Here is a 256,742-nt window from a genome sequence, read left to right as displayed (position 1 = left end):
AAGGGTATTTTTAAGGTAGCTTATATGTTAATCAAAATTAAATTTTTATTAGAATGATTTTAAAAGAACAGCATTTATATTGACCCAATATATTTTAAAAAAATTAATAAATTCTTTTAGATATTATTCTCGATAACATAGACACTGATCCGTCTATGAAATGCAAAATCTCGACATGGATCCATAAAAACGAATCAAGTTACTGGGCCACCATCTGCACCGTACAAATAGTTGATAATAGGCTAGTCATATGTGCCTAGGATCCCCACCCCTTCAACGCTCTGGATCCAACAAAATTCAAAAATCATCCCCTCCCTCTCTTAAGAAACCAGAAAAAAAGAAATTCGAACTACTACTCTAACGGCTACATTTCTCCCTCTCCCTTCTTGTCTCTCTTCCTCCTCTCTCGCTACTCTGCCCAAACCGGAACTCACTAACTCTCTCTCTCTCTCTAGAAATTTAGTAATGAAGCACTTTATGCTACCTAAAAACCCGGTCTTGAGAGAAGCAGCAACAACACACAATGAGCAGTCACCAAACCCTAGCTCTCACAAGACGAAACCCTCGCAATCGCCTTCGCGGAGGGCCAAATCTTCTAAAGAGAACGCTCCGCCTCTGGATCCGAACTCTACTACTTCCGATCTAAAGCCTTCGCCGTCTACTGCCTCCGCCAAGTTGAAGAGTCCCTTGCCTCCGCGCCCTCCGTCTTCAAATCCTCTCAAGCGCAAGCTTAGTATCGAGGCTTTCCCGGAGAATTCGCTCTCCGATTCTGGCGTCAAGGTAATTTATTATTACTAAATAAATAATACCGCCTAGGTTTTTGTTTCTGGTTTGGTTACTGAGAAAATTTTGGTTTCAGTTGAATTAATTACTATTTTTAGATTTTAGGTTTCTATACATATCTGTTTGGAAACTGAAACTGAATAGAATTTTTTTTTTTGTTTCTGTTAATTTTATTTAATTTTTTTATAAACAATACTTTACTTGATTCCACTAAATAGAATTTTAGCTCTCTATTTTTTTATTGTGTTCTTAAGGTATCTATGATTATAAATCTGAGTGTTTTATTGTTAAAAACTTGATTTAAGTTTGATTTCACTTATTTTCAAAATTTTGGCTGATGAGAAACGGCTTCAATTCGCTTCCAAATCGTACAATGGAACGGATTGGACTGGAATTTCTGTAGTATAATCTGTTATTAGCCAAAGGAAGAGTAAGAATATTTGCATTAGGATCACCACACTTTATTCTTTTCATTTTCTTGGGTTACATGTTGAATTTGAGATTTAAACAGTTTTCGGTAGCTTAGTGTTACAATATTAAAAATGTCTCAGGTAGTGGTACGAATGCGGCCTTTAAAAAAGGACGAGGAGGAAGGAGAGACAATAGTTCAGAAACTATCTAATAATTCTTTGTCAATCAATGGACAGACCTTCACTTTTGACTCAGTGGCAGATACGGGGGCCACCCAGGTATGATCTCTATCTATGTGTTCCTTTGCAGTGTACTAATTGATGATCACTGTCATCAAATACTCATTTAAGTTTTCTTGGATTTTGTTTTCCACAGCTAGACCTGTTCCAACTTGTAGGAGCCCCTCTTGTGGAGAATTGTCTTGCTGGGTTTAACAGTTCTGTATTCGCCTATGGACAGGTAACTTCCCAATTAGTACTGTTAGTTCCCGCCTTTTCTTTTATATTGCATAAGATGATGTTCCCAGCTCTTCTTTCTACTCTTGAAACTGTATTGCTCAGACTGGGAGTGGAAAGACATACACAATGTGGGGCCCAGCCAATGTGTTGTCGGATGAAACTTTATCGAGTGATCAACAAGGTTTGACCCCCCGAGTCTTACAGCGACTCTTTGACCGTATAAGTGAGGTGAAGACTTATTCTTTTCATTTTCAAGCTGATTGAAGATTGTCTTGTGTTGAAGATTATCACTGTCAGTGCTCTTTTTTCCTTCGCAGGAGCAAATTAAGCACACTGACAAACAACTTAAGTATCAGTGTCGCTGTTCTTTTCTTGAGGTTAAGTAATTCTAAATGCTTCTTTTGGTACACTTGGCTTGTTTAGCCTTGTATTTTACACCAGTTGATTATTCAACTAATTTTTGCAGATCTATAATGAACAAATAACAGATTTGCTGGATCCAAGTCAAAGAAACCTCCAGGTAAACAGGAAAATTTTGAATCTTAATCTGCCCTTAATAAATAAAAAATGGTTTTCTTAGTCGGTCTCTTTTCTTTTCCAGATAAGAGAAGACATGCAAACTGGTGTTTATGTTGAAAATCTCAAAGAGGAGTTTGTATTTACGATGAAAGATGTGACTCAGCTCCTGATAAAGGTTTAATTTCAATTTCCTTCTGCTATGAAGAAATATGAATGTTCGTGAAGTATAATATTAAACATGTTGTTTAGACTACTTTACATGTTGTACTGAGATAAACATGCTGTTATAAGCACTGCTCTTACACAAATTGATATGAAGTTCACAAATATTGATTGTGGCATAATAGTTCCCAGAGACAAGTTTTAAGGCTCCCATGGAAAAAAAATGTTGAGGTTGACTTCATTTTATACAGTAGCAAAGTGAAGATTTGTTGTCAGTTTAGACTGTAAAGTTTGGGAGTCTTTCCGCTGATATTTTTTCCACTATTTTTTTTTCTCTTTAGATAGTTTCTTGACTAGCAAGGATCTCTTATGAATTTTGTTGATCTCCTCACTGTAAACACACGGCTAGAGCAAGAACAACCCTTGTGTCCCTTTTGTTCTAGAGCATAAATAAGGAAGAGAATGATTCAATTACAGACCTTGGTGGTTTTAATGTCCCAGACCTGGTTCAATTTTTCAACTCTTTCTAGGAGGATGAAAATCATCTTCACTTCTAATTACATCCTGGAGTGAAAACAGAAAAGGAAAAATGGCTGAAATCCATAGGTTATAACAGGTAATTTCAAAATCTTAAGTGCATGGGGCTTTAGAAGTTTTTTGAATGTTGTTGCATTTTTACTGCCATCTTATGCAGGGAAGTCTGCTTTTGAGGAGAAAGAATTAACAAGGAAGTAATGAATTTGGAAAAATAGTTGAATTTCAGTAAAAAAATGTTTTTATTAAGAAATGAATGTGGGTTTGCTTTATCATTCTTAAAAGGGATTTGGAGATAAATTGTTGATGGCATTGTTCTTACAGTGCACAATGTAAGACTAGTTGTCAATATCTACTATTAAGTTTTTGTTTTTTGATCCCTTGAAGACATGCACAGAAACACTCTTACTGCAGTCTCTGTTTGTTATTTACCTTCATCACTGCTTTCAGTCTTATATTTAAGGAGGAATTACTTCATGTTCTTGTTGAAGTCTTTTTCCTAGTTTGAAATTCTATTTTTTTTCAAAATGAAGCCAAGCGTTATGTTTATGGCTGCTAAATAAATTCTGCAGGGACTGTCCAACAGGAGGACTGGTGCAACCAGTATAAATACAGAGAGTTCCCGTTCACATAGTGTTTTCACTTGTGTTGTTGAATCCCGGTGCAAGGTAAGACTTTCACTACTCATAAATGCATCAATGCTATTTATTCTTCATCCTATTGAATGAAGTATGTTGTCAGGTTTTTATTCCTTTTATTGGTGTTTTCCCTTTCTGGTAGAAGATTCTGAGTCTCTTGGTGTGACTCAAACTCTATTTTCCTCCAAAATATATTTGCCTGCGAAGAATGTTCGTATATTGTGAAGTTTGGTAATATTTGGTTCATGAACATGCTTCTTCTTTGTTGATTTTGTCTTGCATTTCTGCTGGAGGGATTCTAAACAAACTAAACTATTATCTTATAGAGCATGGCAGGTGGAATGAACAGCTTGAAAACAAGTAGAATAAATCTTGTTGATCTTGCTGGATCAGAGAGACAGAAGTTAACTGGAGCCGCCGGGGATCGGTTGAAGGAAGCAGGGAATATTAACCGATCTCTCTCACAGCTTGGGTATGGTCATATCTTATCTCATTTACTGCTTTTTTTTGTGCTGAGTTTCAAGTTGCTGTAAAATCAGTTGTACCTCAAAAAAATAATATTGTTGTCCAACAAAAAATCTTCTGATTTTTTTTTCAAGTTTGATACTACAGCATATATGATATTGAGTTTCCCAGAACAGCAAAACATACAATAATCTGGCACTTGTTTGAGCTTTTAATTTAGTACTACAATTGTGACTTGTAAAGATATTAGTATAAACTGCCTCTGAACAGTTGTCCGAAGTTAGTTCACCTACAAATTAAAAAGAAAAACTCTTTATAAAGAATTGTTGCTCATGGATGTTGTTATGCTACTATCTGAAGCAGATACATAGATCAGATGGGAAATTTTATACACACATATGAAAAAGGTTTTGGTTCATGATAAAGAACAAACTTAATAAAGGAACTGCTAGCTTATTGTTATGTTCAAACTTTCAAAGAAAAGACTTATCAATGCAAGGACAAGCTGATTGTAATGCCCGTGCTCTAAACTGTGGACCATCCAAATTAATTATTATGATTTTTTCTCTAAATACAAAAGAACCAGGTCAAATCTATGCGAGGATTAAGTAAATCACTAAAAGAAAGGAGATCTCATTTGATTTGGTTTGGAGTCTGTCCTGCCCAGTTTTATGATTTTTAGAAATTCTGAAATTTTGATAATCTATTTGTAGCAAATCCATAACTAAACTGCTGGTTTTAAAATATACAATCAAATTGACAGAGTGAAAAATGCCATCCAAATTGGGTTGAAAATAGTTAGCATTAGCTAGCAGTCTTCTCTCTAACTGTACACCTTTTTTTTTTTTGAGAAATTAATGTTAATGAAAATTTGCTATGTCTAAAGCTCAGCCTGGATTTTCTTTGTTGATAAAAAAAAAAAAAAAACGAAGAAGTGCAGTGTAGAAACAAGACCGGTAGTTTGTAGAGTGCTTAAAAGAATTATGTAGGATGGTCTGGGGGTAGAAGTTAAGAGCAAAATGCAGTATACATATCAGAATCATCAAATACATATGATTAGGGAATAATCTATTTGGCTGCTTTTGGGATTCCAGCTAAATGATAAAATTCCTGATTGCATTTTGTTCTGTCAATCTGTTCTATGATGTGTTTTCAATGGTCATCAGAAAATGAGTTTGAGCTTCTTAATAGGTGCAATTTCTAATGAACATGTTCATCTAACCATGCATCAAGAGACATTTCCCTTTAATTGTGACCAATTATTGTATTTGCAGGAACTTGATAAACATTCTTGCTGAGGTTTCTCAGACAGGAAAGCAAAGGCATATACCTTATCGAGACTCCAGGTTAACGTTTTTATTGCAAGAATCACTTGGTGGAAATGCCAAACTAGCTATGGTGTGTGCTATTTCTCCAGCACAAAGGTAAACAATGCAAACACTGCTGTCTTGAAGCACCCTCTCTCTCTCTCTCTCTCTCTCTCTCTCTCTCATAATGGAAGTTCTTGTGAATCAACAATGCAGTTGTAAGAGTGAAACTTTTAGCACATTGCGATTTGCACAGCGGGCTAAGGCAGTCAAGAACAAGGCTGTTGTTAATGAGGAGATGGAGGATGATGTGAATCACTTGCGAGAAGTAATACGGCAGCTAAGGGTAGACTCTTATTTTCAATTATTAATTTTTTTGTGTCATCAATAGTTGCACATACATGACTCTGGATGAATGCAACAGGATGAATTGCACCGGGTGAAAGCAAATAGCAACAATCCAACAGGTTGGGATCCCCGTAAAAGTTTGAATATATTGAAAAGCCTTATCCATCCACTTCCTCGATTACCTCAAGTAGATGAAGATGGTGATGAGATGATGGAAATTGACGAGGGAGCTGTTGAAAAGCTCTGCATTCAAGTAGGTCTGGGACCAGCAGGTGCAACATATCAAAATTATGTTGATGAAGGCAGATCTATCATAGACCAAGGTACTGAGGATTCAGATGTCGACATGGAAGAAACAATACCTGAACAAGCTGAAAAGCATGAGATTCTGATATCGGGTTGTGCTGAACCTGCTAGAAACAACACGTCAGGTTTTTCCAACATTAATGCTAATATTTGTCGTGATTTTATGGATTTACATGAACAGTCTTACAAATACTAGAAAGTCCAGTCCGATTTACTTGTTGACACACCCGATGCAGAATCTTGCGAGGAGCCAGCTGAGGAGAAAGGGACTCTTAGGTCCTCCGTCAGTAAATTGATAACAGAAGAATCACCAAACAAAATGGTGGAGGTCAGGTCCTCCTGCACTTCTGGTTCCCAAAGTGGATTTTCCACTAGCATTTCCACCACAGACGAACCAAATGGTTCTCAAAAAGAGACAGGGAATTGTGTGTCTCCTTCAAGCCTCAGTATAGTTCCTTCTGAAGTGTCCCCTGTTCTTAAATCTCCAACTCCAAGTGTTTCGCCTAGACTCAACATCAGCAGGAAAAGTTTGCGGACTTCATCAATGTTAACTGCTTCCCAGAAAGATTCCAAGGATGAAAGCAAGTCAGGACCAGAGAACCGTATATCCTCTGCAAAATCCGAACCTTCAACTGCTCTAATTCCTCAAACCAGTAAGAGTTTCCTTGCATCAACTGAACATTTAGCGGCCAGCCTTCATCGTGGCATGGAAATTATTGATAGTCATTGCAGGAGTTCTGTATTGAGGCGATCTTCCTTCAGATTTTCCTATAAGCCTGAAGAATCTAAGCCGATTCTGCTTGTTGACAAAGTTGATGTGGGCGTGCAAACTTTTCCTCAAGATTATGAGATATCAGAAACAGTATTGTTGTGTGCAAATTGCAAAACTAAAACACAACTAGAGGTGAAAGATGCAGATGATAGCAATCTGCAGTTAGTACCTGTTGATGGCTCGGAGTCCAATGAGAAACCCAAAAAGCAAGTTCCGAAGGTACGTTTGATGGCTTCATCTTGATGTTTTGGTTTTAATGATCATGCTTCCCTATTTTTGTGAACGGGCTGGATAACATTTTATTGTTTCTTCAACAAACAGGCAGTGGAGAAGGTTTTGGCAGGAGCAATCAGGAGAGAAATGGCCCTGGAAGAGTTTTGTGCCAAACAAGCTTCTGAGATAACGCAGCTCAACCGTCTGGTAGGTAGTGACTTTGGACAACAGCAATGTAGTCATTATTTTCTTTAACTGCTGAAATGATTTCTTGGCCATTGTTTACAGGTTAAGCAATACAAGCATGAGAGAGAGTGCAATGCCATAATAGGGCAGACAAGGGAAGATAAAATTCTTCGGCTTGAGAGCCTTATGGATGGTGTTTTACCTTCTAAGGATTTCATGGAGGAAGAGTTGGCAGCACTCATGCATGAGCATGAGGTATGGCTGTTTTACTCAGATTTTAAAATATACTCATTAGTTTTTAGATATTTATAATTTTTTATTGACAGCTTTTGAAAGAGAAATATGAGAACCACCCTGAAGTTTCAAGGACAAATATTGAGCTGAAAAGAGTTCAGGATGAGCTAGAACATTATCGAAACTTCTATGATTTGGGTGAAAAGGAAGTCTTGTTGGAAGAGATTCAAGATTTAAGAAGCCAGTTACAGTACTATATAGACTCTTCTTCCCCATCTGCTCTAAAAAGAAATTCACTTCTGAAATTGACCTATACATGTGAGCCCAGTTTGGCTCCCCCTCTTAATACAATCCAGGAATCAACTGAGGAGAGTCCCGATGAGAAACTTGAAATGGAGAGAACGCGCTGGATGGAGGCTGAGAGCAAGTGGATTTCGCTTGCTGAAGAATTGAGAACTGAACTTGATGCTAACAGAGCACTAAATGAGAAATTGAAGCAGGAATTAGATACAGAGAAGAAATGTGCAGAAGAGCTGAATGAAGCAATGCAAATGGCCATGGAGGGACATGCACGCATGCTTGAACAGTACGCAGATCTTGAGGAAAAACATATTCAATTACTTGCAAGGCACAGGCAGATTCAAGAAGGAATAAATGATGTCAAGAAAGCAGCTTCTAAAGCTGGAGTTAGGGGTGCCGAATCCAAGTTCATAAATGCACTTGCTGCCGAAATTTCTGCATTGAAAGCTGAAAGAGAAAAGGAGAGGCGATATTTTAGAGATGAAAGCAGGGGACTTCAGGCTCAACTGAGGGATACTGCTGAAGCTGTACAAGCTGCAGGTGAATTGCTGGTGAGGTTGAAAGAAGCAGAAGAAGCTGTTGTTGTTGCTGAGGTCAGTGCCAAATCAGTCCCACATTTTGATACTCTAGTATTCTTTGTTAAGATCATTTTTCTTTATCATTCCCTGGGCGATACATCCTCTAGTCTGAAAGTCTCACTTCACGTGCTTACGGAAACAAGTAAAGGAAGGTTTAGAAGATGCTACAAGTAGTCATATCACCTTTTCTGGGTTTATTGTGCCTGACTGACATAGTCATGTCATTCCAATTACTTTTTTTTTTTTTGGCTAAATGGTAAAAAATCAAATTGTTTTTATCCACCTTGATTCCATGCTGATAAAAGGAACTTTCACACTCGTTATGCCTTTAACACCATAAATGATGCTCATAAACCTATTGCACTTTTAACTGATGATTGTGCTCTAGCTCTAAACGAACTAAATAGGGTGAGCAGTAAGCTACATTAGTTCTTCATTTTGCCTACTCAAGTTGCTAATTGTTCCTTTTACTTCAATACTTGATCTAGGTTTTCTTTTCGAGCATGAATGCCAAACTCGTATCATTGTCTCTTCAACATTTTGAATTGTTGCATAATTTTGAACTCGGGAAATCTGTTTTAGCCCCTGCAAATTCAACAATATTTGGCTTTTCAACACCTGTGCGTGCTGTTCAGCTAAATGAAGCTTCAAAACCACCTCCTGTTGGGAAAACTTGTATACTTGATTAATGCTGCTCAGCACTGCGAACAAGTTCTAGATAAAATGCCGAATTATGTGCCTTGTCTCGTGCTCTATCGTTTGCATGTACCATTCAGAACTTCATTTTTTTTCCAGAATCCAGTTTCCACCTTGAATCATGAACTTCGATTATGGAACTAACCATTATTCAACTTGAAAATTCTTGGCAGAGGCGAGCTATGGAGGCAGAGCAAGAAGCTGTAAAGGCAAATAAACAGATTAATAAGCTGAAGAGAAAACATGAAAACGAGATCAGTTCTCTAAAGGAGCTAGTGGCAGAGTCTCGTTTGCCCAAAGAAGCAATACGACCTGCTCACAATGATGATTGTAATATGCCCAAGTATGATGCAGGTGAGCCTCTTGGCGAAGGCGATCAGCAATGGAGAGAGGAGTTTGAGCCATTTTATAAAGCCAAAGATGGTGAATTGTCAAAACTCGCAGAACCCTCATCATGGTTTTCCGGTTATGATCGATGCAACATATAAAAAGTGTACGTATTACTAACTGTTATGTGATATATAGCCAAACTTGTACTGCTAGTTTTTGCCATTTGTGAGGGCCAACCTCTCGGCTCTCATACTGGGCCTTGTATTCCATTCGGATCCTCGCAGTTCATAAGAGTTGAATGAATATATTCTTTTTATTCACACCTCCACGCATTTCTTATTCATACATAGGCACATAATATACAGTAAGGATCCTCCCAGGACTCGTTTTAGCTCATCGAAACTAAATCCCTTCTAGAACCGGCATCCATAATGATGACTTAGGCATGTATATAGTCAACACAGACCGATGTCAAGGCGTAAGAGTCGCATGGACACACGCCGTAGGAAAGGAAGAAAGGAAGGAGACTTTTATTTTGTATTCAAATGGGAGTTTCGGATGTTCTGGACATGGTGGACCCCTGCTGCAGGGACAGTAGGCCTATACAAAGATCTGAAGAAACTAACTATAATGATGTAGTCAAGCTTTTTAGATCATTTATTTTTTTGGTTTGGATGTCAAGAGGATAGGAGGCAATCTTTAACTGGATCAGAGAAGTATGTCCATTGTCCCTTTGAGTATACGAAAGGCAAAAGCAGACAGACAAGTCCACCATTACTTCCATACTTAGGCAGCCTTCATGGTACTGGAGGGAGGAGTCTATCATATCATGGAGACCATAAAAAAACAAGAAGCTTGTGGCCTTGTCTTCTCTGACATGAACTATCCATACTCGTGGTCCATTTCTAAACCAGAACGGATGGAACAAGCAGCATCAGAATCCATGCATTGCTACAGGATTAGATAGGATTACAATCTGAGGAGGGGGAAGTGGGTCTGAAAGTGACGTCTGGATAAAATTTACCATTAAAGAAACGAAGAGAAATTTCCCTTTTGGAACTGCTTGGAAACAAACCTCTATACCCCTCTCATTTTTGTTTTTGCTTTGGAAAACAAACTTGAGTTTCAGACCTCTATAGCCTTGTCAAATTGACTCTGAAAAGATGAATCATGTTCTAGGCTAGAATATTATAACCTTTTAGGCTCGCATAAAGTAGTTCGGAAGATTGGGGGTCGATCGGTTATGTTTGGTGAAACAAAATTATAGCTTCTGTTCTCCACCACCACCACCTCCTCCTCCATCAAAGGTTATACCTACCGAAGTTAAAGCCAAGTGCTTCTTTAGATTGAAGAAAGAGACATAAAGCGAAAGGAAGACATTAGGGATGAAAATCCCATGAGAGAATGACTGACAGCCTGGTAATTGGACCCCCCCCTGATGATCATTAATAATAACCCCACATAAACAAACACCTTCCATCAATCTCTCCTAACCATAGGGATGCTTGAAGGGCTTTTTTTTTTTTTTTTTCTTTGCCCCACAACTTTTGCGTCAGATCATATCAATCCTTAAGCGAAGAAAATCATTTTCTTTTCAGAAGAAAAAGCTCCATGCATGATGTTCCATGAAAACATCACAAGATTTACCCGTGAAAGCTCAATCTTAGGTGCTGTAGAGACTTGATACTTTATGCACTAGTAATGTGTTGTTATCTAGTTAAAGAAAAAGGGTAAAGTAATTTTGAGTGCCTAAATTTTTATGACTCTTACAATTGAGTATTTGATTTTAATTTTATTCAATTAGTTGCCCGGCCTTTTTATTTTGCACAATAAAGTGTCCAAGTATCCCTTAAATGATTGACATGAACACCATCACCAAACATAAATAGTATTTATGATTAACGTTATTAATGAGATATTGCGACAACAATTAAAAAAACTAGTTGAAAATCAGAAAATACAGACATACAGAGAGAGAGAGAGGGGAAAAAAACCAATTAAGTGACAATTCTTTAACTATATATCAACCCTAAATATTATTTGAAGTGCTGGTGTTCATGTAACCACTTATTTTAGTTAATTATACAGCTAATTTTACTAGCGATGAGATGATGATAAAAAGCTACACAACAGCGAGGGAATCTAAGGATGCAATTTCACCAAACTATCTGGTTTTGCAGGAAAGTGTCGTTTTCTGCTTACTCTTGAAGTTTCGCTTGTGGAAAAGAGAAACCTTTCAATCTCTGGCATTAATCATTTGAAATTTGATGTCGAAGGGAGATGATTTGACTTGAATAAATGGGAAAAACACTGCATCCAATTGCTTTCTATCTATCCAGCCCAGCGCACTACTTGGCATCAATCTGGTTAAAATGTCCTGCGAGATTTCATCACATGATTTGCTTGGACGTCGCTATCCATCTGATACCGGAAATTCAGGCATATATCAGCTACTTTCTTGGCACCATTTATTTCTGCAATCTTTCTTGTTGATCCTTGCTACTGTCTTTTATTTGACCAATCAACCAAAAAAGATCTCCTAGTTAACTCAACTATCCCTCCTGTTATATGTTAAGGCTGGTTTTCTCTACACAGGCCATCCTAGTCTAATAATTCTGTTTCTGATGGCTTTCCACCATTCTCTCAGGTTTGATTAAGTGACAAGGGAAGGTACTCTATTGTATACGTCATACTTATAAAATCCTACTTGATAGTCGATCGAGTCCAAGATTTGAGTTGTAGATTGAATAGAAATTTCCCAAGTATGATTGATTAAGTGACAATGGAAGACACCTCTATTATATAATTATACGTCATAGTTATTAAATTCTATTCGAGAGTCGATCTTGTCTAAGACTTGAGTTATAGATTAGATGAAAGTTTTTCAATTATTATTAAGTGACAAGGAAAAACATATTTATTGTATACGTCATAGTTATAAAACCCTACTCGAGAGTCGATCTAACTAAGATTTAAGTTGTAGATTGGATGAAAAGTGACCCGAACTCTAATTATTTTTTGGTAAAAAACATGGGTTTGTGCAGCCCTGAGAAATCATTCATTAGTTTTAAAAGCATGGCCTTCATCAACTACACTCAACTTGGCATTCGATCTTAATCTCTAGTATGAACATATTAATGCTCGAACCAGTTAAGATCATGTTTGCCAGAGAAGGATGACAATGCAGATTACTTTCTGTTGCTGTATGGAAATTTGATTTTATTGACAGCCTTACAAAGTTGCGTGTATCCTCCTCCATGGGGCCTCTATCTACATCTACATCTGCACTCCACTACTTAATTCTTCCACTTATCCATATAAAGATTTCCTTTTCCAGTTTATATATATATATATATATATATTATTATTATTAAATCAAGTAGATGCGATTGTAAAGCCCTGTCTGACTCTTCATTCCTCAGCCAAGTCAGAACTTCACTCCTGCCAACCTGTGCTTTCGATGCTCCTCAAATTCTCCCATTAAAAAAACAAAAAAAATGTAGCCGAAAAGGGAGAAAAGCAGGGTTTGAGTATATTCTCGTTTTATTTGGAATAACCATCATCCCTTTTCACACATCTTATACACTTACTTAGGGTTCATCTGACAATGTGATCATATGGGATTGAGCATATGGGATTGAGACTACGGTTTTATTCTAATTTCAATTTTAAAAATGATAATATTGACAAGTATTGAACTTAATAAAAATTTTTCATACTAATGTTATTAATGATAATATTGAACTTAATAAATTTTTTTCATACTAATGTTATTAATGATAATATTGTTATAATCAAGGTTGTCAATTTTATACCATTCCGTCTAGTTTCGTACTATTCTAAATAATAGAACAACCCAAAACAAATTTCATCTCACTCTAAATCTTGATCCATTCCAGATTTCTTAGCTAAATTTCAATCGAGATGTTTCAATTCCATTCTGTGAATAGTGTTTTTTTTTCCTTTTTTTTTTCTATGTTTTCCCTCATAATTTCATCCCTCAACACCTCTTTGTTGCAGATTGGATTTCATAATTTGTTGTGGTTTACTTTCTTTGTGGTTATCTCAATCTTATGACCTTTATCACGGGTTTGACACGTTAACCCATTTAACTCAAGTTTTGTTTTGTTTTTTTAATTGACTTTTTTTTTCCAGTTTTTTCATTTAACATTTTTAACATTTGGTTGGTTATGTTAAGTTTTGTCATTTGTTTCGATTTATTTTATATGAAATCATTTTAGTCTCATGATTCGGGTCATGACTTTATGAGTTAATCCGGGTAGATTTAGATCGTTTTATTGTGTCTTTTTTTTTAGATTGATTTTTTCTTAATTTCATCATTCAACAATGAATTTATTAAGAATTGAGCTTCATAATGTGTTTCAATTTTTTTATTTGGAGTTATCACGGTCTCATGTCTTGGATAACATACTTGAAAGGTTAACTCGGATTGATCCAATACGTTATCATCTCAATATTTAAAAAAAAGATGTCGTCTAAAATTTTTTTAGTCAAACTATATTTTTATCAGTTGTCCAAATTATTTTCAGACCTGTCAAGTCGATCGGGTCAACTCCCACACAATTTTTTTCTACTAGAAAAAAGTTAGTTATGCCTAGATGTATTTTTTATGTTATATTAAATTGATCCAACCTATAGTATAGCGCAAGCCAACGATCTAGTAGTGGTTACTCAATATAAATAATTAAATTTTAAAATTATATTTAAACACTTGATGTTATATTTGAAATTTAAATCATATAATTTAGGTTAATTTTTTTTTATTTTAATTGAAATTTTATATATATATATATATTATTGTTCAAAAGAGCATATCGATATACTCCAAAACCAAAATGTATTGATCAATTAAAAAAATAAAATACTAACAGGAATGAAATTGACAACCTTAATTATAACCCCATTAATTAATTAGTGGTAATTTTTCAAAAGGAGAGACTGTAAAAATATTAAAGCTTTCGGTCAATTTGGAGCACAGTGAATTCCAAAATGACATTGGATTCCAGCTAAAGAAAGAAGAAATCTCTCTTAACCATCAAATGGACTTAAGAAGCCATTTGTCCCCACTTAACAGCTGGTTACAAGTAAGAATCTATTTCCCCTTAAGTCACGCGATTTTCCTTCACATCTCTCTCTTTGCAATACCTGGGCCCCACCCCTTCTCGATTTCTCTCCAGCTAGCTAGTGTCTTCATCACTCTTGTTTGGTTCCTCGGAAAGTTCAGGAAAATGTTCTTACAACCTTGGTTTATCCTGCAACTGCTTCTGCCATGAGTTACTTATGGACCAGTCCCTTCAGTTTAATAAAACGGATTAATCAATCCCTGTAGTATTATTGCAAATAATTATATCTCACCCACCTCTCTCATTTTTTTCCTATTTTTTGAAAAAGAAAAAACGAAATAAATCGAAAAGGAAAGTGAGTTCGGTTAATTGCTGGTGTTTTTTTATTTGAAAATATATTAAAATAATTTTTTTATATTTTTAAAAATTATTTTTAATATTAATATATGATCTAAAAATATATATAAAACATAATTTTAAATAATTATTTTTTAAATTTTCATAAAATACTGTTTGAAACGGAATTTTTAAACAACACGCTTAAATAACTAATTTATTATCAAGTTTATTGGATATTAATGATTCGTTGCTCTGTTAAACTTCAGCAAGTCAGAGGCAATAATCTGCAATCTGGAGAGAATAATAAAATTAAAGCAGAATTAAAAATAAATAAGAAATACAATGGAGTTTTGTGTAAACTCAATGAATATCTGATAATATTTCTCAATGGTAAGGCAATACAAATACACAATAAAGTAAAAAAGATTACAAAAAAACTTCTCTCAACTCTCCAGCACACTTCTTCCTTAAATGTGACTGTAGGCTATATATTGTAGAATAGTTGGATAGCACTGCAATTAGTTCTAGATTTTACAATGTAAGGAGTTCTATATAAGAATTATCCAAAGAATCAGTTGCTTAAATCACTTGAAACAAAAAAATGGTGTCTTTCTCCATGCTAAAGAGTGATGCGAATTCTGGAACCTGGCTGTACATGCTGAGGCAGGCCTCTCTCTCTCTTGGGGGGAGCCTCGGTGGGATCAGGGACTGTTTATTGGTTAATTATAGCTCAATTTTCATTTGAGTTGAGGGCACTGAGCCTGCATCAAACAATTTATGGATTTAAATCTTGAACGATGAAGCTACCAAACTTTAAAACCTATGAATTAACCAAACTTTTTTCTGGAATTCTGCTTACCTTGAAAGCTCTCCTGATGATTCTGACCATATCCCATCTGCACAACACTTTGAAGGTCGTCTTCCCACATGGCTGAGGCCTGAAGAATAAAATTCTAGCTATGATGAGAATATGCAAGAGGAGGCCATCCAAAATGTATTGGGATTGATGGCATGTTTCCTTTTCAATTACCTGAAGAGCAGCAGGATCACCGAAACCATCAAGGTGTGGCAAATGCATGCTCGGGTTTCGCCGCAACGCAGCATTTAATGGGTTCATAGAGAACTGGGTTTCGGCATTGCTTGGCATGCCATTTTGCAGGGCTAACCCTTGCTGGGATTGGTAACCATAAGGGAATACCGGCGTGGAGGCATCTAATGGATAAAGACTATGTGGCATAGATCCACGGGATTGGAAAATCTGCAATATACATTGATTGCAGCGATCATTAGACATGAAAAATTCAGACCAGCTGTTACAGAGACAGAACAGTAAAACAAGTTAAAAGATCAACTTACATCCTTGGACAACAAAGTTTCCATGTTGATCTCCATCCTCGGATTCACAGATGACAACTTCATTGACAGAAACTGCAAATGGCAGAATCCAATCAGAAATTAATCAATCCCACATCAAAAGAATTAAGGAGGGACCTCTGCAAATCTGAATATTACCTCAACCTGGCGCTGCAATGACTGTACATAGTTTATAATCTCGTCAAGCATCACTGCTTTCCCAGTAACCTGCAAATCAACAACATTCAAGCCAAAATTCAGAAAATTTCACTCTATCTAATCTCTACAATTTCTTTGCACAAGTATATACTGTTTGTTGAAGTTCTCCTCTTCCTTTTTAAAAAAAAGAAATAGAACAGTCATTTTTAGCATAATATAAACACCTTATTGCATCCGGGAACAAGATCCTGGAGGAACTTCATTCTTTCACTGATTTTCTCTCTTCTAACCTGGCCATTCAAGAACAGCAAAAAAAATAAAAGGAAATGTCAATACAAATCTATCACAGCGCCCCCAAAAATAGATAACAGAACAAAGTTTAATCAATCCGTACTCTTTCAGCAAGACTGTGGCTATCTGTAGCCTGACCCCTTCTGGCTCTGACATGGATATAATCCTTTGGTGGCTCTGGCGGCTTTGAATTATTTTTGTTCTGTTTCTGATTTCCATTTTCTTCTTCCTTTTCCTTTGCTGTATCCTTGTCACTGCCATTAGTTTCATCCGATTTGCTTCTTTTTGCCTTCGATTCATCATTCTCTGCTGCAACCTGAAATGAAGCTAACTCATTAGTTTTCCAAAGAAAATCTCAACAGACGTTTCCATAGAAAGAAACAGAATCGTGTACATTACCTTGACATCAGAAGCAGATGGAGATGAAGAGGGAGTTTCTTTGGCTTTTCCTCTGGGAATTGATTTTCTTTTCCTGGAATTGGCGTCATTCTGGGATTTCATGCTCAATTTCCCACCTGGGACCTGCTCAGACAATGAAGATTCTTCCCTGGAATCTCCATTCTCTGATGTTGTAGGCCTTGACTGCCTACTGAATTTCTTTTCAGAATTCAAACTCCCATCCTGGGGTGAGCTCTTGTTGCTTTCTTGAACATTTGCTTGCGATACAGTGACCTTCATTGAATTGTTACTCGAAACTCTCGAGAGCTTACCAGGTTCTACTCGTGGCATCAACCTATTAATCAATTCGGATTCATTCAATCCGAATTGTTTATTGATGCCTCCAGGATTGTTGCTACCAAAGCAAGAATATCGTGCAGCCCTCTCTACAAAATCAGCTGGAAATGGTGCTAAACCTGGATGCTTTACTACGCTGTTTCCAGGAATTGGCAGGTTTCCTCTCATTTGTGAATCCATCATCGAGAGATTCAGCTTTGGAGGGGAATTCATTGGGGTACTATAGCAAGAAGTGTTAGTGCTATTGTTATTATTGTTAACAAAAGATTGTAGTGAAATGTCTCCAGAATTGCAAATGTTTCCTAGTCTTCCAATAAGTTCTCTAATCATAAGACTGTCACCACCAACGCCAGCATTAGGAATGGCGTTGGCGTTTGCGTTGGCACCGGATGCAACAGGTGATGAGACAATGGAGCTCAAAGCAGACTCAAAGGGATCGCTCTGATCCAATGAGTTGTCCCAATTGGGATTGAGAAAGCAATTGGCAAGTTTCTCTGGACCGCAACTCAGCTCATTGGCTTGCATTTCCATTCCAAAACTGCAAGAATTCCAAATGGTTGCTGCTGTGTTGGCTCCCTCGCTCACAAACAACTTATCTCTTTCCATGAGATGAAAGGAAAGAAAGTAACAAACAATTATCTTGATAACAAGAGAGGTAAAATTGAAGTGAATCTAAGAAAAGTTTAGATGACCCAGATGAAGAATTGGAGTCAAAACGAAGAATCAAGAAAGAAGACTTATATTGGAGTGGAAATTAATTTGCCTGGCAAAAAAAAAATCTATCTTGAGGGAGGTGCGTTGCTTTGCTTTAGGACATGTAAGGAAGCAAAGGTGAAAGGAGGGTGGAGTTAAAAGGACATGTAATGATGATAAGAAGAGTTCTTGAAGGTCACTCAATTCAGGAATAGAAAAAAGAAACTAAAAGAAGAAGAAAAAAAGACAAGGAGAAAGAGTGTTGTGTGTATGAGCTCAAAAAAAGCAGAGAAAAAGAAAAGGAGGAGGAGAGTGCGGAGGAAAGTGGAGAGGAAGCAAGAAAGATAAAGAAAGAAAATGTCTGTTTGACCTTTTTTTTTCCATAATTATTTATAGCATTATGATTTCAAGGTTAATGTAGCCCTAGTAAAACATAAAACATGATAGGGTTTGTTGTCATAAAACTATAAAAAAGCTACAGTCTGACATGTATTGCTTTGACATCATTATCAGAATGTGCCTCTCGAAGCATTAGCGTATCTATAATCACTGTTCTTATATTACTGCCATAATAATCTCTGGTTAGAACTCCGTTAAAGACGGGGGAAGTGGGGATGCCGGGCCTTAAACGTCAAACCAGAGAGTGCCTGCCATCTCTTTATTGAATTTTCAATGTTTTTGTCTGAACGAGACTCCACTCAGAAAGAGGTTTTTAGTGGTAAATTAAAATATATATATAAAAAACCATTTTCTACTTATTGTTTAGTTGATGGAGGGAGAGTGATAAAAAGCCTCGACGCCAAATTTCTGTGCTGTTTCTTCGTGTACAGAGGAAGGTGGTTGTGGCTTTCTGTTGGCACAGAGCATTTGCAGTGTTTTGCTGTCATATGGTGCTAATCGCCAATGATTAATGCAGAGGGAAAAGGATGGAAGAGATTTTTCTAATCTATGCTCTATAGTTTGTTGATTAATTATGATTGATTGCTTTAGGTGATACCTTTATTATTTCTGCTCTCTGCCTCTCTGTGTGGTTGTTAGGAGTTGTTTGGATCTAATATGAAAAGATGGGAGTCTTCAGATCTAGAATAGTTTTAAATATTGTTCTCTTTTTTAGGGTTTCTTTTTTATGACATGGATGCCCCCCCTCCCTCTCTCTAAAGGGTGCCAAACACCTCTTTTGTGCTAATAATTTAGTTTGATCCTGCTAAAAGTTTTTTCATTTCCCGACCATAAGTATGTGTGGATCGATTTTTGTCTATTAATATTAAACTTGTTTGTTCGATTAGATTAAGGACATATTACTCCTGTTGAGACTAGTAAATTCATGAGAATTTTACTTTTTATAATTGTTTTTTAACCCTGATAATAACTTGATGGAACATGTTTTTTCAATCATTAAGCCAATGTTCTCATATTAGTTTATAAATAAAATGTCAGGATTTTAAAATCTGCAAATAGTTATATATACATAATCCTTCTATGCTGAGTATAACTTGTAATGAATAAAATAATGTTGAATATGAACCAACTTATTATAGATATATATTTTTTTATGATATTTCAAAATCCAATATGTTCAAGAATGAAGTTTTTTGATGTTTGGAAGATGATTAATCATATGTTCACGGTAATATTTAATTCTTCAGAGCTTAAGGTTTAACACCTACAAAACAGTCCATTTTGATGGGGTTTGGAGATTTTTAAATGATAAAGTCAGTAACTTTTTAAGAGAGAGATTAGAATAAATGAGAGAGTGAGCTTTAAATTTTAAGAATAAGAGTGTTTATTCTTATTTTGGTATGGTAAATGCTCCGGGATTTTAAAGTATATATATTTTAGATAATAAAAATTATGAATCCTTTACCTGGGTGATTCAGAAGGTATTTATAGCCAATAAATCTTGTTATTTTACTGAAGTGGAAGAGCTGAAGAGTTATTTCCTTTTTATAGCATTAATAAGGAATAAATACCCCTTATACAATATTATTAACGAGGGACGAGTGTTCCTTGCACAATATTAATGACGATGAAAATATAGTAGACCCTTAGAAGATTTTTATACACTCAGTGGTGTAGGAAGATGAATATATTTGACATTAATAATTTATGTTAAAAGTCATAAGAATAAACAAACAAAACCTTATGGCTCAACATGGGACTTATAATGATTGACATATTCGTATCCATTTGGGCTTAGTGTGATGTCAAGCCCACAAGCGGTGGGTTTGGAAGTTTCCCAGACTCATCTTCGCATGAGCTCAGCACATTGTTGTACTCAAGGATGCTGGATCTGGAAGCTCGTCAGATTTATGTCTGTTTAGGTTCAACGCGTAGCTGAATCCAAGGATGCTGGGTTTTGTAGCTCGTTGAACTCATGTTTGCTTGGGCTCAACGCGTAAATGATCTAAAGGACGCTGGGTTTGGAAGCTCATCGGACTCATTTTTGCTTGGGCTCGGCACATAACTGAACCTAAAGATGATGAGTCTAACAGCTCGGTAGACCCTTGGTAGACCCGTGTGTGCTTGGATTCAATCCATAATTGAACCAAAGAACGTTGAATCTAACAGCTCGTCAGACTTATGAAGCCTGTTTGAGAGTGTAGTTGCGGTTGCTTTTCAAAGTGTTTTTCAAGCCGAAATGCATCAATATGATTTTTTTTCATTTTTAAAAAATTATTTTTGAGATCAGCGCATCCAAACGATCCAAAACATAAAAAAAATTAGAAATTTTTTTTAAAATTTTTTTGGAAACGCGACCTAAGCATGGAAGCGTGCTAGACTGATGTTATCCGGGTCTCAGATTCTACTAAACCTAGATATGTTAGGTATGGACATAAGCCCCACTCACCTATCATTGGATCATAACCATGTGTTTAAACTTTTAAAATAAAAAAAGATTAAAAATTAAAATTTCAAAATATATTGATGCATCATTTTCCAAGATTTATGTCTGCAGTTTAATAATTTATTATGTTAGCGCGAAATGTGACAAATAATACGTGATTAATTTGTTGACTATGGACAATAACTTGCTGACGACGTCGTTGTATTATGCCAGCGTCGGGGCAAAGAAAGAAAAAGAAAAGAAAAGAAAAGAAAGGTCCGTGGTCCAGGATGCAAAGATCACTTCCTTCACTGTTTGTATTCTTTCTTTCTTGCACTGTGTTTAAGTTCAAGAAGGCGGCTTAAGGAGAAGCCAAGTCCGTTCCTAGCCCACCCACTAAACTCTGTTTCAATGAATCTGAGTTCGAAAAATAGAAAAGGAGAATGGTTTTTTTTTTTATCATTAAATTCAATATAATAAAAAATAAATGATAGAAAATTTAAAATGAAACAAAAAAAAATATTACAGCATATAGATATGGAATCAAAGAAAGATATCTTTAATTTCCTTATATATGTTTTATAGAATAATTAAATAAACAGTAATATCTACAGGTTTTTTGGGGAGTAAAATCACTTTATATACATACAATTTAATTTGATGTTTGAAACTTAACAACTCATGAAATAATAACATATCCTCCTTGCTAATGAAGTGAAGTGGCCAGCCTCGTTAATATTGTGCATGAACATTAGATTGTAACTAGTTAGCTCATATATTTATTGGTTATTTTTTTTTTTACCCGAGTATCCTCACATCTTTTTAAATGGTGAGACTGGTCTCGTTCGGGGTTCGTGGCTGCCCCTCCCAATAAATACGCTTCCTGATAATCGAACTATATCTATCGGTTATTTGTGTGAAGAAGAAGAAGAAGAAACTAAATTGTTTTGCTATTAATTAATTATAACAATATATATGAATGTTGCAAATAATATAATAAACGATATCTAAATTCCATGAATGTGGTCAATAAAGGCTGTGTGTGTGTTTCTTCAGATTATTACGTGGTTCACGTCTTTGCCATCGACTGAATAAATATAAAAGATGACCAGAGGGAATTGATGTCGACAGAGAAAGCACTGTTCTTGAACGTGTAGTGGTTAAAAGAAATTCATGCATGCAAGGGGTTTGATCAAATAATCGCCAACCTTCACTGCTTTAGTCCACCGCCACCGCCACCGCCACCGCCCCACCGTTTTCCTTCTAGTCGCAGCCTAATCCCTCCCTGATAGGCTAGCTGCCTCCGGTATATATCATGCCAACTCAAAAACCTTGGAAGGACGAGGCTATCTAAATTAAAAAGATCATCATGAGCGGATGGTTTTGGCCCATTGGAATATCTCTTGGATAATTAAGTTCAGCATGGCATTGATATTAATTTTTGCATGGAGTTTGAAGACTCGACTGCATCATCTTTCGCATTATAATTCGTTTAAGAAATTCTTTTATCAATTAATACTTATTACTTGAATTGACAAAACTCTTAGATTTATCCTTGTATTTGTGTTAACTATTCATTTTTACCCTTATATATATTTTTTTAATTTATTCAATTACTATTTGTGTTTTTTAATTAAATTTATTCAATCGATCCAATAATTAACTCTTATCAAGTCTCTATGTTAACTATGAATGCTAATTATATGGTAACTTATAAATATTTTTTATTATGACATGATTTTTTATATTCATATATATGCCCGCCTATATCATATCATTAGATAAATTGTTTTAAACTTGTTTTCATAAATATAGGAGTTGGATTCATTCATACTATCGAGGGACATTCCATAGAAAATGCTTCTAGCATCTCTCACCATCATCACTATTAATTTGTAGGCATTGGATCGATCCATTCAGACGGTGTATAAAAAACCTCTAGATTTCAACAAGTCTATATAAAATTTTTGCTAAGTATAGACGTTGAACCCATCTATTATACATGAGTCTAGCTTGTAAGCTACATGTAAGTATTGGACCTGGCATAAATTGTTTTCTAAATATAGGCGTTAAACTCATCTAGGCTACCTAAAAATACAATGATACAGACTACCTTGAAAAGTCTTAATTTTATCAAAAGGATTTAAATCTATGCAAAGAAATATTCATTACATAATGAAAAAACCCATAAGACCGAGGTTATGTAACAAGTCAACAAGGATAGAGGGGCTAGGGCCTAAACATCGAGGCCAGACTCCTCAGTAAGGTAGACTTTGTGTTTGGTAGTTGCATCCCTGACAAGGAAGACGTTAGCGAAGTCAGGCACAAGAACTAAATGGAAAACAACAACGAAGTCCATCTGAATTCCTCTTGCTAGGTTAAAAAAATACAGGTTAGATAAGGCAAAGAGAGTTTTTCCCTCGACTATCTTAGTCAGCAATGCAAACCCTCTAAACATCTTTTAAAACTCTTAACGAGAGTTCCTCAAATCCTTCATACTTGTACAAGAGTTCCTTTGGGAATGCCTTTATCTCAATCATCCCATACTTCAAGAAGGTCATCTCATCATGAGGTAGACGAAACTCTTTTTTAGTAGAGTTCAGCTAAAGGACCTAGCCTCTCAAGCATAGACTATTTTGAACTCTCTTATCTCAGTCTCCCTTATCATTTTATCAGTTTTTAACCTTGCTGAATGCTGGGTAATTTTTGCCCCTTGTCAAAAAAAAATTGGAAAAAAAATATATTTTATAAAATAAAATTTTTAAGTCATTCCTAGCCTACAACTTTATTTTGACTATAAATAAAAACCTTGAAAAATAAGAAGATAAAAACTAATGACATTGATTCCAAAAATAATAAAATTATGTGGAAAATCATTGACTTATTAAATTAGATCCATAATTACACACAATCTCTTGCGCATTCTTAATTTTATTTTGATGAAATGATTTATAAAAATGACCATATATACACACACACACACACACATGCATCCTGAGGGAAGAAAAGCCTGCAAATGTCATTCAAGATGAGACTTGAACATCTTATAAGTTGAGCTTCTGAAAAAATAAAAAATTTCCAAATGGAGTGATCATCAATGCTGGCTATTAGAAAACTCGGCAAACTCTACTAATATTTTTTTAAAAAATTACCATAGTTTTAATTTCTTAAAAACCCCGAGTTAAGTTTTGAAACTATGGATATTATAAACATTCCTTTAATGATCCTGAAAACTTCTATAGTTAGTATAAAATATACAAAATTGTGATCAATCAAATATTAATATTGCAAAGCCCTGAAACCATAATATATAACTTCGGTCTCTACCAGCATTCGGGGGAAAGAAGAATTAAAGATTGATAAACAAAAAAGCAAGGATATGTGCTCTGTAAGTAGAAAATATAAAAAATTACAAAAAAAATTAAAAAAATAATATTAATTATAAAGGATTGGTCGCTACAATACAACATTCCATCAGAAAATATCTTTCTTTTCAAGTGCTAATAATTCATTTACTGCTACTATAATCCATAGAATCACAGCAAGTTGCAATTTCTTTGAATCACACCAAAGATGCCTCTGATGACTTCAATGGCGGCAGAGGAGGCTGAATAAACACGAACCCACCCGAGCTACCACTAACGTGACCTTCAATCATTGAGTGCACACATTCGTATGCATCTTGACCAGAACTTTTATGCTCCTCGGTGCCAGCTGTTGCTTCTCAACTGGTCAATGGGTCCAGATTTCGAGATGAATTCTTTTTAATTTCTGAAAAAATTAAAATATCTGACACTCTGCAGTTGTTATTTATCGTTTCCCTGAGCGTGTTTTGAATTTGATTAATTATTGGTTTCTAGTTTTAATTAATTAACTAAGTCTCTTCCAATCAAAGCTTGAGAGAAATCATCCATGGCAGGACGGTTAATGATTGGGCTGAGTCATTTTTATTTTATTCAGTATTTCTTGCTCTCATATTGAGATATTTAAACAATGCTTTTTTTAGGGTTTGCTTCTTTTTCCAAGGCCAAGTTGATCTACTTTATTGGTTTATTGGATTCATGGCATATTGCGTATCTTTATTTTTGATATTTTTTAATGTGATTTCTTAAAAAAATTAATTATTTATTCAATGTTTTTACTCTGAATATTTCTTTAATGTTATCCATCCAATAGTATTTCGGTCAATTTTCAAGTGAAAGATGGATTGCCACGCTATATAAAGTTGACATGTGGTAAAAAAAAATTGAAACTTGAAAATTAAAAAAAGGAAAAAGATAAAATATATCTAACATGTATTAAAAAAAGATAAAGATAAATGATAGTTTTAAAGATAAATTATACAAAATATTAAATTAAAAAAAAGAATCAAAACTCTTTTTTTATTTCTATCTCTAGACGTATAACATATTCCAGAAAAAAAAAATCAAAATCCATAACAATCAACAATTTGAAAAGAGACGAGTTAAGAAATTGGGACTAATATATTTTCACTGGTTATTAATTACCTTTTGCACTAACCAAGATTCTTATATATCCGAGGAACTATGTATGGATTTTTTTTTTCTTTTCTGATCATGAATATGTAGATTCATGTACTCAATCATTATTGATTAGTCCCTTGACAATGAAGAAAGAACTCATTAATAATGGGATTTAGGGGTTTTTTTTTTAATTTAAATCCATAATAGTAGTAACTTATGAGTATGGTTTTGAGAGCCTGAACTCAAACCACTTTTAATGTGGGATCACGATTAGGTTTGTCCAGACCTATCACATATATGGTTTCGGCTTAGGCTAGCCTTGGAGGGACCCACAAACTTAGGTAAAGACGGGTTAAGAATTTGGGACTAATCTATTTTTCTCAAGTTATTGCCAACCCTTTACACTAACCAAGATTCTTATATACCCCTAGAATAATGCATTCATTTTTTTTTTCCTGATCATGAATCTATGGATTCTTGTACTTGATCATTATTAATTAGTCCTTTAACAACGAAGAAAGAACTCATTGACAATAGGGTTTGAGGTTTTTCATTTAAAATCATAGTAGTGGTAACTTATGAGTATGGTCTTGAGAGATTAAACCCAAACCATTTTTAATGGTGGGTTCGAGATTAGGTCTATTCAAGCCCACCACTCATATGGTTTCAACCCAGACTAGCCCTATAGCGACCTACCAACTTGGAAAAATACGAGTTAAGAATTTAGGACTCTTAAGCTATTGACAACCTTTTTGCACTAACCAAGATTATTATATAGCCCCAAAAACATGCATGACTGTATTTTTTTCTTTTTTAATCATGAATCTGTTGATTTCTATACTTGATCATTGTTGATGAGTCCCTAAAAAAATAAAGAAAAAAGCCATTGACAATGAAATTTGGGGTTTTTCATTTAAAACCATAGTAGTAGTTGTCATAACCCAATTTTGGGTTCTACCAAAATTATCCTTTTCTTTTATACAAAAATAAAAAAGGTTGAAAAATAAAACAAGCAACTTGAATGGCAAGAACGGGTTGAAGATGGATCTACATGTATAAATAAGAGAAGAAGGGACCAAACTAGATCTTCGATATTTTTAGAAACTCAATCGCACTCTTGAATGACCTAAATGTGAAAGGCAATGCAAATTGAAGGTTAACTCAAATGACTACTGGATAAATTTGCATAAAAATTAAGTTTGAAGACTTAATTATATTTTCAATAAACTGATTTGATTTAATCATGGGTCAAATTAAAAGTTTAATTATGTTTATAAATTAATTTAAGCCAAAATTAAAGGAATTGATTTACTGCAATGACTTGATTAGACTTTCAAAGAGTTAAATTAATTTTATTAAGGACTTAATTAGTGAAAAGTTAAGTTTGGAAGCTTAATTTGGATTTAATTGAGAATATTGAAATTTTAAAGGACCATGTTTAATTAATACATGTTTTATTGGATGAAATCAAGGGTGAAATTGTAAGAAAAACAAAGTTTAGGAATCAATTATGAATCAAATTGAAGAAATTCAACACTCAGGACCAAAGTGCAATAGGCGCACAAGTTTAGTGACTGAAATGAATCAAAATCAAGGGTCAATTTAAAAGAAATTAAAAGTTGATATGGGTTAAATTGAACAAAATAAAAATCAATGATCAATTTGAAAAATCAAGGTGCTCAAATAAAAAAGATAAATCAAGGTTTTCAGGGATGCGATTGCAAAAATTAAAAAGTTCTAGGGTCAATCGAGGGTGCATGTGTTACAATTAAAACAACAAGAACCAATTTGAAATTTATAAAATTTGAATTCTTAAACCCTAATTTTTAGGGTTTAAACAAGCGACATGTCACTCGTTTTTAATGAAGAAACCGAGTGGCACGTCGAATTTCCTTATTTTGTTATCTTCTTCGACAAAGAAGGCTGGTCGAGTTAGCACCTTCAATCAAATGATCATGGTATCTCATACCACCTTAGAGGCTTCAACCACTACTAATCGAGTGAGAAAGATCTTCTCTATATGGATCAGCTATCATCATCACACATTTATACCTCATTCGTCTCAATGAATTCAACAATATATTGTCCCTGATTAGTCTCCCAAGCAATTGACATATTTAAGCTGATTGAGGGCTCACCCTCTAATTAATGAATATATTTAGACCTCCAAATCAAATGAGATAGATCCTCATTGTAGATATGCATCCCCTCTATAAGGATCAACCACTCTGATCCCACGTCTACATCTAGTTTATCACGATGATCTCTTCATAGTAGCTCACTCAATCAGTTATGATTGAAGAAGAAAACCGTTATAATTATTTAAACTTCGTGGTTACCTTCTCTTGATAGGTTTAGCTCATAAAAAGACGGGAAAAAAAAAACAGAATGCACCTTTTCTATGGAGGTTAAAGAGAATGAACAAGAACTTGTTTTAACATACTCTTGGCAAAACCACAATAGTTTTGCCATTTATGGTTTTGATTAACATATATAAGGTTGTTTTTTAGCTCACCAAAAAGGGATCCTGGGGAGATCCTAGAGAGAAAAGCCATAAAAAAGAGAAGGAACCTTAAGAAAGAAACCAATCTAACAGTAAAAAGGAGAAAAAAAATATTGTGCAAAAGAAAATTAGAAGCTACATGGAAAGAGCTATTGGAATCTGCTCAAATCAAGCAAAACGGACAATAACTAGTTGAAATCATCTCTTGAAAGTAAGTTACTCAACTTGATGAAAGGGTAGAACTCATTGACGACACCTCTTCCCTTTGCATTTTAAGATTTAAACCTTTCATTCAAGTGTTGTTCAAGATGCTTTTGATTTGATTCAACCATGTTATAATTTGTTTTTATATGTATGTTCAAGTTTTTTTGAATGCAAGCAGCAATATTTTTGTTAGTTTTAGTTGATAATCTGGTGTTTTATGATATTTAATTGATGATTACTGTATGCTTTTAATGCCTGAATTTTTTTATGCATGTAAAACATATGTTATGGTTTGTTGATTATATGAAAAATGAGACATATAGCAATGCTTGCTCATTTTGGTGTTTTTGTTCGGTTTCGGAAGTTCATATAAAACATTTTGATGTTGTGTTTGGAGTTGAATAAGCTTTTGAATTAATAAGAATATCATATGTGCATGTTTGTATATTGACAATAGGTTATAGGCTTTTAATCCTATGCATTTTATTTTTAAGTTTTACATGTTTATTGATGATCCTGAAAGCTTAAACATGAGTGCATAAGCGTATGTGACTTGTTTGAATTGGCTTTAAACCTTTACTCTGGGATATGGTGTATTTTATGGGTTTAAGCTTTTGCTGGGTTTTTTGGGTTTAATATTCATCCATTGAAGATTGCATTGGGTCTGTGTTTTGCATGACTTTCTTTGAACAATTGTTGGTTCTTACATAGATTATGAAATCTGGATAACTTAATATAAAACAGATTGAAAGAAATTATGAAACTCAATTTTCAATCAACCTAGTGTCGAGAGATGAAATTGAAAAGGAAGATTGATTATAAAAAGAACACAAAAAACAACTTGAGTCAACCCGAGTAAATCCATCAAACCCGTGACCCGAGTCATGAAATAGGGATAACCTCATCGAAAGTTAACCGAAACAAACCACAAAATCTAATTTCTAATCAACAAAATATTGAAAGATACAAATAAGAAAAATATCAATTAGAAAAAGGAGAAAAAACTCGAGTCAACTCGCAAACTTGCGGTTTATGTCATGAGACTGTGATGACCATGTTAAAAATAAATAAATAAAATCATGAAATTCAATCTATAATAAATTTAATATTGAAGGGTAAAATTAAAATTATAAAAATAAATCTAGATTATAAAAAAATTATATTAAAATGAATAATATTTTACGAAGAAAGGCACACTAAAACACTTTTTTTTTAGTTTTTTTTCGGTTGCTAATGTTAATTTAAAGGTAATTTTGGATATTTCATATATATATATATATAAAAAAAGATTACGAGAGCCAACAAGTAAAATCATGACAACCATAAATCTGCATTTTTTTTTCTGTTTTGCCTGTGGGCGGTCTTGACTTTCATCCCTCCCCCTCCGTCGGACTGTGGGCGGGAGACTTTTTGCTCTGGCCTCTCGTAATGCGCAAAGCAAGGCCCGATAGCAGCTCATTACTCTTTTGTCTCGGGGTTGGAGCCTAGTAAAACCAAAGAGGATGCGACATGGATTGTGTAGAACTGCCCCACTTGAATAAAAAATTCCATATGCGATAGAGACAGAGATAAATAATTTTTTGTCATTTTTTTGTGTTTTCGAGAATTGTTTTAGAAAAATAAATTTTTTTATTTTAAATTATGTTTTAGGTATTTTTATATTATTTTATACGCTGATATTAAAAATAATCTTTTAAAAATAAAAAATATCATCTTAATGTATTTCTGAATGAAAAACATTTTAAAAAACAATTAGTAACTTACTTTAAAATACTAAAAAAAAAAAAAAAAAAAAAGGGAGGGTGGCCTTTGCATGGGAATATTCTGTGGGGTTAAATACAAAGGAGATGATCGTTACATGGAAGCATATAGCCGGCAAACCTCCCAGCTTTTGCTGTTAATATATACTTTTTTGTTCTTAATTAATTGTAAATATTAATATAATCCTAAAGTCACCTCTTCCATTCCATCAAGCGATAATATAAAGAAAAGGAAAGCATATAATAACAAGTGGGTGGAGTCCCTCGAGGCTGCCATCTATTTGTTTTATATCACATGGTGACCTTTTCACTTTTTGGTTGCTGGGAGGTTGTTGCCTTGCGCTCATCGTTTATAATTTTCAAAAATAAATTATTCAAATAATTAATCATCAGCACTCGGAAGATTTATTACTCTGGATGGACCAAATTAATATGAAGTTGCATGTCTAAAGTTGCTTGAAAATTAAAAAAAAAAAAAAGATTTCATATTATTTGATGTGTCAACTTGTTCAAAATTAGCCTTGATCATTGAAAAAAATGCAACAAATTTATTTAAGCAACTTCTAATAAATGAGGAATTAATTGAAAAATGTTTTGGTGGAGACTTAAATGGTGTTTGGTATTGTGGTGGCGGTAGCTTTTCAAAGTGTATTTTGCTCTGAAATACAATAAAATATTTTTGATATCAGCACATAAAATAATAAAAAATAACATATAAATTTTTTTTTTAAAAAAAAATACTTGGCCAGCCGCGAAAACAAACACAACCTTATTCTTAGTCATCCATTAGGAAAAAAAAAGAGTCATTTCTCAATGTTATGATTTCCCTATCAACACCCTTAAAATATTTTCTTAGAAAAATCTTTAATATTTTTTTCTTACTTGATTTATAGCCCTAAATGTTTTAAGCTAATAGAAAATTATTACATATATTAAAACGTGTGGGTTGGTGATCAATGTTCATATTTAAATAAATAAATAATTTAATAGGTTGAGATTTTTTTATATTTGTATTTTCTCATGCACACAAAGTATTTAGAGATTTTTTAACCTCGAAGGGTTGGGCTTTTCAAGAAAAGATTTAACATAAAGGGTTGGGTTTTTTGAGAAAAGTTTGATGAAAATAGTTTTTTTCTCTCACAATACAAAAAAAAAAAAAAAAAAAAAAGATCAAGAGCGTTATTTTTTTTAATGAGTTTTTGTTCTTGAAAGAGATTAGAGGTTGGTTTGTGATTAAAAACGAGTTTGTAAAGGCTTTTAAGGTGTTTTTAGTTTTTTATGTGAAAATAAGTAGCGAAAATAGGTTTTTAGCCAAACACGTGTGGCCTCTTAGATTAGCCATGTACACGGGCTTGACTTTTTAAACCTAAAGATGTTTTTTTAAAATTTTGATTATTTTTAAAAATAATAATTAATACCTCCCTATTTTTTTAATTTGCACAAATTGTTTTTATTTAAATTTTAATTAATGCTATCTCTTTTATTTTTAAAATGCTGCAGTTGAACATTTTTAAAATAGTAGTTATTTTTAATTTTTTTTTAACTTTATAATTCTTTATTGTAATTAATCTTTCAATATTTTCCTTTATATTTTTTATAAATAAATTGTATATCCAGTGTATTTAAAATTTCATGTAAAAAAAGCTGAAGATTAGGATTTCAGGACCTCAAAACTCAGAGTTAGATTTTTTAAGGTGATTGGGAAATATATAGATAATACATCGCATGACATTACCCTCTCTTATTACACACACACACACACACACACACACACTTTGCGTTGGTTTTTTATGTAATTTTTTTTTTATCAATGCTCTCTTTGTTGTTTTTTTTTTAATTCTGAGCTCAATTTTTTAAATAATAGTTATTTTTAATTTTTTTTTAAATTTTTAAATATTTAAAAAATATCATTATAATTTATCCTTATTTTTTTATTTGATACTTTATATAAATAAAACGTGTTTACATGATGTATTTATGAAAATTAAAATAATTTGTCACTGAAAAAAAAAACACAACCTCTAATATAAAATAAAAATAGTTTAAATTAAAAAGAAAAGTCAAGGTTAGATATTTGCATAAGCATTGTATTTTTTTAATAAGAAAAAATAGCATTTTATTTTAATATTTAATTAATATAAACAATAATTTATCGGTTTATTAATTAATATATATTTTTTAATTTATTTTATTAAACACAAACAATATCTTTGTATTTTCTGCTATTTTGTTAGATTTTCATATGAATATTCATCTATAGATAGATAGAAGATGGGCCAAGGCCTCTTGGTCTCCAAGCATTGGACCTGTTTGCAAAATTCAAAATTAGGTTTGGGCCATTCTATGACGATAGCAAAAGGGCCCAAACAAGTTTTACCTCCAGAAGTCCAATCCAAGGCAACGAAAACTACCTGAGCTGAATACCAAGCGCCTCCCGTCACTGGATCGTATATAAGCGGAAAGAGTCCTTCCTCTGCTAAACCAATCGAGACTCCAAGTTCGAAAAAATGGCCCCTCCCAAAGTGCTCATGGTAAGCATCCCTACTTTACTCTCTCTCTCTCTCTCTCTCTTTGTAGTGAAGAAGAAGCTCTCTTATCGAAATGATTGCTTATGACAGATTGCAGAGAAACCTAGCATCGCTCTATCCATTGCTTCTACAATCTCCGGCGGCCAAGTAAAAGACACTCTCTACCTCTGTTTTCTGATTCTCAAACCCTAGCTTTCTTTCTTTCTTTTTTTTTCCTTTTTCCGAGTTTATTCGCATGGTGCAGATGCATAGTAGGAAAGGCACTACCGAGGTTCATGAATTTGAAGGAATGTTTAATGGATTTCGTGCATACTTTAAAGTCACTTCAGTCATTGGACATGTTTTCAGGTCCTTTTTTCTCTCTCCCTTCTCTGCTGATCCATTAGTTTTGGCTTTATGTGTAAAGTAATGGGTGTTGAAAGTTATAGGGTTCCCTGTTTGCTTTTTGTTGGATGACTCGGTTAGTTTTTCTAACATGTTGTTGCTTCATTTTTTTGTTAAATTGACGTGTCTTGGTGCTGGAGATATGCATTTTTTTTTAACTTCATCAATAGGGTGTGTTATCCGGGATTGGCTGTTACCTTAGCTAGGGATTTCTCCTGGACATTGTCCATTACTTATAGTTCTTAGGGGCAATGATTGAAAAGGTATAAATATTCATAGCTGAGCGCCACTGGGAGTATAGGATTGTGGGATTTTGTTTGCATCGTGTGATAGATTATGATTCTGGCTTATGGTAAAAAACGAAGATACCATGCTCGTAAGTGTATTGAACATGTGCAATTAAATGACAGTTCCTTTTACTAAACAAGTAGAGTGTTGGCTATCTATGGCATGTTATATGCATATCAGCATTCAATGGAATTTGTTTTGGTTCAGCTGTAAGTGTTTTGCTTATCTTAGCCGCAATAGCTTATTTCACACTACTTATTGTGTTTCCCCCCCTTTCCCCTCTTCTTATGCAAGTTTAGTGTAGATTTTCCAGCAAAATATCAAGACTGGGCCGCCACTGATCCTGCTGATCTTTTTCAAGCTCCAATTCATAAGGCAGAAGCAAATCCAAAGGTCAAGCTGGCTCTTGTCATCTATTTGCAGTTTCTTTACGAGTTTAAATGCCAATCATAATACTTGCATCCATGGGTCTGTGCGAAGATCTCAAATCACAGTGCATGTGACATTTTCATTGCATGTAAAAATTTGATGTTGTGATATCCATCAATTTATGCTTAGGGTGTATTTGAGAGTGTGGTAGCGGTTGCTTTTCATTCCAAAACACATTAAAATAATGTTTTTTTTATTTTTTTAAAATTAATTTTGAAATCAACATATCAAAATGATCTGAAAACATCAAAAACATATTACTTGAAAGCAAAAAAAAAAAAATTCAATTTTTTTCAAAAGCGCTTCCGAAACGCAATGCCAAACACACCTTAATGTATCAATCAGGTGCTTGCTCACACGTGCATTGGCTGCTTTCTCCTATAATTCATTCAATATCCGTTGTGATTATGATAATGTCTTTCAATAAATGCTTTCTTATATTGCTTGCAAGTTGCAACTCATAGAGTAGTTTTTTGTTTTTAAACAAATATATGTAGAACTCAACATTTATTGAGAACACAAGTATCGTGGACTGTGATTTTTTATAATTTTTTTATGCAGATGGTTTAAGTCTTCTTTTCAGAGAATAATTTGACTGTTTCTAGGTGTCAAGGTTCAATGCTTGTAGGTATTTAAGTCAAGAAGCTCATGGTTGCAGGCTCATATTTGTAGGCATTTAAGTCAAGAAGCTCGTGGTTGCAATCATTTGGTATTGTGGTTGGACTGTGATCGTGAAGGAGAAAATATATGCTTTGAAGGTAACTTTATAGCTTTTGAATGTTTTGATGCAACTCTCATCGTTATATAGTACTTGATTTTTTTTTATGGAAATCTAGTAAATTTGAATTCTAATACTTTATAAAAAAATGAGGGTCTGAACGAGAGTGGTTAATCAGCCTTGAGAAGTGGGGAAGACTCGAAATATTTGTGTCTTTGTGGACTTGATTGTGCAAAAGTTGATTATACATAGCTGGTTATTTGTCTAGGAGGAAGAAGAGAAACCATCATCTGGACCACTACAACAGACTGCCATCAAAAACCCTAAAAACACTAAATCATAACCGAGAAAACAGCAAATCACAACCACTGGTTTGAAACCTTAATTGAAGAAGAACCCAAACAATTATGCTACGCTACTTGAACTCACTGTGCCAAAAGTGAGATTTGACTTTAATGTGGTAAATAGGAAATTTGCAATGAATAGACTTGAAGAACCTAATTAAATCTGAAATGGCAGTTGGACTCTTGCAGTCCAAAAAAGTCTTGTTTTTCATGCCTCCCATAGCTTGAGTTTTGGATTTCCACCACAGGCAGGTGTTCTATTCATTACTGTCATGGACTAAAAAAAACAAAGATACATTGCTGTCCTCACCAAGAGGGAACCATCATATGTAATATAGCTATTTAGATATGCAATTGAGAAATGGAAAGGAAGCCTACTTAGAAGGACTGCATGATGTATAATTGGAGGCTGATCTTCACACATGCAAATGAGTGCATGTGCGTTATAATGTGTCTTAAGTTTGGGTAACATATTAGTAGATTTTATTCTATCAGAATTCAGCTTACCTACACACTTTTTTTGTTCTGGAAAATCGATGGAGCAACCATTTGCTGGACTTACTAACAAAAATGTTGCATTTGCTTATTAATAAGCTTTTCACCTGCTAAAATTTATGTTAACTGTATCAACTCCCAAGAGCTTGGATGCACGTGCTCTCTTCACAAAATTGGCTGTCATAATTTTCTCCAAATATTTGACCTCAAAATTAGAATTTGTTGGAATTTAGTCAAGACTATGTTAGCTACATAAAACAAGTATAAAACAGTTATAATTTTTCACTATCTATCCACCATAATAAGTGAAAGTTCATTGTTTATACAGTTATTCAGTGTACCGGTTTTCAAGCAAATGATGATAGAAGAAAGGTTTATCGCGCACGATTTTCTTCAGTTACTGAGAAAGACATTTTGAAGGCCATGAACTGCCTAGTTGAACCCAACGAATATGAGGCACTAGCTGTGGATGCTCGGCAAGAGATAGATTTGAAAGTTGGTGTTGCATTCACACGATTTCAAACTAGTTTTTTCCAGGGAAAATATGGCAATCTTGATTCCAGAGTTATCTCGTAGGTTCTTTCTTCTCTTATTATAGTTTATCATGCAGTTGTCTTTAGCATTGTAATGCATTGTTTTCTTGATGCATTCCAGTTCCATGCATCAATAGGAATTCTATTCTGTAGTCTAGAATCTCTGAGCTCAGAGAAGGTTAGGGAAAATTAAAGATCATTTTGATGAATCTTTTCATTTTCTTCCAAGTGCCCATCATTGGATTAAATTATACAATTTGTTGATTTGGTAGCTTTAACCATTAAAAGAAAAAGTAACTGATGTTTGGATGTGGATGATTCACATAGTAGTATGATGTCATTTGACAGATCATCTGGAATATTGGTCCTATCTGAAGTTCTGTTCTCCTTCATTTAGCCACCATACTTAACATTCTAGGAACAATCTTAAAGTCCATGACAAGGAAGAGAGTATTTGTCTGCTCCACTCGCCCCTCCTAACTCTCTCTCTCTCTCTCTCTCTCTCTCTCTCCTGTGCAAAGAAAGCAATGGGTTTGAAGAACAATCCAGACATTGGGTTTTTTTTCTTTGCTGTGAGGGAGATGTTGGGCTGATGCTGCTTCAGGAGTTTTGAGTCAATTCAAAGCATCCCAGCCATTGACTGGGATGCTTTGAGTTTGATTGGTATAACTGTTTGCTTTATTTGTTTGTGAATTTTTTTTCTTGTGATATGGAACTTGAGTGAAATTGAAGATGGTAGATCCATGAATCCAGCTTCCTGTTTCTATTTGATACTTCTGTTTCCATTCTCGCAGCAATTTCAATGGCCAAAAAAATAGTGCACTCACACACACATCTTTTCCTTCTAGTTTATGCTACTACTTGGAGAAAAAGTGGTGGTAAAGAGAGAAAATGGCCTTTGATAGACTTTCTTCTGTTATTCTTTTTTCTGTTTTTGAAAAATGGACGTTGCAGTAAAACCAACCCTTTTAGAGTGGGTTCTGCTTCTCCATTATATAGCTAATTAATATTATGAAAATAGTATAGGTGCCAGTTTTTTTGGTGAAAAAATGGAAAGGTAGGTAGGCTATCCCACACTCTCCAGTAGGGAACATTGCGCCCACATCACACCACCTTTTTATTTGGAAAAAGCCCCACCTCTCCTATGTTGGGGCCGAAGCTTAGGGTCTTTTTGAGGGTAGCTATGATCATTCATGGGGTGCCAAGTTGAAAACAGTTTGTTCAATATTTTTAAAATTTGGTCAACAGTCAAAACTCCAAATTACCTTGGTTTTTTAGGACCACATTTGTATGTTCTAGAGTTCAAGGTCTTGATTACCCATATTGAAAGTAGTAGGATGAAATCCAAGAAACTGGACAAGTTTGAGCACTAATCAAGGCATGAAACCTTTGTTTGATTCTATTAAATTTCAAGAGCCTTGGTTTTGCCTTGATTCACAAGGTGTCTCTATCCACCCTACCCCTTTATTTCCTCCTTTTTTTTTGTACTACATGTAACAACATAGCCTATTTTTTAGTTAAACCACTGATAATTGAGAACGAAGCAAAATATTGAAGCATTCTTCAGAAGAAACACGAGCCATGCTACTGGTACCACTGCTGTCTCTGCTTTATCAGTGTTTGGGGATTTCAGGAGCCTTAATTTCTTATGGATGCAAGAAGTGCCCTTTATGAATTTCAAGGGTAGCCTAGTGGATTCTGGGTTTTATATCCTTCCCTTTAGTCACTTTATTTTGTTATATATCAATTTACTATATTGATTTCATAGGAAATTACACTCTTTAGTAACTGTTTATTGTTCTCTTTCATCTGTTGACTGCATTCTTCGTTGTCTTTTATGTTCTTTTTTTGTCCTCTTTGCTCACCTGGTTGGGGTGGCAAAGGGTCTAGCTTGGTGGCAAAGGGTCTAGCTTGCTTTGCAGATTTCTGACCGCGGTCTTTTTTTCTTCGTTGTCTTTTATGTTCTTTTTTTGTCCTCTTTGCTCACCTGGTTGGGGTGGCAAAGGGTCTAGCTTGCTTTGCAGATTTCTGACTGCGGTCTTTTTTTTTTTTATTGCAAATGCACTTCACTTAACTTTAGATTATGTTTGTGTATGGACATGAACTCCATCTTGTTCCAATTTTTTACCTCAAGCAATCAGTTAATCATGTTTACTCACCTCTTCTTTCAGATATGGGCCGTGTCAAACTCCTACCCTTGGGTTTTGTGTACAGAGGTATTTGCAAATTACTACTTTTAAGCCAGAAAAGTTTTGGGCTTTGCGCCCCCACGTAATGGTAGATGGCTATGAACTTCAACTAGAATGGGAACGTCACAAGTTATTTGACTTGGATGTGAGGCTTTCTTTTCCTTAACCTAGATTTTCTCAGTTTTAGCTTTTATCTTGACAGAAAAGCTGTATCATATTTTTACATATTGCAGGTTGCTTTGATGTTTCAAAAGCTGGTATTACAGGATAGAATATTGGAAGTAACTGATATGTCAGAGAAACAGGAAAGCAAAGGCCGTCCTCCTGGTCTAAACACAGTGAACCTTCTAAAGGTTAGAGAAAATTTGGGACTGAGAAAAGAGCCCTGCCACTTGCAAGCTATTTGGTATAGCTTGTTTGGTGGCGTGGTTCAGCTTATTCATTTGCAACTTTGTATCTGGCATCTTTGCTCATTTCTGGTGTGAATTTCTGGTGAATCTGGTCTAAACACAGTGAGCCTTTTATAGGTTAAAAAATTCAGGGATTGGGAAAAAAAAAGCTGCTTCTTGTAAGTATTTGGGCTAGCTTGGTTAGGCTTATGCATTTGCAACTTCTTTTCCAGTATCTTTACTCTCCAAGCATGAGCTGAACTCTACTAAGTTCGGGTCATGGGCTCGCAAGTGCAGCTTGAATGTGTCATGGAGCTTAATGTTTGAAGTTCCTGACCATTTTTAATGAGGCATATACACTTAAGAGTAGGAAACTTGCATGGACAAAACAAGAGTACCTGCTAGTCCCATTCTCCTTTTTGTTAGTTTTTCACTTGTGTTTCTTATTATACTTCTTTCCTAAATAAAAGAAGGAAAGAGAAACCTGGCTATTTGTCTGTTCTCAAACAGCTTTCAAGTTGATGAGCCCCCTAGGTCAGCCCAAGGTCACAAACATTTTTTACACTTGGTTTATTTGCCTGCTTCAAAGCATCTGCTTTATTCATATTCGATGGTACTGGAGAAGTTGTTATGTTCCAAAGTAAGTAAAGTGGGAGAGACTTTTTGACTCAATGCACACCTTCGTTAAACTACTTGCATGCAATTTTAAGATCCATGCAAGTAACAACAATACTTCTATAGTATAATTATCATATTTTTGGTAGTTCTGAATGTAACCCTTTGACATTATTATGCCAATGAAAGATAATGCTGGCAACTGCTAATTCTGAACTATGATATGGTTATTTTGATGGGTAATTAAAATTTTAATGCCAAAAGGTTGGGGGAAATCTTTTGTGATAGTGTGTCAGCTATGTGCTTACTGTCAAATACAAGTTTGTGGCTAAAGTAAATAAAAAAATCGGTCTCTGGTTCTGTTCCCATTGATGTCCAACTTGGAAGGAAAATCTAGAGTATCCTACTCTAGCATTTTTACATGAAATGGCTGCTCTCAAGACTCAAATCTCCTTGTGGTTGTATGGCCAGAACTCTCACCATTATAATAAGCAGTGTTCCTGATTGCCTATTGTCATTTACTCCATCTGATCTTAGAGTTAACTCTGCAAGTTCTTTGTATAGATTGAACATGTGCTTAAGACATCAATGTGCTTTTCAGATTGCTTCAAGTGCATTAGGCTTCGGACCTCAAGTGACCATGCAGCTGGCTGAACGTCTATATATTCAGGGATTTATCAGGTTTTCTTAAGTTTCTTGTCCCAATGTAATTACTTTGTTCTTTGGTTAGTTGCACTTGTTTTGGCTAGAAAATATAAGTTCTCTACTTATTTTCATAGTCATGTTGTTGTATCATTTGCCAATCTTAGCTGAATACTATTGTTAGAGTTTGATTTATTGAGATATGAAGTATTTGAGCGTCGTGACAAAATTTGTCTTTTCGATTCATTGTGCTGGAACTGGATAAGAAAAATGGTATATTGCACCAATAATATAACCTACAGGTGTACATGGTAGATTCTAAAACTGAAAACTATGACGACCAAACATGTAGTTTCCAAAGGTTTGGGTGTCCAAAAGTATATGCTAATGCTAATTTAAATCTTTGTTTGTTCGGGTGAGTGACCCACCTAGAGAAGTCTGGGCAGAAGGGCAATGCTAAATAAATTCTATATGCCTTTTTCTTAATGTAAATAATATCTCATGAAAAAAATTATGAGATTAAACAATAAATAGGGGAGTTAATTTGCAACCGATTTGTTAGTTTATATTCTCAGAGCCTAAGGCCCCCTGATTCAGTAATATGGACCTATCTTTTTGAAGCACTTCTTTGTCTATGAATTATACTTCTATAGCCCCTATCCCTGTTTGGCATATAATTCATGTAGTTTGTACTGTTTGTGCATAGAACAACTGTTATTTTACAATTGTGCACCGGTCATAGTTGATAATATATAATATTCACAATTAGAGGCCTATATGAATTGAAGATTGATAATAGATACATAAATATATACATGTTGCTAGATCCTCTAATTATTCAAATAATTGCTTTAATTACTTTTCCTTGTCTTTGTGGAATTCAATACCCCTTATAATTTTATGCCGCTCTTTTAGTTATCCACGCACAGAGAGCACTGCCTACCCTTCCTCATTTGATTTTAAAGGCACACTTGGTGCACTAGCAAACAATCCAATGTGGGGCGATTATGTCCAGGGACTGCTTTCTGGTGGTTATCATAAGCCTCAGTCTGGAAAAGATGCAGGTGACCATCCTCCTATAACTCCAATGCGGTCAGCAAATGAGGATATGCTTGGAAGAGATGCTTGGAGACTATATCAGTATGTCTGCCAACATTTTCTGGGGACTGTATCTCCAGACTGCAAGTATACAAGGTAAAAGTCTCGAAGTTTTATCCTTGTATTTATGGTCTAATCTTTATTGTCTTACCCTTGGCTTTTATCTTTGCACCACAGTCAGTCATGGACCTATATGACACCTGGTCTTCTAATTTTCTAATTGTCATTTGATTTGCTGCTACATGTTTGCAAACCTTTTCTCTTGCATTCCATGTCCTTTCACTTCAAAGCTTTTCCCTGATATTATGCTGTTCAAAGCTTTTATTTTAGATCGCCTTTTCACCTTGCTCCCAATGGATGTTTGAAGTCAACTGAAAACCATGTCATTCTCATAATTGTTAGCATTTTCGGGTTTGACGAGAGAATGATATTGAAAGCATGCTTTGCCTTAAAACCAAATGTTTATGAGTGGAGAAATGGCAGCTTCTCATCTGTGCTATTGTCAGGATTGGCCTTAATGGATGGATGGGGGATGACCTCTCTGCAACTCAACTTGTTAAGGAATTCTCAGAAACTATGTTCTTTCATAGTGAGTTGGAAAGAAAAAAGAAGCCATATTCATTTGGTATCAGAAGCAATTGTTTTCAATATATGTGCCATTGCTAGGAATGGCCCTGGGTTGGATGGGCGATGAGTGATGCCTGCTCTGCATTCAACTAGTCAAGAATTCTAACAAACAAATTTGTCTTGGTCTGGCTCAAAGCTTGTTTTGAATCAACTTGAAAATCAAAATATCTAAGTTTGAGAAACACTTTTTAGGACAATGAGGCTAGGCCTAGCCATTGTGCTCGACTCAATAGCTTGCTAGCTGGTCTTTTTGCTAACTCTTATAACAGGTTATGAATGCTATGGCACTTACAAACTCTTGTTACTGCTCACATCTTTGGTGCATATTATTTCTCTGACCAAACTCTAAGCCTAAAGTTATTATTTTCTCTTAAAACCTCCAAGGCTCCAAGCTCTTACATTTGAAACAGTTGATGCCATCACAATAAAGCCAGCTAGAGAATCCTTAGAGATGAAGGTTTGTCTTCTATCATTGTGGTGGACTTTCTACCAGAGCAAGCACTGGATGGATAGGATTTGACTATAGCATGCTATATACCAATCGTGTTCTTGGCATATCTTAGCTGGAGTATACCATGCTAATACAAAGTTGCATAGCATGACAAACAGAGCAAATGATAGTCAAGTTGCATGGCCTGCTGTGTGTATTGGGTGTCGGTGAAGCTAGAGAGGAAATCTTAACTTATTTTGTGGTTTAACAGTGCTTCTGCTTCTTTTCGTAACAATCTAGAAGTCATACACAGAAGAGTTTCACAATAAAATAAAGCAAAACAAGAGGGTTGCCTCTTTCTATACAAATGGCCACCATTGTGAGCCATCCTAAGGGCCAGTGATTTATGTCATGTGTGATGTAATTTTAAAAAGCTTATGTGATCAGAATTGTGTAAAGTTTGGCATATGTGGCTTCATTGTAATTTTTTTGCTTGGCAAGTGTGTGAGTTCTACTCAATAGCTTGGCATATAGGTTAGGAACTCATGTGATAGGCTTGTTGGAAATCTGGATCCCAGCTCAAGTATTTTTATGTTTTTTACATGCTTAGTCCAAACATCCTAGTCATCTGCTTGGCTTGATCCTTTAGCATCATTAAGGCTAAACTTATTTGCTTTATCTGCTATGGATGGAGTGAGACTAATGTTGATATCAAATGTTGAATATGAACCATGTCATTCCATGCTTTCTTGGAGTTTGGAGACCATTAGACTTTGAATGTACATATTGGGGATCGACTACCTGTATAGTGATTATGTAAGTAGGTTAGAATGTAGAGTGCAATATAATTTGTGTTATATTAGCTAGAAATCAGAAGGAAAAGTGTCATTTTATCTTGGGTTTTTAGTCAAGTATTGTTGGAACCATGCTTCATGCGAACCCAAGTGATCTTTAATTTCAACTAAGAAAACTGTATAAAGCCAAACTTGACATCTCAATGTACGGAAACTTATGACTGCATTTATGTGTTGCTACCAAATCAATAGACTGCTATTCTTGTTATTGAATGTGTCTCTTACAAAATATTAATTTGATTGAATTGTTGTCAGTGGTACTTGGGTGGTCAATCAAGTCACAGTGTTTAAGAATGCTATCATTGATATGGTTTTTGTCTCCCTCTGTCACAGTTTTATTTTGCGAGAACACATACTTATTATCACTCAATGATGCATGAATGACTATTCTTCTTGTATTCATTTTCAGTGCATTTGTGATAGTTTTCTGATTTTTCTTTCTTCTTGACAGATATCTTACTCTCTTTCTTCTCCCTGTACTGTTTCTCATCTAATTGTATGTTCATAGACAAATGATGTTCATTTCAGGACAAAGGTAGAATTCTCAATTGGTGGAGAGTTCTTCCATTGTATAGGTCTGCATGTTACAGTCAAAGGATTTACATCAATTATGCCATGGTTGGCAGTGAGTGAGAAAAATCTTCCTCAGTTTGCAAAAGGAGATAAAATTGAAGTTTCTAAAGTTGAGCTATTTGAGGTATTCTTGGAACTATCATGCTTGCAATTTCTTCTGTTTAGTGCCTGAATTTTATTAGACACTGTCCCATCCAACTGGGACTCAATTTTTCTCTCTCTGGGTTTTTTTTATTTTTATTTTAAAGGAGGGAAATATATCATACTTAGGGGATTCTCTTTGAGCCTTTGATGGTTTTGGGATATGAAAAGACGATAAGATGTTGTGGAAATGTGCCTGTGCTATGACTTGGTGCATTTGGAACAAGTGCAATTCTATGATTTTCCAAACAAACTTATCCTTCCGACTTCTTTGGTATAAATATGTGTTTTTAGCATCATTATGGTGCCTCAGCAGTGAGACTATCTAGTAGATTTTCCCTACCAGATAATACAAAGGGATTGGGGAACACTGTTGTTCTAGTTTTGCCTTTTTTGTATTCGTTCTTTTGTTTATTCTGTAGGACGATGCCTTATCTTCTGCCTGTACATTCTTCTCCTGATGTTAATAATTTTTTTTTTGTTCAAAAAAGAAATATTAAACTTGGTCTGGGAACAGTATTTCTGGCTTAAGGTGGATCAATGCTTGTTGACTAGGTTTATATCTGTTCCATGCCTCTTTAGGAAAGGATTGTGCTATTTATAAAATGCAACAAAATGACAACAGTAAAACCAATATTACTTTAAATGTTTCAGTATTATGGCGGTGCTTTATGAGTTCATAAAATATGTAGGGGCAAACTGTTCCTCCAGATTATCTCAGTGAAAGTGAGCTGATTTCTCTGATGGAGAAGAATGGAATAGGTACAGATGCATCAATATCTGTACATATTAACAACATCTGTGAGCGCAACTATGTTCAGGTACATTATTATTTATCCCTGTTAAAAAAGGTGGATTTTCATTTTTTACAAGCTCTAAAAGAAACATAAATTCTTCCTTATTATTTTGTCTTGTTTTCCCCAATTCTGATATTCCCTTTTGTTCAAATTGCAGGTACAAGCTGGTAGAAAGTTGGTTCCAACTGCTTTGGGTATCACACTAATAAGAGGCTATCAATGTATTGATCCAGATCTCTGTTTACCAGATATTCGTGGTTTTATTGAGCAGCAGATTACCCTTGTTGCCAAGGGTGAGGCTGATCATTCTTGTGTTGTTCAGCATGTGCTAGAACAATTCAAGCGGAAGTACAGTTACTTTGTTAAGCAGGTCATGATTTGATTCATTCTTTTCCTTCCCTTTTTCATCTTTCATTCATAGCTGAAAGCATTGCTTGATGCAAAGTGGAGTTAGGCATTGAACTTTTGTCCTCTCCGCTCTCTCTCATGTCAACTTTTGTGGTAACCTTTATAAATTAATATATCATTTTTGTCAGTTGTAGAATGATAATAGTAGTAATGCTATTTTAGGTAATGTGAGGTAGACTGGATCGCCATCATATCACATCAGTGTGTTATCCATGGAGAAAGTGATGCCAGAGTTACATGGATTTTCCCATCTTATTTAATTGGACGGGGAAGTCTTGTTGATTTATTTGACTTTTTTTGGCGACCATTGTGCCAATCATTTTGACAGGATTTTTAAAAAATATTCAGTAATCTATATATGAAGATGTATAGTGCATTGCATTTGTCTGCTTTGGCTGTACATCGCTTTTAATCTGCTACAGTAGTCAGTGTTGTTGAACTTTGATTGTGATGACTACTTTTCTTCCTTACTAGTTTGCTTGCTTTCTATTTGATCAGATTGACAACATGGATGCATTGTTTGAAGCACAGTTCTCCCCACTTGCTGACTCAGGACGTGCTTTTAGCAAATGTGGTAAATGCCTGAGGTACATGAAGTACATTTCTAGCCAGCCATCGCGTTTATATTGTGGTACATGCGAGGAAGTTTATTATCTTCCTCAAAAGGGAACAATCAAGGTAATTAACTTTACCAGAAAAAATTATCAATGCTCTCGATTTTATACCAAAATGCATGAATGAAATATAGAAAGAACTTTACAGTATGTTTCAGGTTTTGAAACTGAGGAGGCTGTGCTGTAGTTTCATATTATCATGCAGTAGCTTCTTTCTGTCTTTTGGCTAGGATAAAATTGCCTGATATTCTACAGTTTCATGTTTTCTTCATGGACATGATGCTTGTCTCAACATTCTGCTACTACGTTGAGCACAAATGAGCATTTTTGTGCCACTTCACTATGCAATTTAGTTTTTCTTCTGTTTTCTCCTGTTTGTTTGATAAGAATGTCTTGAATTAAGCAGGCATTTCCCGAAATGAATTACAAATTGAGGAGTGTATATAGAGGAATTCTAGATTGACCTGTTAGCATCAATTTGTTTTGGGTATCTTGTGCTGAATAAAAGGCTAAAGTGAAGAATTTAATTTGACTGTCTTCATATAGACATTATATAATGCTTGTAACTTGCTAATGTAGAAGAATAAAAGGGAGAGAAGATAAACTATTCATCCTGAGGAATTCACTACAAAACAATCATGGTGGACTTCCACCTCTCAAAGTTAAAACTGGAATTGTCAATTCATGGACAACTCCAAATCCACTCGTACAGTCATGCCTTTTTTTTTTTTTTTTTTTTTATCTTTGGATTCCCCAAGGGTCTGTATCAATGGGCAGGGTCTGTATCAATGGGCAGGTGCTACTAGTTGAATTACTATAGCTTGTCCAAATCACAATGATATGGATCTCATTGGTGAAAATGCTCACCATACAGTGGGATTATTAGATTTTGTGACTAGGTTGATCATCAGATTTGAAACCCCATAGCATTATTCTCTTAGATCTTTTGTCAGATCAGTTTTAGCTAAACCATCATTTTAACTAAATAATGTTTTGTTGATGGGAACACAAAGATGTGAACCAGTAGTAATTATGACAGAGTTTGTGGTTCTGGCCACTCAAAGCCTGAGGTGTTTGCTTTTACGTGCAGTTAGGATGGCATTACTGTCATCCTGTGTCTAAAATCACTGTTTTGTTCCCTAATAACTAGCTGAATTTTTTTTTTTTGCAGCTGTACAAGGAACTAACATGTCCTTTGGACAACTTTGAGCTGTTGATCTTTGCCATGGCTGGTCCAGAAGGCAAGTCATTCCCTCTTTGTCCTCTCTGCTACAATAGTCCTCCTTTTGAAGGTATAGACGCTCTCTTTGGTGCTTCTAAGACCGGTAGTTCTGGGATGTTGGGGAAGGGGGCCGGCATGCCATGCTTCCTCTGTCCGCATCCGACATGTCGACATTCTTTGATAGCTCAAGGGGTTTGTGCTTGCCCCGAATGCAATGGGACACTTGTTTTGGATCCTATAAGTGCTCCCAAGTGGAGACTTTACTGCAATATGTGCAATTGTCTTGTCTTGCTCCCTCAAGGTGCTCACCGGATTTCCACTACTCGAGAACAATGTCCTGAATGTGACTCAACAATCATAGAAGTGGATTTCAACAAGAATACAACGCCCTTGGAGGATGGAGCAACCCTGCATGTTGGTTGTATTCTTTGTGATAATCTGCTTCATTCTCTCGTCGAGGTGAAGCATGGAAAGTCGTTCTTCAAGCGAGCTGGTAAGTGGGCAAGGGCAAGGGGAAGAGGTGCTTATAGAGGAAGGGGACGGGGTCTTGGGAAAATGGACCCTAAGATGAGCTTTCGGGATTTCTAAACGAGCTTTTCTGGATAATTATATTGCTCTTCTTCATAAACAGGGAATCCGGAGTTTGCTACGTTATGTTGCTGTACGAGCATAAAGCTGTGAACTTGTGGCGTTTGGAACCTTGACGAGAATGAGAGTATTAACTATTTTTATTTACTGCTGTTTTCATATCTTTTCAAGTTCAGTATACTGTCGCTTTTTCTTCAGTTGGTCGTGAAGATGCTGTAGCACTGATGTTGCCACTGGGCGGAGCTGAAGGTGAAGCCACCTAAAACTCTTGTCTAAAGAAAAATGTCGGGGAAATTAAAGTGTCAGCACCCCCTAAAAAATAAAATATTTTTGTCTATTTAACTCAAATTAATAAAAATATATTTCCGGTGAAAAAAACAGTTTCCCATTTTAATTCTCTATACTAATTTCAACAACCCAAGGATGAATGCAGGATGGTTTATAAAAAAAAACACAAATTGACAGAGAGGAGATTCCTATCCACTCCCGACATCCAAACGTGGCCTTATGTTTATAAGAAACAAGAGAAAGCAGAGTGGCGTTGGACTCTTGTGTCCTAATTATATCCAGTCATCCGTCACAGAATATTCCTAACGGCGACCAAACAAATCCTCATTTCCGAAACCTGACAAAAGCCTTTCTTTACTTCTATTACTTGCTAATTTATTTATCCTGCTACATTATTATTATTATTATTATTATTATTATTATTATTATGAGAATTAAATTCTACCAAACAAATCCTATACTATTATCCTCAATTTTGTAAATAGAAGGAGATAAAATCCTATTTTTCTACAAAATAAACAGATCATTTTCTATATCTGATCCAAGAGATGTGAGAGTTTTCTCATTTCCCCCCACCCAGAGAGCAAAAGTCGCTGCCAAACAAAGACTCAGCTATATCTTGTAACAGACAAGAGTCACCCAAACTACATGACCTGTTTTTTAGCACCCCTGCTGCTGTCTATCTAGTTTCTTCCCCAATTCTCCCTCGCTCTCTCTCACGCGCTCTTGTCTGAACCAATTTTCCATTTAAAGGGGTTAGTGCAATTGCCTCTTCTCTTTTATTCTCTCTCCCTGCCTTCTTAATTATACTTGGAGCAAAACTGGGTATGCAAAGACTTCCTTGCTTCAATCTTGAGTTCCAAATTGCATGAAAAATTGAATCTTGAGCTTCTTCCATCAAGAAAGAGAAGAAAAAGGAATGAACTTTGATTATGCGTTTCGTTTCTTGGCTTTATTACTGTTTTTGTTCTGCAATCTTATTTCATTTTCTTCTTCTTCTTTTTTGTTTGCAGGGCTGTTGTTACAGTTGTTATAGCTGTTGAATTTGGTTTTGGAGAAATGAGTGCATTGAACTTGAGCTGGCATAGTAAATCATTAGACTCTCAAGTTGCCTTGAGATGTGGCGCTTATCCTACTTGTTCTCACCAAACTAATGCACTAGCTTTTAGAGGCAGTGAATCAATGGGCCATTCTTTGAAATTCCCATTTGGAAATTCTTCTGCTAAAACAAGACTAAGGAATCATATCCGCCCTCCTTTGCGGGTGCGTAGTTCTCTACACTACAGGGTATTATTTAGTTGCCAATCAATACGTGAAAATTTGCGGTGATCTTTTGTCTACGCTGTAGGTTGTCTGTGTGGACTATCCAAGACCGGACCTTGATAACACGGTGAATTTCTTAGAAGCTGCCTTGTTATCTTCATCCTTTCGTTCTTCTCCGCGTCCAGCTAAACCATTAAATGTTGTCATTGCTGGTGCAGGTGATGAAATCTTATCCTTTTTTTGTATGGGAAAAAACTGTGTGTTGATTATTTAGATCGATTTCTATCTATCTGTAAAAAAATTTCGTTGAAATATTGTCCTCGTGTTTAATTAATAATTTTGAAGCTCGTACTTTCACAAGATTTTTGCATGTACTCTTGAGAGATTGTGCGATACTTATTTGTGTGTGTGACTAAAAATTTTCCTTATTTTTTCAGGTTTGGCGGGTTTATCGACTGCAAAATATTTGGCAGATGCAGGCCATAAGCCTATATTGCTTGAAGCAAGAGATGTTTTAGGTGGAAAGGTTTTTACACTGCTCTATTTTTACCCACTTCTCAAGTTGACAACACACTTGTGCTTGCTTATTTTTCAATTCATTTGTTATTTCTCTTAGGTTGTTTTTTGTCCTATCATCATTGTCATTACAATATAATTTATAATTTCTTGTTGTGCTTGATGATGTAAATGTTAATAATCTGAAGGGATATTGTGTTCTTATATTTGTCTAAATGGTGTACAGTAAATCTTAATAATGAAGTAGGTTACTGTTTTCCTCACTCTTTCCTTGGGATGAAACGATGCAAGGATCTCATCTTCCGCTTTGTTCATTAGATCTATCTTTTTTGTTATTTTATCAACTGATATTTGGCCTGTTTTCTGATAGGTGGCTGCATGGAAAGATGACGATGGAGACTGGTACGAGACAGGCTTGCATATATTCTGTAAGTTCTCATTACTAGTAAAAGGAAATCGGGGATAGAATTTGAAGCTTGGTTTTTTTCTCTCTCACTTCATATGCCTGTTCATTAGGTAAGATAGGTTCAAATTCCTTTGTGAATTCTGCTGCGTCTTCACTTTATAATGCCTTTTCAAATTCATCCTTACTTTATTTGCTCTTTAATGTGTTTTTGTGGAAAGTACTAAACATACCCCTGCTTTATGGTTTTTCTGTTCCCATTCTGGCTATTGTAATCTAGCTGTTGATTTTTATGCTTCATGAAGTTGTTTCTTTCTTTTTTAGGTGTTTACCTTTGGTGATTTTATCGTTGATCTTATTGAATCTTTGTTTTGTTTCTTGCAAGTTGGGGCATATCCAAATGTGCAGAATCTTTTTGGTGAACTTGGTATCAATGATAGGTTGCAATGGAAGGAGCATTCTATGATATTTGCAATGCCAAATAAGCCAGGAGAATTCAGTCGATTTGATTTTCCTGAAGTTCTCCCTGCACCATTAAATGGTAAGCAACTTGTGTGTGCAAATAAAGAATTAAGGACATTTGTTTGATATTATCCCTTCAAATATTGAGGCTACTGTTTTAGTGGCAAAAGGTAAGACGGAGCAAGTATGTACTGTCAATTCTTCAATCAGTAAAGCCTTTATGATGTCATACGGACTTCTTAGCAGATGGTTGGTGTCATCCAGCCTCAAAAAAATCACCATGTTCTCATGAACAAGAATGAACAGGTAGAAAGATGAGAGATTTGGTTAAAATTAAGTACATCTACAGAGAGGTGGAGGTGGCTCTCTGAACTAATTCATAAGCCAATGCATTTTATGCTTGTTTTCTGTGCTGTAAAACCATTCCACTTGTTACCTGGTAGGGGTCAGTGAAACATAGTCCTTGGGTTTGTTTCATGTGACCACATTGAGCCACCATACTTCACATCAAAAGGATGTTTATTCTTATAAAATTCATGTTTAGTCGAATTTCCTCAACAGTGCACCGCATCTTTCTATTTTCCCCTCCAGATTTACCTTATATTTGTTGGAAATGTATTGGCAGGGATATTGGCCATTTTAAAGAACAATGAAATGCTGACTTGGCCAGAGAAAGTGAAGTTTGCAATTGGGCTACTGCCAGCAATTGTTGGTGGACAAGCTTATGTTGAGGCTCAAGATGGTTTAAGTGTTCAAGAGTGGATGAGAAAGCAGGTATACTTTAGCATGCCAAAATCAATAATGTAGATGCGTAAGCAGCTCATGCACACAGGAAGTCCCTAGCTTATTTGTTATAAACTTAACCATTTCCTCAGTTGGAACAATACTAGGAGATGTAACTTATTTAGATAGACCAGAAGCAGCCTTGCACATATAGTTTAATACTGGAACTTCAAACCAAAGTATTTATCAGCTTTCTTGCCACAACATACGAAAATAGAATTTCATGCTAACTTTTATGCTCTTGAAATCATGAGCATTAATTAGACCTGGCATGTAAATGCTATATTTATTATGAAATCATTTGGTAGGATTTTCTATGGCTCTTGGATACAGATTCGTGCTTAAAGGTACAATATGTGTGTGAATCTTACCACTGATGTTTATCTTGCTCAATGAAATCTTGAATTGGAAAATATCAGTGTTGGAAGATGAGGCTTATGTGATATGGTTGTTATGTTTATAGTATCCTGAGGTGAAGGCTTCAGATCAGAGAACCTTCAGCTTCCCTCCTCTCTACCCTCCTTTTAAGAAAAAGAATTTAAGCGAAGATTTCATTCTTTAAAGTACATAGCTTACTATCTTATAGTTCCTAAGTATATTTCACATGGGAATTCCTCGTAGAGAATTGCATAACCTTGTAAAGAAGGATATCACGTTTTGCTTTTTAATTCATTCTCAGGGCGTGTTTTTCTAATTAACCTTATTAACTAACAGATCATTTGATAATTTTAGTTTTTGAATCAAGCTTTGGTTTGTTTAATAGAGTTCTCATTAACTTATCCAGTCTATATGAAATTGGAATATAACTTGACATACACAAATGACCTTTTGTTTTATCTTTTTGTATTTTAGGGTGTACCTGATAGAGTGACTACTGAGGTGTTTATTGCCATGTCAAAGGCTCTAAACTTTATTAACCCAGATGAGCTTTCAATGCAATGCATTTTGATAGCTTTGAACAGATTTCTTCAGGTATGCTAGCTACTTCCTACCATTTCCCTTGGATGTTGTATGAAAAATTTAAGTACTCCATGTATAGGATAGGAAATGGGAACTCGGCTTTGATCTTTGGTGAGATTTGTTATTTCAAGTACAGTATGGTTGGAATTTAGAGCAAGTTTTTGGTTATTTTATGCGTGTAAATCATAGTGCCTTAGGAAATCCACATATTTGTAAATAGGAACCTCAGGTTATACCTGTCATGATTCCAAACAATAAAAAAAATTTCTACAGGGATATCGAAGTTCATTCCCCCCTTTTTGGTTCTCTTGAGTCAATTTAGTTTTTCAGACTATTTTTGTATCTGAATGAATAGAAATCACTTCTGCCCTTTTATTATTTTTCTTCCCATTTGTGGACAAGGGTTATCATAGAAACCATAAACTTTGGGGTGTGATGATCTTAAGTGAACTCACCAATGTCCTATAACTAAGCACATGAGTTCATTATCTCCCATTTCTAATTTTTCTCAAGTTGCTTTGGACCAAAAATTGAATTTCTCTTGATTTCTATCACAACCCTAAAAGCAGGCACATGACTAGCATGAGGGTCTAGGCTAGCTCGATTCTCGCAACCCTTGGAACACATACACAATTAAACATAAAACTTATGTAAACAGGATTAACATATCATATATAACATAAAGCTTATGTAAACAGGAATAAAATATCATATATATGTTCAAAACACACTAAAGTTTCCTATACATAACACATTTCATACAAAAGCCCTAAACTAATTGTAATTGTGGAACTTTAGTACCAAGTTTACATAGCCAAACCCAAACTTTGTACAATCAAATCGGGTGGCATGAAAAAAAAAAACCCACAAGAAGAGGAACTCAACACACCGACTTGTAGTCATATGAAACTTGACTTGCCAACAACTTTACACCTGAAAAAGACAAAATAATAAAGGGGTGAGTTTTCCACAATCCAGTGAGCAAATAATACAAAATATACAAGAACGAGGACAAGCATAACGCAAACATCTAACTAACTCATTTAATAAGCTATCATGTTCATGCTTAACATAACTTATAATACTTAACCAAAACCATATAGCTTATACTTGCTTTCTCTCGGAGTACCACATATCAAAAAAACATATGAAAGAAAGGAGAAAGAAGTTACTTTCCCATGTCACATGTCCCAATAAAAGAACCTTTGTCAGGTAGGTATCATACATACCTATCCATGTGTTGGCCAACACACGGGACTAGCTAAGGCATACAAACTTTTCTATGTGCACATACGCTAACATGTCCCTGTTAGTGATAGGTGTCCTGATAATATGTAGCTTTGTAAAATCCATACATCATATGAAAATTAGTAATCAAATCCATTAACCAGAACCTTATTTTGTTAGATATTCACAAATCGAATCATAATCCATACTTCATTAATTAAGATAACTAATCACATGCAAATATACATATACTAACTAAAGGAACTCTTTTTATGCCGCACATACATGATTTAATTTAAAAGAAAAATGATTTTAAAATTTGAAGACTTAAGGTGCATGTCCTCGGAACCTAAGCTCTATATACATATAAGATTGAATTTTCAAATTTACTTAATTATATTCTTAATACTTGAACAAAATCAAAATGAAAAATAACTTAAATATAACTTAAAATCAAATTACATGTCAAAATTCCATGTCAAGATATTTTTAACTAACACCTAAATGCATATTCTGAATTATTTACTCACTATATATAGTCAGAAAAAGATTGAACTCGAACAACATATAACAATCACATTGGTATTGATGAAGGAGCTCCGAAGCACCTAACTCAAAATAGAATAAACTTCTGTAATTTTAATTCACTTTTTTTTTTAATTTCTGTTTCCTTTATATTTCAAAGGTAGAAGTATACTCTGTAAGTTTGAAGAGAGTGCTAAACTTGTAAATAATTCAAACTTGGTGAAGTGACCATTTTCCTTGCAATTTCATTTTGTGACCTACAAATGATGTATTTGGGTTCATTAATAGGTCTATACATGATTGAACATACATGCTCTATATTTTTTATAAGCTATAAGAAAACATTTTTTCTAATAGATGGAATTTTGTCAATCGTCAACAGGAGAAACATGGTTCAAAGATGGCTTTCTTGGATGGTAATCCCCCAGAGAGGCTCTGCATGCCAATTGTTGATCATATTCAGTTGCGTGGTGGTGAAGTCAAGCTTAATTCTCGGATAAAGAAAATTGAGCTAAATGATGATGGAACAGTGAAGAGTTTTTTACTAAATACTGGGGATGTGATTGAAGGGGATGTTTATGTGTTTGCCACTCCAGGTATACTTGATCTTTCCCATTACAATATATAGCTAGTATAATTTTTAATTCCTGTTCTCTAATATCGATAATGTATGTTGCTCCAACCAGTTGATACCCTGAAGCTTCTTTTGCCTGATAACTGGAAAGAGATTCCTTACTTCAAGAAACTGGAGAAATTAGTTGGAGTTCCTGTTATTAATGTTCACATATGGTTAGTGATAGATTCCATTTTCATGAATAAGCAAAATAATGACAATACTCTGCTAGTGTTCTTACTACCATCATGTTATATCAGTAGCTTTCTTTGTTCAGCTTTCTGGTTTTGACTACCTGCGGTTTGCTGCAAGTGGTAGCACCTCTTTGCATTATGTGAGAAGGTGCTTGATTTGAGTCACGATTCTTCATATTTTCTGTTTCCCAATGGTGGAAGTTTAGCCCCACAACTTTCATGACTGGTCAATTTAGTCCCCTTTCTTAACTAGTAACATCTAATAACTAACTCCCATAGTTGTACCCAAAAAAAATAATCTTGGTTTGGCAATGTTGAGAGATGGAAGGAATAACTTTATGAAGGAAGTTTATCGCATTGGTTAGAATGATCTTGTTATGTGTTGCTTATGCACCATGGGAACATTCTTACCAACTGTATAATTGAGTTCATCAATCATGTTTCCTCAATTTCACAACACTTTATTCTGAAAAAAAATCATTACAATTTTAACTTTTGTATCATGGTACTCATTAGTTTTTACACTGAAGTCAATACCTATGTTTATGCATCTCTGTTGTTAAAAAGTTCAAACTTTAGCTTGATGTTTCTTCGACAATTATTTTTATTGCAGGTTTGACAGGAAACTGAAGAATACATACGATCACCTACTTTTCAGCAGGTCCTGAACCTTTATTTTGTATCAATTGATTTGCTTAAAACATATATATGTTTATTGTCAAAGAACCACTCAACCCAAAAGCTTATATTTTAGGCGTCCTCCCAATAATGATTTCATATTGTATTCTCTTACACCCCCCTCATGTATGTCCTCTAGACTTGAAATTTGAGCAAGCCCACCACTCTCTAACAGGTTAAGAACCACTCAACTGAAAAAAAATCTGAAGCTCTTAAGTAAGGCCCCATGAATGGTTTTACTTTATATTTTTTTTTATTGCATATAAGGCACCTACACACACCCACACCCAAGCACATGTATGGTTAATGCTTCTCTTATGCTCATTGGGGACTCAGAAGCTAGGAATTCCATGAGTGATTAAGTTACTGAACCATTGATTTGAATTTCTCTAAATGATGTAATATGAATCCAATTTTGGAGATGCTTTCCCCCATAATAATTTATAGCCAGAAATTTAGAATTAATAGTACCACCAATGATGTTGAAATTGGAGTTAGCAGATCTGTTGCCCTTTCAAAAGTTTTTTGTTTCATAGAATGTTGTCGGGGTTCCTAGAATTGCACTTTCAATTAAGAGTCCAATTTAAAACATGTATGATTGACCCCGGAAGGGTTTACTGAGAGCTTTAGTCAAATTTGCTACTGGATTTTTGGAGCTTGGACTTGATATTCTTCCACTGCCAATTTTGTTTGCCCTGGTGTCGAGTAGAGTTTTTCTTTCGTTTACGTTTGATGTTTTTCCAGTCCAACTATATGTTAAGTCTTATTTTTGGTAATTACATTTCCTTTCTCTTTCTTTCCAAAATTAGAGTCACTCTATCTCCCAACTAGTTTTATCTCTCTTTTTTATGTTGTGCAGGAGTCCTCTTCTCAGTGTGTATGCTGACATGTCTCTGACATGTAAGGTAAAATTGTACTTCAATGATTTCATTACACAAACCCACACATGTATATGCATGTGTTGTAAAATTCATGCACGAACATATGCTGAGTTGTGTCCTTGGCCATGACTATGCTAATATTTTCATATGGATTAACATAATTTATTGTAGCAGTATCCGGTCTTCATAGAATTTCAGGTACCAGGTTAACCAGTGCAAACTTTTTGTCATGTTCTAGACAAAATGTTGAACTCACCCACTCAGGTCCATTATAAATGGAAAGCATCATACTATTTGCGCATGATGAGGTCTTTGGCCAGCTATTGGTTAAAATCTTAAGCAACTGCTGCTGTTATGTCTCCATTCAGACAATGCATAGGCGTGTTTTATTACTTCAACTGATCAAATCCTCAAATGCATTAATTATGTTCCCCCTCCCCGCCCATAAAAATAGTACTTTTAAGTCAACTGTTTAACTCATTATTTACTGTTGGTACAGGAGTATTATGACCCAAATAAATCTATGCTGGAGTTAGTTTTTGCGCCTGCTGAAGAATGGATTTCACGCAGTGACTCAGAGATTATTGATGCTACAATGGGGGAACTTGCAAAACTTTTTCCTGATGAAATATCCGCAGATCAAAGCAAAGCAAAAATCGTGAAGTATCATGTTGTTAAAACTCCAAGGTTAGACTGCAAACCCTTGCATTTGGAAATACTCCATTGAGGGTGATGGAAGAGGGATTCCCTGCTCTCGTGTGACTGAAATAATGCATTGAAGTTGAATAACTGACCTAGTGGCATAGCATCTGACCTTTCATCGATCTTGCAAAAAAGTTAACAACGCCATCCAGCAGGACCAGCACCCTGAGTAGTACAGTACATCAGTGCTTCTGATTGGTTTTCCAATTTCTAATTTACCTAGAAAACCTTAACTGGTGAATGATACTACTACTTGAATCTTCCTTTCCCCTCTAAGACCTTTCTGATAAATGTCTCAGGTCAGTTTACAAGACTGTCCCAGATTGTGAACCTTGCCGTCCCTTGCAAAGATCTCCGATAGAGGGTTTCTATTTAGCTGGTGACTACACAAAACAAAAGTACTTGGCTTCAATGGAAGGTGCTGTTCTATCAGGGAAGCTTTGTGCACAGGCAATTGTACAGGTACTCACTGTCTGATCTAGTATGTTCTTTCTGTCATGTCCACTTGTCCCGAAAATTTCAGTTTAGGGGATGGTTCAAACTGATAACTTGTATGTTTTGCTAAGTTGTGCAGATAGTAACTGTTCTCAGCTCAGAATTGAATAACGTAAAAAAAATTCAGAAAGGTTGTAGTTGTGGACTTGTCTGTGCCCACAACAATAAAGAAACGGAAAAGGAATTCATGTATGAACAAGAAATAAAAATGATAATGAAAAACGAGAAGGGAAGCATTGTGGCTAATGTTTTATAGAATACAAACTGATAAAATGCATCGACTTATATGCAGGATTATGAGCTCCTGGTTGCTCGGGGGCAAGGAAGGTTGACTGAGGCAACCATTACTTAACAACTCTGGAATTACAGGGCATTGGTCTAAAGAATTAGGGCAGGTGGTTCGACAAAAAAAAAAAAAACTTCCTGAAGCTTTCCATACATGCTAGAATTTGTAAAGCTCTTAAATGAAACGAATCTCCTCAATTGAAAACCTTCCGTTATATTAATATATGGCATCGTCTTCACATGATAGAATAATCATCTTCCTTTTTGTTCTTTTTTTTATTATTATTCTATTCGCTTATATATCCATCGAAATTAAATTTATTTTTGGATGATTTTAGAAGTAAATTTTTCACATCGGTCTGAGAAATTTAATAATTTTTTTTTCTGGATATTGACTTTGAATTCAAGAAGCAAAGGAAGGGAATGAGTCTTAACCTTCTCATTAAAATTTAATATAATAAAATATGAAAAGCAATTGCAACTGTATTTTGTGAGAATGAAATTGTTGATGACATGTAAAATCAAAATAACTATTTTTTAAAATTTATATCCAATTTTTTTTTTTTAGCATCTGAATATTATTTTGAATCCTGTGCGTGTAATCACCTTCTTCAAAGGCTTCATTAACAAGAAAACAAGTAAGGGCGCCATTGCCTCTCTTCTCCTTAGTTGCTTATGCGCCGGTCTGCATAATAAAGAACTTGGTATGCTGATCATCATGACAGACGCGGGTTTCCTTGTTAAAAACCATGCATGGACCTCTCCTTAATGGTAGCCACACTGAATGAGAGTGTGATCAATCTTAAATTCTAAAGATATGATCACTAGTGTGTGTGTGTGTGTAAATACAAACAATCAATATACTTAAATTCTAAAGATATGATCACTAGTGTGTGTGTGTGTGTGTGTGTAAATACAAACAATCAATATACTTAAATTTCTTTATGCAGAAATTAATTAAATATTCCACCGAATCCTTTTGTTTTATATCAGTCTTTCAACATCATATAAACCTGTGAAAAAAAGGTAAGATTTTACATAAGAAAGAAAAGGCAATTGTTATAAGAAGAAGCTCTCTCTCTCTCTCTATATATATATATATATATATGGAAATTTTAGCTTAAATCGTTACTAATAATTTTACGTAGTTTTTTCAGTAAAATTGTTATTTCACGGGAGACTGTTGATTAGCAAGGAGGAGCATGGGTCTTCTTGGAGCAGTTTTTTCAATTGTGAATGCACTAGTTCTACCAATACTAGGGTAATTTCTAGTATGCACCTATATCATTCTTGATTATTATTTTATTTAACAATATGTTGCATAATAAATTCTTCTTCTTCTTCTTTTTGTTTTTTTTTTTTTTTGGAGGCAGGCCTGCAACAATGTTTCTTTATCCAGCGTAAGTAAAATAACGTTTGAAAGTATGATAATGATTGTTTTTTAAAATAATTTTCATTCGAAAATACATGAAAATAATATTTTTTCATTTTTAAAAAAATTATTTTTGATATCAGCACATCAAAATATCCAAAAACACTAAAAATAAATTAATTTCAAGCGAAACTTTTTTTCAAAAAATCACGAGTTTAGTAACCAAGTTCCAAACAGTTTAATTTCTCTAAAACCCCATCATTATTAATTTCTATAAAAAGAAAAGGAAGAAATGAAAAGATCAAAGAAACAATGTTAATGTTAATTCCCCTCATTAATTAAGAAGGAAAGAAGTTATCATGCATTAACATATTCTAGATATGAACTGAACAGCTATGCATCAATTCAAGCAATTGAAAGGCCTTCACATCGAGACAACAAGCAGTGGTTATCATATTGGATTCTATATTCATTTATATCCCTCTTCGAGATAACATTTCTGGTATTTCTTCAATGGTACGTGTAATAATTAAGTGCTAATTAGTACACAAATCTCCCAATAATATAAACAATACATTTACTTAGTTTTTTCTTTCTTTCTTTTATAGGTTTCCATTGTGGGGACTGATCAAGCTTCTGGTTCATTTGTGGTTAGTGCTACCTGTTTTCAATGGGGCAACTTTTGTTTATGAGAATTACATGCGGGACTACAGAAAGCTTAATGGCTTATTAAACGACTTGAGAAAAATGATCCCTGGTGAAGGATTTTAATGAATTATGCCTTAATTCGAGGAGAATAATGAGCATTGCCAACATATTTTAAATATACTTTTAAGTAATGTTTTTTTTACTAAAATCTGATCCAATTTCGTACCTTAATTAACCCTAGAGATGTATCCTATGTATGGATTTGCTGGTCTGGTCACCATTGCAGACCAATAATATCAGCAATGTCTCCAAGTTTCAGTGTCTGTATCACAACAAGATTGGCGAATATGACCTTTTGGGCAAGATGGCTCAAGAATCCAAGAAGTTTTTACAGTGAAATCTAGCTTGCTTTATTTTCCAGGAAGGATAGATGAGAAGAAAGATCGAAAAATGTGAGCGATGGAAGGAAGGAGACGATCCTTCCTTGGTTTATACGTACGTTACTCCCAAACTACGTATAAAAACACTAAACGAATATCCAAACATCTGAAAGGATAAAAAGAGATGAAGAATAATTTAGTCTCAAGCTATCCTGAGATAAAAATCCTGAGACAAATCATATTCAATATAAATTAGCTGTTTATTTCTCTCAATTAAAAATAGCATATTGTCAATCTTCTTGGTAAAGAAACACTTTCTGCCATGGTTATAAGCTGCATCTGCTTTGAAATATTCATACAAGAATGTTTTCCCATAAAAAGAAAACGTACTTGCACGGGTGCTACTGCCATTTATTGAGAGATAAAAGGGAACAATCCTCCCATCTACCTTACAAACTTGAAACTAAATAGTAAAAAAGATCTTGATTAATAGCCCGCATTCGTCCTGCTTCTTGTAATCTCTCTTGAAACTTTGGAGTGTTTGGAAATATAGTAGTGATTATTTTTTAAAATATTTTTTTTGTTCAGAAGTATATTAAAATAATATTTTTATTTTATTTTTTAAATTTATTTTTAATATTAGCACATTAAAAATATAAAAAACATTCTAAACAATTTTTTTTTAATTTTAGCCAACTTCCGTTTGGACCGCAATCCTAAACGGGGGCTTCTTCTTTCCACACAACACATCCCTTTCTTTTTCCTAGCTTACCATGTTTAGCCCCTCCCTCCTTCAAAATTAAGCAAAGCCAAACCTCCTTTTATTAAAAATATTCTAAAAGGTGTGGGGAAATATTGCTCCCCCATGTATTGTGGCCTAAGACTCATGAACATTGTAGATTCATTGTGCCCATGAGCTTTTTTTAGGCTAATTTAGCTAAAATTGTTAAGTAATGGTGAAGTTGAAAGACAAAGGATTAAAATGGAATATGTAGAGAAGATGAGTGATATTTTAGAAAAAAAAAATTTGAAACCTTCAACTTAGTCCTCATTCTTTACTAATTATAACAATTGGTTCCTTAAATTTTTGAATTTTCAATGAAAATTAATTTTGTTCCAGAACTTCATTTTCTTTTTTTGTCCCTAATTTGAAAAAGAAAAGAGAAAATCTTCGGTTTCCGGTTTTCAATCACCAAAACAATTGATTTTTATGTCAAGTTTTCATATGATGAAGTGAGTTCAATTTAGGTGTGTTTGTACCTTGAAAATACCTAAATAAACAGATCTTAGCTCAAGAAGATTTTTAGTTTTGAGTTAATTTCAGGTTTTAATGCGGTTTTTAGGTTTTGTTTAGGCCATGAATTTGTTTAACAAGGTTTCTAAGGTTTTTTTCTAGGTGTTTTGTGTCAAAAATAGGTTGAAAATAGGCTTTTGAGTAAAAAAAACCTTCAACATTGATTTTCTAGCTACACAGTTATCGATCTCTGGGCAAAATCAGATGACACATCATCTAATTTTTTTCTTCAAAACAAATGGGGCGAGTGACATGTTGGCCTCCTCATCTGTGATAAAACAAATTAACGACTTTAGCGTGCGGGCCCTTGTTAAATGGGCTAGGCCCAACAATATCTGCCCTTTTCTTCTTCTTTTTTCTTTCTAAATTTGTTTTTTTAATTGTTATTTTTTATATGTATTTTTTTTTTATATTTAAATTAGTATTCATTCTCTCTTTTATCTTGTTCTTATATCATCTTTTAAATAACGATTATTTTTTAGTTATTTTGTATGCATTTAATTTTTAAAATAATTATTTTGATTCATCTATGATTTCTTTATGTTTTATATAAATAAAAAGTATTTGTTTTTGGATAATATTTCTAATATGTGTAATCTTATATAATATATTTTTTCTTTTATTAAATGCATACAAAATATGACATTTTCTCGTTTGTGTCCACTGAACTTGTTTATTAAAATCAATAAAAGATAATAAAAATAAAAACACATATGAAACCGAGTGAATAAAATAAAAGAAAAAAAAATTATGCATGGTCAAACATATTAGATATATTATTTCAAAATAACTATTTATTTTTACAAAATAAAGCTTATATGTATAAAATGAAATAAAATAAAAAATTTGCAAAAATTAAATACAAAACAACAGTTTTATTTTTAAAAAAACCTCTATCCAAAAAAACTTGCAAAACTCATGGTCTAGATAATGAGACCGAGATAAACTGATATAAAAGAAATTGAAGGTAACCATGAAACCAATTTTTTAAAAAAAAATAATGTAAAATCATAAAAAGAAAAGAAAAAAAGGATTTTTGTCCGTATTAACTCTTAAAACTTGTAACTCGTGTCATTAGATCGAAAACATGACAAATGAAAAAATCGTGAAGGCTAATCTCAAACAAATCGAACACTGAAGCATATATCTGAAAAAATAATCAACCACATAAAAAATTATAATTAAAAGAATGGGGATAAAAAACAAAATAAAAAATAAATTTGAGGGCATCAAAAGAATTTAAATTTAAGGGTTAAATTGAAAAGAAAAAAAACTTTAACAAAAGGAAAAGACAATAAAAAGAATGGAGGCTAAATTAGAAAACAATAAAACAACATAAACTTTGATTGAAGGATGAAATTGAAAACCAATAAAACTTTAACAAAAAAACAAGGATAAAAATGAGAAATCAAAAGAATAAGGAGCAAATTGAAAAAAACAATACATAACAAATTGTAATTTAAGGACTAAATTGAAAACATAAAAAATTCTTTTTAAAAGGGCCAAGGACGAAAATAAGCAATAAAAAACATAAGAGCTGGAATTGAAAAATGAAAAAGAGAGAGAGAGAGAGAGAGAGAGAGGATAGAGATGCAATTTTTCTAGAAGATAGAGAAAAGAAAGAAGAAGAAAAAAAACAACTATTGGCTACAAATCACCCTTCATCCACAACCACGCGTAACACCAGGAGAAAAAGGACGTGTAACGCTTCAAAGGACACAGTGAAAGGCCAGGTTTGCCCACCAAATGGCGTCACGCATGCCACCTAAAAGGCGTGAAAACCACCCACTCGCTTGCGCATAATGAAAACACGTCAACAACTTTTCCGATTTAAAAATTAAAAAAGCAATGTAAAATTATCAAAATGCTCTCATTACCCTAAAAATAAAAAAACAAACTAATGTGAAAGGACCAAAACACTAGTAAATGCATAACTTATTTTTTGTTTTTTTAAAGGCAAAGATATATTTTAACTGTAGTCTAAGAAGGATAAAAACCAAAAAAGCCCTTAATCAACGGCTCAAGTATTTTTTTTTTTCCTTGAAGGTAAAGAAATGATTTTACTGTTTTAAAGTTTGTGAAAAGATAAAAATATCATTTGATCAACAATTCTAAATTTTGTTAACCTTGTGAGTAGAAAAGTATTTTCACTATACAAAATATTAGAAAAGACTAACACACCCTCGATCAATCTTTTAATGACCAATGAATCTATTTAAAAGATCAAAATACCCTCACACCTAAAGCTTTTATTTTTCAACCTAATGGTGAAAATATATTTTTATTGTAGCAATCCACATTAAACTGTATATATAGCTCCAATAAATAAAAAAACTCATGTCCTATATGTTTTTTATAACGAGAGTATTAGAATGTGTTTGTTTTTGCGTTTAAAAACTGTTTTTGAAAATTTTTGAATTTTATTTTACCTAAAAATAATTTTTTTAAGATTTTGAATTTATGGCTACAATAAAAAAACCCACGCCAACATGTTTTCGTTAATATGTTTTTTTTTTCTATTAAGAATATTAGAATGTGTTTGTATTTACGTTCAAAAACTGCTTTTAAAAATTTTGAATTTTGTTTTCTTTAAATTTATTTTTAATTTAAAATTATTTTCATACGTGTCAAAAATATATTTTAAAAAATATTATTTTAATATATTTTTAAATACAAAATATTTTAAAAATTAACCACATATCACTGTCATAAATAAATTTGATCATATGACAAAGAAAAAAGAAAAAATATTTGTGGGCAGAGATTTGACACCTTGAATATTCAATTGAAGCTGACGAGTGACGACCACAAAAAAAAAAAAAATCTCCAAACTGAAACTTGAGAAGTGGAGTGTTATTATTGTCTTTGTAGATAACCCAATCCAAACCAAATGCCACTCTCCCTGCTCTCAAGTTCTCCACCCATCAACCATGCCAATATTCTCTGTAACTCAAGGATCACTCACACTAGCAGGCCTCTCTGCCTTTCTCTCACAACATCATCATCATCATCATCAACAACAACAACAACAAATCTTCGCTACTACTGATCATGCATCTCCATTTTTCACTATAACTTCTCCTCTCTTCATTCCTCCTTCAAGAACTAGACGTTCAACTAATAATATTACTGCTAAATTCTCTGACTCTGCCAATGCCAAAGCTGAAAACTCTAGTGAAACAGCTACCACCACTGCCACCGACGAAGTTCTTGAACCATCACCTGATGCTTTGCGACAGGCTCGGGTGTGTTGTTTTGCTATCTTTATTCTTGTTTCTTGCTTGCTTCATATCTTGAAATTTCCATTTTTTTTAATGTTACTTAATGATCAAAACTAACACAGTGTTTGTACAAAGAAGTAGAGGTCTGCTGATTGGAAGGCGGTAAAGGCTTACTATGATGGTGGACACATCTTGCAGGGAAGGGTTGAAGGATTCAATGGTGGTGGCTTAATTGTTCGTTTTTATTCTCTTGTGGGTTTTCTTCCCTTCCCTCTGTTGAGCCCTTCACATTCTTGCAAAGGTACTTTGCCCTTCACTTGCTTTCTCATTGTACTTGGTCTCAGAGCGTGCTCTCTCTTTTCACATAAATTTGTTATCTGGTTATGCAATTACGAGTTTACGAGTTATTACTTGGTCAAGAGTACTTGCAATTCATAGCTGCTGGATTTTGTACTCACTTTATCATCTCAACTCAACTTGTTGTCTCTGAAATCATCTTGAACCGAATTCTAAACTAGGTGGGTACACATTTTCTGGTAGAAACCCATGTTTTTGAAGTAGTTCTTTCTTTTTCCCACAAGAGTAGCGAGTTTAGGATAACAAATCAATGTTCTGATCATTTCTATATTATCTCTTACTTTTGGTTTTGCCCTTTATTATATAATGGGTATTTCGGCAGCCGAATATAATTTGACTTGCCTGTAATTTTTAACTAAAATGATGATATTGGGTTACAGGGAATGCTGTGATGACTGTTCTTTTCACTTTTTTATATGGAAAAACATTAGCAGACAAGGTGGAATGTTTTAAGGAGGATTGGAATTTGAATTTTGATTCTAATGCTTTTCAGTAACTCCTATTGAACTTTTTAGTTCTCCATTTATGTAGGCTAAGCATCACCTTCGCTGATACTCCTAGAAATTTCTCTGTTTTCCTTGTAACTTCTCCTTTTCTATCATACATTGGCATTTTCAATGAACTTCTGCTTTGGAAGTGGAGTTGTGACTGAGAGCTTGTTGCAAACCTATGTTTTTCTGATTTTGTGATTACATTTCATGTAGATCCACAGAAGACTATCCATGAGATTGCAAAAGATTTGACTGGTTTACTCATTTCCGTGAAGGTAATGATTTTCTTCTGTCTGTTTTGCTAGAATTGAAGTGCAAAAGAACTTAATTTTTCCTCATGTGGGTGTTAGACTTTATTTAGTTTTATAAATGCATGTAGCTTGTAAGCTTGCACATGTCTTTTGGTGTACCTTTGTCCTGTTTTGGTAGTTATTAAACATTGCCAGGAACTTGTAAATGAAAATCCCATGATCATATTTGCTGTTTTCCTTTGTAAAACAGTATAATGGATGTGTTTCTTTTTTCTTTTTTTATATAAGCGATTAGAGGGGAAATAACTCTTCTCTCTCAAATTAAGGAAAGTGACTTTAGCATAAAAAACTTAAAATGGGACAAGGTGGAAAATATTATGATATTCTTGTGCTGGAATCAAGCCCTATTTGGCTCTTCCGTGAAGGGTCTTGTACTGAAGTCCTGGCAGTGTTTTGCTAACAGTCTTGTATTATGCAAAGCCATGATTTTGGATGTCTTTCAAATGCATTTTGAAAGGCCCATTCAGTTCATGTTAAAAAAATTTCTTCTGGTTAATTGTTGTGATCGAGTCATTGAGTTATCACATTGCCATTATTTAATGACCATGGCTCATGATTGCCCTGTGATAAGGCACTCTGTTTTTTGACCACTTCTATTAGGTGACTAAATCATTGTTAGGAGTATCCTTTTGGTGGCGTTCGGATTGTGTTATCAAAACCATGATTCTAAGTGTCTTGTAAATCCAAATCATGGTTTCAATTTTTTTTTAAAATCAAACCTGCTTCTTCTTCTTTTTTTAACTCTCCCACAACTTCAAACACAATAGTTTAAACGAGTAAATGTATGCATAAATGCATTGTCCAACAGGATAGAGAGAAGATGAAGCCAATAACATGGAGACTTACAAGCAAAGAATAAATGCAGAACTTAATATAGTATTTAAATACAAAATGACTACAATAAGAGAAAATTAGTGGTTGATCAAACTGATGAGTTTCAGCATTCCAGATGATGAACACCTTACTTAGTAGTGCTTAGATTTATTTCTTCTTGAACTATAGGTTTGTGTTTGTTATGATGATTTTCTGAAGATTTTACTTTCTTCACTTAACACTGACTTGGAAGAAGTAATTGCTGAACATGGAGGAACTGTTTGCTAGTGATGTTTTTAATCACAATGGTGATAATAAGAAATCCAGAACACCTGAAATAAAAGTGAAAATGGTAAAGAGCAGACTTCTTAGAGAACTGCTTTTCATTTCATGTCAAGATGCTTCAGTTCCTCCCGATATGTTTCTTGTAACTGCTTTTCATCTTGCTCCTTGTTCTTTTATTCCCTGCTTCTCCTTGCCTGGTAACAATTCGACATTTCATTCAACTCTAGTGATGTTGGTATACTTCTCAAACATTTAGGTAATCCACGCTGAAGAGGAGAACAGGAAATTGATATTCTCTGAAAAGGAAGCTGTCTGGTCAAAGTTTTCTAAAGGAATTAATGTCGGGGAAATTTTTGCAGGAAGGGTTGGTTCTGTTGAGGACTATGGTGCTTTTATTCACATGCGTTTCCCTGATGGTAGTCACTTTCTCTGTTTGTATAGACTTCTTTCTGTCCATTGAGATTTATAATTTTGCAAGAATTATTGGCGGCGTCTTGAAACTACAATACAGGTCTGTATCATCTCACTGGACTAGTACATGTGTCTGAGGTTTCATGGGATTTAGTTCAAGATGTAAGGGACATCCTTAATGTTGGTGATGAAGTAACAGTCAAAATCATTGATATAGATCAGTAAGTCTTTTTTGCTTCTCTCCCATTACTATTTGCATTGAATGAATTCTCAATGAGACATTTTCAGTAACATGCAACCAATTGTGCCTTGTACAGTACTAAAGTGCCCAGACCTTTATTTGGTGTACGCCATGGGGTGTTTTATTTCTTTGAGGATGTTATAATCAGAGTTTAAACACAAGAACATGCCAGTGAAATGCGAATTTATTTTTTTATGAAAATAAGTTTTCAGAATTTGATTGATGATCTGATATTTTATTTTTGTAATGCAAGGTCCCCTTCCTCTCTTTTTTGCATAAAATTGAATCCTTGTGGCATAGGTCAATGGGTAGCCTTTTAATTCTAGGTTTCATTTTTACACCTAGTTCGTGTCTGTTCAATCCATGGGCTATTGATCCAATCTACTCAGTTTCCTTGTGTGATCAATGGACATACCTTTTAAGTAAGATCATTCATCTACTTGGTATGGTTCCTTGTACATTAAGATCCTAAACATCAATCCTAGTTACCATAACCTGAGAGGATTCTAAAAAGCAGAGAATTGAGAATACTTTAAAACATACACTGATTAAAAAGTGAAAAGGAAAAGGCTGTTGATATATAGAGTTCATGTTATCTTTTCTAACTCTTGTTTTCTTTTGAAGAATTAAAATGTAAACGTCAAGAAATTTGCGTAACAATCCCTATGGTTTCTTTATGACTAATCCATTCTTTAGCATGTCATTAAAGGCTATCTTGAGTGGTTTTCTGAAAGAGGACATGGCTAATTCATTTTTCTAGCCTAGCATTACCTACATTAGGCAACATAATGGGTTGGAATCAGCTTAATTGTCACGGCTTTGTCTCTGATCAGCTGTTTTCCTTTACTTTGCCTCTTACTGTAATATTATAATTGCAAATAAATGCAGGGGAAAGTCAAGGATTACACTGTCAATCAAACAATTGGAGGAAGATCCACTGCTAGAAACTTTGGACAAAGTGATTCCTCAGGTTTGTAAGACTACGTTACATGCTCCATTTACATAATTAAAGCTTCTATTTTGAATGGATATTTATATATTACAGGATGGTTCGATTGCTCCTGATCCTCTGAGCATGCACAACAGCATTACTATTGAACCTCTACCAGGGCTTGAATCAATATTTCAAGAGTTAACACGTGAAGATGGGTATGGTTTTATCCTCCATTAAAGAAGTTCATTCTGAAGTTTAGGGTTTGATTGCAAATATATTAAACCAAAGTTTCCTTTCTCAACATGAACGTAATTTCCAAGCTTCATAAGTTTTCTGTATCTGTCCTCAAATTATTTTGTAATCTGTTTTCCTTTTAGCATGCATCTTTTATGAATCTATGGGACTTTTATATCACTATATGCCCACCCTATTTCATTTGAGACTCTTATATGAATAAATGGTTTAACTCCAACTATGAGTAGACTTTAAAAATATTTACATTTCCTTTTATGCTCATTGAAATTACCTACCATGATTCAGAGTAGCAACTTATTCGGCTTTTCTTTGTATCGTTCTTGTCCAGCATAGATGACATAAGAATTAGCAGACAGGGGTTTGAAAAGCGTGTTGTTTCACAAGACCTGCAACTTTGGCTTTCGAATGTGAGTTGCTCCTGTTTAGGCCACACTATACCGTGTTTCTTGCGCTGTGAGCTCCTTATTATATTTTATTATTCTCATCCCATAATCATTCCACAGGCACCACCTATAAATAGGAAGTTTACCCTCCTTGCTCGTGCTGGAAGGCAGGTAGGTTATGTTTGTCTTTTCACCCCTCCTCGTTGATATGGTCTCCCTATCTTTCTCTCTTATTAATTTGTTGTATGATTCAGGTGCAGGAAATACAGCTGACAACAACACTTGACCAAGGCGGTATCAAGAAGGCATTGCAGCGAGTGTTGGAACGAGTTCCGTGATGGAGATTCTTGTATTCCCAGTTACTTCATGAGTATTCTTTTCTTTGTTCTTTTTCTTCTTTTCTTCTGTATAGATGTTACTGCATACTCAAATTCAGCTACTGTATGTACAGTATGTTGTTCCAAAAATTTTCTGATTCATAAATTATAAATTCTGATTCTTGTGAGAAGGGTGTTAATTTTTCCGATAGATGCTTCTCTACCCGCCTGCAAGAAGTAGAATATAACCCATCTAAGAAGTAGTCAAACTTTGCTTCTTGTCCCCTGATCTAAGATGGCTTTCAGAAAGTTTTCGATAACTAGCCGGTATTTTGATACTGTATAGTAAGTAACGAGGGACATATCAGTAAGTGGTGCTTTGTGGACCTGGGAAAAATCTGAGCTTTGTTTAAGTAGCTGGGTGCACCCTTCTGTTTGCTGCATTAGGTGCAAGTGAAATTTGATCCAAATTCACTTAGTACCGCTTTGAGGCCAGGTGCGAGTGGAACTCGATCAAAATTCTCAGTACTGCATCGAGTGATATTTCCGACCAAGCTAACTAGTATTCACGTGTTTGCCCGTTTCAAATTCATGATTATGCTTCTTTTCTGAATGGCAATTTCCCTCTAGTGTGGACCGGACCACCTTGTTTCAGACAAATTTGCCATATGTTATGTGATCGACAACTTGATCTACCAAGTCTGCTTGACTGTTAGTAAAGTTGCAGACTAGGATGAAGGATCCACCGATGTATAAATTGCAGCTATAGGCAGTCTCTTTTTTGTCTTTAAAATGAAGATATTTGCCCACCATTATTTATGAAGGAGATTATAACAGTAGGAAAGAAGAGACAGAAGTGGTAACGAAGTTGGAAGCGATTAGTGCTTCGCTTGGAGCTTCTTCCACCATTCAAGAAGACAACGAATGTATTGATAGTATTGCAGGTCACGGATTTCTGGCCAACTGGATGCTGCTTCGTCTTCACATGGTTTCTATTTGAATAGTAGTTTACTAGTCTTTTTTTCCCAACCCTTCACAGCGGTAAATGCCCGAGATTCGCAACGGCCGGTCAATTTTCTTTTAAACATAAAAACAATGCTAAGAAAAAAATTCTTGTAACATAAAAAAATGTTAAGAAAATAAATAGAAGACCGAGTCATCAACCCCAAATAGTATATTAAATATATAAATAAAAAATATAACAAAAATAAATAAAATAATGACAAAAATAATAACAAAAAAATTAAAAAATAGACAAGATTTTGTTTGGAATATTAAAAAAATTCAATATTGAAGATGAAATTAAAAAAAAAAACAAAAAAAAATTCAGGTAAATAAGGTCAAGTCATAGACTCCGTGATAATAAATATAAAATCGAGATAATCTCGGTAAATTTATTGGTGAACCTTCCGAGAGCTTTTTTCTTGCATTTTGAAATCTGAAGCAATTATATATTTTTTTCTTTTAACAGAAAATGTGGAGAAGTGCTTGGATCCTCGGTAAATTTCTTGTTATATTTTCTTTTAACAATGCAGGGGGGTACAATTGCCCATGGCCTGCTGGGTATTATAAAATTATAACCAATGCTACCAACTCAGATCAGAAACCAAAAAACCTAGAGCTATCATCGTTATAGGTATGCAGATTTTGTTTCTGAATCATTTTTCCTCGTGTTAATCTATATTATTATTCCAATCTGAAGCAAAAAATGAGCTTTCGAATGTACTCGGTTCGACCATACGGTACAATCCTACGCATTGCTATGTGGGAAACTGTCATGCATTTTCATTTTTTCTATTTCCAAGCTCATATACATACATTGGAAGGCTTGAATTGAATAAACGTGACTCTGTATATGTGGGTTTTTCAGGATGTGGATCCGTTCTTGGATTAATGTTGCTCCTTATCGGAGCATTGTGGTTGTACAAGTTGATTAAAAGAAGAAAGGTGATTAAGCTGAAGCAAATGTTTTTCAAAAGGAATGGTGGGCTATTATTGCAGCAACAACTTTCTGCAAGTGAAAGCAATGTCGAGCGAACAAAATTTTTTGCCTCCAAGGAGTTGGAGAAGGCCACAGACAACTATCATGAGCGTCGAATTCTAGGCCAAGGAGGTCAAGGAACTGTTTACAAAGGAGTGTAGACAGATGGAAGAATTGTAGCTATCAAGAAATCGAAAGAAGTGGACCAGTGCAGACTAGAAGAATTTATCAACGAGATTGTAATTTTGTCACAAATTAACCATAGAAATGTTGTTGAGTTATTTGGATGTTGCTTGGAGACAGAAGTTCCTCTACTAGTCTATAAGTTCATCCCTAATGGAACTCTCTTCCAACAACTACATCATCCGAATGGTGAGTTTCCTTTTACATGGGAAATTCGTTTAAGGATTGCTGTAGAAGTTGCTAATGCTGTATCTTATCTGCATTCAGCAGCTTCCGTACCTGTTTATCATCGCGACATAAAGTCTACAAACATACTTTTAGATGATGAATATAAAGCCAAAATGTCAGATTTTGGAACTTCAAGAGCACTTGCCATTGATCAAACTCACTTGACCACTCTTGTATTGGGAACTATTGGCTACCTTGATCCAGAGTATTTACAGTCAAATCAGTTCACCGAAAAGAGAGATGTTTACAGCTTTGGAGTAGTTCTCTTCGAGCTTTTAACAGGGCAGTTTGCAACCCCAGCCGGGGATGTACAGAATTTAGCAGCATATTTTCGACAGTCAATGGAAGAGAATCGTTTGTTCGAAATCGTTGATGCTGGAGTTCTCAAGGAGGGTAGGAAAGAAGAGATTACAGCAGTTGGTAAGCTAGCAAGAAGATGTTTAGACTTGAATGGCCAGACAAGACCCGACATGAAGACTACTGCAAAGGACTTGGAAATGATCAGAGCTTCACAAGGAGCTTCTTCTGCCATTCAAGAAGAAACTTGAAGGGGTTGATTATACTGTAGGTTACATTACTGTGCCATGGAATGCTTCATCAACTGCAACTGGATAATGTTAGAATACTGGCACTGTATCTGTGCAAATAGATAGGCAGCCACATCTACTTTAAAATTTCCCTCCGATGGAAATGTTTGCCCTTTTCTTCATTGACGACTCATTGCATCAGCTAATAGAATAAATTATTTTTCCCAGACTTGGACTGTATATATATGTTGGTAACTATAATCTGTCAGTGTTATTTATGTTCGTGACCATTGACATGATCATCAACTGTATGAATCAATATTTTTTACTCGAATAAACATCAATATTGCAACTAATTACCCGAATTAACTTCCCAGGTCACGTATTGCATGTAACACACTGAATCCTTTCCAGTTTTTTTGTGTTTTGGCAACTCAATGCTCAATTGAACTCGAGCGACTGCACAGGAGGATCGAGAATCCGAAGCATCGAAGATCTCAGCTGGCTATAAAAATTAAGAAACATTCTTTAAAGTGTCATTAATTCTTGGCAAAATGTCAAGAGGATGCATATCTAAGCACTGTGTATTGGACGGAAATTGGATTTAGGGATCATATTAAAAATGTTTCTTGAGTAGAGGAACAAGACTACAAACAATCAAGAGTACAGGGACCATATAAATATAAACCTCTCTAGTTGTCTGCTTGAGCAGGGGGGGAGGGTTTATCAGAAACAAAAACGACTGATGTTCTAAACCACCCCCAAAAAAAATGCTTATCTTGTCATCCCCTCTTCAATCCCAGAGCTTTGCCTTATGGTGCCAAATATCTCGACACTCCAACTCTTTGCCTCCATTTCTAAATCAGAAGAAGAAGCAGTCTAAAACCAACGACACTCCACTGTTCCTTAGGAATCATGCTCATACAAAGAGCACAAAAAATGACATTGATTTTGACTTCCAGAATGACTTTCCATCATCATCGCATAATCCAAGCAGAGAAGAAAAGGATTATGATAAAGACCCTGAATTTGCTGACATTCTTGGTTCTTGTCTTGATGACCCACTTAAAGCTCGCTCTAAAGTATGTTCATCTTTTTTCTCTCACTTTTTTTAGTTTTTTTATCGTTTGTGTAATAAATATCACTACCTTGCCTTATGTTAGTTGATTAATGGAAGTGAGCAATGATGGGTTTTTAGATGGAAGAAAGATTGAGGCGTAAAAAGAACAAGATTTTGCACGCAAAGACAGGTTCAGCTAAACCCATGAAGGTTACTTTCAACAAGTAAGATATTCAATCTTTGTGTCATAAGCTGATTCCTTGAGAACCCATTTGTTCAAAAACTAAGATTATCGTGTATTTCAATTCTTGCTTTGCCTGGTGATCTTCTTGGTGTTTTTTGAGTAAAACAGAAGATAAAATCTGCTGGTTTATTTGTAGAGCATTTTGGAGGGGGTTAGGCATAGGGAAAAAAGAATTTGTGTTGCTTCATGCTATAGGTGTTCATGTCGAAACTTAAGAAACTGATATTTGCTATGACCATAACACAATTTGATTCAAGTGGTAGTATTACAAGTCTATTTATGCAGGCTTGAAAGCCATTGCAGAGCGATACCCCACGGTTTCACTCAGCTTATGGTGCAAATTCTTCATAACAGTCAGGAATCAGGATGCATATATATTTGTATATTCTGGCTTGTAGACTTGAATTCATAGCAATTCATATAGGCTTTAATATCAAAAGTTTCTAAGATAATAATGCTTGCTTGTGAGTAGGAATCGTACTGAACACTATTTCATGAAAGTAACTACCGAATCCACAATTTACCCAAGCATATATGATGCGGTCTATGGTACTAAATCCACCCCTTTTATCAACTGATTTCAAATTTCCTTGGTTCTTATAGCTTTTGTAATTTGAAGGTCTTTGAGAACTGCCACTTTTTTAGCATGGTTAAATTATAATTACTCTGGCCTTTCCTATTCTTCATGATGCCTGATGTCTCATGTGAAAATGTCACTTGGATGCTTTTCTTTGACCTTTCCTATTTAGCTCCTGATTTACCAACTCACTCTGTGACCATCATCTCCAGATTTGGTTTCTCAAACTCGTATATATGGTTTGAATTCTACAATGCGCCATTGGAGAATGATGTGTCCTTAATTTGTGATGTAACTTCTCTTTAACTCTAGTAATGGTATTTTGAAGTATTAAATTAAATCACTGTGAAGCTTATGTGGCATGTTTTTGCAGACATTTCGATCATGGCATATTGTTGGGCGTCTTGGTGGATGCAATTCCATGAATATGCAAGTATGTAGAAAATTTTCTTGCCATAAAAAAATGTTGAGAAATGGTTGATTGTATTGCATGAAAAGGTGATGTAGTGGTTGAGCTTTGTAAAGTTATATTCTGCCTAATGGAGAGCACTTAGTTGCTAATAAAAAAAATCATATTTGTCATTGTTGCAACTTTATTTCTTCCTGGCACTAAAGTTTGTTTTTCCTGTGTTTCTTACCTTGCAGCTGTCACAATCAACTTTTGAAAAAAGACCTAATTATGATGCCATTCAGGGAGCAAATGTGACACCAGCAACGTTTTACAACATTGGAGATTTTGAGATTCAAGACAACTTGGCACGCATATGGTATGAGGATCATTTCATAACATAGTTAATTGGTTCAAGAGTACTCTTTTTCACCGTAGTGATTATGCTTATTCTGATGGTTCTTGCTCATGGATGATGTTAAAATATAATAGGGTAGATATTGGGACAGCTGAGCCGTTGCTTCTGGACACTCTGATAAATGCCTTGACACAAATAAGCTCTGAGTAAGTTATCCATATTTCTTCTTTTTTTCTTAGAATTTCTGACAATGTGCCATAATTCTTCTTAAACTTTGATGAGATGAAATTTAACAGAACTGTATATATCCTTGCACAAAAATATGAATTTGCAATTTTCATCCCAGACTATGATTGATGTGTAATGCCAACTTCATAGTACGAATACTATGTACAAACATGTTGTGAGATTCACATAAGGACAATGTTGATGTCTAGGATTCCCTTGCAGCTTCAACTCCTTTCTTTTGCTTTTATTCGTGCTTTATGTTTTTTATTGTCATTTGTTTGGTGCTGAGGTCCTTTTCTGTGGACTTGCTGCCCATTTGAAAAATAATAAATACATGCGTTTGTGCTTACCTTCAACCGGTTTGTGCTCCTTCAACAGCTATGTTGGAATCAAGGAATTGGTGTTTGGTGGATCTGAATTTGAGAATTGGAAGGAGAACTTAACTTCGGAGTATGCAGGTTATAGCGTCCACAAGATTTAGCATCTGCAAGTGCATTCATTCACTTGTGTTTTGTTCAATGCTGAATATGTCAGAAAATCATGAAATCTTTAACATATTTTGAAACTGTTGTGTGAGGGTTTGTGCATGTTGCCGCCATTGATGTGGGTCTGACCGGAGACGGTGGTATGCAATGTGCATGTTGCTGCTGCTGATGTGGGTCTGACCGGAGACGGTGGGATGCAATGTACTAGAGGTTAACTGGTTTTTTTTTTTTAATTACTGGAGGTTCATTAGTTGATACTAAGGGAAGCTGTTCAAGCCTTCAAGGCAGTAGCCGTCTTTAATATAATGAAAACAGAGGATTCCCCAGATTTGATTAATCATATAATGCCATATTGGATTCTCGTCACTTGCTATTTGTCGTCAAGGTGGATGTGGCTGGATAAGAGATGCAGCTATTGAATCAAACAGGTTTAAGGTTTATATACTTAGGGTAAGAAGGGTTTTGGGACTGTTTAGGAAATACATTTATGCATCCTTATTGACTTTACTGTAGCTATTCATTGGAATAGCGATTTGACTAAATTACACCATACTCAAAAAACTTTTAACTAGGTATTGGGGCAAGGTGGTTTTTTTATTATTATATAATTGTCTTTAATAATTTGAGAAGGGTTAGGTTGGTCATTTTATTTTTTTATAGTAAAATTATTAATTTACTCCGAAAAATAAAAATTATTGCCTTTCAATTAGAAGCATTATAGCCTTTTTAATTTTTTTAAAATAGTTAAATTAATTTGATGTTTTTAAAGATGAAATTATCATAACTATCTCTTAAGGGTCTCCACCGGTAGAGTTGGAATTCTCATGACCCCTCTACCCTTTGAGGTGATGCATGTTTCAAGATTTATAGTGGTTTGGTATCGGTGGCTATTTTTTTCTCTTCTCTCTCTTCACCTAGAATTTCACACCAACTCCTTAAAAATCCTAGAATAATCCTTTAATTTGTTGATTTTCTAGACTTGATCCCTGTTTTTTTTATTATAATTTTTTTATCTTAAATAATTTATAAAATTGGTATGATTTTTCAATTTCATTCCCCTTTAATTTTTTTAATTTTTCAGATTTAGTTCTTATTCTTTTGGAATCACCCTCCTTTGATTTTTTTTTTCTATAAAAGTTGATCATCATTCTTTTGATTATCATTTTTTTTTTCTTTAACAAGTTTTTTAAATTGGTTCGTAATAAATTTCTTGATTGGACCTGGATTTAGAATTTCACGAGTTACGAGTTTAAAAAATTTAATCAGGTTAGGGAGTTTGTTTGGATTTGCTTGGTCTTTTATTTTTCTTTGTCTAAGTTAATTTTTTCTTGTTGAACCTTTAACATTTATTGAGTTAGAGATTAGGTTTTATTTTTTTAGCTTGTTTTTTGTAGAATTTTTTGTTGGTTTTTAAAATAATCTGATTATCTCTAGTCTTTTTATTTATCGTTCTTTGTTAGTCCTTTTAGCTAATTCATTAAATTGATATTTTTTTCTGGCTCCTTCCTTTAATATTTGGAATTATTTTTTTAAAATAATTTATAAAATTAGAATTTTTTTATATTTATGCTTTTATATTTGCTATAGTTATTTTTTTTTTATATGATTCAAATAAAATTAACTTATTTAATTGATCAAAATTAATACATCCTCAAAACACCGAACTATTTTCGCGACATAAAGAGGTAAGAATAAGCAGCAAAACCCTAATTGAGAACACAATGGTAGGAAAACGAACAGAGAAAGGGAGAGGAGAATGATGATCTGGGAGACTCTGAAGACCTCATTATTGGTGGTCCTCTCCTCGTTGATGATAAACAATTTCGTAAAAATGATGGCCGCCACCAACTACCTTTTTCCATGGCTCTGCATATTGACAAGTCAGTCATTTCCAAGAGATTCTTCGGTGCATTTTCACTTTCCATCAACGATATCATTACATTTCTATATATATTTGGGTGATTTCCAGTCGCCTCGGAACTCCCATTCTCAGGGAACTTCTTCTTACTCCACACCTCCACCCTTTCTTGTATCAATTTATTCGTAAATTGAGATTAAATTTTATTTTTAAATGACATTTTTAAGAGTGTATATTTTATTTTTATTAATGGATAAAATCTTCGCGAGACATAAGTTTAATATAATTAACCAGCTTTTTTATGCCCCAGCAAGCCTTTCTTGTTGTTAAAAGGAAACGAAGCGTGTTTAGAAATGCAGTTGTGATTGTTTTTTAAAATGTTTTTTATTTGAAAATATATCAAAATAATATTTTTTTTTAATTTTTAAAAGTTATTTTTAACATCAGCGCATTAAAATTATCTAAAAAATCAAAAAAAATATTAATTTAAAATAAAAAAAATAATTTCAAACTTTTTTAAAATCTTTTTTAAAATGTAAAAATAAAAAGGTGGTTTCCGTTCCATTTGATTAATTCTTCGCGTCTAGTTATCGTTACCTTTTCAAAAGCAAAAGATGGTGACAACATGGTGTCTCCAAAATTTTCATTATCTTTTCCCGGGAAGAAAAGAGAGAGAGTGATAGCCAATTATTGTCTATCTCCACCCTATTCTGATGGAAATGCCAAATTAAATTTATTTATTTATTTCTGCATTTTCTGGACTCTACTACAAAAACACTTTACTAATTCAAGTATAACTCCTTTTTCTTTTTTTTTTTAGAGTAAGCATCTTGAGAAAATACATGGTATTGTTTGTTTTTGTGGTAATATTGTTTTTTTTTTAATAATTTTTTTAATTTAGTTTTTTTTTTTTTGTGTTTGGATCGTTTTAATATATTGATGTCAAGAATTACAAGTATTATCAAAATGATGTACTTTCAAGCGAAAAACAAATTAAAAAGAAATCGCTATTGTAATGTCAAACACTATTTTAATATGCACAATCTTAAATCTAATTTTTGAGCTTCATAAGTGTTTGTTTACGCAGCATGGCTGTATTTTTTAAAATGTTTTATTTTTTTTTATTTTAAATTATTTTTTATGTATTTTTTGATCGTTTTGATGTGTTGATATCAAAAATAATTTTTTAAAAACATAAAAATAATTTAAAATAAAAAAATTCAATTTTTTTAAAAAATACAATTAGATAGTAAAAACACCATCTAAGTTTAGCAATATACCAATGTGGTACATGTATTTATCTTGTCATCTGGTTGAAAATACAATCTGTATACAAAAAATAAGTATTCTGAAGCCAAAAGTACGTACAAGTCATTAATTATTATTATTATTATTCAGCATGTCATAATCCTTCTAAAAAGGCCATTTGCAAAACCAGCTTTATTATTCTAAAAGCGCGGGTGGTCCATAGCTTCAGCCAAAGAAATCACCAGCACAGACACGTGTCAGTCACATCACATCGGATAAGAGTCCATTGAGCGGGCCATAGCCGGTAGCCCAGTCAGCACCTTTATAATTTTTGGTTTCCTCTTTCTTTCTTGTTAGGCTAGGGCGACTTGGGTTATTCTTGGTCTTGCAGAGAAGAAAGAAAGATGGCAGGGGCTGGGGTTACCCTAGAAGAGCTCAAGAAGAGATTGGCTGAGTTTGCCAAGGAAAGAGACTGGGATCAGTTTCATAGCCCTAGAAATCTCCTTTTGGCCATGGTAAGTTGCTCCTCTTTTTCCAACCCCAGCTAGCTATAATCTAGAAAAGTGTATATATATTGATATACCCTTTCAAATCCCCATGCTTTGTTTTGTTTCTGATCTTTCTCTAGTCCCATCAGAACTTGTAACAAGCTGACAGACCCCATTTCTTTCTTTTATCCATACAGAAGTTTATGTGTGTGTTTAGGTTAATTTAAGTTTAAGTATAAAGCATGCTTAATTTTATACACTTTCAACTTTTATACTACTCTTGATCTCTGATCTTTGACTCTTCATTCTCATTTCTCTGTTTTGGTCAAATCTTATGATTGGGGGCTGGCTCCTTTAAAATAGTATCAAATAGTTTACAGGAAAATAAATAAAATCACTGAACCTGATCTTTTGTTCAAGAACAAAATTGAAAGACAGGACCTTTATTTATTTTATTGACTCTTTCTTGATGTTTTGTTTTCTGTCCTTCCCCATTTCTAAAGTGTCCGGAACAAATAATTCGACCTTTTTTTTTAATTTTTTTTACCAGAAAGTGTAAATCCAATTGTTTAATCTTCTTTTGTTTTTACTCATTGATGGTGCTGAGCTCTTTGCTGGAGAGTTGCACTCCTTTGTCTATGCTTTAGTTATGCTCATCGAATTGTTTCTCGGATCCAAACCAAGCTAAATAGCTATTTTAGTTATTTCTTACTTTCCCATTTCTGTGTTTTGGTTTTCGAGAGGTTTCTCATGTGTAAATTTTGTAATGTTAATGAAGCTGGCCCTCGAACTGCAAGAAGTTCAACTGTCCCACTATTTAAAACCGCGTGTTTTGTATGAAAAGTTTAGGACATTCACAGCCCCATCTCTGGGACAAGATAATTCATGCTCAACACGGAAAACAAGAATGTACTCACGCTTCAGAATAAGACCCCACAATGTTTGATTAAGACCACAGTACTTACGTAAAGACACAAACACAATAATGGTTACGACGGTGTAGTTTTCTTTGTCAGGCTCATTGTTTTCTTTTCAATGTTGTTTTGTATCACCGTGTTGCAGGTCGGAGAAGTAGGAGAATTGTCTGAGATATTTCAGTGGAAAGGAGAGGTGCCAAGAGGGCTTCCTAATTGGAAAGATGAAGAGAAAGAACACCTTGGAGAGGAGATATCAGATGTGTTATTGTATCTTGTTAGGCTCTCTGATATATGTGGTGTTGATCTTGGTAAAGCAGCCATGAGAAAGCTGGAGCTCAATGCCATAAAGTACCCGATTAAGCCTTGCAAGGGCTCCTCGGAAAAGCACACGCAAATCAATGCTGCCAGCCACAACAATGCTAGTGGTGATGGTGTTGCAGGGAGCATTTATAGCGACAACCGCACCAGTAATAGTGGGGTTTGATTTGCTGAGATTATGTCACTTTTGACTTTTAGTAGGAGGCCTCCCTCATCTATCAGCTCTGGGCGAACATCAATATCAGTATAATATACTTTTCTTTCTGTTTGTTGTTGTAATGTAACAGTTACCAGGGTCTACGTATTCGTATCGGATATTGGTATATTTTTTATGCTTCTTCTTGTCTGTCTCCCATTTCAGCTAGGCTGACCATATGCAATGATGAAGTGGCGAGGTCTTGCTATCTGGTGGGAATATGATTGTTCACGTTGTGAATAGGGTTTTGTCTGCTTTGCATAGGGCACTATGCATTGGTGTGTCACTGTTCCTGCTTTTAATATTATTTTTAAAATATTTATGCAATTGGTAGCTGTTGTTTTTAAAAAAATTTTAAAAATATATATATTAAAATAATAATTTTTTTATTTTTTAAAATTTATTTTTGATATTATTATATCAAAACAATCCAAAAATATCATAAAAAACACAAACAATTCAAATTTCTTAAGACCACACAGCATTGTCTTTCGATTCTCCACAGTTACTGGTGCCTAATTTTGACCAATTTTTGGCACACATTACTCTATTGGAAAGTCCACGAAAGCCTAACAATTTCTTTTGAAAGTCTATAAAATAACTAGATATCGCTCCAAGGACTTTTTCTGAGCATTATCATCCAGGAACTTGTACGTAAAGTAGATTGCTAGCTAGCTAGGTCTAGAATCTATCTAGTTACTGGCGCTCATCATATCATCCCCAATATAAATTCATGGTATAACTTCATTACTAAATATAAGCGGAAATACCTAGTAAATTTTGTTAGTAAATTTTTGAGGGATTTTATCAACGAAAATATTCTCTTGATATATACTGAAGAAATTACCGTGGAAAAAAAATTAAAACAAAACAAAAAAAATAATGACGTGTCATTTTTACCAACGAATTCCGTTGATAAACTGTGAACATTGTTCATCATGTCAATTACAAAGGGAATCACCGACGGAATTTTTCAGAGAGCTCCAGAACTGTTCACCTTTTAATTGCACTGTTAATTGTTGTTCTTTACGGACAAAATCACCGACGGATTGAAAAGTCGTCGGTGTTATTTGGCGGTTTTCTGAAAAAATTCAATCAATTTAAAATTTTCATTTAAATATTACAGACGGAATCACCGACGGATTGAAAAATTATCGGTAATTGTTGGCGGTTTCTGAAAACTTTTTACGAAATTGAAAATTAAATTAAATATTACTGACGGTAATTCCGTCGGAATAATTAAAAAATATTAATATTTAATTATCCGTCGGTAAATCCGTCGTTAACGCGTCCCAATAAAAAGCCTGAATGCCTTTATTTCACAAGAGACAGACTCATTTCTTATAATTCTTCTTCTACTACTTCTTCTTCTTCTTCTTCATTATATGTAAAAAACATCAATATCTATTTCTTTCTCTTCTTTTCTCTCCTCATCTCCTTCTCTTTTCCTCCATACTCGGGTATGTCTTCTTTTTCTTTCTTCTTTCTTCTTTCTTCTTTTATCCTCTTAGTTTTTTTTTAATTAATACAAAATTTTTTTTTCTCTCCTTAGCTTCACTTGCAACTACATTAAGGTAAGATTTTTCTTTTTTCTTCTTTTTTCATGATTTTTTTCACTATATTTGTTTTTTATTTTATTTTTAATTGTTTTTGTTCTTAATAATTGTATAAATGTTGTTGTGAGAAATTTTGTTTTTCATATGAGACCAATTTTTAGTTGATTTATTTATAGGATTTTTAAATTTTTAGCAATTGCAACTTAATTTTTTTCATATGAATTTTTTTAGTTGAATTTATTTTTTCATTTTATTTATTTGTTGCAAATTTGTTTGAGTTGATTTTCTTCTCTTTTTTTTCCAAGCATTTTGAGTATATATTATACAATGTTGATTTATGTTAATTTAATTATTTTATAATTTTATAAAATAAATTTTTTTTAAAATGATTTTAAATAATTACCGACAGAATTACCAATGGAATTTCGTCGGTATATCCGTTGGTAATAAAAAAAGTATTACCGAGGGATATACCGACGAAATAAAGCAGGTAATTTTATTTTTTTATTATCAACGGATTTACCGACGGATAAAAAATTACCGATGAAAAATTCACCGATTGAGCATTTATGTCGGTGATTTTGTCGGTAAATTAATTACCGACAAAATATGTGTTTTACGCCGACGAAAAAATTCTGCCGATAAAACTGTTAAATCTTGTAGTGGTTGTATTAAGCTAGAATTACATATTTTACGACGCACCGCGTATGGTTAGTTTATTTAGACAAAGACCCTGGGGACAGAATCGATGGGCATGCAGTTGTCCTCCCTCAGCGACGTCTTGAGCCCCTTGCCACCACCATTGGCCAGTGGATGTATCCCATTATCAGGCCCTTTCATGTAATTAAGCTCTGTTCTCCCTCTCCTTTGCAAAGGATATCCCATAACGCTTTCAGTTATTAATTAATTACACCAAAAATATTGAACCAGTACTTATGGATATAATTAATTAAGATTAGGTGATCTTAAATTGATAAATATGATTACCATGGGCAAGTTCATCATAGAGCTGGCCATGTCTAGTCAAGGACATCATCATTTGTGGGAGGCCTAGAGGCAGATTATCGCCCCTGTCAATCTGCCAGAAATGAAATGTCTTACCGTAAGTCTTGCAGACTTTCTCAAGATCCTGCCTCTGTATAGGACCAGAGACCCCAGGGATGAGCAGAACCCCACTTCTCACCTCGTATTCATGGGTGTGCCAAAGCGGCTTCTCCACGTCTGCCAGAGTCAAGAACAGATTCTCGGAGATGATGTACTCCACCCCAATAAGCCGAGCTAGCATCCGATTCGGGGCTACTGTATATCAGGCATTGGCGCAGTTCCTCGTTCTGGTGGCCACAAAAAATGATGCGCCTCTACTTGCCGAGTCATGTCATGTGAATAAAAGTGAAATCTACAGGAATATATAAACACAATTCACTTATGGAGTTCTTCTTGATTATTATATTTGATTTATGCAAATAACTTGTGCACGTGAAGAGAGAGAGAGAGAGAGAGAGAGGGATCGAGGAGGCTAACTTACGCGCAGAGGTGTTGGTGGATTTTCTTAGCAGGACCAAAGCTTTGAACGGCAGCTGTGGCCGTCTCAAGGAGAGCCGTGCCAGTTGTTGGCTCGCCGGGAACATCTGGATGAGCTGACATTCTCTTCTTTCCCGATCTCTTGATTTGGACTTAAAATGCAGTACTCTTAAGCCATGTTTATTTCTAAAAAATGGTTTTTAAGAAATTATTTTTCAAATTTTTTTATGTTTGTTTGCTACTAGAAAAGTTGATCAACGAAAAACACTTTCCAGTTAAAGAAAAATTTGGCTTAGTTTCCAAGAAAGTGTTTTCCTGAAAAATTTAAGCGGAAAACACTTTCCGGAGGTTGTGAAAAATTTAGAAATGTCATTATTTGCTGATTATATTAAATTTGGTCCTTAAACTTTTGATTGTTATATATATTTTGTTTTGAATATTTATTTTTCAATTCCATCTCTTAAAATTTAATTTTTATATTAACTTTGGTCCTTACTTTTATAATTATTATTTAATTTTCCCTTATCATTTTCTTATTGAAATTTTTTATCTATCAAATTTGGTCCTCATTTTTTTGATTGTTACTTATTTTATTTGAAATAATTTATGAAATGTTAATTATTATTATTTTAATTTCTTCATCTTTTATTTTTTAGATTTAATTTCTATTATTTTGATTATTATTTATTTTATTTGAGATAATTTATGAAATTATATTTTTTTCAATTTCATCCTCATTCAACTTTTTATTTTGTAAGATTTGTTCCTCATTATTTTAATAAACTTGAGAAAATAAAACATTAATAAGTTATTTTCCAGCTCATTTTTCATGACATAACCAAACACTGGAAAGTGTTTTCCAACTTATTTTCTATTACACTACCAAACATCGAAAAATAATTCACTTTCAAAAAGAAAACTACTTTCCAGCAAACAAATAGAGCCTTAATAATATTATATACTGTTTATAGTCTGTTTATAAATAAAAACACTAAAAGGCCAAGAAACAAAATAGATGTGCGGGCTCGAGTGGCCCATCATAACTCAGGTCTTTTCTCGAATTGACCTTCAAATTAGATTCTAAAACTATGATAATAAATTTTTTTTATCCCTACTTGTTTTAGTTAGCAAATTTTAAAATTAAAAGTTTTTTACATTAATATTTAAGGGATAATAAATAATAAACAATAAATGTTTGCCTTGAAAATATTTTTAGATTGATTTTTTTAACTGTTTTGTCTTTTAACATTTTATTAGTCGAGTGTTTAGCTTTTTAGTTGGGTTTAAATCTAGAATTTAAAGGTTTGCAAATTTAAGAGATTAACCTGAATTTACGAGGTTTACCCAGGCTTACTTAGTTTTTCTTTTTTTTCAAGCTTATTTTTTAATTTTTTTCATCCTTCAACATTTTGTTATTTTATTATTCACTTTTTATGGGATTTTTTCAGTCATTTGAAAAATAACATGAGTTGCCTCTGTTTTTTTCAGTCTTTATTAAATTTAGTGTTTTCAAAGGAATTTTTTTTTATTAAATTAAATTAATTGATTTCATCCTCCCCGATATTTAATTGGTCGGGTGTTTAGCTTATTGATTGAGTCCGAAGTCTAGAATTTAACAGATTATGAATTTAAAAGATTAACTCGGGTCTACAAGGTTCATAGGCTTGTTTGTTTTTCTCTCTTTTTCAAGATTTTTTCTTTCAATTTCATCTTACAATTTTTTTTTTGTTTTTCTTAATTCGCTTTTTATGGAATTTTTTTTTATCATTTTAAAAATAACACGAGTTGCCTCAAGTATTTTTTTTCTTTGTTCAATATAGTTGTTTTTAAAAGGAATTTTGTTTTTATATTAAATTAATTGATTTCATCATATAATATTTAATTCATTAGGTGTAGAGCTTCTGGGTTGATGAGACTGGGTCTATAATTTAATGGATTGCATGTTTAAGAGATTAACTTGGGTTTACAAAGTTTGTCCTGACTTGCTTGTTTTTTTTCCCTATTTTTTAAGATTTTTTTTATTTTATCACCTAACATTCTTTTTATTCACTTTCTATGGGGTTTATATGTCATTTTAAAAATAACATGGGTGACCTCGGTTTTTCTTTTTTTGCTTTGTTAAATTTAATTTTTTTAAAAGGAATTTTGTTTTTTAATCGATTTAAATTTATTAATTTTGTCTTCTGATATTTAATTAGTTGGGTGTTGAGCTTCTTAGTTGAGCTCAAGTTTAGAATTTAACGGATTGTAGATTTGAGATATCAAATCCGGGTTTATGAAGTCCACTCGAATTTGCTTGGTTTTTTCTCATTTTAAGTTTTTTTTTTTCATCCACCAACATTTAATTATTATTTTTATTCACTTTTCATGGGATTTTCTTGTCATTGTTAAATTTAATTTTTTCAATGACTGCAACATCTTCCAAACTCTCTCCATGAATGCGCATTTTGTTTGCAATTGACAGTGTTCTTGCAAAGTAATTATTAACTGACTCTCCTTCCTTCATGTGAAGAATTTCAAACTCTTTGCGAAGAGCTTGGAGTTGTGCACGTTTCACTCGTGCAGTGCCTTGGTACTTCTTCTTCATCGAATCCCAGATGTCTTTAGCAGTGTCTTTCTTTAGAATGGTTTCGAGAATGGCACGATCTATTGCTTGAAACAAATAATTCTTTGTCTTCAAATCCTTCAATCTCTGATCCTCCAACGTTTGTCTCTGTGCTTCTGTCAAAACAATCTCACTAGCAGGCCCAACAATGCCGATTTCCACGAGAGTCCAGTATTCCTTGGATCGCAGAAAATTTTCCATCAACATACTCCAATGATCATAATGACCATTGAAGCGTGGAATCGCAGGTTGTACAAAGTTGTTTTTAGAAGCCATTGAATATCTTGTTGCGGCAAGAATGAAAGCTGCTGCTTTTTCAAATCCAGCTCCAGTGGGAGGCTCTGATACCACTTGTTGTAAAATTAAGTTTGCAGAATGAGTAAAGGGAAATTATGCAGTATCATTCATTGACATGAAGTCCAGTTAAATACAAAATGTAAGTAACTGAAAGCTAGAAAATAAAGCGACATCTATTCCCGTGATTAACAGCACTTAATAATCGGGGTTTGCTAATGAATAAGAAAAAAACCAACAGTCTTCCTAACTAATACGAATTTATTGAAGTGCAAAAAAGGGCTAAAATCTTAACAGCATCCGATTCGGGGCTACTGTATATCAGGCATTGGCGCATTTCCTCGTTCTGGTGGCCACAAAAAATGATGCGCCTCTACTTGCCGAGTCATGTCATGTGAATAAAAGTGAAATCTACAGGAATATATAAACACAATTCACTTATGGAGTTCTTCTTGATTATTATATTTGATTTATGCAAATAACTTGTGCACGTGAAGAGAGAGAGAGAGAGAGAGAGGGATCGAGGAGGCTAACTTACGCGCAGAGGTGTTGGTGGATTTTCTTAGCAGGACCAAAGCTTTGAACGGCAGCTGTGGCCGTCTCAAGGAGAGCCGTGCCAGTTGTTGGCTCGCCGGGAACATCTGGATGAGCTGACATTCTCTTCTTTCCTGATCTCTTGATTTGGACTGAAAATGCAGTACTCTTAATAATATTATATATTGTTTATAGTCTGTTTATAAATAAAAACACTAAAAAGTTAAGAAAAAAAAAAATAAATGTGCGGGCTCGAGTGGCCCATCATAACTCAAGTCTTTTCTTGAATTGATCTTCAAGTTAGATTTTAAAACTATAATAATAAATTTTTTTATCTCTAATTATTTTAGTTAGATAATTTTAAAATTAAAAGTTTTTTACATTAATATTTAAGGGATAATAAATAATAAACAATAAATGTTTACCTTGAAAATATTTTTAGATTGATTTTTTTAACAGTTTTATCTTTTAACATTTTATTAGTCGAGTGTTTAGCTTTTTAGTTGGGTTTAAATCTAGAATTTAAAGGTTTGCAAATTTAAAAGATTAACTTGAATTTATGAGGTTTACCCAGGCTTACTTAGTTTTTTTTTTAAGCTTATTTTTTAATTTTTTTCATCCTTCAGCATTTTGTTATTTTATTATTCACTTTTTATGGGATTTTTTCAGTCATTTGAAAAATAACATGAGTTGCCTCTGTTTTTTTCGGTCTTTATTAAATTTAGCTTTTTCAAAAGAATTTTTTTTTATTAAATTAAATTAATTGATTTCATCCTCCTCAACATTTAATTGGTCAAGTGTTTAGCTTCTTGATTGAGTCCAAAGTCTAGAATTTAACAGATTATGAATTTGAAAGATTAACTCGGGTCTAGAAGGTTCATATAGGCTTGTTTGTTTTTCTCTCTTTTTTTAAGATTTTTTCTTTCAATTTCATCTTACAATTTTTTTTTTGTTTTTCTTAATTCGCTTTTTATGGAAATTTTTTTATCATTTTAAAAATAACACGAGTTGCCTCAAGTGTTTTTTTTCTTTGTTCAATATAGTTGTTTTTAAAAGGAATTTTGTTTTTAGATTGAATTAATTGATTTCATCATATAATATTTAATTCATTAGGTGTAAAGCTTCTGGGTTGATGAGACTGGGTCTATAATTTAACGGATTGCATGTTTAAGAGATTAACTTGGGTTTACAAAGTTTGTCCTGACTTGCTTGTTTTTTTTCCCTATTTTTTAAGATTTTTTTTTATTTTATCACCTAACATTCTTTTTATTCACTTTCTATGGGGTTTATATGTCATTTTAAAAATAACATGGGTGACCTCGGTTTTTCTTTTTTTGCTTTGTTAAATTTAATTTTTTTTAAAGGAATTTTGGTTTTTTAATCGATTTAAATTTATTAATTTTGTCTTCTGATATTTAATTAGTTGGGTGTTGAGCTTCTTAGTTGAGCTCAAGTTTAGAATTTAACGGATTGTAGATTTGAGATATCAAATCCGGGTTTATGAAGTCCACTCGAATTTGCTTGGTTTTTTCTCATTTTAAGTTTTTTTTTTTCATCCACCAACATTTAATTATTATTTTTATTCACTTTTCATGGGATTTTCTTGTCATTTTAAAAGTAATAAGGGTTAGCTTATATTTATTTTTTTAAGCTTTGTTGAACTAGCTTTTTGAAGAGAAATTTTATTTTTTTAATTAAATCATATTAATTGAGTGAGTACAAGTATAAGATGCTCATTTTATAGTATTTTTTTTATATATATATATCACTGCTTTGACAGCATATAAGCCTCTTTCAATTACCAAAATTTTAATTTTTTTTTACTTCTTTTAAAACATTGCTATCGCATGAATATTTTTCTTATGCTGTAAAAAAATTTGCTCGGCTTAAGTGCAGTGCAGTGGAGTGGGAAACAAAGATGGAAGAAAGTAGACTCTACTTTCTTAGTTAATCTACTGAAATGAAAGAACTAGTAAGTTGGGAAAATGGAGCCTCTAAGATCTTTCTGGAATATGGTCTATGGGTGGTGATCATGCAACTCGACGAGTTTATTATAGCACTCCACTCAACAATCAAAAGATGTATTAGAACAACCATCTAGGTGGTGACTCAGTGATAAAAGCTTGGGATCAAGAGGTTTGCTTCCTCTATGGTATTCGAGCCCTGTGGTTGCTCATATGATGGCCACTGGAGGCTTATATGGTCGTTAACTTCAGGGCCCGTAGGATTAGTCGAGGTGCTCACAAGCTGACCCGGACACCCACGTTAAACTAAAAACTAAAAAAAAAAAAATGTATTAGAACACTTGCTAGTGTGGAGCTCCATTATAAATTCTTGGATCAGTGGCATCATCACCACCCTTTATGGATAGATGATGTCTAGGAATGATTTAGTGTGTTGAACTGAATAATCTATCAACTAGTTTAATTGGGGGTAAATTAAAATCTTTACGCTCCTAGGAACAATAAAAATGGGAAATTTAAAGATACTGGCATTATTAAAAAAAAGGGTTAATAACATCGGAAATTAGTAACGGAATATTTCAGATGCAAATTTAACAACAAATTAATAACGGATTACATATATACTAATTTTTTTAATATTAGCAACGGATTTAGCAACAGAAAATCGGTTGCTAAAAAATAAATTAATATATTAAAAATTAGTAACGAATTATCCATTGCTAATACGGTGATACACGTTTTACCGTGCTAATAAAAAGTTACTGTGCTGATAAAGAGAAGAATAAAATTTAACCTTTATATATATATATATATATATATATATATATAAAAGATAATAACATGTCAATAATTAATTGGTACAGGTATATAAACAAAAAAAAAAACCCACACTGGAGGAGACAATTACTCCACTCAAAATCAGACAACTTTCATTCTCCAAATAAAAAACCCTAACCCCATCAATTTGTCCCTTTCTTCCTTTTCCATAAACTCACCCTATCTTCTGTCATTTTCTCTTAAATTATTCTCCATGAACATGTAATTCCAAAACATCCTTTTTCAATAGCCCCACTTTTGCTTTCTTTAACTTCTTCTCTACTGTGCTCCCAAGAATCCACTTACAAATAACGGTGTTGTGCTCCCACTTCCAAAGAACCGTGTTGTGCTCCCAAACATCCACTTGCAAAGAACAAATTTTATCTTGCAAGGAATACAGTACAACAAATTAAGACATGTATAATTAGAAACCTATATTTGAGAGATTTTATTTGTAATTTAGAGATAATGTATTTTATTTTATTAACTAATTTTTATTGATGAGAATAATAATTTTTTTTTATTTTTTGCAAATTATTTGTTAAATATGGCTGTCATCACATGCTAATATTTTTAATTATTAATGTAATGTATTTCATTTTAAATTTATTAACTGGGTGAGGTATGAAAAAAAAAATATATACAGAGAGAGAGGGGTTGAGCTTTATGTTGAACATAGCATGCAAAACAGAGCGGAGAGTAAAGGAAATTGGGAATTCAATTGTATAGTTACATGCAATAAGGATAAATGTAGGCTTACAGACATTGTTAAAATCGTTGGCTGCCAACCCATTATGGTAAAGTAGGGATTGATGATACATATTTGTATTTCTTCGAACACAAAAAGGTTCAAATGATCAAGAAATTCAAAGAAACTTCTGCATTTATGATTGCTTTATTTTGGTAGCCCTTTGAGTGATTTTCTAGTGTTAAACTTCTGCATTTTTGTGTTATTATTTTTTATAAAATAATTTCTAGTATTAATTTATGTTCTTTATATATTTATCTATAATTTTTTAAATATCCACAAATAATTAAAAAAATTCAATAAATGAAAAAAATAATTTAAAAAATTCGGACAAATCAGCAATGGATCAGCAACAAAGTTTCCATTGGAGATCTGCAACGGATCAGCAACGCAATATCCGTTGCTGATCAACAATGAAATATCCGTTGCTGATTTATATAATCAGTAACCGAATTTCAGCAACGGCTAATCTATTACTAAATTATCAGCAATGGATAATCCGTTGCTAAAAAATTAGCATTTGTTATTTGCATCTGAAATTATCTGTTGCTAATTCTGTTACTGAGTTTTATCAGCAACAGATTTTAATATTATCTGCAACAGATTAGTTAGTTACTAATAGGCTCTTTTTTTTTGTAGTGGGGTAGGTAGCAGGCTAGCAGCATTATTTGTTGTCACACTCACAAGGGTTTGGTGTAGAGAGAGTTTCTTTGAGATGATTAGAAGATGCATCTTACTCGTTTTTACAGAAATTGGTCCTGTCAGTGCAGAAGGTCAGGGGTTATATGAGCCATTCTTGGCTTTCCTTGACTAATGAACATCTTGACGCGTGATTTTGTTTATGTTAATTTAATGATGTCCAGGAAAGGCTAATGTTATGAGTTTGTAGCAGAATGGAAATGTGAGAGCTTCAGCAAAGCAATCTGAGGTAATGAGGTCTCTGTGAGCCTAGGTTCAGCACAGTTAAAAGGAGCAGTTCTTTCCAGTAGGACAATTGATGAATCTACATAGTAGAGTATTGAAAAAATCAAGCCTGTTGTCAGATTATAATGCTCTGTAGTAGAAGAATTGTTGATAAAAGCTACACGAATCATGCAAAGGTGGTCAATAGAGGGTAACATATATAATATTAATGACTGAAACTCACTTAGCAGTGTGGCTAGTTGGCCTTTCTTTTTTCTTTTTTTCTGATTCTGATAAGCACCTCCATTTTTTGAAGATTCATAGATAAGCAGTGCCCTTGATGCCTGCATATCTGCCATGACTAGTCCCGTGAGCCATATTTCTCCCAAACCTGCGTCTCTCGAACCATTTATTCTTACAGATCACTTAAAGTGACAGGCAACGTAAAATCTTTGATCTGATCATACTTGGTTCTTTGTCCTCACTTCTTCAATTAATTGTGGATTCTGCATGCAATTTTAAAGCTATATTTTCATAATATATGTGATTGAACTGTTTTAAGTCGTCTGTTTACATTTGTATTTCAAGTAGATATGAAGTCATTCGTAATAAGCATTATGTCATGGATAAGCAACACATTCTATTTCAAGTTTATTTGTCGTCTTCTTCCCTTGCAGATGCCAGAGCTACTTAATCAGAAATCTTCAATCAAAGGAAAAGTTCCTTCTGGGTATCTTAATGCTATTTTCGGTTTGAGCGGAGACTGGTTTCGTGACACTGCAGACTCCAAGTACCTAGCGTTTGACGGTTACTTCATCTCAGTTTACTATTTGCACTTGACAGCATCTCCATTAACACTGAAAGATGAAGTAAAGAAGTCTGTTCCTCCTCGGTGGGATCCTGCATCCTTTTCTAGGTAGATTTTAAGTATTTTATCAAAACAAGTCACTTTTCTGTTATAGAAGAATATAAAATAAGGGAAAATAAAGAAGATTGAAAGTAGGAGAATAAGAAGAGAGGGGAAAAACAAGACAAAACCTTTGGTGTATAGCCTACAAACGTAACTTAAATTTCATAACTCTCTCTAATTCTATTTTTAAAGTGTCTAAAAAACTCTTATTATCCTTTTTTTTTTTTTTCCCCGGAAAAAGCATGCCCAAAATGGGGCTCGGTAATGTTTCAAGCCTTGAGCACATTGTGCCAAACCCAAACATGATAGGGCTTGCCAAGTCTCGGCCCACTATAAAATCTCATGTATATCAAACCTCTCATCACTAGTTCATTGAGAAATTTTATGGTGCTCAGGAAATAACTAGTGGCATCCTATTAATTATTTACTAGGCTCACTTTAAAAAAAAATACAATTAGAAGAGATAATTAAATTCTAGATAGAAATATTCTTATCACTTCATGTGGATCTTAAGTTTTATCTTCTTTTTTTTATGTTTATCTTTTTTTTTAAGTGAATTTAAAAAATAACTAATAAAATATTATTAATTACTCTACGAGCAGTATGAAATTTCCCATGATATACCAACTAGTTCAATAAGGTTGAATCTTTATTTAAAAAAAAGTCTTTTTTCTACTAAGAAATATATATATAGCACATTTTTTTTAAAATCACGTTTAGCTATATATTTGTTTTTTTATTACTTGCAATATATAGCGTACATGAAGATTACAATTAAGCCTAAAAAATTTCATTAAAGATTACGAGACATTTGCTCCTTAAGTCACATGAATCATATTTCAAGAACACAACAAATGAAGATTTTGGTTTAAATCTAAGTTAATGAGGGAATTAAAAGAATTAAGGTGGATTTTAATCAGGGCTATAACAAGAAAATCAAGATCAAGCAATTAATACTTCAAACTTTTTAAATTGCGGACAACAATTCTGGGACATCATAAAATCGTAAGGTGGTCAATCTCTTTGGGACGGAGGGAGTGTCTTTTTTCTCGGAGGCCTGTCTAAATAATTTTGTTGATCTGATGCAATATAGACTCCTGCTTGATTTGGCTCACTCTGGCACACGGATGCTTATTATTTTTAGGCAGGTTTATTCGTACATATGGCACACATATAATAATAGGGATGGCTGTTGGAGGTCAAGATTTAATCTGTGTTCGACAAAAACCTTCCTCGCCTATTCCCCCTGCTGAGGTGAGAAGGCATTTGGAAGATCTTGGAGATTATCTATTTTCAGACAGAAAAAGTCCTCCCCTTCTACTGAGGAATATATACAAGAGATGGAAGACAAGTATTTGTCCTTCTTCTTCTACATACTAAACTTTTATTTCCTGACATGATATATATAAATTGCTGAATGTCATGGCTTGATATAGGTTCCCGAGGTTTTCAATCGCGTTATGCAGCGCAAGGACGTAAGTCGAACAAGATGTACTATGAATTTCCAGAGTAACAACGTTAATTTCTTTTCTTGAAATCTCGTTTTTCAACTTGGACAGGGCCTCACCATCATTTGTACAAAAAGAGGAGGAGATGTGTTCACTAACAGTCTTTCCAATGGGCTCCAGACAGTGACTGCTAGACCTGAAGCGATTCTATTCAGATTTGCACCGATCACATCTCTTCTTACTGGGATTCCTGGAAGTGGTTATCTTAGTCATGCAGTCAACTTGTATCGGCGTTGTAAGTGCTCCTATGAAGAGGATGCCATAGCTAACTTGTGTCTACTGCATTGTTTTTCATGTGTCGGGAATGCATCCGACATTCAGCAAATGCATGGTGGGTGAAATTAATGCGAAACTCCATAAAACTTAAAATGACCGAAACCTCAAATCCGTAAAGATGAGATGTAGATTATCTAGGTCCTGGCCTTTGAGTTGTTTTCCTGGTAATTAAAAGAAACTGGAGCTTTCTTTTTGTACTGGTCCTGTGTTTGCTATTATTTTCCAATGGCAGAGGGCAGAGGACAAACCATGAACTTACCTTTCTTTGTATTTTTGTGGTGATTCATTGGGATGTCAAATAGGATTTAGCTACATAGCATCACCCTCCCCTTTCCAGAAGCCTCTTCTCATCTTTGGTGTGAGCGGGATTCAAACCAAGGTCACTCTGTGCTACACAGGTGACACGAGTGACATACCAGCAAAACCAGCCAATACCCTCTAAAATGCTAAGATGGTCACTGATGGCGGGAAGATTGGTTTGCAGGTGAAGTTTTGCTTTGTTAGACCATGGATTTCACTGTGCATAGAGCGGATTAATGCCTGATTTAGTTATTTTCTCAATTTACAAAATCCTTTCCTGACAGATTGTTTTATGTGAGGGAAAGTAATGCCATAGTTTGTACAGAGAAATACATACAAAAGGATTTATTTGCAACTAATTTGCCTATTTGCATTATGTGGTTATAACCTTAGTGTCTTATAGATTAAAGCAAGCCTTAATTATATTATCTGAAAATTAATGAAATATACTCAACTTTATTCCATTTGCATATCATAGCGATTAACAAATCTTGTGTGGGGAAATTGCACTTTCATCCCTCTTTTCTTAACATTCTTTCAATGTGGCTCCTCTACCTTTTTCTTTCTGTCTATCACATCCCTCTATTCTAGATATTTTCTTAATGTTACCCTTTGAATGAGATTCCACCCAATTTCCCAGTGACAAGTAACGTGGGGCTTGACATGTCAGATCTGAATAACACGTGGCATTGTTTTTTAAATTCAATCAGAGCAATTAGTAGAAATTAAGAAAATGAAAGAAAAATTAGTATAAAAAATATAAGCAATAAATCTAATATAGAACAATTAAAAGGAAACTTGCATCCCAAAACAATAATAAAAAAAAAAAAAAGATGAACACATTCATATATGTCCCGCTATCTTAACAAAATGCTACGTAAGGATTTGCATGCATCACGTTCACATGTTTGTGTTACTTGTAATCAAATTGAATCTTCAAGCTATAAAAATCCTTACTTTCCACTTTATCCATTCGTAAAACCCCAATTTAACAATTACCCATTAAAAAATTCCTACAAATAAACACCCACTAATAATCAACTCGATTAAAACCCATATCGTTGCAAACCCGTCATTTACTCATTTGCCAAAAACCATTGTTCTAAACCTTCGACAATGAGAGGTGAGAAGAAGTAATCCTATGGTAGCAGAAATGAGAGCGAGGAAGCTAAATGAAAGAACGATGATGGTGGTCATGATACCAGAGAACGGGAAGAAAGCGAGAAGGCAAGACAATGATGGAGTCATGAGAAAGAAAATGATGAGGCCATTATATTGAATATAAGAGAGAAATTGAAAATAAATTGTTGCAAGAGATCTCATGGTCTAAACAATTGAGAAAATATAACTGAAAAGAAAGAACTGAGAAAGTTTAACTGAAGAGAGGGAGTTTGATAGATTTTGGCCAAAAACATTAATGGTAATATACAGGTAAGAGAATATCACTTTTATTCTCTCTTACTTGCTTCTGTCTTTTTTTTTTAAAAGTGAGTTTTATAAAATAATTATTAGGATATCACTAATGAATTTCTCAACACCATAAAACTCTTTGATTTGGTCATTAATTTTATTTTCTCTCGTCTTTATTTTATTAATTTCTACAACCTTCTCTCATAATTTGTGCTACATACCTTTATATCCATGGACAATACACATACCTTCAAGCCACTAGAGCTATACTCTCTCCCAATGAAATGTATAACGGTGTATGGAGAAGCCTTACTACAGTCGACGCTTACCATTGCCAAAGATACGAAGTTCCCGGTTGGGAAGTAACCCTCCCTTCACCTTTAATACAGAATAAGAGAAGCTTTACTAAGGTTGTGGGCGTGTCTGAACGACATAGATATCTTTTCCAACCACACATCCTTCCACATCCTGTGGGCTGCCAAACTCCCTTTCGAGGAAAAAGCCTACAGAACAGAGACGCTGACCCAGTTGGTGACGGAATATTGGATCAACTGTTAATGGTTTCTTGCTGTAGTCTACAGTCAAACGGGTTACGTCGCCATCAGCAGGACCTGCACCGGATACCAGCATCTCCTCGCTGAAATTTGCAAATGCCAGTGTTCTCACGTGCCCATCAAACTTCCCGCATGAAAGGCGCCATGGAGTGCCTCTGGTGCCAGAAGCTAGGGTCTCACCCAGCCCAGGGGCAATCTCTGCTTCAACAGAGTTCTGGTCACGGTCAGTTGGGCTGAGTGTGTGGAGCACGAATGATAGATCTGGTGAAAGCATTTCTTGCACCAGAACTGCCATTGTGGCATCTTTCTGAGGCACGCCAGCAGCTCTACGGCTTAGAACTGCTCTCCGTGTGTACAATGAAGCCCATACTTGGCTAACAGCATTTGCAAATGCAGTTGGATTTGATGGGCTAACATTGGGAATTGATTCATAAAGACCAGCAGCTGACATTCCAGCCAAGTCCTCAACATTGGCACTTGAGCGTACAATCAGTCTTGCATTGTCTGGAAACATTCGACCTATTCCATCAATGGTGTCTTTTGGGAGCTGCAGGGAAGAGATCAGTTCCTGGAGTTTAAAGCATAGCTTGTCAAGTTCGCCCCCATCCAGCCTAGCTGTTTCTATCTGTTCTAGAAATGACATGAATGTGTCCATAGATTTGCTATGCTCTAGTGCCAATTCCATAGAACCAAAAGGTATAACCATGCTCTTAGGAACTTCAAATGAAGCCAGCACACCTTGGTCACTGGAAACTGCCATTTAAAAAGCAAATCCACAAAAAGTCAGCCTCAGTACAGAAAACATGCAAATCTAACATGCAATAAAGGAGGTCGTCCAATAACTATTTAATTCCTCTAATTAACGAACTTCTTCCAATTGTTAATCCATCTTTTACTCTCAAATGCTGCTCACTTATAATAAAAAAGTTAATGTTGTGTCAAGCATCACATGTACTTTTTGGTGGATCCAGTTGATGCAGCAGCAGTCAAAAAAACATTTTTAGGACTGTTTATTTTGAAAAAAAAAAAAAAAAAACAAGGATAGATGTTCAATTTTTCCTAAAAGTATTTAATTGTATTTTTGTACTTGGGAAGGGAACTCCAATTCCTATTAGAATGATTCCTGGTGCCATTCGGTTTGATTTTAATGTTGTTAAACCTGATGAAAGAACTTCCCAAGGCGATTTGTGACATTCTAAGATCCCAGTGCCCAACGCAGTTATAAAAATCATATGTAAATGTGATGGTTAATAATGAGAATAAAGAAGGCAAGTGGTCGGCAAATTAAAATCCATATAGCAGGATGGAACTTAAAAGTACCACCCCTTCAGAGAAACTTAGCAAAAGGTGAAACACATTTCATTAGCGAAAAGGTAAACCATCTTAACAACCAACCAACATTACCCTTTTTCGAAGCTGCTGTCAAAGAAGCTAAACGACCACAAGCAGCAGCCTTTGCGCCTGATGTTTGTGCATCTGCATCTGCAAGTAGTATAAGACCTCCAGCAGAAACACCCTTGATAAAATTAAATATTTGTCAATTTTGATAAACCACATCTACTATAATCACAGTGCGGTTGAAGAGTTACAATTACATAAAAGTAATAGATAAGTTATTGTACCTTATTGGAGTGAGCTTTAACAGCAGACAAGAATGGATCATGAGGTCCAGGAGGTTCAACTGTTGCTGAACCGTTGCCTGAAAGATCTTCTGGAACGATATCATCTGATGAAGAGAGAGTTAGATTTACGCCAGTCAAGGAAGCTTCCAACCTGCAAACCACAGACATTAAAAACCAAGAAAAGGAAGAGGAAGAGGAAAAGGACGGAAATCAAACACAACCAAATGCTGCATATTTCTAACCATCAAATTCAAAAACATAATGAAGACAAAAGAATTGATTTCATATCATAAGTGTTCAGACAAACTAACCTCACTTTTTTCCCAGTAAGCTTTCGCATATCAGCAACTTTATCATCATCTTCGCATGTCACAAAGACAACCCTCTCCTGCAGAAAACCAATTCCATTAAAGTTCACCTTTATTTATACATATTTCAACAGCCTGTAATGACTTGAGATATTTAGAATTTAGTGAAGGAACTTGCTTGACGAGCCCTAACACCAAGATGAGATAAGTGAGGCAGCTCTTGCAGAAGTATAATTCCCACTATGTTACTGCCAGCAGCTGTTACCTGCAAGATATACTTGTATCGTAAGTGAGAAAGTTCATGAGTACTATGATGAACTAAGACATAAAATATATCGAGATGAGAGACATTTAAACCTCTTCATCTCCATCAGCTTTGTTCACCACAAGAACAATAGGTCCTTCTATTGTCGATGGCAATGATCCAGGCACAATGCTCTCAACCTATAACACAGCAACTGAATGTCATATTGACCAACAATTTTGTAAAGATGTAATGCATAAACATGGATTTATAAATTTAACATCGTTGAGAGCATGTAATACTAAAAGCTTTTGTTGCAATTGATGTGTTTGACCAGGATCTTAGAGGCCAAATTAAGACAACTTCATGGGGAACTATGGCATTTACCAATTTTAAGATCACTGAGCATGAAAACCAAGGGCCATGGTAATTCCAACAGACCAACAAGCAAGGACACACTACAGTTTCTTTTCAAAGTAAAAAAATGAACTAATATTCCAATTAGCCACTACACTAAAGAATCCTTGCACAAACATAGAAGGGAGATGGCTTCAAAAGAATGGTTTTGAGAACACAGGTATGATAGCTGATCCAGTTAGATCAGCAGCTGCAACATTGATTCAGCTGAGATTTACTTGGTTGGAACCAAAATTTCAACCAGCTTGATGAATTTCAGTTAATTGCCCTTTATCACAAATAAGAAAAAGATTTTATTAGAAAGGAAAAACTAAGTTACAACAAGGAGAATGATGCATTCTCCACCCTGAAGATAAATAAATAAATAAAGGAAAGACATATCAGAAGGCCAAGAAAACAACCACACACCCCAAAAGTACCATGCAGGGTACCGATAAAGAGGTCAGGAAACTATCATACACCACAAAAGCTATCTCATAAGCAAGGGTGCTTGAAATTATGAAGTGCTTTCCATCCACAAGCACCATAAAGTGGTAACTCTGACTTGAACCCGGGAATAAACAGCATTATTGTACATGGTCATTCTGGGCTTTTATCTAACTTCTTGTCATTCAGATGAGTAACCATCATTGGCCCAACTCCCGAGAACTATCTTTTTCCCTCTTCTCGTCTTCCTCTTTTACTTTTTTCTTCCAGGGAAATGGAAGAATAGTGACACCAAAAACTAAGGTCGATGCATGAGCACAGAATGAGGCTGCTTATCGGCTCGCTAAACTTCCTTAGTGACATCTCTCAAAATTAAATTTTTTATCTTAAGCAAAAATGATAAAGTTAGGAATCCGCAAATAATTACTAATGCTATTTTATAATATTGGTGTGCTTCCTATTAAAAGCAATTGAAGCAAAAATGATCAAGGGTACCTGTACTAATGTGCCACTAGCAGCTCCAGGAACAAGAATATCCCAACCATGGGAACCAAGGGTACTTCTAACCGCTTTCAAAAGCAGGGTACAAAGTTTTGAAACCTGAAAAATTACCCTACATATGAAATCTACCAGTTAGAAGGTTACAGTATTTCTATAACCAGTAAGATATTCATATGGTTTTGAAATCAGTAGCACAAAGTATTGATAGATTGTGCAAGCCTATCTAGAAGATCACATTCTTTAGGATTACAAAAAATGTCTACATACCCAGCACGAATCTCAGCTTCAGTATACGTCCTTATACTGTTTTCAGGAATTCCAAGTGCTTTTCCAAGCATCTGCAAGGGTCAGGGAATAATTTTAATCACAATTCAGAGTCTATTTATAACTCTAATGTTTTTCCAGTAGTTCATGGATAGCATCCATGAAATAATTTTAGCACTCTAAAGCCATGATTTATTAAGATAGATTGTTTTCAGCAAATCTAGCTCTGCAAATTGTCAGAGTTCATGAGCCCCATCAGGTAAAAAAAAATGCTTTCTATTTTATTTGCTCGTATTTTCCTTTTGACATATGTCAAAGTAATTCATCCACCTTCTAAGTAATTTACAGGGCAGTAATAGACTTTCCAACATTATTCCAATTAATTTCCACTAGCAAAAATACCAATTCTCAAAATATAAGTTAATATGTTTTCCAACGAAAGCGTAATTTTGAAAATGTGTGTTTGTCAAAGTGATACATGATATTTATTAAAAATTAAAAAGTAAAAATAGAAAAGTACAACGGGATGGAGAACAATAGAAGTATTAATCCATCAAGAAACCAGGAATATCAAACAGCAGATGTAGATGTGGTCCTAACAAGGAAAGAAAAAAAAAACAAAAGAAGAAAAGGAGAAAATTAAATCTTATACCTGCACTCTTTCTGGAAATGTTTGAAGAAGAGCTTCAGAATATTCCTCGGTGAGCCTTCTTGCTCTATCAAGAGTAGCTTTAAGCCTTAGTACCCAAATTATCTTCCCATCTTCACTTCCTTTATAATAATAGAAGAAGCCAAGAAAACGAAGTTAACAATAGCACATTCACTGGACGTGAAATGTTTCCAGCACTAGAGAACTAACAAGTACCTTCCTTTTCAAGGAGACCTTTCTCTTTCCAGGCAAGAAGCTCGGCTCCAATAGCTTCACATTCTTCTGGTTTCCAACCAGATAAAGCAAGTTGATGAACACCAACAATCAGCGCACCAAGTGGGTCACTCCAAGAGCTTATATTCTTTGACTCCACATTGTCTGCAAGCCATTTAGCCCCTCCCATAGCTTCAAGTGCATTGAGAAACCTATACGGACCAATAACATCCAACCCGTGCATGAATTCCAAACAGAAAACTAAATCAAATCTTTATAGGCTAAATCAACTCCAGAATGGAAGAAAATTAAGTATATCTATCCATCAGTAAATTAGGTCATTTGAACCACTAACAGTGTTTTCATTTGCAGCTGAAAGATATGACATGCATGAGTGGAATCACTTAAAAGCTCTTTTCACCCAGTAAGACATCAAGATGCCACATCAGAAAATATTGTGGTCATGCTGGTCCCAGGAAAAAATTTCAAATAGCTTTTTCCTTACATCATTTGTGTTATCCTGCAACATAAAAATATATTCTGGCCATGCTTGGTCTCCCAAGGCATAAGACTTTTTTTCTGCAGATTCTTCAAGGCGATTTGGTACAGATCATGGAATCTTTTTTTGAAGTACCAAATGTTGTGAAATACAAGTTAATGTATGGGTTGGTGAGCGTCAAACAAGCAAAAAGCATGGCCAGATGCCATTTATCCAAATATTACAGTTATATGTAAGAATTGACAAAAGGATTTATGTGATCATGTCTAGGACAAAGCAAAAGGCATCTTAAGTAAACTAAGACAGAGTCTTGCATACCTGCTCAGAAGAACAAAAGAATAGTCTTCAAGACCAATCTCACATAGACGCCACTGTAAAGAAACCCAAATATTACAGTTATATGGAAGAATTGACAAAAGGACTTATGAGACAACAAAAAAAAATAAAAAAGGAATCATCAAGGGAAGAACGATAAAACTCCAGCCACTGTTTGCTAATTTCAAGCTCTTGCTAAATGATTGCTGAGCATGAGCTCACCTTTTGACGCATAGCTATTGCAGCATCAGAAGCATCATTCCCGATACCACTTTCAAGACCTTTTACAATTATATCTCTCAGAGCATTCAGGGATTGCATAGTTTTGATCAGTTCAAAAATAGTGCGTGATTTTTCTGCAGAATCCAAATTCTGAAAATACAAACAAGTCTCTCGTAAATTTCTGTGTAAAATTAGAATTAATAAAATTAACCAACAATGTTGAATTAAAACTAGTAGTGCCTTAAACTATCGCATGACTAAGCACCAAGGTTGAATTTATAGAAGTACAAAAGATTTCATCATTAGGGACATAAATTCAAACAGAAAAGATCCTAACATATGTAGCATGACTGTGATTAAATGAATGTACAAAGTACAGGCATAGAGCCAATGAGACAGATTAGGTTAGTAATGAAATGTACTTGTTATCATGTGGCAACTTTATACAATTCATAATAATAAAGGAGAACCAAAATTAAAAGGGGACGATTTACCTTTTTGCAATCCATAAATAATGTAAGAGCCGAACAGCCCCTTTCATCCAAGGATTCTCTAATTGATACAAGTTGTTCAGCAAGACTGCAAAGCCAAAATTTAAAAAGAAAGTTGAATCAACAAAAACTAAACCAGTCAAGAAGTTGATCCATTTAGAAACTAGTTGAAATGAATAAAAATGAAAAAATAAAATAAAATGTTCCTTTCTGATTACAGTGTTTTAGATAAATTTATAAAACAGATTGTGGAAAAACCCCTAGTTCTATAAAAAACCTCAACAAATGACAACTGGTTTATCACATGCAGAGAAGTTCTCCTCATAAGTCATACCACATTCCATAAAAATGATCCATGGTAGATAGCATGAATATGGACAAGATGATGGGCAAGAAAAAGGAGTTAATATAAATTGCTGAGCCAAAACAATGTTCTTTATCCCTTATTTTCCTCCTCTTGAATGGTTGCTTAGAACCGAGGACCTATCGACAATGTTAGGATAATCAGAGGTTTAAGAGTCATAACCCGACCTTCCTGCATTGAAGAAATCTTTGAGTTCATGATGGAATATTTTGAATTGTTCAACAAATGCTTCACTATATTCCCCAGGGTTCTTCGTAATTCTTGCGAGCATTGCTTCAGTAGCAACTAAATCTTCAGGGCCAGCATTGCGATGAAGTTTGTTTTGTATTGTATGTTTGATTTCTTGCTGGATGTGAACAAAAAAAAGAAGAAAAAAAGAAATCAACACCAGTTATTTGATTACAGCAAAGATTACTTACCAAGTGCTATGTGATGTATCATATAACCTTAAGGTCATGAGGAATGTCGCCCCGATGAGCAATATCTCTAATCCGAGTAAGAGGAACAGATGCTGTGAATTCTGCCTTGAATGATGGCAAACAGGGATGGATTTTTCGAATAACAAGCACTTCCTGAACATTAAATTCAAAACTTGTAATTAAAGAAAAGTAAGAACTTTTTAACAGGTCAAACGCGATAGATACACATGAATAAACCACCAAAAACCAGTAACATATAAGATGAAAGTGCAGAACATGAAATACACCACAAAAAACCATTAACTTAAAAGATGAAAGTGCAGATAAAGTTCGCATTTGATTGTGAAAGATTTTGATGGTCATGTTATCATTGAATATATGAAATGAGACAACACCCAAGTTCAAGCATAAGCCAGTTTGCACCAGCCCTGCCAGTCCTCCGTTCCACCACCTCCCCATTTCTTTTGCTTGATAATTTGTGTTGTCTTCAGTTTCAGCAAAATTACCAATGCTAGCAACAGAAATATACATCATTATATTAATCAGACATTAAGGGCGTTAACTTCAACTATTTTGCTACCGTGAGCTCCCATTGTAAGAAAAAACATAAATTATACCATCCAAAACATAACCCATTGTAAGAAAACACATAAATTATACCATCCAAAACATAAAACAGAACCGCAGGTCACTGGCATACAGGGACCACTGCTCAATCCTTCCAAGTCAATAGGTACTGAGAGATAGACAAACCAATTGCACTGTCATCAAAAGCACTCTGAAAACCAATTCAGGATGGCCAATAACGCAAGTCAGGAATCCTAAATTTAGGCAGAACTTTCACAATATATTTGCCTGGACACCTCTATTTTCTGCTTAGATTGGTATTAGGATTTTGTTTTTGTGAGAGGTTTATGTTTCTGAGTTTGTAATTGCTTCACTGCCTACATGAAATGTCACTCTTAAATATTTAAAAAACAGGTAATATCGATTGATCCACTAAAGTTGAGTTTGAGAATATGATTCTCTTTTCATTTTTTGCTTCTTTGCTTGTTCTACATCAGTAGTCTTAAATGGATAAAGAAAATGCTACTTTGTTGTTGATATTTAACTTTACTTTACAATAAACAAAATGCAATCAGATCAGTGCAATCCTTGTGAGGTAAGGGGGAAAAAAGATGAAATGCTGTCAAATTTTGATACATCTGAACCATGAAAAAAAGAATGATACGCTACCTGGGCTGAAGTATCTCTCCTTGAAGACACCTGTTCTAATTCCTGGAATATAAGCCTGGAAATTTCAGCATGCCGATTTGGCCGGTGATGACCTCCATCTTCAAAGCAAGGAACTTGCCCTGTGTTTATCCACTGCATAAGAGAAAGATCTAAGGAAAGCATGGATGGAAACAAACTTCCAAAGAGTAAAAGATTCTAAGGTTATAAAGCAATACCTTCAAATAGATAGCAGAGTATATTAGAGCCTCCAACCGGTCCTTACTCTGAAGACTTCCAACTAGTAGCTCACACACAACTTCAAGCTGTTAATGAAAAATCAATGAGGTGTTAATAGACATAAAGGAGTCTTTGACTTAGCTCATAAATCATGAATTACAGGCTTATACAATGAAATAATTGTTTCTGAATTTACATACATTCACACATACGGTGACATAAAGTAGCCATGACTCTGTATTAACTAGATGTATTCAGATGATGACAAAAAGAAGCATCTAAGTGAGCAAACCACGGAAGACAATAACAATTACACACTGAACAACCAATGTCAATATGCCTCAGTCAAATGGTATGCAGGATGAGTTGTCACAATCCTGCCATTTCAGTTGCTGCTTCAATCTAGAGCAAGTGCAAGAAGCATGAGTCATAGACTATAGGGTCCATTGTTAGAATAATTATCTGTTTTCTAATGTTCAGTTTTTGACCATGAAATTTGCAATGCTTAAAACTTGTACCGAATTACCTGTACCATGGGTGCATGATTTCACTAAAACCAACCACTCCATCTCATACATTGATGCACAAAAACTTTAAAGGAAGTTCATGGTTAATTATTTCAAGACTAGGGTTGTAGAACATGGTGAGTTAGGGACTTAGACATTGAAAACAGATGGGAAAGTATGACAAATTGAATTAAAACAGAATAAAACTACTAGCCTCACAATAACAGATTTAAGGAATCACTCCTTTAATAACAAGGAAAGCATCACACATAACATAATAAGCAAAATGCTGCACTATTCTCCACTGGAAGTGAAAAACTACAAAGCTTGTTTGTAATGCTGGAGTTATTTGCTAAGCATCCTAACGGCACTTGGATTTTCTAATTAAATATAGATCTAAATTGGAAAAATATAAACTAAACCCTCCTACTGGAATTCCCAGCAATTTGTATAATGACAGAACTTCCCTTGATGCTAATAACTTGAATGTAGCCTCCTCTGGAGCTCAAAACAGCCTGGAAAACTTCAACCAACTCCCACAAAGAATCATCTAAGCTTTTATCTCATAGAATTAAAGCTCGGGGCTTGAACATTTGTCTCCTATTCATAGCTTAAATATATGTCCAAATTCAAAGCTAAATTCTTATGCTGCATCATACATCAAATACAAATATTCTGTTCTGAATAGCGTGGACAGTATGTGTATATGGATATTTTGCATTCAGATACCATGAGCACACATCACTAGAACAATCTACATTATTTGCATGATTTCCAGCACATAACCAAAAGATAGAGAGAGAGGATTTATTTGTGCACTAAAGATGTTTTTCTTACTCACGGCAGGACATGGAAAATATTCTTAAATATATTTTCTGTTCTCCGTCTCAATCTGTGTCTCGCTTTCCTTACAATCTCCAGAATTCTACAAATCGCATAATCAGCTATGCCATTGACTAATATACATATGCTGGCAAGCTGATCTTACATACATGCATAGAAAGCTATGTGTATATATATATATATATATATATATATATATATATATATATATATATATATATATATATATAAAATAAAATAAAAACAGTAATCGCAAATTATTTATAATTATATAACAATTTCAATTCTGTATTTATCATCTAGAGGTTGATAAAAATATTGGTTTGGATGGTTGTTGAAAAATTTCCACGAAATCCAAATTTGACAACACACATTTTAACATCAATACCTTTCTCCGCCAATTCCTTGCATTCAAGTCACCTTCAACTAACTTTAAAACCGAGCCCTGAAGACCAGACGTGTCCCATCTTCTTTCACTTCCCCTGTTCCCATGGTCATTCGATCGCATGAAAGAGGCAGCCTTCCCTTGCCACTGCCCAACAAAAGGACTTGTTCCCGCCTCCAAAGTGATATCAGCACCAGCAGAACCATTCTCGCCAACGTCCTCCGCTTCCTCTCCATTCTGCTCTAGCTCCAAAGGCGAAAAATTGATAGCCTCCCCAGTCGCACCCCATCGACAAACAATCGCAAAACTCCCTTCTCTGGGAAGCTTCAAAGCCCGGTTATCCCCACTTTCCCACACCAAACTATTGTCCTTGCTCGCAATAGCAAACTTAAACTCAACAACCTCACCCCCTTTCAGCTCCAACTTACAAACCCATCCATTCTCCGTCCATTTCATCGGAACCTTCTTCTTCCAAGAGCCCATTTCTTTACTTGACCCCACAATCACAATATTCTCACCAAATTCAACTTGGTGATCTATCCTCACATTCAACATGCTCTTCTTCGTTGCCCTCTCTTCTTCTCTGCCAAACTTAAACCCATCAGAACAAGAAACATGACAAGGAAAATAAAAGAATAGAATTATCTCGTCAACCAAACAAAAGCCAAATAATGATGATCATAAGAATAAGAATACCTGGTTTGAGTAGAGGAAACAGCACAAACGATTCTTCCGCGAATCGGAATCGAAATCCTTGGATTGAAGAACGTGGTGGTCGCGCACAGTCCCGGTGGTCGTGCAAGTTTATGATGAGAATGAGAGTGATGGAATTGGTTTCTTCTAGTTGGAGTAGGAGTGACAAAATGCAATAGACGCAGAGAATCCATTTCCCAGCTTCAGATCAGAGAAGCAAGTCTTGTTATCAGCGAGTGAAGTTCGAGTAGTAATAGTTTCAAGGTCTGTTTCGCATTAGCTTCTGTCTCTGTTTTAGATATTTTTAAAAATTTATTTTAGTAAATTTTAATAGGTTGGTATAAAGAATACTATTTTAATATAAATATCTAGAATTTTATTTTTTTTAATGAACATATCTAGCTTTTGTGTGAAGTTGAAGGCTTTGATGTGCCACGTGCGCTTGCAGTCTTCAAATCCATTTATAAGATATTATTACTATTATGATTAAAGATTTCTTTTTCCGTTTCTATTTTCTTCAGCCAATTAATATTTATTTTTTGCAGTGAAAATAGAAATCATGATGATGGAATATAAATATACAGTAATGTTCATCTTTTATTTGTGAAAAATAAATAAATAAAAAGTTATTTATAGATATTGTGAGGGGATCAGTGCAGATCTGGTACATTTCGTACTAAAGAAGTCAGTGTAAAAGAATTAATTGTACTTCCCTAGGTTTGGCGGTGGATCTGAGGAGGAGGAGGTTTTATAGCGTAACGATAAACCGCTGCTACAAACACGCTAGGAGACACCTGTTAAAAAATTTAATCTCACGATTATATATATATATATATATATATATATATATATATATTAAAATAATTCAAATTCCATATTGAAAAAATATTTTTTTCTTATGAACATAGAGTATTTACTATAACTAAAATTGATCAATGTTTCACTGTAGCGCGAGCTACTGTACACTGTTAATGCTTTCACCATGAATTGCACTGTAGCGGGCCTGTGAGTGCTTTCACTATGAACTGCACTGTTTGGTGGGGGTAGCAGAAATTACTGTGCATTGTGAGTACTTTCACTGTGGATTTTACTGTTATGCACTGCAACAGCCATGTGAGTGCTTTTCACTGTGGACTGTGAGTGATTTTCACTATAGATTGCACTATTTGGTAGGGGCATATGGTGAGGCTGTGACCTGCAGAACCCAAGCGTCAGGCTTGAGGTGCGCCCACTGGGGCTGTGGACACCTGCCGCGTGGCTGCCAGGCTTGGGCGCTGGGCAAGCCACGCTCGCTGGCCGCGCCCCATGCTGCAGCCACCTAGCGCTCTGTCTGCCCAGCCTTGGGCGCTTGGGTTGTCTGCCTGTATGCTGGGTAGACCAAGCGCACACGTGGCGCTTGGGCTGACTGCCAGTGTGTTGGGCAGACCAAGCGCACACGTGGCCCTTGAGCGAATTACTGTGTGATAAATATTATTATTTGTATTATAATTAATATAATAATTAATAAATTTAAAAGAAAATATTATTATTAATATTGAAAACATATTATTATTTATATTCTAAATTTTTATGATATTGTTTTATAAAAATAAAAAGTGAACCCACGGCGTAATATTATTAAAAACATTCAACAATTATAAGTATTAATATAAAAAATATTATAATTTGTGTTGTAAATATTATTATTTTTCTTATAATAGAAAGTATTCATATAAAAAAATATTATTATTTATGTTATAAATATTATTATTTTTCTTATAATTCATAATTCAACGTATTCATATCAAAGATATTAATATTTGTATTATAATATTATTATTTTTATAATAATTCAAAGTTTTGATATAAAAAAATATTATTATTTGTGTTCTAAATATTCTTGGAATTAAAATAGTATTATTTGTGTTATGAATATTATTATTTTTACTATAATCAAAAGTATTGATATTTAAAATATTATCTTTTGTGTTGTAAATATTATTATTTATAATTAATATTATTAATAAAATAATTACTAAATTAGAAAAAAATTATTCTTAATATTAAAAAACAACCATAGATTTGATTTGAAAGGTAAAATTAAAAATTATTATCATTATCATCATTAATAAATTTTAAATTTTTTTTACTACTATTAAAGAAAAACCAATCGGGGACACGTGGCGCTTGGGCTGCTGCCTGTGTGTTGGCAGACCCTAGCGCACACGTGGGGCTTGGGCTGATGCATGGGGGCTTGGCACACCCCTGCGCACACATGGCGCTTGGGCTGCGCCAAGACCCAACTATCATTGGGTCTTGCAGCTGCAGAACCCAAAATAGTCTTAGGTCATTGGTTGTGCAGGACCGAAACTAGCCATGGGTCCTGCCAGCGTCAAGACCCAAATTTTTTATGAAAATAAAAGGTGAGCCCGCGGCGTAGCGCGGACCATCTAATTATTATATACTAAAGGGCTTGAAATTCTTCATTAAAAAAATAAAACATTCTTCTAGTATTCATATAATTAACTTTAAAAAGAGTTAATAATCAACTAAACAATATAAAAAAAAATCTCTAACTAAAAAAGACACATTTAAATAAAATAATCTATAAGCTTTACTAGGTTGACCAGGTTTCACCATTTATTTACTCTTATTAATCTTTCATCTTATCTGAATCAATTCAACTATTAAATCAGCTAGATTTCAAGTTAACCTTATGGGCTGGTTGGAATTTAATATCTATGACGCACACTCATGACATCAATGCTTTTGTCATTGGTCTTGCACGCAAATTGTTGATATGTTTTATCTTTGAAGTAGGATTTGTGTGGGCCTCTTACCTACCTTTTTTTCTTGTTTTTCCTATTTTCTACCTTTTATGCTTTCCTAGTTCTTTTTTCCATCTCTATCCTTCGCACTTCACTGCCGACAATTGTGTTTTTTATCCGCCTATATTTTTTTATTGTTAAATAATAATTCCATTCAAAAAATTAAATTTTTAAATAAAATTTTAAAGTATATTTATATTATTTTTTAATATATCTCTTTAATTGAAAGTTTTTTGAACTTGAAACTTGCACTACAGACCTACATTACTTCTATTTTATTTTTTATCAAATAAATAAGAATAATTAGATTTGAACTCGTCATCACCATTTAGCCATAAAGAGTTCCTTACCATTCTCGCTAAAGTTTCTTTGAAAGGAATTATTATTTTGATTTACCAAAGTAAGTTAATTAAAGACTCGTTGCATAACTATACAATGATTTCACAGAATTTTTATTTTATTATTATGTTTTTAATAAACACCTTCCAAAGAGTGAGATCAAGTTAAAGGCTATCATTAGAGGGTTCTTCGTGGTTGTGTAGGATTCTGCTGAATCCTACAGTTGAATTGGCATAGGTGTGTGTTTGATATTTTTATATATAAAGCAATGGATTTGTCTCCCAATAAAAAAATTTACAAAAAAATTCAAGCGTATAAGATTTTATAAGCAAATGCATCTATCTTACAAGCATGTTTCTTGTTTGTTCTAAAAGAGTTTTTGAAATTTTTTTATATTAAATTAATTTTTTATTATTATTTTAAATCATTTTAATTTACTGATATTAAAAATATATTTTAAAAATAAAAAAATATTATTTTAATACGTTTTAAAATAAAAAAATAATTTAAAAAGCAACTACTATCACAATCACAGATACATTTAAATTAAAAATATTCATATAAAAAGAGAAAGAGTTGAAGAACAGCCTCTTATATTTCATTAAGACAATGTTGAAAACACAGTTAAAATTATATTTTCTAAAAATTTGTAAATTTTTTTATGTTTTCAGATTGTTTGAATGTGTTGATATCAAAAATAATTTTTTAAAAATAAAAATATATTATTTTAATATATTTATGAGTAAAACACACTTTAAACCACAATTATTATATCAATTTGAAACACACCCGTATTTTAATTTATAAAAGCAACCACACGTTTAAGCAAAGGGTGATCTTGCACTCGTATTAAACAAGTAAAACCTATACGGAGACAGAACAGGAAATACATTAATACGTGAGATTGCACCCCTCTCAGGTTTCCATGAACGCTCACAAGGTTTCCTTAACGAGTTCCATGCTTTTTAATGCCTTCCAAAACCTTTGCATCTGGCATCATAACAATTAGGAAACAAATAAATAAAATGAAATCCAGCATTTATTTTCCATAAATTAATTTAAATTAAAAGGCTCAGGATTTTCAGTAGCAGAACCATATCATTGCCAATAAAATCCAGAAACAAAAAAGGGAAGAAAATCCAGCTTCTAGTACCTCCTTTTATCATTCTTCTCATAAAACTCTCTCTTGCTCACTCTGTAAACACCATTCTTGCTTCCTATACAACTATTCAAGACTCAGGGTTTTTTGTGTTTTAGTTCTTCTTCGGGTTTATTGGGATTCTTTCGCTGGTTGGAAAATGCTGTGCTGTTGAGAGAATGGAGAGACTAGCCGTTATCCGAAACTGGTTTGTCTTCCTTGTTGCCTTCTCTTTCTTCGTTGTGTTTTTTAAGGCTTTTGATTATTCTGTTTTAAGTGCCGATGGAACAAACAGCGCCACCTCTTTAATCAGCGTCTTTGTCAATTCCTTTAACAATCTCCATGCCCATAAACCTAATCACTCTCTTGATGTCCCTCAAATGTTCAACCAAAACGCTTCTCCTGATCCATTAGTTGATACTGATAATCCTTTTATTGATGTAATTGAGTCTCTTGATCACGCAAATAATCTTGCTGTGAACAAGAATACTACATTGGCTGCGAGAACCAAGAGACCAGCAGATTCTTGCGAGGGTCGTTACATATATGTTCATCATCTTCCTCGCCGATTCAATGATGATGTACTGAAAAATTGCTCAGTACTTGTGAAATGGTTAGACATGTGCCCGTTCTTGAAGAACTCGGGCTTTGGTCCTCAGGTTGAGAATTCTGAGGGGGTTTTGTCCGAAAAGAGTTGGTTTACAACCAACCAGTTCCTTTTAGAAGTCATGTTTCATGAGAGGATGAAGAAGTACAAGTGTTTGACTAATAACTCATCGTTCGCCAATGCCATTTATGTGCCGTTCTACGCTGGCTTGGATGCCGGACGCTACCTTTGGGGTTACAACATATCAATGAGGGACTCTTTAGGTTCTGATCTTGTCAAGTGGCTTGCGCAGCAGCCTGAATGGAAAAGGATGTGGGGAAGAGACCATTTCTTTGTTTTGGGTAGGATTGGTTGGGATTTTCGAAGACAAACTGATCACGACTCCGATTGGGGTAGCAAGCTTATGACCTTGCCTGAATCTATGAACCTGACAGCGTTGTCAATTGAAACAACCTCATGGAGCAATGAATTTGCAATACCATATCCCACATATTTCCATCCTTCAAGTGACGATGAGGTATTCCAGTGGCAAAACAGAATGCAGAGCCATAACAGGCGCTACCTGTTTGCTTTCGCAGGCGCCCCGAGACCTAGTGCGAACGATTCTATACGAAAGGAGATTATCCACCAGTGTTTAGCTTCAAGGAGGACATGCAATTTTCTTCGTTGTAATTCTGGGGGCGAAAGCAGATGTGATAACCCAGCTGAAGTGATTAAAGTGTTTCAAGACTCGGTTTTCTGCTTACAGCCTCCCGGGGACTCCTACACCAGGAGATCGATTTTCGACTCGATTTTGGCTGGTTGCATTCCAGTCTTCTTCCATCCATTCTCTGCTTACGCGCAGTATACATGGCATTTACAGAGGGATTACTGGAGATATTCTGTGTTCATACCAATCGACCTAGTAAAAGATGGGTTTGTCAGCATCAAGCAGGTATTACTTCAAATTTCGGACAACGAAATGTTGGCAATGAGAAAGGAGGTCATAAAGCTGATCCCAAGAGTAATATATGCAGATCCCAGGTCTAAATTACAGACCCTTGAAGATGCATTCGACATAACATTGAAGGGAGTCCTGCATAGAATAGGAAAAGTGAGAAAAAATATCAACAAGGGGAGGGATCCTAGTAATGGTTTTGCAGAAGAGAATAGCTGGAAGATGAAATTATCTGGGATTGGAGTGGAAGAAGAGTGGGATCATTTCACTGATACTTCAATGAGATATTAACAAAAAAAAAAAAAAAAAAGCTAATTCATATTGGATTGACAATAAAGAAAAAAGAAGTTCCTGAGTAGTGAGCCCTGCCAAACATACAGAAAATTACAATCTGCAATTTTCGTACTTTTCTAGTGCTTTAACTATGTGATGGCATTCCTTTGATTAATTCTACCTAATATTTGTGTGATCCTTTTCTTATAATCTTGTTAAATGTATTTAGTACTTAAAAGAAGAAGAAGAAGAAGAAGAAGAAGAAGGTCTTCACTTTTCATTAAAAAATAAATAAATGAAAGAGTATAAGGTGTATTCGGTGTATGAAACACTAAATGTTCATTTATAACAAACAATAATATGATTCTATATATTTTTTATTATCGTTATTTACAATCTCAAATAATAATAATTAAAAAAGACGCAAGATAATGCCATTATCACCTTTTATTTGAACAAAAAAGACAAAGTAAAAAGCTTACAACTTTAGAAACAATGTTGGCACACAATGCGAGTTCTCCATTAAGATATCCATTTTCAAGTTTTTTTACTTCAATTTTGAAGATATCTCATTCTTCGTATTCAACTGTTTGTTTTTATATTTTAAAAAAATTTAAAATTTTTTTTCTTTTTTATTTTAAACTAATATTTTTTTAGTGTTTTTAGATCATTTTGAAGCGCTGATTTTAAAAATAATTTTTTAAAAATAAAAATATATTATTTTAATATATTTTTAAATGAAAAACACTTTAAAAAGCAATCACAACACAACATCAATATATGTTTGCTAAAAATAATCTTTTATTTTTTCTAGTTTTTAATTTTATTAAATTCAATCTATCTATGTTTCTTTTAAAGTTTTTAATACCTTTTGGGTTATTTTCAGTTATTCCATAAACTTCAGGGATGGAATTCAAATTTGTGCATATTTTCCATTACCGTAACGGACTAAAATTGACGGAAATTGGGACTACAGGGAAAGTCAAGGGATCTAAGTGATACAAATCAAAGTTTTAGGATAAAAATTGAGACACCTTGTAAATCAAAGGTGAGAAAATTAACGCTTAAAAGCGAAAAATAAAAAGGAAAAAGAAAATTCTAACATTACGCAAGTCCTTACGTCAGCAACATTTTAGGTGTCTGATTGGTAGCTGGGACACAAGGAAAGGAAAAGATGCTTTTGACGGCACCAACTATCACCACCATGGAAATATGAAGGTCTCAGACACACTCCCTCACTTTATTTATAGCAGTTTCCTTCGCTACGCCATTATCGGTATTGATTGCTGTTGAGTTGAGCTCATTCACACACAGAGAGTCCTTTATTCTTGAAAAACTAATTAGTTGAGAACAGGAGAGAGAGATGGCAGCAGCAGTGAAAAGAATCAAGCTGGGATCACAGGGCCTTGAAGTATCAGCACAGGGACTTGGATGCATGGGCATGTCTGCCTTCTATGGCCCTCCAAAACCTGAATCCGACATGGTCTCCCTCATCCACCATGCCATCAACTCCGGTGTCACTCTCCTCGATACCTCTGATATGTATGGACCCCACACCAACGAAATCCTTCTGGGCAAGGCTTTGAAGGCCGGATCAGGATTGAGGGAGAAAGTTGAACTAGCTACCAAATTTGGTATTAACTTTCAAGATGGCAAGAGGGAGATTCGAGGGGATCCTGCTTATGTGAGAGCTGCTTGTGAGGCCAGCTTGAAACGCCTTCAACTTGACTGCGTTGATCTTTATTACCAGCATCGCATTGATACCAAAGTTCCCATTGAAGTCACGGTATTTCTCTTTAATTATTTTTCTATATACATAAGAGTTCTAATTAAATATTTTAATCGATGGATAAATTTTCCTTTTGCTTGTAGATGTGTTTTTATACTGTTTCGGGGGATATATCCAAAAACCCTTACACTTTGACATGAATCCACTGAAATCATAAGAGTAGTCATGGTACTGATGCTGCCTTGTGTGTTATGTGCCTTGACATTTTCTCTTGTAGTCTGATCGATGCTCACATTGTTACTACTACGTGTCCCTTTTATATATGCGTTCTAGTTTCAAATATCTTGTTGTTGAGCAGTCCTAATGCTTTCCTTTGCTAGATGGGGGAACTCAAGAAACTAGTTGAAGAAGGTAAAATAAAGTATATAGGTCTGTCTGAGGCCTCTGCTTCAACAATCAGAAGAGCTCATGCTGTTCATCCGGTAACTGCTGTGCAATTGGAGTGGTCATTGTGGTCAAGAGATGTGGAGGAAGAGATTGTTCCTACCTGCAGGTGAGGCATTAATGAGAAAAACTAATTTCCTTTCGAGATCAAAATAACTAAAGCTTTAAAATGATTATAGGATGCTTGGATATGCAGATTCTGATCTTATCTTCTAATTTCTCAGAGAACTTGGGATTGGGATTGTTGCGTACAGTCCTCTAGGACGAGGATTCCTTTCATCAGGGCCTAAGCTGGTTGAGAGCTTTACAGAGGGTGACTTCCGAAAGGTTGGTACTGCTCTTTGTGAATACAGAGTTTCTGACTGTAATACATCTGCCGTAAATAACCAATTGTGCTAGCATAAAACTTTTATAGTTTGGAAAAGAAGGAATGTGACAAATTATATCTCCTCCTTTGGTGGGTTACATGTTGGTTAACTTCCAGGCCTCAGAAAACTCTGCCTCTTCCATTTTATGGAGTGGTTTGGAGTCAAAACTCTGCCTCTTCCATTTTATGGAGTGGTTTGGAGTCAAAACTCTGTAAAAAAACACTTTCGTAGAGTGAGAGTTCCTGCTTTGAGATCATGATATTTTAGCTAGCAGTTCCTTCATAGTTGCTTTATTCCAGCGAAGATGTTTTCCACCTGGATTGATTCAAGATTCTGATTCAAATAGACCTGGATAACTTATAAACCACAACCTTAAGCTACACACACCCCAACACCCACCCAAAGCCTATTTTCCCATTTCCTAACCTGTCAATTCTGTTAGAACTTATAAACCATAGTATTTAGGTGCTGTAATTGAAGATCCTGCAACAGGTTCAATCAAATAAAACAATAAGTCAAGGGCTTTAGTTTGTCGCATGTCCAAACAAAGAATTCTGCATGCTTAATGTTTTTGCTTGAATCTTTTGATTTCTCAGTCATGCACTAAACAGAGGACTAGAGAAACACAAGCTCGTGGGTAGAATACCTCCTTTTTCCGATAGTCCGAATTCAGTGCTTTTGGCTCCTTAAAGTCTGTCAACTCACTTTATATTAAGGCAATTTGGCATGTTTGCACCCATAGAACCTGCATGGTATACTACATCATGATGATTAGTTTGGTTTGTTAGAGAACGTATGTTTTTTGCTTTTGATATTTTGCCGTGTTATGGAAAAGTTGTTCCTGTTATCTTACAGTGAGCAAGTAGGACATGCTACAAGTACACATGGAATGCCTTGCATAAACCGTACATCAATGATAATTTCCTTTTTGATGTGTTGTTTCAAAGCTTAGCTTCTGAAATTAGTGTTTCAATTGCCTCAGCATCTGCCTAGGTTCCAACCTGAAAATCTAGACCATAACAGACAACTATTTGAGCGGGTTAATGAAATCTCCGCAAGGAAACAGTGCACCCCATCACAACTAGCATTGGCCTGGGTACACCACCAGGGTGATGATGTATGTCCAATTCCTGGAACTACCAAGATCGAAAACTTCAACCAGAACGTTGGGGCTTTGTCTGTCAAACTAACACCAGAAGAAATGGCCGAACTCGAATCAATCGCCTCTGCAGGTGCTGTAAAGGGTGACAGATATGAGGGTTCCATGTTTACATACAAGGATTCAGATACTCCCCCTCTTTCATCATGGAAAGCTACATAAAGGCATGATGCCATGTCCGTTATCTCGCTGCTGCTTGTGGATTTCAGATGCCTTTGAAGTGCTCTAAAATTGTGGAAGTTTTGCACTCCATCTAAAGTGAATAAATGTTTCCGTTATCTGATATTATCGTTACCGAGTTCCTGCTTTGCTACAAGAAGATGGATTTTCCTAGTTTCACTTTTGATATGTAATTATGGAGGGCAAGTAGAACCTCTATGCGCGTGCAATCTGTGATCTGAATTTATCGAAGGATGAATGCGTATTATTATAATTATAATTATAACAAAAATTAAAAAATCTGAAGTGGCATAAGTTTGACAAATTAACTCAGATTTACTAGAATCAGTTTAATATGTTATCATCTTAATGTTTATATATATATAAATGTTAGCTTCAATTTTTTTTTAAAGTCGAACTGTTTTTTTATCGGTCATTTAGGTTGTTTTTAAATCCACATGTATAGTCTTTGTTTTTATATCATTTTTTTTCCTTGGTCTTTTTTCTTTGGACTCGTTTAGTTGGTCGAATCATATTAATGTAACTCTCATATGATTTAATTAAAATTCCAGACTTGGCTAGTGTTCGAGTCGGAAGTTTTTAAATTCGACTCGCTAGACTGGGTTTAATGATAATGTCAATGAATTCTCCACATCTTGGATATTCTTTTTTGACATTCAAAACTTTTTTAGTCCAACTTGTAGCATAGCACAGGAAGTAAACTAGTAACAAAAATTAAAATAACTGAAGGTCGACCACTATTCATATGAACAAAAATTAAAATAACTGAAGGTCGATCACTATTCATATGAACAATGAACACCATACCCAATTTTTTTCTTTCAATTGCATTTTATAGTCTAATTGCTCTAGATTAAAACTGGGAGAAAATACATAGCTTACCTGAAATTTATGAAATTTTTTATATAGTCCAAAAGTTGATTGTGTTTTATTTTCAGTCTCTCAGTTAGAGAAAAGAGAGAAAAAGGTGTTGAAAAATAGTGAAATAAAGTGAAAATGTTTGGTTGTCATGATATTAACAACCAAAATAAAATAGCAAAATAAAATTATTTTTTATTAAAAAAAAGGCGGGTGGATGTCATTTGTGATGTTTTGGTGGCGCGTGCAACACTATCCAGTAGCCAAACTTGCCCCTCTACCGTATTCTTAGATGCATCGTTGTATACCTTTTCCTTATGAGATGACGCGTGGTGGTGGATGATGGTCGGTTTGTTGCTAGTGATCATTTTTTTTTTCTTCCTGCTTTTCTCTCTCTTCCAGAGATGGTGCATGTTTGTCCTCTTATCTTTAGATTTATCAATTTTAGTCCTTATATTTTTATTGTTTATTTTAGTCCTTGGTTCTATTATAAAAGTTTTAAATGTTTTCAATTTAGTCCTTGAATTACAATTTTTTATATATTGTTTTTTCCAATTCAATCCGTATTTATTTATGTTTCTATTATCTTGTATTGATTTTAATAAACAAATTCAGTATACCCAAACAAGTAAATATCTCATTTTACATTATCAAATATATTAGTATATATCCATCTCTCAATTTTTCCAGTTTCTATTTTAGTTATTATTAACGATTTTGTTTTATTTTTACATAAATGATTATCAGTTTATTTGATTAGATATTTGTATGAGATTTTTTATTTATATTTTTAATTTTTTATGAAAATAGCTTGTATATTCAGGTTTTTTTAAAAAAAAAAATTTACAACCGGAGGCGCGCTAGTCAAAGTTTGTGACTGTAAATTCCTATACATATCAGTCAAGTAGTTATATTGTTATTTTTTCTCTTTAACTTCTATTTTGTAAATACTTTTAACATATAAAAAAAAAATCTTAGCTAGCGTTTTATGTTAATTTTTTAAAAATTTAAGATTTATCATGAAAAAAAAAACATTGAAGAAACTAATTACAACCTTTTCGCCACCATCAAGACATAATTTTCTGATCAAATTATTCAATTGGTACTCTTAACAGCTGCGTAGTGCTCGCAAAAAGGACAAATAATTACTTGAAAACGCATGCAATTTCAATCCACTTTTGTTCTTCTTCGAAATACATGTAAACGATTCACAAGTCATAAATAGAAGTAACAACCGAATCATGCGTGTAGAAATCTTAATCCATAGATATATATTTTGTAAAGATTCATCATGTTTTTATTTTATTTTGTAATTTTTTAAATTATAATGATTGGACGATTATAAAATATAATCTTTATAAAATCACAAATTATATAAAGATTATGTAGTGACTACATGATTAAGAAATGAAAAAATGAGCTAATATTACCAAGATTGGCCTTTTTTGACCTGTAGGTACCTAATTACATGAATGTTTTTGTAGAGAGTAGAAAATATTTTTCAATCACATAGAAAACGAAAAAAAAATCAATTTAGGGCCTAATTGTAAAGCAAAGAAAATACAGACTATAACAATTTCTAAAAACTACAGGGATTAAAGTGAAAATTAATGAATAACTATGGGATATCAGAAAAACTTATTGTTCCAAACATGCTCTTATTACAAAAATTAAAAAAATATAAAAAAATAGTGAAGTAGCTAACATCGTGAAAGGCATAGCTCAACCAAACTTCAAAGCAAAGCACACCTCCATACACATACGAGATATTTGTGAGTAATGCTTGTTTGAGATTGTAATACGGTGGTACTTTAAAGTATTTTTTATTAAAAAATATATTAAAATAAAAAAATATTAAAATAAAAATTATTTTTTTAAAATTATTTTTGATATAAAAAAATAAAAAAATTTGAAAATATAAAAAATATTTATTTTAAACAAAAACAATCAAAATTTTTAAGAATACAGTCCCGTAGTCTTGAGAGACATGGTAAAAGGCCTTCCTTTATATAGCTTTCCACGACGACAATGGTGGGTTTCAGAGTTCTCATGTGTAGAGATGTTACTTCCATATCTATCACCCTTTACAGAATCTGCAGAAGCAATGGATTCTAGCTCGGACATCTCTTCCGGTGTCTGAGCTGGAATATCTAAACAGCAATGGTGGAGTTTCTGAGTTTTTTATGATTTTGTCTAAAAACCTTTATTAACCTTTTATAAGGGACAAAATTTACTCCAAATATCTTATTGTTCTTCCTAACTATAGAATGACATAAGACGTGACATGGTGCGAGTGCATCGTAAGACGACATAAATTTTGAGGTTGTTGAATTGGTTAGGTTTAGTGTTTATTTTTTAATGGTACCAAGTTTGTGTTTTCTTATAACCATTAAAGATTTATAAGGTTGTTAATTTTAAAATTTATAAAATTAATTGAGATACACACAAATTAATCTAGACATCAACACTAATAAAAAAAACACAACCCCAACTAGAGGTGAGTAAAAAAACCGAGAAAACTGAGAAAACCGGAAAAAAAATAACCGAAAAAACTGAACCGTGAAAAAAAATCGATTAAACCGATTAAAATTTTGAAAAAATTGACCAGTTCGGTTCGGTTTCGGTTTTATAAATCTTAAACCGAAAAAATTGAACCGAACCCAAACCGGAAAAAACCGAGTCAAACCAAAACACCATAAAAGTCTTCTTAACTTCTATTTTGTAAATACTTTTAACATAACAAAAAAACCGAGCCAAACAAAAAAAAACCGAGTCAAACTGGAAAAACCAAGCCAAAACAGATCCAAACCGGTTTGAACCGGTTTTGTCCTAAAAAACCAAACCGAAACAGGCTGATTTGAATCGATTTCAGTTTTTTTAAAAAAAAAGTTTATTTTAATTATTTTTTTAATAAAAACCAAACCAAACTGAAAATAATTATTTCTAACCCAACAGAGGGGGGCATTTTTCTATCTTGAGAGGAAGCTGAGTCCATGAGGAGTGAATTATATCCAAGTCCGTCATATGATTATTATACTTTTATTCGAATCGCATAAATTCGTTGACCAGAGCTTGTCCTCTCGAATCCAGAGTATTTGAGCCGACAGTCTGAGGTGCCGTCTTCTCTGTCATTGGTTCATAACCAGATATACTTTTTTTTTTTTTTTAGTGTTTAAACGAGTCAAGTACCAGCTGTTGTTGTTGATGCGTGACTATATTTATTAAACCTTTCGAATGAATCAAACTTTTTTTTTTTGAGAGGTACGTTTTTTAAATATCTACAAACTAGTTCAAAAATATCTTTTATTTTATGATAAAAAAGACAATTAACTGAAGTTGAATTGGGTATTATAACATGCACTTCAATTTGAACTCCATCCTGCAATATCCACTTTAATCACATATTACTTGGAATTACAACATTCAAAATTATGAACACTTTTAAATTTATTAGTGAAAAACTAGTGATGAAATAATTCTTTAAGTCATTACCAACATAATATATTTTGTTGGTAATGTTTTATGGATTTTTTCCATCATTATTGTTATTAAACATTACTTAACAAAAACATATTTTATTGATAATTTTCAGTTAGTGTATTTATTGCGGGTAGAAAGAAGTAAGCTCCTCCAAAGCCTCATTTCTTCGTACTTTATAGAGAAGGCTGGAAAAAGACATTTTTTTTTTTTTTAGATTTGGCACTGGAAAATAATATGATTGCAAGATATCTAACACTAGGATGAGACATGTCTGTGAGATCTTAAGTGTTAAGGCCAAATCCACGTGTTTGGGTTTGTCAGTCCCGTGTCCCGTGTGCGTGGGTCAGCAAACCCACGTGTCTGAATTTATGAGACCTAAATATCTTAGATATAGCATAGTTGTCAGGTTCAAGATTCTTAGTTCTGATATTATTATTATATTAAGTTTCTTTTAAAAATATTTTTTTAGTATTTAAAAAATTATTATTAACTCGCCGTGAATAATGTTTCAATACATATACACGGAAAAAAAAACTAACACAATTATATATTAATAAAAAAAACTAGACATTTAATTACTCTTACCCAACCATTCTAAAAGATGCAATCTTGCCTTTCCTTCTAAAATACATAAATCATGCCGTCGTGGAAAATGTTATCTCACTCATTCTTCAGAGAACCGCTTCACGGGATGGCGGTCGGTTAAGTTCGTCATGGAGAAAAGAGACAGAAATCGTAGGCTTGATCAATACTTGACGCCTCTTCCACGACGAAATCAAGAACACCAATTTGATGTGGTTTTTAACGCCTCTTCCACGCCTCTCCCCTCAGCCTTCCTTGCACTTCACGTGCCTTTTAAATAAAGACAATTTCTCGTTTGCATAATTATTATATAAATTATCACATCAAGCTGGTACCAGACGCAATTATATTCTTCATCAATGAATAACCCACCGAGAATCACCGGTTCTTCAGGAATCCTGCAATCTCAACCTCCAAGTGATTCCATCTCTGTTGAAACAGTAGAGCACTTGGTCCAAAATCTGATCAAAAGCCGGCACAGAAGGCAAGAATGGATGCACCTCTGCAATCCTAAACTAGTACTAGACCTGAATAGAGAACCATGGAGAAACCACTTAATCAAGTTCCTGGAATCAACCCCAGTTCATGTTTTTACAATCTCACTGCTTCTCCTTGACGTCATCTTAACTGTCCTTGAACTTTCATCTTCTTTACAATCATGCACCCCGGAAGAAGACCATTATAAGAAAAACAAAGTTTGGTACCATCTGGCAGGGATTTGTATACTGAGCCTCCTTTCTGCCAAGTCAGTTGCTCTAGTTGTGGGGTTTGGCAGCTCCTTCTTCAAGCGGCCAGGTTATGTTGTCGATGGCGCAGTTGTTATCGGAGCATTATTCTTGGAAACGTTTTTGGGGACGAAGGGTGGAGGATTGCTTGTAGTCGTGAGTTTATGGCGAGTTGTGAGGCTAGTGGAGAGCGCGTTTGAGTTGAGTGATGAAGCTATTGAAGCACAGATTGAAGGAATACTAAGCCAGTTTGAAGCACTTAGCAATGAGAATTCAAGGCTGTCGCAGACAATCGCAGAGAAAGATAGTATGATAGAGAAGCTCCAAGAGATAATAGAGAAGCTAGAAAAAGAATTGGATCAGTATAGATCGACACGCTTGTGTTGTGACCACTGATCAATTAATATATCCCATCTTCTTTAAAGAAAAGAAAAATTCCCAAACCTATATTTATGTGGATAATTAATTTGTTGTACTCTTTCTAATTAATGCTTCTTAGCATATGATATTATTGCGTTTTATCTCTGTACATTGTTTTTGGTGTCGATTCAATAACTGTTCCGTTTTTGTCCTCTCTATGTTCACTTCTAAACTAGCTGCTGCTGCTGCTGCTGCGGCCGCCGCCGCCATTGTTTCTTCCCACTCCCACCAATTCCATTAAAGGCTTATTCAGCTAAGATATCTTGAGTCTGTTGAGCCATCACTTACCAATTATCTATTATTTTCCTCTAACTTTGTTTGATTTCATTTTAAAGAAGGTAAAGATTTGATGCTGTAAGTCTCAACTCAAGAAACCTCCTTGTAGATCATAAATAACTTCTTGTATTTGAGCTAATGTAATCTAATTCTTTACTCGTTAACCATTTTCTTTTCAGCTCTAATGATACACTGTTCTTCGTTTTCATCCATGTCCAGATCCATACAACTGATCTTCCCACATAATATTTTACTGGTCCCTCCTTGTTTTCTGAACTCTCCTCAAATGTTCGTGGTAAAGTCTTGAGACTATCACTATCACTAAAAAACAATGGCTTTGTTTATGTCTATCCCATCCCAAACCAATTGTTTCCTCAAGTCCACCTTCCTCCCATTGAGTGCTCCTTCTGAGATACATGTAAGTCCCTCGCTGACTTATAAAAAGCCCAGAAACAAGCGTCATATCTTGTTCAGCTCCAAAATTTGTTAGAATGTCAAATATAAACTATATATATAAATAGTAATTAGTAGCTTTAATCTCTTGTTAGAATGGATAAATCAAGCCTTTTGATTGTGTTCTCCAAAATATATATATACACTGAACAGGTTGTTTGATTAATTTAGTTTATTGTCCGAATAAACTAAGATTTCATTAAAACATGTCTTAAAGGTGAGTGGAGTTCCTCTTGATATTTACCTAGAAATAAATTATTATGGATTTAAACACGAATTATCTAGTAACTTATTTTTTAACTTATTAAACATGCAATTAAAAATAAAATTATCTTTTTCATAAGATATATTTGATCTTGAAAAAATAATTAGAGATAAAATAATTCATTTAATAATTTTTGGGCTACATTATAGATATTGATTTGCCTTTCAAATAACAAAATTTTAACCTTTAGATTGAGGGTTCCCTTTGTCTTTTCAAAAAATAAAAATTGAGATACAACCATGCTATCGAGGGAGAAAAATGTGCATGTGTTGAAGGGTTACTATTTTTTTTTTTTATTGAAATATTTCAAATATAAAATTACCATTGAATTTTAATAAAAACAAGATTGGATATAGTGATGTTTTTGTCGTTTCCAAATGATTGCAAGATTCAATCTCTTAAGTTTAATGTGGTCGTCAAATCCAGGCGCTTGAGTTTTACCACTATGTCAGACCGAAGACAAAGGGATATGGCAAACCAAACCTATGCATCTAAACCTAAGATATCTTTATATTGTTTATTAATTGGCCCACGACAACAACAAGCAGGCCATATATATAGTTCAATTACTAAAAGAAAATGCCAGGTACTAACTCAGTCAATATTAACACATGATATTGTGTATATAGTTTAATGACACTTTATACGGTCATTCATAAAAATAGGAGTACGTGTCTTCAAGATATAAACTATAAAATAATGTTTATTTATTATAATAGAATAACTTATCTTATTATTTTGTAAGATAAGTTACAAATCTTGTAATTACACTAATTTCATAAAAAATAATTTTTCAAACTTTCTCATATTTATTTATTTTTAGAAAAATTAATCAATAAAAAACACTTTTTAAATAAAAAATTGACTTGATTTCTAAAAAAATATTTTTCTTTTACTTTGGATGAATTTTTTTTTTCAAAAATTATAGAAATTTCATAAATATCTTATTATTTATTGATTATATCAAATTTGATCATTAATTTTTTTATTGCTATATATTTTGTTTTGAATATTTTTTTTTCAATTCCATCCCTTATAATTTGACTTAATTTAATTTTTATATAACTTTGGTATTTATTTATTTATTTATTTATTTTCTTATCATTTTTTTAATTGAAATTTTTCATCTACTATATTTGGTTCATATTCTTTTTTTTATTATTTATTTTTATTTGAAATAATTTATGAAATTGTAATTTTTTAATTTAATTATCTCTCAATTTTGTTATTTGTTTTTTATTTTTTTTATTTTAATTGTAATTTATTTATTTAAAATAATTTATAAAATTAAAATTTTTTTCAATTTAATTCTCTAACTTTTTTATTTACAAGATTTTGTCTGTATTTTTTTTTATAAACTTAAAAAAATATATTAATAAATTATTTTTTATTTTATTATATAGTGAAATACTAAAAAATATTTTTTAATTTATTTTTTATGATATTAATAAACATAAAAAAATAATCTATTTTTTAAAAATCCACATAAAAAAAATATATTTTCAAGTACACAAACAAACGGGCCTAAATTAAAACCAATGCAGCATGGCGGGATAAACAAATGGAAAAAAGCTTGTTCTCCCTGGTCATGGCTGCTTACCCTAGAAGATTTTATTTTGATTAGGGTAAGCAGCAGCCAGAAGCAGAAGCAGAAGCAGAAGCGGGAAGAATGTTGCGGGGAAGGGAAGAGCTTGAGCCGATTGGTGGGGAAGCGCAGAAGATTCCTCCCCGATCGCCATTCTCCTTTTCATTTCCATTTCCACCCTTATCAATATCTTCCCCGACTCAGCTTCAGCCTCAGGTACTGACTGTATGCACCACACCGCACCTCCATTCATCTCTCTTAATTTCTTCTCCGGTTGTCTAATTATTTTGTCATTCTGAATCTCAGACCTCGTTGAAAATGAAAATGGAAGAATGATGTCTCCAATGGAGACGGAAAGAAATCCAAACTACACCGCCGTCTTCTGATTGGGTATCTGGTCCTGTTTGTTCCTCTGAACTTTCTGCTCAACGCTACATCATCAACTCTCATTTAGGTATAAATATTTTTTTTTTAAATTAAGGTCTTTTATTACTAGGTTTAATCAATTAAACGAAATTCGAGTTTTATTCACCAGATATTGTCATTGTTTTAAGTGGTTACGAATCTTTTATTATTTATTGGTGTTTCTAGATGCATGCCTAAGTATAGAGTGGTGTAAAAGAGTTGGGAACAGGAACTGCACAGGAGGATGCGGCATTTGGTTTTGAGCTTTCAGAGCGAAACTCCATGAATGATGATGATTGGAAAATTTTCATTATTTGAAAATAGGATATTTACCAAAGTCCACCCAAAACCCAAGTACATGCGAATTTCCATCCTTTCATCCTTCTTTTTGTGTATTGTTCTTCCTAGATAAAAGAAAGGACCTAGAAAGTTTTTATTTTGTTCTCTCTTTGTGACACATAAAAGCACTGTACTGTTTACTAATAGTGCTTGAATGAATCCCAAAGTTAAAACCTGCATGGCTTACTAAGTGTTTAAAAATTTTCCTTGCAGAGAATTTCGTCTCCTCTCAACAATTTGCTCCCTCTCTGAATTGGTCTTACTGTGTGCGTTAGAGAATCTCTCCCCTCCCCTCATTTTTAATTCTTCTCGTGTAATTTAGCAACATTTGTTTGCTTCTTTTTTCTTTTCTATGATTTTTTATGGTGGGGTTTAATCCATTTTTCTGTGGCTAATACTCTTTGCTTAATCTATCATGGCATGACATGGATGCTAAACAGACCCTTGAAATTGTCGAATTTATTAGTTATTTCTTAATAATTAACTTGGATTGGATGTTCTGTTGCAATCTGCAATTGTTTGTGTGAGTTTGGTCTTCTTCTTTTCAACGTTTCATGAATATGGATAAAATATATTATATTATATAATTACCAAGGCAAATGATTTTTATTGACTTTGGACTTGATTTTCTTTTTTATTTGTAGCAGACGTTATATATATGCATAAATAGCACATGTCCTACTACCAGCGGTTGGGGGATATGAATTACATGGCGGAAGAGGCAGAAATGGTCGATTTCGTCGATGAAATGGATGGAGGAGCCGCCGGCGGTGTGGAAGATGTTGAAGCCAATGAATACAACTTGGTATTCTTCTCAACTTATTTTTTGGTAGTTTTGGTATATGTTTTTTTTATGGATGAGTATTTTATTTCAGGTAGAATTTACAAAATTAATTAATCTGGAATTTTTGGTAAAAAATGAGCAGCTTACCAAGGCTACGGATACATCTTCTGGGCAGGCCAGGAATGGGCAAGACATACAGGGTATTCCCTGGGAAAGATTGAATATAACCAGGGAAAAATACAGATTGACCAGGCTTGAGCAGTACAAGAATTATGAGACCATTCCATTATCCGGCGAAGCTGTCAATAAGGTACTTTAATACTCCTAATATTATTTGTTATTAACTTGCTTTCTGGGTTTCATAATTCTTTGTGATTATTGTACTTGGTTGTTTTAGGAGTGCAAACAAATGGAGAAGGGAGGCTACTACTATGAATTCTTCCATAATACTAGATCAGTTAAGCCCACTATACTTCATTTTCAGGTTTGTGGATTTTGCAACTTCTGTATGTGAATAGCAGATTCTTCTATGTTTCTGTAAAAACCTCGTCGTTTGTGTTTGTGTTTGTGTTTGAGCTGTCTTGACATCCTTCTGAAATAGGGAAAGAGAAAAGAAACTTGCTCTGATTAAATGTTGGTAGCTATCTTTTTAGTTTTAGGACTTGTGATTAAATATCTATCTTTTTCCTATAGTTCTGACATCTTAAGGTTAAACCTAGCATTGTAATTTCATAAAGCTGATTTCTGGTAACCTTCACAAAATTACAGCATTGTGATTAAATATCTAAATTTACATTCATTAGGAGGTGATTTATTTGAGTGCAAGAATAGATGTTGCGACAATGTCAATTTTAAACCAATAGGCAGGTAGAGAAATTGGATAGGGACAACTATAGTTTCGAGTACTTCCACCAGCAACAATGATTAAAGAAAAACTTCATTATGAGTAAATAAGAGTGGTCACTCAAATTAATATTTCATCCTGAAAGACAATACACCTAAATCTCATTTACTCTTTGTACAAGCACTTAGTTATGTCAAGAAAGAACCAAGACACACTTCTCTCTTCTCTCTTATAATAGCCAAAAAAAAAAAGAACAGCTGTTGAATACATCATAAAAGAGTACCAATCAAAATTCTTTTAATTTTTTTTCTCCATCCTTTGCTGCCTTGATATGTAGTACAGAATCCACCACGTATTCAAACTAAAACAGCTTCATAAAAAAAAACATGGTTGGTTTCCCTTAAAATCTTGGCAACAAGAAGACGTACACAATGATTCTTGGGTCTCCCTTATACAAGACACTCTAACGAATTTCAACAAATAAACCATTTATCAGATTTTCTTGAATTCAAGATCTAATATAAATATATCTGTGTAAATTATTATAGCCAAACTACAAAAAGAAGCCTTGAATTGCCAAGTTTATTAGACAAGCCATGAAACTACCAAGCATAATTGTTAGAGCGTTGACCTTGACCATGCAAAAGTCTTAATCCTAGGCCACTGGTTCAAGGTTTATGCAATGCAGGTCACTGAGCGTTTCTGATTAAGCTGCCAGCATCTAGGTTTTTGTGCTTGCGAAATTGACAAAACCTTACCAGTTCAACTGTTCAACCAATTAACTTCAAAACATGGCCTAGCCAAGGGTCCAATTCATCAGATTTTTGGTTCGAAAGTACTTCGCCTTATCCTATTTCCATTGTTGCTTAAGCATTGTTTTCTGGCAAGGACACCAGGTATTGTGTGTTCTGTTATGTGTTAGAGAAGTATTGCAGAATAGGAAGGTAGGATGGTCAATAGACATGCATTTTAGGATAGATAAATAACAAAAGAAGCTATTATTTGGATGGAGTATCAATGAAGATTGTATAGCTTTTTGAAGTTTCTTTGAAGTTTTATAGGATGGTAGACCATATAGCTCTCCCTCCCTCCTCTCTCTCTCTCTCTTCTCTCTCTATTTGCTTTTATAATTTACTAGTTCAGTAAAACAAAGTCATAACGCATTGTCTTGCCCGTGTAATGTATGGAGCATTATGGATGGGTCCTCCTAGATTTGGTTGTTTCCATAGTTTATGCTCCTAAAGCAACAAATTGGCTTTCGATGACTACACAGTAAGAGATTTGCTGTGTGGACAGATACGGGTCAAACATCTTTTATATTTTTGGTGATCAAGAATTTATCCTTTTATGCATGAAAACAAGAATGCTAAAAACAGACATGTTCAACAAAATATGGTGCTTCCTTGGTCCTTAATTGGTTTTTGCTAGTTCACACATGATTGGATCTTTGCTAGAAAGTTAACATAATCCTTGATTTATGAGGTTTGTTCATGCTAATTATTGAACATTTGAAATTCTCTGTTCCCATTACTTTTCATGGTTTATAGGTTTAGCAATCTACTTCCCATCTAGTACTGTCTTTCATGGATTGATCTTTTCCAGAGAGTAAAATCAAAATGAATTAATCTAAATATATTTGAGTGAATATTCCTGGACAGTATAGCTAATTTTTCATGTTTGCAAGATGTGCTAAATTTTAAGCTAGAGTCAATGATTTCAGTATTGATTCATCGGTAATAGTTTTACAGCTGTGATATGTTAGCACTAAAATGTAATGGAATGCAATGATGACCTTCAACTAATCATGTGTCCTGTGACATTCAATTAAACAAACAAAATAATAATCTCCTTCTCATCAAGTCCGCAACACATATTGGACAATTGACTTATTTGACATTTTGAATATCTGTTTGAGAAGGTTGTTCTTGAACTGTGTCTTAAGGCAAAACAATGAAGAAATGCCTGAAGCACTATAAAGATTGCCGCAGATGGCAAGCTGTTTCAAAAGCTGTACTTTCATGTGCCATTTACACTTTCATGCTTGAGGCAATGTGCTCAAATTTGAAAGGCTTTCAAATGGAGGAAAGCGTTTAGGAACTGAGATTAAAATCTTAGGGATACCATGCATGCTTACACAAACTAACTTTAAACAAACATATTGATCTAGGATTTCAGATGGTTCCGTAAGTGTGATTTTTAAGAGGCTTTAATATCCCACGGGGATAGTAAGTGACAAATTTCATGGAGGGTTACAGGTTCAACTTTTACTTCTGTTATTCTATCTTCCCTATTCTGTAATTTGGATATCTAAATGGAATGTGCAGATTGGTTCTGTTCCAACACCAATTCTGCTAGTGATGTCAAAGGAGCATGGGGTTCTGTTCCAAAACCACTTCTGGATAGCATTTGCTTGAGTTTAAACAATTGAATTTTTTTTTTCCATTTTGGTACAAATATTTTATAGGAAGAGTTTATCCTGGTTTTTAGAATTAAATTTGGCAAGTGCTATTGTCAGATCCAAAACTCTGTCTGCACAGTATTTATTGGAAACATGATGAAATTGCGCTTCAGCTTTACAATAATATCTACACTCCACTTAAGAAAAGTTTTATTTCAAACAAGGTCAACTCTCTTTTGTTTGTGTTTATGGAAATAGCTCGTGGTAATGGAACTGCAAATGCACCATCATCTTCTCCTGTTTACTACTCTGCAAGTCAATAATTTTGTTTGAAGAATCATGTGAATTACTAGATAAGAAAAATGCTAGCATCAAGAAAACGGTGCTGTATTATGTGAATTACATGAAACATGTCTGCATAAACTGAATTTCTTCTCTTCAGGAACAAGGATGCAATTGACGTGTTGAAGTGGTTGCTTTCTTATTTTACTTGTGATGGAAGAAGGTACATTGAATTTGGTATTTAACAATCAATATACTGTAAAAGGGACTATCATACATTGAATTTGGTATTTAACAATCAATATACTGTAAAAGGGACTATCATGGTACAAACTTGGCTTATTTACCATGTGTTTGAAATCAATCTGGAACTGCTGGCATGCATAACAAATCTTGTTATGAACAACATGATTCCCTAATTAGTCATCATCAGTCTATAAGAATAGCCTTATCGTTGTTGTATTGAGATATTTAAAGAAACTCTTGTAGTTCTATCCAATGCAAGGTTGTGAATTTCGTTGTTTTTCATCCAGAATAGTCGGTATATCACGTTTTGGTTTAAAAAATGGAACAAATCAAAAGGGATTTCATCTCGCCCAGAATCTCAGCCCATTCTGTAAATCCCGCCCAAGTTTTGACCAGAACATTTTGGTTTTGTTCCGGCCGTTCCATTTTAGCCAAATAATATTTTATTTTTTGCCTTTTTAATTTTTAAAAAATAGTTTAGTTTTACAGTATTAATCATACTTCTGAATCCAACCGTTGGATCAGGTAGAAATTAATGAGGAGCCTCTTAACATATTGTTATATTTTAGGTTAAAATTTTAGAGCAATCAGAGTTTAGAAAGGAGGAGCCTCTTAACATATTGTTATATTTTAGGTTAAAATTTTAGAGCAATCAGAGTTTAGAAAGGTCTTGCGTAACTGTTGATGACATTTTTGGAATATTGTTTAAATTTGTAATTTTGTTTTGAAATGTCATTTTTAGATTGGATTTTTTCCATTTATATCAATCAATAATATGTTTATTGAGAATTGAGTTTTATATATATTTTTTTAATTTGAGGTTATTATAGTCTCATAACCCGGATTATAAATTTGAAAGAATAATCTAGATTGATCCAGGTTCATTCAAAACATTAACCAAGAATAAAATTGATAACCTTGATCCAACCAAAAATAGCCTTGTAGAATCTTAGTTGCACAAAATTTATGATGGCATGGCAGAGGAAATCCTCATCATGTTATTGATTAATAAATAATAATAGATAATAAATACTTAATAATACTTCAACCTAATAAATAATTTATAAATACCTAAATTTTTTATGAAATAACAAATAATATATAAAAAATCCATCCCATCAATACTAATCGAAATCCCTAATTATAAATTGTTTCTGTTTTTGGTGGTGAGGCAAGGGGCAAAGCCCAAACCAAAAAAAGACTCATCAGAGGATTCAAGGGCAGACTACCGTAGGACAGTCCATAAAACCAGCCCGTAAGAAGTTCATTCCAGCATTAACTAGGCTGCTGGGCAGTGGGCAACATGGGTGATCTAATTTCAAAGCCGGGTACCCTTGCTTTTAATTAAAAATAAAATAATTTATCATGAGATCTGTTATCTTCTTGGAAAAAAAAAAACAATTTTTTTCTCTTAAATGCAGAGCTGTCAAGTAATGCTTCTTGTCTATCTCTTAAAATAACACAGCACAATAATTAAAACAAAATATAATACAATAATACTAAACAAATTTAAATATACCTTGTCTAGGGTTGGATAGCTGGCAAATGGAAATGCTCTGTAAGATGTACAATTCTTGTAGTTTTTTTTTTAAAAAAATTTTACATAAATAACTGACCAAAATTTAATTAATCTCATGCTTTTAAGGATAGCACTTTATTTTGAGACCAAACTTTTAGTGTCCATTTAGAAGTGTGGTTGTGGTTGTTTTTTAAAGTGTTTTTCGTGTCGAAATGCATCAAAATGATGTTTTTCATTTTTAAAAAAATTATTTTTGAGATCAGCGCATCAAAATAATCCAAAACATATAAAAAATAATAATTTTTAGCAAAAAAAATTTGAATTTTTGTGGAATCAAAATGCTTTTCGTGTCAAAATGCATCAAAATAATATTTTTTATTTTTTTAAAAATTATTTTTGAGATCAGCGCATCAAAATAATCCAAAACATATAAAAATATTAATTTTAAACCAAAAAAATTAAATTTTTATGGAACACGGTGCATAAATATTAGCTTAACTCATATGAAATGGGCTCAATAATGTATACGTAGTTCAATCAAACATTTGCTCAGAAAATAAAAAAAATTAAATCCAAAAAAAATTAGATTATCTATTATTCCTCTCACACAAATCACAAAAAAGGTGGTTTTTTTAAAAAAATTTGTGGACCACATTGAAGTGTTATTTTCCTTCTTTGATGTAGCTATGAGCTTGACAAGATTATCAATTATTCCTCTCACACAAATCACACACTTGATCAATATATCAAGTTACTAGAGATGCTAAAGAGTGGGGTAGGTTAAAAAAAAAGAAGAGAATTTTCCTGTATAACAAGCAACGCACTTTTCTTTACGTGAGTATTTTGCTTTTACGTTACAATATATTTTTTAAATTATTTTTGGCTTTGAAGAAAATAAATTGGTGCTTTTTATATACTTTTGAATAATTTTAATATATTAATATTAAAAATAAATTATAAAAATATTATGTTAATTTATTTTTAATTTAAAAAAAAAAACATTTTTGAATACTCCACTTCACCCGATCGATAAGCAGGGGTGGGGTGGGGTGGGGTGGGAAGTATATGGTAGGCCACGAGAAATGCTTTTTGACATTACACGATGTACATGGTGATGTAATAATGATATCAGGAATGCGAGCATCATAAGATAAGTGTACACGTGGCTAAGTGGGACAGTGCATGGCTAAGGTTTTATTATAAGACAAGTTTTTTTTTTTCACTTTAAATTAATATTTTTTAGTATTTTTAGATAATTTTAATATACTAATATTAAAAATAATTTAAAAAAAATAAAAAAAAATATTATTTTAATATATTTTAAAATAAAAAATACTTTAAAAATGAATTATTATTACAAACACTCTCTCTCTCTCTCGATCACATGTACACTCTCTCTCTCGATCACATGTACAGTGCATCTTGTGGTGTGGGGCTGTTTGGTTCTGCGGTTGAACCTGCTTTTCACCGAATTTCAAAATTTTTTTTTTTTTTTTGCTAAAATTAAGTGCGGTTTGTACTTTTTGGATCGTTTTGATGTGCTGATGTCAAAAATAATTTTTAAAAAATGAAAAAACATCATTGGCATGTATTTCAGCACGAAAAGCTATTTGAAAAGCAACCACTACCACACTACCAAACACCCAGACTTGAAGATGTGATGGGCCTGATAATGACTTTGGAAAATCTCGAGATGAGGCCCTCTCTCTAGAAGGCAAAGCATGCCTCCGAATGTATGATTATGATGGGTTTGTGTATTTTTATTTATTTATTTATTTATTATATGATGCATCGAGCCATGGGTGACATAAATTAAATATACAATTTTAAACTGTAAGCAAGGTGGCCTACACGACCATATGCAATGATTCCATTGCCTCATCGTCCCCGGAGTGATTGAAGCTCGTTGCCCACCATGAAGGGAAAATTCAGGTTGTCCACGTGTCGCCCACTTTTTCTTTTTCTTTTTTTTTTTAAATAATAATGTACGACACGTCATCAGCTTCTTAAAAAAATGTGCGCCTATCTTTTGTATACAGACCAAGCAAGGGGACCTACCTCGTTAGTGATTTGTCCTCTTTTTTTTGTTTTCTTTTTTATTATTTTTTTCCTTGCTATTAATTCTTTCCATTTAAATAGCAACTTATGCCCCCTCTTCTATTTCTTAAATAAATTAAATTAACTTTATTATTTAAATAATGATTGTTTTTTTTTAGTAGTGTGATACTTTGAAGAGATTAATTTGATTTTTTGTGATTCTTTTCTCTCTTATATTTTATATGGATTAGCTTTATTTGAATTGAGTTTTTTCTATAAAATAAAAATTATCTGTTATTAACAACAATAATTATCCACTAAGATAAAAGGAATAAAAACATTTAAAATATAAAAAAAGATTGTCGGTGTAAGACATTTGCAAGTGCATTTATATTTTATTTTTATTATTAAGATTAACTTACTGCTTTAATATTTAATTAGTATTGACAACTATTTTTATTTGCTAGTTTATATATATTTTTTAATTTATTATATAAAATATACATATTTTTTTTTCATTTCTCAATCAAAAAAAAAATATGATACATGAAAACATATCCACAATGTAATTATTTTGTTCATTTTATGTTTGAAATTAATTTAAAATTCTACTTGTAGCACAATACAAGCGGATCACTCTTATATTTTTTAATTAACATTAACAACTCTTTTACAATTTATCAATTTATATATTCCTTTTAATTTATTTTATTAAGTGTAAATAACATTTTTGTATTTTTTATTTTTAAAAATTCATTATACAATAAAATTTATTTGTAATATTGACACGTTTTTTTACCGTGTTAAAATTTAATTTGGGATTCTACCTGCAATGCGACGACACAGTACGGGTTTTAAAACTAGTAGTATTTCATATGCTTTTATGGTTAATTTTTATTTTAAAAAGGCAAAATAATAGCAAAAAGGGAGGAATATACGAAGTGTATATGTTAGATAAGAATAAATAAAATGAAAACACAGTAGGAAAAAAAAGGAAAAATGTGAGATACTAGGAACTATCAGCCATTAATCTACAATAAAAAATAAAACATTTTGCTTTTGATTCACGCATTTAGATGTTGATTCCTCTTTTATTTTCTATCATTAAATCTTTTCAATTCATCCTGTGATAATCAATTCTTACTATTTATAATAAATAGCACATTTTAAAAAACGATACACGTACATTTATTTTATATATATATATATATATATAATCCTTTAGTTCCGAGTTCTAACTACTTTAAGCGCAACATTATGCTTTGGCGCGACTTGAATTAAAAAAAATCATAATGAAAAAATATTAAGTTAAAGTAAATTATTTGATATTGTTATTAACATGATTTAGGATTAATCTTAAAATCAACTAATCTAATTTATTGAATAAAAAAATTCAACATAAAAATATATTAAGTTGAAGTGAATCATTTAATATTGTTATTAACACGGTCTAGTGGATCAATTTTACAATCAACTAATTTGATTTATTGTTTAACTTGAATTTAAAATTAAATCATATGAGAATTATTTTGATGTAACCCAATTAACTTAATGAGTTCCAAGATAACTTGGATGACTGGTAAAAAGAGTTGTTTGACTTTAAAAGAATCTATAAAAAACAACGGAAATAATTTATCAAGACAAATTTAAAATTAAGTAAATATTAAAGAAACAAAATGAGAAAAAAAAGAAAAATGAAAAAGAAAAGAAATGCAAAAAAGAAAAGAGCCATATTTGTTTTATATAAAAATCGGAGGTGAGCTTATACAGTAATGGAGACATTTCTATCTGGAATTGTAATAGTTGTGGCGATTTAAAGTGTTTTTTTTCTTAGAAATGTATCAAAATGAAGCTTTTTTATTTTTTAAAAATTATTTTTAATATTGGCATATCAAAACAATCCGAAATATATAAGAAAAAAATTTATTTTAAGTAAAAAAAATTTAAAATTTTTAAGAACGCGGTTTATACTGCGTTTTCAAGCACATTATATTAAAAAAAAAACAATTGAGGTACACACAGTTAAGTGAAAAAAAATTAAAAATAAAAGAACTCAATTAAAAAGAAATTCAGGTAGACGTGTTTATTTGACATTTGATTATAATTTTTTTAGAAGTGCAGATATCGAATTTTTGTTCACCTCAACCTTCTTCTTCTTCACAGGCGTTTCTTTAACACCACAGTCCAAAAACCCAATTTCCAAGTCAAATACATGCCAGAAGCTATGGGTTTTTAGGTCGGGAAAAGCGCACAAAAGATGACGACGAACGAATTAAATTGAGTCCAAACCATAGCAAGGAAAAAAAAGAGGGATTTTTTTTATATATGGATGGAAATTCATAATGTTTTAATAATAATAATAATAATAAGGTTTTGTTGCTATTAATATTAAGATTTTGGATAATTATAATGTTGGGTTCTATTTTTGATATAAACACTTTTGTACCTTTCTTCTTCTCCGACATTTGTTCGTCGTTGCCGGGGAGCCTGAAGAAGACAAGGTTGCTTGCCAAATAAGAACTTGGTAATATTATTTTTCACATGCATGCATATTGTCTTGCCGGGCTGTTCTCCGTGATAGATATTATATTTTAAAATATTTTTTATTTATAAATATATTAAAATAATATTTCATTGTTATTTTTTAAATTTTATTTTTATATATTCAAAACAATATAAAAATACTAAATAAATTAATAAAAAAAAAACAGTTTAACCAGATGGCTCCAACACTTTCCTTCTTTCTTTCCCTCTCCTGCGTGTCTAAATTTAAGTAAATTTTTAAAAATCTTCAAAATACATCTTTTATATCTATCCAAAATATTATGATCAAATGGTAAAAACTTGAGACTAAGAGATTTGCTTCCCCTCCCTTGTAATTTTAAATTCGAGCCATGTGGTTACTAATATGATGATCATTAGAGGTTTATATGATCGTTAACTTTAGGATCCATGAGATTAGTCGAGATGCGCGCAAGTTGATCCGGATACCCATGTTAATAAAAAAACAATTTTTTTTTTTAAAAACAACTGTTTTTATAAATTAATTTTAAGATCGGAATGTAAGATAACACACATCTTTAATTATAAAAATAATAATAAAAAAGAAAACAATTAAAGAGCAGATAAACATGCAAAAGGGGCGGTGCGTGCCCACAAGCAATCGATTATAAGAGAAGGTGGTTTTGCCGACAAATAATATAAATAATTTCGATAACCCAATCTTCTTATTTCTCTCAGATCCCATCATTCCATGAACCACCAGCACATTATTAAATTAAAGTAGAGAATGTGCCCCCACCATTATAATAATTTATCAATTTTCCTTGCAGAGAATTTCGTCTCCTCTCAACAATTTGCTCTCTCTGAATTGTTCCTCTCTGAATTGTTACTTACTGTGTGCGTAAGAGAATCCCTCCTTTTTAATTCTTCTGGTGTAATCTAGCAACAGTTTTTTGCTTCTTTTTTCTTTTCTATGATTTTTTATGGTGGGGTTTTAATCCATATTTCTGAGGCTAATACTCTTCGGCTAATCTATCATGGCATGAAATGGATGCTAAACAGACCCTTGAAACTGTCTAATTTATTAGTTATTTCTTAATAGTTAACTTGGATTGGATGTTCTGTTGCAACCTGCAATTGTTTGTGTGAGTTTGGTCTTCTTCTTTCTCAACGTTTCATGAATATGGATAAAATATATCATATTATCTAATTACCAAGGCAAATGATTTTTATTGACGTTGGAGTTGATTTTCTTTTTTATTTGTAGCAGACGTTATATATATGCATAAATAGCACATGTCCTACTTCCAGCGGTTGGGGGATATGAATTACATGGCGGAAGAGGCAGAAATGGTCGATTTCGTCGATGAAATTGATGGAGGAGCCGCCGCCGGTGTGGAAGATGTTGAAGCCAATGAATACGACTTGGTATTCTTCTCAACTTATTTTTTGGTAGTTTTGGTATATATTTTTTTCATGGATGAGTATTTTATTTCAGGTAGAATTTACAAAATTAATTAATCTGGAATTCTTGGTTAAAAATGAGCAGCTTACCAAGGCTACGGATACATCTTCTGGGCAGGCCAGGAATGGGCAAGACATACAGGGTATTCCCTGGGAAAGATTGAATATAACCAGGGAAAAATACAGATTGACCAGGCTTGAGCAGTACAAGAATTATGAGAACATTCCATTATCCGGCGAAGCTGTCGATAAGGTACTTTAATACTCTTAATATTATTTGTTATTAACTTGTTTTCCGGGTGTCATAATTCTTTGTGATTATTGTACTTGGTTGTTTTAGGAGTGCAAACAAATGGAGAAGGGAGGCCACTACTATGAATTCTTCCATAATACTAGATCGGTTAAGCCCACTATACTTCATTTTCAGGTTTGTGGATTTTGCAACTTCTGTATGTGAATAGCAGATTCTTCTATGTTTCTGTAAAAACCTCGTCATTTGTGTTTGTGTTTGAGCTGTCTTGACATCCTTCTGAAATAGGGAAAGAGAAAAGAAACTTGCTCTGATTAAATGTTGGTAGCTATCTATTTAGTTTTAGGACTTCTATCCTTAAATGTTAGTGTGTTATTCTTAGAACAATTTGTTTCTGTATTTATAAGTGGCAACTTTGTGTTGTTTTTTCTCTTTGGACTGCACATAGTAGCAAGTTTCCTTTAAAGCCGTATTGCATGTTAGCTGACTTCATCTACCTTTGCTAGTTATATTGCCCACCGGACACTTCAGAGCCTTTTGTTGTGCTATGGTTGTGCAGCTCAGGAACTTGGTTTGGGCCACTTCGAAACATGATGTATATCTGGTGTCGAATTATTCAGTCATGCACTGGTCATCCATATCTGGCAATTTGTCCGAGGTCATCAATTTTGCAGGACATGTAGCACCGTCTGAGGTATTATGATTATTTCCATGTTGACTCTCACAGTTAATAACAAATCTGTTTGTCAAGTATGATTAATCTCTCTCTCTCTCTCTCTATATATCTATCTATCTCTCTCGTGTTTCTCAAGAAAAGTTCCTTATCAGCCAAGTTCATATTTACCATTCTGGTTCCCCCCTCCCCAACTCATAATTGTTTGTAATACAGAAACATGCTGGAAGTTTGTTAGAAGGTTTCACCCAAACTCAAATTAGCACCATAGCAGTCAAAGATAATTTTCTTGTTGCTGGAGGCTTCCAAGGAGAGCTTACTTGCAAAGTGAGTTGATATCTCAGCAACTCTTTCTTCATTTGTTAGCTTATATAAAGTGGTAAGGTTTTTTGTAGTCTTATTTTATTTTGAGCCCTGTTCTTGACCTCATGTGTTGGATTACCATACAAGACACAGTGCTTCAAATAAATAAATTGTACTATCATTTAGAAGATTCTTTGCAGGCATTTTGAGGGTGGCTGTGCTCTTACTAGAATTTAACAGTAGGAAATGCCATTAGCCTATTTTCAAATCTGCAGTGGCATTTCTAATTTTAACCATTCAGAATGAGCTTGATGATAGGTCTTTTATGCTTTATATCTAAAGCATTTTCTTTTTCTTTTTACCTTTTCACTCTGAGTTGAGCTAATGTGCTTATGATATTACCATTTTAATACAATTGAGTGTTTGTGAAGTATTTTGAAATGTTACTTGAGTGAACAAGGCGTTGTTCTGCTCCTTTGCCTGCTATTTAGCAGCATTAGGAAGTTGATGAAATTGATAAATTGCAGTTCTACTTTTTATAAAGACTGTTCTGATGACGTTGTCCTAATGAAGATTGCATCATGAGTGACTTTCTGTTGTCCTCCATCTTGTACTGCGGAATGGTTTCCATTTCTAATGCTGCATGACTGAGAACATACATGTGGTCAGCGTTGATTTTATATGTGTAGGCAGTTATCGGAGGTTATGGTTATTGTTGATAAAAGGTTTAGAGGTTCTGAGCTGAATAGGAATTGGAAAGATCAAGTTTTGAGGCTAATAACATAATACGGTATCAAAGTGAAGAATCTGGCTGGTAGAATTTTCAGGGAGCCAGTTGAACAAAGGCTTTTATGGGTCACAAACAATTTGATTATTTGCATAACTTGTAATACAAGAGTTAATTTGAGGTTGCAAAGGCATTACTGTAGCCTGAGATCAAGTAGTGTAGTGAACAAAGAGGCAATAGGAGGATAAGAATTATTAAGTTGAGAAAGAGAAATATGGAAGGGATTATTGGAATATGCACATCGATTTGGATGCAATTGGTGGGAAGATCTATATGAGATTGTTTTGTTTTTCCATATGAAGAGAATTAGGCAAAACATCAGTAAGTTAGATCTATATGGTTAAATATTAATTACAGGTTCTGTGTTGTGGTGACTTGACTCAGTTTCTACATTTGCATCTTGCAAAGCTGCAGGATTGTGCTGTACTGGTGTGAAACATGAAGTGAGGATGGATGTGAATTAGAAGATAAGCTATCGGGGAACAGGAAATAGAAAGCTTGTTGCAAGCATTCTTTTTATTTTTCCTTTGGCGAATGCTGAGTGTTTGGAGGGTTCAATAAATGCTTTTAAACACATTTGCTTTGTGTCAACTTTGTCTTTGCCCTTCATTTCATTTCATACTTCAGATTTTAGACATAAGAATTAAAAGATCATGTCCTCAATGTTGCCGCGTAGCATTTAGGGGGAACATTTGAAACCCATGTTTCGAATATGAAATTGGACCATGATATAGGATCCTGAAATGGAAATATGCACAGTTTAGGATAAAAAAAGAAGAAAGAAGCATGCTCTGCACTCCTCCACGGGATTCCATAGTCCTTGGATTTGGAGCCTCTGATGTTAGCTGCCACAAGCGACCTACATGTTGTATCGGTCAGGATATAAGTCCTGTCAGATGTATGGTTGTGAAAACATTGTCATTTTCCTTAAAAATATGAAACGTGTTTAGAAGTGGGAGTGCTGTATTTGCATTGAAGCCTTTGTGAAGACAAAAAATTGCATTTTTTTATCTGTCGCCAATAATTAGTTGTAATAAGACAAATAAAATCACGGACAAGTTTCATGGTAAATGTTTATTAGTTAATTGAAATTGAGTTTTAACCATTCACCTGGTATGAAAAAAAAGTTTTTTTCCTTCTTCAATGAAGTCTTCTTTTTCATGAAAGAAAAGAAAAGAATGAATTGAGACTGATGAAGTTTGATGTCAGTAGCAGGCCATGGCCATGTTCATGTGGATAATTATGTATCCCTCTTGTTTATCACATGTTCAATACCTAATCAGCAGGGCCTGGTACATGCTGCATGTTTGCAACAGGCATGGATATTTACTTCCTTCTGCCACATCTTTTAGATTTTCATTTCATGTTCGTTCATTTGATGAACTGCTGAAATTGTTAACATTGTATTTTATGAGCCAAGGTTTTGGAAAGCTAACATAATATGATTTTAGCTCTACTTTTCCTGGGTTTCAAACATCTGCTGCTCCTGCAAACAGGAAAAATAAAATAAGATACAATCAAAATTATGGAAAGACCAATAGGCTGCTCATGCATCTTTTCTGGAAGTCTTTTTCTAACCTGTTAATTTATCTGCTGCAGCGTTTGGATAAGCAAGGAGTTAGCTTTTGTACCCGCACAACATACGATGATAATGCCATCACGAATGCTATTGAGATATATGATGGCATGAGGTAGTAAGATTATTTTGTATTTGCTCAGTATCATAAACTGTTTTTAGCCATTACAGATTGATATGGGATCTGTTCTTGCAGGGGTGGAATCAAATTCATGGCATCCAACAATGATTGTGGTCTTAGAGAATATGACTTGGAGACGTTTCAGCTTTTGAATCACTTCCGTTTCCCTTGGCCGGTGAATGTAAGCTATCCTCATCACTTACAAGAAACACTAATATGCATTTCGTGGTTGATTTTTTTTGTTTCTGTCCCAACTTTCTGTACGACTGCTACATGAATCTCACTGTTAGAAAGGAACAACACATATAGGGGAACTGCTAACTGGCAATTGAGTTTTCTCCATCAATTTCTTTTCATATGCATAAAATAGATGGAAGATGCCACTACAATAACTGTAGAAGGAAAAAAGAAATTAAACAACCAAAATGTGTTAGAAGTCTATTTGGAGCAGTTTATAAATGAATTGATAGAATTGATTGCAAATGGATTTTCTATTCAAAACTATTTGGAAGAACAAAAGCCTAATTGAGTTAAAGCTAGCATGATAAAATAGGAATTGACAAATCTTACCAAAATAAGTCTCGGTCTCGGCTCTACCGATCCATTTGAGTTGTAATTTCAATTCATTTCTCCTAACTAATTTTGGTTTCCAACTCATGAATTGGGATCAACAAATCCAAATTCAACTTGTTTTGTTCCAAACTGGGTGTTAATCACCTGCACAAAGCAGGTTTTTGAAGCATCTTTAAGGTCCTTGACTCTTCAATCTCTAGTCATCATCTGTTGTGGAACTCTATAGCTGCCATGACTTTCCCAGCTTCCAATTTGATGACTAAACTTGTTTTTATTGCAGCACACATCAATGAGTCCAGACAGTAGGCTGATGACAGTTGTCGGAGATAACTTGGACGGATTGCTGGTGGATTCACAGAGTGGGAAGGTACGACAAGTTTTCCACGTGAAGTTTTTTTTAAGTCAATGAAATTGGTATCTCTATTTTTCCCAGAGAGGAATTATGTTGCTTTCAAGACAGGTAAGTGTATAAAAAACTAACTGGAAAACATTCAATACCCCACCTGCCCCCATCAACTATGCTTTCTTCTTCTTCTTTTGTATTAGTCCAGCTGGAAAATTATTTAGGGAAGTGTAACCTTGTTTTCTATTTGTCGTCTTCCATGCTCATAATTTCTGGAATGCCAGAAGCAATCATCCCTGCCTTCTGTCTGAATATGCACTACATTTTTTTGTTGTTATTTTTTAAGTGAAGTTCGTGTTCTTAAAGCATGGTTTTTTTAAACTGTGTTTTTTGTAATTCTTGGTTATTCAATTGAGACACCGAATATTGTTTGCATTCTTAAATCATAATCATGTCAATGTTTTTGCAGACTGTATCCACTGTAGAAGGACACTCCGATTATTCTTTTGCATCAGCATGGCACCCAGATGGACGTGTTTTTGCCACAGGCAATCAGGATAAGACTTGCCGGGTGTGGGATATAAGAAAGTTGTCATCGCCTACTGTGATACTCAAGGGAAACTTGGGTGCGGTTCGTTCAATTCGTTTCTCATCAGATGGCCAATTCATGTTCGTAGCTGAACCTGCAGATTTTGTGCATGTTTATAGCACACGAGATGACTACAGAAAGCGGCAAGAGATTGATTTCTTTGGTGAGATTTCAGGAGTAGCTCTCAGCCCAGATGATGAATCTTTGTCTATCGGAATCTGGGACCGGACTTATGCGAGCTTGCTACAGTACAACAAAAGACATAAATATGGTTATCTCGATTCCTACTTGTGATTGTGTGTCAAAGCATCTTCTTCACTAGCTTGCTGCTCAATCTTGTATCCACCATTTTGTGTTGTATTCATTAGGTCTGATTGAAATCAAAGATGAGGATAGAATAAGACACTCCTCGTTAGAACTTTGCTTAGAGAGCATGTACAGTAACATTTTGATCATTACATGAAATGAAAGACGCCTTCGTCAACTTCATTTTTCTTTCAAGTTTTGCACCGTCTCTCCCCTTGCGCTTGTAACCCCGGCAAGGCCAGCTTCTATTTTGAGTGAGTTTTGTGATTTCGAGACAAACCCGACAGACCTATTTACTGGGTTTTAAGTAGAGATCAAACAGGACACCATGATTTGCAACATCAAGCAATTCGCAATGCGGGCCTGACATTCTCTCGGAGGTAAAACCCATCTATCTTTGTTTTTCCTTCCCATTTATTTAACGAGAGTTCAAAATCATTTGAAGCCTCTGTATATCTCAGAGGTCCAGTCCTTTTGCATCGCCGACGAATCTTCCATTTCCTTGACAAAAATTCCATTCCTCTTTTACTAGAAACCATCACCAGCGGATTACTCAACTTGGGTTCCACAAAGCTTCTGCAAAGCCAACCACCAAAGTTCCAGAGAAAAAGAAACACTCATTTCTCACCCTTGTAAAATCTGCCACAGACCAACGACCTCTTTTTTTTTTATTATTATTATTAACATAAGTGTTCAGACCAGTTTATACGTATCTCGATTAATCTCATGAACCTTAAAATTAACAATTATATAATCTATCAGTAGCTCTGAAAGAACTCAAATTCATGATTATTGTGAAATAAATTTAAAATCTAACTAGTTGAATTATCTCATAATTCTCCTTCTTCATTTCTTGATTGCTTGTATGATGTCAAGGGTTCAAGTCCCATTTATTCGCGACCTTCCAGTTTCTCTTGATTTTTAATTCTTTCTTAGTCCAGGAAAAAATTCTTTTGAACCCTAATCCCATTAAAGACTCCCCATTTCTGCTGTTGTGATTTTTCTTGACCATGGTCTCTTATGGCACGAGAAGTCGAGAACTGTCGGAATGGATTTTTTTTAACCCATCATTTTTTATATATATAAAATTTGTTCGGCCCTCCGCAAACAGCTGCAACATATCTAGTGTAAATTTAACCATCATTATTACATTATTAAATAGATAATATTTTATATTAAATATTTTTTATTGTTTTATTAACTTATCTATAATTTCATCACGTATGAAATTCATCCGATAAAAACTATGGTTTTTATGATTTTTTGAGCGTGTAACAAAATCAGGTAAAATATCATCAGAAACAAAATTGAAATTGCGATCAAATTCCGCAAATGCTACGTCATCATGCGATCTCCTTCTAATTTATGTAGTGTTATTGAATAATATTAAACACTAGTTTTTCGAGTAAAACACAATTAAAAAAAATGATTTTTTTACCGGGTCCAACGCAGCCCAATGAACAGTAGAGACACTGTTCACGTGAATAGTGCAGAGTGAATTAATTCACCGGGCACTGTTCACTTCGAGAAGTGAACAGTGCCCGGTGAATTAATTCACTCTGCACATACGCGGCAGGGGGAGAAGCAACTCTCAACTGTTTTCGGCAAATCGGTGGTTTCAACATAAATTATATAAGCCGCACACAAACAATAAATTAAGTTTTAACATTATCAAACATGTTTGTACGGTTTGCTTTAAAAGCTAAAAGTTACCGTGTAAACAAACACCCTCATAATAAGTTATCGCTTTGATATTTTAAAAAATATATCATCTTGTTTTTTGTTTTAAGTTAAATTATATTTTTTTCAGTAATCTAAATTGTTTTTAAATTTATTAAATCAATTAAATGATATCATGTTATTTTAAAAAAAAAACATATTAATAAGACTTGAAAATTTATTTTACATTGCGAGTAATCATCATCTGGAATATTTTTATTCTGCGTTAAGAATTAACTTGGGAAAGGGCGACCCCGCAATCAGAAGGGGACAATGAAAGGAAGAAATGGAAGGGTTAGTTTGGATGAGAGGATGGGAGTGTGGGCCCATCTTGACAAAGAAATAGCCTGTGGAGCTGGAAAAAACAGCTATGGAATCCCGTGAAGATTGTTTGGATCTTCTGAATTTCCCCATCTTGTTTTGTTTTGGAAGGGACCAGTGGAGCCCTCAATTTTCAACTAAATAATTTTATAATATTTATTTTTAGAAAATTAATTCTTCCCATATCAAAACAATCTAAAAATAAAAAATATATAATTAAAATAAAAAAGAAAAGAGAGAAGAGGGACTTTAAGGTACTTTTTTGTGTTTATATCTTTCATGCTATCAAAAGAATAATTAATTTTTAAGATTTTTTTAGGGTTTTCAAGTTAATTTCCATTTCTTAAAATTAATTCCATTTTTTTTTATGCTTTTCTTCTTTCGAATTATATCTACTCTCAAAATGATATATTAGTGAAAATATGAACAAATAAGGGAATATTAATAGAGTGAATTCTTTTTTTTTTTAAAAAAAAAAAGACTTGAAGAAAAAGCCTGTCTACTATATAAGGGTAAATATGTCAACTAACTCTTACAATATCACGTGTATGGATTAGCACCATTTTTCAACGAGAGGGTTTAGACTTGCGAATTCTAGTTGAAAGAATCAGACGCAAATCCATGAGATAACATGATGAGATTTATTAGAGACAAGGCAGAATATTTCTTTTTTGTTTTTGTATTTTAAAAATATTTTTATTTATTTTATTTTAAATTAATATATTTTAATAACTTTTTTAAAATAAAAAAAATATTATTTTAATATATTTTTTTAAAATTCACTTGCTATTATTTTGCAAAATCACCAACACACATGTAAGATTGTGCGGCGCAAAATGAGTATGCTGCCTAACTACTTGTGGATTGAGAGATATGCAAAGCATCCACGAGCTACTTGGCCAGCCTTTAAAGGACTAAAAAAAAAAAAAAAGTTGTTGTATCTCACTAATATATCATTAGTCAATAGGAATATCTTTTTATGAAATGGAATCGATAACGAATAATTGAGGAGGGATAATTATTATTTATAATTTATTTTGATTTGTTTTTAGTTTTTTAAAATCTTATTTTTTAATATTAGATTTATTGGAGATTGAGTTTCATAATTTATTTCCTCTTGTTATTTATGAAATTATCTAATTTCATGACCCGGATCATAAGTTTTACAGGTTAACTCGATTGAATCAGGTTTTTCTAGGTTCATTTTTGTAATTGAGTTTTTTTTTTTTAATTTCATCTTTTCATCATTTGATTGATTGAGAATTAAGTTTCATAGTTTGTTTCGGTTTGCTTTATACAAGGTTATCACAGTCTCATGACCTAAGTTAAGGGTTTGGTGGGTTAAACTGAGTTGACTCGAGATTTTTTTTATATATATATAATTTCATCCTTCAATGTTGGATTGATTGATAATTGAGCTTCATAATTTGTTTTAATTTACTTTCTATTGGATTATCCCGATCTTATAATTAAGGCTAGACATGTTAACCAGGGTTGACTCAAGTTTTTTTTTTTGTTTTAATTGGTTTTTTTCAATTTTATTATTTAATATTGGGTTGATTGAGAATTGAACTTCAATATGTTTTTTGATATGTTGTCTATGAGGTAATCACAATCTCATGATCTTGAAGGAAAATTTTACATGTTAACATAGATTGATCATGGTCAATTCAATATGTTATTATCTCAATATTTTTTTTTAATATAATCTTAAAAAAGTTTTTAATCAAACTATTTAATTTTTTAATTGTTTTTGGACTTATCAAGTTAACTAGGTTATATCGTATCAATCTCTACACGGTTTAATTTTTTTTCTTTGTGAAAACACGTTAATAAAATCTAATTATTTATTTTAACTTTATTTTATAAAAAAATCTAATTCGACCTGTGGAAAAATACTACACAAACAAATTGTTAATTAAGTAGAAAAATCCGCTCAAATATTCTAACATCAACATGATAATACCTGGCGTGTTTTGAGGGTAATTAACTATCTAGTTTTTTCTTCTTCTTTTTTTGTTGGATTACAACTGTGAGGTTTGAAATTGAGCTTGAGGTTCTTCTAAAAAAAAAAAAATCATTTATCAGTATCAGTTGAGTTATGATTAATTGACATTTGGAGCTAATTAAAATAGGAGTCGCTGTCACTTGATGATAATACATGATCTAGTACACACTATCTTCCACAAATATTGCAAAAGAGCCACAAACCTTAAATGGTGTAAAGTTTGAGGCAAAGTACGCATTTCCAGCAGCAAAATTGAAGAAGAAGCTTGAGTTATCATTATTATATGGAAACTAAAAGTTGAGTTGAACTCGTAACAGCAGTGTCATGAGCTGTTAAATTATTGAAATTTCAAACAAAAAGTGAAGAAGGAAGGCAAACAAGAAAGAAGCAAGAAGGTGCTTTAAGGAACGACAAGTTTGGTCGCAACAGAGACATGTTAATGCAGCTTGAAGACAAAAGAAACGACTCGGTATGCGTTGGGAATCTGTCAAGACTCGAGAAGAGGAGACCCATGCAAAATGCTGGACCCAATGTCTCGGTCTCTGCGGTCTAACCTTGAGCAAAATTATTACCATGAAAGGAAATAACCTCTAACATTCCCCTTTCTTTAAGCTCAAGAGGTATTTTTACTTCACAGTTTGTTTAATGTTTTAGTCTCTCACCTCCTCCTCCTCCTCTTCTTGATTTGTACAAGGCGTCAAGGACCACTAGGTAGACTCCATTTTGGAAGGGGAAAAAAAATGCTCTCTATCACACTAACTTTCTCGTGAACACACAGTTAATGTAACATCCTTTTCTTTCTAGCTAGTACATGCAAACACTAACAGTCACTCATACTAGATTTCCTTTTTCAGTAGAGTATCTCAATAGCTTATGTCTGATTTCTTGGTATCTCCATAACCAGGAACCAGGTAGAGAGAGTTTAGGGTTGTTAATAACTACTATTAGAGATGGGGTTTTCCCATTTGTTGCTATATTTCCTGGTTTCTTCAGTTGCTTCGCTTAGAGGTTGCACGGGAAGTGATAGTGTGCCGATACAGATCAATGATGATGTCTTAGGGCTGATTGTTTTCAAGTCAGACCTTAGTGATCCATCTTCCTATCTCAGCTCATGGAACGAAGATGATGACTCCCCGTGTTCATGGAAGTTCATAGAGTGCAATCCCGTGAGCGGCAGGGTTTCTCAAGTCTCACTTGATGGGTTGGGATTGTCAGGAAGATTGGGTAAAGGGCTCCAAAAGTTGCAGCATGTGAAGACATTATCATTGTCCCATAACAATTTTAGCGGTGACTTTAGTCTTGAGTTTGGTCTCATTTCAAGTCTTGAAAGTCTTAACCTCAGTCACAACAGTCTTTCAGGCCTCATTCCATCTTTTCTTGACAATATGAGCTCCCTTAAGTTTCTTGATCTTTCTGAGAATTCATTCACAGGACCACTCCCTGATGATCTTTTTCGAAACTCCTTTTCCCTTCGTTATCTTTCTTTAGCAGGGAATTTGCTTCAAGGGCCAATTCCTAGTTCTCTATTTAGCTGCTCTTCTTTGAACACTATCAATCTGTCCAACAACCAGTTCTCCGGTGACCCAGATTTTGTTACTGGGACTTGGTCATTGGAGCGGCTTCGAAAACTGGATCTTTCACACAACGAATTTTCCGGGTCCGTGCCACAAGGGGTATCGGCCATTCACAACTTGAAAGAGCTCCACTTACAGGGAAATCGCTTTTCCGGGCCACTACCTGTAGATATTGGACTGTGCCGGCACTTGAATAGATTGGATTTAAGCAGCAATCTTTTTAGTGGAGCACTGCCGGAGTCTCTTCAGGGGCTGAGTTCAATAAACTATTTCAGTTTATCCAAGAATATGTTGACAGGTGAGTTCCCTCGGTGGATTGGTAGCCTGAGCAACCTGGAATACCTGGACTTGTCAAGCAATGCTCTAACTGGTAGCATCTCATCATCCATTGGTGACTTGAAATCACTGCGCTACTTGAGTTTGTCCAATAACAAGCTCCTTGGCAACATCCCCGCCTCAATCGTTTCCTGTACGATGTTATCAGCGATTCGGTTGAGAGGTAACAGCTTTAATGGTAGCATACCAGAAGGCTTGTTTGATCTAGGGCTAGAGGAAGTAGATTTTTCACACAATGGATTGATAGGTTCAATTCCATCAGGTTCAAGTACTTTCTTTACATCTCTTCACACACTGGATCTTTCAAGGAACAATCTCACAGGACATATTCCTGCAGAAATGGGTCTCTCATCTGATTTGAGATACTTGAACTTGTCCTGGAACAACCTGGAATCAAGAATGCCACCTGAGCTTGGCTACTTTCAGAACTTGACAGTTTTGGATCTTCGAAGCAATGCTCTAGCTGGCTCAATTCCTGCAGATATATGCGAGTCGGGAAGTTTGAACATCCTTCAATTGGATGGAAATTCATTGGTGGGCCAAGTCCCTGAAGAGATTGGAAATTGTTCATCACTGTATTTGCTGTAAGTCTTGTATCAATTCCCCCAAAGCTCCAACTAATGGATTATTCAATGCTTGTTTACATACCAAATGTGAATTCCTTTTATTTTCTATGTAGGAGCTTGTCCCAGAATAACTTGAGCGGTTCCATTCCCAAGTCCATTTCAAGGCTAGACAAGCTCAAGATTCTGAAATTGGAATTCAATGAGCTGACTGGAGAGGTACCACAAGAGCTTGGAAAACTGGAGAATCTCCTGGCTGTAAATATATCCTATAACAAGCTCATAGGCAGGCTTCCTGTTCGGGGCATATTTCCAAGTTTGGATCAAAGTGCGTTGCAGGGGAATTTGGGAATTTGCTCACCCTTGTTGAAGGGACCATGTAAGATGAATGTTCCCAAGCCTCTTGTCCTTGATCCAAATGCCTATGGAAATCAAGGGGATGGTCAGAAACCAAGAAGTGCATCCTCTCGCCCGGCAAGGTTCCATCACCACATGTTCCTCAGTGTTTCGGCTATCATTGCAATTTCAGCAGCTATATTCATTATGTTTGGAGTGATACTCATAAGCCTGCTAAATGTATCTGTCCGGAAGAGGCTTGCATTTGTGGACCATGCCTTGGAAAGCATGTGCTCGAGCTCTTCCAAGTCTGGAAATCTAGTCACAGGCAAGCTGGTCCTGTTCGATTCGAAATCATCGCCTGATTGGATCAATAGTCCAGAATCACTCCTTAATAAGGCTGCTGAGATAGGTCAAGGAGTTTTTGGAACTGTTTACAAGGTCTCACTGGGTTCAGAGGCAAGGATGGTAGCAATTAAAAAGCTCATTACTTCAAACATTATCCAATATCCAGAAGATTTTGATCGAGAAGTTCGAGTGTTAGGAAAGGCAAGGCACCCAAATCTCTTGTCATTAAAAGGGTATTACTGGACTCCTCAGTTGCAGCTATTGGTATCAGAATATGCACCTAATGGCAGCTTACAATCCAAACTCCATGAAAGGCTAACGTCTACTCCACCTCTTTCATGGGCTAACAGATTGAAGATTGTGCTTGGAACAGCAAAGGGACTAGCACACTTGCATCACTCTTTCCGTCCACCCATCATTCATTATAACATAAAACCAAGCAACATCCTCCTTGACGAAAATTTCAACCCAAAGATTTCGGATTTTGGACTTGCAAGGCTCTTGACAAAGCTGGATAGGCATGTTATGAGTAGTAGATTTCAAAGTGCATTGGGATATGTGGCACCAGAACTAGCATGCCAGAGCTTGAGGATCAATGAGAAGTGTGATATATATGGTTTTGGAGTCTTGATTCTTGAGCTAGTAACTGGAAGAAGGCCGGTGGAATACGGTGAAGACAACGTGGTGATACAAAATGATCATGTGAGGGTTTTGCTTGAACAAGGTAATGCCTTGGATTGTGTAGATCCAAGCATGGGGGATTATCCTGAGGATGAGGTAATGCCAGTGCTCAAATTGGCCCTTGTGTGCACCTCTCAAATACCTTCTAGTAGGCCTTCCATGGCAGAAGTGGTGCAAATATTGCAGGTCATCAGGACCCCAGTTCCACAAAGAATGGAGATTTTCTAAGATGTGATCCAAATATGTTATTTAAACTTTCTACTACTACAAAAACAAAGGCATCCCCTTGTTTTTGTCTTTATGTCTTGTTTTACCTTTTCCTTTATATTTCTGAAAATTGTATTGCTATTCAGTGGCGCATTCTGTTTGAATTTTTTGTTTTTGGCTGTTTAGTTGTTCCTCCTTCCCTCGTTGCACTGGCATCCCATTGTCCTCAATGAAACTAGTCAATAATTCAATAGGATGCTCAGAGTGGGTTCACTTTCATTATTTAATGTATATTATGTCTTTTGCCTTCCTTGTCGATGACAGAACAGGGGCTAGACTTGTCCTAATATTATATTATTATTAAAAAAATAAAGCTGTGGTGAAATCACTTTTTACACACTTTTACTACACACACACACACAAACGAAGAACAGTGGATTTATCATCTTATCTTAAAAAAAGAAGAAGAATTGTTTTTATAAATAAGTTTTATTCTTAAATTAAATAGAATTGATTTATTAAATATAAATGATACTCATATTATTTAACTAACAATGGGAGATTATCATATTATTTTATTCTTGAATTAAATAAAATTGATTTTATAAAAAATCGAGTTTTGATAGCTAAAAATCGAGTTTTGATAGCAAAACATTGACAATGATATCAGATTATTACAAATTGAATCATAATTACAGCTGCCAGTAAAGTTGCTTGGCATCAAACAGCTTTATTCCATTGCTTGCATCCTCACACTGCCTGGCATGAGGAACAAGGGAAACAGAGCATCAAGCCGTTTTCTGGTATCTGGATTCCGGTAATCATCTGGAGGAAAATGAATCGTGGACAAGGTTGATCAGTCAGGCACGTACAGGATCCATGGCTTCAATCCTAGACCTTGAGCTACACAGCCAAAAGTAGACCAAGAACTAGTGAGCTACACAGCCAAAAGTAGACCAAGAACTAGTTCTTCTGTATTCTGGATCACAAATATTGTTTTAAGTTTGATGAAACGCAGTTGAGAATTTCAGCATTGATTCACGTTCTTCGGCTTATGCAGGGGATATTTCAATCCACAGTAAACAAATGAAATTCTCTTTATTTTATATCCAGTTACCGATTGTTCTTGAGAGGGTCCAAGTCAGTGACGGAGCTAGGTATTTTAGTTTGTAAGGATCATATTAGAAAAAATAATTTAGCGGAGCCAAAATTTAAATTTTTTTTATTTTTAAAGCTAAAAATATAATTTATTGAAGGGAGCTGGAAAAAAATAATCCTTGCAGGCCCTACACCAAAAGAAATTAAGTCTTGAATTAAATTATGTTTATTATAATATATATATATATATATATATATAATTACAAATTATTGATTGAGTGGTTAAGAGGTATGTCTTTTTCTTGAACTTTCTAAATTCAAATCCTAAAATAAAAAATTAAATTTATTGTATGCTCTTGAGGATGTATTTTTAAAATTGTTAAAAATAATTTTAGTTTCAATTGATATTTAAATTAATTTAAAAATATCTCAAACCATGAAATAAGAAAAAGAAAAGGTCCATAACACCAAATTAATTTTGTAAATTAGAAATGACTTAATTTTGCACCTTAACACCTTAATTTTGCTAGTGACATGTCGTTTGTTGATAAGGAATGATAAACTTTTTAGTGAACGACACTAGTTTCAGACTGGGACACAAAAGACATGTCGGTTATATAGAGAAAACCCTTTAAATACAACTCGCCCGCATCGAAAACCCTAACCCCAAAATCCACACGCACAGAGCGCAGCCTCTCTCCCATTCACAGCAGTAGGCAAAGAAGAAGAATATCTAACAATCATGGGTAAAACCCTAACCCTAGAACCAGACAGTTCCTGTCTCAGTCTCAAGCTACTAATTTAATATTCAAAACCATTCTGTAATTGATTGATTTTGATTTGGATTGTTCTCAGGCAAGGTACACGGATCGCTGGCTCGTGCAGGGAAGGTGAGAGGTCAAACCCCAAAAGTGGCCAAGCAAGATAAGAAGAAGAAGCCTAGAGGCCGTGCCCACAAGCGCATGCAGTACAATCGCCGCTTTGTCACCGCCGGTCAGTTTCTCTCTCTTAAAGCTTTTTTTTTCTTTTTAAGCTAAACAAACTTCTTCTTTTTTAAGCTCATGTCAGGTAATTAGGGTTTGATCAATTTGAGCCTTAGATTCATTTTTATTCCCTTAGTGTATGTGGTTTAAGGTCTGGTTGTTATAGGAAATCACTGAGCACTTTGTTATGGTTTGAGGGGTGGGAAGAAGGGGTTGCTGTGGCTCTTTTTTTTGGTTATTAGAACTTGGATTTTGTGGAGTGCTGTTCCTGGATGTTGGTGCAAATACATTTCAGTTCTTTAAAGCTACCGCTAATAGCTGTAATTTAGGCAGTGATTTCAGGGTGGGGTAGAGATTGGTCTAATGCATGTCGAAATGGCATAGAATAAGAGAAAAGGAAGTGCTGGCTGGGCATTCATTTGTGGGAAACTTTTCCGTTGCGATATGCTTTTATTCTGGTCAGGGCTTAGAAAATTCTTGTATTAACATAATGGCAGTAATATATCATTACATGAACTGCGTGGCTTCAGATAACTTCTTAGCTCAATCTCATCAATTATGAGATTCTGCTTTTTTTTTTCTATTTTGAATGTGATGATTTTTCTGTGTTCTGTTTACAGTTGTTGGATTTGGGAAGAAGCGTGGACCAAACTCTTCTGAGAAGTAAGCATGCACCTGAGGGAGTTTTTGCTATATAGACTGCTTAAGTTTCCTGGACAACTGTATTTGGATGCTTAGATTTACATTATCGGTTGTCATTTCTAGTAGTTCCATTTTGTTTTAGCAGCAATGTTATTGTCTTAAAGGAGTGAATCTGTTGGATCTTTCTTTGTTTGAAGAGTTCTTTTGGTTGCATTAATTTGAAAACATAATATCTTCATTCCTCTCTACAGAGTTGAAAATAACTTTATTGTCTCATTATTTGGGAATTACCCTTTACATCGAATGTCTCTGTAGCTGGCTCAGTTTAGCCGGGCCTGAAGAGATTAGATTTCTATTTTGATGGCCTTCGATTTCGATGGCTGCTAGCCACTATGTGCATGCAAGAAGCAAAATTTTGCTGTTTGTGATTGGATCTCAATCATTCGTGGAAGGAGTTGTCTCCTGGTACCAGAGCCTCCTGTCCTAATGAATCTCCAATCAAGACCCCATTCCCTAGTCTGAATTGCAAACTCTAGAGTTATAAGAACCAAACCCATTGAGGAATTTGGGTTTTAGCCTTTTAGGATGGGAAAACATTATCCAAAGAAACCAGATGTTGTTTGACAGTGGATTTGAAGGAGAAACCATTTTCAGGTTACAAAAGACGCTTAAAAAAGTACTCTGTTTTTTTTAATGTAAAAGAGAGTGGTTCCTACTTCCTGATTTGTTCAGCTATCTCTCTTAAGCTAACGAAGGTGGCAGCGAATCAGACGCCAATAAAACCATAAAAAAACAGGCCGAAGTTTGATCGCTTTACTAAAAAGAGAGCTTCTTGAGCCGTGGGGTAAAAACTCAGTGGCCCACGGGCTCACTTGTAACCCGGTACAGAGCTCATGTATTTTTATATATCTGTGACTGTATACACTGCTAGCTTGTCCGCATTAAAAACTACTAATTGTTTTCAAGCACATAAAAAATTAACGACTAGTAAAAACTTCTCAATACCAAACATAATGGTTTTATGAAATCAAGACAGTTGTTGATTGTTTTGCTTTAAAAAAAATAATAATCAAAGCAACCCCTTGCAGTAGCTTAATAAAAATAAGTCCTAATCAACAGGTGGGGAGATTCCTATTAACAAGGTATAATTGTGGAGGAAATTATTATGATTTTTTTTTAATTTTATCAATTAATATTTTATTTATTGAAAATTAAATTTTATAATTTTATAATTTTTTATTTATTGAAAGTTGAGTTTTATAACTTTAATTTTTTTTTTCTATCAAGTTATGTGATTCAAGACAGTGAAATTCATATCAAATTATAGAAGAATTTTTTCATATCAAATTATAGAAGAATTTTTGTAATTATTTTTTAAAAAAATTTTATTATTTAATAACAAATTGATTGAGAATAAAAGTTTATAATTTAATTCAATTTATTTTTCATAAGATTATCTTCATCTTATTACTGGAGTTATGAATTTAATAAATTAACTCAAATCAATTTAATGTATTATCATTTTAATATTTATAAAAAATATCTTAATTTTTTTTTATCAAACTATATTCTTATTAATCATCCAAATCATCAATTGAGCCCTATCAAATCAACCATGATTAAAATATTTTTCAAGATGTTAGCAAAGCTGGATATATATTTTCTATTAAAATCTTATTCTACAGTTGGTGGGGGTGAGTTTCCTAGCAGACACCCTAGTTAATTCAGAGGTTTCAGGTCCAAATTCTGGAGGATTCTTTCATATTCTGTACCCAAACAAGAGTTTTCAAAGCATTACTACCAGCATATTTGGAATGCAACGATACAGTCAGTGAACAAGTAAAGCCATCAGTTACCTGTCTGCTCTCAAACATACAAACTGGCGCATGCCTACTGGCTAACACCCACACTATCTCTCACAAATCAACCCATGCTGTTGTTCCATCATATGCCGAAAGCATGCACCATGGGGAGGCAAGTTCATGTAAAATTGCTCATTTTTCAACCATCCAAGTCTCTCTTATAAGAGTCGATTTAAAACAACGATAAGTTACAATCTCGAATCATTTTCAAATGAAGACACGATTACGCATGAATTGTTCCTTGCCCCAAATTTGTTCATTTTCATCCAAGAGGGCATCCTACCAGGAATCCATCCTCTTCCTAATCAACAAAGGCTACAAAAACAAAAAACACTTGTGAAATGAGGCATGACTGGCCATTCAAACTTCACATTGTATCAATTCTCATGCAAAGCCTTCATCAAATATAATCGGCTGAAGCTCTGCCCAGAAACCCTGCAATGTTAAGGAACACAAAAATAATGAGACTATAAACATCAACAATGTGAGGCAATGGATAAGAGTGACCAGAGAGAGAGCAGAGTTTTAGCTCCCAGACCCATAGCAACAACAATAAAAGTTACAGACTCATCATCCCTTCTAGATTATGCAATTTTGCTTTCTCAATTCTCAAATAAATAGGTAAATTTGTCACAAGGAGAAACAAAATCTCTTCTATTACAATTCCTCCAGACTCAATGGCTAAGAAAGTATTATCCCCCTTCAGACAACAAACAAGGAGTTGATCTTGAATAATTATTTGCAAAGAAAACACACTTGACTTTGGATGCAATCAAACTACAAAAATCCATACCCAGTCACTCATTTTTCAGTTCTCTATGTGAGCAACAGAGGCATCAATGCTATCGATTAAAAGGAAAAACTCAAGACTGCAATTAGATTGGTTAGGGATTTTTAAAGTCAATTTGCAGAAGATGACATAACAGAGCAATACAATTTTGACACCGAGGACTGAAGTGCACTGGGGCACTTCGTGCCCAAATTTCATGCTGTCAGCGAAAGTTAAGATCGAAGCGTTTTGCCTAAAAAGATAGCAACTAAGAAGCTAAAAAACAGATAATGATCTGGAAAGCATAGAAGACACCAGACAACAGCCAGAATCTATATCAGAATTTCCCAAGGCAGTTGAAAGTCGACACAGAAATAGAAGCCAATAAAGTCATAAATGACAGATAATAGTCAAGCTTTCTTGCAGGAGATAAGGCATTACAGGATATGATATCAACCAGTCTTTTAGATCAGTAACATACCCATTGATTTGGTTACAATAATTTGCTATTTGATTGGTTATCAGGAAACTATCCAACCGTGATGGTTCTGGGATTGGTTTGAAGATGGGATTTAAAGGATCCTCCTCAGGCAAGGGTTCTTCTCCTGCAGCTTTGCGTGACATGTTCTCTGACCTACAAAACACAATGAATCCAATATAAAATAGTAACTAGGAAAAAAATAGTGAAAATCAGACACATTTGCAAGGAGAATCCTAATTCAAAATGACCACACACAGCTCTAAAGTCGACAGGTTTTTCTTCTACAGCTTTTTTTTTTTTAAGTGGATAAGTGTTGAATCTAATCCACTGATCAAGAGCTATTAAGAGATTATATCTTAATTTTAAAACCCCCAGAGTCTTTCTAAACATCTCCCTCTCCCTAGTCCTCTGGGTGCGCGTGCATACACATCAATACCCCAACAGATATGTCCCATATCCACAACTTACACACATAAACAAGACAGCTCTAATCTGTGAATGGGGTGGCGATTCATGCCAGGCTATGGATGAAATTGGTTTCTTAGGCTTAGAGAAGTGCCCTGTGGTACTTGCCCCATTCAACCAACTTAGAAGGAAAACAGTGTCAAGTGCCTGTCAAAGTATCCATAGCAAAAGGAAGTGACTATCTGAAAATAATAGTTCCCACTTCCCACCTCATCTTTGGCTGAAGGGGCATAAAAACATCAGCTCTATGAAAAGTTAGTACTTATAAACACAAGAACACATCCAAAGGACCAGTAGAAATCCCAACTTACGCAACCCCAAACATGGTACCATCCATCCAATTAAACAGCAAAATAGCCAGGGAGCAATGAACAATTAAATCAACAGTTTACCTTCTCTTTTGAAGCCATGCTTGCTGCTGAGCTTGCTGGCGTGACAGGTTCCGATAGTAATATTGGAACTGCAAGGCATTATCATGTTAGGATAACTTTTTATTCTGTTTGATAATATTGGATAGCAAGAACACTAACCTTCTGCTGCTCCATTGACAAATCATCCATGCATTCAATCAAAAATTCTACATTCCTTTCCAAATATGGACTGGTTGATAATTGCAGGCGGTCATAATCACACTGGCATAGAAAACACAAGTAGGACAAATTACAAACATGAAGTTTAGGTTCCAGAATAGTCGCTCAAAACATTAATATTGTACCTGGGTCACTGGTGTATCATTTTCTAGCTCAGTCATAAAGGCACTAATAAGTGCAGAATTTGAAACTTTGATCTGAGTGCAAAAGGAAGAATGTTATTCAAATACAAACAGAAACCTTTCTTCATGCTACATTTTTCACAATTCCATGAAGTCATAGCAAAATTTTATTCATCTTGCATGAATAAAAATAAAATAAAAAGCTTCAAAATCTTACAGGAATTTCCTCAAAAATATCCACCCATGACAAGTTTTTCTCCCTCAACCTATGGAAGCAAAAGAGATATCATGATGGGATTGCATTACATAGTTCAAATCCAATTATCCAACTTTGTCTCAGGAAAACTTCTTACTTCTCTCCAGTAAAATTGTTATTGCGATACAGATCCATGAAAGAATCAGAAAGCTTCAAAGCCTTGAGAGCTAAAACACCTTGGTTAGCTCTTGAAGGATCATAAATAATACAAACACACCGTCTAATATTTTCCTGCATTCAAAAGAAAGTTCGAGAAATGAAACAATTGAGAGTGGAAAGCTACCATACTAAGTAATGGCAACCAAATGAATTCAAATTTATTCAAAACCCGCTTCCTGAAACTGGACACTAAGTTAATCTTCATCACGGTTAATGTTCAAAGCTGTAGAAATTTAAATGAACCCAAAGAAGAATTGAAAAAACAAGAAAATGAAATAAATGCAAATGCTTTTATTTCCTTTTGGGATAAATACACTGATACAGAAGCTGCAACAATTAGAATTCATAATCTTTCTGTGATCTTTGAAGATATGGGAAAAACTAATACTAAAGCAAACAAGTGTATTTGATGCTCCCCAACAAGAACTAGCTTAAAGAAGATTATCTTCTAAGACATAGTATTGTAATTTGTAAGATTTTCTAAAGTACTGGATGGCCAGTTGGCTCCACCTAAAGAGCACCTCCTTAGGGCACCTTCTTACTTACTCAATATCTATATTTGTGAAAACCCACTTTTGAAGGATGAATTAGTGACTGGGAATTTCAACTGTATGCTTTGGAGGAGGGACTCATATGAACACTAGATGTGATGCTAAGGTTTTCTATCTTCTAGCGTGATTCCTAGGAACCCTATTAGCGAGATGCTGGTAGCCTTATAAATTTACCTCCATTTCAGTTTATAAACCCCATATCCATTATCCTTTACCTATTTTTATCACTATACTCTTGAACATATCCCAACCCTCACCTATAACCTATTCCCCAATCTCCTAACCCACCACACCTGCTATAATCTAAGAGCCTCAGGTGAAATGATATTTTAAATATGCAAAGGTAAAATGAATTAGAAATGAGTAAATCATTCAGATTGTGTGCATGCCATATCAAAAAAGAAAACAGTGATTAAACCTCTGTACCTGGTAATTCATAAATGTCTCGATCAATTCCACTGTTTGAAAACAACCAAACAACATTGACTGATACCTGAAAATTGAGAAGAGAAAAATGGATCACGGATCGTACAAGCAAATTCTAGACATGTACATGCAGATGTATACACATACATTTATTTTGAAGGAAAATTAGTTCTGTTCAGAAAAGCATCAATGAAAGCGAAGGACTCATAGTATAAAGTGGGAACAGGTCCACATTGAGAACTCTTCTAATGGACTTTAGAGACATTCAGAGAAGAGATACAAACATGTTTGTGTGTAACATTGTAATGTGTAGCAATACAATGAGGGAACACCAAACTCATAAAAGACCATTTAAGCCATTTCAAAATGAGTCTCAAGGTAGAAACTTTTTAAATAAATGCTGCTAATAAAATATAATTTACTAATGAAAACCCATATGTCCCAAGAATTTATACTCAAAACAGAAAATCATTCCTTTTTTTTAACTGCCATTTATTGCCAACGAAAAAGAAACAAGCAATAATGAGGTCCAAAACCGGTCCTTCCCAGATAATTTAATGATTTTCCACAATCCAAGTATGATCTGCAATCAAGTTTGGCATGTTTTTCCTATTCTAGACTTCATCTCTTCTTGGTTAATTTTGTGTATAACAACAGCCAAATCCATTCACTCCGTGACATGATGGATATAGTCCAAGAAATAAGGAAAAGTATGAAAAATTGAAAAGTGAAATCTCAACAAAAAAAAAAAAAACATTTTCCAGTTCTTGCAATTCCAATGCAATGTGATTTGTTTTATTCGGATCAAACATGGAAATAACTAGAGCATCATAGCAAGAAAGCGTCTGTGCTATCCAAAACATAAGAAACAATACCACAAAAAACAAGCATTTGAGATCTCTTCATGATTAAGAAATTAATATTACAAAAAAAATCAAAACTTCAAGCAAACAATCGGGAAGGAAAAACTTTCAGACAAAGAAAATTATTAAAAGAAACTGACCATCCAACAGTGTTATTGTCGACATTGACCTCTCTCAAGCACCTCATCATCTCAAGCTGGTAATTAGCACCTTCTGCTTCAATCTCCTCATCCTCTTCCCTAATCTGAATAATAATAACAATAATTAATCAAATTCCGAAACCAATCAGAGTTTTCAAAAATTAAAATAATAATAAAAAGCATACCGGGAAAGGGAAACAGTTGGTAACTTCAAGAACGCTACCAACATCCAATCCTAGAAGCTGCCCAGTCACTAAAGACGGTGAAAACTCCTTGCAGTGTTTGATTATTTTCAACACAGCCTGTAAATAAACTTTATTTTATTAAATCTCAACTTTAACTTGTAATTTTCTTTAAAAAATTATTAACAATGTTAAATATGAAAAAGTACCAGTCCTTCGATCTGAACAGCACGGAGAGGAGGAGCAACCTCCTCTGTGGCTGCTACTTGAAGGAAAGACCTTGCCATTGCTGCACAAAACACCCCAAAAATATAATTAATTACAGATCGTGACCGTCCGTACAAATACATAAGAAAAAGGAAAGAAAGAGATAGTACAGACTGGGAGTGGTAGTATTAGCCATGGCGTCGCCGAGAATTTGATGATGCGAGAAGACGATTGCTTTAGCCTCTCTACCTGGCGAGCGAGAAAAACCCTTCTTCTTTAGAGAGGCAGCTGAGGTAAGAAGCGGTGAGGTTTTGCTAGCTTGGGGCGGGCCGTGAGGGTGTTGTTGGGCTTGGCTTATGGCTTCATTGGTTTCGATGATTTGTGGTTTCTGTTCTCTTTCCTTTTCTTTTTATCTATCTATTTATTTATTACGAGCATGTTTGGCATTATTTTATTAAAACTTTATTTTTTTTAATAAAAATTAATTTATTATAAACATACTTGGAATTGCGGCGAAAATGTATTTGGTATTGTGAAAAATTACATTAATCATAATTTGGGAAAGATTACAAAATTCTTTTTTTACCCAAGATGCTTTTAATATTTAAAAAACAGCCCTTTCTTTGTTAAAAAAAGAAATTGAAAATGTATTTGGTATTGTGGAAAATTACATTAATTATAATTTGGGAAATATTAAAAAATTCTTTTTTTACCCAAGATGCTTTTAATATTTTAAAAACAGCCCTTTCTTTGTTAAAAAAGAAATTGAAGATCTCTTAGAATAAACAAATAAATAAAAAGATGCTACTATCATTTCAACTACAGTTAAGTGGCAAAACCACCACCTTTTTAACATAAAGAGATTTTCAAAATATAAAGGGAAGAAACTTGAGCTACGCTACTGGTGCGGTCCTTCGACACGTTCACCCACGCCAAAACAAGCAAATATTGAGAATGGATTGCAAGAACAATTTCAATGGCCACCCAGAAAAACATTGTCAAGGTCCCACACACACACCATAAACACATCACTGCAACCAGTGCCTCCATCAAAAACATTGATCAATCTTCATCACATCAGTCATCTAGTGTCAAAGAAACAAGATCAGGAAATGAAAAGAAAAATCAATGAATCAAACAAGCTTGGAATGATCGACCCCAACAAGAGGTCCATGAGCTTGTGCAGCCATTGCAAGCTCGAACTGCCTTAAAGTAAATGAAGGGAATGGAATTATTTCTGGAGATTTCAGGCATTCCCAGCCCTTAATAGGATTTGTCATAGTAGTTCCATCCAATCCTATGTGTGTTACATGCTTCACATCAGTTGGATATCCGATTTCCATCTCTCTTTCCATTAGCTCCTCGTCTTCTTCTTTGTACACTGCATTTCGAGCCAAAGGTGGAGTAAGGAACATGTGGGCAGCATTAATTCATACAAGAGAATGCTAAAATACCAAGAGAAATATTGAAACGAATCAAGATAACATGAAGACCGAATAGCGGAAACCTGGGATTTAATTTCAAGGTAATTAGCTTATTAAATTAGTTGTAATTCTATGGTTAACTTTAAAATCAATAATGATTAAGTAGATGTTAGTTAACTTAGTTGATATATAATTAACCCCAGCTAGCACCAGAAAAAATGAGTGAGAGGGAAGCACCCTTCACCTCAAAAAGAAAAACATTTTTAGTTCCGGTGATAAGAATGTCTGGTCCGGAAACAGGAGGACGGATATCGCCAGAAATGATAAGTTAATGGCCACCTAAAAGAGAAAAGGGCCTACTTTCGAAATTGAAACGATTTTAACATCTCATCATACATCACAGGAATGGTCCCTGCAGATTCTAATTTCCTCAATGAAGTCACCGCGCAGCTGCCATTTTACACGGAAGGGGATCATGAGCTGATGACCATTGATCAGGCGTTCTGTTATTATTACTGTTATTAATTCTGCTTAGTTTCGATTTCTTGGCTGTAATTAACATGTATTGTGTGATCATTGATCTGTATTCAAGCTATTGTATTAATGGACAAGAAGTAAAAACAATCTTACCAAATACTTGGGAGAGAGTCTTAATGCCCCTAATCAATTTGTGAATGCTACTGGATATGCAAGGCTTTGGAAGAGCCAGCAGGAAACCAAATGTATTGTTCTTCGTCTTTTCTTTACAAGAGCTTTCCTCCCCTTCTTGTCCTCCTTTAACAAAACAGAGAAAAGAGAGAGAAAAACAGTTAAATGGTAATTAAATAGTCATGAAAAAGGGTTCCATACCTGAGAGAAGGGGAGGAGAGAAATACTTGTTGCATGTGATTTGGTTTCGGGTTTTGGTTTCTTGCAGGATTCACTGGAGGCCACATCAACACTGGAGTGAGAAGCACAGGCGATGGAGAATGGAAGAACTATAAATCTTTCCATATGATCCCGCATATCCTCCTTACAGGACAAAATCAAACACAAAATCTAAAAGGGAATGCAGGCATTCAGGAGTAGTGCCGGGATCGAACAAGAACACGGAAATTGGAGCATGGAAAGAATCAACACCAGAATATATAGAGCTAGCTGTTATATTGGGTTGCTGTAGGTTGTCTTTTTGCACAAGCTAGAATGATTTGTATCTGGAAATGTTAAGATCCACCCAACTTTGGTGCTGTGTGCATGTGTGAGAGTAATATTAGACTCCATGGAGTGGGTTGGAGTGGGTGGTTAGTTAAACTGTACAACTCAACCTAATATATCTACATGTTTTTGCTTCCAATTTGCAGAGGAGAAAGAGCCCCACAAACCAACGTTTTTGTCATAATATATTCTCTTGATTGATCTTGATAATTCTCTTTGGGGGTGGGCTCAATTCTCACTTGCCTCTCTTGTAGATTAAGCCACCAATCATTTCTGGCTACAGTCTACATTCTCTTGATCTTTTTTATTTTATTTTTTTATTTCCTTAGCATGAACTCCTTTGCGATGTAGACTACCTTCGTTACGTAGATAGAGTGAGTCCCAAGCGACATTCTTCTAACAGGATTCAAACGTTGGCTCAAGTGTTTCTTTGTTTCCTTAAAAGGGTGAGTGCGACACTTGCTAGCCTATACAAAGACAGAAAGCAAAGCCGAATTTCCTGTTTTCACTCCCCTTATTAATTATTCATTTTATACTTCGACAAGTTACAGTACACTACACATCTTTGAATCGATTTTTTTTTTTACACTACACCTCTTTGAATCGATTTATTTTAAGAAATAAAAGTTGAATTTACCATTGTTATAAAACCCGACCTGACTTACTATCCAAGACTGAACCCGGGCTAGATTTAAAAAAATAAAGAAAGTAAAAAACCTGAATGATCCGGTCAAAAATCCAGGTTAACTTGATAACTCGGTTGACCCGGCAAGATCCGGTCAAAAACTTAGTTGTAACCTGTTGACTATTTATTTATTTATTAACAAAAATAATGTTGTTTTGTTTTATAAAAGAAAAGAATTAGGAATCAACCTGGAATGACTCGATGACCCGATCAAAACCCATGACTTGAGTCTTGGGTGGGGCTGAGCTTAAAAACTATGAAATTTACTATCCAATGACTTGGTGCCATCATGGTTGTCTAGCTACCTGCCCCAATCACTTTTGTGGTAGCAAAAATGTTCTCACTAGATTTCTGAGCAACCAAAACTATAGTTTTAAAACATGATGTATGACGAGTTGATCTAAGACTCAGGGCTAGAATTAGGCCGTGTTAAAGAAAAAATAAGGGAAGATAAAAACTCGAGTGACCCAGTAAAACATATGGTTTGACTCGGTGACCGGTTGACCTAGCAAGACCCGATCAAAAACCTAGTTGCAACTCTTTGGCTATTTATTTATTTTTTTAACTAAAATGACATCATTTTTATTTATAAAAAAAAATTGGGGTTGGCCTGGGATGACCTGGTGACCCGGGCCTTGAACCGGGTCGACTAGGACCAAAACAATTATTAATAAAAAGAGAATGAATGTGGTAGCAATAGCTAATTCTTAATTAACCTTTACTTATTTCTTATTTGTTTTGCTGTTTGTTTTTATGGTTGAAACCGCGTTTCATAATGTTTTTTATTTTTTTATTTGAAATTAATTTGTTTTGTGTTTTTGGATATTTTTGATATGTTGATGTTAAAATAATTTTTAAAAATAAAAAAATCATTATTTTCATTCATTTTCAAGTGAAAAACACTTTAAAAATTTATTTTATCCCGGTCATAAATAGTACCAAGGAAGTTGGTTCAAAAGAAAAGGAAAGAATGCTAAAGGACATTACCCAAATATTAAATTCATCATTGACGGGCAAAAGAACCAGATGAATTACAATCCATTTGATTGACACTTCTAAACTAGTTTGATTTTCTAATTTTCAAGTTTTGATTCATGGCCCCCTCACTTGCATTAGAAATCACATGTTTTGGGGGTTGTGGAAAAAATATTCTCTTACAAAATGCACCAATTTAGGTGTCAATTGCATATTTAAGACCTGAAATAAAATTAGGAATTTAATCTCACCAAATCTTACAAAACCTGAAATAAATATTCAATTTACATTTTGGACTATATTTTATATTTTATGTTTTTTATTTTTTAAGATTTCTTTTCTATAGTGTTATGACTTATACAAGGAGATTTATTAATTCATATTTTAATTTTTTTAAGAATTGATTTTTATGTAATTCTCAATAATCAATAACCGGTCTAGGTCTAATAAAATGTTAGTCTGGAAGTACTGTTTGTTTCTGCGTTTTAAAAGTGTTTTTGAAAAAAATTGAAATTTTTTTATTTACTTCAAATTAATATATTTTTAGTGTTTTTAAATTATTTTGATGCTTTGATTTTAAAAATAATTTTTAAAAAATAAAAAATATTATTTTAATATATTTCAACACAAAAAATTATTTAAAAAATAACTACATTCATACTCAGAATCCTGCACAATGGTTGATTCAACTGGAGAAGAAAATGAATGCTGAAAAAAGCCTTTTATTTTGTGTGGCAACACTTTTTTATCCGGCACTTTCGTTCTTTGTTTCTTTAATATTTTTTATTTTATAATAAAAGTATTTTTAAACTAATTTGCATGTCAATTAAGATTATTTTAAAAAATAAATTTAAAAACTTGATTATTTTAAAAAACATGACTACATGCACTTGGCGTATTTGAAAGAATTTAATAAATTTCTAAATTCACACATTTCTTCTTATGTCATATTCTTTAAATTGAATTCATTAAATTCAGGTAAAATAAATAAAATATAACATACCATAAAAATATCAAATTAAATCTTATTTCTTTTACTAATCAAAATTATCAAATTTAAAGTTAATAATTAGACTTAAAACATAAGTATATTTCAAAAAACAATTAATTTGAAGATAAAAATTAAATCGTTTAACGGTGTCGTATTGAAGTGGTGTGCTGATTCGTACTTTCCTTCCTCATCAAAAAAATACAAAACTCCCTACCCAAAAGCATCACTTCCTCCAGATTCTCTCTCCCCTTCTTCTCCACCAAAATGGTTACCAAACCACTACTAGTCTTAGAATAACAGAAACCCCCTTTCCCTCGTATCTTCAACATGGCCTCCTCTCTTCTTCTCTCGAACCCATTTTTGACCTCACCCCACAATCCAAACAACCTAACTCGTAGACAACAACCTCTTACGCTTCGGCCTTCCTCAGCTTTTACTCTCCTAAGTCTAACAAAACCCTCCAATAATAATAATAATCCAAAATTCCTCAAACCCACCGTTCCTTTTCTGGGTTTCAAGAAATTTGCTACAAGAATCTCCACCAAAGATGCTGACACCGATACCTCTGTCCCCCCACCACTTGCAGGTGAGGATTCAGCCGCGTTCGAATTGGGGAAGCAGAAGGTATCTTCTTGGATATATTTCAGTTTGATTTTGGGTGTTGTTTTGTTTGTGCTTGACGTGGCTTGGATTGATAACTCTACTGGGTTCGGAAAGGATTTCATCAGTGCTGTTTCGAGTCTCTCAGAAAGCCCTGAGGTGGGTTTTATTTATTTATTTTTTGTTTTATTGCTGAATCGAGCATATGGAATTCTCACGCACAGAAATCTGTCACTAAAATGGTTCGAGCAGGCCTACCTTATGAATTATACTCTTTATCCTAGCCGTTTAAGTTGCTTATGTATCACTTCGTTTATATATGTATATCTATTCCACTGACATAGCTAGCTATCAACGTTTAAGGTGAGCGAAATTTTTTCTTAGACAAGTGCAATTTTGGACGTAAAATATGGATGTGAGAGACCTTTTCGCTTATCTTTCGGTCTGGTCAGGTGTGATCAGCAAGAAGTCTACGATTCTGCTTTGGTGGCTATTTTTTGCGTGCAAACTGGTCATTTTAAGTTTTTGAATAATGGATAAATTAATCTCTATGAGATGCTAACCCCTTTTGCTTGACTGACGTGGGACGACCTGCTTTAGTGCTTTAACCTGGGAATGCCTATGGAGCTGCCTGAAATGATATGTTTGAGGTCGCAAGGAACATGCTGAATGAAAAGTTCCAACCCCTTGCAGTTATGCGTCCAGGCTAAAAGAATAGAAAATAAATGGATTTTGCAGAATTCTTCACGAATGGATATATGGATATTGATGATTTATAGGTTTATGAAACAAATATCAGATGACTTACCTTGTTGATTGTATGTAAGAGATTTGGCATCGTAAATATTCATTTGTTATTTTGGTTCCTTTGTTATGTGAGATCTAGACATCACTTTGCTTTTTTACATGTAATTGAAGCCTACTTGAAATGTTTGCAGGTGGTTATGTTCATCCTTATTCTAATTTTCGCCACCGTCCACAGTGGCCTGGCAAGTCTCAGAGACATGGGCGAAAAACTTATTGGAGAACGTGCATTTCGTGTTTTGTTTGCAGGAGTTTCTCTTCCATTGGCTGTTAGCACTGTTGTGAGTTCCTGATCCTTTTATACAATGTACAACATGCCCCCTCCACAATCTTAGTGGTTTTCAGTTTTTCTGAATTCCTCATCTATACAATCTACAACAGCCCCTGGCTGACTTCTGAATGGCCATGCTGCAGGTGTACTTCATCAATCACAGATATGACGGCATCCAGTTATGGGAGCTTCAAAGTGCTCCTGCGGTACATCAACTTGTGTGGCTTTCTAATTTTATCTCCTTCCTTTTCCTGTATCCTTCAACTTTTAATCTATTAGAAGTAGCGGCAGTTGACAAGCCTAAAATGCATCTCTGGGAAACTGGAATAATGAGAATTACCAGACACCCGCAGGTATGGTATTTATTTGATTGGCCTTTTACCAAGCAGTTGAATGAAACTTGTTTCCTATTTCAATAATTAGAGTAAAAAATAAGCTACTTCTTTATGACTCTGATGGTTTCTAAGAGTCAACCTCACTTGTTAAGCTATTCCAGTAACCCACTTCCCCCTCTTAAAGATCGTGTCATGTGCTAGTGCTACTTAACTATGATGAGTTGGATATCTGGATCCTTTCAGCATCATTGAATTTAATCTTTTTTGGCTGGAAAAAATGTGACCTTTCAGCCAAGACATGAGGATGAAATCCATTCCATCTCTTCTAAGTCAGGACACATGTCACTCTTTGTAACTGAAGTACACTTTCATAAGATACTTGCTGAACTGAACCTGATAACTTGCTTATGCAAATGTAGCCATATTTTGTCTTTAGATACTTTTGAGGGCTATCTAAATAAATCAAAATAATGATAGATCCTATTTAATGCTGAAACACCCCGTTCTATGGTCTCACCTGTGCGCACGCACACACTTACAGTCACTCAAACAGAGCTGTGAAAGAAATCTACATTTATTGCTGTATTTCTTTACAGATGGTTGGGCAGGTGATGTGGTGCTTGGCTCATACAGTTTGGATTGGGAACTCTGTGACTGTTGCTGCATCTCTTGGTTTAATTGGACACCATTTATTTGGTGTCTGGAATGGGGACAGGAGATTGGCAACGAGATATGGGGAGGCTTTTGAAGCTGTAAAGAAGCGAACTAGCATAGTCCCTTTTGCAGCTATCCTTGATGGTCGTCAAAAGTTACCTAAAGATTATTACAAGGAATTTTTGCGGTTGCCATATTTGTCAATCACTGCATTGACTCTAGGTGCATACTTTGCCCACCCGCTTATGCAGGCTGCCAGTTTCCGGCTTCACTGGTAGGGTATGGTATCTTCGTCTCAGTTGTAAGAAATTGGATACAGTCTGAAATTACATATAGTGAATGTACAAGTCTTGATTCATTTTGCTTATCGCAGTTTCCTGTATACACATGAATGAGGGATGTGTATTATTGTATAAAATAGAACAGCCACCAGCAAAGAATGCATATACGACCGATTGGCATGTTTTGGTAGAGCTAGACTTAGAGCATGTTTGGCAGTGTGGTTGCGGGTGCTTTTCAAATAACTTTTCGTGCTAAAATACATGTCAATGATGTTTTTTTATTTTTTAAAAATTATTTTTGACATCAGCACATCAAAACGATCCAAACCATACAAACCATATTAAATTTTAGTAAAAAAAAAAAAATTCAAATTTTTTAGGAACGCCGCCGCAGCCGCGTTCCCAAACGTGCTCTTAGTACAAACTAGATTTATGGCCTACTCTTCGCGTGCTTGCCAAATTCTTTTTCAATGTAAAATGAAATGCTAGGCAAAAAAAATTTGAGACCCAATTAGTAATTTAAATAATATGAATAAAAAATATAATAATAATAAATAAAATAAAAATAAAAAATGACGAGTTCATTTGGAGTATAAAAAATTAAATGTTGAATGGCCAAATTGAAAATAAAAAACAAGAAAAAAAACTTAATTAAACTAGGTTAACTCACAAACAACGTGACAATGAATATAAAATTGTGATAACTTTATAGAAAAAAAAAACAGAAAAAAAATGACCACTTGAAAAAAAAGAGAAAAAAAAACATGAAGATCAATTTTTAATACCTTAAATGTTAAATGATGAAATTAAAATAAATATTAAAAAAAAATCAATCCGTGTTAACTTTTAAAATTGGTGATTTTAGTCATGAATCCGAGACTAACCTTATAAAAATCAAATAAAACAAATAACAAAGCAAACCTTAAAAAAAAAGGTAAAAAATAATAAAAAAAAACATAAAAAAAAGAGGAAAAAAATAAACCTCCTAAACTTAATTTAATCTCTAAAACTCGAAACCTGTGAAATTTTGGACCTGAGTTGAATCAAGAAACTTAATTTCCAATCAATTTAATTTTGAAGGATGAAATCGTGAAATAAATATCAATTTTAAAAACTTACAAAAGCAAAAAAAGATAGCAATAAAATGAATGGAGATCAAATTTGATAAAAAAAAACTCATGGGGGATGAAATTATAAAAACAATCTAAAAAAATATACAAAATAAAACAGATAGCAATAAAAAAAATAGGGATCGAATTTGAAAGATAAAGAAAAATGGAAGAGGGTGAAATTAAAAAAAAACATTTGTAATTTTATGACGCAAGCGTGTATTAATTTTTTTTAAATGTGACTCGAGACATAGACAAGACCAATGAAAAAAGGCTGATATATAGACAAACCAAAAAAAAGGTAAACAACAAAAAATACATGATTAAAAAAGTCATATAGAACAACAAACAAAAAAAAAAAACCTAATCACTAATGATATAAATGATGACTGATAAAAATGAAAAAAAAAACATCAACTTTAAAAGAAGGAAAAAAAAACCCAAGAAATCCTGGAAGAATCTTCTAAATCTGGAAAAAGATCTCAAACTCGCAACCCATTAAATCATAGACCTGGACTGAATCAAGAAGTTCAATTTTTAACCAACTTAATATTGAGTAGCCAAAATAAATCCAACAAAGAACAACAATTAAAAAAACTCAAGAAAACCCATATCATTTTTAAAATTAGTGGAAAATCCTAGAGAAAAAAATAAAAATAATTTAAATTTTTTTTTATCTCAAATAAAACAAATATCAATAAAAAAAATGAGAACTAAATTCGAAAGAAAAATAAAATATAGGGGATGAAATAGAAAAAGAATTCTAACCTTATAAATTGTATAAAAAAATCATTTCAAATATTGAAGGAAGGGAATAGAAAAAAAATATAAATTTAAAGAATTATAAAAAAAAAAAACCAACAAAGAACGATAAACAAAAAGACCGAGTCATTTTCAAAACAAAAAAATCCATAGAAAGCAAGTTAAAAAAAAAAACCTAGTTTTTAATTGAATAAATGCTGAAAGATGAAAAGGGAGAAAAATAGCTTAGAAAAAGGAGAAAAAAACAAAACAAACTCGAACAACACATCCTAAACCTGGTCAAATATTAAAAACTCACAACCCATGAAACCTTGGATCTAGATCCAATCAAGAGGTTTATTATGAACTAATTTTAAAAATATCAATTTTAAAAACATGTCAAAGCAAGAAAACTGGCAATCAAAAGAATAGATATTAAACTTGATAGGAAAAAAAACCAAAGAAGGGTGAAATCGTAAAAGAAAATCAATTTTAAAAATTATTTTCAACAAAAAATAGTAATTAAAAGAATGTGGACCAAATTTGAAAGATGCAAAAATTTAAGAGGGATAAAATTGAAGGCATATCAATTTTATAAATTATTCAAGATAAAAAAATCATTAAAAAAAATGAACCAAATATGAAGAATCAACAAATTAAAGGGTTGTTCTTGAATTTTTAAGATATTAGCGCAAAAATCTAAGTGGGGAGAGAGAGAAGAAGGGAGGAAAAAAAAATAGCAACCGACACCAAACCGCTGATAATCTTGGAATACGCGATGCCTCATCAAGTTAGGGTGCCGAGACCTTTCAAACGCCGTCCCAAAAGGCAGCGTTTGGTAATCGAATGACCCCATACACGTGATCTAAATAGTGCGAGGATCATGTACGTGCTGATGTTTGCCAACAAGTTTTCTTTTTTAATTATATTCAATAAATATAATTCACAACAATGTCCCTAAATATTATTGAAATTTACAAATAAAAACAATGTAAAATAATAATAAAAAACCTCTAGATAAGAGTTATGTTGGTTTTATTTTTAAAAGCATCCAAGTAATCATGTTATTCTAAAAAAAATAAATAAAAATCCTTAAATAATAAACATTAAATTATTTTATTATAGAATTAAATAAATAATTTTACTGAAAAAGACGATTAGGAAAAACTTGGTTAAAGAAAGAGGAATGTGGCAGTTGAGGGTAATATTAGTACCACACGCATCACATGGGACTGCTGCTACTGCATCGACATAAAATGAAGGACGAGGACAAGCCAAGTGTTTGCGGAAGCATGGCCGACAGGCATACCATGTACAACGACAGGAGCACATTAATTTTCAGCTCGGTGATATGTCGTTCTAGGTTCTCTAACAGTTCTTCTCTTTTTTGTTTCAGTATTGACACGTAGATACTGTTTATTTTTATATTTTAAAAGTAATTTTAAAAAAGTTAATTTTTTGTTTCAAATTAATATATATTTTTTATTTTTTCAAATCATTTTAATGTGCTAATATCAAAAATAATTTTTTAAAAATAAAAATTTTTATTTTAATATATTTTCAAGTAAAAATTACTTTAAAAACCAACCGGTGACGCACTCCAAACATCCCATATTTGCAATTTCTGTAGTTATTCACATTATTGCAGAAAATGAGCTCTCCAAAGTCTAGCTAATCACGTTTCTATATACACAGATATTATTGACAACCTTGCACATAATTCTAATATCATTATTATAATAAGAAATTACAGTGATATAATTAAAGTATAATATCCTCAATCAAAATAAAATAAAATTTGTGACCACATACCACGGTACTAATATATAATCCTATCAACAAAAGTTAAAACTGGTTGGGAAATTAGAAATTTGACTCATTGATACTGTTTACTCGAACAATATAATATCTTTGCTCCTCACACCATAAAATTTATAACTAGCTATCGGGGTCATTTACAATCTTTTCATGAGACGCATTAGTTATTTTCAAATTGACAAAGGATGTCATAACCTAATCTTGAATCCCCTAAAATTCTTTATGTAAAAAATATTCAAAAATTAAAAAATATTTTAGGGTCACCAATAGATAAGTAATTTGAAAATGCTAAAAACAGGTTGAATAAGAACTTAATTGTATGAGGTGGAAGTTGAAGGACCAAATTAGACCAATGGCAAAGGTTGAGAACTCAATTGTAGTAATTAAGGGCCTAATTGAAGAAAACAATGAGAATTTAGATCAAATTGAAAAAAGATATTGAAGACTGGAGCAGACTTGCAAAATAATTAAGTTAAGAGACTTGATTGATCTTTCGATGGGTCTAATTGATTTAATCAAGGGCTTAATTGAAAGAGAAATTGCATGACCCGAATCTTGGGTCTGTGACCGGCAACGCAGGAGCAGTGTCACGAAGACACCTCACTAACGCTAAGCCTCAAAACATATATATATATATATATATATATATATATATATATATATATATATATATATATATATATATATTTCACGCAACATTTTCTAATCTTTCAAATATTCCTCAAAACCAATAAAACATTTTATAATTCAAAATACATATTATATTAAATAAAATCCAATCTTTGAAGTAAAAATCCAATCTTGAATAAAGACAACATAATAGTGGAGTGTCTAAAACATTGAATTCCTAAAAATAAAAAAAATCTTGCGGAAGCAAACAAGACATACCAACAAAAAAAATAGCAGGAACTCTCAATCAAAGATCAATATGCTAAGGGAAGCAAGAACCTAAAATAATATTAAAATGGAGAGGTGAGCTCAATTAACTCAGTGAGAGAATGACATTTAATATATATTTTAACTATTTATAAGTATAAGGACACACACACACACACACACAAGAGATTATACAAAGCCATTGGCTTATATAACAAACAAAACCCTAAGGTCCCGATAACAAACGAGGTTTGCAGCCCCAATCATCGTGTGATGATCAGTCGTTATAAGCTTATACATCTTTCACCAACTAAGTATACAAAATACTATTTGACATAGAATAACTACTCTCTGTTAGCATGAAATTACTGACAAGTATACCGATATCAAGACATAATAGATACTCAAATAATTATCAAAGCAAATGAATGTTATATTAAATTGAATTTAATTCAACAGAATGGATGAGTACTCATAAATAAAGCAACATATATAGATATTCAAGAATTTATCAATTGTACTTATCATACAATCAACATACATGTAATATTTATATTACATGCATATTAAAGATTATCACACTCACCTGGAAAATTAAGCAAAAGATAGACATGTGTAAAACCAGAGACTATTGAGGACTGTTAGTAGGAACGTCAATAGAACTTATAACGGATATAGAAAAACACTAAAAAATAACTTGATGCAAATGACATAAAATATTGAAACTCTAAGTTTAGAGACCAAAACGTAATGATAAAGCCGAATTAATTTACTTGATGGATCTTAAACATACTCCAAACTGATCGAACCTAATAGACCTGATTAACCCCTACTACTAGGTCAATAGATCAACCAAAATGACCACCCAATTGAATGCTACCACAAGCCAACCGGTCAATCAATTTATACCAACTGGTTGACCGGCAATATCAAGCCAACTGGGCGGCCAATTTAGATTAATCAATCGACCAGTTGATTGAAATTTCTAGAATTTTGATATGTCAGTCTTCAAATCTACAAGTCCAAAAAACAATCAATTTGTTCTTTAAGACTAATAATTCCAGCCTTCTAATCAGTTTGTTTTAAGCCGACTAACACCCTAAAATATCAATTAAATTTCTTAAATCATTCAATCACTAAATCATAATACAAATCTCAAAACCCTTCTTTAACTCATCAACTATCAAATCCCTAATCGAAAAATAACAAAAGAGAGAGATACTTAGTTGTTTCTTTAACCGTTATTAAAACCAAAACTTAAGCTTAGAATTAAATTCCTTGGTATTGGGAGAAAAGTCATGGTAAAGGAAAAGAAAAGAGGAGAAAGGTAAATCAATTCTCTAGTAAAATCCTCTTTAAATACATAGGTTAGGTTAAGTTCTTGGGTTTGGGCTAGACTTGAGTTTGGGTCTAATAACCAAAACATGGTCTTACAAAAATTAAGTTTAAAAGTTAATTTGGCCAAAATTGAAAGAATTAATCAAGTTCAAGAACTTAATTAAACTTTTAACGAGTTTAATTGACTTAATTAAGGACTTAATTTAAAGAAAATAAAAGTTTGGGAGACAATTGAGGTCAAAATTATAAGAATTAATGATCCAATGACCAAAATACATGGTTCCAAGGTTTTGATGACTTAATTGATTCAATCATCGATGAAATTACAAAAAAATTGATGATTACAAGGTCATTTTGTTGATCAAATTGAAAATATCCAAGACCAACGACCATATTGAAAAAGGCATTGAAGTCTGAAGGCTTAATTGAAGAAATCAGAGGATAAAATTGAAAAGATTAGGAACAATTGAGGGTTTAATTGCAAATATTCAAAAGATTAGGGGATGCAATCAAATTGTAAAGATTAAAGCCCTAATTAATCTAGAGTTAACTAAAATGACGCTATTTTGGATTTATTTTAAAAAATATATTAATTAAGATCAAATCACTTGTCGTCTAGCCACTATTCATCTTCTTGCTTAAAAAAAAAAACATGGTTGGGTTGCCACCTTTCAAAACCTATTTAACCTTTATCCTGCCATCAAACAACACCAAGATTCTCCCAATCAATGGTTATGATCATTGTCTGCAATTCCAACCACTCAAATCTTTTTTCTTTTCTTCCAAGTTATTTTCATAACATAAAATAAAAACCTATCCTCAATAGTGTAAAATCTGAGACTGTTGGTGTCATCTTCTCACCAGTTGTAGAGCATGACATGCTTTCTTTTGTAGTTGTAATAAAAAATCATAATTTCTTCTTGAACATCAAAGATCTAAAAATTCCTAGCTTATCAAGTCCAGACCTTTCCTATTATCTTATAAAACACACACCAAAACCTTAACCAGGGGGTGAACTAGAGCAAAACCCTCATACAAAAATTGTAAAAACCTTAGAATTTCTCTAACGTCTAAAAACATTAGCCTTATATTGATCTTTCCCGCACTAAAATCTCTATTTTTTACTACAAATTCTAGATACAAGACTCATATCTCTAAGAAAAAAATTGCTAGAATCACTCCTCATTACTAGATATACCTTTATCGAGATTCAAAACTCATGAGGACTCTAAATTACCAAGGATTGGGCATTTTCTTGGATAACAAACATTAGATCTCTATTGTAGCTTATAGAAACATGTATTAACAAAGTATGATCAAATTAAAAAAATACAACATGGAAGGATCAAATTAAAAAAAAAAAAAGTCAAGCAACTAAAAAAAAAGACCTAGACTTTTTCCTTGCTTATGTAATCCAGTCCTTGATGGTAGCTAATTAAAAGGGCTAAACATTTCTCTTAGATTCAAATTCAGTCCCTAAATCTCTAGTTATTTTAAATAAATAAAATTGACTTTTTTTTTTCAAACCAATTATTAACTGAGTAACGAAATATTTTCTTAATACCTTGAGATCTCCACACGTACGCAAACAAAAGAAATCATGAAGCCCAATCCCAAATCAACACAATATTAAAGGACCAAAATCAAAATAAAATTGAGTGACTAGAGTAAAATAAACCAAAGAAAAAAAATAGTGAGATAAATCACTATGTAACACTATTATAATTCACAGTGATCTCTCTATGCGGTTACGATAAATTCATGAGTTGATTTAGTTTTTTTTAATTAATAGTTAATTTTAATTATAGAAAACACTAAAACATGTGGGTAGATTATTGTAAGGAGTATTGTGGAGCCTCTCACATTTCATTATGGGCTTACTATTCATTTTTTTTTTTTTGGTACGTCCTCAAAATGTTTTTGGGCAATTGCATCCTTTTGAGGGATAAATTAAATGATAATTGATGCACATTTGTTGACCAAGGACAAGATTAAAAGAAAGAGAACCAATGTGAAAAAAAAAGCATTGAAAATAGGCGGTGGGTTCAAAGTTCTTATAAGAAGTTCAATTTAGTCCTCAAACTTTCAACATTATACCCATTTCGTTCCTCAATTTTTTTTTGCAATTTAATTTTGGTATAAAAGTTTATTTTTATTATTTTTTAGTTCTTGATTTGAGAGAGAAGAGAGAGATTACTGGATTCCGATGTCGAGAGAGAAACTTGTCATTCACGACATTTCTGACCACCAAAATGGTTGTTCTTTGTGCCATGGGCTCCATACGATAATAAAAGTTTGATGGTGATTGTTTAGAACCTTGGTGTTGCCTGAAATCATATCCAAGTTAAGGAAGAGAAATCTAACCCGGTTTGATTTCAAGTTTTTGAAACTTTTTCAAGCCTTTTGGGTTGATGAATTGGTTTCTAAATGTTATAATGGTGTTGTTAAGGTGTTTTTGATTCGAAATGACTTAAAAATAGTGTTTTGTTTTTATAAAAAAAACCTGATTTTTAATTTATTTCAATCCAAAAATACATTAACATCACCTTTAGTGCCTTAATTTTCTTTTTTTGTCACCACAGTGGTTAAAAATATTTAGGCTGGTAGACAACATGCCGATTGCCTCAACATGCAAAATGTTGTTTGCTTATTTTTTTTCTTTAAAAATAGGGCTGTTTGTTCTTTTTAAAAAAAAACATAAGCCCAAGTGCACGATATGCTTGGTCTTTTCCTTTCAAAGGTCCATGCGTATGAGTTTTTTTTTGTTATTTTATATTTAGGTTAAATATAAATTATAACTCAGTTGAGTCCATGATCTAAATCATAGGTTTAATGGGCTAAGCCATAACATCTGGGTTTTATTATTTTTTCATTTTCTTTTGTTTAATGTATTTTTTGTCTCTCAATTTAAAAAATACAATTACAGCTTTGTTATTAATGTTCTATTTTTATTTAACTTTAAAAAATATATAATGTCATCATTTGTTATCAAAAATCTACTTTTGTTATTTTAGTCCTATGCGGCTGTCTTGTTTTTTTCTTTTAAAAAAATATTTAATATAAAAAAAATTTCATATGTTTTATTGTTATATAATTAAATAAAAAAAATTAGAGTAAAAAATGATTGCAAGAGTGTTGTTAAAATCTATCGATACTTATTTATAACATTGCATACTAATCCTTATATATATTATAGTTTTTCATAATATAAATACACTCACTCTAACTAAAAATCTAAACACATAATTAAGCAAACAATTAAAACCTACATTAGTTGAGTTAATTTAAACTCAAAATCTATTTGTTTACAAAGTAAGCTCTAACACTGGTTCGAATTGCTTGTTAACCTTAATTAACAAGCCAAGTTCCAAACTGTATTTGTTATTTTAATTCATTTTTCTTAAATTAATTCTAATTTTAAGGGACATGTGGCGTCACATGGCTAAACTAGCCTTTATTTCCCAAGTAATACGTGGGTTGCCCCGTCTCCTCACGTGAAATTCTTATCCTTATTTTGAGCTTGCCGCCGCTCATTGTCACCATTATTTATTGACAACATGTTGTCAACAAATATTTTCCCTTGAACTCATGCTTTACATCTTTTGGAATTTGTGCTGTTCTTCGTTTTTTATGATAGCAGGAATATTAATTAGTCCTTGAATCGCAAAGAAACTATAAAAGTACCCTTTCTTATTCGATAAAATTCTCCATCTTCATTCTTGGGAGATTTGAACATGAAATTTTAAGTTCAAATCAATGTTCTCTCCATGGAAACTACACACATCCTAGCTAATTTACTACAAGAAACAAAAACTGTCTCGGAATGATCTGTAACTCGCAGTAAAATGGGGTTATAAATATTAGCAATATTAGCAAACTTAATTCACTGATGTGGCTGAGACTTTGCAGTGAAGCTTCGTCCTCATTCATGCGGATGACCATGATTGAAGAAAAACCAGAGTGCAGATCATGCTTGAATGAAAACGCTGTTGCTGGATTACGATGACAGGATGTGTGGATTCTAACCACAATCTTCACCCCCTCGTATCAGAGGCCAAGAAAAATGTAGTAAAGTATTGTGATGGGCAGAGACACTATCATTCCAAATATCACCCTGCAAAATAAAATCACTCAGAACATACTAGTGACAAGCTGTGAAGGAATAAGAAAGAAATGGTGATTAAGTTATTTTAGATCCCTGAGGTCTTAGCACTGTTAAACTCTGGTCCCTGGATTTCTTGACCAGCATCTCCAGAAGAACAGCCTCTGACGCATTGAAATGCACTGAAACCTCGGTTCCTTCTTCTAGCTTGTTTTAAGATCGATCACAGGACTAAAGTTTAACTGATCTAATCCCATGGGCCTGAAATAAATTATCGTAGAGTTCCAACTTACGCAGTGCTTAATACATCTGGATGTAGACCGTATTCTCTAGCAAACACAAAAGGGACGATTCCTTGCGGCAAGGCGGCTTGCACAATGGATAGTTTCAACATGGTCCCTCTCAGGCCTACTCCAATGGAAGCTACTGCCATTACTGCTGGACCAGCTAAAAACCTTGCAAGCATCCCATAAATAGCCATTCTGTTTCCACAGGCTATGATTCTTGGTTGCAGGGCCATGAACAGTCCTTAATTACAGTTGAGAAATTTCAATCAGCTTTGAATGTGATTAAGCTGAATGTGATCGTAATTAACCATACATGTGCGAATGATTCTTGATGTTGAATATGAGGAAAAATAAAAATGAACCCACAGAAATAGATGAAAGGACTGCTCTAGTCTTACCAAGGCTAAACATTGCCATTCCAAGACCTGCCTTTGACAAGATTGTTACCGAATTGTCCACTATTTGGGGCTTCATTATTCCATATCTAGCCAAACAAGTACAACAAATTAAGGAGGGAGGGAAGTAGCAAGATCATTAAAAAAGTGGAAAAAGTAATTGAGCTTTAGCACTTTTGTTTTGATAAGTCAAATACTTGAGCTTTAAATCTGGATTAATATACTTCAAGTAATGATGTACTAACTGCTAGTTCAGAATACCTGCAAGAGACTAACGCCCAGCTTAGACCTATTAAGCTTGCATAGGAGTTGGGATTCCTCACCAGCTTAAGCCACACTGTCTTCAGAATTTGCAAGAGCATAACTGATGATAAGGAAGATATTGCAGCCGTATTGTTCTCTATACCCTCCGTTTTTTCAGATTCTACTCCCCTTTTCATGCTTTCTTCTTTTCGAAGAACTTGCACTGACTGCTCACAGAAACCTAAATCATCCACAGTAGAGTACTTTAATTAGCGAAAGAAAGAAAACTAAAAGGGGATGAATCGAAACAAACATGTATATATGCTTGTTTCTCTAGCTATAATCTTGCCTTGAGAAGTGCAACATACACATCGCCAAATGAATAAATGGACCTCTTTATCATCTCCATCCACTGCAGCTGCTACCATTGATCTAAACTGCTGGGGATCCGGTGCAACCTTGGTGTTGACATTTTCAGTAATCTCTTGGCTTGTAGGGGTTGAAACAATAACATTAACAACTTCATCTGCATTACTTCCACAGCTTCCAAGTACTTCCCCAACACCCTTGAAACTTCCCTTGCTCCTCTCACTGTTACTAAAACTACTACTGCTACTACTCCCCTTGAAGTTCTTTAACATTGCTAGTCTTGCTTCTCTGTATTCAAACAAAAACAACAATAAAGTGTACCAGATGATGCACTGTAGCACCACAACTTGGATCATAAGGCCTTCCTTATCATCCCCGTACATGGATTTTAGCAGTGGGATCCCCATCACAAGGGTGTTGGGGAGAGTGGATAGAGAGAAAAGAGTGATGGCCCATTCCAGGCTTCCTCTTCTTGAGAAATTAGCCCAGCAAAGCAAGACCACCAAGATCAAGACTTTGGAAACCCCATCAGCAGCCATGAAGAGAAGGTCCATTTTGTACGGATTTATCCTTGAAATAAACTCCATGGATAGGAGTGGAACTGCAAAGTAAGCAACGAACCTGTTGATGCCGGAACATTGTTCAGGAGTGAATATATTCCACCATTTCACAGAGGCATAAGCCAAGAACATGGTGACATATAGAGGAACTACAGCACATAGAACCCCGTACAAATCTTCTATACTAATCATTGTTTTCTTCCCTGAACTTTTGCTAGTTCTAGTGACTACAGATATGCAAAGAACCAAGAGATTCAACGAAATTTAAATGCTGGATTGCATATCATGTGAGTTTGTTTAGCAACTAGCTAGGACAAGGAATCAATTATTGAGCTTAGATATGCGTGAGGTACACGTTTATACTTAAAAGATCTTAAGTTGAAATTCTACGTGGAACGGAGTAACAGTTTATAAATTGAGGTTAAAAATTCATTGAAATAAATAAATAAATAAATATTGATATAGAATTTTGGTTGTGTATAAATACCCCAAATAATCCTTCTTTATAGTATTTTTTTTTTACATATTTTTTTTCAAACACCAATCAACTACTTAAATTGCTTTGTTTGTGTGTTTACATGTATATATGTATGTATAAAACATAGAGTGTGTTTGGTATTGTACTAGCGGTTGTGGTTGTGGTTTGAAAAAAGTTGTTTTATAAAAAGTACTTTTAGTTGAGGTTGGTTTGAAAAAATAGGTGTTTGGTTAAAACTGTGGTTGAAATTGAGGTTGAAGAAAAAGTAGTTTAATGTGTTTGGTTAAAAAATGCTTTTCAAATTGAGGTTATAAAATAATTAAAAAAGACATATTAATATTGATGATTTTTAATTGAAATATTAACGATTTAATTACTGCTATTACATCATGAAATAAACAATACTTTATATAAAGTACTTTTATTGTCATATTAAACTATGTTCAATTTCATCATGTATGAAATCTATTCAATAAGGACTACAGTTTCCATGGTTTCCTGAGCGTGCAACAACATAAGGTAAAATATCATCATGAATAAAATTGGGATTGCGATCAAATTCTGCAAATGCTACGCCATCATACGATCTCCTTCAAATGTAATTATGTAGTGCCATTGAATCATGTGAAACATTAGTTTTTCAAATAAAACACAATATTGAGAAAAAAATTTAGATTTTTTTTATTTTACTGGGTCACATCCAGTTCAATGCATTTAGGTTTGGGTCGGACTGGTTCGATGCATTTAGGTTCGGGTTCGGCCCATTAACAATGGAGCTGATCTCCACTGTTCACGTAGCTGAACAGTGGAGACATGGAGAAGTGCAGAACAAGAAGAAGAAGAAGAAGAAGAAGGGGAAGGGGAAGGGGAAGGGGAAGGGGAAGGGGAAGGGGCGGCGGCCCTGGGCGGTGGTGAGGGAGCCGCGCTCCACTGTTCTGCAACGTGAACAGTGGAGACTCCACTGTTCACGTTGCAGAACAGTGGAGACATGGTGCAGAAGAAGAAGAAGGAGGAGGAGGAGAAGAAGGGGCGGCGGCCCTGGGCGGTGGTGAGGGAGCCGCGCTCCACTGTTCTGCAACGTGAACAGTGGAGACTCCACTGTTCACGTTGCAGAACAGTTGAGACATGGTGCAGAAGAAGAAGAAAAAGAAGCAGAAGGAGAAGGAGAAGAAGGCGAAGGAGAAGGAGAAGGAGAAGGGGAAGGGGAAGGGAAAGGGCTGGATGTTTCTCTGCTACAAGGCGCGCCATTGTTACTGTGTTGTAACACAGTTGCAACAAAAGCAGCCCCAAGCTGCTTTGGAGAAGGAGAAGGGGAAGGGAAAGGGCTGATTATCCCTCTGCTGCAAGACGTGCCATTGTTTACTGTGTTGTAACACAGTTGCAACAAAAGCAGCTCCAAGCTGCTTCGATCGTTGCTGCGTTGCAAACGCAAGAAAAGGCGGGGCCCATGAACAGTAAATCCTGTTTTTTTGGTAACCAAACATGCAGGAGCTGCGTTTCAAGCGAAACGCAGCAGCAGCGTAAACAAACGCTGTCATAGTATGTTTGGTTGCATTATTGCATATTTTTGTGTGAAAAAATTAAAAATTAAAATAGTTGTTTTTATGTTATTTTTAAGATATCATATTACCACCACCTATCATCACAATTCCACGACCATCACTATGTCACCAATATCACCTCCTCTGTTATCATTGCATCACACATCATCTTAATATAAAACCACCATCAACATCATAGTTACTATAATCACCATTTTCATTCTACTTCTTTATTACCACAACCTCTTTTCACTTCTTTTTTTGTCCTAGGAGATAAGGTTTCATATACTTCCTTCAATATAAGTAGTTGGTATACGATAATTTTAAAGAAATAACCTATTATGTGTGGGCTAAAGGAACCATAAAATTGATGTGAGAAACAAGAGTAAAAGGATTTAAACTAGCAACAAGAGGAGCAGTTGGGAACTCACCAGCAAATAAGGGAGATGAATAATTAGAGAAGGCGAAGAACCAGATGTCAAAATGGAAGAGGAATAAGGCGCTGATATAGAGGCTTGTAGCTATTGGGCAATCAAAGAAGAAGAAGGACCCAAAGGCAGAATAAAGTGGAGGATTGACATAACAGATCTGTCATCAGTAGAGCCAATAGCAGATGTGATGTCTTGATTAGGACCCATGTCAAATAAGGTTTGAAAAAAAAAATAGAGAGAAGAGGTTCTGATACCAAGTTAAGATATAGAAAGTGTTTTGGTCTCTACTAGTTCACCTCCTGTTTAGGTCCCATATCAGCATCAAATGGTTCTTCGCTCACAATAGCATAAGACAACCTATCTTATTGTCTCTTCTTCTTCCCGTTTGGTTTTATTTCTTGATCATGAGCCTTTCGCCTTTAAGGAAGCAAACTGATATTTTCTTGCCATCATGCCATGCAAAATGAAATTAATGATATTCATTCTAATGGTATGTGGTCTCTAGTTCCTTCTCATCCCTCCATAAATGTTATTGGTATTTGTCGAGTATACAAAATTAAATGGCGTGTTGATAGTAGTGTTGAATGCTACAAAGCGCGTCTAGTTGCTAGAAGTTTCACTTATAAAGAGGGTATAGATTATTCAGAAACATTTAGTCCTGTGATTAAACCAGTTACGGTTTGGTTGGTACTTATTATTGTTGTTTCTCATGGTTGGAGGATAAATCAACTTGATGTTTATAATGCCTTCTTGAATGTGATACTTCAAGAAGAGGTTTATATGGAACAACCTCTTGGATTTACTTATCCTACTCTGATCTCTCATGTATGTCTCATCTGTATATGTTCTTATATGGTTTGAAACAAGCTTCCCGGGCATGGTATAATCACTTGAGTATCTGTTATCCATTGGATTTTATGCTTCTAAGGTTAATACATCATTATTTATCCTGTCTATGGCTGGTGATATTGTCTATCTTCTTGTGTACGTTCATGATATTTTGCTTATAGAAAATAACTCGACTGTACTTGCTAAACTAATTTTGTTACTGAGCTCAGAGTTCAAGCTTCAGAACCTCGACTACATCCATTATTTATTAGGAAATGAGGTTAAATCCCCATCTATGAGACTTATGCTCACTCAACAACAATATGTTTTTTATATTCTTCACGGAGTAGGTATGTCTTCTTGTAAGTGTATTGATATTCCCATATCTTCCTCTTCTTCCAAGCTTGCCATGTTATCTGGTGATTTGTACTCTGACTCTACATGATATAAATAAATTATTGGTACTCTTCAATATCTTACCTTCACCATACATGATTTGTGCTATGATGTGAATAAAGTGAATTTATGCATGCTCCTATTGCAACTTGTTAGGCTGCTATCAAGTGTATTATGCACTATGTACAGACCACAATTTTCTTTGGTATACACATCAATCGTGGTGACTCTCTACCTCTTCGTGGTTTCACTAATGCTAATTGGGCTGACAATGTTAATGATCGAAAGTCTACGAATGGGTATCTTATGTTTCTTGGTTTTACCCCTATCTCGTGGAAATCAGAGAAACAACATACCGTTAATCGTTCCTCTATCAAAGTTGAGTACAAGACTTTAGTTTATGGTACTACTGAAATTTTTTGGATTCGTTCTCTACTTTTAGAGCTTCACCTTCTTTTTTTTTCTACAACTACACTATGATGTGATAACTTGGGTGTTACTTATCTATCGGTCAATCATGTCTTTCATGCTCGCACTAAGTATGTTGAGGTTGACTATGTTGAGGGGGCGTATTATAGGAAATACAATGTTGAATCTTAGGACACAAATATAAAAAAATATGTTAACTTGTATAGCTTATAGTTTTGATCAGTGTACAGGGGGTTACACTATTAATATTATATACAACCCTAATTATATAAATAGAAAGGATAACTAATGTAATTGTTAAGCATCCTAAAAACTTCCAATATCTTAACTTTTTAGTTAATAATATTAAGGTTAGACAACTTAGTATTAGTATTTGGTTAAAATTTAAATTAAATATCCAAGTATTATTCTTAACAAAGCTTTTAATTTGAAAAAAAAAGGTTCTTTATAATACAAATTAATAATTGTAGAATATATCCAATTAGAAAAATCAAGTGTTCAATTTTTTTAATATATCAATATTTCAATGTCTTGGAATTCTTTTATATAAGTTAGTTATCATTAATTATGTATATATTATTTTAAAACCCAAACTCTTACCATATAAATATATTAGAATTTAATAACAATACAAAAAAATTAAAAAGAACTGTTACAATAACGCATAGGGGTGTTAAAAAAAAACCGACCAACCGATTAAACCGAAAAAAAAATTAACCGAAAAAACCGAACCGATAGAAAAAACCGAATAAACCAATTAAAAAATAAAAAAAATCACCCGTTCATGTCCGGTTCCGGTTTAAAAAAGCTTAAACCGATTGAACCGGACCAAACAGAACCAGTTTAATTAAATATAAATAACTTTAAAAAATGTATAAAAAGAAACATCCCTACCCTAAATCATTTTATCCCTGTCCCCCTTTCCAGCAGCCCCTTCCCCTTCCCTTTCCCCCTTTCTCCTTTCCACCTGCCCCATCCCTCCCCTCCCCCCTCCCTCCTCCCTCCCTCTCTTATTTTCTCTCATATGTTAACATTAAATCTTACTTTTAAGTTTTGAGTCTTTGACACCACATCTTGGCTACCTCACATTTGCAAGACTTTGTGAAGAAAATCGAGGGAGAAGCTTTAGGTCCATGGTTATTCAAGGAAGGAATAATTCTCTTTAACGGCCGAATCTATCTCTTGCCCGCATCTGACTTTATTATTCCTATAATCAAGGAATGTCATTCCAGCACTCACGAAGGCCTCCACAAATCTTCATTGGTTTCTGATTTTTAATGCTAAAAAACCGCCTTGAATCGAACAAAACCGGTTTTTGGTTCGGTCCGGGTTATATTAACAAAGAATATTGTTTTCCGGTTTCGGTTGAATTTTTTAGTTAAAACCAGATCAAACCGGACCGTAAACACCTTTAATAACGCATGTAAAACCGACTAGCATTACTTAGAATAGCTAGTCCAGGATGGAACTACAATTTGACAAGTGGCATGTCACTATAAACAGTATCCGTACAAGCTTGAAACCAAGTTAAAACAAAACAGCCATAAGAAAATAGATTATTTTTAGGGGTTCAAATGGACACCTCTTGTAAAAAATTCTATAAATGCAACGACCAAGTTAAAAGACTTCAAAACTTTCGAGATGTCATTACCTCTCAAATAGTAAAATAACTAGTTATTTTACCTGTGTTACACTGTGAATTGGATAAAAAAAAATTGAACCTAGAAAGATATTTAAGCCACAAGAAACTCTTTGGTATTGTACACTCAACCCATTGGGTCAACTTTAAAAATTCCAGACTCGACTCTTTAATTAACTCGGATTTCAAATTAAATTGTGTGAGAATTGCTTCAACATAACCTAGTCAACTTAACAGGTTCAAAGATTACCCGAGATTATTGGTAAAAAGCGTGTTTGACTTTAAAAAAATAATTCAAGATGATATTTTTTAATATTGAGATTATTAGATTGAATTGGACTTTGCAGCTTAACTCGTCAAACCTGCAACCCGAATCATAGACTTCGTCGGTTTCATAACTTTGTTTTTTTCAATTATCTTTTACTTAATGATATAATAATAAAAATAAATACCAGCAAAATTAGAATTTCAATTCAAGATGTTTACTTGAAAAAATAACATTATAAAAAAAAAGTATTATGAATACCAAAATCAACCAATATGGTTAAACATGAAGTCTGGTAGTAAATTAATTGTACTTGTAAAAAGATTATGGGTTCGAGAATGTTAAAAGATGGACCGTTATATATATAAAAAGGCCTGAATATTCTTTTAATTTTATAATGATAAGTAAACTCAATATATATATATATATATATATATATATATATATATATATATAATGCGATTCTCATATTTTATAATTATTGATACTAATTTCTTGACTGTTTGCACGTTGACTGTCAGGTTATATAAGTCTATATCAACAAAATTAAGTTATCAAGTTGTAGCCTGTGTTTCTCTTTTGTCTTTTTTGGGTCATTATTATTACTATTATTTTGTTATACACACCCCCATACTTATTATTACTATTATTTTCTTAGTAATTTATACTTAATTTTTATTTAATAAAATAAAAATGATGAAATTCAAACATGTGGTTATTTATTTAATAAAGACATGATATTATATAAAAAATTTATTTTAATCTAAAATTTTAAATTATTAAATAAAATTTTAAAACATAAATTATATTATTCTCCGTAAAAATTGACTTTTGAATTCTAACAAGTATGAGAAATGAAACCTTCATTCCTCGCCGTTAAATTATTCTTGACCCTGGAGTTGGACGTATTATCCTGAGAAACGTTCAAAACACTTATGTCTCTATAAGACAAAACAAGATTTCATCATACAATTAGTACAAAAAGTAACATAAGAGAGAAAGGCGAGGCTAATTTTACGTGCACTCCATGAAAAGGGAAATAAAACAGGTTGAATTAATGATGTCTGGTACTGTTTTATAATTATGCGAGGAAGTGACAAGTGATGTTATCATTTTCCTGGACACCAAACAATGTTTCTTCGTTGGAAAACTATATTTAGAAGGGAAAAGGGACAAAAATCGAGAAATAGAAGTGGTGAGATTGCCATAATTGCCATGGATGGATGGGAACTGGACCTCTCATGCATGCAGGGTTGGTGTTGAGCAGATGCATGTGGTATATATCCGACGAGTCAGTTGCATGGAACACACGGGCCCCCAGTCAACACGATGCTGCGTGCCTGCCTCCTCCTCCTCCTCCTTTTCTCTCTCTTTCTCTCTCTGATGCTACGTCCATTTATTATCAGAGTTTATAAGGTGGACCCTTCGTTTAAGAAATTTAGCAATTGGATGACCAGGGTGCTGCCAGAATGAACTGATCACAGACAGAGAGAGGTATGCATCCAAGAATCTTTCCCTACCACATTGATCTACAGTTCCGTTTACCCTATGTACAGCCATGTCATTTCTAGGGTTGGTGATGGAGCTAGGTTCATCCTCCACCTCCGTACTCACAGATTCTTTCTTTCTTTCCTTCTTTTAAGAATTTGTTTTTGTTAATCAACATATTTTAGTTCAAATTAAAAATAGAGTCATTTTTTTAATTAAGATTTTGTTGTAAATTATTCTTCAATTTAACATAGAACATTAAAAAATTTAAAATAATTTATTGATGAATGAGAAATTGATCTTAAAAAAAACTTTTATTAATATGTTTTTACAAATTTAAAATCTCAATGATATTATATATTAAAAAAAATTAAAAAAATAGAATTGGGCTTGTGTGGCAGCAAAGTTTTTAAAGGGGAGAGACACTTAGTATTTATTTATTTAAATCATCTTATTTAATTATTTTAAAAAAAATTGTTTTAAAATTTTATATTAAAAACGTTGGAAATTATTTCATTGAAACCACCCAAAAAATGTTTTAATAAAGTCTCCTATAAATAGGAGCCAAGAGATGTTTATTTGATGTAAAAAAAAATATTGAGATATATTTAATTTAGTCATGATACCGGAGTTGAATATATTTTTTACTCGTTTTTGCCTTCAATTGGGTAAATTATATGGATATAAAACTTTAATTTTATTTTACTTTTTTCACACGTGTAATTATATCTCCCTTCATGCCCTTATTTTTTATAAATTAGAATTAATTGAAGATTCTATTAGTGAAACTACGACATGACCAAATCATCTCTATATAATTACAACCCCTCGTCGGCTCCTGGCCCGTTGGGCAGCGGATTGTGTGGATACCCAAATCTAAATGGGTTGATGGCGGTGGGTGGCGGATAGCCATCCAATCCAATCCATTTAAATATAAAGCCTTGCGCCAATGTTTACTTTCGTTCCTGAAAAGTTAACAAAATTATTATAGTCCTTATATTTTATTTTTATTACAAATGGATATTTATTTGGAACTATTTTTGGTCCTTGTTATTATGGTAAATACATTTTAGTCCATGTATAAATTATTTTTACAATTAACTCCCTAAATGTCAATTATCATTTTAATCAAATATATAAACTTAATCAAACATTTTTTGAATGATTTGATGCATAGGGTAATTGGTTAAGCGGTTCAAGTGAGTATAGATATTGGACTATATTCATGGCCTCGCGCTATGCTCCAGATTGTTTTGCTTAATATGTCCATGCAGTGTAAGCAAGTTTTAAATGAGGGAGAAAAATTCATAATTCATGTCATAGACCCGACTGTATAAAAAATAATCAGCGACAATAAATTAACCAAATAAAAAATAATCAATATAACTTGGGAGAAAAATATTTTTTCAAAAAGGAAAAAATAAAATAGCTCAAATTCCAACAAATTAAATACAGAAGGACATAACTGGGTAAAAAATGATAAAAAAAACACATTTCAAGTCAACCCAAATTAACATGACAAATTTATAACTCGTGTAATGAGGACGAGATAACCCGATAAAAAGCAAATAAAAAAAGAAATCACAAATCTTGATTCTCAACAAACCAATTGTCAAAGAACGAAACCTCATTACCCAAATCATTTTAATTAGATAACCCAATAAAAGTCAAAATAGGAAAAATAATGAAAATTAATTTTAAAAAGAACTAACTTTTGAAGGACGGAATCAATAAAAAGATTAAAGCTTTTTTAAAAAACAGCGACCCCATAAAAAAGATCGAGCCAACCTAGCTCAACCTGATATACAAGAAAATAAAGAAAATCAAAAAGGTTAATTAAAAAAAAACAATACTGAATGATAAAATTGAAAGATAAAATAAGTAAAAACAAAACAAAAATAGTAATTCAAAAATAAGGATCAAAATTGAAATAAAAAATAAATAAGACAACTATAATTTTTTTATTGAAGAGTGAAATTGAAAAGAAAAAATAATTTAACAAAAAGAACCCAAAACAAATCAAAAGAATAAAGACCATATTGAAAAAAAATAACATGTTATAGATTGAGATTGAAGGATAAAAATGAAAATAAATTAAAATTTTACAAAAGGGTCAATAACAAAACTTAGAAATCAAAAGAATAATTAAGGACCAAAGTTGAAATTTCAATAAATAAAATGACAACTTTAAAATATTAAATGGCTAGCGCGAATTATAAGGAATGAGAGGGAAAAGAAGGAAAAAAAATAAAGAAAGCACCGCTGATGACAAACCACTTCATCATCGATGCCACACGTCATCCCAATAGGAAGAAGACGTTGTGAAAATTCCAACGACACGGTGAAAGGTAATTATTGGCAGTCGGGAAATGTTGCATGCCCCACTAAAAGACCATAGATGCCTCCCACATGCTTGCACATGCGTTGCATACACCAACCACTTTTAGTTTTTTAAATATATTTTATATTTATTAAATTATCAAATTGTCCCTTAGTCAACTTGGTTATAAATAAAAAATTAGCTTGAGAATTTGAAAAAACCCTTGTACATTAATTTTAAAAATCACTTTTATAGGTAATTCAGTCTTTTTACTATGCTTTAAAAATATAAAATGATTAAGTTGTCTATAATAACTAAAGAATATTGTGAAAAAACTATATTGTTTCTAATATTTTTTGTTACAACTTGTTTTTTTCTATGGAGTTATCCCGAAATTATAAAGTAAGTCATAAGTTTGGTAGGTTAATTTGATTCATTGTTTCGGGTCCTTTTTTATTGAACTTTTTTTTTCAATTTCACCATCCAACAACTCAATCTTCTTCTTTTTTTATTTAGTTTTTTTTTCAATTTCATCCTTAAATATTATGATGTCTAGGAATTGGGTTTCAACTTGTTTTATATGGAGTTATTCGTGTCTTATGGATTTAGTTTTTTTTTCTCGATTTCAACCTTCAGTATTGAATCTGTTGGAAATAGAGTTTTGTAAGTTTTTTATGAAGTTATCCCGGTCTCATGACTCAAATCGTGAGTTTAATAGGTTAGCTCTTGTTGACTTAAGTTGTTTTTTTATTCGTGGGCTTCATAATTTTTTTTTGCTTTTTATAAAGTTATCCCGATCTCATGACTAGTGTTGCGGGTTTGGTAGGTTAAGCCAAGTTTACTCGAGTTGTTTTTTGTTCTTTTTTTAATTTAATGTTTTTATTTTTATTTTTATCCTTCAATAATGGTTTGATTATGAATTTATTTGCTTTTTATAGAGTTATCACGGTCTCACGACCCAGATCGCATATTTAACAAGTTTACTCGGATCTATTTAATACATCATCGTCTCAATATTTTAAAACATATTATTTATTATGTCATCGTATCAATATTTTTTTAAATTTTTTTTTAATATGAATCATATTTTGAGTTCATGATTAAAATGTTAGCAATGCTTAAATGTTTTTTCTATTTTAAAAAAAATAATCTAACCCGCGGTGACGCAACATGAGCCAATGATCTAATATGTATCTAATTATGCATAACATTTCCTATTAACTAGTGTCTAGTTCATCCTACCATTTTCATGTGCTACTTAACCTATACACCATATAATAAGTGTTTATTTGGGAGTATGGTTCATGTGCTACTTAACCTATACACCATATAATAAGTGTTTATTTGGGAGTATGGTTGATGTTGTGTTTTAAAGTATTAATTTTGTTTAGAAATGTATTAAAATAATTTTTTTTTTTATTTTTAAAAATTTATTTTTTACATCAACACATTAAAACAATCAAAAAACAAAAAAAATATTTTTAAAGCTAAAAAACATTTAATTTTTTTAAAAAACACGATCCAACCGGAATCCCAATCATCCCTAAATATATATACCGCTTTTTTCCCTATTTTTTTTTATGAACAAAGAATTTTCATTTATCAAAAGAAACTAGTAGAAGCATATTTTTTTTCCAAACTTTTTGGCAGTGGAGGAATGTTTGCCTGTCAAATGCCTTCGGAATGACGTCTACCGAAAAACGTAATACCTGCCATCCGGTGAACAACCACATACGATGTTTATTTTAAGAAAACACGTGTGTGTGTGTGTGTGTGTATTCTTCTTTCAGAGGGCTAGCCAGGGCCGGTGTGAATAAATAAAGAAAGAAAAATAGAGCAGATGAAGATACCAGTGATTTAAAATTCTTGTCAGCGTCAGAGTTGTGGGCTGGTGTCGGGCGGCCGAGGAATCCATGTGCGTGCAACACAAGGCCTTGGGATTCATTTTTCTTCTAAAGGGCCCATGGATATATGCGGATGCTGTCCAAATTAATTGGAAAGAGAGAATAACGTGTATCGCTGGGTTCATTTTGTTTTATATACACATATATTAAAGTTGGAATAATATTTTTAGTTTAGTTTATATATAATTTTTTTATTTTGATTAAACTATGAACTTCACAATAAAATGACCTATCAAACTCTAGCATTCTTTTATTTTATGTTTGTATATTTCCTTTGTTTAATTTTAGATTCTTTAATATGATAGCAACATGGTATGGTATGATTGTATGAAATGATATTCAATCTCAAACAAAGTTTTTACGGATTTAATTAGTATTTTTTTTTCATGTTTTGCAATTTAATTTCATTTTTTTTTTGGTTTCTGTAATCTGAGTTTTTTTTTTTTATGTAAATTTAGATTGTTTAATAGATTTTACCTAAAAAGTAAGAGTTTTTCATGTATTTAGAGCATTCGAGTTGATGTACACATTCAAGTATCTAATTTCAGAACAACATAAAAGAAAAGAGGGGTTTAAAAATTATATCTATACTATTCCACGATATATTCTTGTTATTAAATAGAAAATTGCAGGATTCGTTCTCCATCAACAATTTTGCTCTCAGAAACAGGGCTATGTGACATTTTCAACTGGGATGTTTGGCACCACTATCTTCCCTTCCCATCAGGCAGTCAGCAGTGGTCATATCACACTGTGGCATTTGGCATCTGTGCTCCCCCCAAGCACTGCTTATGCAAATTCTCATAAAGATACCCAAAAGATTTACACAACATATCGTGGGAATAAGAGCAAAGGATCCAATTCTCAGCCACCGCAGCCATATGATCCATTCCAAATAAATGGAACCTAATTGATACGGCATTAATTTATCATGCATTAGTGGTATGATAACTGGACCAGTACGATGGATTTGGTAGCGTAAAGAGTCAAATTTCATCAAACATCACGACTTGCTGTTCTAAAAAGTAGGAGGGTGAATCTTTTCCGGGTGCAGGTAAACTAGTAAGTTTCCGAATTTATTTCTTAGACGTTACTGATCAGTCAGGTGTGCTCCTGAATTTATTCATATGCTTAATTCACAGAATTCGTGGCATCATCAGGATGTGTTCCGAAATAGCAATGCTTCCCTGCCTGTGTGCTCCAGTATCTTCGCATTTGTCGGAAAGCAACATGTTCCATTTGCCAACTCCCCTGGAAGATTCCCTTTGATCAATTGTACCACTTGGTTCAGACCACTTGGAAATCCAATCAGTACAATGGCTAGATTCTTACAAATGGTAGGCAAAGTATTACGTTGTATCCATCTTCTGCTATAAATATACCCACCCTATCACTTCCTTTTCATCGCTAACTAGGTGTTTCTGTCTAGGATACAAACTATAGTTACAATTAGACCGTCCGATTAATTGTTTTCACTATTTCTTTCTGTTTTCCAAATTTGGGTATCCAAGAGTTTTATCATGTGGAACCAGATACGGAAGTCCTTCAGGAAATTACTCTGCCCTGAATCTGCAGATTGTCTCTCCCATCGGAATATTCAAGTTGCGAGTGAGTCGGTGCATGGTGAGAAATTGGCTCCGCAATGGGTGACTTGTGATGCTTGTGTAGAGGAAAATAAAGGGTGCAAGTGTGATCACGACACCCAGGATTTAAAGAGTGCTGTGGTAAACGAGGCAGATGTTGAGCATCATACTGATCAGGCTAATAGTTCTTTTGCTCATTCTGTCATCAACATGATTGGAATGCTCATTGGTAAGGCTTTCAAATCTCTTGATTCCATCTTCTTAGAGTGAATGGACAAGAAGTTTTTGGCTAATTGATTCGCATGTGTTTCCGTCACAGGGCTTGGGCAGCTATCCACTCCTTATGCTTTAGAAAATGGAGGATGGGTTTCTGCATTCTTGCTGGTTGGACTAGGTGTAATATGTGCATATACATCCCACCTGCTCGGAAAATGCCTTGCTAAGAGTCCCAAGTCAAGGAGCTATACAGATATTGGTCAGCATGCATTTGGCTCCAATGGAAGAGTTTTAGCTGCAACCTTCATTTACTTGGAGATTTTCATGGCCCTAGTCTCCTACACCATATCACTTCATGACAATCTTATAACAGTATTTGCAGGGACACAACTTAGGTTACCAATATGGGCAAAATTATATAAATCTCAGCTACTAACCTTGATGGGGGTGCTGGTAGCACTTCCTAGTCTGTGGCTGAGAGATCTTTCTTCCATATCTTTCCTTTCATCAGGCGGCATTCTCATGTCCATCGTCATCTTCACTTCCGTGGCATGCACTGCCATCTTTCAAGTTGTGAAAGCGAATCACAGTATACCCGCGCTCCACCTCCACAAGATTCCTGCCATATCCGGCCTTTACATCTTCAGTTATGCTGGCCACATCGTTTTCCCCGACTTGTATAAATCCATGAAAGATCCATCCAAGTTTACAATGGTATCACTCCTAATTAATTAATTCAGTTTCTCCTCAAATCAAATTACAGTACTTTTCTTCTTTTCTGAATATAAAATATTCCATAATTTTGACGTAATGTTTGAGAATATTTTTCTCACCCTTAGTTTTCACGTTTGGTTCCAGGTATCTATTGTGAGCTTTGCATCGGTGACAGCACTTTACGCATCACTAGCATTCATGGGTGCCAGACTATTCGGCCCTGAAGTCAGCTCTCAAATAACCCTAAGCATGCCTCGACATCATATCATTACAAAGATTGCATTGTGGGCAACAGTGCTAACACCCATGACCAAATATGCACTCGAATTCGCACCATTCGCCATCCAGCTAGAACACAACCTTCCTAATTCTATTAGTTCCAGGACTAAGACAGTTATAAGAGGCGCCGTGGGTTCATTTCTGCTACTGGTAATACTAGCTCTAGCACTTTCCGTTCCATATTTTGAGCATGTCCTCAGCCTTACTGGTTCCCTTGTGAGTGTCAGCATTTGCATAGTTTTCCCCTGTGCCTTCTACATCAAGCTTTCATGGGCTCAAATATCTAAGCCTGTTCTAATCCTAAACGTGATCCTTCTTGCTTTTGGGTTACTTCTTGGAGTCTTTGGGACCATATCCTCTTCAAAGTTGCTCATTACAAGTCTAGAAAGAGCACACCATACCTGATCTAGAGAGGATCAATCATCGTGATCTTCTTTTCCACGTACCCAGCTATCTATGCCTGAATAATACTAAAAAATAATTTGGTCTATTATTGCAGCTGCTACACACAAGGTAATACGTAGTTGAAAAGGAGGGCTAGCTGATATGCTCCCACAAGAAATTTTCTCTTCTGCTACATTTCGAAACATGGAAAGAGTTCTTAGGTGTATCATAAGAGGAAATTGCGCTGTCATGTTGTAAACTTGGTCATAATACAAGGTTACTTGACATTAGCCTCTCTGTTTCTTACAATTAACAGTGACATTTAAAAGAAATTGATACTCTTCTACTTCGGATCGAAAGCACAAATCCATAAACACAGAGTACATGAACCTAGCTCAAAAGCAAGATTCTGTGCCTATCTCCGAATATTCCTGCATCAAAGCATAGTTATGAGCATATTAACACTAATTTAATTGCTAGTCATGACATAGTTATTAAAACCAACCCCCTGTTTTAATTGCTAGTTCATGACATAGTTATTAAAACTAACCCGGGGTTGACCTGACCAAGAGGTCGGGTCCCAAGTCATATAGATTGGTCTGAAAAAATAAAAATAAAATTATGTTTAAGGTTTTAATATCTCATATGAAATTTTTTTGAAAGAATACATATAGGTTGTAAGAAAATGAAATGTGAAATATAGCATAGTTATACCACATTGAAATGTTAATAAACAATTCATGTTGATGTTAATGTAGACTATAAAAAAAAATGAAGTGTAGTGTATTTACCTCACATCGAAAACTTAAGAAATAATCCATGAAAATATAAGTTATATATAGTTATTACACATTAAAAAATACTCCATATTAATATAGGTTACAAAAAGGAAATGTGAATGATAGTATATTTATCCCACATAAAAAAAAATATATGGATATAGGCTATAAAGAAAAATATGAAGTGTAATATAATTATCCCGAAATAAAAAATTAAGAAACAACTCATATTGATGTAAGTTATATATAGTTATCTCACATCAAAATATAGGCTATATATAGTTATCCTATATCGAAAAGTTAAGAAACAATTCATGTAAATATAGGCTATAAAAAAAAATATGTGAGGCTAAGTATTCACAAATTAATTTTATATTTTTGAATTTATAAAAAAAAAATATATATATATATATATATATATATATATATATATATATATAAAGCATGGTCTCACCTCAGTTTGACTAGGCTAATTACAAACCCATGTTTTTGTGATTTGAAACCTTACCCAGGATTTGAATCCCAGATCAACCTGTCAAGATAGGTCGGTTTCATACCCATGATTCATGATATATTGGAAATTGTTCTTTGTTTATGCATGGTAAGCATTTATACAATTATATTTTATGTTAGAAAAATAAAATTCAACCTGCAGTGAGACGAGTTGAATAAATATATCAATATTTTTTTGTATTTATTAGTATAAATAATTATTTATTTATTTAATTAAATGCATGTAGGTGCTTTTTTATTTATGATTAGTTATTAAATAATAAAAATCAAAATTGTTTAAAAAGTAGCGTAAGATGTAACATGGTGTAGTTAAGTTGATAGGAGGATGTGAATCTTTATGTTTTTTAAAAAACATGACTGATCAGTTTCAAATTTAATAATTAATTTTAAATTCAATAATCTATAAAAAATTAAATTGTTATTATTTTTATTATATATATTAAATTATGTCCATTTAATTTTAATTTAATTATTTAAATTTAATATGACGACTATGTTCTTAAGAAAACATAAAAGGATCTCAATCCCTCTTAATATCCTATCACATCCAATGATTTTTTTTTCATATGCATGTTAACTAATTATATTGTTGGTCCTGTGGCTATTTTATATATATATATATATATATATATATATATATAGAGAGAGAGAGAGAGAGAGAGAGAGAGAGAGAGAGGGGGGAGAGGAGAAGAGGCCTGCCTTTTTCTTTCGTTTTGCATGGCTGGCAAACCGACATTGTCCAGTTGGCTGGATTACATAAATATCGTCCGTTGATTTTCTTCTTTATATTTAATCAAATTCTATTTAATCACGCATTTAAAAAAGGTAATTTTTATAATAAATTATATAAAAGCTCAGAAGCAACGAGGACTCGTTTTTTTTTTTTTTTTTTTTTTTTTGACAAAATTCAATTCAAACTGGTTTGACTCTGTTTTTTCGGTTTAGCTCTGTTTTTTTTTGTTTTTTCGGTTTCGGTTCAGTTCGATTTTTTCGGTTTCAAGCTTATAAAACCGAAACCGAACCAATTGGTTTTTTAAAAATTTTAATCAGTTTAATTGGTTTTTTTTCACGGTTTTGTTTTTTCGGTTATTTTTTTTTGTTTTTTCAATTTAATCAATTTTTTAATTTTTTACTCGCCCATAATAATTACTAGAACGTTCAAGTTATTATCATGGGTGTTTGTTTGTTTTTGAAATTCAAGAAGGCGTGAAGAATTTCGCTAAAAATACCAAAAAAATGAAAAGAAGGATGTAAATTTGAAATATGAGCTCCAGATTACCTCAAGACTTGGAGATTTATAGTGTTACGAGATGCATGCCTGGGTAGCGAGCTTATAAAACAAATATATTTAATAGTGTTATAATTGTGAACCAGCACTAGATAAGTAATAGAAACTAAAGGTATGATGGAGCCAATATTTCATGACGGAAAAAAAAGTTGTGTTGATGATCAAAACTTAGAGACTGAACAAAATGATTTGTAGCAATACACAGTGTTTTGGGAGGAAAGATACAGTGCTTTCGCCACATGATTTAGCTTTTCTGTTAATAAAAAGTAAAAAAAATTACAAAGCTAAATTCTCTACCAACTTAATATTAAAAAAAAACCAGCAAAGATAATTTTGGAAGGAAAAAAACCCATGAGGAAAAACGTTGTAGCAATTGACAATGTTTTTGTGAGGAAAACTACAGTGTTTTCCCTAATAAAATAAAATAAAAAACCATTTAGAGAAATACTGTAGCAATCCATAATGTTTTGTAAGAAAAACTACAACGTTTTTCCCATATGATTTAGCTTTATTGTAATTATAATTCTTAATCAGCTTAATATTAAAAAGTTCAAATCGACAGAGATAATTTTAGAAAAAAAAACACAAAAAAAGGGAAAAAAATCATGTTGGAAACACTGTAGCAATTCATAGTGTTTTGTGATGAAAGCTACAGTGCTTCTCCACATGATTTAACCTTATTTGTAATGACTTATAATTGTAATTTTCAATAATGTTTTGTGAGGAAAGCTACAGTGCTTTCCCCACATGATTAAGTTTTATTACAAAGTTAAATTCTAACCAACTCAATATTAAAAAAAATAAAATCGACGAAGATAATTTTAGAAAAAAATATTACAAAAAAAGAAAACACAAAAGAAACTGGAAAAAAACCATGTGAGGAAAAATTGTATCAATCCATAGTGTTTTGTGAGGAAAAACTTGTATTTACTTGTAATTGCAATTCTTAATCAGCTTAATATTTAAAAAATAAAATTGACAAAGAAATTTTTAGGGAAAAACATAACAAAACAGAAAAAAAACCATATAAGAAAAAACATTGTAGCAATCCACAGTAATTTGCGAGGAAAGTTACAGTGTTTTCCTCACATATTATAACTGTAATTTTTAATCAGTTTAATATTAAAAAATAAAATAAAAAAAAGATAATTTTGGAGAAAATTATAAAAAAACAAAAACAAAAACAAACCATGCAGAGAAACATTGTAACAATAAACAATGTTTTAAAGAAAAAAATTACAAAAACTAAATTATCAATCAGCTCAATATAAAAAAAAATCGACAAATATAATTTTGAAAAATAAAAAAGAAAAACTATGTGGGAAAACACCGTAGCAATCCAAAGTATTTTAAAGAAAAAAAAATTACAAAGCAGAATTTTTAACCAACTCAATATTTTAAAAGTAAAATCAATAAAGATAATTTTTTTAAAAACAATAAATGGAAAAAAAAAAGTAAAGTTAGCAAAAAAAAATAATAATTTTGAAAAAAAAAAGAAAAAATTCACAGTGATTTAGGTGTGGGGGAACAGTGATTCCTCCACACCATTTAGATATTGTTATAATTATCATTATTGGTTTAATTGTTACGTTGCTGGCCAGATAAAAAAAAAAATTAATTTTAGTTTTAAAAAATTAAATTGAAATGAAAAATTCAATTTATATGATGTCCGTTAATCATTTTCGACGGACAATGAAAATTCTAAAATGTGAATTGAAAGCTTAATTAATGAGTTCCACAAAATTAATCAATCATTGTATGCGTTAATTATATGTATAAAAAAACTAAGAGACATTGGTGTTGTACTGTGTACTAATAATTAGTATACTTGTTATAGTATAATAATATTTTTGTCCTCTACGGTACATGCCAGGAAAGTGCAAATTAAGGGATATAATGGGATTTTCATGAGATCCATTTAACATTATCAAATTAATTATAGTTAAATTAATCTTTTTATTTTTTTGTTGCACAGTAAAAATACTTAATTACTTTTTAAAAAACAAAAAAACTTAACCTAGTGTCCAAGGGCTTCCTGGTCCTTTTTTTTTCTCAAAATATTTAAATGATTAAATTACTGTTATAAGCAAAAAAATACTAAACTTATAGAGCTTTTTCATCTTCACATTATGATTTTTTTGTTCTTATATACGGATATTGATTCGATAATTTATTAAATATAAATATTATTAAAAGAATAGTTGACGTGTGGAGTGCACACGTCAGTGCAGGGGTTACGCCCGAGGGCTTCTGGCGGTGCATGCATCGTCTCTTGGTTGCCAGATGTTGAATTATAGGGTGGTGTTGAAATTTCCTCGACGTCTTCTCTATGCCTAAGCAGTGCATGTGATTAACAGATCTTTGGTTTGGTGTCGGTGACTTTTTCTTTTTCCTCCTCAATTTTCACGTCAAACCCTCAAATTTTCAAAGCAACTATTTGATTTGTTTTTCTTTTAAATTTGGTCCATGTTCTTTTGATCATCATTTTTTTATTTAAAATAATTTATAAAATTGGAATTGTTTTTCAATTTCATCATTCTTTAATTTTTTTTTCATCTATCATATTTGGTTCTCGTTTTTTTTATTGTTATTGTTTTTTTTGTTTTTTTTTATTTTATTTTTCAATTTAAACCCTCATTTTTTATTTTATTTAATATTTATACCAAATTTGATCCTCATTCTTTTGATTGCTATTTTTTTGTTTTTGTTTTTTTATTATTTTCTTGATTTATTTTACTTTTCAATTTCATCCCTTATTGTTTTATCTCATTTAATTTTTATAGCAAATTTGGTTCTTAGTTTTTTGTTGTTATTCTTTTTTATTTTTGGATGATTGAGAATTTTTCTTCATGGTTTTTTTCAGATTTGTTTTCTATAGAGTAACTCGGTCTCATGACCCCGGTCACGGGTTTTGAAAATTAGCCCAGTTTGGTTTTGTTATTTTTTTAGGTTCTTTTCTTTAAATTATTTTTTTTTAATTTCATCATTCGATATTATATTATTAGATCTTCAACTTTGTGAGTTTTGATGGTTTCCTTTCTATAGAGTCATACGAAACTAGTCGAGTTAACCCGAGTTAACTCGAGATTTTTTTTATTTTTTTAATTAATTTTTTTTAGTTTTGCCTTTTATTATTTTGTTTACTTGAGAGTTGACCTCCATTATTTCATTCAATTTTTTTGTGGGAGGTTATCTCGCCTTCAAAAGCGAGATCGAGTTTAGCAAGCTAACTAAAGTCAGGTTTCCTTTTGTCCTTTTAAAAATTATTAAATTTGTCTTTCAACATTTGATTTGCTAGTAATTAAGTTTTGGATTTTTTTCGATTAGTCATTGTCTTTTTTTTAACTGTCATTGGTTTTTTTTGTAATCATATTGTTAAATTAACCAAACTTATTGAATCTATTCAAATCAATAAGTTGAATCCTAATTTTTTCTTGCTCTTTTAAAAAAGTTATCATCACCTAAATATTTTTTTTATGTTAGGAGAAATTTGACTCGGTCCGCAACATAATGAAAGCCACATATCTAGTAAATGCTAAAAAGAGTCATTAATGATAAACAAACACTAAATCAGGATGCTAAGCAATGGATGTAGATAAAGAAACATGATCTTGCGACATGTCATGCTATTTAACATTTTTATTTTAATTATGTGTCATTTTTAAAAAAAAAAATTGAATCAAAACAAAATAAATTGTTAGCATAGTTCCTTTGCTCTTTTTTTTTACCTGGCTTTTCCGTATGCCACAGTCCCTCGCATGTTCTGGGTATCAAATCCAACTATACTAAAGTTGGCTCGACATGGCAAGTTCATCCAAGTAGGCCTAAACATGACCTGGTCGTGCCGTTCAAAACCCGACTTGGTTCCCAAAAGTTTCTCAAGTTGTCATTGTTTTAACCTCTGCCTCGACCGATTATGCTCAAAGACAAAATAATGGACTTTCAATGGATAAAACCGAAAACAAAAGTTTAGGAAGAAAAATAAAAATACAACAATATATTGGATCTACCCTGGTCAAACTAGGCTAATCCATTAAATTCGTGATTCAAGTCATGACCACAATGAGCTAACCGGTTTGACCATCTATCTCTTTATTTTCCCTTCTCTTCAATTAGGCCTTTATTAGATTAGATGGAATGAAATACAGGACTAAATTAAAAGGTTATCAAAGAATTAAAAACCAAATAAAAAATTTAAAAAAGTATAAAAGAATAGAGATCAAGTAAAAAAAATTCATTTACAAATAAAATACATGTGTCAGCGTGTGAGACAACCCACTATATTGAAGAGGTGCATGCATCTTCCTCCAGCCTCATTGGGATCTCTATATCCAGAGCTCTCTTACATTGTTGCCATCTAAAATGGTTTGTTGATGTCTGTACGATGTATTTACCATGCCTTTTAGTTTTTTTTTTTTTTTTGTTAATAATTGTATGGATTTGAATTAGCATTAAAGTATGGGATCTTATAAGCTATTGTTGTGAAAGTATCATGATTGTTTTTTTTTATTATTATTATTAATGTAGAAGTCCGGGTCAGCTTGCGCGCACCTCGACTAATCCCACGAGTCTTAAAATTAATGACCATATAAGCCTCCAGTGACTATCATATTAGCAATTATAGGAATATAACATGAGGGAAAAAAAAAATCATGATTGTTATTTAACAGGGTACTTGTGCATATATAGATGACATAGAATAATAATAGTAAACGGTCCCCCTTGATACAAGAGTTATAAAATTGGTTGAAAGGATGGTCACTATCAAAATTTAAAATTAATTTAATTATGGGATTCATTCAAAGTTTAAGTTAAGATTTTATTAGAAATTATCTAATATATATATTTTAACGTGAAACATTAACATAATTAATGATAATTAATGGTGTGTGAATAAAAAATTAATCTAAAATTTTTTTAAGTTGATAACTTTTTATAAACCCAAAACCTCAATTTTGTATTGAAAAGATTACAAGGTTTCAAATTATAACAGTTATTTCTCTTCTCTAGCCCACGGAACACATAAGGAGGTTCTATGCCTATAATTTATTGTTTTTTAAACTTAATTTAGTCCAAAAGGTATGATTATTTTATCAATCGAGTAATAATTTTTTTAAATAATTTATCAATTTTGGCTCAGATGTAATTGATATTAAACAATGTCATCTTATCATTTATTGTTTGTTAGCAACAAATAATACCAATGTGTTTCTTTTTCGGAAAAAAATTTCTGAAAAACTATTTTCCAGACTTTCATGTGTTTATTTACTATTAGAAAAGTTGGTCAACGAAAAACACTTTCTGGTCAAAGAAAAATTTAGCTTGGTTTTCAGAAAAGTGTTTTCCTTTTATTTTGGGCGGAAAACACTTTTCGAAAGTTGTGAAAAATTTAGAAATGTCATATTATTTGCTGATTATATCAAATTTGGTCCTCAAACTTTTGATTGCTATATATATTTTGTTTTGAATATTTGTTTTTCAATTCATCCCTTAGAATTTAATTTTTATATATACTTTGATCCTTATTTTTATAATTATTATTTGCTTTTCCCTTATCATTTTTTAATTGAAATTTTTTATCTATCAAATTTGGTCCTCATTCTTTTGATTGTTACTTATTTTATTTGAAATAATTTATGAAATGTTAATTATTAATATTTTAATTTCTTCATCTTTTAATTTTCTATTTTTTAGATTTGATCTCTATTATTTTGATTATTATTTATTTTATTTGAGATAATTTATGAAATTATATATTTTTTTAATTTCATTCTCATTCAACCTTTTAATTTGTAAGATTTGTTCCTCATTATTGTAATAAACTTGAAAAAAATAAAATATTAATAAGTTATTTTCCAGCTCATTTTCCATGACATAACCAAGCACTAGAAAGTGTTTTCCAACTTATTTTTCATTACACTACCAAACATCGAAAAATAATTCACTTTTCTGGAATTCACTTTCTAAAAGAAAATTACTTTCCAGCAAACAAATAAGACCTCAATTACACATGATTTTCCAGGTGCTAGCTAATCCCTCTTCAAAGGGCTATAGAATATGCTCCACTAAGCTAGCATACAAATAACAATAAAGCAAGATATCAAAAACTCCCCTGCTCTTAGGGCATGTGGAGAGAGGAGTTAATTGGTAAAGAATGTGGATAGAAAGGTGGCATTATATAATATCAATTATTTTAAGATAAAATAAAATAATTTAAACTCAATTGAAAATGTAATAATTAAGACATGCATTTGGAACTAAATTAAGGTTGGGAGTGGGAGACTGTATATAGTTGTTTACATGTTCCATCTCAACTTGTTGGTGTGGAGTCGATTTTTCAATTCGGTAGTATTTATCGTTTTGCATGATCATTCACTAAATGATAATTATGTTTGATACGTTAATGTTGCTTTATTGCATCACCAGTCCTTCAAACTTTTATCTTATTCAAAACAAGTCCTTCAATTATCGAATGCTTCTTTCTAGGTCCTAACCACTTTTATCATGCTATTTTCACCAGTTTTAGTGAAATTACCTTTGAAAATGGCGCGTGTCAATTCCTATTTTATACTTGGTGGTGAAGTTAGTAAAAAAAGAAATCTATATAATCTAAGTATGAAAACTCAACTATAATCTTAGACCTAATTGGATATATGACAAACATGTAAGAATTTTTTTTTTTGTTCATATTTGTTCACAGTTTTAGTTAATATTTGGAAATGCAGTTGAAATCGTGTTTTTTAAAATTTAAAATTTTATTTTTATTTAAAATTAATTTTTAATGTTTCAAATCGTTTTGACGTGCTGATGTTTAAAATAATTGTTTTAAAAATATTATTTTAACGTATTTTCAAGTGAAAAATATTTTAAATCATAATCGCTACCACATTTTTAATTACGTAAATGTTGGCAATAGGTTAAATTAGACTTGTGATTAAATACATTTTTAATTAAAAAAAATATAAAGAAATGAGTCTTGCGAGTGAAGAATTTTATAAAAAATTATTAGGTGAATTGAATGTATTACTTGATATAAACCAATCAGGATACATCATCTTATTTAACCAAATCAGTAAACATGATTATATAAAAAATGATTTGCAAATAAAGTTTTTATATTTAATTATTACATATATCATGTTTCAACCCACGAGTGCTCAAATGTGTGTTCCATAAATTTAAAAACGACCTGTCTTCCATAAAAAATATTTACCATCTATATTTACATGAAAACTTTGTAGAAAATTACTTCAAGAAAAGAAAAAAAAAAGAATAAAAAGATTTTGTTTCCTGAAACGGAAAATATCCTTGGTTTATAATCATCAAGCAGTAATAAACCAAGCTCACGTAATAATAATTAATATCTCAAGAAATATTATCATTGTCTCTTTGTTTTTCTTTTATCAAGAAATTTGCCATTGTTAACCTAATTGCTAACTAGCAAAAACTACAGGGACTGCTGTAAAATCTAAACGTTTCATTTCTTTATTAAAAAAAAAAAAGTCCAACTCCATTTCTTGCAGCTTGCAGCTTGCAGCTTAGTTGTCGGTGGAGTGAGGTGGGGTCAGCTTCTATTCTTTCAAATCCAGCCTGTCATTGCATAAACAACCTACACTTATTCCCCAATCTAGCGAATCCTTACCGTTGATCTCTCCCAAACTTGTCCGCCCTTTAATCACCTCTGGGCTTACGGAAGCCGAAAAAGACATCCGATCTAACACTCTCCAGTTCTTTTTAGTTTGGTCTGTCGGTCTCTCTCTCTCTCAATATTCGTTTCCCCTTCAACTGAAGCTCCACATTCTCCCCGGTAAGTTAAGATCTTCCATTTCTCTCAATTTCCGATGCTTCCTTCTCCATTTTAATGATCTGGGTCTCTTCCTGATTCACTGTTTAGGGTGTATACTGGGAGAAAATTACGGAGATGATGAAGATTTCCATCTGGATCATTCTTGCACTTGCTTTGGTTAATTTAGCACTTGTTGTGAACGGAGATGATTCGGAGAAGACAATAGTGAAGACTGTGAAAGGAAAGAAATTGTGTAAAAGAGGATGGGAGTGCTTAGACTGGTCCGAGTACTGTTGTAATGAAACAATTTCTGATATCTTCCAGCCTTACCAGTTTGAGAACCTGTTTTCGAATAGGAATTCTCCTGTGGCACACGCTGTTGGATTCTGGGATTACCGGTCTTTCATTCTTGCTTCCACCAGTTTTCAGCATCTTGGGTTTTGTACCACCGGTGGCAAGGCTACGCAGATGAAGGAGCTTGCTGCTTTCCTTGCTCACGTTGGCTGCAAAACCTCCTGTTAGTACTCGTTTTTCTTTTTTAATTAATTGATTTAATCCATTCTTAACCCTATAAATTGTTTTTTTTTTTTTTGCTGTTAAATTAAATCTATCGGATCGAGTACTGAAAGTAAAATAAAACTGTGTGTTTTTTGTGATTAAATCTTCCTGGGTGACCGAATTTCGAAATCTTTGTTAATTACTTGTGCTGGATAGGATGCGTTGATTTTTTTTAATAGAAGTCTGTATGAATCACGTTATAGTGAAGTTTACAGAAGTCATAGCGGTTGAAGGTGTTCTGCATACATAATTGACAGTGATGGTAATTTTAGGTGGTTATGGAGTCGCTACTGGAGGACCATTGGCCTGGGGTCTTTGCTACAACAAGGAAATGAGTCCTAGCCAGACATACTGTGATGATTTTTACAAATACACCTATCCTTGTACTCCTGGAGCTGAATACTATGGCCGAGGTGCCATACCAATCTTCTGGTATGTTACCTTCCTTTGTGTCTACAATTTAACGATCATTTGCTTTTTTATTTGTCTCTTCTTTTGACACTCCTATCCTATCTCATAAATGTACCAACATATTTTCTTTCCATGGAGATAAAATTATTGGAATAATATTTAAATGTGTACAAGTTCAAGTCTGTAACTTGCATTGGTAGATCTAGTTAGATGTAATATCAAACAGAAGCTATATTTTTTATTCCCTCTTTGCTTTTAAAAATGTGGAAAGCCCATGGAAAAATTGTTTTTCTGCATTGTTAGAACTTAACATCCAAGAGAATTCAGATCATTTTTATGCTGCTCCTGTAACCATAGGAACTATAACTATGGAGCTGCTGGAGAAGCTCTGAAGGAGGATTTGTTGAGCCATCCTGAGTACATAGAACAGAATGCCACCCTTGCCTTCAAGGCTGCAATGTGGAGGTGGTATACCCCGATAAAGAAATCACAGCCTTCAGCCCATGAAGCCTTTCTTGGCAAATGGAAGCCCACCAAGAATGATACCCTTGCTAAGCGGGTTCCTGGTTTTGGCACAACAATGAATGTTCTCTATGGGGATCAAGTTTGCGGCCAGGGTGATATAGATGCCATGAACAACTTCATCTCCCATTATCTATATTACCTTGACTTGCTGGGTTTGAATAGAGAGGATGCTGGGCCCCATGAATACCTCACCTGTGCCGAGCAGGTTGCATTTAATCCATCTACTTCCAGTCCTTCAGCATCCTCCTGAGCTCTTCATTCATGCTAGTTCAAGGCAGCCCCCTCGAAATTATCATACCGATGCTCATAAATAAAGAGTGGGAAATTACGCATGCAAGATTATTTATTTTGAGCTTTAGTCTGTTTGGGAAGCTCACTTATCTGGACAACTATACCATATGGATTGATTGTATGTTTCTGTAGATTTTAAGATTCGTCGTGTCTAAATTCCTTGTTGTGTCTGGTATGCAACATGTACTGTATCTACCATTTTGTTATTCAGTGTTCTTTCGCAGGTGTACTTAAGTTTGGAACCAAGTGCTTTGTTTCACACAAGTTATCCTGTCCAACTTTTTTTTTCTTGTTTTTGTTTTTGACACATAAGTTGTTTTGTCATCGCTTTTGGTTCAAAGGACTATGCAATTTAGGCAAATTCTTTCCAGCAATGATTCTATTTACCAATCACAAGTTGCATTGATGCTGGATGACCCTGAACTCTTAGCCGGCTTGTATCTTGTATCATATATTTCAACGCTTATCAATCCTTTTTCCTCGATAATATCTTACTATGTTCCGTTTTCTTGTCTCTTTTTTTTTTATACTTCCGATAACATTGGCTAGGCTCCTCCCATTTATAGGCAACAAGGGACTACATTTCCCTTTCCCCCCTCTTCTTCACTTCAATTTCTGCGCCGCGTCTTCTCCCTCTCTCCAATCTCCATTTCCCTCCCCCCCCTTCACTTCAACAAGGGCTCCTCCCTTTCTGGTTTCAAGACATTTTTGACTCTTCAAAAAGATAGATCTTAGACACATATACGGACTAGAACTAGATCTATAGAGGTGGGAAATGATTGTTTGTATAGGAGGAGGAGATGGGGAGAGGGACGCATCGCCACCCCAACCCCAAAGCATTCGCAACGCCGGCATTTCTTTGGCTGACGTTTTGGTACCCAGGGGATCACCCAGTTCAACCCATGTAGTGATTGTGATGGATGCCTTGAGAGGGTTCTCCTGGGAGCCCTTCCTGTGGGCGCTTGACCATGTCACTGGCACTGGCTACACTATCACCCTTCTTGGCGTAATGCCGTGGATCCCTCTTGCATGTAAATCTTTTATTTTTGTTTTATTTTTTTTTATTAACATGGATGTTCGGACCCGTTTATACACATCTCGACTAATTTTATGGGTCCTGAAGTTAACAATTATGTAAACCTCCAGTGACCCTGAGGTTTATGAGACTCGAACTAGTAATCTTTAGAGAACAAATCTAGGGTCTTACTAGTTAAGTTTTTTATTTGTTTTTTTTTTAATTTATTTATCACATTCAATTTTTATCTGTGTATTGATTTTATTTATGCCAATTACCACACACTACCAGGCTGTCAATGGCCAAAGGTTGAATTCCCCGCCCCTCAATCTCTCTTACAATTTCTTTTGACCAAAGTAATTGCCCATTACAGCTTGGAACCAGATCACCTAATTACAATTTTTTCCTTCTCAAGGGGAAGATATTAACTTTGATTTGTAAGAATGTCAAAGTATTGATGTTTTTTTTTATGTTTAAAAATGAATTAAAATTATTTTAATTATCAATTTTATTTATCATCAAAGTCAAAGTTAACTTCAATTATAGTTAATTATATATCTTTATGTTTTTTATAACTTCATGACCTCCTTTTTAGTTTATACATACTAGTTTTTATGTACGCGCAATGTTGTGGGGATAAAAAAGATTTAAACCCAAAAAATAAAATGTTCAAGTTTTGAGGAATTTAGAATTCAGTTGATTGATTTTTTTCAATTAAAATATTTTTAAAAAAATATATCTCTTATTAATCTTAACAAAAACACAAAATTTTAAATGGGAATCTTTATTTATATTAAAAAAAAAACAAATATTTTATGGTTGTTAAAATAATTTAAAACAAATATCAAAATATTATGTACATAGTTTATGTGTGATTTAAATATAAAAATATCCCATCACTACTTAATAAATATTTAGATCTCGATAAAAAAATAATAATCGTATAATTAGATTTTTCCCCGTTAATTAGAAATTCTAGCTTCACCAATTGTGTAGAGGAGCCAAACAATAAATGCGTAATATTCTAAGTATAAGTAAATTATGATGACTTTAATTCAGACTTTAAATTAATTTTGCGTTTCGTTTGTGCTGGCTAGTGTCGCTGAAGACATGGTTAGACGTCTGGACATTTGATCTTGGAGATTGGTCGGCACTCAAGGGTAGGGGTGAATGGAAGAATGACCAGAAGTCTCAGAAGATTCGTGGGATCATCCAGCTCTGCGACCAGAAAGGGGTTCGCAATTAATTTTCACACATAAATACCAAATTCTTGATGATAAATTAACTGTAATTAACCAAGAGAAATGCTTTTTCGTATTATGATATCATATGTATGATGTCGTCTTGTGCAGGTGGTTCCTTGCATGAAAGTTGCAATGGGGCATCCCTTGAAGCTTGTGGTTCTCGAGCAAACCACAAGTCTTCATGCAACCTTTGTTGTTATCGACAGGCATCTGAAAAAGAACAAAGCATTCTATGCCGACAGACTGCCAAGCAATGCAGTTATAATGAACAGTGATGGAGGTGTTGACATGCTGAAAATCCGATCTACCGATCTCTCATGTTCAACTCCAGAACAATCCCCAGCAACTTTAAATATTCCACTGCCTCCTCAGATTATGATCTCCGAAGAGCTTTCTGTGCTTCTCAGGTCCAGAATCCATCAACAGGCTGCAGATAATGATCATCAAAAAGACAACTAATTAAGGAAAATGTACGCACGTACGTACGGGTGTTGAATGTTCTCCCAGATTTCGAGTGCATATAAAGGCATATAGCCTAAGAATCTCTGTTTTTCTTTCTTTCCTTTTCCTTTGGAGCTAACGAGGGGATGCAAAATACTTTACGAAATAATATGCATAGAAGGTCTTGTGGTCTTATGATCTTATGATCTTGTACAAAAATATAAGAGATTTTCTTCTCAAATTTACATATGTTTACTCACAATGGACCATTATGGATATTGGAAAACAAATATCGAGAACATCACCACCAAATAACAAGATCAGTTAATGGAAAAGGATCAAATCGGCATTGTTTTGAATAAATACGTGGGTAGGACATAGGTAGAGTCAGATAAACCCAATTTGTTCCGGCATTCTTGATGAATATTTGTTTCCAGTACATCTCGTTTCTGCTACTACCATGTATGGTTTCTCTTCCTATTAGAAATGGTGATCGTCTTGTCATTTTGCAATGTCTAAAAGTTATGCTCTTAAGAGGCTTCATCCATTCTTCTCTTATTATCTCTTTTGACATGGGACCATAAATGCCATACCAGAGTCCACCCTTTGTTTTTCTGCTGGTAAGAATCTCCTTTCCTCTACAGGCTTGATGGGTTTGGTGTTTTCGTAAATCAAAGTTGTTTCGCCACAGTGAGGGAATTTGTATTGATCCCATGCCCCTTTCTTCTAGATGTGTACCTTGTGGGTTTTGATCTGTATAGCCATACAGCTCTTCGATCGATGTGTTTCCTTTTATTTCACTGTTCATGTCGTTGGTCTTTCTCTCCCTCTGATCCCCCAATTCCTCTGTATATGAGCTTGCCTAATTAGGAACAAATGTGGTATATATACAAATATGCACCAGCCCATGAACCATATAAACTCCACTACTACATCACTAGCTATGAATTTAAGAGGTTATAAACTTCCATTGGCCAAAGAATGGTCTGGTCAGGTATATTTAAGAGGCAATTCACTGTATAGAAAAAACTAGATCAACTATCAAATGGAGTGGAAAGGAAAGCAAATTATTAATTAACTATTAACTATTAACTAAAAAGATTAAAACGCGTGGGAAATTTAGTGTAAAATATATTGTTTATCCTTCACGTGACATTATGGATTAACTGTTCACAATACTATTTTTTTTTTTTATTTAACCCTTGTTATACCAAATTATAAATTAATTTGTTGGAGGAGGGTGGAGTTGAAAGACAAGGAATTAATGTAAAAACCACAGGAAATGGATAGCTTTAAAAAGTTTGGATAAAATATTTATTATAGCCTCTATACTTTATAAATTATAGATATTGTCTCTCTTTAGTTTTCAAAATTAAAAGGAAAAATAAAAAAAAAGCTTTATTTTTCTTATTTTTTTACTCCTAGTATAAAAGAGGTAAGAGAAAATTGTTAAAATCTGGTGTTAGAAAGAAAAACTTTTTGTTCATACCTATTCCGATCACCAAAACAACTGAAATTGATGTAAAATTATTTCTTTTGATAAGAGAAGCTTATATTAGAGGTTTTTTTACCTTGAAATTGCTAAGAAAAACATATATGATCTTAGTTAGATTTTTTTGTTTTAGGTTTTGGGATGGTTTTTTAGGTTTTTTAGGCTATGAATAGGTTTATCAAGTTGCATGTAATGTTTTCTAGATGTTTTTGGTAAAAAACTGGGTTGAAAATTCGGTTTTCAGGTAAAAAATTCATCAATCTTTTTTTTTCCGGCCACCACAGTAACCGAAAATTAGGCAGTACAGATGATACGTCATCTAATTTTTTTTCAAAAGAAAATTAGTGTGTGCAACATGTCATTTGTTTTAGATGCGAAAACAAAAACAAGGCTTGACCATATGGGCCCTAATAAAATGGGCCTAACAGACTGACCTGGCTTGCTAGGCGCTGCTACGCCTGACTTTTTCTTGTCTTTTTAATTATTTATTTTCAATTTTATATATATATTTAGATGAATACCCCTTCTCTCTTTTATTTTTTAATAGAGCTTTTTTAAATGATAGTCATTTTTTTTGTTATTTTATATATATATATATATATAATGCTCTACTAACAGATCCCATAGACTAAATCAAATATTTGAATCTCTGACTTGGTGTAAACTTGAACCACCTTCACTACTTGTAATGCTCAAAGAAGCAACGACATTTTATAAGGGTAACATCCACCTCAAATATGCCCAAATTATATATGATGTTTTGGCTCTACAAAAATAGGCACAAGACATGAAAATTATCGACTGCTCAAATAATAACCCCAACTGTATTTGACATTTTTGGATAATCTTGAGAACACATCAGATAGGCAATTGGGCATTTGGATATAACATGGGAGAGCAATGCAAGGAAAAACATCAGAAAAAGTTTACCACTGACTTTCTCATGGCTTCCACCCCCTCTTCAAGTCCTATTTTCCAAAGCCCTGTTGGATGAATGCATGCAGATCTCCATGCTTCCAACTCCATCCCCTTTTCGCCACGGTTTAACCCACATATAATGGGTGAGTGCAATCCCATCATGTTCAATCAGGCTTCTGTATAGACTTAAGAGGTGCCACTTTAAGCCTGCAGAAAGGCCAACAGACCTTTCTGGCCAGTGAATGAATATCGTGACAGACGTGTGTAATACAAGGGGTCTTGTTATATCAAAACTCAAATTAAATATAAGATGACCTAAGCCATGTAAAAAATCTCTGTACACTCAAACCTGGGACTAGCTGTAACCTTTGTGTGTTTCCCCCATTCACAGTGGGAAGAAATATTACCCAAAGTGAATGTCCAGAGAAAAAAAAATTCTGATCCACCATTCATCAATAAATCTAATGATTTCTTTTTTAATATTTGTTCTTCTATATGTTAATTTTGACCGTCGCTATTCTGTACTGGTTTCAGCAAACTAAACTGAGCAGCAGTGTACTTAGCAGCAGCAACAACAACATAGCCCATTGCACATTCAAACTGCGAGCAGAATTAATATAGTGGTAGCCTACTAAATGTACAGTTCCAGTCCGTTCATCCTGCACTTGGATGCTTGAAGAGCCTGAAATCAACAACAATAAATTCAGCATAAATGGAACTGGATACCAGAAACCTAAATTTTTAACTGCATATATGATTTTCACCTAGCAATCTTCAGTTATAAGTCAAAACATAAGTAGCATTAATTCTCAAAACTTTTGGAAATTTCGAACCAGAACACAACAAACAAGATATTCAGCTCTTGGCTTGAGTGTGATGATGCAGTATAGGAACAATAAAGTTTACTTGTTTATTTGTAATTTAATACATTTACAATTTTATTATTATTTGACTGATGATGCATATATGATGTTATTGTAATTATTAACAAGTAATATTTTATTACGATTCTTATTTCCTATTTAGTTGAGGATAGAAGTTTCTTGGTATCTATATAAACATCATATCCTTTGTAGAAGGAAACCCTAAAACCGAACTGATTGATTCAATGAAGTTATTTCAATTTGAAGTTTTAAGAGTTCAGTTCTTTTTAATCTTTAGTATGGTATTCCAGTTTATGCTAAAATTAAATATCACTTGATTTCAAATTAGTATGCCAGTCCTATCAGTCTGATCGCTTGTTTTTCCTGATTATATTATGAATATGTCTAAATACCACAATGATGAACCACAAATTATCAGACCATATTCTAATAACAAAAACCACTTGCACCAGAAAGAAATGTAAAACAGCAAACCAAGATATTCAAAAGCATAAAGGAAAAATAATTAAAGACTCACAGTTATATTCAGTCCATCCAATGGCCTGATTTTCAAGATCATACAAGACTAGTTTATTTGAAAGTACTAAATCTGCAAAAGGAAATGAAGAAGAGAAAGGATTAGAAGAATTTCGCAAATGATCAAAGTTTCTACTGATGGATAATCACAGCAGATGTCCCCTTGAATTAGTTGTGTTTTTATGGTGGAAGAAGACACTAAGTTTCCATGATCTAAGAATAAACTACAAAAGGATATGTTTGATAATTTACAAACTATACACATTCCATATAAGAATAACACCAACATGTATGTATTTTGCTTATACCTCCCAAAAGTGTCATGTTCCTTCTATCCCTCGATTGCACTCCACTGTTCTGCCATCCAATACACCACAAACCTTCCTGTAAATATCCAAATTAGTAACCGGGTTAATTTATCTTATTTATTAATGTAAAATTTTGATAGCAAACACAGCTCAGAAATTCACCACCGAATGAATAGCAAGCATGGTGCTGTATAAGATATGCATCTGAGAAGAAAGGCAAGGCATTAACGAAGGATAAGGCAAGGAATTTATGAAGCCACTGGCAAAGTGACTTTTAGGCCTTGAGCAACTTCTACAAGACAAAGGACTTCACCAAAGAAGTTATCTAACCAGAGATGGGCATTGGATTAAGCAAAACAATTGACATGGGTTCACGTATGATCATTAACAGTTGGGAAACAACAATAAAAATGATCCAGGGAAGCAATGGCAAGAGACCATACCCCCCCACCAACAACCACTGAGTAGGGGACAGTTTGAGAATTATGAGAAACTGGTTGGACTTTTAGAAGGACAAATTGAAGGTCAGAACTTAGAGCATTTAGGACAGCCATGTACAAAATAGAACATTTTGTAGTGGAGAGGTAGAAGGTGGAGGGACCTTTTATGAGGATTAGATTTACAGTAACAAAGATTTGAAGAAGGAATTTAAAACAATTTCTTTGACAGAGGGGCTAACTGGATAAAGAACACACAATTGGGTAAAGGATGACGGTTAAAACAACAATAGGGTGGCCAATGGCTATCAATAAAAGAGTGCTGTCAGAGAACTATAGAGGTAGAAATAATATGTGACCCATTCACACACATACAAACAAAATCTGTAAGCATGGCTACACACACATACATACAATTAGGAATATGAAGGCTATGTCTAATGCAATGATAGCCTTGTGCCTACAACCAAGATGTTGACAGTTTGCGCCCCCAGGTAGTCACTTCACGCAAAAATGCTAAAAAGTATGACTTCTCCAGACTTCCTTGGTACCCCAATTTGGTGGGATCATAAAAACACAAAGGCATCAACTTCCCTGAGCTATTAGTCAACGATCAAAACAGTCCCTCAACCGAAAGATTTTATTATTTGCTACCTTAAACTTTCAAATTCACAATTAGTCCTTCTGTTGGGTTTTCATTAAATCTTAACGAAGCATTCCAACAAGCCACTATTTGGCATGACCCAGCCACCTTTATCACCATTTTCACCTAAAAAATCATGCCCGTAACATCCAATATTACTTTAGCTTCTAATCACCATTCAAGCAAGCTCTAACCACAAGCCAAACTTTATGTTTTCGCCTGAGATTTCTAGGTTATTTCGCCTTTACCTCTGTTCTCTATGTTTTTTTACCCTGCTATCCTGTGTCAGTGTGTGCACGTCTAAAAAGTTGCTTTTATGCCCTAGCAACACAGGGGATTCTATCATATTTTAACATTTGATCCGTCATTGTGCTTAAATAACAGATAAAGTACAAGCAAGTGCAATGAAAAGAACTGAATAAAAACAATGCAGTGCCTACTAGGGATTGCTTTGAAAAAAGAAAATCATTGCTGCATAACTGCCTAGATGAAGTCCAAAATTTCAAATTATTTTCCTCGAAAACCATGTAAAAGCTGAATTCAATTCATTGATAGCTTATGAGCTATTAAAAAACATGTCCATTACATATAACACTAGATGATTAGATTTGAGGCCTGCAGTCTTCTAAGGTACAATAAGGAGATGAGAAGCTATTCTAAAAGAAAAGAGCAAAAATATGCTAGAGAACTGCAAAACCAAAGCTGTAAGAATTTTTACAGTGCATTATACTTACAAAGGGAAAAAGATACTCGTGTGGATAAACCTTCAAGATAACTGAGTTTTCAAAATGGAAAGTGACATTCGGAAATCCATCATCCAAGCTGCATATGAAACAAGAAATGTATGAGCAACTCCATTCTGCACCTCAATACTGAAATATTATTCAGGAGGACATCCGCGTGAAGTCTGAACAAAGTATAAAGTTACTGTAAAACGATAATCAATTTCCGAGAATCATTGTTAAAGAAATTAACAAAACTGAGAAACAAACACTGGTCCCTTAGTAGACGAATTATGACTGAAAGAATCTGAAACTGAGTTTCGTGTTTAGTCTACAGATCATTAAAGGAAGCTCGAGCTAAATGAAATGAAAAGAAAGGACTCAAATTTATGCACTTTTACCAGCACAAACTTATACAGTAAGAATTGCTTTTCTCAAATTTACAGCCATAATCCATGCAGAAGTAGTCATAGGATTTGCTTTCCTGTTTTGCTTCAACTAACATTAATCTTCAAGATAATACAAAATGAGCCCCAAAGGCTCACCAGAGTAGTGAAAACTTACAAGACACTCAACACAGAAACAAATCTGAAAGGAGAAGAGAGTAAAGAACATAAACACAATCGGTACACCTTCCAATATAAAAGGTAGCATATATATTCATAAGACTATTACCATTTTTTTAATATGATATCCATTAATGAATTAGCCATATACTGATGTTTGATGCGTGTGAAACAAAATCAGATGTACAAGATATAAAATATCATATCTGAGAAGAATACAATTTTAAAAGATAACCATAAGAGAATTTTCAAATTTATATCTTGAAATTAATGTTCCTAGAAGCTTTAATGAAAAATAACAAAAACAAAAGCTACAGACTGTACCTGTCAGAGTACTGGAAACATGTATATTCATCACGAACAGTATGAACTTTCAGATCAGGTTGCTGAGAGATTATCTGATAAAGACAAAAATCACATAAGTTCACAATTTATAACGAGAATTACAGCAAACAACAGCTATTTAAATCAGAATTACAGCAAACAACAGCTATTTAAATCATATACCTTACTTACTAATGGCTTATAAACCATTTCTGGAAGATAAGCTAAGGTTGTACCACTGTCTATTATAGCACCCTTTCTGTCCCCTGCCTCAAATACATCTGTTGGAAGACTTAGGAATTCATGACCAACTTGAACTGCCGTCATATTGACATTGTAATGGGGCCTAAAAATTTTATAACCAAAGTGTAGCTTCATATATTAAATTCCATACACCAAGATCTAACACACCTAAGAAGAACACACTAAGTGTTTAATATTAAAATAGTCATGGATGAAGAAACAAATCCAACTTAAAAAGCTTTAAGATCATGAGCATGGAAGAAACCCTATCCATTAAACCATAACATAAATTTGGCATTAAATGTTGTAAAAAGTTGTTATATTGGTACTGAGACTTAATTTTCAACATAAATCTGGCAACTGATACATATGAACTAATGAAGCACATAAAATCAGCTCCTATCTTTTGCCATGTAATTAGCAATAAAAGTTCTTTTGTAAAGTGAAGATTCAAAAAGGAACTTGTTTTGTCTTCTTTTCTTTTATTATATGTTTGGAAGATTCCTTATACTCCACTTTGTATGTTTTTATATTCATCTTCCAATTAACATCTTTCTTTAATAAAAAAAAAAAGGGTATCCCTGAACCTTAAATGAGAAAACATACAGCAATTTCAAAAATAAATCACGTACTGATTTGGTATCAAAGGAGTCATGTTAACTTTTGGTTGCACAACATGCCCAATAACAAATATTCCACCTCCATTTGTACCATCTAAGCAGTGCGCAAATATCTTCTTCACTTTTCCAGTTACTGCCAGCTGTGAAATCATCGACGAATTTGATTTTCCAAAACCAAGTATCCCATCAAGTGCTTCTTCATTAGATGACCCTAGATCTCCTGATTGTCTAGCACCACACCTATCTCATCATCACATCAACTTGATCAATGTCAGTAGGTAGAAAGACAATAGTTATAAGAACAAGAGAGAGAGGGAGGGAGGGAGGGAGTAATTGAGAAAAAATGGATAAACAATAGATACAACATGCAGATCTATATGCATGTGTATATGTACACAGGATATGGGGATCAAAATTAGTACTAATTACTAAAACGACAAGAACCTAGTTAAAAAATAAACTTGCAAGTTCCTAGGCAAATATTATTGACAGCCATTTCAATTATGAAATTTGTAAGATTTCAAAATTAGCTAATTGAGTGCATGGAAATGGTTGAACCAAATATTTCCAAAGACAATGAATGTCAACCCAGGTCATAAATAATCAACATAATGCTATCCATTGGTCATTGTACGAAATTTAAAGAAGTATGATCAAAGTTTCTTCTCTCAATGAATAAATGTAATAGAGTTAAACCTAAGCTCTAGTACATTTTTTTTATTTGGATAAATTTTCTGATCTCCCTTTTTCTTTAAGCCCCCCCTCTCCTTCACTTCTTCTTCTTCCTCTACTTGCCAAATTAACCCTAGATAACCAAAACATTACCTATGAACTCAGCATGCTGCGAGAAATTTCTCTAAAGACAATTAAAAGCCAAGACTGGATTACAAATGAGGACATTGAAACACTTTTTGAACAATGTGGCTTGTTCAAGATATTAGCCAATTGTGCCTCAATCTACTAGCCAACACCTTCAGCATGAATGAGATAAGCTACATAACTGAAAGCTCTTAGAAAACTACAATGAAAGTGAATTCCAAAACCAATTGAGATAAATCCACAGAAACGCATCTAAACTGAAATCCTAAATTTGAAAACAAGCACTTACAATCTATCAATTGGTAATACTAAGTGGCCTGGGTGGTTACATCATAGCAATCTCATTCATATCATGCCAGCATAAGAACCTAATATTCTTGGATACTTCCTGATGCATATTTGATAAATCTAAAGCAAGTTCCAAAATCTTCCTTTTGGAAAAACATGCAATTTTCTTTTTATGCTCTGGATGATTGTTCCTTAAGACAACCTTTTTATGCATAGACTTGGATTAATACCATAAATGGCAGCAAAATATATACTGAAATTGTTCACAACATATATTTAAACTAACATAGACAAAGAAATGTGTCCAGAACCAAACAAAGACAAGCTGCAACCATTGAATATTTAACAATGTAACAACAAAACAGCATACAAATAACAACACAATTATTTGTGTATGTATCCAGCTGACTTTTCAAAATTTGTAATTTCGAGATTTGCACCTTGTATCATATCCTTTTCTTCTAAGGTACCCAATGTCATTCACTAAGTAAAATTCCAGCAAGTCCCCTGAAGACCCCCTTTTTATAGATAAACCCGAAAGAGTTTCTCTATGAACAAATACCTTCGAAAGATCAATAAGCAAGACAAAGAAAAGGTGACAAAGAAAAAACTTAGGTCCCAAAGTTTCCTCTACCTTGGGACCGCAGCACTCGTCCATTATATCCTTTTCTTCTAAGCATGTGAAGCATTCAATAACCTAAGAAGCACCTTAAAATGAAGTTTAAACCCATTAATCAAAACTTGCGTACCTAGTAGTGGCATGCAAGAACAATAACAAACTCACCCAAATATAACACTTCCATTTGCTGCAGTAGTTTTGAGATCACCAGAAACTCTAGCATACTGCACAACATCCTTGACAAAATAACCAGCAGTGGAACTCCCATCTCCATAAATCTCAAGATACGGACAAGACATATTAGCGGTGCAGCCAGGTAATTGACCCCCGTTTATCTCATAGCAAAACTCTTGATCACAAGGAACCAGCTTCCCAGTGTCTGACTCGTTTATATTATATAAAGTAAGATCAATCTGCAAAGAAATAAATAAAATATTAATTCAGAGATAATAATAATAACAATAATAATAAAGAAAAGAAAAGAAGATGAACATCAAAGAGAAGGAACAGAGGGGGAGGGAGAGAGGCATACACCAAGAGAGCTAGTTTTTGGGCATTCTCTGCATTGAATACAATTAACCCACATAATATCACTTCCTGTATCCACTTGTACATAGTAGTCCTTCGTCGGAGTTCCAATCCCTATCTTAGCATAATATAGCCTACAGATACATATTCGGACCCAAAAAAAAATATTGAATAACAATAATAATAAAAGTAAACAAAAGTGAGGATTATATGTATAGAAAAACGAACCCGAGGATATCGGGACGACCGATGCCGCCGAGGGGAAGATCGACTCCGGCGAGAATACGGAGCTGTCGTTGATCGTCGTGTGCTTTTAGGTCACTGAGAGAACGTTGAAGGCCAGCGTATTTGTATTTGACGCTAAAAACTCCGTTGTTTGCAGAAACAATTGTGAAAGAAATCATCATCGTAAGAAGAAGAACACGGGACTGAGCCTCCGCCATCATCATCAGCATGTCCCCTCCACGACCCACCAAACTGGAATTTGGTGCGAGCGAGAAAAGCAGAGGAGAATAATAGCACGGTTTAATAATTTATTTATCGGAGGGAGGGGAGGGGAGGGCTTTTGTGTGCACGGTGGGGGTGGACCCGCACAGTTTGCCGTACTCACAGTTTTCGTTCCGCGAGGGGAAGCAAGGGGAGGGGAGGGACGTGAATTGGCGTGGCTTGGCGACTGCCGTCTCTCTCTTTGTTTTCTTTTTGTTAGGACGGAACGGAGTTACGGTTCTAAAGTGGATAATTAAGGTCTTGGCATCTCAATTTCTCGTGCCACCGTTAGTCCAGAGTCAGCTTCCCCAATTTCCGTTAAATGGCCACATGGTGGTTTTCTATTAGTTAGACGCAATGTGTACAAGTCCACAATTTTGAATCTAACATCAAATTAAATTATTGTGTTTATATTAGCACTCAATTGTCTATTTCATAATATTATAGGATTGTGTTTGTGATAAATCAATACATAGGGCTCTCTCGCTATTATTTAAACTCTTTTTCACCTAGATTTTTTATTTATTTTTATGTTTTAAAAATATTTTAAAAAAAAATTAATTTTTTTTTATTTTTTTACTTCAAATTAAATTTTTTTTAGTAGTTTTAAAATGTTTTTTTAAATAATATTATTTTAATATATTTTTAAATAAAAAAAATTTTAAAAACTATTATTATCGTACTCTTACCTCGTGAACCAACAACTTGTTAATTTCGTACAAAGCACTTTCTTGATTTTTTATTGTAACACCAAATTCACTTTCACTCTCCAGTAAAAAATAAAAACAATAATATTTATATATAAATATATAAAAACAATATTATATTAATAAAATACTTTAAAATATAATATTATTAGAAAATAATAAATTACTAATATATTTATACTGTCATGAGTAAATGTGCAAGATGTTGCTCGTCGTATTCTAAAATCTAAAAACCAATTGGAATTCCAATATTAATAATTGACTTGTCTTTTATGCTATGTTTGGATTTTCAGGTGATTGGCCCTACAAGCATCTTTGCCAAAGCCTTATTCTGCTTTTCCATGCATTCCTAGCATAAATGTGTTTGCTCATGTGAACTACTGCAGAATCTGTCATTTTGGCTTTATCCTAGCTATTCATGATCTCTAAGTGAAATTCATCTCTCATTTTGATACTAGCATTCCAAAAAAAAAAAAAAAAAACATAGTTGAGCTCTTTGATATTATATAATGATAAGATGAAAGTATCAGGTTATGTCTTTGAAGATTCAACGAGGAAATACTAAGAATGGAAAATTTGATTGAACATATCATCACTAAAGCCCTGGTTAGTGGAGTCTATAACTACATGTTATGGGAACGTCTATACACTCTCAATGATAAAACACGTATCGATGTAAAACAAGTGATGAAGAACCACATTCAAGTAGAGGAAGTCAGTGTGACTAAGCAGGATCACCATTGTTTCTAAATAGCAGAATCTCCACAACATCACAAGGGGCATATTCGTGATTGCTTGATATTCCCTGAACTTCTAACAACGCCTCTCGCCACCACACAAGCTGAGGTGTTAACCGTCATCAAGAAAAAGGACTTCATGCAATACCCACCTCTACTTAAAAGTAATTCAATTACAAGATGTCTTAATAAGTTATGTCTCTTTCACCATGATCATGGACACAAGAAAAAAGAATGTTATGCACTCGAAAAGAAGATGGAAAGATTGATCTCCAGATGATACATTTAACATTTTATGAAGAAGGAGATGCAAATGAAAAGGCAGGAAAAAAACTCATTATGTGCTGGCTAAGAAAAAATAATTTTTTAAAAAAAATCTCATTATCTTTTGAACCTTTTGAATAAAAAACAATAGTGTTTGTCCATGTCTCCATGAAAATCTTCATGTATCCAATGAAATGTCTATAAAATCTCCATGGCAGGTCTCTATTTAAATTCTCCAGGTTTTCTTGACCACCTGTCACTAAAAAAGAATAGTTGATCGTTTAGTTTTTGTGACTTTAAAAATGCATTTTTAAATGCATACACAAACTAATTTACTTTTTCACTCATTTCTTATTACCACATTGCTTATTTGCACAAGCAACGCCATTAAATTCTGTTTTTTCTCATACAAAAACATTGGTAAAAATTTACATGAAAGATTGACCAAAGCTACAGCCTACAGGCATGACCTCAAAGCATTTGTCTCTCATGCGGACCACGCTAGGGTAACATTTTCATGCAATTCTAGCCAAAAAAAAGTAATGTTTATAAGTATAAGTATTTTCCAATTATATTTCTCAAAATCTTTCAAATATATATGTTCAAAAGAGGGGGGGTAAGTGATGATGGAAGAAAACAAAAATGAAAAAGTATTTTTTCTAAAACTTTTGTTTCCAAGCCTAAGTGGTTGGACTTCTAGCCATTTAGACTATGCCTAAACGGATGGAATTTTATCGGTCAAAATTCGATTTAAACCTAATGTTGCCCTCATCTAACTACTCTACCTGCCACACTTTTTCATGTATTTTTTAGGTTTCCATGAGTCGTCCATACAAAGTTTTCATACAATTTTTATATGCATACACATAGCTTTTTATATACATACACACGACTTTTTATATGCATAGTAGATACTTTTTTCTATACTAATGGCAGGCCATCACTAATATTTTTTATCAATAGTATATGTAACATAACAATCATGGCATAACACATCAACCATGAGCTAGAATGTAAGCCAAACAAATTTTTCAACCAATGATGCAATCTATTCTCCGTGAAGAAATTCTCATACTTGAATGTATAAATACACTTAGTCATGCTGGCAAAAGTTAATTAAAGTCGCTCATAACATTTTCATAAACACAACCATAAAGCAATTCCTAGCAATAAAAGCTAGACAAAAGCCATGAAAGCTAAGTGAAATCATTACACATTCTCTAACCCACACTTTATTTTTTCTTTTCTTATATATTTTTCCCTCTACACACATACCGACTTAAGCACCAAAAAGTTTTATGTTCCTCAAAGCTTTATTTCTTCAGGACTAGTCAAACCTATCAACCCAGCCATGAAAACTCTAATTTCTATGTGAAATTTTTTCACAACTTCAATCATTATGTATAATAAGTAAAGATAGAAGTGTTAGAATATTATTGTGATGCAATTCATTGATGAAATTAGTCTATCATATGCCAGCACAATCATAGAGTTTAGTAGCTACTAAGATAGTTGGCTCACACCACATCACGGGTCAGATTATTTTTTTAATGTTAAAAAAAATTAAAGCATTTCTAACATGTTTTTCAGAGGAGAAAATTTGATAATGAATTAAAAACCTAATGCATAATGGACATCTTTTCAAAAAATTGAAACAATGACATACTGGACAATATCATTTTTTAACAAAAAACTCTGACATGACAATGTAGTGGATTAACCTGGGTTAACCTACTAAATTCCTGACCTGGGTCATAAAGCCATGATAATCTTGTGAAAAGCAAACCGAAATAAATTAATAAACTCAATTCTTAATCAACCCAAATTGATCGATGAAATTGAAAAAAAAATCAGTTAAAGAAAGGACAAAAAAAAATCATAGTGAGTCCGGGTTAACTTGACAAATCCATGACCTGGATCATGCACTCCACCATATTTAAAATCTTTTTATTTATCAATTATTGTTCATTAAATTATATGATAACTAGGCATATTGCCCTCTTTTTATATCAAATAATATTTTTTTTTAAAAAAAAAAAACAGGATAGGACAGGCTTATGGGACTATAATAACAAAAAAATCTGACTTTTTTTAAGTTAAATAACAAAAAGAGACATTCAAATAATGAAATTTTTTTTTTTTTAAGTTTAAGGGATTGAGAATGCATCAAACAAAAAAAAATAAAAGAAAGGCCAAGCGGGCGGGCTTGTGCCTGCCATTTTTTTTTAATATTAGCATGCAAACAACACATCGTCTATAGCCTATAAATCGATGACCAAAGAGTCAACAAAAAATAAGAGAAAGGATATTTCATACCCAAAAAATCATTTTTCCAACCTTTTTTACCAAAAAAACACCTAAAAAATACTATAAAAACATCAAATAACCTCAAAATCAGATATAGAAAGCAAAAACCAACTTGAATTCAAAAACTTGCCTAGGCTCGGATTTACCTTCCCGGACAAGGAGAATGCCAAAGAATATCCAAGTAAAACTCCTCCTATCAAATAGAACCCGTTTACACCAAGAATATCTTTTTCATGAAAAAAATCGGTGTCGACTAATAATTTTTTCTCTCTATTACCTGAATCAAGTGACTTTTCCTCTCCTTTCTCAAACAAGAGACTTAAAAATAAAAATAAAAACAAAAATTTGGAACAAAATTTAATTTTTAAAAACTAAAGGGACTGACAATGAATCATCTGGGAAGAAGGATCAAAATGGAATTTCCACACCAACTCTAAAATCTTCATCTATTTTCCCTATTCTTTTCACTTCGATCTCTTATTTTTCAATCTTATCTTTTCTTAAAAAATTAAAAGCAATTGTGATTAATTTGACCAGTTAGAAAGCAAACCAAATCACTAAAAAAAAAAGTTTAGGAACTAAAAAAACATACAGTATCACAATCCACGATGCTATTTTCATCACGCCTTTTAGTGTTTGTAATGAGATTCGCAACCCTGCCAAATAACCTTGCAGGCCAAAACATGTATCTATTTGACTTACCCACTCCATAAAAGCATTCAAGATAACATTCTTCATTAAAAATCTGGATCAACAATCCTTATTCCTCCGTCCCGATCACGTTTCAACCACAGTAAGCACTTGAGGAATCATCGAAGATAGTGGGGCAGATTGTGCTGTCGTGGTGGCCAGAGTAGCCAAGGGTTGAATTAAAATGATCATCGTATGTACCCTTTTCTTCTTCTTCTTTTTCTGAATAAGAGACTTGAACAAAAATTCAGATAACGCGACACAAACATTTATAAGGAAGCCAAAAAAATCTTAAATTTTGGGTTATTAATTTGATTGCATTTAATAAGCTTGACTAATTTAAATAATATAAATAAAAAAATATAATGACAGTAAATAAACTAACAAAAAAAAAATGACAATGTATAAAAATAAAACTCAAACTCGAGCTCATCCAAGTTAGCATGCTAAATATACAACCTAGTCGTGACACTAGGGTTACCCCGTCGAAAGCATACTGAATAAAACTATGAAGCACAATTATCAAGCAATCAAAAGTTGAAGAGTGAAGCTGGAAAAAAATAATTAAAAAAACAAAAAAAAATTTCGACTCAACCTGTGTTAACTTGCTAACCTTATGACCATGAGCACATAATTGGAATAACCTCATAAAAAGTAAATTGAAAAAAGAAAAACAGAGCATAAAGTCCAATTCTTAATAGATCAAATATTGAATGATGAATTTTTTTTTAAAAAAAGACAAATCAAAATCAATACGTGCTAACCTTCAAAACTCATGACTGTAATCATGAGTCCAAAAATAACCCCATAAAAAACAAACCCTAAAAAATAACGAAACAAAATTTTAAATCATCAAAATATTGGGGGATGAAATTAGAAGGAAAAAAAGACTATAAAAAGGATTCAAAACAAAATAAATAACAATTTAAAAAATAATTTGATACAAAAATAATTTGAAATAAAATAACGAGGGATGAAATTGAAAGCAAAACTCAATTAAAAAATGATTAAAAAACAAATTAAAAAAATAAGAACTAAATTTGATATAAAAATCAAATGAAATCAAATGATAAGGGGTAAATTTGAAGAAAAAAATCAATTAAAAAAATTTAAAGAAAATAGCAATAAAAAGAATAAGGATCAAATTAAAAATAAAAAAATAAATTAAATAACACTTATATTTCGATAAAGCAATGAGGGAGAAAGAGAAAGAAAAGAGAAAAATTAATCATAATAACCCAACCATTATGCCATTATGAACAAACATAGCACCAACAAAAAAAGCTCAGAGATATGCTCCCAACACCGTTCTAAAAGGCAATGTTTAGGCTTAGCTTGGAAAGACACCAATAATTTTTTAAAAAATAATTTTCATATTAATAAAAAAAACTAAATCATTCATTATCAACATGAAAAAAATTAAAAAAAATTAACAATTTTGCTTTTAAAAATAATATAATCTTTATAATATACTTTTAAAATGTAAAAAAAAAAAACACCCAGTATGCATTTAAAATATAAAAAAATTAAATTATCCCTAATCAATCTCATAATAACTAATGGGCCTAATGAAAATAATCATTTGCCTCTAATAATAAATCAATTGATTATTTGTCAAAAATAATAATGTCTAGTGAACCATGGCTTTCAGAACATAGACATGAAGTGCAAATTACACATACTAAAAAGAAATGGTATTTTACTAAAGAAATGGCATAATTATAATTTTTTTCTATTTTTACTGTAGCAGCAATATAATTGTAATTTTTATTTTTTTAGAAAAAAAAATTTTCATATGTTTATTTCTTTATAAGAAAAAAAATAAAGCAAATTTACATTGAGCCGAATGATATTAATATCAATGCCTTGCAATAAATGCCAATCTAGAGCTAATATAGACAATTCCTTCATCCAAGAAAATCCAATTTCCGCATAAATGGCAATCAACATTGAGCTAGAATAGTTTCTAAGTGATAAATGCAAATTTAAAAATGAAATGCCTTGAACAAGGTTTCAAAAAGAGATACAAAGTGAGATCAAAAGTTAGAACAGATCATTGAACTGGATGAATATTGAGATTTCATTTATCTGGTTCCATAAATATTACTGTACCTATCTGTGGAAAAATTACAAAGCGAGGCAGAGTGTCCACCTGTAAGCTGAACTAAAGTGTTGTATGGACAGGTAAGATCTCAATTGGTGAATCAAGGTTCAGAAAGTTAACATGTTCAGGGAGGGGGAAGGAACGAGAGAGGTGAAGAAGCGGAATCACTTGATTTTTCTTTACGGGTATAAGAAAAGAGAAAAGGTAACAAGAATATAGGACCGCAGAAACAAAAATCCACAACCTTTGGCATTGCAAAATGGCATGCTAGATGAGCAAACTGTGGAGAGGACACAATCTGTCTTCAGAAGTTTTCCAGTCATATCTGGTCATGAGAAATCACTGCACAAAGGAATTGGAAAGAATAATCAATACAGGGAAGCAGTATTTCGCCAAAGGAGTGATGTGATATCAACAAAGAAAAGGATTTGCAAGAGGGGAAAACATTGAAAAAAAGAATAAGAAAAATAAGATCAAACCAGACAAGGCTTAACAGCCAGCTCTGAATGGAGAACGATAAAATGACAATACAACAAGCATGGAGACACACATGAGGAGAGTGGCAGTGCATATGTAGGCCCATCTGTGGATGGGAGCACCATTATCATTTTGACCTGGTGCATATTTCACGATCATGGTTCTTTATGCAATTGAAATTAAGAAAAATGAATGGCGTGCCCTTCTGTTGTGCATTAACGACTACATATTTTTTGCATTAATAAGCCACATTGAATTCAACAAACATTAAAGAGAAGCAAAAGGACAAAAAGACTTTTAATTGTGCTTGCCTCTTTTATTCTCCTTTCCAGTCTGTCAATTCGCTGCGAGGAGCATAGAGCTTAGCCACTTGCTCCTCAGCTTCCGTGTCATTAACCACACCACGGCATCGAGAGAAGCCACAATAGCATGCTAGTTTTTCTTCAATTGAGAAAAATCTGAAAGAAATAAAGTCAGCATCTCAAGGAAATAAAAGGAACTTATTTCACAGAGGAGTCGAGGGAAACCTATAATCATATGTGAGTTCCTCCCATCTTTTAATATCTCTCTTTGCAAATATAATTATATGCTCATCACCGTTAACGCTTATAACTCTTGAATAGCAATTGGGCTGCAGAAAAGCAAGAGGAATTATAACATTGATAAAACAAGTGTAGAAATAAATAACAATATTAGAAGCATATTATCCATGTGACCATTCACCTTCAAGCAAGTCTAAAAAAGTTGAATGAGAGGAAAATGCTATTAAGTTGGATGAATTTATCATATGCCAAAAAGTATTAATCATAAATCTTTTCTATAAATCATAAATGACAGATCTTTCCAATACATTTTCTCGTTTGTATAGGTAAGACTTTTAAAAAGGAACAGAAGATACACACACCTCACATGAGTGATTAATCAGATGAGCAATACTTCCAGCCCTTGTGGCGTCAATGACTCGTTTATCATCAATTCTAAACATGTAAGTCCCAGCACCCTGCATTAACAAGGAAAAGGAAAGGTAACCTTCAATCTCAACAGCATTTTAAAGGACTACAACATGGTAAGCAATCAACCTTTCAAAAATAATCACATTAGTTTTATGGATTATAGTTCATAGTTGTACTAGAATAGGCCACAAATACATGCATACGAAAGGCAAGGACAATGGCAAAATTCTCAACAGAAACATACCACTAATGAATTGTAGATAAAGTGCTCTCTCCTATCAGCTATTGGAGGTCTGACTAGTTCACCAGTATATTCAATGACCTAAAAAATCACGTAGTTATAAGTTAATTCCAAATACATGACAGAAAGAAATATATCATATCACATGAGCAAATTAATTTACCATGTCTCCGGCTCTATGTGGATGCTTTGCAAAGATGCCAAATCCATGGATTCCAGATTTCCCTATGGCATGATACATTCTCGATGGTCAGCAAAAGAAAAAAACAACAACCACATAGAGTTCCAAATGCTCCTTCAAATAAACTGGAAACTTCAAATAGAAATTTGGAATACCAACTTACCAAATGCTAATCTCTTTCGGAAGGTATGCCGCATGTGTTGATACTTTTCAGCCATAGAGAGAATGTTACTCGGAGCATCAAGCTGAGAGGCTCTTAGCCTTTGAAGACTAGAAGAGAAGCCAGAGTTAATGAGTCCATTAGAAGCAAGTGTACATCCTGAAGACTCATGTTGAGAGTAACCACCAACCAAGTACGGCTGATTCTCTACAAACAATCGCTTCAAGGATGCAGCAGCAAGGACTTCAGGTTCTTTCCGTCCCCTTCTCCCAAAATAATTGTAAGGCTCTGCAAGCGTAAAAAGACAGATATAAACAAAAATAATATTCTGGTTTTTTTTCCTGATAGATTCAATAAAGCAGCTACTCATATAATAAGGAAACATTTGCAAACAAAGATGCAATTTCTATATGCCACCAAAGTTATTAACAATTCAGAAACAGTACCCGCAGGAAGGCATGCTTGACAGAGAGCAATGGAGACTCTTAAGTGTTATAAAGTCAATGGTTGCCAAGAGAATCATAATTGAAAAAATAAAAGGTTAACAAACATGTTCTTCCCCACACATGTCAGAGGGTAGGAAATAAAGATTTTATAAAGTAACTGGTCGTGGAAGAACTGCAAAAGCACACAAGAATACAGAAAAGCATACCCGTACGAGCACATCCCGATAGATTACATGGTGGGATGTAGTCAGAACACCGACGAGGAATTTGACCAACCCGTTCATCTGTGACCACACGCTCATTAGATGGCTGCCTATGCTTCTTGCAGAAGGAAAGTAAGCGAATGCACTGATCTGCGTCATCTTCATCTAAAGAAAGGAGATAGAGTCTGTCCTCATCCTCAAGCTGTGCAAACATAGAGAAAGATAAAATACAGGAATATATAAGCTATTTTTTCTATCAACAACTAGAGAGAATAAATATATAAATGCAGACATGTATGCAAGGATGCACACAAGCACGCACACAAATATATATTTATATATGCAACACAGTACAAATCTCTGAATGCTTGATAAAGAATACCTCAACACAAAGGCCAGCAGCGCGTGCACAAAGAGGATGATATGCTACCCGGCAAGCGTTATTTGAACACTGTAAACAATATTCATTTCAAAAGGGTCACAACTAAGCACTACAAAAAATAAAGAAAGGAAAGGAAAGAGATGAGAAAACACAAGTGAATTATTAAATAAAAAGATGTAAAAATATTAGCTTTTTTATCCTTCTCTTGCTAGGCAAAAAGGTCTCATATATTAGCGTTTTTTCATTATTTTTCATAAATAAAAAACAGTAAGATCTCTTGATGGAAAAAAATAGTGCACACAATATAGAAAGATAGCCCTTTGTCTAATAGCAAATTCCAAACAGACTGAAATGAAATTCATAAGAATATACACTTCTTAATTAGGTAAACTGGACCCTATCGCCTGATACATGCCAGTTGCCACAATGGTGGAAACATGCAGACTCGTCTATTCTTACATTATCTGATAGTTTAAGATATGTGGAACAGGCCTTTTGATATTTCTACAGAATCTACAGTGATCCAGAATAGAAGGGAGGAAATTGCATGAAAACACTTAGTGAGTTCTAGATGGGAAAAGCTTATGAAGATGTACAATATTCAAATTATTTGCAGTGTCTAGTTGAAGCAGAACTCAATAATCTTTGTGGACCAACCTTCTTCAAAGCAATTATTAAGGAACAACATAGTTTTAGGACCTTTACAAAATTCTGCCTCAAGAACTTCCAGAATCTCCTTAGAATATTCAAAAATACTAGAAATTCCACTTCTTTTTTTTATTCTTACTTTATACTCTAAGAGGATGTCTCATTCTCCTTGTAATCCTTCATTCTCACACACAGTAATTCATTCTTATGCTATCCAAAAAATAATATATACATCCATTTTTAGATAAAAGGTTTTCTTAAAAATACAAACTGATCTGATTCTCAACAGTTGATATTTTATTAGAGTATTCATCTTAGGGTAACAAGTTGAATCAAGGAAAAAAAAAATTATACCAACTGTTTACAACTTTTCCATGCTCCTAAGTAATGTTGAGTAATAACTTCAAGATTCTCGATGGTATAACAATGTTTGGAACTCATGCAGTTTCTTACAACTCAAAGTTCACAATAGAATTTTCCTTGTGTATCACAACTTGCCCTTTCTCTAAATAACCAACTAAAATTTCTAATGCATATTTCATGACTGAAGTTCTGTGGTGAAGATCCAAGGGCGTCAATCTGCTACAATTTATAGGGAAAAAGCAAACGAAAGAATCTCATGAAGATGATAGGATCACTTGAATACCCTACAAATGTATGCATTTCATTTACGACATTAATTAGAGAGCTGAATATCATCCTTCTCAGAATGGGGCATTGAATGACTAGTAGTCGAGAGAGAATTCACTGTCTCACTGAGAAGAGCTGGGCTAAGTTTTCTTATATTTTCAATCACATCAGCATTGGTGGCTTTTGGAAGAGTTGATGGGGCAGACAGCACATCAGCTGCGACAACTACAATGCAAATCTCACTAGCATAGTTATGGTTTGGCAGGGAGACAGTTCCCATTCACAAGATTTCAATTCAGGAACGCCAAGTCCCTAGCTTTCTGTACTGGCCATTCACATACATTGAGCTTATTAAAGATGAATTGGTTTTTGGGCGAACTCCAGAAAACAATAAAACTATTGCAAATGTTCCAGCACAAATTAAATAAAGATAACTAAACAAGAATAGCTTCATAAGAACAGGGAGCACCAAAAAGGAACCAGAAAGCTATGCAGAAGCACCTATCCAGAAAGTCACAATACATATTAACATGAATATTATCACTGGATTAATTATGAGCTTACCTGGATACAAGCTCCATAAGCTACACCACATATACTACATAAAAGCTTCCAACGATCCTGCTCAGTCACAAAATCCAGATTAGAAGGAAAACAAATGTGCATTGCTTGATCTCAAAGAATCTGATTGTAGTGATTCTTAAGTCAAGAAGCCCTTGCAATACTAGCTTACTACAGCACACCAAGTAGCACTCAGTGTGACAAGGTTACAGAGTGTAAATACAAGGAATAAACAAACACACGCCAGAAAGGAACATTCTATAGAACAAGAAAATGCAAACTGAAATAACAAGCCAATGTACCTTATTGATTCTATTTAGCCCATCAATGGGCTCCATTCTCTTGACATCAGATAGGCAAGTTTCTACAGCATATAAGGTGCATCACCATAAGTCTTTATAAGGAAGGAAGAAACAAAAAGTAAACTAGATTCTAACCAGGTATCCATATGGCACAAGCCAAATGAGCCCAGCGTCCATCCGTTGTAGGCTTCATAGCACCACCTAAAGGAAAGTAAATTCACATATTCAGTGGTGTGGCTCTTAGCTATAAGAAAGGTGTTCTAAGACAACCACATACCTATAACAGGACAAAGGCAGCATGGTGGTGTGGAGTCAGGAGCCCCTGGTCGGCATAAATTGCATAACCACAGCACACCATCAACAGGTTCTAATTCCCCATAGCATCTGGCATGGACCTGAGCAGACACCAATTTCGATTAAATTGTTGATAGGACTAGAAGGATTGTAGATATGAAATGAAAAGGAACAAAAGGTTAAGTCACCCCAATATTCAAGAGGAAGAATTGTTACAAAACAATATTAAGTAAGGCACTAAGAGTAAATAATGAGAAAACAGTGCCATTTTGAAAAGCTGCGGTCACAACACAATCCATTATGCAAATTCCATGAAACTGACAACAGAAAAACAAGTACAGAAACCCTTACCATCATTCTGCATTTGTCACACTGCAGGAACAAATTGTTTTCGTATTCCTGAAAACAAAGAGCTGCAATTAGAAATTTCTAACCATGGTGAAACATCAAAGTAGGAGTAATAGGAGAAGGATTCCCATAGTTGGGAAACAAATTGTAGACAAAGATGCCTGGAAAGCAAGGCAAGTTATAAAGATATAATGTGAAACAAGGAATTTTAAGCGTTTTTCATGCATGGTTTCTTTATAAGCCATGACAGGGCCGGGGTTGGTTGAGCAACAAGTAAGCATGTTGCTGAACCAAACTAGTGCTATCCATGCCTTGTGGGGAGAAGTTAGGTTTCACCTCATCCATATGGCAGACATTGCACTTATCAAGGTCTTTCCAATCAACACGAACAGGTCTGTAACCAACAGGTATGCCTTGATATCTTTCAGATGATAACTTGCACATAGACAGTTTGGAAGAATGTCTAGATTTTGATAATCCCTGTAAGAACCATTGGAAATTAGTGTAAAATTACAATCAAAATACAAGGTATTTGAAGAGTAGACACTCGTGCAAGTATGCATAAACACCATAAGCTCAAAAAACCTCTGAACTTCCAACAACACTATAAAGACACCAACTGAACAAAATGCAAGATTCACTAGTCTAAAACTTTTGATATGGTGATCGATCACATAATACCAAAAATACCCCAAAAGTGCCAAAAACATTCAAGGAACTTGATCCAATTTAAGAAAAAGAAAAAAGTTAAATTCACTAGGCCACCTAAGAAAAAAATTATGTCATCACAGAAAACAAAAAATTAACCTAGATGCTAGTAACATAGTTTTAGCAAAGTTCTAATACATCAATAGTGGGTGTCATGTCACCTCAACAGATAATGATAGAATATTCATGATTCTAAGGAATTCTGATTAATGGTGAAAATTTAGATTCAAGGGTTTTCTTTGCTTCGGTTAGATTTGAGGGTTTTCGTTACTTCAGGATAGGGGAAAGAGGAGATAATTTGCTCAGTTGTGAGAGTTATTGTAATTGTAAGCTAATCACAGGGAAGTCTGGGTCTACATAATTCTGCACATTACCATATTGTATAGTGCAGTCCTGAACAACATCACCCATAAGCAAGAAGCTCACGTGAAAGGTAGATGGTTAACAGATTCAGCTGCCTCTTTGCTGAAGATCTTTTCTCTTTGAGGAAGGTTATTTAATGGTCAAAGCAAACCCCACACACCCACTCAGCCACACATCCCAATCCTGTGCCCTTCTGCAAAAACCACATTCCAAGAAGCGAACCCATAATTTACAGCTAGAGCTCATCAGAGCATCTCTATCCAGAATTAGTCTGAAAAGTTAAAGATAAATAGTTTTACAAGATCTTCACCACAACATTAATCATGCCAAAACAATATAGAACCCCTCTTGCTAGCTTAAAACGAATAAAAGAGAAGTGTTCTCATCCTCTCATATTCTGCACTCCAACAATAAGCATTCCTGGCTTCCCTGAATATCCACCAATTATGATTCACATCCCACTCATACTTAGCTTCAACAACCGATCTGTATAAATTATTTGATTCCATCATGAACTTCCCGAGTGACTTCCTGTGAAGACCCTCATTAAACATGCAAAAAAAAAAATTGATTACCAAATCACCCATTAAGAGCATTTTTTGGGGGCATTTGGGAGAGAGGCACTGCAGGATTCTTTGGAACTGGAACAATGTTTGTGGTGGCAGAGTGTAGGTGGAGAGAAATTCGAGAATTGTTAAAAACAATTTCCTGTTAGGAGATAGAATAGTTATTTTGGCTTCCTAGAGTTTCTACAATAGGAGATATAGAGGTGTAATGCTGCCTTAGATGACACTTTGGCGGAGCTGAAAAGTATATTTTCTAGATATTCTATTGTTGAGGATGTATATTTCTCATTACTGTAATTTTGCAAATTTTCTTCTTTAAATGAGTTTTAAAACAAAAGTGATAGAACAACTCTCTTGCACTCCATTATTTTTTTAGATAACAGAAAATTGTATTAAATGCAAAAAGAATGACAAAAGCTTGATGGAGAATAATCCATCCTCCCAAATAATAAAGCAAAGTGAATTACATAAAAGAGAAGCCTTGCCCCACTGAATAAGCTAAAAAAACTCCCCTGAAAAACACCTGAAGCATGTCTAAAAGCGTACTAGTTTTTAAAAATTCTAGCATTCCTCTCCAACCAGGAACTCTAACACTCAACTAACTTAAAGTTCTGAAAAGTTTCAGAATCCAATGAAAAATTACAAGAACGATTCGAAATCAAATTACAATTATGTAAAATAACAAAAGTAGGTTTCTATCTTAAAAGAAACTATCTACAATATTCCACTCCAACCCATTCATTATCCATTTGCCTAGCAAATGAGTGATTCAGAAGGTTCCAACACAAAATGGCTGGGAAAAAATGACATAAATATAAAGTAGGTCCAGATTATGGAATTTTAAGGCCATAGAATACCAAGATGCACACCTTAATTAATTTTATAACTTCAGGATTGGAGAACCCAAACATTTCAGAACCTGATTTGAGTATTCTTCCTACTCCACCTTCAGTGCTAAAACCATTAGAAGTACTATCTTGCATCTTCCTTATTTTTCTGTATATTTTATCCCAGCAAGCAGCTGGAGTGGATCCTTTAATCTGCAAAAAAAAAAAAAAAAAAATGATATAATCAATTGATACTCCTTCAGCAGGTTGACCCTAAGCAGTGAAGCAAGCAACGGCACAAATGGTGAGATGCCAATTATATTTTAGGTTTGATGGATAGGAAGAAAACAGCTGAAGACAAAGTGAATATATCATAGTTTAATGATCATAAAAGTCCATTTATTGACAGCAACATGCCAATATCAAGCAAGTACAAAATACTGACAAGTTCTATTCTACCCCATTCCCGCAAAATATGCCCTACAAAGTTTGTGTTTCCTCGATCATCTTTTATCTGTACATGAAATGTTCATGGTGGTACCATACAAAAGGTTAGTGTGACCTAAGATGGATAGTACAAAGAATCATTTAACAAGATGAGATAAAAAATAGTTAGATGAGGAGAGTGGCATGCAATGCACAGAGATAATAGGAGTGCACATGTATCGGTGGTTTTAGGACCTCATCATAACTGACCTCCTCTCCATTATCCAATGTCACTCTAAATAGAGGCCGAATCTTTGACTCGGCATCTCTCAACACTTCCATCTTGTACATCATATGAACATTTGGATCTGAAACCCACAAAGTCAAAACCAAAACCAAAAAAGAGAATAGGTCAGGGAACTAATAAAATCAAGATGATTAAGAAAATGAAAAAGAAAAATCTCAAAAAACAAGTTCATCGTTGCGTAAAAGATGCAATAAACATATGTCCCACAAGATATTTGAAAAATAACCACCTTTTATCGAAGTAAATTTCCTCAGGGCAGTATACCCTTCAGGCCAGATGAATCTGTCATCTTGGAAATGTTCTGAGTCCTTGACAATCTTTCCTGTGAGGACAATGTACAAGTCTATGAGTGTAAACGAATGGCTGCAACAATATAAACTAATTACATATTAATACCCAGCCTCCCCAATTAAGTAGCAGGACGAGGCTGCAGGTACTGCGTTGCCATCAAGAAGAAAAAGGTGGTGAAATGCACAAAACATGTTCAATCATGTCTTAGATAAAATAAAACACAAGCAAATTCCAAAAGCTGAAACTTACCAAGGCTTATTATTTGCAAATCCCCAATTACATAAGGAGAAGTACCCAGCCTAGCCAATATCCTTCGAATCCCTCCATCTTGTATGCAATCTTCTCCTGAATCTGTACTCCCTTCATCCTCACTACTCGCACTCTCACAGCTATCAGCTTTCATGCCATTTTGCAGCTGCAGCATTCTTCTCGGAAGCTTTTGTTCACTGAGATACCTGGTCAAAACAAAATGATCACAGCATCAGGATCCCAACAGTCCATGTCATATTTTAAGTATTCTCACAGTTTTCCAACTCTTATGATTGAAAGAACTGCACTGTATAGCTGCTCCACAGTGAGTCTGTCCAGTGAAACTTCAGGTAAGAAATAGATAACAAGAAGGTAAAGTAACATTGAAAGTGAAGCCTATCAACCAAAAAAACTAATTGTGCAGGTACAGAATATTGGTAACCAACTCCAGAGCCTGAGCATCATCAAGCCTTTAGGACAAATTCCAAGGATTCTCAACGTAGAAAGTAATTCAATTGTGGAGTCACTAAAAGGCTGCGTCAGAAGTGTTATTGGCACATGCAACCCATTTCCCAGGTTTCAAAACAATAATGCAGGTTATATTACAAGAAGACAAGCACAAGATGGTATGGTCCCTAATATAGTAACCTTCGCCAACTCAACAAGTGATGCAAGCATGCTATATTGATAAATTGACAACAGAAATTAGTGACGATCCCTATACATCAAGAGGGATTCGCAGGGGCATGATCACAAATCTGATTAAATAACAAGTACTCAAGCGTTAAACACCGCACTCTCATGCCACTTCAATGAACTGGACCCTTAAAATCAACCTTACATTTTCGCTTCTTCCAAGCTTCGAGTGAAACGAGGTTGCTTGCACTTTAGGTGGAAAGAAGAAAGAAGTCCTTTGAGAAACGAGATTGCCTGCTTTGGTTTAATTCTGATAATAGAAAGATCAAATATAAAGTCAGCCTCCGAGAAAAATAGATGTCCTACATGTTGGGGAGTGATTGACTGCACAAAAAAACTCCAAACTTGTAAGAACAACAAACCTTGCAAAATCATGGGTACCAAAAAATTGCACAGATACTGATCTTCCTCCAATATTTTTGCTTAAGCCTTTATGATTGCCAATAAGTGCTTCATCTACAACAATTGCTGGCCACATAGCATGACCTGCACTAGAACAATTAAAAGATATAGTTGGTGTAAAACCAAAAGGGTAAATTTATCTTTCTAATGTGTTACACAAAATGCTTTCTTCAAAACCCGAGAAAACTAGCACAATATAGTGTACATGCTGCTGAGTGCAACAGTTTGCATGTTACAATGCCTGCCTTTACTGTGCTGACATTCAATCTATCGAAGAGATTAATGCTAACTCAAGTTTTGAATAATTAACTGATGATAGCACTTGCATGTACATAATGACAGAAACTGCCCAGGCATGAGGATAGGAATCAAATAGATGCAAAATATCCTTTCCACCAAAATCCTGGTTCATTAATGCATAGGAAAACAAGACCATCCAAACACAAATACAAAATAGGCTTGATACAAGTTCTTAACAGAATCATTGATTTTGTTTCCTTTTCTTTTTGTTTAAATTACCCGGTAAACCTTTTTTTTAATGCCCTCGATCTGTGTGCCGATAAATGGCCATACATTCAATCAATAGTCTTTCTAATCCAGCACATTGGATTTCCTTGACCCTGAAACTATAAAGCATTATTTAGTCAAGATTAGCATGTTGGAAGAAGTAAAAATATGTTTGCAAAAGCATACACAAGAATCAGTTTGGTCATAAGGCCTCAAAGCCTAATCTAAAGAAAAAGGATAAGGTTTTAGCTCGCAATTCATATCTTGTGTTACAGAGCCTTGATATTTCAAAGCATCTCTGAGATATCTTCAGGTTTTTTTATGGTTAATGTCAGTAATGCAAATAGTGAAAACAAATAGAACGAAGACAAAGACAGACAAAAGCCAAGAAATTTGGTGCAGACCAGTGACTTTGGCCCATATGATATCCCCAGGGTCGAGATCTTGGCAGTCATCCAAACTGGCAGCTAACACAACCATCTCATTGTAATCATATCTATCACCATCTGTACTTTTTACAGAGACAGTCAGGTTCAACCGCTCCATCTCCTCATGAGAAATAAAAAATTTTACTTTCTCGTTCGAAATTATTAAGTCCTCTTTATCTCCATCTTCATATTCAATCTGCATTCAGTTCATCTCCCATCAACAATAGTACCCCATCGTATCCTTTGAATTCTAAAGCTGTTCGAAATTTAGAATAAAAATATAAATTGGGCAAGCCATACATTGTATCGATTGGTATCTGCGATGTGCCCAACAACACGTCCAGAATACCATTCAGCATCCATTGGCCAGTAAACCTGTAAAAATCAGCTTTATCATGCATATAACAAAAAGGTAAAGAGAGATGGAAATAATCTCACGAATCCAAGAGAAGTAAAGCATATGCTTGCCTTGCATGGTAACCCAATGAATGATTTCGGATCAACACCATCAAAACTCAACCTATTGAAGACAGAATTTACACCCGTTAAACAAAAACTCACATGAATAAGCAGAAACCAGCTGTAGGCCAATGCAAAAGGTCAAAATGTGATTAAAATACATGCTACATTGTCTCAGCACCTAAAATGCAGCTTATAAAGATTAAAAACTTTACCGAAAAAATTAAAATTCCACCACTCTAATAACTGAAAGAATTACTTTCGTCAGTAATTTTCAATAAAATCCATCTCAATTAGTACATTAGGAGAGAAACCCACCTGACCCATTTTTTACTAGTAGCTGGAAGGGCCGAAAATTTATCAGAACTCGTAACCATAGAATCACGTTTCTTTCTCTTAAAATCCCCAATCTTACTATTACTGTTGTTAGTATTATTACGGCAATCCCTCAATCGAGGCCTATCAAACCCTAGCAAAATATTAGAATCGACACCCAATTTCAGCAACTCCTTACTCCCCGTCCTTCTCCTCTTCTTCTCCTTGTTCAACTCGATCATCGACTCCTCCTCAAATTCACAAAAGTCGCTCTTCACCGCCTCCTTAGGCTCAGCGGCGCGTGAAACCAACGAATCAAAAAAGGAAGGTCGGGGGGCCCGTTTTGGACGGCGAGAGTAAACGTGGAGTAAAGAAGGGGGGTGGTCGGCCCGTGGATGGTGAAGGTGGTGTTGGTGGTGGGGTAAGAGCTTCCGGGCTTTAACTTTCTTTGACATAACGTTGGCTGATCCACAGAGAGATGCGGCAGAGTAGACACGGTCCAACGACACGTAGCGTATCGGGGTGCCCCCGGCTTCACCTTCTTCGAAATCGAGAGGAGATTTGTGGATTTTATCTACTGTGTGGGGTTTGTGGAGAAGTGCCATGAATGGGTGAGGTAGTGAGAGAGAGAAACTGACCTGTCTCGAAATTGGGGAAGGAGAGAGGGAGGGTTAGGGTTTAAGGATTTGGATTTGGAGGGAGGGAGAGATTTTCCCAAATTATCAGTTTCCCGCCCGCCGTGTCTAAAATAGGAGAGAGAGGGCTCCTGCAAGCAAGGGTGCCCCGATAATCTAACAACCCTCGTGTTAATTTTCTTAAGGTTTTTTTTCTTTTTTTGGTGACTGGGAATTTTACAAAAGTACTTCGCACGTGCCAAACATTATGTTATAAGAAATTGTCGATGTGATGACAAGATAGACTTAACAATTTCCCTGATGGGCTCGCCCGGCTTACCTGATAACGACCCAAAAACATTATATTTTGATTTTTCTATCATTTAGTCCCTTGTTTTTTTAAAAATTACGGTTTTGCTTCCTTCTATTAGTCCTATATGTTTATTGATACAAATTATTCTTCTTCAACGTCTAAAATCAATAACAAGATCTATGCAGCCAGTTCAAAAAACCCTGGAAGCACCTGGGAAAATATGATATTGGCACTTTTACTTTTCTTTTTTCTCATTAGAAAGGCCACTTTGATAATGCGGTAGCTTTTATTTTTTGAAAGTGTGTTTATCTTGAAAAATTATTAAAATAATTTTATTAGTGTTTTTCGATCATTTTAACGTGCTGGTGTTTAAAATAAAAAAAAAAATTTATTTTGATATATTTTTAAGTGAAAAGCACTTTTAAAAAGTATCATGCACCACAAATATCAAGCATGACTTAAAGATCATGATGAAGTGGTGAAAACTTCTCCCTGGATTGGATTGTACGTGGATATATCTTGGATTTATAGAGTGATTGGACTTGGCTACTAGTTGGTGGGTTAACAAGGCGACTTTCATGATCACATACAAAAACAAAATCCTTAACAGAGAACATTCTAATATTTAAGTCAATAAATATACGAAAAAAAAACTATGTAGGAGCAAAATATGCAAGAGATAGTACGAGGTTTGAGGAGATGGACATGATTATTAAGAGGTGATCACAATATGAGGTAATCATGGTGTAAAAAAGTGATGGTAATAACCATAAAAGGACGACCAAGAGGCGTTAATGAAAGTAGCGGTGATCAAGAGATGATAGCGACCATGAAATGATAGCAAATATAAGGTATTAACCGAAAAGTAGTAATAATTTGAAAGTGTTAATCAAAAAATAATCGTGATTAGAAGGTGGTTATGACTATAAAGCGGTAATGATCGAAGGTGTTGACCAAAAAGTAACAATGACCAGGAGATGGTAATTAATTACAAGATGTTAATCAAGAAGTGGCAATGTATGATGATCTTGCATTTATGGAATCATCAAAAACCTTGAAACCAATAACATTACAGTAATCATGTCATAGTTCTCCAAGTAATAAAGGGTAAACTTTCGAAAAAATTAAAAGTTATAGTGAATGGGAGGGGACATAGGAAGGACATGTGAAGAATCTGCAGCCACTTATTCCAGTGTGAAATGTAAACTTCCAACAATAGTTGCCATGAAGGGAAAATGGTGGAGGAAATGGAGCATAGTTATCTTCACCGGCAACCTCGTAATGCCAAAGACTTTAGCATTAATGCCCACCCTGTTGACCCATAACAGGATGTTGTCGTTATACTACAGTCACCTTTTGTGAGTGTTAGCATTCAAGATTTTTACCCAGCGTGATGCTCATATAAAGAATGAAACTCTAAGAGGGTAGCACGCCTGGCAAAAGCTCCTCCCCTCTTACAAAGGAAGATAGCTCTATAATGGCATAACCCTCTCCAAGCATACTGTAATAGGAGACCATGACCAGCTTTCCAATCTATAAATAAAGATGTTTGTGGAAAACGCACCAGGTTTACTCTCACATGGCATGGACGGCCAGCCAGTAATGGCGAGAGCAGCAGAGGAAAATTAAGCACGTTATACACAGGCACTGTTTCATGAATAAAAACACAAGGCCTTTTCGACACCAAATAATACAAGTCACAATCTATAGCCTTCCGCATCAGGCTTCCTGCACATAGAAGTGATGCTTTCACTTATGAACAGAAGTTGATGATCTGATCGATGTAATCTTGACGAGCTCACATATCCTCAGTCTCAGTTCATCAGCGTCCGTTCATTTCACACTGCATTTCACTGTGCTTTGCTTTTAGACTAAATTCATGACAACATAAGTCCACCTTTTCTTTTCTCTAGCATTAGTTTCCAGGGAAGAGCAGGCCTCTTCACAGCTTCTGAGGAAGCCTCCCTTACCAGAAGCAGAGAGAGCAAGAGGATCAGTGTTCATTTCCACCCGTTTATAAAGAAGACCCATCTTCCTCCACATCTCTAAACACTCTTTTCCATCAAAACCTATGTCTTCTGCATAAAAAAGAATTCCAAAAGTGACTATATCAGGTTCCACACAACGTTCTGGTAACTTAGAAAGCAAGAACCTCAAGCGGGTGAAATCTTTCATCTTCAAAGATGATAGCAAGATGATGTTCGCAATTGTTACATTCCAACAAGTGTTCGCATCTTCCATCTCACTAATAATAGCATCCATGCCTCTTCGACTCAAAAGACAAGCATGAGAAAGGTGTTGGCACAAACAATATCAGTCCGAGCAGTTCTAGAAGTAAGATCAACGGCCAAGCATGTCTCGAAAACATGTAGTTTGCTATATTTTTAAGTTTTTTTTTTTATAACACAGGCTAGATTTAGGATTAGATTTTATAATTTATTTTTATTTTTATCTCATAACTCGAACTACAAGTTTAATGAATTAATCCAGTTGATTAGAATTATTTTTAATTTTTTTTAATCAAATATTTTTAATTTTAATTGAAATTTAGTTTATATAATTTATTTTAATTTATTTTTTATTTCATCTCATAATCTGAATTATAAATTTAATGGATTAACTCATATTAAGTTAGATTATTTTTTAGTTATTTTTATTAATTTTTTATTTTATTTTTATTTTTCAATATTAAATTTATTAAAAATTAAACTTCACAATTTATTTTAATATATTTTTTATAAAATTAGTTTCATAACCGAGTATGCAAATTAATAAATTAACCCAAATCAATTTAATATATTAACATCTTAATATTTATATTAAAAAAATTCATTCATTCTGAATGCTGGTTTTTACTTATATTTAAGTTGTATTTAGAACCATCATATTAGCCAAATAACATTGAATCAATCTCTACATCATTTAAAAAATATCTACTAAAAAACAATAGCAATGTCCAGATTTAATATAGTCTTTACTATAGCTAGTTCGGTGGGGTAAATCCCACATGCATCATCATTCCTATATTATATAGCTAATGCATTAACTATGCTAATTTACAGATGAGCAGCAAACAAATTGTGCCCAGTATGGTCTTCCCCTGACTTTCCTCTTCTCTCTCTTAATATCTGCAGGATACCTTGCTGGAGAACTCCATGCTTTCTCTTCCACCATGGCAGGCTCACCTACAGGTTCTTGAGGAGCCAGAATGGAGCTCACTGTTTTAGGCAAAGCACCGTTATCTTTAGCTGCGAAACCATCCTTTTCAACTGGGATTTCCTTGGCATTTAGTGCCTTGGATTTGGTTTCCATACTTGCCTCGCCTAAAAGGCTCTTTAAAGGAGTATGTTGTGGGCTCCTCAGAGAAGGGTGTTGTTCCCCGGTGCTCCAGTTTGTGACCTTGGCAATAATCTCTTCGTTCTTTTTTCTCCCCTGCGACTCACTCAAAACATTGGTAATGGAAGGAAACCAACCAGCTTGTACAGAAGCAGCTTTTGGCTGTTGTGGGTTCCCTGTTGTCTGGATTTCAGATGCAGCAGCTTTCTGGTTAACCACATCTCTAGGTTCAACCAATGTCATGAAAGATGGGGGATCAAAAATATCTGATTTATCAGCATGTTCTGTCTCAGAAGCAGCTATCGGCTTCTTCAAGGTGGCTTTCTCTGCTTCTGATAATGCTTGGGAACCATTTGATGGCAAAGGCTCAGCATCAAGAATAGCTGGTATATCCGATTGGGTAGAAAGCACTGGATTAGAAACAACAAAATGGATTGAATTAATGGAAACGTGACAAACCTTGTTCTGTAAAGGTATCAAAATAAAATAGTAGGCGTCATGGAAAGGATGGTTTGCAAACGAGCTGACAACAAATGTTATAGATGCTCTACGGATTAGGGAGCTAATCCTAATCAAGAATAAGCAATGAAATGACAAGAATTTGGGTTGAGTAAAGTTTTTTTTAGAACAATGTAGCAATTGCAACAAGTGTGTTTTTGAGAATCGTTTAAAACACCAATTGAAGTTCAATAATCTAAGGTGATTTATACAACACTTTGTATTATGCAAGTGCAAGATATGATGGGGCTTTGGGTCCCAATTAGCCTCTACATGTCACACCTAAAAAAAAAATATTGACATCAAAAGTAGTAGTAAATCCGGAATTAAATTTTCATTGCAAACGTACCTGAAACGGAACCCCAGTGACCTTCCAAACTATCAGTTTGGCTAATTGAATCAACTGAAAAGTCAGTAGCAGATGCAACAACCTGTTGTGTAACTAAGTTATTATCACCTTCATCAGGCAAAGACTCAGGTGTGTTCCCAGATGCAACTCCAAGAAAATCTTTGGCCTGATTATCTGCAACAGGGGAAGAATTTTGAAGGGAAGATGAAGGTTCTGAACGAGAAACTAGAGGCTCTCTCACCATCTTGTCTTCAGAAGACTTCCATAATACCTCAGCATCTCCACCACTATATGATTCAGCAGCTGCACTAACTTCACCAGCACGCTCAACTAGTTGATTGGCCATACCATTGCTTTCAGGTTCCTTTCTGCTTTCCTGAGGATCCAAAACTCCACCTATATCAGTGTGTTCATGTTGTGGCAACTTGCCCTCACACACATTAATATCATTCTCTGAGATAAAACAGGATTCGACATTGACAGCAGATTCAGGTGTTGTTTTTGGCCCCCTCGAGGGATTTTCCTCCCCCAATCCAGATACAGAATCACCTTCAGTTACAATTTCAGACGCATTGCATCTTTCTATTTTACCCTCTTCAAGACCAGCAGCTTTGACATCTCCAAGTACGCTGTTCCTTTGATCAGCTTGTTCAGAGGGAATACTAGCAAGTTGTGGCAACCTTCCCTCACACACATTAATATCATTCTCTGAGGTAAAACAGGATTCGACATTGACAGCAGATTCAGGTGTTGATTTTGGCTCCCTCAAGAGATTTTCCTCCCCCAATCCAGATACAGAATCACCTTCAGTTACAATTTCAGACGCATTGCATCTTTCTATTTTACCCTCTTCAAGACCAGCAGCTTTGACATCTCCAAGTACGCTGTTCCTTTGATCAGCTTGTTCAGAGGGAATACTAGCAAGTTGTGGCAACCTTCCCTCACACACATTAATATCATTCTCTGAGGTAAAACAGGATTCGACATTGACAGCAGATTCAGGTGTTGATTTTGGCTCCCTCAAGAGATTTTCCTCCCCCAATCCAGATACAGAATCACCTTCAGTTACAATTTCAGACGCATTGCATCTTTCTATTTTACCCTCTTCAAGACCAGCAGCTTTGACATCTCCAAGTACGCTGTTCCTTTGATCAGCTTGCTCAGAGGAAATACTAGCATGTTTAGAAGTTGGTATCCTGTTTTCTGCAAAACTCTCCTTTGTATTTCTTTTGTTTTTGTCATTTTCACCTACTTCAGAACTTTCAATTTTATCTTTTTCATCATTACCAGTATCATCCATGCCAATTAAGTTTGTCTGCCTAACCTCAGCATCCATTGGCACAACCACAGTGTTAGTATCAGATGTGGCTTTTGTAGCATGCTCTATAGAACTCGTCAGAGATGAAGTTTCACAATGATCACGAGGTACATCTTCTTCAGGAGAGTGAACAGAAATGCTCTTCTCCAAGTCACCCGTCACAACATCTGTTACACCAACTTCTGATCTCTGGGGCATATCAGCTTCTGCTTCATCAGGCAATTCAACAATATGCTGGCTGGTCCCATCTTTTGGTTCAAGGTTATCATTCAAAACATGCATATTGGATGCAGAGACTTCGGTGTCCTCAGTCAATGGCCTTGAGTTAAAACCCTGAGGATTGTTCTTAAGGTCAGAATCCTTAACATTGTTAGATACTTCAAACGAATCCATGTTCATAAGTTGGGGCAATTTCCCTCCTTCAAGGTCTTTAAAACCTTTAACCATGTTCTCAGCATCAGCAACTAAAGTTAAGTCATTGGGAACTATCAGCACATGCATATTTCCATTTCCTTCTCCCTTATTATCATAACTCACAGCTGAATTTACATAAACAGCAGAGTCGATTTCTTGAGTATCCCCCTCGATCTGAGCAGTGGAAATAGAAGAATGCGCAGGTTCAGCCAAATTAACTTCAGGGGAGAGATCATTTAAAGACATTCCAGAGGCTAAATCATCAGTATAGCCTCCTTCCTTCAATTGAAGGACTTCTGCAGCAGGCACAGGCTGTGAAGTTACATCCTCCATCTTCTGTGACTCAGATGCATCCTCTGCATTGTCATCCGTTGAAACCACTACATCCAGTAGCTGTCCATCTAATTTAGTTTCTTCATTTCCTTTTGCATCAGTCTCTGGCAAATCCTCGACAGTGCCACTCTTCTTATTCTCTTGTGATGCATCTGTTTGTGTTTCAAGTTTGATGGGGATTGAATCCCATGCAGAACTTCCGTTATCATGGCTATGCTCAAAGTCAGATTCTTCACCTCTACAATCTGTTAAAGATCTGGTCATGGAGGCAATGGTAGCATTCGAGCCATGATCCAGGGACTCTTGAGCACTTCCAGACAGATTAATTACTGGAACTTCAGTACTTTGCATTTGGATGTGGTCAGCTGAATTGCTTGGAGGTGGGCTGATAACTGCATTGTTCCATAAAGTAACAATCAAACCAACATGCTTACTGGATATAAAATGTAACAATCTTAAATCCACAAAATCTATCCCCTCATTCTCTGGGAGGGGAGTAGTGTGAGTCTATTGTTAAGTGACTGCAGGATCTGAATCAACGCACATGGAATTACTTGCGCACATCTGCTCAGAATCTCATTATTTTTCTTCAGAAAAGGGGCAGAAAAAAATGGACACTTACTAAGAAGACTAATTTATAAAACATTTTCACGAGAACAAAATATTACTAAAATTTACACAGCTTGAATACATAGAAGAAATTAAAAAAGAAAATTGCAGCGCCAAGTATAACTTCATCAACCAAAAAACACGTGCAGCATGTATAATAGAGTGGAATTAAAGGCATCTCTACGAAAATTAATATGTGCGCTTGTTTGTATAAAAGAAAAGAAAAGAAAATAAGATTAAATTACCCCAGAGAGTTTTTACATGCCTAAAATGACATTCAAGGCTATAAATATTCCAGGAATAAAATGCACGATTCAAAAAGAAATATTCCGCATAGCAAACCAGATGTAATCCAAATATATAGAATCCAACTGTGACTTCTCACTAAAAGGTCTCCTGGGTGACACATGACCGTTCCAAAAAGCTAGAGATGGAGCATGTCAAACAAGATCCATCAAACAGCCCAGAGATCATATCAAAAGTTCGTGAGTCTTAAAAGCGTTTTGTCACAATTAAACCTTCTTGAGTACCCTGCCTATCAATCCGGTATCTCAACTAAAGCTTTTATCTTGTGTACTAGCAAAAGATTCTACTTACCATCGTACATCACATTCCATGATGCCTAGTGGCCTATTTTACCCACCCTACCCATCACTTAAAATGACTCCATCATGGCCAAGAATGCAATCACAGTGATGAAATGCAGCCTATTCACAAGAGAGAGTCACAGTGAATTAAAATAAAACTTCCGACCAGTATTGAATATTGCAGCTACCCAAGAACGCATTAATCATATTATAAACTTAGATGCAGACAAAACAGCACAAATCAATTGATTATCAGGTCCCGTTAAAAGCTGACCAGTAATTGAACCATCCTCGGATGATTGAGCAGTGGCTTTATTGATTTCCAGGTTAATTTCTGGTTCTTTAACATCCCTTGTATGCTCTCCAGTCACCGGACTAGATCCGCTTTCAGGAAATTCGGCAATAGCATCCGTAAAAACATCATCTTCTGATCTATTCGATCTGCTCCCTACCCCACCACAACCCTTCTCGTTAATACCTCTCTCCAAACCTTTTGGACCTTGCACAGCCAAATTAACAAATATTGGTCAGGAAAAAAAATGAAGCGTTTCTCTCAATCAGAGACCAAGTACAAATATTTATTTCAGCTTATCCTTAAGCAGTCCAAGGCTCCCTTAAAAAAACAAAATCTAGCATCCAAAACAGTAAATTTATTCTCTTTCCACATTTTATAAGCGATAAAAAAACATAATTCCATAACAAGAGTTCTCACTAGGGGTTTTAGGATCTTCATCAGAACCATGGTCATCGTCAGAAAGGGCCGAGAGTGGAGTCTCCTCAGAGTCAACAAACTTGTATCCTTCAAGAGTTCCACAGATCTTCTTGTGTGCACGCCTGTGTCTTGCACTTGGATGTGGGTTTGGAAAGGGCCACCCACATTTGTGACAGACATAAACTCCATGGCTCTCATGCCCTGCGAAATTCAAGAAAAAACCAAGATAATTTCATACACACAGAATACATTAAGAAAGTGAATTTTCACAGAATGTGAATAAAAAACACAGCCCGTAAATCTTTTTCCTTCGAAGAAACTAAAAAAAAAAGACACCAAAAAGAAAAGAAAAAAAGATTTCGAACAAACATATTCTATATATCAGTACCAAAAAAGAAAACCATTAGTTGAAAAAGAAGAAGAAGAAGAAGCAAGAGGGTGGAGTTAAGAAACAAACCTGGTGTGTGTGTAGGGTTCTTTCTGGGATCTTGGCTATCCATTTTCCAAGAGCTGGAGAAAGAGAGAGTGTAACTCTGCGTTGACTGGAAAGAGAAAGAAAAACAAAAGACTGAACTGAGCAAAAGCAAAGATTTTAATTAACAGTGAAGAAATGTGTGTCTTTTTTGGGCTTGGAAATGGAGGGCAAAAAAAAAATAGTCTAGGGTCTACCATGCAGTACGGAACACAGTGACAGACCGTGACGAAATGATTAACGGCACATGCCCCCGCCATCCTATCCTCTGTCATATGGGGTTGGGCACCGTGGGCCTTTTTGTAAATGTCAAGGGTAATATTTCTCATGAAAATGCAACTAATGTTCCATCGCTGATTTTATTAATTAAATCTTATCTATGAACTATTTTAGACCTAGAAGTTAGAAGCATGTAATTTAGTATACAGAAGGAATTTTTTTTCTCCCGATAAGTTTGTTTTCTAAGTTATCATGGACTTTATTTTCCAATAAGTTTGTTTGTTTACAATGATTTTCGATTTTTTTAATACCTAATTAAAATAAAACTAACTTATTAAACGTGATAATTGTTTATTTTTTATATATAAAATAAACGTTATCGTTGCCTTCTCTTAATTTTTCATTCTAATTTAGATTTTTATTTTATTTTATACTTTTTAAAAAAATATTCTTTTTAATTTGTATTTCAATTAATATCCCTACTCTGTTATTTTATATTTTACTATTTAGCTTTTTTAATAGAAGCTTTTATTAAAATAATTTATGTTTTTTAATAAATAAATATATTTATTTTTAGATGATGTTTTTAATGTGTGTAGTCTTGCATAAGTTTTTTCATTTATTTTGTTCAGTCAATTTCATGTTAAATCAATTTTTATTATCGTTTGATTGAATAAAAAATAACATTGCTAAATAAATTTAACAAACACAATTGACTTAATTTTTCATGTTATAAAATTAAGTATTTTGATTTATATTTGTCTCTTAATATTTTTTATTTTATTTTTAGTTACTGCTGATGATTTTTTTCATTTATTTTCACAAGTATTTTTCAGTTTATTAAAAAATTTTATGTAAAAAAACTAGAATATCTATTTTTTTAAAAAAAATACATGACCAGTGACAAAGTACATGCCAAATAACAAGTTATAAACTACCCGGTGCATTTTTTTTAATGCATTTTTTGTATATAAAAAAGTTTGTAATCACAAATCAAAATGCTTATATGTATATCTAATTAATTAAATATTTAATAAATAAATAATTAAGATTAAGAATACAAACAATGTATTTAGTTACCTTTAACAAACATATTTCTTATAATATTTTTTTATTGATGAAGAAATCACCTATGCCACTAAAAATATATAAAAAAAAGTCATAAATTAATATTTAGTGACAGAACCGGAAGAAAAACACTAATTAAAAAACAATGAAAAAAGTCAACATATGTAAAACTTGACCAACCATTTTATTTTATTAATATTTTATATTTATAAAAGAATAAATTGTACTACAAGGAGGCAGTTTATTGTTTTAATTGTACCTAGAAAATAAAAATATTTAAAATATCATGGAATGAAAGTTAATGCTTTTTATAAGACCAATTAAAACATTGCTTACCGCCACCGTACTTTCTCCGCATGATTCAGTTTTTATTTTTTAATTAAAATTAATGTGACGACAGGTACAATGATCTTTTCTTGACTTGGTTTTCACTACTACTGTACAGTTGAAAAGTCAGTTACACCAACATTTTATCCAAACGCAGTTACGCCTGTAACTCCTTGCTTGAGGACTCCATTTACCTGCCCTGATTTGATTTGGATTGCTTGTTTATAAATGGCGTGGGCCACCCAACGACACAACGACAAGTGGCTTTTGGCAACAATCATGACAGAGATTGGAATCTTAGATCGACGGACGAGATCACGGCGATGAACCAAGTCAAGATTACTATTGGTGGGGGTGGGATCGCCTGTGCCGTCTCTTGCTCTGCTGGAGGGTAGGTGGTGGGGATGTCGTTAGGCCAGATCTTGTTCTTTTCTGGAGGGTTTTTTTAGTGGATCTAGATCACCAGTCCAATCAATCACACTGTAACACTTTTAAAAATATGATTCTATTGGTTCTAAACAATAACAAATAAATACCAGTAAAAAATAACCACAATTAAAAAAAAATTCAAAATAAAGAGACAAATCTAAATTTTGATTTACCTAACATGAATTTTAAAAAAATAAAAAAAAATAGAAAAGAAAATAATTTCACCGCCGACCAACCGCCGCAAATTTCATTATATGTATCACAAATCATTTTATTTGTTTTTGCATTTCAAAAACGTTTTTTTTTTAAATATCTTTTTTTATTTCAAATTAATATTTTTTTAATGTTTTTAGACTATTTATGTGATTTAACTATGAAAAAATATAATAAATCATTATAACCCTGATTAATTTCATAATAACAAATAAATCTCCAGAAAATATTATTTACTCCAAACAAAAATCATTTAATTTTTTAATAAATAAAAAAATATCATTACACAATAGCAATTCACAATTCAATAAATATCGTCCTAAGTCAAAACACCAATGGGGTTTATTTAATTTTTTTCAATTGATTTACTTTCATGTTTTTTTTATCAGGTACAAATTAATCGAACTAATTTAATACATGGTAAAAAAAAACAGTAACTTAAAATTTCAATGTCGTGTGATGGTTGATTTGGGTATTTTTTAAAAGTTGTGTTTGGATGTATTGCAAGCCAAGGATTGAAGAAGAAGATTAGGTGATAACAACTGGGAGGTAAATTCAGAAACAATTTCATACTCGCCATGATTGCACAAGGGGAGTTGACGTGTCAAGATTGTTAGCTAGTTAAAAGTTAGTTGGAATTTGTTAGTTGACAATTAGAAAGTCGGCTAGACAGGTTAGGGAGCTGGAATCACTGTGTATAAACCATTCTATTACAAGCTTATAATCCAAGCAATAACATCGGATCAATTTAGTAGGGTTTTTTTTTTAAAAAAAATGTTCAAAAATGTTTGATGCAAGAAGTAGTACCACTTATTAACTTATTTTTTAGATTAAAACTTTGTTCGTATTTATTTTTTAATATATATTATTTAACATGGAATATTAATATGATTTGAATAAATTATGGGTGAATGGTAAATCAATCTCAAATAACCTTTAAATGATCTATTTTGATGAAACTCGAACCTCCAAGAAAATCTATCCATATTCAAAATAAAAATAAAAATAAAAATTTTAAAATACATGTATAGTAGGTAATTAAAGAGTTAAGATTGAACTTAAATAACATCCAAGTTTTTAAATGGAAGATGGTTAAAGCAAAGTAAGTTGCTTGATTAGGCCTGGGTCAGGCATGAGTGTTTTTAAATTTTTTTAAAAACGATTTTGAAATGTAAAAATAAATATTTTTATGTATATTTTTTTTGTTTGTATTTATGCCATATTTATCATGATATATATATAATTTTGTTACAGTAAACTAAACAATATAATTTATGTTTATTTCTTACTTACATTTTTGTCGTTAATCTTTCTCCCTCTCAATTTCCTTTTTTTTTTTTTTTCAACTTTGCTTCCTAAGGAGAAATCCTTAACAGGACATTTTGGGTGCTGGATGCACTTGTGGGCCTGGAAACATGGGCTCATAGCCAACCAGCTTCGTGGCTCAGGCCTGCTTCCTTGCCCGTTTTGTATCTCTATTCTCAAGAACTGACAGCGCATATTCTTTTATTTTCATTTTTTGTTTTTTTTCTCTATTCCTTCCCATTTTCAGTGATAATAAAATCATATAGAAAATTCATACACACATATCAATGGAATTAAGTTATGTATAAAACTATAAATCATTATGAAGAATAAAAAAGGAGGCACTGACAGCTATTTTATATTTTTAATGGAAAAAAAAAACAAAAAATACCTATAAAAAACATCAAATTTGGGTAAAATATTTATTCTCATGAAGATGGGGAAATATTTTACTCATCATCTCATGATCTCTCCTAGCAGCATCACCCAATAAGTTCCACCACCACCACTGCACCATTGCCGTTGAAGACTTTGTGTCATTATCTCATCAAATCACCACAATCTGAGCACTATTTCCACCATCACCACTACCTTATCACCATTATTACTCCACTACCACCACTACGACTTTGTTATCATACCTTTAATACTGCCACCACTGCCATTTTATGTTGTTTCTCGCCAAATATCTGAAAATATTTTCAATGTAAATCTGTTAGTAAAATATTCTCTCTGTAAAATATTTCATGCAAAACCAGAAGACCTTCGCTTAACACTTCTTTTCTACGTGCCATTCATGAAATCTATAGCATCCTGCTTTTTCTCTTTTATTCTCCTTACAAATGAGGAGTCTCTGCATGTGTGTGTATCAACAATGATCGATTCATGCTGCTTTTGTTGTAGGAGAGGGAACGAGCTGGCTTACCCGATGATGGATTCTCCGGGGTTCCAGTTTTCCAGGTTCTGTTTTAGCATTTCAAACTTCGAAGGGCTCAATCTGTTTTCTCATAGCTGTTCTACTTCTGATATATTGATTATTTGGAGGATAATGTGATGCTGCATAAAACATTTGGTATTGCGACCAAGTGAATAATTCTATTGAGTAAATGAAAAATGAAGCATTTTTTGCCATGAATTGTAGTCGAGAAACCAAACCAATTCTGGGAATGCACAGCTCATGCCTTCCATCTGTTCATGTGGCGTATGCATTATCTGTAGTTATAAGAATAACTTAGAAATTTTTTTCATCAAGTATTTAATAAAAATCCTTAATTGAGAAATCAAAACATGGAAGGATTTGGACATTTCCAGTTCAATGCAAGACACCTGTATACAAATTATTGGATTCTGTACCAACTATAGAGCCAGGAGATGGATTCACGGGATAACAACGACGTTGGCAAGGAGAGCTGGTGCAGGTGATATTAATTAATGGAGGAGACATTTCTGACAGTATTTTTGTCTATTCTATCCATATACCCAGGGAGATTATCTTCTAGGATTCTTGCCCATGCATGGAAGATACGTATCCAAAACCCAGCCAGCTTTCAGCGTACCAACTGATATGCCTAACTAGCTAGCCATACTGTCATCATTCTCGGGGCTTCCCAATCCTTTTCCCCGATATGACGTGACAGGATTTCTTGTGCCCCATGCCGAAGCTTCTTTATAAAATTGCAATGGCCTGGGCCACATGCACGTATCCTCTCCAGCTCATAGTTTGTACCGTTCTGAACTTGCTTTAAATTAAATTAATTTTTTTTTAAAAAAACATTCTTGAAACATAAATAAAAACAAACGGGCTGCTGGAAATCTAACAATGAACACTTCTTTTAAATGAAAAATACCCAGTTAACACGTAACACAAATTCAGAGTAGCAGGCTTAACAATTGACAGCCATCGGAGCACATATTTTTTTAAAAAAATAATAACGACTGTGTTTTTTTAAAATTTGAATATTTTTTAATTATTTTTTTATTTTAAAAATAAAAAAATATTATTTTAATATATTTCTAAATAAAAAATACTTTAAACTAAAACTCCTTTCACAATTCCAAATATCTTTCCTGAATTCAAGTTTTGATACGCATGAAAAACCCACTTATAATCACGCTGGTGAATATGAAAACAAGATAATAACTCGTTTGCGGCTGGCATTATGCGAAGGATTCTTCGTTTATAATCCATCAACTATCAAATTTATCAAGAGTGGGCCTCTGCCTGTTTTTTAGTTGTCCTGATACAGAGTTCTTTCAGACAATTATCATGACCATCTCCTTGATGAGCTGGTTGTCTGTATCCATTCATATTAATGTTAATTTTCAACTTCTTCATGGAGGAAAACTTGAGTTGCAGTCGCGCGCACACTTATTTTTATTGATTTTCAGTTTTATATATTTGGTATTTTGATATAGAATGAATTTTGATTATACATATATATATTTTTTATATTAGCATATTAAAATTATCAAAAAAACAACAAAAATTTATAATTTAATATATTATCAAGACAAAAAGAACACTCAAACACAAGTGAAAACACAACACCAAACAAGAGTAATGTATGGTGGCTGTACAGATAATTAGTAAATGTTATGATAGTGGTTTTGTAGCCATAATTGTGTATATCAACGTGCCAAAGCTATCAATATTATCTGTCTAATTGTTTGGAAATTAATTTAATGTGGTAATTAATCACTTCCACAAAAACATACTTTAATTCTGATACCATGATTCTTATTCTTCAATAATAATGTCTACCTACACAGAGCATGAGAAGTCATTTCATTCTGCAGCTAGCT

General features: G+C 33.7%; 26 protein-coding genes, 3 long non-coding RNA genes and 1 pseudogene across 63 annotated transcripts; 20 read left to right on the top strand and 10 right to left on the bottom strand.

The window, feature by feature from the left end:
* Nucleotides 1–260: 260 nt before the first annotated feature.
* Nucleotides 261–9,560, top strand: LOC7468484 (kinesin-like protein KIN-12B). The gene is made up of 17 exons (XM_002321070.4): nucleotides 261–780; nucleotides 1,335–1,472; nucleotides 1,570–1,653; nucleotides 1,755–1,880; nucleotides 1,970–2,029; nucleotides 2,119–2,172; nucleotides 2,254–2,346; nucleotides 3,440–3,535; nucleotides 3,832–3,977; nucleotides 5,245–5,394; nucleotides 5,494–5,623; nucleotides 5,702–6,056; nucleotides 6,168–6,922; nucleotides 7,025–7,123; nucleotides 7,205–7,357; nucleotides 7,429–8,229; nucleotides 9,084–9,560. Exons 1-17 carry the CDS (start codon nucleotides 466–468, stop codon nucleotides 9,396–9,398), a joined length of 3,870 nt encoding a protein of 1,289 aa, XP_002321106.4. The 5' UTR covers nucleotides 261–465; the 3' UTR covers nucleotides 9,399–9,560.
* LOC127904292 (uncharacterized) lies at nucleotides 5,632–7,029 on the bottom strand. Its single transcript, XR_008057308.1, has 2 exons — nucleotides 6,873–7,029; nucleotides 5,632–6,761 (listed from the first exon to the last, which is right to left on the bottom strand). It is a non-coding gene; the product is annotated as an uncharacterized LOC127904292 (long non-coding RNA).
* Nucleotides 9,561–15,011: 5,451 nt separating the features above from the next.
* On the bottom strand, nucleotides 15,012–18,263 carry LOC7462032 (transcription factor bHLH77). The gene is made up of 8 exons (XM_002320408.4): nucleotides 16,866–18,263; nucleotides 16,570–16,782; nucleotides 16,400–16,465; nucleotides 16,176–16,244; nucleotides 16,020–16,091; nucleotides 15,694–15,921; nucleotides 15,523–15,601; nucleotides 15,012–15,424 (listed from the first exon to the last, which is right to left on the bottom strand). The coding sequence occupies exons 1-8, from the start codon at nucleotides 17,805–17,807 to the stop codon at nucleotides 15,387–15,389; spliced, it is 1,707 nt and encodes a 568-aa protein (XP_002320444.2). The 5' UTR covers nucleotides 17,808–18,263; the 3' UTR covers nucleotides 15,012–15,386.
* Nucleotides 18,264–32,088: 13,825 nt separating this feature from the next.
* Nucleotides 32,089–46,722, top strand: LOC7462031 (DNA topoisomerase 3-beta). 4 transcript variants are annotated; one of them, XM_002321069.4, is made up of 15 exons: nucleotides 32,089–32,200; nucleotides 32,288–32,344; nucleotides 32,442–32,545; nucleotides 33,169–33,262; nucleotides 33,957–34,056; nucleotides 35,184–35,427; nucleotides 37,560–37,722; nucleotides 37,811–37,930; nucleotides 39,183–39,262; nucleotides 40,139–40,417; nucleotides 42,761–42,929; nucleotides 43,639–43,767; nucleotides 43,901–44,113; nucleotides 44,650–44,829; nucleotides 45,937–46,722. In XM_002321069.4, the coding sequence occupies exons 1-15, from the start codon at nucleotides 32,177–32,179 to the stop codon at nucleotides 46,573–46,575; spliced, it is 2,595 nt and encodes an 864-aa protein (XP_002321105.2). In that variant the 5' UTR covers nucleotides 32,089–32,176; the 3' UTR covers nucleotides 46,576–46,722. The 4 variants fall into 4 exon arrangements, with proteins under 4 accessions (XP_002321105.2, XP_024441179.1, XP_024441181.1 ...); XM_024585411.2 differs by lacking the exon at nucleotides 32,089–32,200 and having other exon boundaries at nucleotides 32,306–32,344; nucleotides 33,174–33,262; XM_024585413.2 differs by lacking the exon at nucleotides 32,089–32,200 and having other exon boundaries at nucleotides 32,327–32,344; nucleotides 33,174–33,262; nucleotides 33,971–34,056.
* A 663-nt stretch (nucleotides 46,723–47,385) lies between these two features.
* Nucleotides 47,386–57,102, top strand: LOC7462030 (15-cis-phytoene desaturase, chloroplastic/chromoplastic). 2 transcript variants are annotated; one of them, XM_002321068.4, is made up of 15 exons: nucleotides 47,386–47,618; nucleotides 47,877–48,126; nucleotides 48,212–48,344; nucleotides 48,564–48,652; nucleotides 49,013–49,070; nucleotides 49,431–49,586; nucleotides 50,133–50,281; nucleotides 51,143–51,262; nucleotides 53,385–53,598; nucleotides 53,689–53,791; nucleotides 54,423–54,470; nucleotides 55,347–55,392; nucleotides 55,868–56,055; nucleotides 56,370–56,532; nucleotides 56,858–57,102. In XM_002321068.4, the coding sequence occupies exons 2-15, from the start codon at nucleotides 47,923–47,925 to the stop codon at nucleotides 56,915–56,917; spliced, it is 1,731 nt and encodes a 576-aa protein (XP_002321104.4). In that variant the 5' UTR covers nucleotides 47,386–47,618; nucleotides 47,877–47,922; the 3' UTR covers nucleotides 56,918–57,102. The 2 variants fall into 2 exon arrangements, with proteins under 2 accessions (XP_002321104.4, XP_024441182.2); XM_024585414.2 differs by having other exon boundaries at nucleotides 47,386–47,688.
* A 99-nt stretch (nucleotides 57,103–57,201) lies between these two features.
* On the top strand, nucleotides 57,202–59,092 carry LOC7462029 (HVA22-like protein e). The gene is made up of 4 exons (XM_024584487.2): nucleotides 57,202–58,111; nucleotides 58,224–58,250; nucleotides 58,616–58,738; nucleotides 58,831–59,092. The coding sequence occupies exons 1-4, from the start codon at nucleotides 58,053–58,055 to the stop codon at nucleotides 58,991–58,993; spliced, it is 372 nt and encodes a 123-aa protein (XP_024440255.1). The 5' UTR covers nucleotides 57,202–58,052; the 3' UTR covers nucleotides 58,994–59,092.
* Nucleotides 59,093–63,405: 4,313 nt separating this feature from the next.
* Nucleotides 63,406–68,754, top strand: LOC7462028 (uncharacterized). 2 transcript variants are annotated; one of them, XM_024584615.2, is made up of 10 exons: nucleotides 63,407–63,789; nucleotides 63,907–64,066; nucleotides 64,827–64,888; nucleotides 66,279–66,438; nucleotides 66,534–66,654; nucleotides 67,563–67,644; nucleotides 67,720–67,823; nucleotides 68,192–68,270; nucleotides 68,367–68,417; nucleotides 68,501–68,754. In XM_024584615.2, exons 1-10 carry the CDS (start codon nucleotides 63,475–63,477, stop codon nucleotides 68,582–68,584), a joined length of 1,218 nt encoding a protein of 405 aa, XP_024440383.2. In that variant the 5' UTR covers nucleotides 63,407–63,474; the 3' UTR covers nucleotides 68,585–68,754. The 2 variants fall into 2 exon arrangements, 1 of the variants encoding a protein (XP_024440383.2); XR_008057181.1 differs by lacking the exon at nucleotides 68,501–68,754 and having other exon boundaries at nucleotides 63,406–63,789; nucleotides 68,197–68,270.
* Nucleotides 68,755–69,974: 1,220 nt separating this feature from the next.
* On the top strand, nucleotides 69,975–71,896 carry LOC18105319 (wall-associated receptor kinase-like 1). The gene is made up of 2 exons (XM_052446761.1): nucleotides 69,975–70,199; nucleotides 70,434–71,896. The coding sequence occupies exon 2, from the start codon at nucleotides 71,069–71,071 to the stop codon at nucleotides 71,501–71,503; it is 435 nt and encodes a 144-aa protein (XP_052302721.1). The 5' UTR covers nucleotides 69,975–70,199; nucleotides 70,434–71,068; the 3' UTR covers nucleotides 71,504–71,896.
* A 294-nt stretch (nucleotides 71,897–72,190) lies between these two features.
* On the top strand, nucleotides 72,191–75,188 carry LOC7462026 (uncharacterized). Of its 2 annotated transcripts, none has more exons than XM_002321065.4 (7): nucleotides 72,191–72,564; nucleotides 72,681–72,766; nucleotides 73,576–73,654; nucleotides 73,737–73,796; nucleotides 74,009–74,130; nucleotides 74,244–74,315; nucleotides 74,716–75,188. In XM_002321065.4, the coding sequence occupies exons 1-7, from the start codon at nucleotides 72,253–72,255 to the stop codon at nucleotides 74,816–74,818; spliced, it is 834 nt and encodes a 277-aa protein (XP_002321101.2). In that variant the 5' UTR covers nucleotides 72,191–72,252; the 3' UTR covers nucleotides 74,819–75,188. The 2 variants fall into 2 exon arrangements, with proteins under 2 accessions (XP_002321101.2, XP_024440507.1); XM_024584739.2 differs by having other exon boundaries at nucleotides 72,417–72,564; nucleotides 72,646–72,766.
* A 3,072-nt stretch (nucleotides 75,189–78,260) lies between these two features.
* LOC7468483 (uncharacterized) lies at nucleotides 78,261–80,055 on the top strand. The gene is made up of 2 exons (XM_002321064.4): nucleotides 78,261–78,443; nucleotides 79,479–80,055. The coding sequence occupies exons 1-2, from the start codon at nucleotides 78,333–78,335 to the stop codon at nucleotides 79,815–79,817; spliced, it is 450 nt and encodes a 149-aa protein (XP_002321100.1). The 5' UTR covers nucleotides 78,261–78,332; the 3' UTR covers nucleotides 79,818–80,055.
* A 2,068-nt stretch (nucleotides 80,056–82,123) lies between these two features.
* On the bottom strand, nucleotides 82,124–83,047 carry LOC18105318 (oil body-associated protein 1A-like; annotated as a pseudogene).
* A 9,851-nt stretch (nucleotides 83,048–92,898) lies between these two features.
* On the top strand, nucleotides 92,899–94,141 carry LOC7468482 (uncharacterized). The gene is made up of 3 exons (XR_002977508.2): nucleotides 92,899–93,049; nucleotides 93,135–93,173; nucleotides 93,258–94,141. It is a non-coding gene; the product is annotated as an uncharacterized LOC7468482 (long non-coding RNA).
* A 1,168-nt stretch (nucleotides 94,142–95,309) lies between these two features.
* Nucleotides 95,310–106,862, bottom strand: LOC7496305 (phosphoglucan, water dikinase, chloroplastic). The gene is made up of 19 exons (XM_024585119.2): nucleotides 106,583–106,862; nucleotides 105,890–106,469; nucleotides 104,152–104,238; nucleotides 103,937–104,068; nucleotides 102,728–102,853; nucleotides 102,449–102,627; nucleotides 101,921–102,005; nucleotides 101,427–101,576; nucleotides 101,208–101,260; nucleotides 100,394–100,602; nucleotides 100,181–100,299; nucleotides 99,532–99,602; nucleotides 99,259–99,376; nucleotides 98,034–98,120; nucleotides 97,855–97,941; nucleotides 97,680–97,756; nucleotides 97,369–97,519; nucleotides 97,151–97,262; nucleotides 95,310–96,499 (listed from the first exon to the last, which is right to left on the bottom strand). The coding sequence occupies exons 1-19, from the start codon at nucleotides 106,771–106,773 to the stop codon at nucleotides 95,598–95,600; spliced, it is 3,516 nt and encodes a 1,171-aa protein (XP_024440887.2). The 5' UTR covers nucleotides 106,774–106,862; the 3' UTR covers nucleotides 95,310–95,597.
* A 4,180-nt stretch (nucleotides 106,863–111,042) lies between these two features.
* Nucleotides 111,043–112,698, top strand: LOC7462023 (probable xyloglucan galactosyltransferase GT12). Its single transcript, XM_002321062.4, has one exon. The coding sequence runs from the start codon at nucleotides 111,043–111,045 to the stop codon at nucleotides 112,696–112,698; it is 1,656 nt and encodes a 551-aa protein (XP_002321098.4).
* A 1,147-nt stretch (nucleotides 112,699–113,845) lies between these two features.
* LOC7466325 (probable aldo-keto reductase 2) lies at nucleotides 113,846–116,951 on the top strand. Its single transcript, XM_002321061.4, has 4 exons — nucleotides 113,846–114,466; nucleotides 114,790–114,962; nucleotides 115,078–115,180; nucleotides 116,204–116,951. The coding sequence occupies exons 1-4, from the start codon at nucleotides 114,044–114,046 to the stop codon at nucleotides 116,540–116,542; spliced, it is 1,038 nt and encodes a 345-aa protein (XP_002321097.2). The 5' UTR covers nucleotides 113,846–114,043; the 3' UTR covers nucleotides 116,543–116,951.
* A 4,641-nt stretch (nucleotides 116,952–121,592) lies between these two features.
* LOC18105316 (uncharacterized) lies at nucleotides 121,593–122,734 on the top strand. Its single transcript, XM_006375444.3, has one exon. The coding sequence runs from the start codon at nucleotides 121,840–121,842 to the stop codon at nucleotides 122,599–122,601; it is 762 nt and encodes a 253-aa protein (XP_006375506.1). The 5' UTR covers nucleotides 121,593–121,839; the 3' UTR covers nucleotides 122,602–122,734.
* A 2,453-nt stretch (nucleotides 122,735–125,187) lies between these two features.
* LOC7462019 (uncharacterized WD repeat-containing protein C2A9.03) lies at nucleotides 125,188–143,740 on the top strand. Of its 21 annotated transcripts, none has more exons than XM_052446855.1 (11): nucleotides 125,188–125,420; nucleotides 125,511–125,658; nucleotides 126,596–126,753; nucleotides 126,824–127,042; nucleotides 127,130–127,216; nucleotides 138,834–138,968; nucleotides 139,164–139,274; nucleotides 141,637–141,728; nucleotides 141,810–141,915; nucleotides 142,588–142,674; nucleotides 143,120–143,740. In XM_052446855.1, exons 3-11 carry the CDS (start codon nucleotides 126,622–126,624, stop codon nucleotides 143,531–143,533), a joined length of 1,383 nt encoding a protein of 460 aa, XP_052302815.1. In that variant the 5' UTR covers nucleotides 125,188–125,420; nucleotides 125,511–125,658; nucleotides 126,596–126,621; the 3' UTR covers nucleotides 143,534–143,740. The 21 variants fall into 21 exon arrangements, with proteins under 21 accessions (XP_052302815.1, XP_052302821.1, XP_052302810.1 ...); XM_052446861.1 differs by having other exon boundaries at nucleotides 125,189–125,420; nucleotides 126,875–127,042; XM_052446850.1 differs by lacking the exons at nucleotides 126,596–126,753; nucleotides 126,824–127,042; nucleotides 127,130–127,216 and adding exons at nucleotides 137,831–137,988; nucleotides 138,059–138,277; nucleotides 138,365–138,451 and having other exon boundaries at nucleotides 125,192–125,420.
* A 4,475-nt stretch (nucleotides 143,741–148,215) lies between these two features.
* On the top strand, nucleotides 148,216–151,920 carry LOC7462018 (probably inactive leucine-rich repeat receptor-like protein kinase At3g28040). Its single transcript, XM_002321057.4, has 2 exons — nucleotides 148,216–150,087; nucleotides 150,183–151,920. The coding sequence occupies exons 1-2, from the start codon at nucleotides 148,544–148,546 to the stop codon at nucleotides 151,657–151,659; spliced, it is 3,021 nt and encodes a 1,006-aa protein (XP_002321093.1). The 5' UTR covers nucleotides 148,216–148,543; the 3' UTR covers nucleotides 151,660–151,920.
* A 1,418-nt stretch (nucleotides 151,921–153,338) lies between these two features.
* Nucleotides 153,339–154,603, top strand: LOC18105315 (40S ribosomal protein S30). Its single transcript, XM_024584673.2, has 3 exons — nucleotides 153,339–153,482; nucleotides 153,592–153,729; nucleotides 154,340–154,603. Exons 1-3 carry the CDS (start codon nucleotides 153,479–153,481, stop codon nucleotides 154,384–154,386), a joined length of 189 nt encoding a protein of 62 aa, XP_024440441.1. The 5' UTR covers nucleotides 153,339–153,478; the 3' UTR covers nucleotides 154,387–154,603.
* A 1,737-nt stretch (nucleotides 154,604–156,340) lies between these two features.
* On the bottom strand, nucleotides 156,341–161,777 carry LOC7466322 (eukaryotic translation initiation factor 3 subunit H). Its single transcript, XM_002320401.4, has 12 exons — nucleotides 161,609–161,777; nucleotides 161,437–161,516; nucleotides 161,231–161,347; nucleotides 161,046–161,149; nucleotides 160,043–160,109; nucleotides 159,004–159,137; nucleotides 158,868–158,916; nucleotides 158,654–158,725; nucleotides 158,469–158,570; nucleotides 158,331–158,398; nucleotides 157,474–157,626; nucleotides 156,341–156,658 (listed from the first exon to the last, which is right to left on the bottom strand). Exons 1-12 carry the CDS (start codon nucleotides 161,628–161,630, stop codon nucleotides 156,601–156,603), a joined length of 1,026 nt encoding a protein of 341 aa, XP_002320437.4. The 5' UTR covers nucleotides 161,631–161,777; the 3' UTR covers nucleotides 156,341–156,600.
* Nucleotides 161,778–162,369: 592 nt separating this feature from the next.
* On the bottom strand, nucleotides 162,370–164,127 carry LOC7462017 (CRIB domain-containing protein RIC4). Its single transcript, XM_006375439.3, has 3 exons — nucleotides 163,734–164,127; nucleotides 163,489–163,632; nucleotides 162,370–162,815 (listed from the first exon to the last, which is right to left on the bottom strand). Exons 1-3 carry the CDS (start codon nucleotides 163,861–163,863, stop codon nucleotides 162,568–162,570), a joined length of 522 nt encoding a protein of 173 aa, XP_006375501.2. The 5' UTR covers nucleotides 163,864–164,127; the 3' UTR covers nucleotides 162,370–162,567.
* Nucleotides 162,812–163,953, top strand: LOC127904294 (uncharacterized). The gene is made up of 2 exons (XR_008057311.1): nucleotides 162,812–162,959; nucleotides 163,062–163,953. It is a non-coding gene; the product is annotated as an uncharacterized LOC127904294 (long non-coding RNA).
* A 2,786-nt stretch (nucleotides 164,128–166,913) lies between the features above and the next one.
* LOC7466321 (15-cis-zeta-carotene isomerase, chloroplastic) lies at nucleotides 166,914–169,838 on the top strand. 2 transcript variants are annotated; one of them, XM_024584389.2, is made up of 4 exons: nucleotides 166,914–167,327; nucleotides 168,242–168,388; nucleotides 168,522–168,731; nucleotides 169,310–169,838. In XM_024584389.2, the coding sequence occupies exons 1-4, from the start codon at nucleotides 167,031–167,033 to the stop codon at nucleotides 169,643–169,645; spliced, it is 990 nt and encodes a 329-aa protein (XP_024440157.1). In that variant the 5' UTR covers nucleotides 166,914–167,030; the 3' UTR covers nucleotides 169,646–169,838. The 2 variants fall into 2 exon arrangements, with proteins under 2 accessions (XP_024440157.1, XP_024440156.2); XM_024584388.2 differs by having other exon boundaries at nucleotides 166,917–167,462.
* Nucleotides 169,839–179,200: 9,362 nt separating this feature from the next.
* LOC7462016 (auxin efflux carrier component 3) lies at nucleotides 179,201–181,814 on the bottom strand. The gene is made up of 5 exons (XM_024584755.2): nucleotides 180,907–181,814; nucleotides 180,576–180,798; nucleotides 180,318–180,403; nucleotides 179,926–180,160; nucleotides 179,201–179,644 (listed from the first exon to the last, which is right to left on the bottom strand). Exons 1-5 carry the CDS (start codon nucleotides 181,676–181,678, stop codon nucleotides 179,578–179,580), a joined length of 1,383 nt encoding a protein of 460 aa, XP_024440523.2. The 5' UTR covers nucleotides 181,679–181,814; the 3' UTR covers nucleotides 179,201–179,577.
* A 12,786-nt stretch (nucleotides 181,815–194,600) lies between these two features.
* LOC7462015 (amino acid transporter AVT1H) lies at nucleotides 194,601–196,676 on the top strand. The gene is made up of 3 exons (XM_002321054.4): nucleotides 194,601–195,017; nucleotides 195,108–195,718; nucleotides 195,863–196,676. The coding sequence occupies exons 1-3, from the start codon at nucleotides 194,726–194,728 to the stop codon at nucleotides 196,400–196,402; spliced, it is 1,443 nt and encodes a 480-aa protein (XP_002321090.3). The 5' UTR covers nucleotides 194,601–194,725; the 3' UTR covers nucleotides 196,403–196,676.
* Nucleotides 196,677–206,596: 9,920 nt separating this feature from the next.
* Nucleotides 206,597–208,796, top strand: LOC7462014 (chitinase-like protein 1). Its single transcript, XM_002321053.4, has 4 exons — nucleotides 206,597–206,768; nucleotides 206,856–207,264; nucleotides 207,578–207,737; nucleotides 208,074–208,796. Exons 2-4 carry the CDS (start codon nucleotides 206,883–206,885, stop codon nucleotides 208,489–208,491), a joined length of 960 nt encoding a protein of 319 aa, XP_002321089.2. The 5' UTR covers nucleotides 206,597–206,768; nucleotides 206,856–206,882; the 3' UTR covers nucleotides 208,492–208,796.
* Nucleotides 208,797–208,873: 77 nt separating this feature from the next.
* Nucleotides 208,874–211,457, top strand: LOC7466320 (uncharacterized). Its single transcript, XM_002321052.4, has 3 exons — nucleotides 208,874–209,563; nucleotides 210,645–210,781; nucleotides 210,900–211,457. Exons 1-3 carry the CDS (start codon nucleotides 209,308–209,310, stop codon nucleotides 211,248–211,250), a joined length of 744 nt encoding a protein of 247 aa, XP_002321088.1. The 5' UTR covers nucleotides 208,874–209,307; the 3' UTR covers nucleotides 211,251–211,457.
* Nucleotides 211,458–213,512: 2,055 nt separating this feature from the next.
* Nucleotides 213,513–221,853, bottom strand: LOC7466319 (aspartic proteinase 36). Its single transcript, XM_002320398.4, has 10 exons — nucleotides 221,388–221,853; nucleotides 221,164–221,293; nucleotides 220,797–221,044; nucleotides 218,918–219,145; nucleotides 218,226–218,388; nucleotides 218,043–218,116; nucleotides 217,165–217,252; nucleotides 215,351–215,426; nucleotides 215,044–215,115; nucleotides 213,513–214,324 (listed from the first exon to the last, which is right to left on the bottom strand). The coding sequence occupies exons 1-10, from the start codon at nucleotides 221,612–221,614 to the stop codon at nucleotides 214,173–214,175; spliced, it is 1,458 nt and encodes a 485-aa protein (XP_002320434.1). The 5' UTR covers nucleotides 221,615–221,853; the 3' UTR covers nucleotides 213,513–214,172.
* A 6,553-nt stretch (nucleotides 221,854–228,406) lies between these two features.
* On the bottom strand, nucleotides 228,407–241,644 carry LOC7462013 (histone-lysine N-methyltransferase ATX2). 4 transcript variants are annotated; one of them, XM_024585449.2, is made up of 25 exons: nucleotides 240,828–241,644; nucleotides 240,519–240,570; nucleotides 240,351–240,425; nucleotides 240,027–240,246; nucleotides 239,076–239,199; nucleotides 238,859–238,963; nucleotides 238,018–238,223; nucleotides 237,707–237,799; nucleotides 237,426–237,538; nucleotides 236,787–236,957; nucleotides 234,617–234,760; nucleotides 234,284–234,331; nucleotides 233,916–234,033; nucleotides 233,774–233,839; nucleotides 233,639–233,700; nucleotides 233,340–233,396; nucleotides 231,498–231,566; nucleotides 231,119–231,317; nucleotides 230,470–230,754; nucleotides 230,289–230,350; nucleotides 230,129–230,206; nucleotides 229,836–229,931; nucleotides 229,459–229,562; nucleotides 229,243–229,389; nucleotides 228,407–228,796 (listed from the first exon to the last, which is right to left on the bottom strand). In XM_024585449.2, the coding sequence occupies exons 1-24, from the start codon at nucleotides 241,427–241,429 to the stop codon at nucleotides 229,248–229,250; spliced, it is 3,291 nt and encodes a 1,096-aa protein (XP_024441217.2). In that variant the 5' UTR covers nucleotides 241,430–241,644; the 3' UTR covers nucleotides 228,407–228,796; nucleotides 229,243–229,247. The 4 variants fall into 4 exon arrangements, with proteins under 4 accessions (XP_024441217.2, XP_024441218.2, XP_024441220.2 ...); XM_024585450.2 differs by having other exon boundaries at nucleotides 237,441–237,538; nucleotides 240,828–241,643; XM_024585452.2 differs by lacking the exons at nucleotides 240,351–240,425; nucleotides 240,519–240,570; nucleotides 240,828–241,644 and adding an exon at nucleotides 239,635–239,741 and having other exon boundaries at nucleotides 239,076–239,204; nucleotides 240,027–240,164.
* Nucleotides 241,645–244,652: 3,008 nt separating this feature from the next.
* LOC18105314 (uncharacterized) lies at nucleotides 244,653–250,534 on the bottom strand. 5 transcript variants are annotated; one of them, XM_052446991.1, is made up of 6 exons: nucleotides 250,365–250,534; nucleotides 249,908–250,108; nucleotides 249,470–249,694; nucleotides 246,682–248,391; nucleotides 245,935–246,426; nucleotides 244,653–245,497 (listed from the first exon to the last, which is right to left on the bottom strand). In XM_052446991.1, the coding sequence occupies exons 1-6, from the start codon at nucleotides 250,405–250,407 to the stop codon at nucleotides 244,803–244,805; spliced, it is 3,366 nt and encodes a 1,121-aa protein (XP_052302951.1). In that variant the 5' UTR covers nucleotides 250,408–250,534; the 3' UTR covers nucleotides 244,653–244,802. The 5 variants fall into 5 exon arrangements, with proteins under 5 accessions (XP_052302951.1, XP_052302952.1, XP_024440950.2 ...); XM_052446992.1 differs by having other exon boundaries at nucleotides 246,937–248,391; XM_024585182.2 differs by having other exon boundaries at nucleotides 245,935–248,391.
* Nucleotides 250,535–256,742: the final 6,208 nt, after the last annotated feature.

The sequence above is a fragment of the Populus trichocarpa genome, chromosome 14, assembly GCF_000002775.5.
Source record: "Populus trichocarpa isolate Nisqually-1 chromosome 14, P.trichocarpa_v4.1, whole genome shotgun sequence".
In the NCBI taxonomy this organism is placed as follows: domain Eukaryota; kingdom Viridiplantae; phylum Streptophyta; class Magnoliopsida; order Malpighiales; family Salicaceae; genus Populus; species Populus trichocarpa.
The sequence above is the reverse complement of the archived record's forward strand: the minus strand, read 5'-3'. Positions and strand labels throughout refer to the sequence as shown.

Bases quoted from the DNA above. Each gene is read 5' to 3' on its own strand.
- LOC7462028 (XM_024584615.2), top strand. From the start codon at position 63,475: ATGCCAATATTCTCTGTAACTCAAGGATCACTCACACTAGCAGGCCTC. The intron at 66,439-66,533 runs GTAGTCACTTTC...ACTACAATACAG, and splicing joins TCACATGCGTTTCCCTGATG to GTCTGTATCATCTCACTGGA. The intron at 68,271-68,366 runs GTGAGTTGCTCC...ATCATTCCACAG, and splicing joins TGCAACTTTGGCTTTCGAAT to GCACCACCTATAAATAGGAA.
- LOC7462014 (XM_002321053.4), top strand. From the start codon at position 206,883: ATGATGAAGATTTCCATCTGGATCATTCTTGCACTTGCTTTGGTTAAT. The intron at 207,265-207,577 runs GTTAGTACTCGT...TGGTAATTTTAG, and splicing joins CGTTGGCTGCAAAACCTCCT to GTGGTTATGGAGTCGCTACT. The intron at 207,738-208,073 runs GTATGTTACCTT...CTGTAACCATAG, and splicing joins GGTGCCATACCAATCTTCTG to GAACTATAACTATGGAGCTG.
- LOC7462029 (XM_024584487.2), top strand. From the start codon at position 58,053: ATGGGTCTTCTTGGAGCAGTTTTTTCAATTGTGAATGCACTAGTTCTA. The intron at 58,251-58,615 runs GTAAGTAAAATA...TGAACTGAACAG, and splicing joins ACAATGTTTCTTTATCCAGC to CTATGCATCAATTCAAGCAA. The intron at 58,739-58,830 runs GTACGTGTAATA...TTTCTTTTATAG, and splicing joins TTTCTGGTATTTCTTCAATG to GTTTCCATTGTGGGGACTGA.
- LOC7496305 (XM_024585119.2), bottom strand. From the start codon at position 106,773: ATGGATTCTCTGCGTCTATTGCATTTTGTCACTCCTACTCCAACTAGA. The intron at 101,261-101,426 runs GTGAGCTCATGC...GTTTCTTTACAG, and splicing joins CAATAGCTATGCGTCAAAAG to TGGCGTCTATGTGAGATTGG. The intron at 97,520-97,679 runs GTTAGTTTGTCT...TGTGGTTTGCAG, and splicing joins CTTACTGGGAAAAAAGTGAG to GTTGGAAGCTTCCTTGACTG.
- LOC7462031 (XM_002321069.4), top strand. From the start codon at position 32,177: ATGGCCCCTCCCAAAGTGCTCATG. The intron at 32,201-32,287 runs GTAAGCATCCCT...TGCTTATGACAG, and splicing joins CCCCTCCCAAAGTGCTCATG to ATTGCAGAGAAACCTAGCAT. The intron at 33,263-33,956 runs GTCAAGCTGGCT...TCATGGTTGCAG, and splicing joins AGGCAGAAGCAAATCCAAAG to GCTCATATTTGTAGGCATTT.
- LOC7462030 (XM_002321068.4), top strand. From the start codon at position 47,923: ATGAGTGCATTGAACTTGAGCTGGCATAGTAAATCATTAGACTCTCAA. The intron at 49,071-49,430 runs GTAAGTTCTCAT...GTTTCTTGCAAG, and splicing joins GACAGGCTTGCATATATTCT to TTGGGGCATATCCAAATGTG. The intron at 49,587-50,132 runs GTAAGCAACTTG...ATGTATTGGCAG, and splicing joins TCTCCCTGCACCATTAAATG to GGATATTGGCCATTTTAAAG.
- LOC18105319 (XM_052446761.1), top strand. From the start codon at position 71,069: ATGTCAGATTTTGGAACTTCAAGAGCACTTGCCATTGATCAAACTCAC.
- LOC7462032 (XM_002320408.4), bottom strand. From the start codon at position 17,807: ATGGAAAGAGATAAGTTGTTTGTGAGCGAGGGAGCCAACACAGCAGCA. The intron at 16,245-16,399 runs GTGTTTATATTA...GTTGATTTGCAG, and splicing joins TTGTTCCCGGATGCAATAAG to GTTACTGGGAAAGCAGTGAT. The intron at 15,602-15,693 runs GTAATTGAAAAG...TTTATTCTTCAG, and splicing joins GTGATCCTGCTGCTCTTCAG to GCCTCAGCCATGTGGGAAGA.
- LOC7466319 (XM_002320398.4), bottom strand. From the start codon at position 221,614: ATGCTGATGATGATGGCGGAGGCTCAGTCCCGTGTTCTTCTTCTTACG. The intron at 217,253-218,042 runs GTACAGTCTGTA...TTTCATATGCAG, and splicing joins TGTTTCCAGTACTCTGACAG to CTTGGATGATGGATTTCCGA. The intron at 215,116-215,350 runs GTATAAGCAAAA...TTCCTTTTGCAG, and splicing joins GAACATGACACTTTTGGGAG to ATTTAGTACTTTCAAATAAA.
- LOC7462026 (XM_002321065.4), top strand. From the start codon at position 72,253: ATGCTTATCTTGTCATCCCCTCTTCAATCCCAGAGCTTTGCCTTATGG. The intron at 73,655-73,736 runs GTAACTTCTCTT...ATGTTTTTGCAG, and splicing joins ATGTGTCCTTAATTTGTGAT to ACATTTCGATCATGGCATAT. The intron at 74,131-74,243 runs GTATGAGGATCA...AAAATATAATAG, and splicing joins GACAACTTGGCACGCATATG to GGTAGATATTGGGACAGCTG.
- LOC7466325 (XM_002321061.4), top strand. From the start codon at position 114,044: ATGGCAGCAGCAGTGAAAAGAATCAAGCTGGGATCACAGGGCCTTGAA. The intron at 114,467-114,789 runs GTATTTCTCTTT...TTCCTTTGCTAG, and splicing joins AAGTTCCCATTGAAGTCACG to ATGGGGGAACTCAAGAAACT. The intron at 115,181-116,203 runs GTTGGTACTGCT...CAATTGCCTCAG, and splicing joins CAGAGGGTGACTTCCGAAAG to CATCTGCCTAGGTTCCAACC.
- LOC7462019 (XM_052446855.1), top strand. From the start codon at position 126,622: ATGTCCTACTACCAGCGGTTGGGGGATATGAATTACATGGCGGAAGAG. The intron at 126,754-126,823 runs GTATTCTTCTCA...ATTTTATTTCAG, and splicing joins AAGCCAATGAATACAACTTG to GTAGAATTTACAAAATTAAT. The intron at 138,969-139,163 runs GTATTATGATTA...TTTGTAATACAG, and splicing joins GACATGTAGCACCGTCTGAG to AAACATGCTGGAAGTTTGTT.
- LOC18105315 (XM_024584673.2), top strand. The intron at 153,730-154,339 runs GTCAGTTTCTCT...TTCTGTTTACAG, and splicing joins TCGCCGCTTTGTCACCGCCG to TTGTTGGATTTGGGAAGAAG.
- LOC7466322 (XM_002320401.4), bottom strand. From the start codon at position 161,630: ATGGCTAATACTACCACTCCCA. The intron at 158,917-159,003 runs GTAAGAAGTTTT...TTGCTTCCATAG, and splicing joins AACAATTTTACTGGAGAGAA to GTTGAGGGAGAAAAACTTGT. The intron at 157,627-158,330 runs GTAAACTGTTGA...TGTGTTTTGTAG, and splicing joins GCATGGCTTCAAAAGAGAAG to GTCAGAGAACATGTCACGCA.
- LOC7468484 (XM_002321070.4), top strand. From the start codon at position 466: ATGAAGCACTTTATGCTACCTAAAAACCCGGTCTTGAGAGAAGCAGCA. The intron at 6,057-6,167 runs GTTTTTCCAACA...CACCCGATGCAG, and splicing joins TGCTAGAAACAACACGTCAG to AATCTTGCGAGGAGCCAGCT. The intron at 8,230-9,083 runs GTCAGTGCCAAA...AATTCTTGGCAG, and splicing joins AAGCTGTTGTTGTTGCTGAG to AGGCGAGCTATGGAGGCAGA.
- LOC7462013 (XM_024585449.2), bottom strand. From the start codon at position 241,429: ATGGCACTTCTCCACAAACCCCACACAGTAGATAAAATCCACAAATCT. The intron at 240,247-240,350 runs GTATGGCTTGCC...AACTGAATGCAG, and splicing joins CAGATACCAATCGATACAAT to ATTGAATATGAAGATGGAGA. The intron at 238,224-238,858 runs GTAAGGTTGATT...TGTTTTGACCAG, and splicing joins AGCTTGGAAGAAGCGAAAAT to GTATCTCAGTGAACAAAAGC.
- LOC7462017 (XM_006375439.3), bottom strand. From the start codon at position 163,863: ATGCGGGATCATATGGAAAGATTTATAGTTCTTCCATTCTCCATCGCC. The intron at 163,633-163,733 runs GTATTTCTCTCC...GTTTTGTTAAAG, and splicing joins AACCAAATCACATGCAACAA to GAGGACAAGAAGGGGAGGAA. The intron at 162,816-163,488 runs GTAAGATTGTTT...CTCGAAATGCAG, and splicing joins GACTCTCTCCCAAGTATTTG to TGTACAAAGAAGAAGACGAG.
- LOC7466321 (XM_024584388.2), top strand. From the start codon at position 167,031: ATGGCCTCCTCTCTTCTTCTCTCGAACCCATTTTTGACCTCACCCCAC. The intron at 168,389-168,521 runs GTGAGTTCCTGA...GCCATGCTGCAG, and splicing joins CATTGGCTGTTAGCACTGTT to GTGTACTTCATCAATCACAG. The intron at 168,732-169,309 runs GTATGGTATTTA...ATTTCTTTACAG, and splicing joins GAATTACCAGACACCCGCAG to ATGGTTGGGCAGGTGATGTG.
- LOC7462018 (XM_002321057.4), top strand. From the start codon at position 148,544: ATGGGGTTTTCCCATTTGTTGCTATATTTCCTGGTTTCTTCAGTTGCT. The intron at 150,088-150,182 runs GTAAGTCTTGTA...TTTTCTATGTAG, and splicing joins TGTTCATCACTGTATTTGCT to GAGCTTGTCCCAGAATAACT.
- LOC18105316 (XM_006375444.3), top strand. From the start codon at position 121,840: ATGAATAACCCACCGAGAATCACCGGTTCTTCAGGAATCCTGCAATCT.
- LOC7462016 (XM_024584755.2), bottom strand. From the start codon at position 181,678: ATGATTAGTATAGAAGATTTGTACGGGGTTCTATGTGCTGTAGTTCCT. The intron at 180,404-180,575 runs GTATTCTGAACT...TTGTTTGGCTAG, and splicing joins TGGGCGTTAGTCTCTTGCAG to ATATGGAATAATGAAGCCCC. The intron at 179,645-179,925 runs GTAAGTTGGAAC...TTTATTTTGCAG, and splicing joins CCAGATGTATTAAGCACTGC to GGTGATATTTGGAATGATAG.
- LOC7462015 (XM_002321054.4), top strand. From the start codon at position 194,726: ATGTGGAACCAGATACGGAAGTCCTTCAGGAAATTACTCTGCCCTGAA. The intron at 195,018-195,107 runs GTAAGGCTTTCA...TTTCCGTCACAG, and splicing joins CATGATTGGAATGCTCATTG to GGCTTGGGCAGCTATCCACT. The intron at 195,719-195,862 runs GTATCACTCCTA...GTTTGGTTCCAG, and splicing joins ATCCATCCAAGTTTACAATG to GTATCTATTGTGAGCTTTGC.
- LOC18105314 (XM_024585182.2), bottom strand. From the start codon at position 250,407: ATGGATAGCCAAGATCCCAGAAAGAACCCTACACACACACCAG. The intron at 250,109-250,364 runs GTTTGTTTCTTA...TGAATTTCGCAG, and splicing joins GAACCCTACACACACACCAG to GGCATGAGAGCCATGGAGTT. The intron at 248,392-249,469 runs GTCAGCTTTTAA...GGAACAATGCAG, and splicing joins CGAGGATGGTTCAATTACTG to TTATCAGCCCACCTCCAAGC.
- LOC7468483 (XM_002321064.4), top strand. From the start codon at position 78,333: ATGGCAGGGGCTGGGGTTACCCTAGAAGAGCTCAAGAAGAGATTGGCT. The intron at 78,444-79,478 runs GTAAGTTGCTCC...ACCGTGTTGCAG, and splicing joins GAAATCTCCTTTTGGCCATG to GTCGGAGAAGTAGGAGAATT.
- LOC7462023 (XM_002321062.4), top strand. From the start codon at position 111,043: ATGGAGAGACTAGCCGTTATCCGAAACTGGTTTGTCTTCCTTGTTGCC.
- LOC7466320 (XM_002321052.4), top strand. From the start codon at position 209,308: ATGATTGTTTGTATAGGAGGAGGAGATGGGGAGAGGGACGCATCGCCA. The intron at 209,564-210,644 runs GTAAATCTTTTA...TGTGCTGGCTAG, and splicing joins GCCGTGGATCCCTCTTGCAT to TGTCGCTGAAGACATGGTTA. The intron at 210,782-210,899 runs GTTCGCAATTAA...CGTCTTGTGCAG, and splicing joins AGCTCTGCGACCAGAAAGGG to GTGGTTCCTTGCATGAAAGT.